The sequence below is a fragment of the Callospermophilus lateralis genome, chromosome X, assembly GCF_048772815.1.
Source record: "Callospermophilus lateralis isolate mCalLat2 chromosome X, mCalLat2.hap1, whole genome shotgun sequence".
Lineage (NCBI taxonomy): Eukaryota > Metazoa > Chordata > Mammalia > Rodentia > Sciuridae > Callospermophilus > Callospermophilus lateralis.
Genome location: NC_135325.1, coordinates 4,064,307 through 4,352,664, shown reverse-complemented (window position 1 = coordinate 4,352,664; position 288,358 = coordinate 4,064,307). Strand labels below are relative to the sequence as shown.

The window sequence follows — 288,358 nt, the reverse complement described above, 5'->3', positions numbered from 1 at the left end:
CCATGTCATGTTGAATTACAGACACTACATTTCTCCAAAATCTCTTGGCTGTCCTAATCACTGGAAATTTCTCAATGGTGGTCTTCCTTCTCAAGCCCCAATGCCTTAGCATGGAACTGGACTCTTTTATTTTCACACTTTTCTCACATGCCCACATTTTTCTTTCTCAGAGCCCTCATTCCTTCTTTATCACACTCTTTTCATCCCTTTCCTTTGAATCTCATACTTGCCCTTTTTCTATTATGTATTATAATTTGCCTGATCCAATCTTGAACTCAGTCCTGGTCCTACATTTTCATTTTATTAACTTTAGTTGAACATTCTGTCAAATACATGCCCTCTACTCTGGTTAGATACCCTTTAGAAACATAGCCTTCAGATTAGCTTTTTATTTAATATGATCACATTGTTAGACATGGGACTCCTACTCATGATTTTTTAGAACAAGTGAGAAGCAATATAAAGTATCAAAGCATTCAAGAAGGATAAGAGGAAGTAGACAATTTATAGTCAGGATAGCATCTGAGAGTGCAGGAATGTTGTTGAGTTGTAGCCAATGGGATTGGAGTGGTCAGAATGGGCCATGTTATGGAGAATCTTGGGAAGTTTTCTGAGGGCAGAAGGAAGGAAGCTATCAAAAGCTGTAAAGAAGCAGAATATCATTCTCAAAACTGCATTCTAGAAAGATCACTCTGACCACAGTAGGAGGAACAGAGTAGAGTCAGGGAGAATAGTTATAAGACTTTTAGTCCAAAAGGTAATGTGAAATGCCTGTGCTGAAGGCCAAGCAGGGATGATGAATTCAATGGGATTCATGTGGTTTGACAGGAGGATGGACAGATGAGTCACTGTGAGGATGAAGTCAGCTTAAACAGTTTAAGAGGGTGGTGTATTTTCTGAGATAAGGCAACAAGGAAGCAGAAGCAGTTTGGGGTAGTAGGGGTGAAGGAAATAGTGGAATCATTTATGCCCCTGGTTTGTTTAAGATTCCAGTGAGAGACACCCTCATAAAGATGTTCAGTAGGTAGCTATAGAGCTTAAGATCCTGGCACCTACATATTTAAAGGTATAAAATTGGTGTTTAGGAGTGAGTTATGAAGCATGTGAGTGAGAATCACACATACCTTTAGGGAGATCAAAAAAATTCAGAAACTGGGCATAGGGAAAAAAGGGAGAATTGTCAGTGGCAAGTAGGAGGAAGAGGAGGTGATGAATACAATATAAGAATATGGAGTTTGATAAGAGAGAATGATGCTCAGGAGACATATCCAAAAGCCTCTTAAAAGTCAGGATTGGAGCTTGGGTTGTATCAGAACTGTATATATAGATTAGGTAAATACAAGTCTGGTTCCATTTGCTTAGCTCTAGCCTTTGATTTCTTAGCTCTATTAATTGGTTTGGAACTGAAAAGTGAGCCCCAACATTTGGAATTTGTTCTATTTTGTACAAGACACTCCATCAAAACTGGAAGAAACAGGTGGGTCTTTTTTTAAATTTTTTTTAGTTGTAGATGGACACAATACCTTTATTTAATTTATTTATTTTATATGATGCTGAGGAACAAACTCAGTGACAGGTAGGTCTTTAACAATCTATGAGGGAATTGAAGTGAGTAATGAATTTGGAAAAGAGGAATAAGTCTAAAACACTTCAGCACAATTATATCTTTGGGATTTCTTCATGATATGGGTAGAAAATAGGCGTGGTATTTGAAGCCAGAATGCGTGCTAAATTTTACTTCTGACACTTTAATCTTCCTTATTTTAACTTTTCTAATATGTACGTCATTCTCCACCCTCCTACCAAAAAGGAAGAAAGCAAGCAAGCAAGCAAGCAAGCAAGCAACTAACTTGGCTGAGGTTTCTTCTACTCCCTGACCTTCCCTGCAAACATAAAGGCATATGTATCCAGAATTATTATTGTAATTTCTTAATTGGTGAAGAAACACATGGTGATCAGTTAAAAATTTTGAGTCACAAAAGGAATTCCTGAAGGTTTTCTTTAAAGACAATAAAGTGCCTTGTTCTGCAGTAACATTTGCTGATGCCAAGTTTATAGCTGAAACCCAAGTAGCATTTCTGCTTTGTCCCAACACTGAACATGCCTGTGGATAACTGACAGAGAGGTCTTGGAATCCATGAGTGATTTGCACATCTTGTCTCTAGGATAAAAATTGCTCCCTTCAGGAGAGCTAGCATCTGAAGTATTTATAAACAAGTCCTTTTTGTGAATATAAAATGGTTGGATTCTTAGAGTCAAAGACAAATCTATGAGATTAGGACCACAGTGTCACTTGGCTGTCTCTTCTCCATCCATGCAAACATCTTGGTTTTAAAAATCAAGCTTGGTTGTCCATATATTAGAATGATGATAATTTATTAAAGTCTCAGCAATGCCTCTAATCTGAAAATAGCAAAATCTGTACCCTAGTTTCCTGAATTTGGTGCATACTGACACTTTTCTCCTAAAATTCATTTTAAAGGAACATGGTAGAAACCATTGCCTGATAACTTTAAAAGAAATGATTGATTGACTAAAAATCTGTTCATTTCTTGGGTTGTTTGATGGCAACTTGGCTTAAAAGACAGAAGAAGGGATGCCAGATCTAATTGCTTAGTATCCTGATTCACCTTAATGTTCTATGCGCACATTAATTCAATTTTACCCAAATTATACTCTTTTGCTCTATTCTTGACTACCCAACCATATAACTACCTAATCAGGAAGCTTGGGATTTATCCAAGACTTCTGATTCTTCATCCATTTCTACACTTTATTTTTTAAAAATTTATTTCCATTTCTTCCTCTGCTGTCCTATCACTTTAAATAAGTTGCCACCATATCTGACCTCCTGCCTTCAAACCATTTATGACCCATGCTCCTACCAATTGATTTGGCTTTCCTTACAAAATGACTCTTCCATGTTGCAAATCAAATTACTTTAATACAACTTGAGTCCCCTATGGTTTCACACAACTACATGATAATGTCTGAACCTTTTATTATATCCTCTAAAGTTTTCCCTCTATGATCTGGTCTTTGCTATCCCTCCTTGCCCATGGCCCATCATTCTGCTGTGTGACCTAGTATTTCAGCTACATCATATGATGTCACGCTATCCTATAACAAAGTTTCATAGACTTTATGTTCATTTTGTATTCCCTGCTTAGTCCCTTCTCTCTGCCTAGAGTGCCTTCTCGCCCTGCCTGATTGGCAGACTCTTACTTATCTTTTAAGAACATCTTATCTTTGGTACTGTTTTCCTTAACCCCACCCTCACCTAAGCACTTACAACATTGCCTTGAATGATATTATCTTAAATGTCCTTGTTATCAGTCTGGGAGTACCTTTAGGTGTGGCCATGATCCAATAATCTTTAATCCCTAGCACCCAAATTTATAATAAAGGGAAAAAGATAAGTTATGTGGCCATGGACCTAGGTCTAAAGAAAATCACAAGTCTATTAAAGTAGTCTAAGCCATTGGAGCTCTTGTTTCATTGTCCCTTTTACCTTTTTGTGTATGTTTTCTGAGTACTAGTCTTTGGAATTCATTTGTTTCTAGTAGACACCAGGGCTGTTAGTCTGGAGACATAGTATTAATAAAAAGAAGTGTATGGACAGACTATGCAAATGACCAATGGTCATTTTTAAACTGAAGGAGTTTGGAAATCATGATCATTCCCCAGAATTATGGGAATTCAAAGAGTTTTGAATTATGGACATTCAAAATTTTTTATAACATGACCTAGTACACACAGAGACAGATGTGGGAAAAAGACCAAAAAACAAGGTTCATGAAATACTTTACTACATGGCAGCAATCATGATATTTCCTAGTTTATTTTTGGGCCAAGGACCTGAACAGACACTTCTCAGAGGAGGACATACAGTCAATCAACAAGTACATGAAAAAATGCTCACCATCTTTAGCAGTTAGGTACATTGTTGTATGTGGCTAGATATGGACCACATTTCCAGAATATGGACCACATTTGCAGAGGCCTTAACATGAGATAGCTGTTTGTGGGAGGGAATGAAGCAGGGTCAGTGGGACCAGAATCAAAGTGATGAATAAAATTCCTTGCATTTTAAATACCTGGACTCTAGCCTAAATCCTGATTCTTCCAAGAGCTGCAAAAAGTTGCTTGGTTAACAGAGTGTGAACTCAGAAGCTGGAACTGCTGATGACAGTTTGGTCCTAGCTACTTAGGTCACAGGGATTTAGAAGCCTGGGCTATACCTCCACTATCAGAGAACATTTCTAGCATCGTATCTTGGACATTCTAATCAAGGTAATGCCTCTGATTTGGCATTTTCCACCACTGTGGTCATTCCCTGTGCATATCAAAATGACTGATAATAAGTAGCTCTGCGTGTAAACAAAGCCCATGCAGAATTTAAATCCTTTACTAATGAGCAGTGATGTTTGTCAAAAGAACACTATTATTTATTCTATTGGATTTCACATGCAAGAATATATGGGATTTTTGCAGGTGTGTGAGAAGGAAATTGAGGAAATTAGAGCTCAAAGATGATGCAAATAGACAGAAGATGATAAGTATTATAGCTTTTAAATGTGTCTTAAGCCAAGTTTTTAAGGAAATTAATGAACATAGATGCAAAAATTCTCAATGAAATTCTGGCAAATTGATTACAAAAACATATCAAAAAGCTAGTGTATCATGATCAAGTGGGATTCATCCCATGGATGCAAGGTTGGTTCAATGTATGGAAATCAATACATGTAATTCATCATCAATAGACTTAAGAATCATTTGATATCTCAATAGACACAGAAAAGGCATTTGACAAAATACAGCACCTCTTTACGTTCAAAACACTAGAAAAATTAGGGATAACAGGAACATATCTCAACATCATAAAGGCTATGTATGCTAAGCCCCAGGCCAACATCATTCTAAATGGAGAAAAATTGAAGGCATTCCCTCTCAAAACTGGAACAAGACAGGAATGCCCTCTTTCACCATTTCTATTTAACATGGTTCTTCAAACTTTAGCCAGAGCAATTAGACCAATGAAAGAAATTAAAGGGATATACATATGAAAAGAAGAACTCAAATTGGCACTATTTGCTGATGATATGATTCTATACCTGGAAGACCCTAAAAGTTCCACCAGAAAACTTCTAGAATTAATAAATGAATGCATCAATGTAGCAGGATATAAAATCAATACCCATAAATCAAATGCATTTCTGTATATCAGTGACAAATCCTCAGAAAAGGAAACGAGGAAAACTACCCCATTTACAATAGCCTCAAAAAAAAAAAAATACGTGGGAATCAATGAAAGAGTGAAAGATCTATATAATGAAAACTACAGAACCCTAAAGAAAGAAATCAAGAAGACCTTAGAAGATGGAAAGATCTACCTTAATCTTGGATAGGCAGAATTAATACTATTAAAATGACCATACTACCAAAAGCACTATCCAGATTTAATGCAATTCCCATCAAAATTCCAATGACATTCCTCATAGAAATAGAAAAAGCCTGATTGTATACCTTAAAACAACTGAAAAATGCATGTAAATTACTAAAAACATTTAAAAAAAGAAAAAAATAATAAGAAAAAGCAGTCATGAAATTCATCTGGAAAAATAAGAGACCCAGAATAGCTAAAGCAATCCTTAGCAGGAAGAGTGAAGCAGGTGGCATCACTATACCAGACCTTAAACTATACTACAAAGCAATAGTAACAAAATCAGCATGGTATTGGCACCAAAGCAGATGGGTAGACCAGTGGTACAAAATAGAGGACACAGAGACTAACCCACAAAATTACAATTATCTTATATTAGACAAAGGTGCCAAAAACATATGTTGGAGAAAAGATAGCCTCTTCAACAAATGGTGTTGGAAAACTGGAAATCCATATGCAACAAAGTGAAATTAAATCCCTATCTCTCACCATGCACAAAACTCACCTCGAAATGGATCAAGGACCTAGGCATAAAACCAGAGACCCTACATCTAATAGAAGAAAATGTAGACCCTAATCTCCATTATGTGGGATTAGGCCCCAGCTTTCTTAATAAGTCTCCTATAGCACAAGAATTAAAATCAAGAATCAATAAATGGGATGGAATCAAACTAAAAAGTTTCTTCTCAGCAAAAGAAACAATGTGTTGAGGTGAATAGAGAGCCTACATCTTGGGAGCAAATCTTTACCCCTCACACATCAGATAGAGCACTAATCTCTAGGGCATATAAAGAACTCAAAAAGCTAAACACAAAAAAAAAAAAAAAAAAAACAAATAACCCAATCAATTAATGAGCCAAGAAACTGAAGATGCTTCTCAGAAGATGATATAAAATCAATCAACAAATATATAAAAAATGTTCATCATCACTAGCAATTAGAGAAATGCAAATCAAAACTACTCTAGATTTTCTCTCACTCCAGTCAGAACGGCAGCTATTATAAATACAAACAACAATAAATGTTGGCAAGAATGTGGGGAAAAAGGTACACTCATATACTGCTGGTGGGACTGCAAATTGGTGCAGCCAATATGGAAAGCAGTATGGAGATTTCTTGGAAAATTGGGAATGGAACTACCATTTGACCCAGCTATCCCTTTCCTTGATCTATAATCAAAGGACTTAAAAATAGCATCACTACAGTGACACAACCACATCAATGTTTATAGCAGCATAATTCACAATAGCTAAACTGTGGAACCAACCTAGATGCCCTTCAGTAGATAAATGGGTAAAAAAAATATGTGACATATATACACAATGGAATAATACTCAGTAATAAAAAAATAAAATCATGGCATTTGCAGGCAAATCGATGGAGTTGGAGAAGATAATGATAAGTGAAGTTAGCCAATTGCAAAAAACCCAAATGCCGAATGTTCTGATATAAAGAGGCTGATTCATAGTGGGGTAGGAAGGGGGAACAAGGGAGGAATAGATGAACTCTAGATAGGGCAGAGGGGTATGGAGGGGCAGGGAGGGTACATGGGGTTAGAAATGATGGTGGAATGAGATGGACGTCATTATCCAAAGTACATGTATGAAGACATGAATTGGTGTGAATATACTTTGTATACAACCAGAGATATGAAAAATTTGTGCTCTATATGTGTAATTTAAACTATAATATATTCCACTGTCATAAATAAATATGTCTTAAGCCACGTTTTCAAGGAAATTAATCAAACTACATAATTAATTTAATATAATGTTTATTAAATTAAAATGTTTATCTGCTCCTTCCCAAATAAATACAGAAAATATGTGTAGGTTTGAGATACAAGAGGAAATTTTAGCTATTCAATAACCTTTTAATACATCCTGTATTTGTTTCCTAGGACAGGTATAGGTAAAGTACTACGAATTGGGTGCCTTAAAACAATAAATTTATTCTCTCATGTTATTGGAAGCTAGAAGTCTGAAATTAAGATATTGTTAAGACCATACTCTGTAAGCTCTAGGTAAGAATCTTTCCTGTCTTTTCCTAACTTGTAGTTGATAGTAGTCCTTCACTTTTCTTGACTTGTAAATAAATTTGTCCAATCTCTTTTGTCTTCTTCACATGGCATTTTCTCTGTGTCTCTGTCTTACATGGTGTTCTCTCAATCCCTTTCAGTTCAGGTTGACAGTATTTCTTCTGGTATACAATTCTCAATAATTTGTCAGTCTACCATGAAATACATGGGGATTCAATCCATTAGACATAAGGGTTTTCCACAGATCTTTCCTAGGTAACCCCATGGCTATTTCTACCTGCTTCTATGATTGTTGCTTGGATTATAAACCTCATGCCTAATCTCTTTAACAAATGATTGTCCAGTCACATCCTTGCTATTCTCTTCAGAGTATAGTGTCTCATCTTTTCTCTTAACTAAGTATGTTGAGAATTTTCTAAATGATAAAGTGCTGGTATCTTTTTACATAACAATTATTTTCTCAATTTATTTCTTTCCTCTAGCATTTTTTTCTTTTTGGTATTAGAGAGTGAACCCAGGGTGCTTTTACCACTGAGCTATATCTGCATCCTTGTTTTTCCTCTAGCATCTTACTATAAGCATCAAGGAGAAAGCAAGCCATGTCTTCCTCACTTTGCTTGGAAGTCTTCTCATCTGGAGATTCAATTTAATAACTTACAAGGTTTACTTTCTACAAAACACAATCATACAATTCAGTCAAGTTCTCTGCCATTTAGTGGCCACTAACATTTTCAAATTTCTGTGTGAGGCTTCACCAGAGCACCTTTTAAGTTTCATATTTCTACTAATACTCTTCATGATATATATATATATATATATATATATATATATATATATATATATATGTATATATATATCATATATGTATGTATATATATGCATATATAATGATAGAACCTTTCTCTTTTTAAAAAATATTGTATTTTAGTTGTAGATGGACACAAGACCTTTATTTATTTTTATGTGGTGCTGAGGATCAAACCCAGTGCCTCACATGTGCAAGGTGCGTGCTCTACCACTTAGCCACAATTCCAGCCCCATAAAACCTTTCTCTACTGTGCTCCTCATTTCCATCTGAATTCTCATCAGAGTTACCTTTAACATTCATATTTCTGCCTACCGACTCTTTAAGCCATCCAAGATTTTTCTGCAAAGCTCCTCAAAGTTCTTTTCAGTCTGGAACATTTAATGGAATATAGAGTTACTATTTCAGTGTTTATCCTCAAATTTGTATTGCATTTTGTTGAAAAGAAAATTAAGATAAAAGTTAGAGACTCTTCCCCAGAAATGTAGTAGAAAAAGGAAATATGTTAGTTAAAATTGAGATGTATCTGACTGGTGATCAACTAACATTTTGATACCAAATGGCTACTCGATAGCACTTAGAGCATCATATTGAAATTGGTAAGCTAGAGGCAGAAGACACCCTTTCTTATTGCTGAACAAGTATTCTTGAATTCTGTTTACTTTGTAAAATCAGAAAGACACATTCACTCAAAGAGACTAATGAAAATTTCCCTAGGAAACCAAATAAGAGCCATGTCAGGTGGGAGAATCACTGGAACTGGGTGGCTACTGTCCCTCTCAATCACGCCCTTTATTACATTCTCCTTTTGGAATGTAAACTACAAACAAACTATCACACCCAATGTTGTACATATTCTCTCCTCACTCTACAGGCTTTTCTTGGACAAGCACAACCACTGCCATGACTATATGACTTAGAAATAGTCAGAAAGAAAGAAAGGGAAAAAGTATGGACTTGGCATTTAATGAGAGTTAGATCATAGCTCAGCTTACTCATTGTGTAGCTTTGGGGACGTACTTGACCTTCCACAGTCTTAGTGTCCTCATCAATAAAAAGTTGTTATGTACAGTGAGATAAGTTTGAAAAACAATTTTCATGATGGCAGTTGCATTGCTTTCAATATTGACAGGTGACTTCCAAATATATGTATCCAGTTTTCTACTTAGATCCAAACTCAGGATTTCAACTGTGTATGTGTAAAGCATCTAATTTTCAACACAGTGACTCTACTCATTATCTTCCCTTTCATCCATTCTCCTCTGGTGTTCTCTAGTTTAATTAACAGCAGCATCACATAGTCACACGCTCTAAAAACTTGCATCATCTTCTATCTTTCATCTTTCTTTCAGTCTTCATCCCTGGGATCTGTCAACAATCTGTTAATTCTGTCTTGAAAGTACTTTAAAAATCTAACCTCTTTTTCCATGCTGTGGCTTTCCTTGGCTCTTCAACTGGGCCATTGCTTAGCTCTCTGTAAACAGATGCATGTCACTCATTGGTTTACATACAAGACACATTTGTAATAGTGTTCTAGGGCCTAGGAGGAAAACTAAGATTTATTGGGGGCATATGAAATTCTTTGCATTCTGGCTTCAAACCAGCATTTCAACTTTATTTCCCACAACTAACTGCTCTCATCTCCTCTCCTGCCCTTTCATATTTCCCAGACCATTTCTTTCTTCAACCCAAATATCACTTCTTCCACAAATCCCTTTCTGACTCCTAACTCCCTCAAACACAAGTTACCATTTCTCCCTCTGTAATTGCAAAATACATTTTATATAGGTCTACTTAAAAAAATCACACCTCATCTTCCTCCTGTGTTTAATTCAAGGCCAGAATTTTCATTTTCACTTTTGTCCCTTCACCTCCCATGTTAACTCAGCATTCAATTTTAGCTTAGTGAATGAATTGCTTCAAATATTACAGAATTCAGGTTTAATGAAATTTCTTAGTGAAGCGGAAAATAAATTTGCAGGTCTTTTTAAAATTTCATCTTTTTTGGTAACAGCTTTATTGATATAATTCACATACCATATAGTTTACCCACTTAAAGTGTGCAATTCAGTGGGTTTTAGTATATTCACAGGATTGTACAGTCATTGCTACCACCAATTTCAGAACATTTTCCTTGACTAGAAAGAAACCCCAAACCTTTTACCATAGGGTATATATAGCCATATATTTTAAAATATATTTAGTAATGAAAGTGTATATTAGAAAGAGGTATACTTTTTTTCCAACAACATAAAACCCAGATGGCACATTTTCTTTTTAAACATATAGTATTATAAATGGAAATATTATTTGTGACAAAATGTCTGGTTTACTTTCTATGTTTCTAACTCTTGAAAGATAGACTTTTTTAAAAAGAATTTTTTCCACAATACCTTTATTCTATTTATTTTTATGTGGTGCTAAGTATCAAACTCAGGGCCTCACATGTGCTAGGCATGCACTTTACCACTGAGCTACAGCTGTAGTCCTTGAAAGTTAGACTTTTAAAGGGAGATAATATATTTACATTTTTTTGAATTGAATATTTTGAGGTTTTTAAAAGTGCATTGATTTTGAAACCCATCCCCTGCTTTCAGTCCAGCAGTAGGATTCAGTATCTATATTAATTCCAGAAATTGCCTTGCTTTGGGGAGAGGCAAGATAGCCAAGTGGGAAGGGAAGAGTCAGTTTCTAATCAAAGTAGGACATGGGAAAGGCTTCTATGAAGAGCCTTGCTCCTTCTTCATATCACACTTATTTAGTGTCTTGAAAAAAATTGTCTCACTAATTTGTGCACATATTTCTTTTGAGATTGGTGCTTTCAGAAGGAAAGTACAAAATGACAGTGTCTGAGAGCAGTGCTTTTAGCAAGATATTCCTGACCTAGTTTAAGAATCTCACATTTCAGGCCAAAAAAAAAAAAAAAAAGATCCCAATTTCCTTGATACATTTTTAGTGAATTTTTTTTACACTTTTTAAAGCATTTCCAATATAAAAGATTTTGAATATAAACATAGGATTTCTAGGTATAACACAGTTTAATGAATCTTTCTGTTTTTTTCATTTTCACCCTAGAAGGAATGAGGGAAATCAGGCTGTTAAAATGTCCCTTTTCCAAATGTGTTAACAAATGTAATGGGTTCATATAAAAGAGGACATTGACAGAATACATCAGACACTAGTATGGCAATATGTAAAACAGTGGATGTGTAACCATTGTGATTCTGCAAACTGTATACGGGGTAAAAATGGGAGTTCATAACCCACTTGAATCAAATGTATGAAATATGATATGTCAAGAGCTATGTAATGTTTTGAACAACCAATAATAAAAATTTAAAAAAATAAAACATAAAGACATGAAAAAAAATAAAAGAGGACATTGAATCTCAGTGGTGCTTTAAGTAGAAAAGGTATATTAACAATTGAGAGGAGACCAGGGGGGTTTAACTTTGCTTAAAATATAATGAATACATAGAACAAACCTTATGACAGTTTGGGTTATAGTTCTAGCCTTTGAAGATTGTAGCTTTCTTGCTTTCTTGGGGGGAAGGTGTTGCTGAGACAAAACAGACTAATCTCTCAGCTCTAGTATGTCCACCATCCATGGGCTTTGTAGCAGATGTCTTTAGTACCTGTGTCACTTCCCTTGTAAATTTAGCCAGAGCTGTGTTGTACCTTATGTGCAGCTGGGTTGCACAGTGCTCAGATTCTTAAGAGAGTATTGGTATTAGTTTGCTAGGACTGTTGTATCAATATACCACAAACTGAGTGACTCAACAAAAATTTATTGTCTCACAGTTCTAGGTTCTACAAATATTGGCACATTTCCCTTCCTCTGAAGGAGCTACGGAAGGGTCCTCTCTTGGCTTCTGCTAGACCCTTGGCTTTTGGTGGTGTTGACTCCAACCTTCAAATGACATTTTCTTCTTTTTATAAGGACATCAGTCATATTGGATTAGGTCCCATCTTAATGACTTCATTTTAACTTGATTAATTCTATAGACTGTATATTCATATAAAGTCATTTTCTGAGGTACTTGAAGTTAGGATTTCAACTTATGAAGTTTGAGAGGATTCAGTTCAACACATATCATTGTTTCATTTTAAATTCTCATCTTGTTTTTTTGTCTCGTGGCCTTCTCCAAGCTCAAGCTGTGAAGTTAGTAGGGTTTAGAAGGTGAGGTTGTTGACATCTGTGGGGCAATCTTTAGTCAATCAGCAATGTGACCCAGTGGACAGATGTACTAGCCTCCTCTCCTTTGTTTTGGCAATTTTGGGAGATGTTCTATCTTTTCCCAGAAATCCTGCTGTGACTAGGTCCTAATCACTACAATGACAACCCCACTAACCACCTTGATTTTGGTTTTCTCACCTGTCTTAATTTCCTCTTTCCTTAGAAAAATTATTGACATCCCCACTCAAAGAAGTTATCAACACTCTACTGGGGTTATCTCCTTGTCTTAGTTTTTACATTTGAGACAATCCAATCTATTTTCATTATCTTGATAGAGAAACTAAGCAATCAGCCATAAGTTTGCATGTCAATTTATTTATGATAGTAGTGATGATGGTTATAATATTAAACATGAAAAAACATTTTTTGTTCTCCATAAAAAGCCTAACTTACTAGTATGATTATAGTAGATAAATAAAAATAAAACTTTATTGCTGAAAATGCCTTTGACAGCCTATTCCCATTTGACAACTGAGAAAACTGAAGATCAGATAGTATATTCGATAATATAAGAAGTTAGAAATTAAAAACCAAAATAGAACTAGAATGTAGATTTTCCCATATCAAATTAGGATTTTTCCCACTACACATTGAATTTCTATTGTCAGGAATACTTCATTTTTTAATGTCTTTTATTCTAGTGGGTGTTTTCTAAGCTTTTAAGGTAATGGAATATACATTTCTTAAGGACAGGGATGATTCTTATTTATGTTATGATAAATGGAGTTATGTCTTTTGAAAAATGGCTGATAAATAGATGAAATATCAGGTTCATGATGGCAGGGATTTTGTCTGGTGTATTCACTGATATATCCCAAGAACCTATAAATAGTGCTTGGTGCATAGTAGGCATTCAGTAAACATTTGTTGAGTGAACAAATTAATACATATATGCTTATCAGTCAAGAAATAAATACTCTGTTTCTTATGCCTTCTAATAGAGAGTCACCTAAAATCCATGAATAATTGTGCAGTTCCACATGTCAAAGAGTGTTTTAGATTGTTTACATATACCCATGATTTCATTTAATTCTGGCAATATCCCTATGAGGTAAGAAAACTGGGGCTTAAAGGAATTTATTAACTATTATAAAGCTGATGATTGACCCAACCATGACTTCAACATGTTGCCTCTTATTAGCACAACATAGATAACTTACAGATCATTGTTATAGGAAACAAGAACACAAGGAACTCAATCATCAGTGATACAATAAGCAGTCATCTTATAAATATCGTAAACTGAAAGGTGAAAGACTCAATTCAAGCTATTTTGAAACATTGAGTGTGACAGAATAAGATAACTGATCATAAAACCTTAAAGACAATCTTTATTCCTCCATATTGAGATATTACAAGTCTGTTGGGAGTGAGTTTTATTAAACTGAAATTACTTTCATTGTCATAATACCTTATATTATTAAGTGCCATTATTAATTGTTGGCTTTCTTTGTCCAATTTATTCTTTCTGGGAAAATAATAGTCTACTGACATACTAACATTCTACTGCAAGCACATAAGATCTCCTTTTGAAAAGGTGGGCTCCCTTTGACAGCCTGAGATAGTATATTCAAGAGATTAATTCAAGGGCTCTGTAATCTACCACGTGGCTTTTAAAATTTTCTTACCCATTCTAAAATCCAGGTTCTATATCTGAGAGATGGAATAAAAAAAGTACTTAGTTTATAGTATGGTGATATTAAGGGAAATGATGGAAACAGAATACTTTGCACAATAACTTACTCTAAATTAGTTACTTAAAATATTGTAACTACCACTACCATCAGCATCATCACATTGAAGAAAAGTCATTTGTAATTATATGATACTGCTACCTCTTTGAAGAAAGATCACCCTTGCTGGGGTAGAGAGAGTTTTCTTAGGTGTTCAGATACAACATAGAAGGTGAAGCTTGCCAATATGATCCATGTTCCTTCGTAGATAACTTAGAGTCATATTGTCCCCTACATGTGTGCTTTCCTATATAGTAGCCATCAACCACTTGTGGCTCTCAAGTGCTCCAAATATGGCTAGTGCATATGAAGACTGAACATTTAATGTTATTTAATTTTCATGTGTTTAAATTGAAACTTAACTACTTATAGCTAGTGGCAACCAGAGTAGACAGCATTGTATTTTCTCATGCTGAGGCTGGGACTTTGCAAACTTTTGCCAGCTGATGGCCTGTTAGGGTCTGTCAGTAGGGGCTCCAGAGGGAAATGTAACGTTTAAAAGAGTATGGACTTGTTCCTTTCTGTTAGTCTCTGTTCTTGGCAATCATTGTCATTGCAGCAATGGTTCTTCACTCTGACAATGGCAGTTGGCTTTAATAATTTACACTTTCTCAGAACTAGCTTCATTGTACTCAGAAATACCAGGATCAACTGGGCAGTGCCCCTTCCTCAGAGGTCTGGGTCCCCTTTCCATGGGGTTTCTCCTCTAATCTTTTGGGTTCCAGTAACTATTCTCTTAGATACTGATGGGTTGCTGCTTCAGTTTCCTCTGTTTGTCTTTTCAGATTACTGACAACAAAGAGTTCAATCACTTCTAATAAATCTTTTCTGTTGAAATACCTCATATGGTGTTTGCTTTCTTGCCTGGACCCTAATCCAGTCTTCTTGGAATCTCAATGCATGTGGAGCACATTCTTGCTTCTAGCATAGATTGCAGTTTGAATCCCATACTTTACCCAGGATTTCCTTCTGACACACTCTAGCCAGATGTCACATTTTCTTTCTGCCAATTCTTAACTTCACATTTTAACAAAAACTTTTAGACTCCCAACTTCTCTTCTGTTTCTGTTACTTTTCCACTGGATCTCAGTTTTGTAATTTTATATTAATTTTCCATTTTTCTTTAAATGGGTTTTTAATAATTATTACTATAAAAATAATAAAGTTTTGTGGTTTGGTCTTATTTTATTTTTGGTTTCTTCTTTCTTCTTTAGGTGTTAGTGTTCAAACCCAAGCCCTCATGCATGCTAGACAAGTGCTCTATCACTAAGATATACCTACAGCCAGCCCCTTGGTTCCTTATTTAAATTCTCATCTGTTTCATTTATTTATACTGGGCTCATTAAATAATTTAAAAATTTAAAAATACACTTTCCTTTATTTTTAATTTGTAGACTTAGGTTCAGTTTGCTTCTTTTTTTTCCTTTATTTTAATTGACAATAATTTTATATATTTATAGGGTACAATGTAATGTTTTGATCACTGTACAAAGATTAAGTCAAGCTAATATCTAAAACCTCACCTACTTATCTTTTCTGTAGTAAGAATGTTTAAAATCCACTCTTAGCACTTTTGAAATATGCAATACATTAACTATGGTTATCATGCTATAAAATAGATCACTAAATTTTATTCCTTCTGTGTGAAACTTTGTACCCTTTGAGCAATGTATTCCCTTTTCTCATTTCCCACCCCCAATAGCCACCATTCTGTTTCTATGAGTTTGATTTATTTAGATTTCCCATATTGAATGAAATCTGATGGTATTTGTCTTTCTTTGCCTAGCTTATTCCACTTATATTTGCTGCTTCTTTTTTTCCCCTTGTTTCAATGTTTCAAAGACTTCGTGAGGATGGCAAGAACTGAATGAGTCCCAAAGAGCACTGAGGAGAAAAGATTTTATTTAAACACTGAAGAAAATGGAGGTTTTACTACCTTTCACTTCTTACATCTACTTCTCTGGCTTTTCCTACTGCATTCCCCAGCCCAAGTGAGGCTTGCTCTTCAAAAACATTCACCATGTAGTGACCAAAGCCATATGAAAATTAACTTTCATCAAAGTCAAAATCTTCATTTTTGCCTCTGACCCATTTTGTTTCCACTGGAATAGATTTGTGCAGTAACAGCTCACACCATTTGACTTGTGGTCTATGAAATACAATGTCATTGGATTCCCCAAAATCTTTCTGGTATCACATCACAGATCTGCAGAACTTGACACTAGGGAGGTGTAACCAGGACAAAGCTGACCCAATGGTATTCTCAGGTGGAATTAATTTCTCATTACTGATGGAGGCCAGTTATAGATTTTCTTGCTATCTCTTGGAGAATTTTGCCCCATTATCCTTTCTGCCTACTATCTGTGAGGCTCTGAGTCTCATGCTACTCACTTTTCTCATCAAGGACATGGGAAGCTTCCTTAAGGTGCTCTCTTCCTCAGCTTCCTTCCCTGTAACATAAGCAAAAGAGAAACTAGATAGAATAGGCATTTATACAAATAGGGGTTTAAAAATAGTTTATTTCCTTTGTGGGAGGTTCTTGGTCAGTTTCCATTCTTGGCAACAGATAATAAGGAGAAAGAACAGTATTCGTACACCTAAGAGATTTGATATCAGGAATTGTCTGAGGAAGCACACTCTAAAATGGATCACCCAGTATTTCGGTGGCAATCAGAACCTCATCGTGAGGGGGAGATGAAGGTTGTACATACTGTAGCTCTGTAATTTTTCAAACTGATGGGACACTGAAGCTTACTGGGAAATAAGTAGGATCACATCTTAACATAAGCCTGCTAAGAAGTGTTGTCCTTCCAAGGGAGAAACATCATATTTCAAATTTGTTGCCAGATCTAATCAATATATAATGTTAGGATCCTGAGGAGGACTATACCACTGGAGGGAGCTGGTTCAGTGGGGAGAGGATAAAAGATTGATTCAAAGGAAATATATTAATTTAGGGACACTACTGGTTATGCAGGATTTAATACCCTAGCAAGGATGCAAGGAGACCATTCTAACCTACAAGTAGTATGTATCTTAAAAGCTTGAAGAAAGCAATGGCCTGCACCAAGTCAAGTAAAAATGGCAGAATTCCCCTAGCAGGTGGTGTAAGGGGTTAAATGTTTCAGTGAAATGAGTAAATCTAGCTTGCACAAACTGTTCAAGACTAGAAAAATCCAACAGCTAATTATATTTCTAATCCCTAGAACCTGTGATTATGTTGCTTTATATGGCAAAAGGGACTTTGAAGATGTGATTGAATTAAGGATTTTAAGATGGAGAGATTACTCTGGATTATCTGGGTTGGCCCACTATCATCATAAGGATCTTAATGAAAATGAGGCAGAAGAGTCAGAGAAGATGTTAGGACAGAGGAAGAGATTAGAGTAATATGATTTCTGGCTTTGAAGATGGGGAAAGGGACATGAGCCAAGGAATACAGGTGGCCTCTGGAATCTGGAAAAGGGGAAAGGAATGGATTCTTAGTAAGAGCCTTCAGGAAGGACTGCAGCCCTGCCCACACCATGATTTCAGCCCAATAAGACCTGGTCTAGACTTTTGACCTCCATAAATGTAAGAGCCCACATTCACATTGTCTTAAAAAGCCACTAAAGTTTGTAGTAATTTTTTTATAGCAGCAATAAGAAACTAATACTAAGAAAAGCATATACTGTTAACACAATACTCCTGTATCCGTTGGTATTATATCTGTTGAATTCATGGTAATAGGGGAAAATATGCTGCTATTCCAGAATACCTTTATCTGTAGTCTTGCCCAAGCTTTTTTCCATTTAGAAATATCTGAGGTTTTATTATGAGTTACATTCTTTTTAATTCTTCCTTTATATAGTATTCCCCTTTGGATTCAATGTCCTCAAAATCTGTTCCCACAAATATCCTCCTGATTTTTCCTCTCATAGTTTAACAAATTCTGATATGTCTTCTGTTGTACAAATATTTTCTTCCCTGGTTTGGATCAACACTTGATCCGCATCCAGCGTATGCTAGAATCCATTTATGGTTATTGACTTAGTGACAATAACTGGTGGGGTACAAATTGCTAACTTGGTTCTGCAAGGGAGCACAATCCAGGCAGAAAGTAATAGTTTATTTAAGCAAAGATAAGAGAACTATTCTGCAGGTCTAGGGGCCTCAGTGGGAAGTACATAGAGGATTGGAGATTTAGGGGACTCTTAAGAATATTCCAGATATTTCCATTCAAATTGCTGTAATTGAACTCTTTCCAGGTCACTGCCTTTGCTTACATCAAAGACTAGGAAGGGCTATGAATTCAACTGCTACTGCGGTTAAGCAAACAAACTCAGATTTGATCAGACTCAGTCTGAGTTAGATTTTTAGATATTTCATTCTTGCTTCTATAAGAGATAAGGTATTTTTTTAAAGTATGGTTGTAGAAAGTCTTTGATTTTAATCTGTGCCTTGAGGTAAAAACTTACTCATATAAAGTTATTGTTCTCCCCACTGAAGTTTGCACTGCCATCCAGAGCCATCTATCTTAATTATCTATTTCAGTCCTACCTAATTTTAGCTGTTGTGTTTCTATTTCCAAATGTGGTCATAAGACTCAGTGTGTTTTCATTCCTTGCTACACAGATATGATCTGCAAACTAGTAGTGTGGAATCTCCTAGGAATTTGTTAGAAATACAACATCTCAGGCTTCAGTCTAGACCATCTGAATCAGAATCTGCATTTTAACAAGACCCCCAGGTGATCTGTATGCACATTTGTGTCTGAGAAACATATGCCATACTCTTTTAGCCAGGTAAACATGGCGGTATACCAAGTTAAGCTTCTCATTATCTCCCAGTTCTTCTTTCTTCCCTGTGGCTTTAAATTTGAGGTTTTAAGTGCAGGCCCTAGTCTCAATGTGCTCTATATCCTCTAAGATTTCAGCCTGGGGTGGGGCTTTCTTTGGAAGTCTTAGAAAAGGGCTACTTAGAAAAGGGCTACTTTCCCTTGGAAGTCTTAGAAAAGGGCTACTTACCTGTAGTTCTGACTAAATAACACATTATTCCTGAACCAATTGGTGACCAAAGGAATGAGAGACACTGAAGGTGGTCAAAGGCTCCAAGGTTATATAACAAGGAGTGAAGTCCAGTCAGAAACACCCACTGAACATTGTTCAAGATTAGTCCAATGAGATGTCCTAAGAGGATGTCTGAGGGCTGGTGAGTATTGTTTTACTAGAAAGTTGGGCAGACAAAACATTAGTTTGTTAAGTGTGCATTTCCCTTTGGTTTTTGTGAAAGCTCCCACTGAAAGTGAGTTCTTTTTCCTGGTGCCCCATCTTTGAATGTCTGCCTGTCCAACTTGATTTTAGATAGTTGGATCTCACTTCATACTTTTCTGAATGAAGCACTGGGGCTGTAGGATGATACTATCTTATTGCCTTTTCACATATCAAGAGTTGTTGAAACTCATCCTTTATTGCATGAAAAGTGCCCTCTATACTGTTGGGACCTCATAAAAATCCAGACTCACTTATACTTAGGAACTTCTCAGGAACATTTGATATTGGTCTACTAGATCTGTGGTTGTAAATTCTAATTTTAGGGACTTGCTTTCTAATCCATGACCAACATTCCTTTCCTAGTGATGTGATAAATTGGGTAACGCCCCCAGGATTTTAGCATTCTTCTGGGTGTTGAACTTTCCAGCCTGTGAGTTACATAGTTTTTAGAACATTAATTCCTTCATATTTATGATTTTAGACTCCCAGAGAAATAGAATGTCACAGAAATAAAGGTTATTACCATCTGTGGCCATTTTTTTGTTTTGGTTCCCTATACTGCATCTCCTCAGCTCACCTATAATGAAAGGCACTGCTCTATTGGAAAGTTCCCAGGCTGATCACAGCATCCCATCTTGAGTTCTTATATCACCTTTCACCTTTCTCAGTGCTATTTATCAAAACTGAGCAAGCTTTAATGACCTATAGGTAAGGCAACCTGAAGTGAAGGGTAACCCTAGCCTCCCATCCTTCAGAGGAGCATTTCTGAGGCATATTCTACTAGTTTCTCAGAGGGACTACAGTAGGTTAGAGCCTGGCTACTTTCAGTACCCAACTCATTAATACCTTTTATTATCTTTTCCCCTGGTCTCTTGCCCTCTTCCTTTCTACATTGCTTCTTTACTCTTGCTTTGTGGGATTACTTCTCAAATAAACTATCTGTACCCAAGCCTTTGCCTCAGCCCCATTTTGGGGTAACTCAAATTGGGACACTAGTTTTTTGGGCCAAATCTTGCCTACTACCTATTTTTATATGGCCTACTTGTAAACTAAGAATAGTTTTTACACTTGTAAACTAACAGTGGTTTTTATACTTTTAAGTGATTAAAAAGAATAAGAATATTTTATGATACACGAGAATCATACAAAAGTTTAATTTTAGTGTCCATAAAATTTTATTGACATATAGTCACCCCTATTAGTTTATGTGTTATCAATGGCTGCTTTGCATTGCAGTGCAGGGTTGAGTAATTATAACCTTATCCATCTAGCCCTCAAGGCCTAAAATAATTATTTTCTGGCTTTCTAACATAAAAGTTCACTGACAGTAAGTGTTAAAATTGAATTATAATATTATCAAATATGGACTGATTTTAGTTATTCATGTCAAAATTATTTCTTTCAGAATGCTTTAGACATGTAAAAAGTTTAACATAATTTGTACTTGACTTCCATTAGACTAAGATTTAATGTTGTAATCGACTCTCTTCTGGTCATATGTACAAAAAATAGAGTTCAACAACCCAAGAATACTAATTTTTGTTTGTGTTTTGGGGATAGGGTCTCAGTATGTTGCCTAAGCTGGTCTTGAACTCCTGGATCTCAAAGATCTCAAAGGATCCTCTTGCTTCAGACTCCCAAGTAGCTGGGACTACAGGCTTGCCTTGCTCAGAAAACTATTTTGATATTTAACTTTACTATTTACTTTTAAATAATTTATTTAGTTCTTGATACATGTAGGGAATGTTTAATAATAATAAAATGAACTTACTTTTCTCAGCTATCAAGTAGTTCTCCTATTTCATGTTAGAAAATTAGCTTGTTATGGAGAGAAGTGTTTACTTTTATAAAATAACTGGCCCCAAGACTCTGGAAAACAAGCCTTCTTTTTATGGTTGGCCATGATCACAGTTCAAAGTCATTTGATCTATTCATGCATTTCTAGAGTATGAAGCCCCTTTGTACACAAAATGTAATCAGCACCAAAGAATTTTTCATTTTCCTCTGTTGCATTTATGTTGCTGTACTTGTAAGTTCCCCATTACTTAGTAATGCTCTTGGAAAATGTTCCATAAATTATGTTTAGTATCAACTAAAGTTTATTAATGTAGCCAATTCCATTTCATGCAGAATGTTCTCCCTTACTGAAAAAGCATTAGTGGTTTTCCATTGCTCCTGGGGTACAACCAGATTTCTTAGTCAGACTCATCCTGGTTGCAGTCCATCTCTTTGACCTTATCTCCAACAGTCATTCTGTCCCTACTTTCTTATCTATTTCCTGAGTCTTATGTACCCATTGACTTAATCTGTTTTGTGCTGGTATAACAAAATACTTGAGACTGGTAATTTATAAAGAATAGTAGTTTGTTTCTTCATAGTTGGCATGGCTGGGAAGTCCAAGATGAAAGCACCAGCATTTGATGTGTGACGAGAGTCGTCTTCTGAATCCTCAAATTGTAGAAGGCAAAAGGGCAAGATAGCTAACATTTTTGAAGCTTAGTTTATAAGGGCCTTAATCCCAGCAATAAGAGAGGAGCCCTCATGGCCTGATCATCTTGTAAAGGCCTATACCTCTTAATGTGATCATATTGTCAACACATGAATTTTGGAGTGTGCATACTTAAACCATTGCACCTACCAAAGCCCAGTTAATATCTTTTTACTTAGAGAAGCACACCAATATTCCTGGCCTTCAAGTCATCTCGTCTTATGTTGGTTGTATTCTCCAGTAGACCCAGAGGCAAGAATATGTGCACAAGTGATTTCTTAAGGAAGTGTTCTTGGGTGTTATGGATGCTGCTCAGTGCCATAAGAGTTTTCTGGCATGTTTGAGGCCCTGGGTTCCATCTGCAGCTTCTCCATGAATAAAAGGAAGTACTCTCAGTAGAAAATGGTGAAGGAGTAGAGGAAGCAGCAGCAGGAAAACATGATTTCAGTTGAAGTCCTATAATGGTCCTTCAATCTGACCCTAAATGGAAGTTCTGGAATGTAAGTTATTTCTTAGACTGTGCTTTGCCTTGAAGAACAGTATATCCTTGAAATCTCGAGTTATTGGCTAAGGGATGCTCAGGTTCAAGTAGAATCCCAGGCATTATGAACTTTGACTGTATGGGGACAAGGTAACTGTAGGTGCCTTAGGGCATCTTCTGAACAAAGACATAGGATACAGGCTATTATAAGCAGAAGCATACTGAAACCAGGGAAAGGCACACAGAAGTGGTAAGAGGAATCTCAGTTTCTATCACATTATCTCCTCCACTGTGTGCTTTCCATGTGTTACCACTTCCAAATACAGGTAGAAGAAGAGAGCTCTGGAAGTAAACCTTGCCTTGCTATCACCTAAGAGACCTTGATTATATGATTAAACTTTTCATAGTCTCCTGCAGTACTCTAAATGAGCTTAGTTCTACTCTCTCAGAGGTATTTAGCAAATTAAAGAGATTGCTTGGGAAGCTAGTACACAATAGTCCTTTCACATAAGTGAAATTTGAAATTGCCCCACTTTGCCAGTCTCTGGCCATAATCTAGAATTAGTTCCTATTTTATGACATGATGGAATGAATTACAGGCTTTTCTGTTTAGTATAAACATCATTGACAAATGAGATATCATGCTCTAATTGGATTTACCTAATCCAATTTTCAATGTCAGAACTAGTGTCATTTTGGACTGAATCATTCTTTGTCATAGATGGCCATCCTGTGCACTTTCAGATGTTTAGCAGCATCCTAGCCTCTGCCCACTATATCCTAATAGCACTCTAAGTTGTAACAACCAAAAATATCACCATACATTTAAAAAAATGTCCCCTAAGAAGCAAATTAACTCCTGGTTAATTAACCACTGGAAATTTTCAGGAACCGTGCAGAGTTTCTTTCAGTCTTGGAACTCATGTAATTCAGTGAATAGCAGCACCCTGTAAATGCTGGGAATATCTTTCCCTTTCCCTCTTTAAGTAATAGAATTTTTCATGCATGGTGGGTTTTTATTTTTTTCCTTTTTGGTGGGGAGGTACTGTTATTTTGTTTTGGACATTGGGGATGGGTGGAAGGGAGGGACCTCACATATTTTAAATGCATGAATTTGAAGAAGACCATATTGCAAGCAACAAGTTCTTGGAGACCCAGAAAACTTACATGTATCTTAACCTTGTGTCTTCAAAGGAGCCAGGATTTGAATTCAGATTGCCTTGTTCAATCCAATGTTTGGAAAGCAGCCATTGAAAGATTATTATATTGGGTAATTGTTTACTGTTTCCTATATAAAATTTTGTTGGAAATGGGAAGAACAGAATGAATGTTATTGGGTAAGACAGGATGTGCTAATCTCATTTTCATAAGGAAAGTTTGACAGTGTTTTGTGACTGTGAATCTGATGAGGCACATTTAGGACTGAGTATTTCCATTCAAAATGCTGTCCAATAATTTTACCTTTATATGACCATTGGTTCTAATTTCAATTTGTTTCAGTCATCCTTGTCAAAGAAAAAGCCTGAATAATTGAAATTATCAAATTACTGTAATTGCAACTTTAAACTAATCCAGTAATTGTCTTCTGAATTCAGTTTTAATGCTGAATATTTTTATCTCTATTAGGAGCAGATGGAATTGAAAAAAAATATTGAGTAATGCAAATTGTAATCTCAGGAATTTGAACTGATAGAAAGACCTTACTTTCCCATCTTAGAAAAATAATTTGCCACTTTCAAGCTCTCCTGGAGTGATGATAGGTAACTGCCAGCTGAGAGACAGCTCTCAGCAGGAATCCTAATAGGTAGACCCCTGGGGAAAATCAGCTTATTTACACTACCAGAAGACCTTCATTTAAGAAAGGCTTTCAAATCTTCAGGGGTTGAATTTGGAAACCTTTAAGTATTTCAGCATTGTAATGATTGGTTTTATTTTTTGTAAACCTACTTTTAGACCCAGCAATGCCTGGTGAGGCTTTAGAAACAACCCATTACCTGTGGTAAAGCAAGAATTCCTGTAGAGACCTGAAGATGGAACCGATGTTACCCTACCATTCCTTTTTGGGCACCTTTCAGTTACTCTGAGTGCACATCACACAGTACCCAGTAGTTCTCCTTCTTTGGCCCCTCTTTCTTCCTTCTCTTACAGTCTTTCCCCCTAGTTTCACCCACTGATTGCCCCACAAGCCAACTCAATATAGCCTAGAAAATAAGTCTTCATTTCATATGTAAATGAGTCCCATTTTGATCAGAATCCTTACACAGTTCAGAGTGGCAAAACTACAAGATAAATACCCCTCTCTCTTAGTAACATGAATTAGCACTCACAGCTTTAATCTGATGTTCTCTTAGGAATTACTGTTTTAGTTTGTTTAAGTGGTTATCCAATTTTATTTTAGCAGTCAAGTTTTTCCTTCAAATAACAAATAAGAATCCCTAATATGTGAAACAGACATTCATGCTGTTTCTCAGGGGGAAGTGGAGCTGGGGGCTTAGGGCCATCTCAGCCTGTCTTCATAGCTCCCTTCTCAGCATAGGCACTCCACACAATGGAGTACTCCATTTATTACTACAGAAGCCCTCCCTTATTTTTGGTTTCCCTTTCCAGAGTGTCGACCACGGTCCAAAAATATTAAATGAAGAAGTCCAAAATTAGACCAATCATAAGTTTTTAAATTGCATACCATTCTGAGCAATGTGATGAAATCTAGCATTGTCCCACCAGGGATATTAATCATTCCATGTCTAATATATCCATGCTATATATATAGCTACTTGTTTGTTAGTCACTTAGTAGTTATCTTGGTTATTATATTTACCATGATGTTTCAATGATCGTGTTCAAGTAACCTGTATTTTATTTAATAATGGCCCCAAAGTCCAAGGGTACTGATGATAGTAATTTAGATATGCCAAAGAGAAATGATAAGTGCTTCCTTTAAATGAAAAGGCTAATATTCTCCACTTAATAAGGGAAGAAGAAAAATTGTGTTGAGGTTGCTAAGAGCTACAGTATAAGAAGATATTTTGAGAGAGAGACCACATTCATATAACTTTTATTATGGGGTATGGTTATTATTGTTCTATTTTGTTATCTATTATTGTTAATCTCTTATTATGTCTGATGTATGTATTAAACTTTTTCATAGGTATGTATGATAGGAAAAATAGTATATGTAGGATGGTGTACTTAAACACCGTTTCAAATATTCACTGGGAGTCTTCAAATGCATCCCCGTGGATAAGAGGGGACTTTGTATTTGCAAATTATTGATTTAGTACGATCTCCTTATTTTATAAATAAGGGGTGGAGGCTCAGGTAGATTCAGGGGCAAGTGTCAAGTCACATTGCTCATTTCTAAAAGAGCAAAGATTTAAACTGGCTTAGTGCTCTTTCTCCAACAACAATCCTGGCCAGATGACCAGTAGGTACTTTTGGTAATCTGAATCAGGTAGGCATTTTCTCTAGGATCAGTGACACAAATCAGTTTGAACTACTTGATTTATCATTACTGATGAACTGATAAGCACCCTGAAAATAGTATCACATTTAAGATGACATATAGCTTCTCAGTAGAAACCTTCTACTTCTTCATATTCACCAGTCCTTTTGTTTCAGGGCCCTCCCCATCCCTTAGCCCCCACACCAAGAGAGCTACCAAGGCATATAAAAATGTAGCTATAAACAAATCACCAGTTTTATTTCTCTTCTGATGATAATCCTCATCATGTCTGCTATCCTCAGGCTTTGATTTCTCCCAGTGAGTTTGTGGGCATTGGTGACCTGTCCACTGGGCACTGTTGTTCTTGCTTGTGGATCTGGCATGAAATGAATGGAGAACCTCTTTTTCTCAAACATCCTCTGCATAGTAGCTGCTTGTGCTCCAATGCCTTACAGGGCTTCTATGATTGTTACCAATGACCTTCCATAAGGGACAGATATTGGTCCAATAGTGGATTCCAGATAGGGAGATAACTTTAAATAACTCACTCTAGGCAGTACTCAAAATAATTCCAATTTGCTGATCTCTATAACTAGGTAACCAAATCAAGGTTGTCATGCAGGACTTTGTCTTGTCTCAGTTGGTACCTTAATTATCCAAACATACAAAAAGGGATTACTGGGTGGCCCAACCCACTGTTCCCACAAATATGCCCATACAGTCTAATTTTTCCTTGGTGACCCAGTGTAAGCTCAAACTGAGTCTATACTATGGCATAGAAAGTAATTCCCATAGCTTGGACTTATTTCTAGTCTATCTGAGCTGGTCTGGAATTGTAGTTCTTCTTTCCTTGCCACTTCCCAATAGTACCAAGAGTTCCATCTATTCTTACAAGGCTGTTTCCTAACTTAGCTAGTTCTTGTGAGTTCCCCTGCCCCATACTACCTAGTTAGCATTTCTTGAATTGAAAGACTTTGTAAGGAGGGCAGGGGATGAGTTGGCAGTAAGAAAATCTGCAAGTATAATAGCCTTCCTTTTCCGTGGGGATATGTTCCAACATTCCCGGTGGATGCCTGAAACTGGATAGTGCTGAACCCTATGCATATTGTGTTTTTTTTCTACATATACATAGTAAAGATGTAATGCCTTCTCCATCTTGATGAAGCACTTATTAAGCAAAACTATGATTGTAGATTTTGCAGTTGGAGGTGTGATAGCAAAACTAATACCAATTTCTTCATCCTTCTTTAGAATTTCATGGATGGAAGATTCATTTTTACCATAGGTCTTAGCAACCTCAGCATATACTTTTTTTCTTTCCTTATTTAGTCAAGAATTTTATTTTCCTTTTCACTTAATGGAAGCACTTTATAGGTTCTCTTTGATATATCAAAATTTCTAGCATCACTACCCTTCTGTTTATGAGCCATTATTAAGTAAAAGAAGAGTTACTTGAACACAAGTACTATGATAACTCAACAGTCAACAGTTGGTCTGATAACTGAAAAGGTAACTAGTGATCAATGGTGGGTAACATATACAGTGTGGATATGTGGGACAAAAGAATAATTCATGTCCTGGGTCAGATGGAGTGGGACACTGGTAGATCTCATAACAGTGCTCTGAGTGAATTTGTTTCTGGACTTTTACATTTAATATTTTTGAAGCTTGGTTAGCCACATGTAACTAAAACTGTGGAAAGAGAGACGGCAGATATCAAAGGAATATTATTTAGAAAAAAGAGGAGGGGAGCAGTGAAATTAAAGGTAAGGATTCTCTGTAATCATAAGAGAGATAAAAAGTCAGAATTATGGCATCAAAATAAAAACACTGAGAGAAATGGAAATAACAGAGTGGAAATAGAAGGGAGACCCAAAAGGAAATGGTCTCATTTTCAAACAATGAGGAGATATGGCCACAACTTATATAGAATCTGACCCTTAGCTACATGAGAAGATATATATATATATATATATATATAAAAACATTTGTACTTTTCTCCCATAAATTATAAGAAAGTTTTTCCTACTGTCAGGTTATAAAGACATTTAATTCCTTTTTTCTTTCTCTCCTACTTTTTTTTTTTTTTAGATGGGATCTCACTAAGTTGCCCAGGCTGGCCTCAAACTGACAATCCTCCTACCATTAGCCTCCTGAGTAGCTGGGATTACAGGCACACACTACCACACCTGGCCCTCTAGTACTTTTAAAATTTTGAAGTTTATCTTTAATTCATTGATCTGTTTGAAGTTAATTTTGGTGTACATTGGGAAGTATCAAGCCATCTTCATCTTTTTCTCTAGGGCTACCCAGTTGTCCCTGTGCCATTTATGAAAAAGCCCAGATTTACCCATTAGGTTTGAGATGCCCTTTTATCCTAAGTATCCACATGTATTTCAGTACAATATTTATGGATGATATTTGTAGTTTTAGTTGTGTACCACTTCCAAATTTCATATTGTTATACCATTTTAATAGTGTTCCAATATATAATAGAGCTTATTATTTTTCATTACTTTTATTATTTTTCAGGCTTTTGCCTGGTTATTCTTGTCTGTTTTCTAACTTAACTTTATAATTAGCTTGCCTAGATTTAGTATTAACATTTATTGGGATACCATTATATTTATAAAGCATAATTTAAATTTTTAATGGCTGCTTGATATTATTTCATTTGGATATACCTTATCTAACCACTGTTCTGATTTCAGACATTTAAATTATTGGAATCTGTTGTTTTGTCAGATCTTTATTTGCCCTTTTTCTTTTGAGTGATTATATCATTTGGGTGGGAACTGTGAAACATAGAACGTAATTACATCCTAGTAGTTAGTTCAACAGATAGATCTATGACTTAGGCCAGTGTGTTGGCATTCTTCCCTCTAGACCTCTGAACTGGGAAACTCACTGAGTGTAGTAGAGATGTAAGGTTACAAGGCTAGAGTTGTAAGTAAGGATGGTTTCACTTCACGGAGAATGTGGCAGGAACAAAGCAAGCTGACATCTACACGGTGTCCTGGTGGCATATTAGGTATCACTAAATAGAATTCTACTCTTGCTGGCTGTGAGAGCCAAGCAATCCTATTTTGCTACAATTACTTTTAATTGAAAGAGTACTGAACAATATATGAGATACATTTTCTCCCTTCCCCTTGCCTTTGTTTTGTTGTGAGAATCTCATTGAGCATTGTGATCATGGCCTTTATTTTTTATTTATTTTTTTTGTTGTTAGGGATTGAACCCAAGACCTTGCACATGTTAAGCAGGTGCTCTATACTCAGCTACACCCCTAGCTTGCAGTCATGCTTTCTAACCTTTCTTCTTCCTTCTTAGCATCCTGCATGTCAGACAGACTGCTTTGTGACTATACCTTTGCCTTGCTTGAATTTGAAACCTCTTCTAAAACTTCCACATTCCCCCCATTTTCTAATTCCTATGGAACTATCACGACACCTCACCATTCACAAGACATATTTTCAGAGCTCTTATAGTTCCTTGCCGTTGCTAACTTGAAATGTTTATTCAGGCTTTCTTCCTAGCTGCATTTTTATGTAAAGTGTGCATATATCCTAGAGCCAGATCTTCAATCATCACCAAAATTGTATCTTTCATTTGATTTCTATTTTCCACAAATACCCTTTTTTAACCTCTTTACAAATTACCATATGGCCTACTAGATAAAAGTCAAATGAATGTGAATCAATGAAAACACAGATGACCAGCACTTTCACACATTGGCCCAATGATGCATTCTTTGGCTAGCCCACAGTGTTGTGACAACTGTTCTTCAAATGATTGCCTTAAGACAATTGCCCATTATTAGGATTATACAAAGCTTTGATTGTTTGGTTAAGCTTAAGTGTTAACAGTTTTGCTTCATTTTTTTCCTGTGTGCATTTATTATCAAGTCATCATTTTAAATTTTTTGAGGGAAGAATACACATTTGATTTATTTCCCATATCACTTCCAGGTGCTTACTAATTTACTTCATAACTGAATGAATTTATGAATTTCTTATACACATTAGTTTTTCCCCAAGCATCTGGCACACTGAAGCACTTAGTAACACTCAATAAAATCTTGTTGAATGAACAAATGAATGTATGAATATATGAATGAATATAGAATAAATCAATTAAAGAGTGAAGAATAGATCAATGAACTAAATGTTTTCAAACTAGAAATTTTCTGAATACAGCAATCTCATTTGTCAGTACGACAAATAGTTCACTTTCCAGTGTCTCTCTTGAGCAAAGTTTTTCAACCTTGGTAATGATACCATTTTGGGACAGTCAATATTTGATGTGGGGGCTGACCTCTGCATTGGAGAATGTTAAGAGGATCGCTGGTATAGAATCACAAAAGGCCAATAGCACTCACCCCAAGTTGTGACAACCAAAAATGTTTCTGGATATTCTCAAATGTCTTGGTATGGGGAAGCAAAATAGCCCCCAATAAAGAACTACTGCTCTTAAGATCCTTTGAGTCCCTTTTTTTCCTCTTCTTTCCAGCTATATGCTTAATAATGTGTAACTCATTTTTAAACATCTTTCCATTATTCTAGCACCAGAGTGGATACTGCCCAATCTGTCAGGTTTGTAATGTGCATTTGCCATTTCTGTCTTTGCTTAAGGAACTGCAGGACCTTCTATTTATGATAGATATCACTTGTCTGTCATGAGCATTTTCAGGCTGAACCAAGCTGTCTGGCTTTGTTATGTTGAAGCTGCTCTTGCCAACTTTGGTAAGTAAGAGCAACAAAAAAATGCCTTCTGACTTCTATAATAAGAAGTACTGTTTGACAGATTTAATTCAATCTAATAGATAGTAAGGCATTTCATTAGTAAATGATGAGTTATCTTCTTCATCTTCAACTAGAGAAGGGGATTTGCCTCTAAAATGATGAGATCATTCTTGATGATTGCATTTCATAAAAGAAACAGGCTGACCAACCAAAATAATGGGCAGTTACCTATTATATTAGTTCTTTTTTTAAAATATGTCACTTGTACACTAAACCCTTTACTTCTATAGATTCAGTACTTTTTAAAAAAATGCATTTATATTTTATTTTAATATTCTTTTTTAAAATTTGTTTTACTTAGTTACACATTGACAGTACAGTGATCTTGACATATAATACATTTGAATCAGATGGGATATAATATCTCATTTTTCTGAGTATACAGGTTGCAGAATCACATTGGTCATGCAGTCACATATATACACACAGTAATAATAATGTCTGTTTCATTCTACTATCCTTCCTTATATTAGTTCTTTCCTATTATTCAACAAATTACTATACTCCTTAAACTTATCAGTTTTCAAAATACTTTTATTCTATTTATTTATTTATTTATTTATTTAATGTTATGTAACAAATTACTGTACTCCTTAAATTTATCAGTTTTTTTTTTTTTTGAGAGAGAGAGAGAGAGAGAGAGAGAGAGAATTATTTTTTTAGTATTTATTTTTTAGTTTTTGGTGGACACAACATCTTTATTTATTTATTTTTTTAATGTGGTGCTGAGGATCGAACCCAATGCCCCACGCATGCAAGGTGAGCATGCTACTGCTTGAGCCACATCTCCAGCCCAACTTATCAGTTTTTAAAATATTTTTATTTTATTCATTTATTTATCTAATGTGGTGCTGAGGATCAAACCCAGTGCCTCAGACGTGCTAGGCAAGGACACTACCACTGAGCTACAACCATAGCCCAAACTTAGAAGTTTTAAATAATAAAAAAAAAAATATTATCTCAGTTTTGGGGGGTGAGTAGGTATTTGGGAGCAGTTTTTTCAGAAGGTTGTGGTTTAGGGTTTCTCATTAAGTTGCAGTTAAGATGTCAGCTGCACCTGTAGTTAGATGATTTGACTGAAACAGAGCTGGAAAATTTCGGTCACTCTTGTGGCTTTTGGCAGGTAGGGTTAATGGATTTCTGAAAACCATGTAAAAACAAGACTCCAGATGCACAGTTATATTTGAATTTCAGATAATGAATAATTTTACAACATAAATATTTCCCATTCAATATTTGAGACATACTTGTTCTAAACTATCTTTCATTTTTTTTTTCCTGAAATTCAGTTCGGGCTAGAATTCTTTTAATCTGGCAACCTTATTGGCTATAGATCTTAGTGCCACATGGACCTCTCCAAAGGGTTATTTGAACATCCTCACTGACAACTAGTGATAGGTGGGTGGAAACTGTGTAGTTTCTTAGGATCTAGCATCAGAAGTAGTTTGTCACAATTGCTGCTACATTCTATTGGTGTTATAATCTGGATCTTTAATGTTCACCCAAAAGCACATGTGTTAGGCAATGCAGGCGTGTTCAGAGGTGAAATGATTAGATTATGAGAGCTGTGACCTCTTCAGTGGATTAATCTATTTGATGGATTAATAATTTGAATGTACATTTGGGTGGTGACTGTAGGCAGGTGGGGCATGGCTGGAGGAAGCAAATCACTGGGGACATGCCCTGGGCTATATCTGTCCCTGGCTCCTTGCTCTTTCATATTCTCTCCTTCTCAGCTGCCATGAGCTGAGAAGGTTTCCTTTGCCATACCCCTCTACCATGATGTTCTGCCTCCACCTCAAGCCCAGAGGAATGGAACCAGTTGATCATAGATTGAAACTGGAAACTGTGAGCTGAAAATGAACTTTTCCTCCTCTAAGTTGTTCTTGAGTATTTTGATGACAGCAATGCAAAGGTGACTAACATAATTGGTCACACAGAACAACCCTTATATTGAGAGTGAGGAGATTACACAAAGGTATAAAATCATTGTGAACCATTTTGGAGGCTGGCTCCCACACCTGTGATGTGGGACTTAAGCTTTTCTGGAAAATTTTTTCTCTGTCTCCAAATATTACCCTTTTGTGGTAGGCAGAATTCTAAGATAACTGCAGATGAGTTATACCATTATATAATACCTGTGTAGGCATAACCTGGGATTTGACTTGGCTATGTTATATAGAAAAAAAATGATAACATGTTATTTTCATAATCTTTTACATTATGTAAGAGTCTCTCTTAGCTGAATAGGGCAAGAGGTTCTTCCTTGATGGTCTTGAAAAAGCTGTCATGTCAAGAGGCCTATGCAAAGGCCTGCAATAAGGCATGTGGGTAGACCCTAAGAACACAGAATGGCCCTCAGTCGACAGCCAGCAGGAAAGCAGGTATTTCAGCCTGATGATGACAAGGAACCAACTTTGACCAATAGCCACAACTGTGCCAGCTTAAGAGAGAATTCTGAGACTCCAGAAAGAAATGTAGTCTAAGTGAGACTTTAATTCCTGCCTTGGGAGACCTTGAAACAAAGGATCCAGTTGATCTGTGCCTGCTGGGACTTGTGATGAAGAGAAGCTGAGATAATAAATGATTATTGTTTTAAGCTGCTAAATTTGTGGTAATTTGTTACACAGCAATAGATAACTAGTTCAGCCTTATATCTTTTTCACTGCAAAATATTGGGGCTGAATTCTATCCAGGGAGAGGATTATTAAGTGTTTCTCCTTTCACATTATAAAATTTATATGCTTTTATAATATGCCTGGAAAGGTACACAAAACCAGTTTATAAAACTTGATTCAACAAACAGTTGCAATTAAATACAGAGTGTTTGGAGCCACAGCCGAAGGGGCCCCAGCAAACTTCCAGCTGCCAGCAAACTTCCAGCTGCCAACTGATTGGCTCCTCTGCGGTGATGCTCATTGGGCTGTTTCCCCGCCCTTTCTCCCTATTTGTTCCTCAGATGTGAGCAGTTTTTCTTCCATCTTACACATCTCCAGGGACAGGCAACTTAAAACAAAAGTGAAGCAAAACAAAAGAAGAATCTTAAAATGGCTACCCATCCTCTCGCCCTGCCCTCAGGGGCGAGCAGTTTACCTTATCACTTACCCTCAGTCATTCCCCATACGGGCCACCAAATGCCGCAATCTGGCTGGGCACAATTCAGGAGCCACTTGTCAAAAGAAACGAACTTTATTTTTAGAACACACACACCACACCATACAGCTCCTCAGGAAATACCCTCAGAGCCCAACTGCCACCACTGGCTTCCCACAAGCCTCTCAATCTCCCCCACTCCTCCTGCTCTTGAGGCAGATTGGCTGGGTCGCGTGGGCGGAGCCAAAAAAGTCCCCCAATGAGCAGCTCCGTGGTCTGAAAGGGCGGGGAAACAGCCCAATGAGCATCACTGCAGAGGAGCCAATCAGTTGGCAGCTAGAAGTTTGCTGGAGCCGCTGTGAGCCAATCATTAGCTGGCAGCTGGAAGTTTGCTGGGACCCCTTCGGCTGTGGCTCTCAACATCTCGCCCTCTCTGTTTAAACAACAAGCATGTGGCTTAGGGACCATGCCTGTCTTAGGTTGTCCAATACTACATATGGCCCTTACTGGTCATCGGATGAGCTGACCTCAAGGCGTCAGCCTCCTGTCTTAGGTTGGTACCATTGCAATTGGATCTTACCCATCATTGACTAGCGGTCCAGCATACAGCCACACCTGTGGATAGGTCTTTGTACCAGTGGGGGGTGAGGGTCTTTGCCTCACCTCTGTTGGCCCCCAAATTTTAGCTGAAGGACCATGACATGCAGAAGGGAGGAAGATACACCAAGCCAATTGATGTCTCCTTTTGGAAAAATTGTACCACTGATGACACCATCAGCAAAAATACCCCAACACTACCACAAGTCGCTGCACCAACAGATAGTTCACAATGCATACAAGTCAGTTCACAATGCATACAAGTGTTACATAGTCCAGGCAAGTTCTGCAAGCAGTTCAGTGATGGCTATTGCAGAAGCTGTAGATTGGTTTTATCTTTGTCTTCACCGGCACTGGGATGAAGATAGGAATTCTGGCAATAATGGCTAAAGAAAAAAAATTATGTAATATTCCAGAAGGCACTAAAAGAAAATAATTTTCTGAACAATTTACATTATCTTGAACAGAATTATTAAATATAATGAAAAGGAAAGGTGAAAGTAAACAAACAGATCTGTTAACCTCCTTTTTTGTTCACATATTAAAACAATCCTCAACAGCTGTTTACCCAATTTAAATTAAACCATTTAAATCACGTGAATAAAAAAAAATTTGGATCCATTTTTTCATGAGCACTCATCATATATGATATATGGACATATGTACACACAAACATACAACATAAAACACAAGTGTGCACACATAATATAATACATACAACACATAACATAATAGTAAAGGCCTTATAACTTTTTACAGGTGAAATCACCATTGCAATGTTTAAAAACTCTATAGTCAAAAAATTGAACTGATCAGCAAAATAACCTAGGTCTGTATGAGTTCAAAAAACAAAATAGAACTTCATGATGTGGGAAAGGGTAATAATAAAATAGATATTGAAAAAAGCATCCTGGTTCTGTCGCAGATGTAAGGATAGCCAAACTGGAGTTTTGGATATCAGCTGTTATGGATTTGAGCCAAATCATCTTCTTTTTGGTCTGTAGAAATCGATTTAGTTAATCTCTCTGGAATCCAAATCAGCTGCTATTCTCCCTGTGGAAACATACAAACAGACCCCCGACTCCAGACAATTACTGGGTCAGGACCTTTCCGTTGTCCTGTTAGAATATCCTTCCAAAGTACCTTGGGCTTATGTACATTTTTTGGACATATATGCCTTTCCGCAGCATTAAGTCCCGATGAATCCAAATTTTAAAAGTTTAGAGTAAAAAGGGTTATTTTAAGTTTATCTTTGGGGAATATATACCCCTTCCCAATTCCTTATTTTTGCTTTAATAAGTACATTTTAATAGTTTGATGAGCTCTTTCAACTATGCCTTGTCCCTGTGGATTGTATGGGATTCCTGTTATATAAGTAATGCCAAATGATGAGCAAAATTGTTTAAAAGAGGTAGAAGTATAACCAGGGGCATTATCTGTTTTTAACTGTTTTGGAACACCCACAGTGGCAAAATTTTGTAAGCAATGAGCTATAATATCTTTAGTTTTTTCTCCAGCATGAAGGGAGCCAATCAAAAATCCAGAAGAAGTATCAACTGTAACATGCAAATATTTTAATTTTCCAAATTCTGGCAAGTGTGTGACATCCATCTGCCACATATGGTTAGGTATCAGTCCTCTAGGATTGACTCCAAGATTAACTTGTGGTAAAGAGTTCACACAATTTTGACATTGTTTTATTATTTGTCTAGCTTGTTCCTTAGTTATTTTAAAACACTTTTGTAAAGTATTAGCATTGACATGGAACTTTTTATGAAAATTTGTAGCTTCTTCTAGTGTAGAGAAAATATGTATGTCATGTGTAGTTTTATCTGCTAAATCATCGCCCAAACTAAGGGCTCCAGGCAGTCATGTATGTGCCTTGATATGTCCTATAAAGAATGGATCTTTTCTGTCCCAGATTAGACTTTGTATAGTGGAAAGCAAAGAGAAAACAGTAGAAGAAGGGGAAATCCTACCAGCATCTTCAAGGGATACTATAGCATTAACTATATACTGACTGTCAGAAAATAAATTAAATACAGAATCTTTAAACATCACAAAAGCTTATAATACTGCATTAAGCTCTACCTTTTGAGCTGATTGTTTGGGTACTAAAAATGTAAAAGTTTGATCAGGTGTAACTATTGCTGCTGTACCATTATTTGACCCATCAGTGAATATATTTGGAGCATTCCCGATAGGTGTTTTTCTTGTCATTTTTGGAAAAACTATAGGATACAAAGACCAAAAAGACAACAAAGGATTAGATGGTAAGTGGTTATCAAATGAAACATTAGATTTGCACATGATTATTGCCCAAGTATTTAAATCATTAACTAACTCATCAATTTAATCCATAGTATATGGAGTAATAATTTTGTTGGGAGAAATTCCAAACACTCCCTTTGCTACTTTTATTCCTTTGAATTGTCCTACAGCCTCAGGATACCTAGTAAGAATAGTGTTAGGAGAATAAGATAAATGTATCCACAATAATGGACTTTCTTACCAAAATACTCCTGTAGGAATATTTTTTGTTGGTAGTACAGTAAATAATAAAGGCAAACTTATATCAATTCTATCCAAATGCATATTTTCCATATATGTTTCAATGATTTTTAATGCCTTTCTTGCTTCAGGCATTAACATTCGGAGTGAATTTGGATCTAATGGACCTTTTAGGATATCAAATAAAGGTTTCAACTCTCCTGTTGGTATGCCTAGATAAGGTCTTATCCAATTTATGTCTCCTAATAACTTTTGAAAGTCGTTAAGTGATTTGAGTTGATCTACTCGTATTTGAATTTTTGGTAGATGGACCATGGTTGAGAATAATAGAAATCCTAAATAATTAATTGGAAAATTTAATTGTACTTTATCTAGTGCTATCTCTAGATTGTATTTTTAATAAGTTTTTAAGTGCGGCATAACATTCTAGCAATGTGTTTTTATCTTTGTGTGCTAATAATTCATCATCCATATAGTGAAATGTTTGTAGTTAAGGATTTTGATTTCTAAGTGGCTGGATTGGTTTGTTAACATAAATTTGACACATAGTTGGGCTGTTAGCCATCCCTTGAGGGAGTAGTTTCCATTTATATCTCTGATCGGGACCTTCATGATTCAACACAGGGACAGTAAATGCAAAACATGGACTATACTCAGGATGAATTGGAATTAAAAAAAAAACAATATTTAATATATATAGCTAAAACATACCAGGTTTTTGGCAAAGTAGACAATTGAAGAATTCCTGATTGAGCAGGTCCCATAATAACCATCTCATTATTAATGGCTCTTAATGGATTACTAAGTCTTTCTCCTTTCACATTATAAAATTTATATGCTTTTATAATATGCCTGGAAAGGTACACAAAACCAGTTTATAAAACTTGATTCAACAAACAGTTGCAATTAAATACAGAGAGTTGTTAAGATAGGAGAACAATAGGGGATTTTGATCACACACCATGATGTGCTAAAATGGTCTAAGAATTCAGGAAAGGCCTGTTGGAGGAAATAGTGTTGAAAATTCAAAGAACAAAAATTCACTAAGCAAAATTGTGATTATGGAGTACGAATGCAGAGAATTTTTAAAATGTGTAAACTATTGTAGTGACATAAGTGTGCAGCTTGACAAATTTTCACAAAGTGGACATCCATGCAAATATACTCAGATCAGGAAACAATATTAGCTGCCTCTCAGAAGCCCCCTTGTGTCACATTGCATAGTAACATACCTACTATCTCTGCAAGGATAAAACCTGCCTGATTTGTAGCACCATAGTTTAGTTTTAGTTGTCTTTGTTCTTCTTATTCTTGGATTCATATACTATGTGTTCTTTTGTATATGGCTTTTCCCCTCATGTCATCTTTGTGAGATTTATTCATCTTGTTGCATGTAGTTGTAGTTGCTTTTGTCTCATGACTGTATATAATATTCCATTTTAAGAAGATACCAACTTTATTCATGTTGTGGTGGATGGCTGGGTTGTTTGTCATGAACATCCTTATACAGAATTTTGTCAAATAGCAACATATGTTGAGTAGATGCTCAGAAATAAAATTAGGTTATAGGATAAAGGCGTTTGATTTCTGAAATCATGGAAGGGGTAATCTAACATAGGTTATTGAGAACTAAACAATCTAATTAATACAGGCCTACCTTTCTAAGCTTAAGTTCACTCTCTGAAGTACAAATGTTAAGAGGAGATTGTGGGCTCAACAGAAGTGTTATAGGCAGATTTTTTTTTACTGATATGACCAAAAGATTTTGGGGAAAAGTTTATTTGGGGGCTCATAGTTTCAGAGGTCTCAGTGCAAAAGATGGCTGACTCCATTACTAGGGGCCTAACATAACAGAAACATGTGGTGGAGGAAAGCAGCTGGGGTCATGGCACCAGGAAGCAGAGAAGGGAAAGGTGGGGGGAAAAGGCAGAGAGGGAGGAAGGATGGAAATAGAAAAGAGAAAAGAGAGCACTACTCAACAACACAAAATATGTACCCCAAAGGTACACCCCCATCAACCCAGCTCCTCCAGCCATACCCTATCTACTTACAATTACTACCCAGTTAATACCTATCAGGGGATTAATGCACTGATTATGTTAAGATTCTAATAACACAATCATGTCACCTTAAATTTGCATTTTTCATACATGAGCTTTTAGGGGCACCTAATATCTAAACCATCACAAAAAGTCAGAAAGTTTAGTACTATTCTGACTATTCATTTCTCTGCAAGCCATGCCAGCATTTACACTTTATCCTGAGGAACCAGTAAAGGGTTAAAGTAAGTGAAATGAAAGATGAAAACCCATTTAAAATATACCTTCCAAGTTACATTTTGGAAAATGAGTTGAAAGGAAGCAAGTCTGTCACAGGGAAACAAATTGATTACTATTAAAGGAGTTAAAGATTTGATCTTTTAAAAAATATAAAGAAGATTTTATCTTTTAAAGATTTATTGACACTGGTGTTGATGTTGTTTTCTGAAGTTAGGGATCTTGCATTCAGTTGTTGTCTCTTAGGATTACTCAGAGGACTTAGGTCTCATTTTTGCAAAAGGCTTGTGAAGGCTGAAGTATTTCTTGGTTTGTTTTTGTTATCTGTCATTTGTCCCCATAATAGTTGTTTCCTTTGCAAATACCACTGTAAAGAAAATTGGGAAAGCATGAGGGCTACTGCCTGAATGGGCGCCTTAAACGATAGTAATATGGTTAACTATGGAGAGAAACCCGATCTCGATGCTTTAGAAATGGGAATGCAGACTCATGCTTGAGCAGAGGACATCCTTGATTAGATGTGAGTTTAACACACCCTCCCCCATACACCAAGATGGTTCCATCAACAATGGCCCTCTCCCCCATGTTTTGGCTAGGCCTTTCTCCACTGACACCTGCTTCCAAGCTGTTTCATTGTGTTCTCTTTATTCATCCCAACCCAGGCTTAACTACCATGTCTACACCATGCATACCTTCATATTAGCCCCTTCCTTACTCTCTTTATAGAAATCTCTCTATATATATGGTATACTTTGTGATCCGCAGTGCAGTGGTTTTAGGACTCCCTTTGGATACCATAATCCACATATTGTCAAATCCCTTGTCTAAAATGGCTTAGTGTTTATATAGAAGTTATGCACATCCTCCCATATATTTTAAGTCATGTCTAGATTACTTATAATATAATACCTAATACCTAATACAATGTAAATGCTATGTAAATATTTGTTATGCTATATTGTTTAGGGAATAATGAAAAGAGAAAAGGCCTGTATATGCTCAGAGCAAATAGTTTTGATCTGTAGTTGGTGGAATCTGCAGATATGGAACCCATGGATATGGAAGGTCAATTGTAGATGCTTGCTCTCTCCAGCAAGGATTCAGCCTGGAACCTATTTCTTGTTTTTCTCCATGAATCCATCATACATCCTCCATTCTCTACTCATTTTTACCAGCCTGTCATAATCTTACCTATCCATATCCATCCACTTATCCCAACTATTCCATCTGAGAAACCCTCTCATGTTCAATATTTCCTTTCCACATTTAATGCTGACTTTCTAACCCCTACACCTTAGGCCTTCTGCATCTCTTGAATTTCCCTAACCAAATGATCCTGCTATAGTTTGACAGTGTCCCCCAAGGATCCCATATTTAAATACAATCACCAATGAAATATGCAGTCACCAATGGGATAGCATTAAGCAGAACCCTTTTGGATGGGATTAAGGTCTTTATAAAAGAGATTGAGGTGATTCATTCCCTTTCATCTCTTCTGCCATGTGAAAGCACAATGTTCATCCCTTTTGCCCTTACACCTTCTACCATGTGAGGATGCAGCAGTAAGGTGCTATTTTAGAAGCATGGAATAGGCCCTCATTAGACACCAAGGCTTGCCGGCACCTTGTTCAAAGTCCGGAAGTGTGAGAAAATAAATTCCTGTTTTAAAAATAAATTACCTAGCATGTGGTATTTTCTTACAGCAGCACAAATAGACCAAGACAAACCTCAATAGGCGTCCTTGTCATTCTCCCTATTGTAGTTCAATTTTTTATACATCGAAAAACTTGTCTTTTTGTCACTTTCTTTCCACTTACAGATACAATTCAGGGCTCACTCTCAGCTTCTGAAGCTATTGCTGCCCATTTTATGAAACTTATGATGATTATTCTGAAAAGTGATGAAACTCATGGGTCTCTTTCCTGGGAACCGGTGAAATAAGCTAATTGTTTCTTAGTATTTTATATGCTTGATCTTTTCCTGGATGTCAGAATTATGTTGAAAATCTATTGAGAACAATCCTCCTATGATTAGTTCAAGAGTTAGGACTCCCCTCCAGCCTGTTACTGGTATGATACTCAGTTTGGATAGAACTACCATCTATTTCTACCAGCACTAAAAATTCTCAGACCCTTGTAATTTCATATCCCTATATCCAATCCTGAACTGCTTTTTATCATGTATTCAAAAATCTATTTCATGCCAGCCTCTTCTCTCCACCTCTTCTGCCTGCCTTAATTCAAACCCCAGCTATCTCTGTAATAATTTGTAACCGAACTCCCTGTGACTATTCTCCCTTCTCCAGTTTATTTAAAAAAATGTCCAGACTCTTCATCAAATATTAAAGTGCCATGGTAATCTTAAAAACCTTTTAAGACTATTTATAAAGGATAAAATCCCATCTTTCCTTAGGGTCAGATGTACATTTTTAGTCTGTTATTTTGGTGTTAATCTGTAATTTTATTGATGTAAAATTCACATAAGAACAGCCATTTCAAGACGTAAAAATCAGTGACGTTTAGTACATTCACAGTATTGTGCAATCACCACTACCTAGTTTCAAACCATTTTCATTTTCCCAAATGTAAATCCCATACTCATTAAGCAGTCACTTTCCATTTCCCTCTCCTTAGAGAGGAAAAGAAAAAAATCTATGTACAGAAAAAAATATATTTTCTGTTTCTGTGGACTTACTTATTTTAGATATTTCATATATGTGGAATATTATTATCTGTGACCTTTAGAGTCTGGTTTCTTTCACTTACTATACTATTTTAAGGTTCATCCACTTTGTAGCAGGTATTGGTACTTCATTCCCCCTATATGACTATTTAATAATATTCCATTATGTATATATGCCAGACATTTCGTTTCTCCGTGTATGAGTAAATGAATATTTGGGTTGTTTCCACCTTTTGGTGACTGTGAATGGTACTTATTCACATGCTTATTGCCTATTTGTATAGCTCTTTTGGAGAAATGTCTATTCAAGTCTTTTGCCCATTGTTTAATTGTTTTTTTTTATAGTTGCATTGTAAAAGTTCTTTATGTATTCTGTATATGAGACCTTTATTGGATAAATGATTTCCCAATATTTTCTCCATTCTCCTTTATTATAAGTTGTCTTTTTACTTTCTTGGTAGTGTTCTTTGGCATACAAAATTTTAAAATTTCTATTAATTCCAATTTATCCATTTTTCTTTCTTTGTCTGTGATTTTTTGTGTCATACCTGAAAATACACTGCCAACTACAAGGCCAGACTTACTTTTTACTTTTCATTCTCTGCCATGAATTTTCATCTTGTGTTTTACCGAAAGTGAATATCTAATGAGTCTCTAGGTATGCAGTTTTCTTTACTTGATAAAACTTTTCCCTTCCTGATACAATTCAAATATCACCTCACTAAGTCATCTCAAAACCTACTTTTTCAGATGCCTCTTTGCCTCAGAATAGATCCTTTCTCTACTCACTTGGTATGTAAATTTATTTTATATTATTTTTTTTCCTTTTGAGATTGTGAGCACAGGGAAAGGTTTTATTTACCTCTGAAGCCTATGCCTTTAGTAAATGCCCAATGAATATCTGAAGTTGATGGGTCAATGAACAGTTATGAGAAACAATACATTCTCTTGTCAGAAAGTGTTTGAGCTATTCTTTGCATTGTATGAATACTTTTGTGGGAAGAGGAGATAAAGTTCCCAATTCAAGGGTCAAATAAATATGAGTCTGATTAAAATACAAGATATTGTCATTTGGTATTGGACACCCAGCAAACTTCTTATCTCACTACTCCCTATGAGCCTTTTTTGGAGACTTTTCAATTCTCAAGATTGCTCATGACTCTTTTTACATAAGAAGTCAGGAGAGGGGGATTTCATACACGATCTAACTTGGACTTCAGATTTCTGTTTATGTTCTATTTTATTTAAAATATTTAAAGTATTCTATTTTATTTAGGCATGTACTATTAATGGTGAAAACAGTCATAGGAGTCAGAACTCTTTCATAGAAGTATGTAAAAATGGATTTATCTTTTTAAAAGTTCTTATGTATAATAGTTTAACCTAACCCTGTTTTTTAATTCTCTTTAGATACAAATGACAGAAGAGTGTATTTTGACATACGCACATGGAGTCTAACTTATTCTAATTAAGATCTCATTTTTGTAGTTGTACATGATGTGGAATTTCACTGGTCATGTATTCATATATGAACACAGGAAAGTGATGTCTAATTCATTCTACTGTCTTTCCTATTCCCATCTCCCCTCCCTTCCCTTCATTCTCCTTTGTCTAATCCAGTGAACTCCTATTCTTCCTTCCTCCCCATCCTTATTGTGTGTTAGTATCCATATATCAGGGAGAAGATTTGCCTTTGGTTTGGGGGATTGGCTTATATCACTTAGCATGATCGTCTCTAGCTCTATCCATTTACCAGCAAATACCATAATCTCATTTTTTATGGCTGAGTAATATTCCATTGTGTGGGTGTGGGTGTATGTGAAGACATTCTTCTTTATGGCTAATACTCCATTGTGTATATACACCACATTTTCTTTATCCATTCATCTGTTGAAGGGCACTTAGGTTCATTTCATAGCTTAGCTACTGTGAATTGAGCTGCTATAAACATTGATGTGGCTGTATCAGTATAATATGCAGATTTTAAGTCCTTTGGGTATATGCCAAGGAGTGAGATAACTGGATGGTAGAATGGTAGATCCATTCTAATTTTTCTGAGGAATCCCTGTACTGCTTTCCAGAGCAGTTGCATATCAATTTGCAGTCCCACCAAAAATGTATGAGCATACCCTTTTCCCTACACCCTCACCAACATTTATTGTTACTTATATTCTTGATAATCACCATTTTTTGGTGTTAAGTTTTTTGAGTTCTTTATATATCCTAGAGACTAATGCTCTATCTGTGGTGTGGATGGCAAATGATTTTCTTCCATTCTATATGATATCTCTTCACATTCACATTTGTTTCCTTTGCTGTGAAAAAGCTTGAACACCATATCTTTCAGCCTTCACAAAACTCAACTGAAAGTAGATCAAGGACCTAGGCATTAGACCAGAGACTGACCCTACACCTACTAGAAGAAAAAAGTAGGCCCAACTATCTATCAAGTTGGCTTAGGAACTGACTTCCTCAACAAGACTTCTAAAGCACAATAAATAAAATCAAGAATCAATAAATGGGATGGTATCAAAAAATGGATTTACCTAGCTGCTTGAATTTTAATCTATTCTCTGGTTCCAAACTTAGTTGTAATAAGACATAAGACTCCTCTTACCTTGGTATCTTTTTTTTCTGCGTCTTTTGTTCTTTTTCAGTATACCTCGCCTTCTCTTATTCTCCCCTTTCATTTGGTTGTTTTGTTTCTTTAGTTGCTGGTTCTTTTTCAATATTCCTTGCCTTCCCTTGTTCTCCCCTTTCACCCTAGTACTAGGGCTACTATGCAAACTCTGGTTTTGATGACATACCATTTGGGGGACTTACATTGGTGTAATTCACAAGGGATGGAGCATTGTTTTCAGGGGGAACAAGATCCACCCGTCTACATTGACAGAGCTTTTCTTCAAGTTGAGATGAGAAGAAAACCCCTGACTTTACACTTGGACAGCCATGATGTCATAGAGGAGCCACACCCTGCCTCCAGGTATAAGTAAACTCATAGCTCATTGTGAAATAGTGACTGCCCATGTGAAGCCAGGACACTGTAACTTTTTCAGTGACTGCCATTGCTTCTACACAGTCCAGGTGATTCATATAAAGGCTCTATACTTCTAGGGAAAGACAGCCCATTCTGTAGCCATGGTAAAAGTCAGATCCCTAACCAGTATCTAAAGGTGTCCAATCCATTACTGATCCCTCCCTGAAACACAGTGAGTATTGTCACAAACTTGTCCCTAAGACAAACCCACCTCCAAATCTGCATTTTCCTTTGCTTTGATATTGCCTGTTTCTTTTGACTTTAGAAATTGTGTTATGTTGGGTTAGGGGTATAACTTGGTGGTAGAGTACATGCTTAGGTATGCAAGGCATAATGTTCTTATACTTTATTAGTTTTCCATTACTTCTTGTTTATTTATGCTTATAGTGCAAAGTTCAATCATGTATGTTATGTACAATACTAAATTTGATAGTTATTGAGCATAAATGAAGGTATATTTTATTTATTTTTTATTTTTTTAATTCTTTTTTTATTGATTTTATTTTTTAAATACATGACAGTGGAATGCATTACAATTCTTATTACACATTTAGAGCACGATTTTTCATATGTAAAGTATGTTCACGTCAATTCATATCTTCATACATATACTTTGTTTTTTTTTAATTGGTTGTTCAAAATATTACAAAGCTCTTGACATATCATATTTCATACATTAGATTCAAGTGGGTTACGAAGGTATATTTTAGATAGTCACAGGCTAGAATAAGTATGATGTCCCTAAGAGAACTGGATGAACATTTCATTTATTCAAAATTGTCAATTCTTTCTGATCTTGTGGTTTGATTTTCTTTTTAAATTTTCAAAGTCATGGCTCTTATGCCCCATTCAACTTCTGAATGTCCTCTTAAAAATACTTAAACCAACATTTAGATATCTGGAAATTTCACATTTAAGTCCAGAGTTCCATATTTTCTAGATAAAAATGGTAATTTGGATTCTGGGGTCTTCATTTCTACATAGCAGCACTCAGCAGTAAGGAAGGAGCTTTTTGCTGCTGTGTTTAAAGAGAGTATAGGCTTTCTTTCATTACCATGGTTTCAGAATTTCCTATCATTGCCCCAACAGGGAGACAGATAGTCAATTTCCCTTTATCATCACTTTTCTTGACTTTTTTTCTTATAATAGGGACCTATTACTCTGCACACAATTCTCTGTCATTCAGTTGTTTGTGTTAATTGGATTGTAGCACAGAGTGAACTTTAGAGTTTATTTATGTGCTCTTAAATTTGACCCCTTTTTACCAATAAAAAGTAGCAGGGTGACAAACCCTTTACTAATCGTTTTTGTGATAAGACTTTTTTCCCATCACTGGTGTGATATCTTGATTTCAGATTTTTTCAAGACTATAAATTTAAGTGTTCATACCTCACTTTTGGGAAAGATTTTGTCTTTTCTCCTAATTTCTTCTGCTAATAGCATATTTTTTGTCCCTTGAGAAAATATTTTTATCCCTGGCTTTTAAATACTACCATAGACTATAAAAATGGTCTCAGATTATTTTACCCCTTCTATCTATGGTTCATGGAAGTGCTCTTCTACACTGACTCTGGATTGTTGTTATGAATTCCTTTGGCTGATAGGACATTAAAAACATGATGCAAGCAAAGACTTGGAGCACTGGGGCTTACTCTCTTGTTCAGTTTGGGAACTCTTTCATTATCACTATGTGAATGAGTCTTAGTAAACCTGCTGAATGATGAGACATACATGTAAGTTATCTTTTTAGCATGTTAGTTGATATTCAACCAACTGCCAGATATGCGAGCAAGGTCATTCTAGAGTATATAGTCCTAGCCAGTCTGGCCCAAACCAACATAACTATCTAGATGACTTACTGAATAGTAAGAAATGAGAAATTTTGGATGTAATAAATTTTATTTTAAGTCACTAACTTTAGTAGTGGTTTTATTATATAGCAAAAGCTAATTGATAAAGAGCATCCTAATACAACAAGATGGCTTGTGTTTTTCAAAAATGTCATGAAAGCAAAGACTAAAGAGCTATTTCAAGTTGGAAAAGAGTAGAGAAGCATGAAAATCAAATGGAAAAACATATACTGGATCAAATCTTGGATTGGGTTAGAGAAGTTTTCCAAAGGACATTATTGGAATAGTTGACAAAATTAGAATGTGAATTATCAAACAGATAAAAATGTATTGTACAAAATATTAATTTTTTGATTTTATCACTGTATTGTGGTTGTATGAGAAAATATCCTGTCCTTAGGAAACACTTACACAACTTACTCTCAAATAGTTGATAAAAATTAATGTGTGTGTGTATGTCTGTGCGCGCGCACGCATGAGAGAGAAAATTACGGATAAAGAAAGGGTAAAATTACGGATAAAGCAACTGGTAAAATGTTAAAAATTTATCAGTCTGGGGCTGGGGCTGTAGCTCAGTGGTCGAGTGCTTGCCCAAAATATATGAGGGACTGGGTTTGATCCTCAGCAACATATAAAAATAAACAAAATAAAGGCATTCTGTCCATCTACAACAACAAAAATAATTTTTAAAAAATCATCAGTATGGGTACAACTGTATGGGAGTTATTTGTACTATTCTTGTATCTTTTAAATTTGAAGTTTTTCAAAATAAAAAGGAAATTTGTCAGTTGAGGAAATAGAAAAATTAAGTGATATAGCCTCCTACAGAAATTGCTTAACAATATTATCTCAATACATTTTCTAGGCAAAAGCCAAAATATTTATGTAGACATCAGACCTGGAGGCTTATGATTGAAACAGGAGGTGGAGAATGCTAGAATCATGTTCATATCATGCTGACTACATGTGAAGAAAAATTGAAGCCCTTTATTACAGTAGATGGGGTAGAGAGAGAAGATGGGAGGGGAGGGGAGGGGGGATAGTAGAGGATAGGAAAGGTAGCAGAATACAACAGTTACTATTATGGTATTATGTAAAAATGTGGATGTGTAACCGATGGGATTCTGCAATCTTTGTAATGTTTTGAATAACCAATAAAAAAAATGAGGGAAAAAAAGATAATGGGTAAAAACAAAAAACAAAAATTGAAGCCCTTTAAAGGTATGAGGTAGTAAAAAGGATGCTGGAGAAACAGCAAAACATCTGAATTTTTGTCTTGTTTCTATCACAACTATTTTTATATTATCTTTATTCAACTCTCTTGGCCTTATTTTTCTTCCTAGATTACATGGGAAGATCATCTCTTAAGGTTCCTATTGATGTTAACATATATAAAATCACTTATCAAATGAAACCAAATATTCTGATCAATAATTTTTGGTGTTGTATTCATGATGACCCTTTGCAATTATGTGATAACTATACCTGACATATATCTGTGGGTGCCTCCTTCAATATGTAGAACTACATTGGATATAGGGTCAAGTTACTATGCAGTTGCTTCTGTGGAAGCTGCCTATCTGGACATAATATTAGTAGAGAATGAATTTATCATGACTATAGTGTTGGGGGCCTCATTGATGATCAGGTTAAGTGATATAAATTATAAGAATTGGAGTTAATAAGACTCAACCCCTCCAACATACACTCACACCACACACACACACACACACACACACACACACCCCTTACATTCACACACCTTAGCTCCCCCAGCATGACAAAATGTCAAAAGAAAGAAAAAAAATCAAAATGACAGAAATGACAGAGTGGCATTTGGAACAGGAAGGTACATTGTAACATGGAAGACAGGTAGTAGATTGCATTTTTAGTAGCATTAAAAGTTATCCCAAATAATTCCAGGGTCACTGTGAAAAAGTGTCTTGGACCCTTTTGTAATTGTCAGAGATTTGGGGCATATAACAGAGGCACAATTTGGAAAAGTGGTAGATATCTCTGGCTTTTAGTACCCTACAGCCTTATTCTGTGTTCTTATCATCGCTTCCCTCTTTATGGCTGATTTTCAAATTTCTCCCTTTCTATTCTGTTTTCCCCTTTGAAAGGCTGGTAGCACATGTGAGCAATATTTAGGCACTTTGTCGTGGGGGGTGGGGTCTCTCAGGGAAGGACACTATTTTAAAATAACTTTTTATTAATGTACATTTGTAGCTTAAGAATTTTCACAAGCTGAATATACCATGTAATCAGTACCCCCATCCACAAAGAGAACATTTCCTGGTGCCACAAGCCATTCTCATGTCTATGCCCATTCAGTATGACTCCTTCCAAGAGTAATAATCATTCTGATTTCCAATAGCACAAATTAATTTTATCTGTTTGGAACTTTATATAGAAATGGAACCATACAGTAAGTATTCTGTTGTATCTTTTGCTCAGTATGGGCTTGTGAGATTCATCCATGTTGGTGCTTCTAGCTGTAGTGTGTGTTCCTTTTCATTGTTGTTAGTACTATGTGTAAGATATAGAGTAATCTACTTATCCATTCTATTCTTGGTGGACATGGGTGTAGATGCTGCCTTTTTGCCATTATGAACAGTGTTGCTATGAACATTCTAGTACTTTTGGCAAAATGTGTGTGTGTGTGTGTGTGTGTGTGTGTGTGTGTGTGTGTGTGTATTGGGTGTATGTATGGGGATAGAGTTGCTGAGCCATAGATGTATGTGCCCAACTTCATTAGTTGCCACGAGGATATTATTTTACAAGTACCTTTTATGAGTCAAGCACTTCCCATGTCATCACAGGGATTGTATTGTTGACCTTATGCTGCTGATGAAGGCACCAAAGTTTGAAGGATTAAATAAATGATGAAAGGTCCCTCACTGTTAGGGCTGGAGAAGTGATTAGATCCTAATTTGGCTTAATGTCTTCCCACTAACTTCTAAGCTCTGATTTTTAGAAGCATGCTGGACTATTTCACATGATTTAAAGACAAATGTCAGTGGTTTTCCAAACAATGTTGTCTGTTTTATTGGTAAGGTTTCTAGTTATTGAGTACCTTTGTGTGTATTGGCTAGAAATGCTAGCATAGGGAAAGGATGCTAAAAGGTAGAGATCTATGTTCTTTCTGTTGCTAGGTAAGGCAGAATTGGATCTCTGTCCTCTAAAGACTTTGGCTCCCTTTCATAGTGTTGATTTGTTTCTGGAAAACCAGGAACTACATTTTATCTTTCCCTTGTAGCTAGACGGATATAATAAGTTCTTACCATAAGAATGTGAGTGGAAGTGATGTGGATCATCTCCAAGCAGGTGTTCCTTCTTTTCCTTGTTTCCTGTGCACCTGTCAGAATCAGAGGATTCAATAGTACCCACCATGCCCATGGTGATGATGGGACCATTGAGAGAGCCTGGGTCTCAAATTGCTGCTTGGAAGTGAGGAGAGCTACCTGCCAATCTGGTATTTTGAAGGAACAACAAACTTCTATTATGTTAAGCCTCTGAATTGTGGGGGTGGTTATTTGTTTCAGTAGATAGTATCACCTTAACTTACATACCATACTCCATACTCATACCATCATTTTGCTCTGCCTTCATCATTGGGATTATAGTACTTTCACCGTAGTAGAAACCTTGAAAGACTTACTTCCTTGTCTGTCTTTACTAGCCAGGATTATAAGAATTAAATGCTTTGCTTTGCAGGGCCTTGATCTGATCATCTTTATGAATCATCTTCAGCTCCATTATTTATCACATGTGCTGTGACAATGTGATGCAATTTTATGTAATTTAGCCTTTGAACCAAAATCTTTGTTCTTTGTGAAGGAAGCCATTACAGAATAAAAGAGGGCCTTTTCATAGCTATAATAGAATACTTGGTGGAACCTTTTTTTATGTGTAACCACATATTTTTATACCCCTTTTATACTATTTGAACTTCATCCCTCATAGAAGCTTCATGACATAGGGCCAGCAGCTACTATTATCTACATTGGTCAGTTGAAGCAAGTAAAGTACGCAGAGGTTAAGTCATGCTAAACTAGAATCCAGACTTGTGGCTCCAGTCCATCGTTTATTTTTTTTGTTTGTTTGCTTCTCTTTAAGATACCAGTGTCTGTATCAGGGGTCAGGAAATTATCACTGACTCCACCAAACTAGTTACTATAGACTATTACATTGGAAATTCCTTTTTGAGGTCTGATAAATCTGTAATTTAAAGAAATAAGTAATTTCTCCATGATTTTCTTAAAGTTGGCTTTTTGTCGGCTAATTTTACATGTCAGTTCCCAAATCCCTATCATAGAACTGTAATGTACAGATGTGTGGAATGAACCTACATAAATCTGGAAGCCCATATGATCATATTAATGAACGTTCTAAATGCACTAAAACCAGGTAAGGGTTTCGGTACATTCTAATCACAGGTCTAAGCCCTACATCTATAGGTATAAGGCTTTCCTTTTTTCTTCTATTTTAAGACTGTTGTGTTTGTCAGATTTCCATTACTATAACAGTTACTAGAGATTTCCTAACTTAAGCAGAGGAAAGATTAGGTTTAGCTTACAGTTTTGGAGGTTTCAGTCTATGACTGATTGCTTTGGGTCAGGGGCAGCACAGTACATTGTGATGGGAGTGTGCAGCAAAAGAGGCCTGTGTACTTCATGAATGCGTGTGAAATACAGAGAGACAGGAAGGGACAGGGGTCCCATAATCACCTTTAAGGGCACAGTCCCAATGACAGAAAAACCTCCCACCAGGAGCACATTTAACAAATTCCACCACCTCCCAATAGCATCAAGCTGGGGACCAGGCCTTTAACACTTGAGTCTTTGGGAACACACTTCAGATCTAAACTATAGCAACTGTGAAAGTAGCAAGTTTCCCAGATTCAATGCCTGTCATCTCTTCCTGCAAACCCATTTATCCTATTTCCAGATTCATTCTGAAGGCCTGCCATAAAATCTCATGTAAATGTTTTTTCTTTGGTTTGTCTATCTGCCAAAATCTGTCCTCTTTCCTCTGCTGATCTCTTCTTCTTGTAAATACCATTTATTTCCAAGTCTTCCCCCCTATGAACTTTTATATGAACTTCAAGATTACCAAATCATGGAGATTTTGATACTTGGTACCTGTCACACAAGGTACATTACCATCACTCTTCTTTCTGTTATTTTGACGTTCATAGGGAATGCTATCTTCTGTCCTACCACAAATCCTGGAGCGTATTCAGAAAGAAAGTCTTGGTTTATTTCCTGGGATTAGGTACCTAAGGATCCAAATCATGTGAGATTTGGGGGAAATAATTTAGTTTTGAATTTAATTTTTTCATCAGCCTGTATTTACTGAATATGCTATCTGTTGCTGCAAAACAATTTGCCTCAGAACTGAACAGCTTAATACAACAAACATTTATTATTGTATATAATGTCTGTGGATTAGGAATGTGTGCATGGCTTAGCTGAGTTCCCTAGCTAAGAGTCTTTCACAAGGCTGAAATTAAAGTGTTGGTCAGTTCTACAGTCAACTCAAGGTTTGGATGGTGGATTATATGGTTGTTGGCAGGATTCAGTTTCTCACAGGCTATTGAACTTAGGGCCTCAGTTCCTTGCAGCATGTTGGCTGGAAGCCTCCTTCAGTTCTTTGCCACATAGGCCTCTCCATAGGGCAATTAATTACCATGGCAGCTTGCTTCTTCTAAGTGAACCAAAAAGGCTAGAAAGAGGAAGACAGAGTCAATCTTTTGTAACCTGATCTTGGAAGTGACATTCTGTTACTTTTGCCAAATTCATTTTACTGGGGAAGGAGGGCAACAAATAGCCATCCAATTTTTCCATTGAACTGTGAACCAATTGAAAACTAGGTAAGGCAGATAAATAGGTAACAGATGAATACATAAGGCAGATAGATGAGAAGTTCAAAATGCAGGCATCTCTTGCTTAACATTGGTTTTCTGTTAATCAAATCAGTTGTACTGCATGAAAATGCTAAAGGAGACTTTTGTCAATGATTTTAAATGGGAAAACTTACTATGCATTACAAATCAATCCCAAACTGCCAACTAATTCATTAAAATGTTGACACCTAAAGTACAAACTGTCCTAACTCTGGGTAAATTCTTAAAACATTGCTTCCTTGACAGTAAACAATATAGTTGTTAGCAAGAAGTGATATATTTCTTAGCCCCAGCAACATAGTAGCCATGAATGCCCTCTGTTGATACTTATGTGTACCTCTGATCTATCCAAACCCGATTCATTCTGAATACCTGTTGTATTTGGAATGAAGCTTGAGATGTTTCCCATACACTTTTATTTAAAAAAGTTGAATGGATTTTTTAAGGAAAAAATGTAATTTTTTAGTACAACCCTCATTCCACTAAAAAGTATTTAGGTGAAGTTTAGATATTAAAAACCAAGAGGCATTCTCCTGAGAAAGCATTAACCAAGGAAACATTTGTGTGGTGTACCTTTGTCACTTTAATTATAAATAACAGTGCTTTTGGAAAGTGCAGTTTACATCTCTGGAAAAGCAGCCTTTAAAATTCCTTATGCTAGAATTACTCAGACTTATCTGTTGAATCATAGATCATGCTGGACTTAGATCTTTGCTCCATAGAAAACATTGCTGTTATATTGAAAATATATCAAGACCAGAGCACAACATACTGTTTTGGAGGGCAGGAATTTCCCAAGAAGGCGGCAGGAAAACAACTTCTAATTCCCTAATCAGATTTAGTCTTTCTTTATTTCCAGGGAGAAACTGTGAGAGACCAGGAGAAATACCCTAGTGAGCCCCTTCCACATATTAAGAAATCACTAAATTGGGGAGGCATGACTCCCACCATCAACCATACATTATAGTTTCCAACACTTTACATCCATGAATCTCACAGTGGCCTTGCAATTGGGTGTTGCTATCTTGTTGTCATTACAGATAGGGAAATGGTGAATTTGAGAAATTAAGCAAACTATAGGAAGAGGAATAGGAATAGAAAGGAAGAAAAGTGGCACATTTGATACTTGAACCTAGGTATGTTTTTGCCAAAGTCTGTCTTTTTAACTATAGAGTGATACTGCCTTACTGTTTTGCATACTGTGCTTAACTTTCAACTGAAACTGAATGTGCAATGTTGTGGAATTTCTAGCTCTTTTGTGGTGAATTTTGACAGATTTTAGCTGGTAAAATTTTAACCTAGTTTTAAGGGTCCATTTTGTTTTTGTCTTTGTCCAGGCTGGAAATTCTTCTTTGCTAAAATGATTGATGTTCAGTAGTAAATGAATCAATCTTGTCAGGTTTCAACAGGAATATATAATTTCAAAACTTTAGAGATCACCCCCTTTTCATCCCTCTCTGATTTCTATGCTCTATAGCCAGAATTATGTGCTGAAGTGTGAAATCAATCTTGTCCACCCTCCTGCTTAAAATCTTGTAATGGAATACCATTATTTATAAGATAATCCCAAGATCCTTAAGCAGACATGCAGCTTCATATTTTCATCCCTGCCTTATTTTCCTCATTTCTCATTGCCATTCCAGAATGACAGTGTTCCCAAAAGCTCTGTCCTTGTCCCCAATGCCAATCTAATAATGAGGACATGGTTTTGAGGAAAAGGAAAAAGAAGGTTTTTGGGCTTGGTAGCAAGGGAGAAACACAGGGGACTTCTGTCACAGAGGCTATGATTCTGCCCCCATAAGCAGGAATGGGGGCTTTTATACAGGTGATTCAGTGGCTATGTTTCACAAGTTCTGTGTTGGAGTTGTAATTCACTTGTTGATTTGGAAGATAGTAATTTTTTAGATCTTCTGTTGCCAAGTCTGAATTACTTCCTGCTTGTGGTGAGTAAGTGCTCAAGGACAGATAACTCTGCCTAGGATGGGGAAGAAAGGTAATCTGGTTTCCCTGAGATTAGGGATGGGGAGAGGAGAGAGTAAGAGAAAGAAACATGTCTGATTTAAAAATAAGTCTCGGATAAGGATGGGAGGGAAAGGGAGGGAGAAGGGGAGTAGCATGGATGGTGGAAGGATACCCTCATCATTATACAAAAATACACATAGGAAGATGTGAATTTGGTGTCAACTTACCTTATATACAATCAGAGATATGATAAATTGTGGTGTAAAGGTATATTAAGAATTGTAAAGCAAGTAATAATAAAAACAATAATAATAATAATAATAATAAAGCTCATGTATAATGGCATAATTTGGAGTGAACATACTTTATATACAGAGTTATGAAAAATGGTGTTGTGAATGGATGATTATGATTGTAATGCATTCCACTATTGTCATGTATGTAAGAACTAAAAAAAAAAAGTTAAAAAAATAAGTCGCAGTGGCAGGACAGTAAGGACTTTATTCCTAGCATAAAGTAGACCACTATTAAAATGATATTAGAAATTACCCATAGTTGACATAATTTTTCTGAAGGAGGCCATGAAATACTAAGAGTTTTGACTGAATGATTTAGTAAAAATCTAACCGTAGACTCAGATGTTTCCCAAAGGCCTCAAACACATCTCCAGTTTGTCTTCCACCAACTCTCCCAGAAGGCCCCTAATATATTCATAATGAAGTTGTTAAGGCTATTTACTAAAAATCTAGAATCCCATCATTCGTCTCAAGGTTTTCATTGGATTTGAAGGCAGCCAGAGGCTCCTGGTAAAACATTTGGTTGTGCATTTGCCTAACCAAGTAGGAAAGATGGTGGGCACACGATTTTTACCTGATTTGGAAGGGAAAGAAACAGAAGAGTGTTAGGATAATTAATTGAGACACCATTAGATTGAGGTGTCTTCAGCACCCTAGATTTCTACATAAATAAACTAAAACCATACTCAGAGTAAATGGTCACATCCGGGTAATGAAACTTTGTGTAAACAATCAGAAACTACCAACTGACCTCTAACTAGATACTCCACTTTAACCACTCAAGTATTTTTCTTTTCCTTGGCTTCCATGAATACCTTATACAATTTTTTACTTTTTCACATGCTCTGTGGAACCCAAACCACTTGGGTTTGATGTGGCCTGATTCATGAACCATTGTCTCTTCAAATTCTTTAGAACTTTAATGTGCCCAAGTTTATCCTTTAACAGGAAGTATAGATGGAATTAAAAAAAAAAGCAAGGTCATGCCCTCAGTGGGGCTAGAAAGATGTAAAATCATCTTTAATTCATTTTCATTCCTGAAGTTTGAGGGCCTCCTGCCCCTGCAGTCACTCCAAAGGATAGATGGAGCTAGGAAACAGTACCTTTTCATTGGTTTGCAATCTAGCTTTGCCTTGCCATTTCATTAATGGCTTGTTCAATCACTTTCTAAAGTCATTAGGAAAATTGCATGATAAGAGGGAATCCTGTGGACATACTCTGAATGTTACCTTGAAAGATACCTTTTAGAACCCATTAAGGACCTTTTTGCCTGTCTTGATGTGGACTGTTCAGATACTTTGAAATCTTCAGACTCTGACTTGTGAGTTCATTTTAATGATACCAGAGGGCCAACAAACAACACACAAAACAAAAACTGTGTCCATTCCAGACTTTCCTGAGTTCCATACCATAATTAGGTTTTAGACCCTCTAGGTCTTAATTTTCTACTTTCAGAGAAGTAATTCCATTTTCCTGGGACAGTCTCTTAGAAATAATGCTGCCTCTCCATGGCTCTTATTTTTATTATTTTTTTGCTTCAAGGGAGAAGGGAAGACAAGCTTTTCCCCTTTTTCCTCCTTTGCTTGCTTCTATAGTCCTTCTGCCTCATAAACTGGATGCTCATTGATCCTCTAAAAAGATTATGCACAGAGAAAGGACTAATGTGAAAATACCTTAGAATATTAACAGCATGAATATAGACTGCTTTAAATGCTTTATGGCACTCCTTGCTTTCATTAGTTTATTTAACAAATACTGTTGTTGTTATCTAAAAGTAATGTTAATGATCTTTGTTGAGCATTTTTATGAGCTACTTATTGTTCTAAACATTTGACCTGAATTAACTAATTTAAATTTCACTAGAACATTGTAAAATAAGTACTATTTTATACTTTAGGATTCTGAGACGGAGAGTTTTGAGAACCCTTGCCCAAGACTCACAGCTGAAAGCAGAAGAAAGATTTGATCTTAAAATCTTAAATCAGGGGACTGGGGCTGTGGCTCAGTGGTACAGCCCTTGGCTGGCATGTGTAAGGCACTGGGTTCGATTCTCAGAACCACATATAAATAAATACATAGATAGATAAATAAAATAAAGATCTATCAACAATTGAATATATTTAATTTTTTAAAAAGAATCTCAATTCAGTGCCTGCATGCTCAACCACTAAGCTATATATAGCTGAATCTGTATGTATCTTATACTGGGATAGGTGCTAGGGACACTGTAAAAAATTAGACACAGTTGATGCCTATATTGGGTTGAATATCATCCCCATTCCCAGTGTCCACTCAGAACCTCAGAATGTGACCTTATTTGGAAATAGGATCTTTATAGATATTGATTAAGCTGAGGTCATACTAGATTAAGGTGGGCTCTCTAAGGTGTCCTTATATGGAGAGAAACATTTTAAGAGAGACACATAGAGGGAACATGGCCATGTGAAGAAAGAGGTGGAAATTAGAGTGGTGCAACTACAAGCCCAGGACCACCAGCATGCGACTCTGAAGCTAGGAAGAGGCAAATGAGGAGTCTTCCATAGAGCCTATGGAGGGAGCATGACTCTGACACCTTGATTTCTAACTTCTAGGCTCCAGAACTATGAGAAAATAAATTTCTGTTGTTTTAAACAATTCAGTTTGTGATAATTTGTTGAATATCCCTAGGAAACTAGTTTAGTGCCTGTGAAATATCAAAGGATGGTAGGGGAAATAGATAAGGAAATGAATCATTAAAAATGATATGATTGGGGCTAGGGATGTGGCTCAAGCGGTAGCGTGCTCACCTGGCATGCGTGCAGCCCGGGTTCGATCCTCAGCACCACATACAAACAAAGATGTTGTGTCCGCCGAGAACTAAAAAATAAATATTAAAAAAATTCTCTCTCTCTCTCTCTCTCTCTCTCTCTCTCTCTCTCTCTCTCTTTTAAAACAATGATATGATAGGGCTGGGATTGTGATTCAGTGGTAGACCACTTGCCTCGCATGTGTGAGGCACTGGGTTTGATTCTCAGCACCACATATAAATAAATAAATAAATAAATAAATAAATAAAGTAAAGGTATTGTGTCCATCTACAACTAAAAAATATAAAAAAGATATGATATTCTGATGTCTTCTGATTCATTCATCTTGCTAAGGATTGCTTTGGCTATTCTGGGTTTTTTATTTTTCCAAATGAATTTTGTGATTGCTTTTTCTATTTTTATGAAGAATGATATTTGGATTTTAAAAGGAATCACATTAAATCTGTATAACATTTTTGGTAGTATGAGACTATTTTGACAATGTTAATTCTGCCTATCCAAGAATATAGGTGATCTTTCCATCTTTTAAGGTCTTCTTCAATTTCTTCCTTTAGTGTTCTGTAGTTTTCATTGTAGAGATCTTTTAACTCTTTTATTTGATTGATTTCCAAATATTTTATAGAATCATGTCATTGGCAAATAATGATAGTTTGAGTTCTTCTTTTCCTATTTGTATCTCTTTAATTTCTTTCATCTGTCTAATTGTTCTGGCTAGAGTTTCCAGAACTACATTTAATAGAAGTGGTGAAAGAGGGCATCCCAACAAAAACAGCATGGTATTGGCACCAAAATAGACCTGTAGACCAAAGGTATAGAATAGAGGATACAGAGACAAACCCATATAAATACAGTTACCTCATACTAGACAAAGTTGCCAAAAACATACATTGGAGAAAAGATAGTCTCTTCAACAAATGGTGCTGGGAAAACTGGAAATCCATATGTAGCCAAATGAAATTAAACCTCTATCTGTCAGTCTGCACAAAATTCAACTCAAAGTGGATCAAGGAATTAGACCCTGCACCTAATAGAAGAAAAAGTGGGCCCAAATCTTCATCATATCAGCCTAGGCCCCTACTTCCTTACCGAGACTCCTAAAGTGCAAGAAATAAAATCAAGAATCAATAAATGGGATGGATTCAAACTAAAAAGCTTATTCTCAGCAAACAAAACAATCAAGAATGAAAAGAGAGCCTACAAAATGGAAGAAAAACTTTAACACACACATCAGATAGAGCACTAATCTCTAGGATATATAAAGAACTCAAAAAACTTAACATCATAAAACAAAAAACGTAATCAATAATAAGGAACTGAACAGACACTTCACAGAAGAAGATATACAATTGATCAACAAATATATGGAAAAAAAAAACGTTCAACATCTCTAGCTATTAGAGAAATAAATGCAAATCAAAACTACTTTAAGATTTCATCTCACTCTAGTCAGAATGACAATTATCAAGAATACAAGCAACAATAAATGTTGGCAATGATATATGGGAAAATGCACACTTATACATTGCTGGTGGGATTGCAAATTGCTGCAGCCAATCTGGAAAGCAGTATAGAGATTCCTTAGAAAACTTGGAATGGAACCACCATTTGACCCAGCTATCCCACTCCTTGGTTTATACCCAAAGGACTTAAAATCAGCATACTACAGTGATGCAGCCACACAATGTTTATATCAGCTCAATTCATAATAGCTAAACTATGGAACTAACCTAGGTGTCCTTCTAGGAATGAATGGATAAAGAAACTGTGGTATATATACACAATGAAATACTACTCAGTGTATGGAATATACTGAGTATATTATGGATATACTGAGTATATATATGAATGGATAAAGAAACAGTGGTGTATATACACAATGGAATATTACTTAAAGAAGAATGAAATTATTACATATGAAGGTAAATGGATGGTGTTGGAGAATATCATGCTAAGCAAAATAAGCCAGTCTCCCAAAACCATAAGCTACATTTTTTTTTTCTGATTTGCAGATGCTGATTCATAGTGGTGGGGTCTAGTGAAGAATGGAAGAACTTTGGATTGGGCAGAGGGGAATGAGAGTAGGGGAAGGGGTGTGATGCTGGGAAGGATGGTGGAATGAAGCAGACATCATTACTGTATGTACATGTATGATTGCATGAATGGTATGACTCTGCATCATGTACATACAGAGAAATGAGAAGTTGTGCTCCATTTGTGTTCATTCTGCTGTCATGTATAACTAATTAGAACAAATTTTAAAAATTTTTCCTTTTAAAAAATTTTTTTGAGGTTGTAGATGAACAGAATGTCTTTATTTTACTTGTTTATTTTTATGTGGTGCTTAGGATTGAACCCAGTGCCTCACATGTGCTAGGCAAGCACTCTGCCACTGAGCTAAAGCCCCAAATTAAAAAAAAAAAATTAAAACATGTATGGTAAGATCTACAAAAGAAACTACATAGAAGTCTTAGAGTATACAACTGCTGGAGAGGAGAAGGTAATAACATCTATTTTGTCAGGATAGTTTCTTTTATTGAAGAAGTAATATAGCGTGGTTATTAAAAGTATGGATTCTGCAGAAATCCTGGGTGTGAATTTTGACTGTGATATTTATGAACTCTGTGTTTGGCAAGTTACTAAACCTTCCTGTGTTCCAGTTTACTTAACCATGGAATAATCTTCAGATGCTTTTGACATTTGTGGTTTTATTAATTTTCACAGCAACTTTGAAATGTGGGAAGAGGGGGAAAAAATCATCATCTCCCTGTTATAGACATTGTCTTTAGTCATGCACCTAGTACCTAATGACAGGACCTAACTCTGTAACAGTGGGTCAGCTCCCTGTATTATGTTTCAGTTTCCTTATCCACAAAATAATGGAAATAGTGAGAATTATGATGATGATGATGGTGATGATTATCATGTACTGAAGACCTAATCTTACTAAGGTCTGTCATGGGAAACCATTATTCTTCTGCATTTTATAAAGTAATTAGTTGAGGCTTTAAGAGAAACTGGTCCAAGGGTGTTACCCCTGTGTTTACCAGATGATTTGGCAGAATTTATGTGAAAGCAATTTGTAAACCATGTTTATGATACAGCAATATTATCTATATCTACCAAAAGTCCTCCTGGTAACTTCCCTTGCTGGCCCTGTTTATGCCAACTTAAGCCTTTTAACATTTAAACCAGGAAAATGTTTTCCTGTCTGTATTAGAGCAAAGTGATACAATAAAAACCCTGAAACAAGGGAGGAAGGGGGAAGAGCTGGTGAGTGATATTGGTCAAATTATGTTGCTATATTATGTGCACGTGTGAATATGTAACAACAAATCCCACCACTATATACAACTATAATGCACCAATAAAAAATGTGGAAAAAAAAACACAATAAGGGGGGAGTTAGGGAAGACTAGAGGTACTTTGGATTAGACAGGAGGAATGAAGGGAGGGGAGGGAGTATGAGAGTAGGAAGGATAGTAGAATGAATCAGACATTATTACCCTATGTGTGTATATGATTACATGATCTGTGTAACTCTACATCATGTACAGCCAGAAAAATGAGAAGTTATACTCCATTTATGTATGATGTGTCAAAACGCATTCTACTGTCATGTATAAATATTAGAAAAAATAAAAAATAATTTGGAAAAAAATACCTTAACACAGTAAGGGCTCAATAAATGTTATAACTTATCGAAAAAGTGGAAAAAAGAGAAAATGGCACAAAAGATGCTTTAAAGCCTTAAGTGAAAAAAAGTGTTCTGCTTGAATGCAGAGATTCTCATCATTAAAGAGATAGTCATTAGAACACTGTTGGCTGGTGCCTATTCTGTTTTCTAAATTCATAACTTTTCAACATTAGAAGCTAAGAACCAGGAAGATAGGATCGCTCTTCTTTAATAAGGAGTTACTGGGTTTGGGAAAAACAAAACAGAAAAATTTGCTACCATAGAAGTTTGTTTGGATTGTCTTTAGACATGGTGTTTTCACTTTCATCCACCCTTTTTGATACTTAGATGATGATTTGAAATTAGTGTAGTCACAGTAAACCACACAGATATAGAGTGCATTTAAAGGCAATTGGCACTAAATGATATCATTAGTGAAGTAAAGCATTGTTAATTAAACGTGAGTGGTGGACTGGGGTTGTAGCTTTGTGGTAGAGCATTTGCCTAGCAAGTGTGAGGCACTGGGTTCAATTCTCAGCACCACATATAAAAAAAATAAATAAAATAAAGGTCTATCAACAACTAAAATTAAAAAAAGGAAAAGCAAGGTGAGTGGTGAAGGGAAATAAGAACTGATATTTATTCAGTACCCATTAAGTGGGAGGTACTAATCAGTTTAATCTTCACCTACAATTACATCAGGTAGATATTGTGCTCTATTCTGTCTTCGGTCCTGAGGCTTTGCCCAAGGACACTTTACAAATATGAGAAGGAGAATTGGAACTCAGATATGACTCTACAAACTATGTCTTTGTGACCATGCCAGGAGAATGGGTAAATAGTCTATGCAATTGGAATAAATTAAGGGAGATAAAATCCCTATATACTTTTCTCTATCTATGTATATGGGGAAAATAGCTCATAGGAGTAGTTAGGAATCAGAATAGAATTCAGGGGAATTTGATACAAATTTTGTCCAAAGGTACATTAACATGCTATGTGATAGAGGGACTGTGGCTTTAACTTTCTGGGTCCTGGTCACCTTAAACTGTATACTAGCCGGCACAGTGATGCATACCTGTAATCCCAGTGACTCAGGAGACTGAGGCAGGTGGATTGAAAATTCAAGGCCAGCCCTTAGCAGCTTGGTGAGACCATCTCAAAATAATAGATAAAAAGAACTAGAGGTGTAGCTCAATGATAGAGTGCCCTGGGTTCAATCCCCAGTACCCAAACTGTACATAAATAGATAATACTTAAATACTACATTTGAATTGCATTTGTCTATTAGAAAAATTATTGAAGTCTCAGAATTAGGCAAAATAAGATTACAGGTGCTCTTTAAGTATAGTGCTAGGCTTCACATTCATCATCTCAGCTATTTTACTGCTCTGCAGAGGCAGAAGTGAACTTGAAGAATTTTGTCCAGTAGAAATGCAAATATTTTCTGCCCCAAAAAGATACTGTTCATGGCCCTATGGGATATCAGTCAGTTTTGAATTTAATCTGGGAAACTTACCCAAACTTTGCTTATACATACCCCTTCCCTGCTGCAGTCTGGCTGGGCACAATTCAGGAGCCACTTGTCAAAAGAAACTAACTTTATTTTTAGAACCACTCATGCCAAACAAAACAGCTCCTCAGGAAAACCCCTCAGAGCCCAACTGCCACCACCGGCTTCCCACCAGCCACTCCCTCAACCCAGCCTCTTCCTCCCACAATCCTCCTGCTCTTGAGGCCGATTGGCTGGGTTGCGTGGGCGGAGCCAAAAAAGTCCCCCAATGAGCAGTTTCGTGGCCTGAAAGGGCAGGGAAACAGCCCAATGAGCATCACTGCAGAGGAGCCAATCAGCTAGGTGTTGCTGGGGCCGCTGTGAGCCAATCATCAGCTGGTAGTCTGAAAGGGCAGGGAAACAGCTCAATGAGCATCTCCAATGAGCATCACCGCAGAGGAGCCAATCAGCTAGATGTTGCTGGGGCCGCTGTGAGCCAATTATCAGCCGGCAGTCTGGAAGTTTGCTGGCAGTCTGAAAGTTTGCTGGGGCCCCTTCGGCTGTGGCTTTCAACATCTCCCCCTCTCTGTTTAAACAACAAGCATGTGGCTTAGGGACCGTGCCTGCCTTAGGTTGTCCAATAGTACATATGGTCCTTACCCGTTATCGGATGAGCTGACCTCAAGGCGTCAGCCTCCTGTCTTAGGTTGGTACCATTGTAATTGGATCTTACCCATCACTGACTACTGGTCCAGTATACAGCCACACCTGTGTAGAGGTCTTTGTACCAGCGGGGGGGGGGGGTGAGGTTCTTTGCCTCACCTCTGTGGTCCCCAAATTTTAGCTGAACGATCATGACAAGCAGAAGGGAGGAAGATACACCAAGCCAATTGACGGCTCCTTTTGGAAAAAATTGTACCACCGATGACACCATCAGCATAAATACCCCAACACTACCACAAGTTGCTGCACCAACAGATAGTTCACAATGCATACAAGTGACACATAGTCCAGGCAAGTTCTGCAAGCAGTTCAGTGATGGCTATTGCAGAAGCTGTAGATTGGTTTTATCTTTTTCTTCACCGGCACTGGGATGAAGATAGGAATTCTGGCAATAATGGCTAAAGAAAAAGTATGTAACATTCCAGAAGGCACTAAAAGAAAACAATTTTCTTAACAATTTACATTATCTTGAAGAGAATTATTAAATATAATGAAAAGGAAAGGTGAAAGTAAACAAACAGATCTGTTAACCTCCTTTTTTGTTCACATATTAAAACAATCCTCAACAGTTGTTTACCCAACTTAAATTAAACCATTTAAATCATGTGAAATAAAAAAAATTTGGATCCATTTTTTCATGAGTGCTCATCATATATGATATATGGACATACGTACATTCAAACATATAACACAAAACACAAGTGTGCACACATAATATAATACATACAACACATAACATAATAGTAAAGGCCTTATAACTTTTTACAGGTGAAATCTCCATTGCAATGTTTAAAAACTCTATAGTCAAAAAAATAGAACTGATCAGCAAAACATTAACCTAGGTCTGTATGAGCTCAAAAAACAAAATAGAACTTCATGATGTGGGAAAGGGCAATAATAAAATAGATATTGAAAAAAGCATTCTGGTTCTGTCGCAGATGTAAGAATAACTAAACTGGAGTTCTGGATATCAGCTGTTATGGATTTGAGCCAAATCATCTTCTTTTTGGCCTGTAGAAATCGCTTTAGTTAATCTCTCTGGAATTCAGATCAGCTGCTGTTCTCCCTGTGGAAATACATAAACAGACCCCCGACTCCAGGCAATCACTGGGTCAGGACCTTAGTTAATCTCTCTGGAATCCAAATCGGCTGCTGTTCTCCCTGTGGAAACACACAAACAGACCCCCGACTCCAGACAATTACTGGGTCAGGACCTTTCCATTGTCCTGTTAGAATATCCTTCCAAAGTACCTTGGGCTTATGTACATTTTTTGGACACATATGCCTTTCTGCAGCACTAAGCCCTGATGAATCCAAATTTTAAAAGTTTAGAGTAAAAAGGGTTATTTTTAGTTTAACTTTGGGGAATATATACCCCTTCCCAATTCCCTCTTTTTGCTTTAATAAGTACATTTTAATAGTTTGATGAGCTCTTTCAACTATCCCTTGTCCCTGTGGATTGTATGGGATTCCTGTTATATGAGTAATGCCAAATGATGAGCAAAATTGTTTAAAAGAGGTAGAAGTATAATCAGGGGCATTATCTGTTTTTAACTGTTTTGGAACACCCACAGTGGCAAAATTTTGTAAGCAATGAGCTATAACATCTTTAGTTTTTTCTCCGGCATGAAGGGAGCCCATCAAAAATCCAGAAGAAGTATCAACTGTAACATGCAAATATTTTAATTTTCCAAATTCTGGCAAGTGTGTGACGTCCATCTGCCAAATATGGTTAGGTATCAATCCTCTAGGATTGATTCCAAGATTAACTTATGGTAAAAAGGTCACACAATTTGACATTGTTTTATTATTCGTCTAGCTTGTTCCTTAGTTATTTTAAAACGCTTTTGTAAAGTACAGCATTAACATGGAACTTTTTATGAAAATTTATAGAGATCCAACATGGCGGCAGGCAGAGAGGCTGCGCTTTCAATAAACCCCGAGTGATGGGGTCATAAAGTCGCAAGGATAACGCTTGGATTCTACCAACGGAGAACCTCCTAGCAAAATTCCACTGAAGAGAGACTGGCCGGGAGTTACTAGGATTTTTTTGAAGCGTCTGTGTGACCCTGACGAGCAAAACTCTGCCACGAGACGCGGAGTTCCAGATCCACCAGCCACAGTCCGCGTGCCGCGGGCGCAGCTGCAGATCCGTCCGCCCGCCCGCAGCCAAAGTGACTGGGTCCTGCTAGACTCCAAGACGCAGCTTGGCAGGAAGAAGTCTTTAGCCAAGCCTTCACGAGCCAGGAGCGGAGGCCAACCGGGCCGGACCAGTCCCACCCCTCCCTTCGGACACTCTGGCAAGGAGCCTGGGGCCCGCCATAGCAGAGAGGTGACGTCATCGGAGTTCGGCCGGCGGAATTCCTTCCCAGCAGAATCCACTTTAGCAGGTGCGTGACTCCCCATTCTGATATAAGCAGCCAGGAAACTTCATTGACTTCTCAGGGGTCGTGTCAATGAAGCAGAGGGGATCCCCGACCCCCAGCCCCCCATATCACCAGCGGTGACTCCCAAGGTCTTAGCTGCCAGTTTACCACAGCACTGGGGCTTAAAAGGGACACGCGGTGGGGCTGCAAGTGTAACTAGATCTCTGGGGAATCACTTCTGGGGAACAGGACCTGGCTGGCTGGCTGACTGGAGGAAGGGGGTTAAGGGCTGGAGAAGTGAAATGGCTCTGGACTGACAAGTCTGAGAGACTCCCAGGAGACGCCTTACAGGGATTGCTATCAGCAGGTAGAGAGCAGAAGCTCCGCTCGGAGGGCACAGCTCCGCCTACTGGAAGAGAAGAAGGTGGATCTCTAAGACTTTAATTTTTTTTTTTGATGCTGTTGTTGATAATTTTTTTCTCTCCTTCTTCTCTCTCTGTTCCTTTCTCCTCTTTTCCTTCTCTCTTTCTATCCCATTTCAAGTTTTATTGTTCTTTTCATTCCCCTCTAATCTATCTCTCTCTCTATCCTTTTTTCTTTTTAACAGCACCTTCATTCCCCTACCCCCCAACTCTCATCCCAAGCATTACATCTTCCATTTCGTGTAATTGTCTAAATGCAAATAGGTGAATGTCTCGAGGCTGTCTATAAGACTCCTAAATACCTAGCTACTACCAACACCCTGATCCAATTGCCTGGTAGTATCCACCTTCAGTGGAGCAATCTTCTAAAGTAGCCAAGACATACTAACCATCGTACCACCATAGCACCTAACCTAAACATATAGTCCTAAGAACAAACAACAAATCACTATATGCATACAGAACCTAGAAGCCTTATATGAATTGAATGAATCAGCTTTAAAGTACAACAAAGCCCAACATTTCTAGGCATAATCTCCCACCACAAAAGAGAGACAACAGAGATATACAAAGCCAAAACAAATGTATAGGAGAAAGCAGTTACAAAGCAGTCAAACAGAGCTGGAAAGCAACGTGAACAACATGAAAAAACAAGGGAAAAAAGGGTTACAAACAATGCAGGACAACCTAAATATACAGGAGGACCTAGAAGAATCAGAAACATGGACAGGGAAAGAAATCAAGGCATACCTAACTCAGATGGAACGGAATATTAGAGAAGACATGAGACAGCAAATCCAAGCATTGAAAGTATATTTTGAAAAGGAACTAACCACACAAATTCAATCCGCAAAGAATGAACTTTACCAGGAGATAGAGGTGTTAAAAAAAATCAAGCTGTAATCCTAGAAATGCAAGAAACCATAAATCAGATTAAAAGCGCTAATGAGAATATTACAGACTAGATCAAGTAGAAGTCAGAACATCAGATAATGAAGACAAAGTTTATCAACTTGAAAATAATATAGTCAACACAGAAAAGATGCTTAAATCTCACGAGCAATCTATCCAAGAGATATGGGATCTCATCAAAAGACCAAATTTGAGAGTCATTGGGATAGAAGAAGGCACAGAGGTTCAGTCCATTGGAATGGATAGCTTATTAAATGAAATAATACAAGAAAACTTCCCAGAGATGAAAGATGGAATGGATTGCCAAATCCTGGAAGCCTACAGGACCCCAAACATCCAAAACCATAATAGACCAACTCCAAGACACATAATTATGAAGATAGCTAACATACAGGACAAGGAGAGAATGCTAAACGCTACGAGAGAAAGGAGGCAGATTACCTTTTGGGGTAAACCAATTAGGTTAACGACTGATTTTTCATCACAGACTTTGAAAATGAGAAGATCCTGGAACAACATATTTCAAACATTGAAAAATAATGGATTCCAACCAAGAATACTGTATCCAGCAAAACTAAGCTTCAGATTTGACAATGAAATTAAAATATTTCACGATAAACAAAAGCTAAAAGAATTCGCAGCCAGAAAACCAGCACTGCAAAGCATTTTGAGCAAAATACTACAAGAAGAGAAATTGAAAAATAGCGCCCAAAACTAACAGTGGGAGGTATCTCAGTAAAGGGGGAGAAAAATAACCAAAGAGGGAAAACTAGCCAATTTAAAATAAATAAATAAATAAACATGACTGGAAGTACAAACCATATTTCAATTGTAACCTTAAATGTTAGTGGCTTAAATTCACCAATCAAGAGACATAGGCTAGTAACCTGGATTAAAAAAACAAATCCAACAATATGCTGCCTTCAGGAGACTCATATGATAGGAAAAGACATACACAGACTGAAGGTGAAAGGTTGGGAAAAATCATACCTCTCACATGGCCCTCGGAAGCAAGCAGGAGTGGCCATACTCATATCGAATAAAGTCAACTTCAAACCTAAGGTAATCAAAATGGATAAATAAGGACACTATATACTGTTAAAAGGAACCATCCACCATCAAGACATAACAATTATCAATTTGTATGCACCAAACAATGGTGCTGCAACGTTCATAAAACAAACTCTCCTCAAGTTCAAGAGTCCAATAGACCAAAACACAATAATTATGGGGGACTTCAACACACCCCTCTCGCCATTGGACAGATCCTCTAGACAAAAGCTGAAAAAAGAAACTATAAAACTCAATAAAGCAATCAATAACCTAGACTTAACCGACATATATAGAATATATCAACCATCATCAAGTGAATACACATTCTTCTCAGCAGCACATGGATCCTACTCAAAGATAGACCATATATTATGCCATAGGGCGACTCTCAGTAAATATAAAGGTGTGGAGATAATATCATGCACCATATCTGACCATAATGGAGTAAAACTTGAAATCAATGATAAAAGAAGGAAGGAAAAATCCTGCATCACCTGGAAAATGAACAATATGTTACTGAATGATCAATGGGTTACAGAAGATATAAAGGAGGAAATCAAAAAATTCCTAGAGATAAACGACAATACAGACACAACATACCGGAATCTATGGGACACAATGAAAGCAGTTTTAAGAGGGAAATTCATTTCCTGGAGTTCATTCCTCAAAAAAAGAAAAAACCAACAAATAAATGAACTCACACTACATCTTAAAACCTTAGAAAAGGAAGAGCAAAACAACAGCAAATGTAGCAGAAGACAAGAAATAATTAAAATCTGAGTGGAAATCAACGAAATTGAAACAAAAAAAATCATTGAAAAAATTGATAAAACTAAAAGTTGGTTCTTTGAAAAAATAAATAAGATCGACAGACCCTTAGTCATGCTAACGAAGAGAAGAAGAGAGAGAACTCAAATTACTAACATACGGGATGAAAAAGGCAATTTCACAACAGACACTACAGAAATACAGAAGATAATTAAAAAGTATTTTGAAACCCTATATTCCAATAAAATAGAAGATAGTGAAGATATCGATAAATTTCTTAAGTCATATGATCTTCCCAGATTGAGTCAGGAAGACACACACAATTTAAACAGACCAATAACAAAAGAAGAAACTGAAGAGGCCATCAAAAGACTACCAACTAAGAAAAGCCCTGGACCGGATGGGTATACAGCAGAGTTTTACAAAACCTTCAAAGAGGAATTAATACCAATACTTTTCAAGCTATTTCAAGAAATAGAAAAAGAAGGAGCTCTTCCAAATTCATTCTATGAGGCCAACATAACCCTGATCCCAAAACCAGACAAAGACACTTCAAAGAAAGAAAACTACAGACCAATATCTCTAATGAACTTAGATGCAAAAATTCTCAATAAAATCCTGGTGAATCGAATACAAAAGCATATCAAAAAAATTGTGCACCATGATCAAGTAGGATTCATCCCTGGGATGCAAGGCTGGTTCAATATATGGAAATCAATAAATGTTATTCACCACATCAATAGACTTAAAGATAAGAACCATATGATCATCTCGATAGATGCAGAAAAAGCACTCGACAAAGTACAGCATCCCTTTATGTTCAAAACACTAGAAAAACTAGGGATAACAGGAACTTACCTCAACATTGTAAAAGCTATATATGCTAAGCCTCAGGCTAGCATCATTCTAAATGGAGAAAAACTGAAGGCATTCCCTCTAAAATCTGGAACTAGACAGGGATGCCCTCTCTCACCACTTCTATTCAATTTAGTTGTTGAAATACTAGCCAGAGCAATTAGACAGACAAAAGAAATTAAAGGCATAAAAATAGAAAAAGAAGAACTTAAATTATCGCTACTTGCGGATGACATGATAATATACTTAACAGACCCAAAAGGGTCTACAAAGAAACTGCTAGAGTTAATAAATGAATTCAGCAAAGTGGCAGGATATAAAATCAACACGCAAAAATCAAAGGCATTCCTGTATATCAGCAACAAAACTTCTGAAATGGAAATGAGGAAAACCACCCCATTCACAATATCCTCAAAAAAAATAAAATACCTGGGAATCAACCTAACAAAAGATGTGAAAGATTTATACAATGAAAACTACAGAACCCTAAAGAGAGAGATAGAAGAAGATCTTAGAAGATGGAAAAATGTACCCTGTTCATGGATAGGCAGAACTAACATCATCAAAATGGCGATATTACCCAAAGTTCTCTACAGGTTTAATGCGATGCCAATCAAAATCCCAACAGCATTTCTTGTAGAAATAGATAAAGCAATCATGAAATCCATATGGAATAACAAAAGACCCAGAATAGCAAAAGCAATTTTAAGCAGGAAGTGTGAATCAGGCGGTATAGTGATACCAGAGTTCAAACTGTACTGCAGAGCAATAGTAACAAAAACAGCGTGGTACTGGTACCAAAACAGGCAGGTGGATCAATGGTACAGAATAGAGGACACAGAAACCAATCCACAAAATTACAACTTTCTTATATTTGATAAAGGGGCTAAAAACATGCAATGGAGGAAGGATAGCATCTTCAACAAATGGTGCTGGGAAAATTGGAAATCCATATGCAACAAAATGAAACTGAATCCCTTCCTCTCGCCATGCACAAAAGTTAACTCAAAATGGATCAAGGAGCTTGATATCAAATCAGAGACCCTGCACCTGATAGAAGAAAAAGTTGGCTCTGATCTACATATTGTGGGGTCAGGCTCCAAATTCCTTAATAGGACGCCCATAGCCCAAGAGTTAATAACAAGAATAAACAAATGGGACTTACTTAAACTAAAAAGTTTTTTCTCAGCAAGAGAAACAATAAGATAAGTAAATAGGGAGCCTATATCCTGGGAACAAATCTTTACTCCTCACACTTCAGATAGAGCCCTAATTTCCAGAATATACAAAGAACTCAAAAAATTAAACAATAAGATAACAAATAACCCAATCAACAAATGGACCAAGGAGCTGAACAGACACTTCTCAGAAGAGGACATACAGTCAATCAATAAGTACATGAAAAAATGCTCACCATCTCTAGCAGTCAGAGAAATGCAAATCAAAACCACCCTAAGATACCATCTCACTCCAGTAAGATTGGCAGCCATTAGGAAGTCAAACAACAACAAGTGCTGGCGAGGATGTGGGGAAAAGGGTACACTTGTACATTGCTGGTGGGACTGCAAATTGGTGTGGCCAATATGGAAAGCAGTATGGAGATTCCTGGGAAAGCTGGGAATGGAACCACCATTTGACCCAGCTATCGCCCTCCTCGGACTATTCCCTGAGGCCCTTAAAAGAGCATACTATAGGGATACTGCCACATCAATGATCATAGCAGCACAATTCACAGTAGCTAGACTGTGGAACCTACCTAGATTTCTTTCAATAGATGAATGGTTAAAAAAAATGTGGCATCTATACACAATGGAGTATTATGCAGCACTAAAAAATGACAAAATCATGGAATTTGCAGGGAAATGCAAATTTGCATTAGAACAGATTATGCTAAGTGAAGCTAGCCAATCCTTAAAAAACAAATGCCAAATGTCTTCTTTGATTTAAGGAGAGCAACTAAGAACTGAGCAGGGGGAAAGAGCATGAGGAAAAGATTAATATTAAACTGAGATGAGTGATGGGAGGGAAAGGGAGAGAGAAGGGAAATTGCATGGAAACGGAAGGAAACCCTCATAGTTATACGAAATCATATATATGAGGTTGTGAGGGGAAAGGGGGGGAAGGGAGAGAACTGAACAACAACAGATGAGGTAGAGAGGGAAGATGGGAGGGGAGGGGAGAGGGGATAGTAGGGGATAGGAAAGGCAGCAGAATACAACAGTCACTAATATGGCATTATGTAAACATTGTGAATGTGTAACTGATGTGATTCTGCAATTTGTATTTGGGGTAAAAATGGAAGTGCATAACTCACTTGAATCAAATGTATGAAAGATGAAAAAAATAAAATAAAAGGAAAAAAAAGAAAATTTATAGCGTCTTCAAGTGTAGAGAAAATATGTATGTCATGTGTAGTTTTATCTGCTAAGTCATTGCCCAAACTAAGGGCTCCAGGCAATCCTGTATGTGCCCTGATATATCCTATAAAGAATGGATCTTTTATGTCCCAGATTAGACTTTGTATAGTGTAAAGCAAAGAGAAAACAGTAGAGGAAGGGGAAATCCTACCAGCATCTTCAAGGGATACTATAGCATTAACTATATACTGACTATCGGAAAATAAATTAAATACAGAATCTTTAAACATCACAAAAGCCTGTAATACTGTCTTAAGCTCTACCTTTTGAGCTGATTGTTTGGGTACTAAAAATGTAAAAGTTTGATCAGGTGTAACTATTGCTGCTGTACCATTATTTGATCCATCAGTGAATATATTTGGAGCATTCCTGATAGGTGTTTTTCTTGTCATTTTTGGAAAAATTACAGGATGCGATGACCAAAAAGACAATAAAGGATTAGATGGTAAGTGGTTATCAAATGAAACATTAGATTTGCACATGATTATTGCCCAAGTATTTAACTCATTAGCTAAGTCATCAATTTGATTCATAGTATATGGAGTAATAATTTTATTGGGAGAAATTCCAAACACTCCCTTTGCTGCTTTTATTTTTTTGAGTATTAATTGTCCTACAGCCTCAGGATACCTAGTAAGAATAGTGTTAGGAGAATAAGATAAATGTATCCATAATAATGGACTTTCTTGCCAAAATACTCCTGTAGGAATATTTTTTGTTGGTAGTACAATAAATAATAAAGGCAAATTTATGTCAATTCTATCCAAATGCATATTTTCCATATATGTTTCAATGATTTTTAATGCCTTTCTTGCTTCAGGCGTTAACATTCGGGGTGAATTTGGATCTGATGGACCTTTTAGGATATCAAATAAAGGTCCCAACTCTCCTGTTGGTATGCCTAGATAAGGCCTTATCCAATTTATGTTTCCTAATAACTTTTGAAAGTCATTAGGTGATTTGAGTTGATCTACTCGTATTTGAATTTTTGGTGGATGGACCATGGTTGAGGATAATAGAACTCCTAAATAATTAATTGGAAAATTTAATTGTACTTTATTGCTGTCTCTAGATTATACTTTTTTAATAAGTTTGTAAGTGTGGCATAATATTCTAGCAATGTGTTTTTAGCTTTGTGTGCTAATAATACATCATCCATATAGTGAAATATTTGTAGTTCAGGATTTTGATTTCTCAGTGGCTGGATTACATTGTTGACATAAATTTGACACATAGTTGGGCTGTTAGCCATCCCTTGAGGGAGTACTTTCCATTCATATCTCTGATCAGGACCTTCATGATTCAGTGCAGGGATAGTAAATGCAAAACGTGGACTATCCTCAGGATAAATTGGAGTTGAAAAAAAACAATCTTTAATATCTGTAACTAAAACATACCAAGTTTTTGGCAAAGGAGACAATTGAGGAATCCCCGATTGAGCAGGTCCCATAATAACCATCTCATTATTAATGGCTCTTAAATCTTGCAATAATCTCCATTTACCAGATTCCTTTTTGATGACAAAAATGGGAGTATTATGGGGAGATACAGAAGGTTGTATATGTCCTTCCGCTAATTGTTGTTTGACCAGATCATGGGCTGCTTGTATCTTTTCTTTAGTCAGGGGCCACTGAGGAACCCATACTGATCTTTCTGATTTCCAGGTAATTTTTATTGTCTCAGTGGCCTTTTCTGAAAATCCAACCCATGTCTGTCTGTTCCTTGATCTATTTGTATTGGTGCTGCTATACCTTGTTCTTGTTTTTCTAATCTTTTTCCTTTCCTAAAACCTTGTCTAGTCATAATAGTGGGTGCATTTTGGTTGATGTTATTTGTTAATGTCAAACCTAATTGATCTAGGACATCTCGTCCCCATAAATTTATAGGAAGATGATCCAATACATATGGCTGTATAGTTCCTTCACATCCTTCAGGATCCTTCCAATCTAATACCATTGCACTTCTATGGGGATTAGTTGCCACTCCTAGGCCTCGAAGCGTTTGAGTGGCTTGTTATAATGGCCAATGTTTTGGCCATTCATGACGAGAGATGATGCTAAGGTCTGCACCTGTGTCCAGTAGCCCATTAAATTCATGTCCTTGAATATTTAGTTTTAGCATGGGGCGAGAATCTAAATTTAAAGACAGCATAGCCCAATCTACACCTGTGGAGCCTAATCCCTTGGAACCTCTTTCTACAGCACGACTGGAAAATTTATCATGTAGGCTGGGTATTATTAGTAACTGTGCTATTCTATCTCCTGGTGAAATTACTGATATACCCTTTGGAGAACTGGCTATAATTTTTATTTCACCTTCATAATCTGGATCAATTACCCCAGGACTTATCATAAGTCCTTTTAGAGTAGAAGAGCTGCGTCCCAATAATAAGCCTACTGTTCCTTTGGGAAGAGGTCCTTTTACCCCTGTGGGAATGATTTGAACTCCCATCTCTGGAGTTAGTACTGATCTGGTGGAGGCGCAGATGACCAATCCTGCACTTTCTCTGGTTTGTCTAGTGAGGGATTTAATGGACAATGTGTCCTGGGCACTACCCTGATGGGGCTGCTGGGTTCCTCCAGTGCTCCGTATATTTGTGGACTTGGGCCCCGGAGCATTGGGCCCCCCAGTCCATTTTTTGGCAATGGAGCCCGATGCCTTTCTCCATGATATCGTGGATAAACACTTGGTCCTTGTTCGTTTTTTGACAATGGAGTACCCTCTATGGTGGTTTGAGAACGGCATTCATTAGCCCAATGTCTCCCTCTACGGCATTGTGGGCAAATACCCGGTATTCTACTCCTTTGATACCTATTTTTGTTAAACCCTCCTCCTATGGGGCAATTCCTTTTAAAATGTCCTGTTTGTTCACAATTGTAGCATGTTCTTGGCTTGGCATCTAAAGCCTGTTTTACTGCAGCTGCCACAATTTGCCCTTGTTCATTAATGTCTCTGACATCTAAAGCCTGTTTTACTGCAGCTGCCACAATTTGCCCTTGTTCATTAATGTCTCTGGCATCTAAAGCCTGTTTTACTGCAGCTGCCACAACTTGCTCTTGTTCATTAATGTCTCTACATAATTTAATATATGTGTTTAAACCTTCATGTTTCCATGGTCTAATGATATCTCTGCACCAACGATTCACTTGGTCATAAGCCAGTTGTTTTATTAATGGCATTGCTTGTTCTGTATTCCCAAAAACTCTGGTAGCTGTTTGAATAAGCCTATCTACAAATTCAGCGTAAGATTCATTAGCTCCTTGTATTATCTTAGATAATTGACCTTGTAAACCTCCATGTCCTTGTAAAGTCTTCCATGCCTTAACTGCATCTACAGCAATTTGTAAATATACACCAGGATCATATGCAATTTGTTGCTGCTGATCCTCATAAGGTCCCTTTCCTAACAACATATCTATATTTCTCTGAGGATAACCAGCTGCTGCATTTTGCCTAGCCATCTCCCTGCAAAATTCCTCATTAGCAACCTTTCATAACAGGTATTGTCCTCCATTTAGCACAGCTTTACACATATTAGCCCAATCTGCTGGCGTCACATTTACTATTTTTTGTCAATTAATAGCCTACGTGCAATTTTTGACATGTACTAATTTTCAGTGTGTCTAGAGTCATGATTTTATCCTTTTTAAAAACTATCCTTAATAGCCGGATAGAACATTCCAAGTGTATACTTTTTTCTGGAATTCCTTACTCTGCTTCCTCTGAATGACACAATGGTGATTTCATTAAAGTTGAGACACTGCTACCTGTTATTTTGGGTTCCTGGTGCCAGGGTGTCAGTAGGTAAAGAAGGGGCGAATTACTTTTCTAACCTGTAGAAATGCAAATACTTGTTAGGGTGAATGAGCCTGATTATTAAGGGGAAATTGAGTTATTATTAGATAGAGGGGTTAAGGAGGAATGTCTAGAATGCAGGAGGTCCCCTGGGATACCTCTAGATTTTAGGACCTCCCACATCTTAGAATGCCCATGCCTTCTGATAAAAGTCCATGGGAAACTACAGCAACTCAATCCAGGCACAACTGCTAATGTCCCAGACCCTTGAAAACCTGTAAAATTAGGGTTTCTCAGAATACACTTTAGAAAACGTTAACCTAGTACAATTTCTTCATTGTTATAGACTTAAAACATACATAAGTTTTGACAGCAATTTTTATCTAATCAGGTAATGTTAGGTTCCTTAGTTCTATCTCTAAGCCTACCATGGGAACGCTGAATTAACTTCCTAATAAATGTTAACTATTTAACTGTTAATTGAATAAATACTGTGTTGATTAATCACCTACTAAGTGCCAGGCACAGATCTAGACCTTGAGAATACAATAAACCAATTTCCATTTTCTCACCTGGAGCTATCTTTGAAGTTTTATTGGAACACAGCCCCACCCATTTGTTTATATATTTTCTTTCTTTTTTTTTTTTTTGAGAGAGAGAGAGAGAGAGAGAGAGAGAGAGAGAATTTTTAAAATATTTATTTAGTTTTTTGGTGGACACAACATCTTTATTTGTATGTGGTGCTGAGGATCGAACCCAGTGCGCGCATGCCAGGCAAGCGCACTACCGCTTGAGCCACATCTCCATCCCTGTTTATATATTTTCTAAGCCTGCTTTTGTGCTTAATAGAATAGTTAAATGGTTGTAGCAGATGCTGTATGGCCTGCAAAACTTAAACCATTTATTATCTAATCCTTTGTAGAAAAAGGTTGCCAACCTCTTGTCCAGGGAAAGAGGGTACCACACCAAGTGAAAAGGCACTGTGGTAGAAGTGTGCTTGGCATATTTAAGCATTGGTAAGGTGGCAACTATACCTAAGGGAGATGGACAGGAGGGCTTGTTAGGAGGGTAGGTCAGATCATGTGGCCAGTGAGGACTCTGGCTTGTTCTCTAAGTAAGATGGAGAGCTAGTGGAGGTTAAAGCAGAGTGACATGATCTGATTTTTGTCTTAAAAGGAAATTCTTGTCTGTTGTCACCGAATTATTTCTTCTCTCTTTCTCATTATCCTGTCTCTAAATCTTTCTCACCTCCAAGAAGCATGGGTAGCTGGCTGCCTTGGCACATACCTATAATCCAGTAGCTTGGGAGGCTTAGACAGGAGAATTGTAAGTTCAAAGCCAGCCTCAGCAAGGCTCAGGTTGTAGCGCAATGGTAGAGCACTTGCCTAGCATGTGTAAGGCACTGGGTTTGCTCCTCAGCACACATAAAAATAAATAAATGAAATAAAGATATTTTTAAAAAGCCAGCCTCAGTAACTTAGCAAGGCCCTAAGCAACTCGGCAAGATCCTGTCTCTAAATAAAATATAAAAAAGAGCTGGAGGTGTAATTCAGTGGTTAAGTGCCCTGGGATTCAATCTCTGGTTTAAAAAAAAAAGCAGGAGTAGCTTAAGAAATGATTATCCATTGAATTGAATATGATAAACCTCTGGTTATTCCTGATCCTCACTGATGAAGGGTCTTCTTGCTCTTGTTTCCATCATTTTGGGGGACCTGAAACCTCTAATGAGATTTCAGTCTGCATGAAGACTAACCAAGTTGCCCATTCTATAAGCAGCCCTGGGCCCTAACATAAGAAAGCCAGTGCAGTGCACATTTCACAAAAAATACCCCAGAGCTTTGCTTTCCTCTTTGAAGTTACATTCACTTATTTATGAATCATTTGTGCCAAAGTGATAATGTACTTTCTAAATTCTGGCTCATAGTTTAAAAACATCAAATACACACTGCCCTCAGCTCGGGGGAAATGTATTACTTGTTATTTATAAAATGCATTTGTACCAGAGTAGGAAGAATGCATCTTTTCTCATGTGGGATCATGTGTGACAAAGTGAAGGTAATTTTCCCTCTTTCAAAATGGAAATAAACACCTTTTAAATTGAATTATGTTGGACTATTTTTCAACCCAAGTATCTTTGGGGTTATTCAATCACATGACATGTTGAGTTTCTTTGAAGATGTTTTTAATGCTATATGCACAAATATGGGCCATTTCTCTTAGAAACTTTCAATGTAAATAATCCTCCTTTCCAATATATATTATTATGAGAAGGCAAGTAGTGGTACCATTACTTTTTACTTTCCAGGCTTTTCTTTTCTTAGATATTGATAGTTCATAGTCTGAGGAGTTAAGAAACAAACTATATTGGGGGCTTAACCTTTAATCTAATAGGATTTTGTTCATGGCATTTAATTCATACTGCTTTGGTTTATCTATTGGTCAAAGGGTGGATATTGACTCTGATCTGGCCACGTTGCATGACTGTTAGAATCAAATGCTATTGTAGATATTAAAATATATTGATATTTTCAAAGCACTATATGGGCATGAGGTTTTGGTATTCTCTTTAGTTCTTCTTTTTATGACTTATGAAAAATATGTATTGCTCAAACCATTCAAATTATATTTTAAAAAACATCCAAGTTGGCAAAAGTAAGAAAAAGTTTAAAGTAGAAGTCGAAAGATTTTGAAAGAATATCTGGCAGACATATGATTCAGACTCATCCCACAAATTGGCTTCAGGCTTAAACTAGAAATGTATAATACCTAAAAAAAATTCTGAATAGATTTTCCCCCAAAGCTGTGATTCATATAGTATGGAATTTTGTACTGTGTTTTGGTTAGAACCTTCTTATTTGATATTAATGGAGTAAGTGAAATGTAAAATGATATTCATTTAATCTTTATTGGAAATTTTGCTTTCAGAATTTGGCAGTTCTGTTTAGTAGCATAGATGAGGAGCTTAATGCTAACACTGTTTGGATGGATTTTAAAACATTTACAGCTAGTCTAGTTTGTAGCATCTATTTAGGAACAAGTTATTTGAGAATGCCATAAAGAGATTCAATCCTAAGTCATTCTGATTTATTCTTTCTTCTGTGTGTGTGTGGTACTGGGGATGGAACCCAGGGATGCTCTACCACTGAGCAACATCCCCAGCCCTTTTATGTTTTATTTTGAGATAGGATTTTGCCCACACTGAAATCGAACATGGAATTCTCTTGTTTCAGCCTCCTGAGTCACTGGGATTACATGTGTGAATCACCATGTAGGACCATTCTGATGTTTTTGTTTTTGTTTTGTTTTGTTTTTTCAATACCAAAAATTGAATTCAGGGGTGCTCAACCACTGAGCCACATCCCCAACCCTTTTTATATTTTATTTAAAGATAGGGTATTGTTAAGTTACTTAGGGCCTCACTAAGTTGCTGAGGCTGGCTTTGAACTTGTGATCCCCCTGTCTCAGCCTCCTGAGCTGCTCCTGTCACTACACCTGGTTCATTCTGATGTATTCTGAAAACCACATGGTAGGAACTGAAAAAAAAGGTTTAAAATACTAATCCTCCAGTAATCCTGATGTAAAAAATGGTGGCAATGGAGAGTTACCTCATATGATTTCTGCATTGGGGAAAATTTACGTAACTTTGTCAATAGGCACAGCATAGCCTCTTTCATTAATGTTTTCCTAGTAACACTACTAATATTCATTGGGCATTTAATTTTTGTCAGGCCTTGAGGAGAGCCTATGAAAATATAACCACTTTCTTTCAGAAACTTCCAGTCTAATGAAAATAGGTAGTAAGATCTCTTCCCCAAGCCATGATTTCACTCTTGAACTATTTTCCTCCAATTACTATTATGAAAAAAGTCCTAAATAAAATCTTCTGTAACATTATGGGACATTAACTCTTTCACAAGAGTATTCAGTATTCAAAGTATCCTCCCTGTGATTTTATCTTATTTATATAATCCAAATTGGTGTATTTACAAGTTCTTTTCACTGAATGTGGATTAAAACCATACAAAAACCAAGAAATCCTCTTGCTATCCAGGATGCCTTCATCTACTTGAGTGGCTGGCAGTTATACCTTTTGACTTTCTAATGGAGGGAGCTGCATTGACTCTCCACAAATTATATGGTGCACACATTGGTTAGCTTAAGATTTTCTCTGCCAAATGCCTCTTTACTCTTCTCATGTAGTATCAGGGTTCTCCCTAGGATTCTTCTGGAGTCAGGCCCATTTGGGGTGGCATTTTAGCCTCAATTTTACTGTTTTGCAGCGGGAAGAAAAGAATTGAGAACAAAGACTTTACCTTTTTTGCTTGTTGAGGAGTATGAAAGAAATTAGTGTTTTAGGAGTGATGCAAAAAGCATGGTATAAAACTTGCCAAGACACTACATTCTGAAGCTTCCATTCAGAGGATAGTCAATATTATTCGTAATAATAATTTTATTATTAAGGTGTTAGTCATTGAGAATTTATTATGTTTCTTAGGCATGGTGCAGATTTTACCTGCATTTTCCCCATTAAGTCTGCTTAAAGCTCTATGAAACAAATACTATTTAGAGAAGGCAGGTGCCATATGTAAGATCACGTGGTTGATAGGTGGTTGAGCTCGTCTTTGAACCTAAAATTCATATTTCTAGCTACTCTGAAATATTCTCATCCATGGAAGTTTTTTTATTATTTGAAATAGATTTAGAAGGTCATAAACATTGACTTATGAATCTTCCTGAGAATGTTATGTTGGATACCTTTGGTTAAGGAAACTCTCTAAGGGATTAGAAGAGTTATCTGTTCTTTACTTAGGTTCTCAGAATTTTGCTTTCATTTTGGAACTTGATTCTGTACAAAATCAGGATGGGTAACTACACCAGTTGATCTCAAGTTTCTTCTCACCTTCAAATTCTATTATTTCTCAGTGCTCTTGGAACATTACCTTTTCTCATATAAAATATCCAGTTTTAGATTCTGCTCACAATGCACTTCCATTTCCCTATTTCTACAATGAAAATAACATTTTTTTTCTCTTTTCACGGGAATATTATAAGTATCAATAATATAATAGCTGTGTAAGTGCTTCAAGTTTATGAGAAGACCAGATACAAAAATCCAAGTTATTATTGTCATCTAAATGATTTATAATTTAGAACAAAAATGGAAACACTCTAGAGAAGTTTGTGGCACACTTAGCTTTATTGAAATTGAACAAATGCATTTTTAAATAACCCCTTTTACAGCACATGTAAAATTTAATTATTTCCTTATGTTTTTACAGGTTATCTTTTATCTGAGTAAGCAAAAATACGTCTTTATTTCTTACTTAAAACATGTAGCCAGGATTCAAACCACGTAGCTCTGGTACCAAAAAGGCAACGGGTTATGAAAATCACAGTACAATTTTAAAATTCTTTAAGTTTAATCAAGGATATTTAAAACGATATTCACTTGGATAGACAGTAGAAATCATGGATCAGTCAACATTAGGACTAATAGTTTTATCTACAATGAAAGCAGAAATGGGAAGTTCAAGCTAATCTGAGCTACACCATTCAGGACATACCATCTCCATAAATACTGTGACCGAGTGGCTGCAATGGCTAAGTCACACTTGGGCACTTAAAGTTGCACACAAATATAGCAAAAGCAAAATATACATATGTATATATATTTATATAGTACTAACTTGGATCTAAAATAAAATGGGCATTTATTTTTGAAAGGGTACACTATCAAATCAATGACACGATACACAATTTAAACTCCAAAATTACATCTAGGAGAGAAAAATAATATTAAAGTGCACACCTACACAGACAGTAAAGTAGAAATCAGTTTGTTTGTTTGTTTGTTTGTTTGTTTTGTCATTGGTGTTTGTTTAGTTGTTGTTGTTTGGATAAGTAGAAATGACTTATAACCCACAAAAGGATTCTTGGGTGGAACACTAATTACAGACATTGTAAAGAACATAGCTCAGGAAGCTTGTTTTAAAAACGAGGCAGCATTTTCCTGAAAAAGTTTGGTCCTCAATTCACTATAGACTAGTCTCTATGGTCAGATAGTAAGCATTTTCAGTGTGTGTGTTTGTATGTGTTTTAAGCAAACTTTTCAGTACCAGAATTAGTCAAAACTAAACCAAACAAAACCAAAAAGTAATCAGCCCTTGAGAACTTGACCCTGCATATCATGTCTGATTGATGCATCATCTGAAAGAACAACGCTTAAGACTATGGATAGGAATTATGCTTACGTGATTCTGCAACACCTTAGTTTTGTGCAAACAGCTTTCTTCATTGCCCACGTAACTTATCTTTTTTTCCATGTAGGTGCCAGGAAACCCACCCCCATGATCTTCCCTCCCCCCCTCCCTTAATATTCTCCTCTGTCAAAGTGATATAAAGACAATTTCACTGTGTATTTACAAGCACAATACTTAGGCAAGAAGGTCCCAGGGTCTGTAGGGCACATCTATTTCTTGTGGACATCTTCATGCCGAATGATCTTGTACGTGATCCAGTAAAAGATATTGAAAATTAGGAAGGCCAGTGGGAAGGCAGCTCGAGATATTGTGTCAATCCTTTTTGCCCGGTCCACGAACTTCTTCTTGATGGCATCTGCATCTTTGGGGGGTTGTGGAAGCGGGTTGGCAGGTGTGGCCTTGACAGCTGTTCCATCTTTCACTTGGAGGCAATGACCCATCCCGTAACCACTGAAATTAAAACGACTTTCACGAGTAACATCTTCTTCCTGGTAGAATAAAGACAAAGGAAGCACAGATTGGCTATCAATCAAATTTCTTTGAAGAGGCTTAAAATCCTTTAGAAGTAAAAGGATAAATCACAGTTAACTGCTGGTGTAGGAGGCTTTTGGAATGGGGAATTCCCTTTCAAGTTTGACTCCATTATTCATGGAACAAATGCAGTTCATTAACTTTCCAGGCTAAGAAATTAAGGGTAAGAATAATGACTTTCTGGTCATTTTAATTAACAAACAGAAACACCTACACTATATTCAGTACTGACTTTCCCAAAATCTAGTTTGTGAATACATAGATTTAAATAGACTGTTTTAAAGCTAGTTCTCCAAATTCTAATATTACAATGTAAATCTATGAAGAGGACCATTCATCCATTCATTCATTAAAAAAGAAAAACACAACATTTCCTCAGTGCTTGGTAAGTGCCTGATCCCTAGTTAGGAAATTTTAGCATCATCACCCATCCACAAACCACTTCTCCAGTAACATTAGCTTTATATTGTTAAATCTGAGATGAACCCCTTAAAATGTACACTGGTTTCCTCTCTGGCTCTCTAGATTAAATATTCATTATTTGGTGTGAATATTTCTACCATGGCTAATTTTTTCCAGTGTTGACTTTTTTTAAAAATTTTTGTACTAAGGATTGAACTCAGGGGCACTAAACCACTGAGCCACATCCCCAGCCCTTTGTATTTTATTTAGAGACAGGGTCTCACTGAGTTGCTTAGCATCTTGCTTTTGCTGATGCTGCCTTTGAACTCTCGATCCTCCTGCCTCAGGCTCCTGTGCTGCTGGGATTACAGGTGTGTGCCACTGCACCCAGCTCCAGTGTTGACTTTTTTAAAATTTATATATGGAAGTGGAATGCATTACAATTCTAATTACACATATAGAACACATTTTTCATATCTCTGGTTGTATATGAAAGTATATTCACATCCAGTGTTGACTTTTAACATTGGCCAGTGAATCATCTCTACCATATTTAAAAGTGTCATTGGGATGTTGGGGATGTGCCTTGGCATGCCTGAGGCCCTGAATTCAATCCCTAGTGTCACAATAAATAAATGAATGTGCCATTTTAGCTGATATCAGTGATATTTTGTGTTATTTCTACATGAATAAGATAAAAGACTAAAAATTGTTTTTATTCTTAGGTGTAACGGGCAAATAGCCTTAGAGACATGTATATGGGATCTGCAAATGTAGTTGGGTCAAAGGGGAAGTTGAATGGTGGGTTGAAAAGGTGGGATTGAAATGATCTGCTTAGTACAAACTTACCTTTTAATAGCCATTGATTGAATCTTCTTTTGTAACTAGATCACTGCCTTTCACAATATTATGCAACCCCTTGCTGAATGCTTTACCTTGGCAGATAATAATCATTGTCATGTTTTGCATAATGCAAGAAACCTACTATTTACTTCATTTCATCAATGTTAACTGCATGTCAGTAATGCCTTCAGGCATAAAAGGTATCCTAAATGCAGAACTTTTAACATAATATTAATGAAATTCAACTGTAACCCAAATGGGGTGGAAGGACAAACTGTATCATATATATTGAAATGAATTTTATAAGGTCAACAGAAGATCCTAGTAGAGGTAAGGAAGGTGAGAAGAAGTATTTCAGTTTATTCTGTGAAGAATGAGGAGTGAGAGAACACATGGTTTAAAGAGAAATGCAAGAATTTTATGATGATTTGATTAGATTACAGTATATGTACTCAGATTGATGACTGCAAAGTCCAGAAAGGAGGACAGATTGGCTTCCATGTGGATCACTTAACTAGATTAGTAGTCAGGTGCTGCTTCTCTCTCCATGTGAGTTACATGCAGCCTGAAAATGAAGAAGAGAGTTCAGAAGAGTTCTTGAGGCCCTTAGTTTATTGACATTAACTGCTGTGATCCAGTACTTCTGGTGAGGCCAGCTGTAAACATAGCTGAATATTGCATTGCCACCTGACAATGATTTAGAATTCGAGTTGCTAGATACTCCATGTCACCCTTTGCCATGTAGATCTGGTCTCTATACAAATTTGGGTAGAAAACACAAGGCTTATTTACTTGATAGGTTAGAAGTTCTTATTAATGAATGAATCTAGTGCTACCAATAAAAGACATTAATTATAACATTTAATCAGCCCGTTTCTAATTAAAAAAAAACTCAGGCCATAGCTCTTGTAAAAATTAACTGTGAAATAAAGCCATTTTTGGCAATAATTTTATTTGTTTTATACAAGGTACTCTCTGTTCAAGGTATTCTCTCTCATTTCTAAATAAAATATAATAAAGATGTGTCATTCAGCAATTTATTATTGAGTGTTGACTCTATGGCAAGCATTGTGCTTAGTTCTGGGATGAAGTTGATGAAGTTGTACAAAGGCTCTACCTGCATGAGCTTTCAGAATCCAGTGGAAGAGGCTAACCTAAATGCGTTATCATATAAGGAAGCTGGCAAAGAACACTCAGCCTGACATCTGAGTATTTCCCTGTGCACAGCCATATAAACTCAACAATGAAGACTCAAATAGGACTCAGATTCAAATATTAAATCTATTTTCTTTTCTTTTAAAATGTGAATGATACATTTTATGGAAGCAAAAGTTTCAAATAAGTGAAGTTTTATAAAATGTGGAATAAATAGATATGTTAATCATTATAATGTCATCATGACCATCCAAAAATTTATTCAGTGCTTAAAAAGAAAGGAAGCAAACAGGTCATTAGGAGGAGGGGCATTGCTTGTGATATGGGTTATACACAGTCTTGAACATTTTAACAACTAATTAGATCTTAACCAGTGTGTGAGTGAAGTAGAAATGGTGTCAGTTTGTTTAGCAGAGAGAAATCTACACTGGGAATTTGAATATTTGGGTAGTAGGCCTGAATCTAAGGTCAATAAACTATGTTGACTTTATGCAAATTACTTATTTTTTTTCAAGACCTTCAGGGACCTCATGCCAAGAAAGTCCAGCATGCCCTAGAGCAGTGGGTATTGGTTCTGGTTGCTGGAGAACTTTAAAACAATAATACACACACACACACACACACACACACACACACACACACATACTTCTCCAATCCTCTTTCAAATCAAAGGAATCAGAATCCATGAGGATTACAATTTAGGATCTAAATTTTTAAAAAGCTAGTGATCCTAGTGTAAAAGGTTGGAGGCCAGTGGCCTCGAGGAGTTCTAATGCCCATCTCTAAAATGCATAACCCATTCTATATTATTAAATCTAAACTTACTTTTCAAATGGAAACAACTCCTCAACAAACATTTCCCCTTATTTGCCTAGTTTATGGTGCTTTTTTCTCTTTCCATATTAGTAGAATCTTGCAAATTACTCTTCTCATATCTAAAAACATTTCAGAAACTCATTATTAAACATATAGTTCACTGTTTGAATGAGATAAGATTCTTTTAGATTCTTGAGCCCCTAAAGAAATATAAAGGGTGGTACCTTATTATCAGCACATGAAACAAAAGGAAACCTAAATATATACATCAAATGTTTATTTTCAGACTGACTCATTAATTTAATTTCTATAGCCTTTCCCCCACATACTGTGAATGCACAGCTGAAGAGATTAACTCATTCAATTAACTACTAGAGCTAGAATAGAAGGATGCTAGGTTAGAATATCATTATTTTGTACAATAAACTGTAGGTGCTTAATAAATGTTTGCTGAAGAGTGAGCAAAATGGAATTTTAAGGTATTCCCTATGCTTTAAAATGCTCTCTTCATTCATCCAACAGTATTTCAAATTATGTTTCTGAGCATAGTTACAGTTAATTAAATCAATTCTTTAAAATTCTCCACCACAAAAATAAATCTGTTGCAGGTACAAATTATCCATTTAATTTCTAATATGTAGGAGATTTGAATGCTAGTTAAGAGTCTTCTTATTTACCATTATGAATCATTCAATGCCTATTAAATATATAAGCTTAAATTATCTACATAAAAGGGTATGGTTTTGATTCAGAAAACATATCTGCAACCAATTTTAATATTGTGTATTACATTGAGTGACTAAATGCCTTTCTAGAAGGTTTAGAGTAAAATGCTATGATAGTATGGTAAGATTCCTATATGAGGACAAAATGAAGATGGGCTTTGGGTCATGGATAATGGAAGCTAAAATAAAGAGCAATCTATAGGCACAGCTTAGTTGAGCATATTCACAGGGAGAGTCTCATCTTCCCAGTAAGGAAAGAATTTTAGGTGTATGTGTTCAGTTTTTCTAATGAGCTAGGAACCCAATTAGTTAATTATTTCTGCTTATCCACCATCTCCATTTACTAATCAATAAACACTTCTAGATGACCCTGTTTTGTTATTCACTGATTTGTTAAATTCCTACAGAAAATGAATCTTCTGGTCAAAGTTTTATTGTATGTAATTTCTGTACCCTACTTTGATAAGATCTGAAATCCTGTGTTCTGTAGGAAACACTGCTATGGCGCTATGTAATTCATTTGAGATTATCTACTTTAATTCATTTTGTGCATCAGTTTTACTTATTTTAAAATGTACTCATTTTTGTGTTTGGAATAACTCCTATCTAAATGTGAAATTAGACCTAAAGCTCACAAGAATTTCATTATAGTGAATTGTTTGCTAAAAGAAATGATTTCAATATAATTAAGGACATGGTACTTATGAAATAAAAGATTTTAGTTGAACCAATATCTTGGGTTTTTCTTTTATGCCCTAGCAAGAAGAAAATAAATGATTCCTTAAATCAAGTCAGGAGCAAGTTCTTTCTATTGCATCTCTCATCCATATTCTTTGATTGGATTGAGTCTCTTTTCTGTTAGGAACAGGAAATCACTCAGTTGGAATTGGAGATTGTAGTGATCCTCAGTCAATGCAAGGTCATAATGGAATCTCTAGTTATCCTTTGGAAACAGCACAAGTCCAAACAGTCCAAACTTTTCAATGAAAAGTTCCCTCTAGCAAATTATGGCTGGGTGATGTTTATCAATAAACTTGACCATTTTTAAAAATTAAATTATTTATTTATTCTAATTTATTATACATGATGGCAGAATGTGATTCATTTCATATTACACATATAGAGCACAATTTTTCAAGTCCTGATTGTACCCAAACTATTTTCACACCATTTGTGTCTTCATACATTACACAGATTAATGATGTCTAACTTATTCCACCATCATTCCTACCCCTTTTCCCCCTCCTTTCTCCTCCTTCCCTTTTATGAGTCAGTATCCTCATAGGCTGGGGCTGTAGCTCAGTGGCAGAGTGCTTGCCTTGCTTGTGTAAGGCATTGGGCGAACCCAGCACCACATAAAAGCAAACAAATAAAATAAAGGCATGCTGTCCATCTACAAGTACAAAAGAAATCTCAAAAAGGAGGGGGGGGAGCTGGGGATATAGCTCAGTGGGTAGAATGCTTGCTTCATATGCACAAGGCCCTAGGTTCAAACCCAAGTACCACCAAAAATAAACAAACAAACAAACAAATAAATAAATAAATAAATAAAACCTAAAAACTTGACCAATTCTATTACCTAGATGTGAGTAAGAGGAATGACCTTGGCAAATTTTTCTCAATTCTTGGCACCTCAATTTCTTTCTCCATAATATAGGGCCTTGTGAATATATGTAAGTAATAAATAGATATCATTTATTGATTATGACTATGTACCGTGCACTTAAATCCAGTCATTTCCTTTTACTAAACCAATGGTGCAGCTCACATTTCCTAGGAAAATTGAGGCCAAAAGAAGTCATGTTCAAAGTTATGTAGCTAATAAATGGTGAAGCTGAGATTCAAATTCATGTCAGTCTGATTCTAAAACTGTTTGATTCCAAAGACCCTACAAATCTTTGATTTGTATGAATTGTTGCCCCTATCAAGCCCCTAATGGCTTCTATTCAAGATTATGGATGAAGATTCTCGGTGAGCTTTGCAGACTGAAGTTGAAATAAAGAAAAGCAAATATAGTCTCTTGTTGCTTAATGACGTGGTAAAATGAACTAAAACTATCAAAGTGTCATTTGGGCATATTATGAAAGGCAGTGTTTCCACAATAAAATCATATCAACAGATCATCTATTTTTCAATGGAGGATGTTTGAATCATTGATTTTTGAAAAAAGCAGTTCCTGGGATTCATTTCTTAAGCACATGCCATTTATTTATTCATATTTTTAGCAAATACTTATCAGGCACCTATTATGTATTTCTGATATGTGGTAGCAATACAGCAGTGAACAAGAAAAGTCTCTGGTGTTTTGATGTTTAAATTCTAGTGGAAAAAAAAACAGTATCTCTCTCTCTCTCTCTCTCTCTCTCTCTCTCTCTCTCTCACACACACACACACACACACACACACACACACACACACACAGGCACATACACATTTGTTAAATGTTGTCCAGGTAAACTTCCAGCTTCAACCTCTAGATGAATGATAATGCCATTCAATGAGGAGAAAACACTAAAAGAGGATCATATTATGTGGGGTAAGATAATGCTGTGATGGGGGTACCCTTGATACATTCAGATGGAGATGTGAAGTAGGTGACTGGAAGGACATCCTGGGTTTTGAGCTACATTTTATTTCAAACCCTGTGATCAGTTTCACCTATGGAAATCTTTTGTAAATTATTATTTATTTCTCCTTATCCAGAAAGTAAGATAACAATACCAAAAATATCTTTCCATTTTACTATTCTTGTAAGTGTGCATTTAATATTGCAGGTCTTGGTAGTGGAGGTAAATATGTTTTGCACATGGAAGAGAAATGAATTTTTGTGGCAAGTGGTTGGGATATGGCAGAATATATTTGTAAAAAAATGGCCTCTACCATATCTCCCATCCATATTTTTTTCTTCATTGTGACTTTGAAGCTCCTCCTACTGAAAGTTAGGAGTCTGTATCTCTTCACCTTGAACATGGGCAGGTTTGTGACTTGTTTGTAACTAAAATATGCAGTGGAGTAACATTGTATGACTTCGAATGCTAGTTCATAAAAGATGACATAGCTTCTGCCTTGTTCATTGGCCACTATGCTGGAAGAAAGTCAAGCCACATGGAAAGGCCATGTGTAGGTATTCTTATACCTTATAGTCTTATAATTTTTCCAATCTAGTTACCAGACATGTAAGTGAACATGACTAACATCAGCTTCTTAATCTTCCCAGCTGAGACCTCATACAAATACCAGAGACAAGTCATCCCCACTCTGCCCTTTCCAAATTCCTAAGCATAAGAAGGTGTTGATTGTTTTGTGCCATTAAATGTGAAGTGATTTATTATGCACAGTAACTGGAAGAGGGTTTTTGAGTCATCATTGTACCAAAGTTTACACTTCCAACAGCTAGGTATCCAAACCTAGAATCCTTGGAATAAATTAAGAAATATTATAAATGTATAGGATTGAATGTGTTCCTGATTGAATCCTGGCTTTTCCAATTTAAAAGTAGAAGTAAAAATGTATCCAAGTACATGTTGGTGAAAAACACTCTGTAAACTATGGGTAATATGGCCAATGGTCCTTTCTGAAATGAGCTGCCTATATCTTCTCTTAGCTGTCTGAGATGCAGTTTCACTACCTAAAGCTTCAATATCCACCCTGCTATGGGAATTATATCATTGAACAACTAGCAGCACTGTAATATAATGTGTTGTTAATAGGGGTTTAACAACACATTATATTATTATTATTATATTGTATATTATTATATTTTATATTTATTATATTATATTATATTATTGTTCCCATTTGAACAATTAACATCTGGACTTCCTAATAAAGAATATGTGATCAAACACTCTGGACTTTGTAACTAAAATATGCAGTGGAGTAACATTGCATGACTTCGAATGCTAGTTCATAAAAGATGACATAGCTTCTGCCTTGTTCATTGGCCACTATGCTGGAAGAAAGCCAAGCCACATGGAAAGGTCATGTGTGGGTATTTCCACTATTGTCTTCAAACAATGAGGATGAGTTCCTGGGAGTGTATAAAAGTCTGTAGTCCTATTCCCTAGGACATTGCCTGGTTCCTAATAGTTATTCAGTAATCATGTTGGAATATTTCTCTTGATTCTGGGTAAGGGCTCGGAAAAGTAGTGCTTCCTGGGGAAGGGGAGGGGATAACCATCATCTCTTAGCTGCTATCTTTCTCTTTACCAATCTCAGACCTTTCTGCATCCTCTAGATCAATCTTCCTCCCAAGGAACTTCCATCTCATCCCTCTCACTCCAGATTTAGTCTCCTTGATATCTCCTAGGAGTAGAGGAAAATACTGGGCTTAAATCCAAAGGCTTGAGTTAAATTCACATATTTGTGAGTTTGGGACTATGTCTCAAATGTTTTGCTCTTCTGTTTCCTCCTCTTTAAATTGAAGAGCTTGCACATTTAGTATTTTTTATAAGTTTGTGAGTACAGGAGTATAACACTAGTTAATATGTTGCCTTGAGACTAATCTCTAGCTAGTTGATATGTTTAAGACTTTCTGACCTACTAGGGAATAGACTGCATGAAAATAAGTCTTTCCTACCCCTACCCTGATACCTTCTTCCAGAGTCAACCTCATAGGCATGCACACTATGCAGTTACACAGGAACCAATGCTTGTAAGTGTCCTGTCGTTGGTATAATGCTCTGCTATAGCCATCTTGAAATAATGTGTTTTGAACAAAGACTCCACCCCACATTTTCATTTTGCACTGGGTCACACAAATTATGAAGCCATCCCTGCCTTATGCTGCAGCAGAATTGGTGGTATTGGTTCACTGCTTCCATTTCAAGGCTTAATAATTTTCTAGTTTCTCATCTCCAACTCTCCTTTGTGTGACATTCAAGAACTCCCATGTCCTGCCTCATACCTCCTTCTTCCATTGGGTTTCATGAACTTTGACTTTATTCAATTGCTTCCCTTTGCATTGATTTGCACCTCTTTTCAACTAGTGTGCTCCTTCATGTCCTTTCTGACTTCACTCTGCATCTTCCTAGTCAGGATGTCTTTCTTGACCTCTGAACCTGGGCCATTTTTTCCTAAGCTGCTGTAGCAAATGGCACATGCCTCCCTAACAAAACTTACTGCTTCTTTTTAAAATCAGATATTTAAGAACTGAAATTGAATTCCACACATGTATGAGTTTGCCAGAATGAACCCAATGACTATATATAACTATAAAGTTCTAATTTTGAAAAAAAAATCATCTATTTACATGCCAGCCTCTTTCATGTAACTTTCATATAACCAAGACGGGGTCCTTGATTATTTTGATATTCCTAGTACCTAGAACAACACTTGACTGAAACTTCTTACACTGAATGTTCTTAAATGAATGGTAGAACAAAATCTTTTGTTACATGAAAATCCATCTTATTCATAGATTGCTTATTTATGCCTATTTTTGCATATTGGGTTGATATAAAATTAGGGAAAAACCTAAATTCAACAATGTCACTTAAGAATAAAAATATTTATGATTTATATTTGAAACATTGTCCATTTGTTTGGCACACTGATAAGCTAGTGAGCAGCCAGGTAGTATGAAAATTAGATCTACTTTATTAACAATCTTGGAAGAAAATGTATACTCCTCTGCAAAATAATATGGAATAGACAGATCCTCCAGAATATAAAGAAATACTTTTTTAAAAATATTTTTAGTTGTACTTAGACACAATACCTTTATTTTATTTATTTATTTTTTGATGTGGCGCTGAGGATAGAACCCAGTACCTTGTATGTGCTAGGTGAGTGCTCTACAGCTGAGCCACAAACCAGCCTCTAAAGAAATACTTTTGTGCATCTATTTTCAAATAAAAAAATAAAGGTAAGTAAATGAAAGCATGTACTGGATATATAAAAGTATTTCACCAAATAGATTAGGCTTCATAACTTATCACCCATAGCAAAAACTAAGATGTATTTGTTTAATATTAGGGAACTTGAACTCATATGCCATCCATTTAAATTTGGCAAAGATAGAGAAATTCCTATAAATCTATGGTTATTACCAAATATCAGTTTTAAGTCTTGAAGTTCTAATCAGTGGAACATTATCTTTACAAATCTCTTTTAAAATTAATGTCTATACTGTGGTACTGTGTACCATGTAGCTTTCATTACATAAAATCTTCTTTGCTTCAATCACACATTATATTATTTTTTATTAAAAATTACCATCAGGGCTTTTAATTCATGTCAAGCCTTTAACAGGTGCAAATTTGTGCACAAGGGTGGACAAACAGAACAGTTACGTTATGAACAGGAATTTTGGAATCAATATTGCTGCAGTCTACAGATGGAAGGAACACAGGCATAGGAGGTTGAGTTGTGCTAAAGCTACCTAGTTACCCACCAACACCCATTCATTTTCTATTTCAATGGTGGATTGTCCTTTAGTTTAGTGTTGCTTAATTGCAGTATTATTGGCATTTGGGGCCAGATGTTATTTGTTATCAGGAATGAGCTTTGCACTCAGGATATTTAGCTGTATCCCTTGTTTCTACTCAATAGATACCAGTAGCATGTCTCTTCCTCTAGTTGTGAAAACCAAAAATGTCTACATTTGTCCAGTATCTCCTAGAGGAGCAAAATCATTCCTACTTGATAACCCCTGTTTAGTTGGTCACATGTATGCACACGGACAGACTGCATTTTCTAGCCTCCTATGCATCTATGTGAGACTATGCAACATATCAAGTTTCAGGATTTAAATCAGCTCAAGATTCAAGGCAGTCTAGTCACTTTTTGCCACCTCTAACATTATATACTGGTCTGAGCCACCCCATAGTGGCTTTTAGATAACCAGCTTCTACATTCTTTCTCCCAACAATAATGTCTACTTTGAACATAGCAACTAGAGGGATCTTGGTGTAATGTGAATTAAGTCTGGTCTTATTCAGCTCAAAACTCTCCAGTGCCTCTCATTCAAAGGTTCTTTTAATGTCCCTTTCACATTTCAGACTTCAAATCTTGCTGTTCCCCTTCTCCCCAGAGATCAGCAAACATTTTCTATAAAGGACTAGATAGTGAATTGTTTAGATTTCATGGACCATGCAATATCTGAAGCTCATATGTTTTAAATATATTTTTGAATCTAATTTTCTATATAAAATTTATACTTCATTGTACTTTGGACCATGTCTTACCTATAACACCATAATTTTAATAGATTAGAAGTAATTGTTTAATTGTTTTTCTTTCTGCTTGTGATCTATAAAGCAGAAATATTTTCACTTGATATCAGATGCAGTCTGAGAGAGTAGCTTAAAATTGATAACAAAGTTGCTATGTTTTGATTTCTCAAGAGAGTATCTATGCCTTGCATATGGAAATTCCTTCCTAATAGTTTCTGTCAATTCTGCTCTAGGTAGAGTGCTCAGAAGACACATTAAATTTGAAGAAGCATGAATGTGAACATTTTCCATCTGGAATATGAGTTGTTAGATTATTAACATCATTTGCCATCTGTTCTGGGTTCAAATTGAACATTGAGAGTGGAGAGAGAGGTGATCAGGGAATGAACCCATTACTAAACACAAAACAGTAATAGCAATAGCATCAATGATAAATCACACCAAGAATTTGCTTGTTTTCTAATTTGGATAATCCTGACTGCCAAATTCTCCAAGCCATCATCATGCCTCAATCTCTCTGTGTATACTGTATTTACACACTTGGTGTCAAAGTGAGCATCGTGCAGCGTTATCTGTTCATTTCCCAGAATTCTCTTCTTGATTGGTATTGGGTTAATGTTTGGCAGTGAGATAATTTGGGAGATTTAGAAGGTGGAAAGTACCAGAGCCCATTATTATTGGGAATCACTTGTTGTCAGATGAGGCTGCTTTGTTAGATACAGTGGTATTCCTGAACTTTCTAAGGGCTCCTGACTTATGGTCCCAATTTGGTGGCTACACATTGTGGTGTCTCAAGATTTTCCTGTGAGCATCTGCTTTCCAACCCAGAATTTTAGGTGCAAGTCTCATCTTTTAATAATTGTCTTTTAGATCTTCATTCTCCTGGTTATTCCCACATTCATATAAATCCTGATTATTATATTAAACCCCTATTTTGGCACAAGTTTAGTGTCTCTCCTTTCCTGACAAAACCCATATGGATGCACATATTCTGGTACTCCATACTTTTAACTACAAAACATTGAATTACTTCAAGTTACTATAGTTTTCTTCAATTAAGATGTATTGAATATCATAATGTGGCACGAATTTGGAAAGAAACAAGATAACAGCATCTTTTCCTTAAAGTCAAAATGAATTTGGAGGAGCCTGTCTAGAACATATAGCCAGTAATTTGCAACTGGGATATATTTGGTTCTGTAGGGGACATTTGGCAATGTCTGAAGACATTTTTCATGGTCACAATGAGAGGCAAGTATTCTATTGGCATTTAGTAGGTAGATCCCAGGGTATTATTAAACATTATGTAATACATAGGCAACCCCCATTGGAACACATGAATTATCTAGCCTTGAATATCAATATTCTGAGGCTGGGAAATCCTGCTATAGACAGATGATTGTAACATAATGTGATATCTGCTATGGTAAAGGAATGCACAGGCCACCAGATACTATGGAAGAAGAAATGCTATGCTAGAGTAATTAAAGGAAAGCTAGTTGTCACTCTTTCCATAATAAATGTACTGCCTCCAAAGAATATACATGAATATCATGGATATGTTATAGACTAACCATCCTTGTAAAGGGAGCCTCATTTTAACTGATCCTGTTTTCCAGTGCCATTACAGTGTAGCTCACATGTACTATCTCTACCTCTGGCTAGGAGTTAGTGTCTCTTAATTATCTTGCATCTTAGGGATTCATTCAGTATCAAAGAGAGAATCTCATTGATACTCCAGTTTATAGACTGTTCTCCATAAGTCATTGGATAAAATAAGGGCTGGGTCATAAGGTTCAAACAGGACAGATTAAGGGCAGGGTAAATGGTAAGGGAGTGCTTCCAGAGTAGTGAATGTTTCTGAAAGCATACCACACAAAGAATTGTTAAAGGAACAAGAAAGTAAAGTCTGGAAAAGAGATGAGCCTGGCTTATATGACAGGTATATTCAAAAGAGTGAAGGGATTTTATGAATTCAGATTCACATTTATACTAATGGCTCCAAGGGACCTAATCAGAAATAATTGGCTGACATTACAAGGAGACAGAATACAACTCAATGTGGTGATGAACCTTTAACAACTGTATTACTAAATCTGGTACATACCTTTGGAAGGTCATCGATTCCTTGTTGCTAGAGACAGTCAAAATTTTAACCATTTGTTGGAGATGTTGGATGGTTTAGGTAACTATGTGACCATTTAGATATCTTCTGTTTGTGGGAGTCTGCGACTTGGTGTGAAAATTACTGATGTAAAAAGTCTAAGAGGGCAAACCACATTGAAGGCAGTGCCTCAAGTACAGGAAAGATGTAATCAGTATGCCATGTACAGCTGCAACCTTTTTTGACCTCCCCAAAGGTTCTAGATGTTTGATCCAGTTTTGAGACACCCTGCTCTAATTTCTCTGTCAAGTATCTTTCACTTGTTTAATATTATATTTAATCATTTCCTAGGGTTTCAGTTAAGCAGCAAGTCCTTTGCTGCTGCTATAATTTTGAAGAAGATTCTAATATAAAATATTTAAAATATAGAGTATAGGATAAGAAAAGCCCCCCAAATAGTAACATGTAACCTCACATTATGTAAAGGATTAGACATTAAATTGGGAGTATTTTTAGAGTCCAACAACCATATTCATGGAGTTATCTTTATTATATCCAAGTTTTTTTTTTCAGTACTGGGGATTGAACCTAGAGCCTCACCCATGGTAGACAAACATCCTGTCATTCAGCTACAGCCCCAGCACTCCTCCTTTTGAGAGGAGATCTTGCTAAGTTGCCCAGGCTGACATCAAACTTGCAATCCTCCTGCTTCAGCCTTATGCTATATTACATAGGTTGTATTGTTATATGTTTATAATAATACATAATAACCTATAATAGCCAATAATATCAGCCTTCCAAATACCACTTCTTTTTTTCCCCTCTTCCCTCCCACTGCTCAATTTCTGCTGGAAGGAGCACAGAGAAAAAGGAGTCAAGGCTGTTGGCAGTCAAAGTTTAGAGAGTTGTTTGTTTCTGCAGGGAGCTCAATAAACTCAAGAACTGAGAACTCAATAAGATCACCTCTATGTTTGTCTTGCCCTTGATGTCTTCCTACAAAATGGAAGAACCAGGTTAAATTCATGCTGCAATCACCCAGGCTTGGCAAAAGTGTTAGGAGTTTTTGAACAGAGGGGCAATGAGGCATGTCCTAAGGGGTGAGATGTCTGTGGGCCATCACTTTATTGCTTTACACAGCTGTAGAACAAACATGGTTCTCCAGGTGAAAAAAAAAAAAAAACAAACATAATCCTGCTCTCTCTAGCCAATCTTACTTCCTTCTGAATTTGCATGATCCTCTTAAGCTAGCTTTTCTCTAATGAATAAGGACTATAGGCTCTGTTTTAAAATTAGCAGTTACTGAGGCAGGTGAACACTGTAAACAATCAGGAGGCACTTTCCTATTGCTTCTCCCAAGGACATTTAAACCAGTGGAGTGAACCAGAAACACAATCTATGCTCCTTTTTTTCTGGCTTATTATTTAGTTTTGCAGATCATTTGTGCCCTAGCTCTCCTCCACATTCTCTGCAGCAATTTGTTTGTTCATTAGCACTTCAGCTATGCCTCTTACAAATACCTCTTGCAAATAAAATGGAAAATAATTGATAAAATGAAGGTTCTTTCTTTTTGATAGAGCATCTGTAGTACATTTCCTAAATCTCCCCATGTCTCTGCTTCATTACTATGGTTACCAGATTTAAGACTTCAGACAGAAAACCTGTCTGTGGGTTCAGAGGGAAGATTGATTGTTGTAAACACAGAAGGCAGAGATTGATCACAGTGCGAGAATAACACCAGTTATCTGTTGATCTAATTGTTGACCAACTGAGTTTCTAGTTAAGAAAGTGTGTGTGAAGGTATGTAAGATAGTATTTGAGAGTCTGACTTCCTTTTCTTTTCAAAGATGCCAATGGAATAATCAAAGAAAAGAGAAAACATTATGTGTTTCTAAGAAGATATATTTTCAAAGAAAATGGACTTAACTTCTAGGTTAGTCTTGCTTTTTTCTCTCTGTGTGTCTTAATAAGGCACACATTATGCCCAGCTGAGGATGACACAGCTTTGACATTGAAGGCATAAGGCACTGAGTGATGACCCCACTGGGTCATGAGCATCACATTCCTCCAGTGGGGTGTGAGAGTGGGCTGGTAAGACAAGGGTAAGTGTCTTAGTTTTAGGGAGGTGCCAGCAGTTTGTACAAGGTACATACACCTCCTATCCCTGTCATTGTAACAACCAAATAAGCTATTATTTGTGTGCCTCTTGAGGGTATATGAGAAGGATTAAGCCAAAGAAGCACAGTGAGCCTGACCTGATCCACCCTGAAAGGACTGGTTTTCAAAATATTTTTGCTATGAAATACCATAATATTTCACTTATATGTGAAATCTAAAATAATCAAACTCATAGATGTAGAGATAGAATGGTAGTTTCCAGGAGATGGTAGGAGGGAGAAATGGAAAAATGTTGGTCAAGGGTTACAGCATTTCAATTATGCCAAGTAAATAAATCCTTGGGATTTAAAGTACAGTGATGTGACTATAGTTAATAATACTGTATTGTATACTTCAAATTTGCTAGGAGTATAGATCTTAAGTATTGTCTCCACAAAGAAAGAATGAAGAAAGAAATTGGCAACCATGTGAGGTGATGGATGTTTTAATTACTTTGATTATGATGTTTTATTATATAATGTGTGCATATATTAAATCAAGTTGTACTCCTTAAATATATGCAATTTTGTTGATTATATCTCAGTAAAGTTAGAAAAAAACAAAGACAGTAGTCTAATAATGCATACAACTCACTCTCTCTCTCTCTCTCTCTCTCTCTCTCTCTCTCTCTCTCTCTTTGCTACGACCTAAAATAGGAAACATATTTTCCATTACCAAACATACACATATACACGTACTCCCACACACCTTAATATATCCAAAGGAAAAAAATCAGAAAGTAGTAATTTTCCAAATTAAGATGCACTCTGATATTTTAATCCTTTCTCCCAGCTTTTATTCTTTCAAAAATGCTGCTGATGAGCACTGCACTGACTTCATGACCCCTCAATTTGAAAAGTACTGTACTAAATGTCACAATTGGTTTCTTTGCTGCTAGAATTCATTCCTTAAATATATCCTGAACATCTACCATATGATAGGAATGTACTAGCCATGGGGAAATCTAAAAGAGGGGCTTCTTGATGAAGAGCAGAGTCACACATTCTGTTTAAATTTAATGCAATGGTCACTCGTCATGCTTGAGAAAGCACAGGGATTTCACAAGAGTCTGTGAGTCCACCTCCTATGTGCCAGGCATTATGCTAGGCCCTGAACTCTTTCTACTGAGTCCTAGATTCTGTGTGTACAGCTTTTGATTGATTTTAGCAGTGAGACAGCTGTAAATACTCCTATGTTTTCAAGAGCTTCTCAGGAGTAGAAACCATCTTATAAGAAATAAGAACTAGTGTTCAGAGTTTCTGAATTCATTTTTCTGCCTATCTATTATCTGATTGCTTGGCTCCTGTATAAAAATGCAGACCCTACTGGCACAAATGACAAGGGCTTTTATAATCAGACTCTAATGGATTATTCTAGTTTTATTTTTCGTCATGTCTCATTACAGATACTATGTTTTAGCTGTTCTCTGTTCACTCAGTGGTTCAAACTTTTCCATTTTTCTAGGCCTTTCCATGTGTTATTCCTTCTGTCTAGTGATTCTCTTTGACTTTTGTCTCCTTGGTAAATTATAATTCAATCTTCTATCCTCAGCAAAAATAACAACACCTTCCAGGAGGTTCTCTTCCCTCCTGATTTCTGCCACCTTGGTTAAGGAGTAGCCACTACTCTTTTTCTGTTTTCTCCTAAGTGCTTGCATTTATTGTGTTGGTTTTAACATATAATTTTTAGTCTCTTTTACACTGAATATCAATTAAGGTAATAAAAAATCTAGTTTTAATTAAAGAACCAGAGGACATTTTACATGAACATGAGAAGACAAGTTTACATAAAGAGCTCCACTATACTATTCTATGTAACTGTCTATTGCTTTTCTCACAGATTTGTACTTTGGAGTAGAAGTCAGATTATCAGTGGGATGGAATCTGAAACACACATAGCTATACACATTTAAAGTGTCCTTTTTTAAAAAATGGCATTCTTATGATAGTTTAGGGATGGTTAGCTCACTTTTAGATCCCCAAGCTATGAATCCTGAGTAGAAACCAAAAATTCATTCAACAAACGTTTTTCAAGCACTTGTTATGTACCAGAAACCATGACAGGTTTTTCAGATTGAAAGACTAATGGGCTCTGCTGTTTAGAAAATTTCTGATGACATTTTCCTGAGGGTTTCAGAAATATAAGTGAAGGCAGGAGAAAGGAAATATTTGATGAGCATCGGATGTGTACAAAGCATCATTCTTTACATGTGTAATCTTGCTTATTCCTAACATAAAGCACATGAGAAAGTTTTATTAGACTCCTTTTACAGGTAAAGAAACTAAGGCTCAGAGTGTAATTAAATGGAAGAATTATTCTAGGAAAAAAGTGCTATAATGAAGCAAGTTAACAGGATACTTGGCTGGACTGAGGAAGGCTAACTTAATGATGTATTTTTGTAAGCTTTTAAAATCTGTCATAAAGGACATAAGTGTGAAAGAACATTTGGTGATTGTAAAATGAATTAAGGCATCTGAATTCTGGTTACCTGGAGCTGACTAGCTGACTGTACGACATTCAGCAATCCTTATAAACTACCAAACTATCCAATTGAAAGCATATTTATGCTCCAGAATAAGTTCATATGACTATTTAGAACTGTTGTTTTACTAAGATACCTAGGGGCAAAGTTCCATCATGTTAATAAAGGTGAAGTTCCTCACTCTATCATGGATTCTATTGAATGACATTTCAGATTGTCTCTTATGTATGTGAATACAGAGCTGAGAGGGCACCTTCTCAGAGTTACAGGAAAGGGTGTTGCATGAAGTTCATGCTTGGTTCCCAACATCAGAATGAGAAATCTATGCTACCTAAGAGGTAGTGCTTACTCTTCTTCAGAAAAACAAGGGCTAGAAGTGCATCTCAGTGGTAGAACTCTTGCCTAGCATGCAGAAGGCTTTGAGTTCATTCTCAGCTGTGTAAAACAAAGATCAAGTTACTGTTTGTGTTTGAAATTTTTCACAATTAAAAATAAAATTCAGTAAATAATTCAAGTAACTATTGTAATGAACTTAATATTTTATATAAAATGAAAAAATGATTTATTTAGAGCTTTGGATCATTTCCCATGTCTTAATAGTGTACCTTGTTTTAGATTGTGCGTATTGCAATGTGTATACATTTTCTAAGTGGACTTTTTGCAATATGTTCTACAGCATCACTTCTTAAGCTTTCATGCTTGCAGGTCCCCTGGCGATCCTTTCATAATGCACTTCCTCATTCTGTGGACCTGGGGTGGGCCTGAGAGGCTGAATTTCTGACAAGCTCCAGGTGATGCTGCTTCTTCTGGTTAACAGATGACATTTTAATAAGTGAGGCTTTAGAGCAGTCATTCTCAAACTGGACTGCATGTTGGAATCACCTGCAAAGCCTTAAAAAGCCAAGATGCAGCTGGTGCCCACCTATAATCCCAGTGGCTGGGGAGGCTGAGGCAGGAGGATCCAGAATTCAAAGCCAGCCTCAGCAATTCAGTGGTGCCCTAAACAACTCAGTGAGATTCTGTTTCTAAATAAAATAGAAAATAGGGCTGGGAATGTGACTCAGTGGTTTAGTGCTCCTGGTTTCACTTCCCAGTACCCCAAAACTCAAAGATTAATGGGTTCTCCCCAAAGGATTGAGATTTAATGGTATGGGCTTTGGTATTTTAAAAAGCTCCCCACTGTCTAATGTGTAGCCAGGATTGAGAACCCTGTTCTAGTGGGTTATTTCTTTCTAGAAAATACTGGAGCTAGTATCTAGTGTAACTTCTGTTGCTATAGGATAAATTCAGAAGTGACAAGAGTAAATGAAGTGGAAACATTCAATAACTTAACCTCATAATGTTTACACCCATGTCACCTTTGTGGAAAGCAATTAAATCAGGAATCCAACAAAATTCATGCCTCCATTATCAGTGCAAAGAATAATATTTTAGACCTCTTATTTGCTATCTGGTGTAAATTAAAAGAACTTTATGCAGAGTAAAAAAGAGCTTTCTTATAAAGGGGAAATTCCTAATTAAAGAGAATTTCTGACTAGATCATCTTTTGAGTCATACTCTAATTACTCCTGGCACAAATGACTTATTTGTTCAGAAGCTGGTTGCAGTCATGAAGCTAAGCCTCCCCCCACCCAAGAAAAACCTCAGTTCTCTGTATGTGTAGCATATCTCTGCTCCTTACATTAGGGTTTTCTAAATCTTAGCATTTTTTTACATTTGAGTCAGATGATTCTTTGCTGTAGGTGCCATACTGTGTATTGCAAGATATTTAGCAGCATTCTTGGGCTACCCACTAGATTCCAAAAGCATATGTAATCCCCATCCCCCAAGTCATGAAAACTAAAAATGCCTCCAGACATTACTGAATATCCCCTGAGCAGGAAAAAGTAGCTGTAAGTTGAGAACCACTACCTTAGATCAAAGGAGGCTACCTTGTCACTGACTCTCACTTTTATTTGGAAGTGAAGGTGTGGAAAGCTCTGATGTAAATAAGAGGTAGATCAGCAAAGTATGATAAGGCCATTTTCTGGTGAGCACTGAAAGAGTATAATTTTCATTACCTATTTTATCTGTATTTTATGTATTCCCAAGATGAGTTGAGAATAATTTACAGTAAATATTTCAACACCACATGAATTTTACAAATGTTGCTTCCTCCTTGAGAAAGAGACCTCCTCAAGAACTGGAAGTATACTCCCTTTCTAGGAATTGCCCCATGTTCTTCCTTTTTTCTTATTGACTTCTACAGCTTCATGAAGTTTCAAGCAGTTTTCATATTCTTAATTTCCCTTTTCTAATACAGAACTCTGTGCAAAATAAACATTAAAAATACTTGTTGAATAAATGAATTGTAGGATTGTTCAGCAGCTTAAAATGAAAAGTTAAGAAGACAGTTGCCATTTCCTTATACTCACTCTTGCATGGAGTCAGAATCATTTATTTTTCTAAATGGTTACCTTTGCCTCTGATGCTGCTTCATCAATCAGGTGGGAAATAACTCCAGATTTACTTAGTGTTTTGCCCAAACAAGAATCACAAGAACGAAACAAGAATAACATTGATAGAAGATAAATTAGTACTGTGATTAGGCAAACCCACATCACCAATGAAATGTTTGGGAAGCACCAGACTTCTCTCTCATTCAGTTTAATCTTTTTATCAGTTCATTTATGTTTAAATAACTACAACTTGAATTACCATGAAGCATCTTACAGCATTTAAGAGCAAGACAATAAAAAACGTTCAACATATCTACTATAATAGCTTTTATAAGACAATAATATAGCTGAAGTCACAGGCTTGATTTCAGGAACAAAATTACATTATGAAATAAATCAAGTTGTTTGATATATGTCAAATTGTTTGGGAAACACAGTAGCACAGAAATACTTTAGCAATGCCAACTGTAAAGTGCAATAGATAGAAATATAGTTGTTGAGCTGTAATGTGGAGAAACCCCTGCTGTGCCCTCAGAGATGCCACTCACTCTTCCTACATTCTTAGCTAAAGTGTGGGTGCAAGAGGATCTGTTTAGTATGAGGGGATGGGGTTTAACTAACTGTGATGTTTATCAAGTCCCTGGCCCAGGAGGCATTACACCTTATTTGCTTTTGTTCTCTCAAAGCAACTCTGAGACAAAGAATTGCATACAAGTGGTTTGTTTAGGAGACAATATTGGAAGTCTGGTGTAACTCCACATCATGTTCAACCACAAGAATGGGATTAAATTTGTAATGGGTTGCACCACATATATGTATAATATGTCAAAACATACCCCACTGCCATGTATATCTAAAAAAAACACAAATAAAATACCTATAAATTTTATAGGCTATGCATGATATAAACTGAAAATTTTTTATGGCATGAATTGAACTGCCAGGCCATCTAGAAGAGTTCATGTGTTATAGGATGTGCTTAATAATGTTTTTGCTGAATTAATATTAAATTATAAAGGGATGTTGGGCAACAGAGAAAATACTATGGTATTTGAGATTCCTCTGATCCTGTTGAACCAGTTAGACTCAAAGTCTACTGTTCAACTCTACTAGTTATTTTGCAAATACACTTGTTTGGTCTTTAAAAAATATTGGAAGTGTGGTAAGGGAGTGGGGAAATGGAACCGGGAAAGGAGGAAAGTCAATAAAGGGTGTGTGAATTATCAGTAGGTTAATGAGATTGTTAAATGGGGCTCAAACCCCTGAGAAACTCAGACTTGACCTACCAAGTGGTGACAAAGCCAGATATTTAGCTACCAGCCTCCAGCTGGTTATTGGTTGAGGGCCATCCCTAGAACATTCACCACCTGGCTCTTCTAGCCTGCCTTGTGCACATTGAGCATACTTACAGTGGCCACCGGGCACTCTTTGAGTCACAGGAAAACACTGCTGTTCACAGAAGGCAGGATAATGACTACCAAAGATGCCTGTGTCTTAATCCCTGGAACCTGTGAATATGTTACCTTACAAAGCAAAAGGGGATTGCAGGTGTGATTAAGGTAAAGTACTTGAGAAGAGGGCCTTGGATTGTACAGCTGATCCCAATTTAGTCACTTGTATTTTAAAAATGGAGAAAATTTCTCAGCTATGGTCAGAATTAGATGAGACTATGGAAGAAAGGTCAGAGAGATGCAATGCTGTGGCTTTGAAGATGGAGGAAGGGAATCAAGAGCCAAGAACTGTGAGTGGCCTGTAGAGTTGGAAAAGGGAAGAATCAAATTCTCCTCTAGAGCATTGTTATATAAATAAGCCAAAGATGACCTCTATGTATTAGCCTCTTGGTTGTTTTTTTTTTTTTTTCTTTACTGTAGGTTAAATCCTTTTAGCTCAAGAGCCTTCCCACATGAAACTCAAATTTTACACTCACAGTTATCTTAAAATTAGTCCACACATGCAGACTTTTAGCCATCTAGAGCTTGACTACTTTGCATATCTCATGAAACTATGCCTAATGTGCTGAGATTGATGAGAGCCTTGTGATTTTAAGGCCCAAGCTGCTGCTGCCTTTTGAAGTTCTGTGACCCAGAGAGCCCTCACTGTGCTGCTGAACAACATCATCAAGACATGTAAGCCCCACCCCATCTCTCTCTCTCTGCCCTGGAAGTCCCCTTGTCCTCACCCACCTTGTCCCCCTCCCTAAGGCTCTGGATTATCTCATGCTATGAGGGGTCTCCCCATCATGCAATCCTGTCTGAGCACTGCCAATTTAAGTTTGTTGTGTGTTGCTGCCTCCATGGTCATATCTTTTCCTCTGATGAGCCACCAAACCCCTTGATTCCCCTAACAAGCTTCCAAAGCAACACAGCCATGCCAACACCTTGATTTTAGCCTAGTGTGATCTGTATTGGACTTCTGACCTCCAGAACTATAGATAAGTTTGTCTTGTTTTAAGCCCACTAAGTTTGTGGTGATTTATCATGGCAACAATGTGAAATGTTTGTTACTGTAAATAATTCAAACCACAAAGCCATTTTCATATTTTCATTTGTTCAGGGAAAGCTTTGCTAAGGTCATAGTATATATCCCAGGTTTTGAAAGCTAGTTACAGAAAAATCACAAAAAGGCAAACTTATTCATAATCCTATGCTTCTAGGGGAGGGACTACCAGGTAAATGTAAACTAATTATACAATTAAGAGTGTGTTTAAATAGAAATGCTGTAGCAGCATTTAGGAAAATACTTGTGCCTCTTTCCAATCTGACCCTTTCTATAAAGAAAAAAAAAATATTTCTATAGTTTCCATCAGTCACTATTATTCCATAAACTTTAAAACATTTTAGTCCCTCCCACTTCCTGAGCAACTAAATTCTTCCTTCCCTTCAGGTCCTATGTTCCCAGCTTTGCTGGACCAAACTCTTTGTGGTGTGGGTAGAAAGCATCATATTGTTTCTGTCTCCCTTATGGGCTCCTTTTCCTCTGCCTGTTTCTGACATGGTGGTGCTCAAGGACATTGTCCTCACTGTTCTGTCCTTTCTTTTCTGTCTTGCTACTTTCTGTTCCTTTTTTGTACCTTCCCTTGCCTGTCCTTTTTCTTATTCACCCCTTCCTACTCTTTCCCACCCCCTTATCTCTTCTATTCTCACTCTGTTCATTCTTCCTGAGTAATCATCCACATCTATAGTTTTAACCTCCATCTATAACCTGATAACTCCTCAAAATTTCCATCCAACCCAGTCCTCTCTCCTGATCACTGGGATTGCGTCAGGGACATCTCTATCTCCGTGTCTCAAGTTTCAGTTCATCTTATACAAACTTAACATCTGCCTCCTCTAACATAGTCTTCATCCAGTAACACCACAGTTCCCCTCTTCAGAAATCCATAATCCTGGCAGTCATTTTAGACTTCTTCCTTTTTGCATTCTATATGTTGAAGTAGTACATGTTCTAATCAGTTTTCTTATTTTTATAAAAATCATTTAAATTTTTGTCACCTTTCACGTCCTCATCCATGATTTTTATTATAAGAATCTTCTGTTGATCTCTTGCCCCCAGTTCTGCTCTTTTTGAAGCATTCTCCAGAGTGCCCAACTGAATTAATTTTTTCATAATATAAATTTAACCATGCCATCTCCCTATTTAAAAACCTTTAATGTCTCCCAATTGCCTTCAGGAGGAAGTCCAACCTTCTTAGCATGGAGCAGAGCCTTTCCTGGCACCTGCTCAGCTCTCTAGCCTCCTATTTTGATAATTATATCTGAGGGAACCCAGCTATTGGCTTGGTGCTTATCTTAGCTAGTTTTGTCCAGAAGACCCTGAAACAGGGATATGAGTTCAAGTGGATTATTTGGAAAGTGATCTCAGGAAGCACCAGTACAGGAGTAGGGAAGTGAAGCAGGGAAAAGAAAGACACCAATTTAGATTGCATAAGTAAGCAGTTTTCACTCCAACTGGGAATCACTAATAGCCAGTATAGAATATGGCTCAGAGGGACAAGGAAACTAGAATATTTATCCCTGGCTCCCAACTATGATTGGAGGAGGACTGGTCTTATGATTGGTGGAGGATTGGTTTTTCAGTGTTAAGTCCTCAGCATTTCCAGCCTGCTTTGCAGAACTTGAGTAAGATACCTTCCCTCCATCCACAGCAAACAGGGTGGAGCTTATAGTAGGAAGCCAGCAGAATACATGAGACCAATGACTACCATAAGAATATGGGCATTGACAATGTCTACTACAGGGCACCTCCAGCATGTTTCCATAGCACTCTTTTTTTTAAAAAAAAAATTAGTTGTCTATGTACACAATACCTTTATTTTATTTATTTTTATGTGGTGCTGAGGATCAAACCCACAGCCTCACATGTGCCAGGCAAGTTCTCCACCCCTGTTCTACAACTGCAGCCCCTGCATAGCACTATTTTGATCACTATCATAATATGTAATATGTATGTACAAAACATGAGTGCATATTAATTTATCTTTTCTTGTAAGCATCCCAAGGGAAGAGTCTATTGGACTTTGGTGGTTCATAGTAGGTGTGCAATACATTTACACTGATTAAAGGGATGAATGAATAAATAAAATTAGATAGACTGAAGAGATAAGATTGAGGATAAGAGACAGAGAAACTTATGAAGAGTAAAAAAAAACCAGAGAGACAGAAAAATAGGATTAAGTTGGAAGGAAAGTAGTAAAGAAAACAGTAGTAGAAAATAGCCTGAGATGAAAGAAAGAATAGGAGGGAGACACTAAAAAGACAGTGATTTCATTTGCAATATTGCTTCTGCAAATCATTTTACATCTTGCAAAAGAGCACTCCATATTAGAAGTCCTAAAATAATAGTCTGTCGTAGTACCTAACAAAAGGGAACATGCTTGGAAGAAAACACCTTGCAAACACTTCAGGCCTCTATGTCCTTGACAAGCACCAACTCTATACCCTGCTGACAAGCACCAGCTCTATACCCTGGTAAAATGGAGAATTAGAAAATATCATGAAACTTATTTATTTTGGATGGCTTTTACAATTAAGTCTAAATTCCTAATCCATGCAAGTCTGTCAAAGCCTTATCCAAACTCCTCAACCTTTAAGATAAAAAATAAACAGGCTTTCTGCCTCCCTGGGGAAGCAGTTTACAAGCTCTTCAACATCATGCCTGCTAAGGAAGCAGTTGTTACCTTAATTAATGATCTATGAAATCATATTTAAACACCTTGTGCAAACATGGGGTGGAATAAGGAAAATGGTAAATTATAAAAGATAACACACACCATTTCACTATATTCTTCTTGAAAGGCAGAAGAGATACAATTGTGTGATGTGTTTTCTAAGGACAAGGAGAAAGGAGACCTATAGGGATTCAGATTTCAAATCTAAGCATGGCTTTTATAAGGTACTTATTTTCTATTTGTTAATCTTTCAATAATGTATTTTCCAACATTGTATCCATCCCTAAGGTTTATGTCTTTGACATGACTGTGGCCACCATTAGTAACAAAGACATGAAGTAATATGTCATGTTGAGGCTTCTCTGGATTGTTACCAGTCACCTGGTGCTTGTTAGAAAAGTACAGTCTTTGGTCCTGTCCTGATCTATATCAGAATCTCTCAGCTGCAGTCTGTTTATCAGTGCCAGTCTGTGAACTCCTTATTGTGCTCTGCATCTAGACATCTGTGCTTATTACAAGTTATTCTCAATGCCTATATTTTTTTGCTATTCCAAGGAGTAAGGCTTCCCATATGCATTTACCCCGTTTTTGTAAAAAAACAAAAGTTCCCACTGGATTCCTTCTAGATGAAACCACCATGGGTCAACACTTCTTTCCCTATCTCTTTTATACTTAACATTATTGTGTGTATCTGTTGAACCACACATGTTCAGGCATTCATTCTAAAAATAAGCTTTCATTATGAGTCTTCACATCACTGAGAAGGTGACATAAAGAACTTCATTTTTTTCTTAGGCACACAGAAGCATCTCCATCTCACAAAATATGGATACTCATAATTAAAACCAATATTTTCCAGATGTGGACCCTGCCTTTGTGCATGAAGCTGTGTACAATATCATAGATCTTAAGGCATGTGATATGTGGATCCATATAATTTGTGTCTTTACTAAAAAAAGTGACACCAATCAGATGGAACTTTCCTTCCTACCCAGTTGATTGTACATTTGGATACATAAATCAAATTTCAAAGAGACTGATAGATAGAATGTATTTTTTCCCTAATATAAGGGAAGGAAAATTGGCCATTACCCCGTAAGCCCAACCCTATGTATGAATCTTGAAGGAATTCACTTTGAGTTTACTAGAACTGAAAGAGCTCTTTAGATTGAATACACAGACAATATTTGCAAGGGAGATAATGTTTTGAATATAAGACAGAGAAAATATGTAAGACAATTACATACAGATAAGTTTATCTTGACAATGCTTTAACCCAGGGTATCTCTACTTTAGTACTGTTGATATTTAGGACTTAGAAATAATTTTTCCCCTGCAGTATTGGGAATTGAAACCAGGGGCTGACATATGTTAGGCAAGTTCTCTATTGCTGAACTAAATCCCTTAACTCTTTTTATTCATTTTACTTTATTTTGAGAATAGATCTCACTAAGTTGCCCAGGCTGGCCTCCAACTTGTGATTTTCTGCCTCAGCCTCCCAAATAGCTGGTATAATACCACCACCTTGCCTGGTGGGGCTGAGACTGTCCTGCATATTAAAGGAGAGTTAGCAGCATACTGATCTCTACTAAATGCCAGGAAAATCCCCTCCTAGGTACAACAACTAAGTACATCTCCAGATATTGCCATATATCTCCTAAAGGGCAAAATCATTACAGACTGAGAACCACTGCTCTAAGTCTTTGGAGAGGAAGCAGGGAGGTCTTCAGAAGGATTATGGAAGGTTGATGCTACTATAATTGTAGTTTAATAGGTACTTCATTTGTTTAGGTCTGTTGGTAGATTAGACTTGGTGGCAGTGAATCTGTATTCCAGTAGCCTTTGTTCAAAGTCAGTTTATATTGTAATTGGGTTTGAAGGGTCTTAATGGGGTTTTCTGCATTTGGGGAAAATTCCCATGTACTTAAGACCTAGTTTATCCTCAGCCAATATCAATGCAAGGTAAAACTTAAGACTTTGCCTTCTTAATCCTTTTCATTTTCTCTTGTTTAAACATGACAGAGTGAAAGCACAGAATCATTATCTCATTCCTTGATAATAAAGATAGCTGTATACAGTCCACATCTTGCTGTGCACTCCAATTTCCCTTTGTTGAAGAAAGATAAGAGGAGTAAAAATGGAGGAGAACCACCATTTGACCAAGCTATCCCACTCCTCAGTCTATACCCAAAGGACTTAAAAACAGCATACTACAGGGACACAGCCACATCAATGTTTATAGAAGCACAATTCACAATAACTAAATTGTGGAATCAACCTAGATGCCCTTCAGTAGATGAATGGATAAAGAAAATGTGGTATATATAAACAATGGAATATTACTCAGCATTAAAATAAAATCAAATCATGACATTTGCAGGTAAGTGGATGGAGTTGGAGAATATCATGCTAGGTAAAGTTGCCAATCCCCCCCAAAACAAAGGCTGAATGTTTTATCTGATATAAGGGTGCTGATTCATAGTGGGGTTGGGAGGAGGAGCATGGGAGGATTAGATGAACTCTAGATAGGATAAAAGGGTGGGAGGGAAAAGGAGGGGACATGGGGGTAGGAAAGATGGTGGAATGAGATGGACGTTGTTACTCTAAGTACATGTATGAAGACATGAATGTGTGAATATACTTTGTACAACCAGAGATATAAAAAATTGTACTTTATATGTGTAATATGAATTTTAATGCATTCTGCTGTCATATATATGACAAATTAGAATAAAAAATAAATTTTAAAAATGTTATATTCTTCTGTAAATCATACATGGCAAATGGGTTGAAAATGACACGTTATGAAAAGGTTAAAAAAAAAAGTAAAAATTATTCTTGAAAGAGTGAGATTATTTCAGTCCTGTAGGATCAGAAAGTGTTCTTTTGAGGAGTTAGCAGTTTACTTAAGCCTTAAAACATGGGTAAAGGAAGTCAAGAAGAGAGAATCACAGACAACTGAGTACTGAATTCTCACTTTTCCAAATTGCTATTATTTGAGACATTTTCATCAGGGCCTGATATTCTTACCTTATTTTCTGATCAGTTTAAGAAGCCCCAGATTTTCTTGGGGTGGGGGAGGGTGTTAAACAGTCTAAACAGTGTTAACATTGTTACCATCATTCCTTTTCAAATGCAGCTTTTCTTTTGGTGATCTTAAAGCCATAATCATGTTCTCAAGCAGCCACTATTTATTTCTGTTTAGTCACTGAGTGATGAAGTCAGGGCTATTTGGGTAAACTAGACATCTAAATACAGGCACAAAACCAGAAGTAAGGGAAATGCAGGTGAGGCTTTAAAGTTCATATAGTAAAATTGTTATAACCCTCACACTGTGTGAATACTTCCTTTTGGAGCCAACAAGTAACATAAAAATAGGGTTTTACTACATGGACCTAGGGTATCAGCTTCAAATACTGTAGGTTTTTCCAGTTCTGTAAGTGAAGATTTGGGTGTAATTGGTTTTTAGAAACTCTAGTGTGATAAAATTGACAGCAGCTACTTTGCGAAATGTAGAAAGGATAATCAAAGCAAATACACCCAGTTGAAAATTACCAGGCCCCTCCTTGAAAGTGACCCCATTTCATAACTTGATTGTTCAGTAAACACCAGGTATACTTCCCATGCATGGAAATGTAATCTCAGATGTTCTCCTATCAGATCTTCCTTGAATAAATCTGAAAGCCATTGTCTGTTTGGGAAATGATTGACTTTTTTTTTTTCCTTAGACTTTCAAAGGAATCAACCCATATCACATTTGAGAAGTCAGTTTCCCAGTAACAAATTAAAGAGATGACTTTTTGAATTAGGAATATTGGGCATTTTAAAATGATGATTTTTTTTAAACTCGGGCCACAACCAATTAGGGTCTGTGAAAATTAATTTAGTAATTCACGCCCAACTGAATTAGGGGAAAAGAAGTTGAGACCTCAGTTGCAAAATTGAAGGGATACTAAAAACTCCAGTACTCAAGATCAATGATATTTTAATAAAACATTTTTAAAAATCACTATTAATACAAAAAATCATGGTGAACAAAATACTAAAATTTTAAATAAAAACAGGATCTAACCATGCATGTGTGTGACTCGCTTCATTTGTCTTATTCTGGTCCTATCCCTGTCCCTATCCACCAGAAAGTAGAGTCCACTAGAAATATTTTCAGTAAAAAAAAAAAGAAATATTTTCAGTACACATGTGTTATACTAGATAAACTAAAATGTAAACTCTGAGACACAGGTTGCACAGTCTTTAAGTTCAGTGACTCTGGGAACTGCCTGCATGTATGACTTTGGATATTTTAATTAACCTCTCTTTGTTTTAATTTCCTTCTTGTAAAATTGGATAAAACACTACCTTTATTTTTGGTAGGATAAACAATTTATTCAAACAAGGACAATCTTAATAGTGGAAAGAGGTACTAATAGTCATGATAACTCTATGAAGTTGATTATTGTAAAATAAAAAGTACTATCAAATAAAGCAGATTTATATCATGCAAAAAAATGATAAAACAACTCAAATATAAGCTCAGTAGCAGGAGTGCTCAGCTCCCCCTTTTTTTATTTGTTTCACGTTCTTAGGAACATGGTGGCTTCATGGATTTTGTGTGCCATGCCATTGACCAAAGCTGATACCCTATGTGGCCAGTAGGGGCAGCAGTATCCCATAACTGCCAGAGCCCAAAAGAAAATCATTTTTCCCCAACTTCTTGTGTCTGAGCGCACTTCATTTTATGAGCAAGCTCCCTGCAAACTAACCTGAGGAAGGAGTGTTCGTTAGGGCATTGCATCTAGAAAACATCAAGAAAAGAGGCCTGGGATAATTATGCTTATTGTTTTTAAACTTTCACCATGTTTTAAAGTAAAAACTTTATGCTTTACCCCCGTACCAGGAGATCATGCCATGATGGAAGCCAGATGTACAAATTGGAGGTCAACAAACCCATTTCTGTTTATTTTAATGCAACTATTAATAAAATATTTTGTTTAAAATGAAGAATCTGCTGGGCTTGGTGGCATATGCCAGCAACTTGGGAAGTAGAGGCAAGAAAATCACAAGGTCAAGGTCAGTCTGGGCAATGTAGTGAGATCCTGTCTCAAAAAATAAAAAGGGCTGGGATGTGGCTTGCTGAATGAGTGCCTCTGAGTTCAATCTCCAGTATAATAATAATAATAGGAGGAGGAATAAGAATAATACTCTGGGACAAATGTCAAATCACACAGGATATTGGGAAAATAGGCATAAACCAGAGCTTTCTCAGGTAAGCTGAGCTGTATGATTCCATTACTCTTAGAGTGGTAGTAGGGATTTAATGAAATATGCATAGTATCTATGATATTACCTGCCATGTAATAAGCCCTCAGTGAATATTGGCTCTTGCTACATTTGGTTTACTTAACTATAGTTCAGACTCAAATGATTTGAAAAGCTCTCTCTTTCCTAAGGGTCAAATAATTGGACAATGTCTCTTGCTTACCTTTTCAAAATTAAGTCATCAGTGATAATTAGAAGCATTAACTGCAAGATCATGCATGATTTGGTTAGCTCTTTACCCTGATCCCCAGCCATAAATTTGGGCATTAAACTTTGTATTTTAAATACCTATTATGAGATGCATAAACTAAAAAAAACTCCATATAAACTTGCAAACTTGATTTCTCAATGGTTTTTAAAAAGCAGCAATTATAACTGTCAGCTGGCATCTTTAAGAAGTCTTCCTTTAATCTGAAGTGTCCTTCTTGCTTCCCACTGCAATACCTGAACCATTTCTTTGTCCTATTTCCTCAAACCTAGCCCCTTTGGTACCTCTGAAGTTCTGCTCATTAACTTTATACCACTGATTTCCCTTATCACTGCTATTATCTATCAGCACCCAGATTCAATCTTTTAGTTGGTGACTGTAGCTCCTATTTCCCTGTCTCTCAAAAATATCACTTTTACTGGGGGAACTTCCATATCCTTATAGATAATCAGCTCATCCAAGACCTCCCAGTTTCTGGACTGCCTAGCTGTCAATTTCCCTCCATCCAAACTTAGTCATAAATTCACAGGGTCATAACCTTATTTTTGTCTTTATTTTCCATGAATATCTAGAGTGTCCTTCTTCTATCCACCTTCTCTATCCACCTTAGGGTTTTTTGTTCATCCCTTTCACTACTCCATGCAACCACTCCCTCAACTCCAGGTTTCTCTCTTCCTCTCTTTCTTCCTTTCCTTCCTTTTCCTCTTCCTTCATCTCTGCTATTATACTCTCCATATCTTCCATTCACTTTCTCACTTACCTGGCAAAACTAAATTTGTAATTAAACTCAAGCATCTGACTTCTTAGTATCTGAGCCTAGAAGGTTGCTAGGGGAAAACATATCTGCTTGCTGACTGTTCACACTTCAAATTCGTAACCATAGATCTCATATGGGCACACAATTGTCTGCCTCAGCATACTGTCCCCATTTTTATCCTTGGACTACTGTTTTTTCTACTATGTAAAACTGCTATTTAATATTTGGACCTTCTTCCTCAAACTTTCTACACTCCTTCTTTCTATCACACTCTCAATTGACAACCAACCTCAGTATTCATGGAAATGATAGGGGATATTAGTGAGAATCTTACCATCATTGAATTTACAAATCAGCTAGCTACTAGAGTTGTTCTCCCATTTTGTTTGTATAATGGCAAAGCACAGACATTGGAGATACTGTATTTTACGTAAGATCTTGCTGTGCTACTTCCTGGCTCATGAACATGGACAAATTATTTAACTCCTCTGTGCTTTAGTTATTTCATCAATGAATTGATAATAATTTAAGTCATTATTAAAATGGATGAAATGTTTGTCCCCATGTAAGGCTAACACCTTTGTGCTGGATTTTATCCTTTCTCACCTTCTCAAGACATTTTGTTCTTTTTATGGTATTGGTGATTGAATCCAGGGGTGCTTAACCACTGAGACACATCCCCACCCTTTTTTATTTTGAGAAAGTGTCTCACAAAGTTGCTGAGGCTGACTTTGAACTTGAGATCTTCTTGCCTCAGCTTCCCCAGCCACTGGGATTATGGGTGTGTGTCATTGCACCTAGCTGACCTTTTGTTCTTGAAATCATGCTCTCCTTCCACTGCATCCTAATATTTTTGTTTTCACTTTATCAAACATTCTTTGATCTTCTTTTCTGGGAAAAGGCCTCCCATGAACACACATTTTATTTCATACCATCTTCTATGCTCCTCTGTGCAGCAAAGGCAATTGCAAGTAATATCTAAAGTCACATCATTTCCTTTATTCCTTTTTTTCTACTCAGCCTAATTTAGGTATGCTTTCTAAGTGATGGAGTACTCCATTCTCATAAGATTTTTTTAAGAATTTAACTCTTATTTAATTAATTTATTTATTTTAATGTGATGCTGAGGATCGAACCCAGTGCCTCACACGAGTTTGGTGAGTACTCTACCACTGAGCCACACCCCCCAGCCTCTCAAGAGATTTTTAATTTCCATTTTCTCAGTGGACAGTCTCAGCCAGTTTTGTGAATTTAAGATATTATCTGTCGGTCAATCCCAAATATATTTCCAAATTTTATCTCTCTTGAGCACATTATCTCTAATTATTTGCCAACTATACTGAGATGTCTCATAGTCATCTAAACAGCATCAAAATGTGACTCTGGAATCTACCCTAAATCTGCTTCTGTCACAACAACCCCTTGTGACAGATTACAATTATAATGCTAACTGCCCAGCTGCTTAAACAAAAAATTTGTGTGTCATTCAATTCCTCTCTTATGTTTAACCTCCTCATGTCAAATGCATCAGCATGACCTATTGATTATTTTTGCCTCTAAAGCATAACCACTAGAATGTAAGTTTCATCAATGAATTGCATTTGTTTATTCTGGTCAACAATAGTCTAAGGATCTAGATAGTGCTTGGCACATAGTAAGAAGCAATTAAATATCTGTGAATTAAATGAATGATCTTGAATCTATTTTCTTCCATTCTCATGACCAATACATTATCACTACCGTCTCTTACCTATATTTCTAGGATAACCTCCTAACTGATCTGTTGCTGCTACTCTTGATTCCATGACTATCCATTCAGCCTCTTTGCAAAGTTGAATCTAACCAGAGATCCTATTCAGTTAGAATAAAACAATCCTTTATGCTCTAACAGTATAATACAAGTATGAATTGTCTGACATACAATCAGTGAGCCAGTGTAGTGTTTCTTAAACTTATCATGTGAATCATGTGATATAATTATTAAGCATATAGTTTCTTGTGTAACTCCCCAAACTTTATCAATCAAATGTCTTCAGGGGAGTTCACTAAGAATTTGATTTTTCCATAAGAGTCTGAGATGAGTCCTATTATCATAGGGGTAAGATTGGCAAAACCTGGGTAGTATTAGAGCATAAAAGGGATTTCTGAATGACATAACCCACTGGTAGTTACTGTGTGAGTTGTTTAAACTCTGTATTGTTTGTGTGCTGAAATACTATCACAATCTAATATTTTTATGTGGCAAAGTGACTCTGACCTTGTGCCACTATTTACAGGACTTTTGTGGATGGGTTGAAGGAATGGTTAGCACCAACAGGGAGGCAGAGAGGGAAAACTTGATAAAGGTCCAATATTAAGAAGTAATGTACACAAAAAAGTACATTTATGCTATGTTTGTTTTCAAACAAAAATGTTTGAAAACATAACAAAGAGTATTAGATGGCAGCCAGTAGGATATATTTATCTTTTTTAGAGTATATGCAGAAAACCTTTTGGGAGATGCAGTTAGGACTTCAGCTCACACATATATAAACTCCATGTAGGCAATATATAACAACAAACATTCAACTTTACATCTAGAATTTTGGAAGCAATGATTGACAGTGAAACATTTTGGTTTTGCTTTAACGACATAGCATGTAAGTACAAATTCATCAGCAGGTTCAATTTATCAAATTTTAGGGGGAAAAGATTTTTAAAAATCTATTATACTTAAAATTTATTTATTTTTATTTGTTCTTTTTAGTTATACTATACTTAAAATTTTAACTTGGTTGTCTAGCAATATTATTACAAGAGGTAATATTCTCTTATATCCAAGGGCATGTTTCCCTCTCAGAGTCTGAAACAGAAAACAGGTGTAAGCCTTCTAGTATCTTATATGAGATTTGGTCATAAACCAAAACAGTGCTTTCCAAACATGTCCACACAGTAGAATTGCCTGGGGGAGCTGCAGAAATACTGTTGCCTATATCCTATCCTGAAATGGGGATTTAATTGGTGTGGGATGTGGTCAGGAAATTAAAACCCAACTGATTGGGCAGGGGTTGTGGTTCAGTGGTAGAGTGCTTGCCTCACATATGTGGGGCACTGGGTTCAATCCTCAGCAATATATAAAAATAAATAAATAAATATGAAAAAATTCTCAAAAAATACATAAAACCCAGTTGATTCTAATATGCAGATAAGTTTTAGAGCTGCTGAACTGTATTTCTATTTTTCCATTTTCTATTGGTTTATGTCAGTTATACATACCATTAGGATTCATTTTGGCACAATTATAAATGTATGGAATATAATTTGCCCTAATTTGGTTACCAGTACTTCCTCTTACCCTAGTCCTTTCCTTCTCCTGTTCCCTTTCCTCTACTCTACTGATATTTCTGCTATTTGCTTGTTTTTTTTAAAATTAGTGTCTTGTACATATATATGATGGTTAGAGTCTCTATAGTATATTCATATATTACATAGGAAACTTAGGTCCACTTCATTCCACTGTTCTTTCCTTATTCTGTCCTTTCTTCCTACCCCTCAATCCCCTTCTTCTACTCCAATGATCTTTCTTCTATTTTGATGGAATCCACCCCTCCATTTCATTCCCCCCTTTATTTTGTACTAGCTTCTGCATATCAGGGAAAACATTTCACCTTTGACTTTCTGGGTCTTGCTTATTTCACTTAGCATGATAGTCTTGAACTGGAGATCTTGAGGTATGTATTTCAAACCTCAAACCTCTGGATAGTGTAAGGCTTAGGTTTCTACACTGAAGTTGAGGCAATAAGATCAGTTTAATTGGATATGTCAAGTTGCAGTCTACATGATGGACATGCTATTACCATGAGGGCATTATTTACATAAAACCAGAACAGTTGATGAAAAAAGTCAATCAGATCAGTTATGTGCACACATGGTCACATACACACAAATTATCAACATTCAAAATAGCAAGAATTTTAAAGTAACATTTTCAAATTGGGTATACATACCTAATTGGAGTTGCCAGATAAAATATAGAGAGCTCAGTAAAATTTGATTTTCAAATATACTAAGAAAATTATTTTTAAGTATACTATGCAATATTTGGGGCATATTCATAATAAAAATTGTTTATTTGAAATTCAAGTTTAACTGCATTTCCTTTATTTTTATTTGCCAAATCTGATAATTCCATCCTAAAATTTAAAAGACTGATTTGAATAACAATAAACACACTAAGACAAATTAGAACACAAGTTAACTTCAGCTTCTTGGTCATTCTGTGTTCTGTTTTTTGAATTATATTGCCTGATTAATCACCCCAGGTTGTACATAACTTTGTTCTGAGGGCCCACTGTACCTTATTCTGTCTCTTCTGTCTTCTTCGGAGGCGTAGGAACTCCTTGTGTTGCCTGGAGACAAAGTTCACCGCTGCATATTCCAGTAAGGCAGCAAACACAAACAGAAGGCACACTGCCATCCAAATGTCAATAGCTTTTACATAGGAGACCTGAGAGAGAGAACGGGAGAGAGATTTGGGGAGAGAGAGAGAAGCAATGAAAACTTTCAGGAAAATCAGATTCCTAATGGTGTGAGCAGCAGAATAACCTCATTTCCTGAGTTAAAGATTTTCTATCCTTTCCCTAAGAAAGTCGGTAAGCTATTGTGAATAATTCTGCAATAAATGGCCTAAATGTTCATCAACAGAGAAATGGGTAAAGATTATGTGGGGCTGGGGATATATCTCATTTGGTAGAGTGCTTGCCTTGCATGTACAAGGCCCTGGGTTCAATCCCCAGCACCACAAAAAAGATAATGTGGTATATATACACCATGGAGTCCTATTCTGCCATAAAAGAGGTAGAATTGTATTCATTTGCATCAACATGGATGGAACTAGAAGATATTATGTTAAGTGAAATAAGTTAGGCACAGAAAGGCAAACCCTTCATGATCTTACTCATGTGATATCTCAAAAAAATTGGTCTCAGAGAAGTTGAGATTAGGATAGTGGTTACCAGAGACTGTGAGAGTAGGGGGTTGGTGATGTTGCAGAGGGATGGATAATCAGGTGCATTGTGACAGGAGGAATAAATTCTGATGTTCTGTGTTATGTACAGGTGGATATGAATAACAATGATATATAGCTCAAAGTAGTCAGAAGAGAGAATGTTTAGTTTACTTATCAGAGAGAGATGATAAAAGGTTATGGACATGCTAACTACCTTGAGTTGATTATTACTCAATATATACATGAATCTGAACATCACATTGTGGGGTGGCATGTAGCTCTGTGATAAAGCATACACGTAGCATGTATGAGGCCCTGGGTTAAATTCCCAGTACCAAGGAAAATAATACCTCAAAACATCACATTGTACCTCATTAGTATGTAAAAATACTGTGTGTCAATCAAAAAGTTAAAAAAGATTATGACATCTAAAATGTAAGTGTATAAGTAATGCATTGCTTCTACTTAGAAGATCCTGGGCAGAGCAGTGAAAGTCACATGGCCCCCTGCCCTGTTTGCTTTGTTCCATCTTTCTCAGTATAGCCTGACTGCTCAAGTAGCTTCATCCCTGCTCAGTATAGCCTGACTGCTCAAGTAGCTCCAAATAGATTTTAACTGTTCTCACTACAAAATCTGTTTAAGTAAATGCATATGTTAAATAGCTTGATTTAGCCATTCCATGATGTACAGGTATTTCAAAACATTGTGTTGTATATTATAAGTATACAAAATTTTTACTTATCAATTAAAAACATAAGATCTCTTTAATAAAAAAGAGAAAAATAAAACTTTCAGGTAAAATGAAGAGGACCCTATTTTTAAAACTGCTCACTTCCTTTTAGTCTTTCTGACACCTAAAAATAAGTATAATTAAGATAATTTCAAACTTGAATGAGAAATAAACTCTGCATAGCCTTAGGCTTTTTAAAAACCAATTTGTAATTTCCATCTATTTATTGATCGTGACATGACAACAGTTCTAAGTAGTATTAAATTCACACAGTTCAAGAGTATTCAACCAAAAGTCAGGGCTCTAACCTTGAGAAGGTATCTGGTAAAAAAAAAAAAAAAAAGGAAACTATATTTTTAGCCCTTTGATGTTTGGTTAAGTGTTTAGTAAGTCTTATAATTTAACAATGCAGATTCTGAAAGCAAATACTTTTTATTTGCAAAGGAGAATATCCCCTTTGTCACTCAATTTACAATTATTTTTTAAAGTATAGGGAAGAAAAGAAATGAATAATATTGTAGCATTGGATCCCATATTACAAAAGACACTTTAAAAACTGCCAGATGAGTATACTATTCAGTTCTAATTTTTATATAGGCTTTTCTAAATTTTTATATTGTCATTAAGTGATTGCTAGCCAGCATTGTAAGTATTGAATATGTATTAATTTTGACCCTCAAAACAATTTATTGCCTCATTTGCTAATGAAGAAACTGGAGTACAAAAGGGCTGAATTATTACCCAAGGTCACAATGCTAACAAGTAACAGAGCCACGATTAGAATTGAAACTTTATCTTACTAATGTATTTCTTTTCTGAATATAAACATACTGTTAGTTTGTATCTTGCATTTCCCTTTGGCCTGTATAGTATTTCCAATGTCATTTAACTTTTTTCTAAATCATAATTCTCAAGGCTTGTGTAATGGTGCATGCTATGATTAATCATTTTACATTATAGGATATTTAGTTTATTTTCTATTTCATTTTTGCGGATATTAATTTTGTTGCTATGAACATTTTCCACCCAAATATTTGACTGTCTCAGCTTATTTGTTAGATAAGTTTTTAGATGAATTATAGGAGTAAATGATAGAAAAATAGACTCTTAGAAAGTTAGCAGTGGCACAGAGGACTTAAAAGCAGAACTCTGGAGAGAAATATCCCAAGTAAGAATCACAACTTTGCTGCTGACTATATCTCTAACTTCTGCAAGTTGTATAACCTGTAAAATATGAACAATCATAGTATTTACCTCATGGAGTTGTTATGTAGATAAAACCACTTAATATAAGTAAAGAGCTAAAACTAGTGTCAAGCACAGAATAAGTGCTATATAGATTGTTTGCAACTGTTTGTCTGTATTAGGGTGATTTTGTTAGCGGAAGAGATTTGAAAAAGATAAGTATTAACAAGGAAAATAAAAATCACAATCCTATTGTATTCCAATTATTTAAGATCACCGCCTGCCTTGCTTACATTATTTGTTTCAGACAGTTTAAACTACTTGTCAGTCCCACATATGCTGTGACACAGTGGTCTAGCACTTTGTCATCTCTAGCCCTTTAAATATATCATTCTTCCTACTTAGGATGCTTATTCCCATTTTTTGTGTGTGTGATTAATGGACTCCTCAGAATCCCTCAGCATCTGGCACAAATATCCACTCCCTCAGGAAGCCTCCTTAACCTTCTTTCTTCCTCCCTTCTGAGTTAGGGGCCATTTTTTGTTTATTATTTTATCTCTATCTATTGAATTTGTCTGTTCCTTCTTAGTTCACCTGCTTCCCTGACCCTATCCATGGACTGTAAAAGTATTTTTTATTTGTTTGTTTGTTTTAGAGGACTGGCTCTGTGCAATATTACTATTTGTATCACCATCACAGGTCCTGACATTAGCTATTTAGGATGAATGGATCATTGAATGAGTAAATAAATGGAAGAAAAAAGGGAAAGAAATATCAAGTTTTCTGCATATTTGTGCTTGAATTTCAGTATTCTCAACTATATCCTATTATCTATAATTGCATATATTTGAAACCTCTCTAAGAGAGGAATATTAGCAATTTTGAATTCTCTCAACACACTTCGCATTCCCAGAAAATTTTAATAAGCAATAATTTTATCTTATGCTGCTCTTCTGGGGCAATCCCGCTCTCCTGTAATAATAGAACATTACCAATCACAGTATTCCCAGTTATTTATTATTCAGATGGCCTGTAAATGTTTTAAGACCCAATAAAGAGAACAATTTGTCAGTGCCTAAGATATATCCATACCAAGAACTATATCCAATAGAGTTGACCATCATTCCTCCCTTTCCTGATGGGTACAATATTCAGTAATTTGTAGACCTTTTCCACATCTTCTTCTGACCATCAGCAGGCCACATATGTATTTGACCTCATTTTAGCTGCTCATAAATGAATTCTTTTAGTCTCTTAATCATTTTGGTTGGTCTCTGAGTTTCCTCCAAATCACGAACATCTTTCCAGCATTGAAGTGCTGGCATTAAATGCATTATTCACACAGTTTTAGAGGGTGTTGTGAGACGTCTGTTACATACGATGTGATGCCCTTGGTGTTGGTCCCTCAGGATTGAAATTCCTTTTTGTAGCTTTTATCTAGCTCTAATGTTAGATTCTCTCTCTTTGGGGCCTAATCCTTACATGTTTTTTTTTGCTCACATTTTTCCCTGTCTCATTCTTTTTATGATTTTTGGGCTTACATGATCCCTTCCTGAACTACTTTACTACAAATTTGCAAGACAGTTTTCAAAGGTAATTAAACTCTCAAAATGCTATTATAATACCACTATTATGGTATCTTTTCAGGCAAATTTAATTCCAAAATATTTTTAAAACAAAATGATTAGAGTCTACTATGTGGAAGATACTTTACTTCCTGTGGGAGATGGGGCAGAAGATACAAAGATGATAGATATGCATATTGATTCTTCCTAGAACTTCCTAGATTATACTTTAGAGGACTTTCATCACACTATATACCAGAAAGTAGCTTTCACTGGGATTAGAGAACAGCAAATTATGACCCAAGGATCAAATTTGGCCTACTACATGTCCTGTAAATAATGTTTTATTGAAACACAGTAATTTTTATTTATATATTATCTATGGCTACTTTTTTATTAAAATGGCACAGTAGTGACAAAAACCTAATGGCCCCCAGATCCTAAAATACTAAATGGTCTCACAAGAAAACATTTGCCACCCTGTGACCTAGACTGTAGTCTTGTTTGTACTGGTGTTGTACTTCCCTGTGGCACTGTTTCAGGGCTTAAGAAACCCATGGTCTGTTGAGCGAGACAGTCACATGAATGCATAACTGATGCAATATAGATGTTTCTACATGCCAGAATAGAGGAAGGATCAAAAACTGGTGGAATATGGGGAGGTTGATGTTGATAGGGGAAAAGCCTTCAATTTTGAAAGGGGCAGCATTTAATTTAGGGCTTGAGGAAAGCCAGTACTTTCTTGGGTAGAAAAAGCTGTAAAGGCAAAACCCTAAGAATGGGAAAGAATACAGTGGAATTGGGAGATGGTGAGAAACCCAGTGACATGGACATGTTGGGTACTCAGGGATTGTATGGTGAGGGGTAAACAGATGGATGGGCCAGCAAAATGTCATTGAAAGCCAGACAGATAGGTTTGGTGTTAAACTGCTCATGATGATAAGCTAATGATGGTTTTGAAGTAGGGTACAGAGTATAAGGCTTCTTGTAATTATCATGGTGATCCAAAAGCCAAAGTCTTTAACAAAAGCAAACTTTTTCCCTTCTTATGGGAATTTGCCTCTACTTTTTTTTTTGACACTTTCCACTTCTACACAGGGCTGGTACTCTTTCAGGTTCTCTGACAGTATCTCTGAATCCTTTGTGGAACATCTTCTTCCATTTACTGTGTTCTGTGAATTCTATCCTATTCAATATCTATTCCATCTTCAAATCCTCAATGAATTCATCCAGACCTATAGCTTTATTTTTATTCATATGTACATGGAGTGATAGGAGTGGTGTGTGTGTGTGTGTGTGTGTGTGTGTCTATCTGTCCTATACCAGAGATTGTCCAAGTTCCCATGCATCCTATTTCCTCTACCAGCAAAACTAGATATGCCAGTGCAGTTGTATCCCCAAAGGCATGTGGCAGAAGTTGTACGTGCTACTTCAGAGCCTCTAAAATCTTCCATGAGATCTTTGGATTTTAACCCTTCTATAGCCACCTTGAGTGTCATTTGTTCAAGATGTAAATGCCATAAGATGGAAGAAGCCTGGGTTCCTAAAAGATCTAGCGCCACCCGCTTCAGAGTAGAGTGTGATGTGAATGAGAAAGCAACCTCAATTAATCCTTAGACATTTCAGGGCATTGTGTTTTCAAAGCTCCCAAATCCATCCTGCATTCCTGACTTCTCAAGCACACCTGTGTTGATTCTAAGTTGTCTACAGTTAGTATTTTTAAAATCAAACTCATTAACATCCCCTCCTTTTCTAATCATCTCATTATAATATTTCTTCTCACAAGCAACCCTAGTTTTAACACTGGTTTCCTCCTTGCCTTTATCTCTAATACTCACTCTACTGAACAGACTCAACATTTCTTTCTGCAAAGTACCCTTGGGTTTACTCTTTTTCTCTTTTTTCACTACAATCCCAGCATTGACGCTTAGACCTGGTTATTATTATAACATCTTCATAACTGGTCCTTCTGCATTCAGTTCCTCCCTGTGGCACTTAGTCCTTTTGCTTCTCTATGATTAAATTTAAAGCACCAATTTCATTTTGAAACATATGTGGTTAGGAGCTACTGGTGGCAGCCTATTATAAGCTCTGGTGTTTGAGATCCTGCACAGCATGTGTCTGCTCTAGTTACTCAATCTTATTCCATTCTTTCCTAACACAGACTTTGGGTTTTGATTAAGCAATTTTATTTACTCCTGAGGAAGTCAAATCCATTCTCACTGATGACTCATTGTCTGTATCAGTGGTTCCCAAATGAAGGAGGTGATTTTGCACCCCAGGAGACATTTAGCAATGTCTGGAGATAGTTTTGGTTATCACAACCAGAGGGAGGTGCTACTGGTATCTAGTAGATTGAGATCAAGGATGTTGCCAAACATAATACCCAGGAGTGGCCCCATCAAAAACTTATCTAGCCCAAATGCCAATAATTTTGAAGTTGATCCCCAAGAGAGAGAAAAAAGCTCAAAACCCAGAGATCTATGTCTAGTTCAGTGGTCCTCAACCAGAGATGATATTGTTCTCTAGGACATTCAGCGGTATCTATCATTTTTTGTGTGTGTGTGATTCTGGGGATTGAACCCAGGGCCTTATGCATGCGAGGCAAGCACTACCAATTGAGGTATATCCCCAGCCTGTTCAGCAGTATATAAAGATGGTTTTGATCATATCAACTGAGAAGTGCAGAGTTGCTATTGATTTTAGAGGTAGAGGAATACAGAGATGCTGCTAAGTACCCAACAAAGCATAGGATGCCCACCCATGACAAAGAATTACCTAGTCCCCAAAATTAATAATGTTATAGGATTGAGGAATACTGATCTACATTCTTCCTGCATTTTCTTTACCTATTTGTTTCCAGACAATTCCTCAAGGAGTAGCTCAAATTCCATTTCCAAAGTGACACTTTCTTTGCCTATCCTAGCCCACAGTGTACCGAGTCATCTTTAGAATTTGTAATGCTCTTACAGTTAGAATTGTTTAGTTTAATATTTACCTAATGAATATTTGATGAATCCACCCAACATATAGAATATTCAAAGTATAAGATTCAATAATGTTTTTTTCTATCTGTGACTCTGAGGACAAGTCTTTGGCCATTTAGTAAGTGCCCATAAATTTTTATTGATTGTCAAATTTTCTAAGCAATATATAAATTCAAATTCCTTTCATAATCAGTGCTTTATATTAAGGGTCAGGTACAAAAGGATAATTATAAGGAAGAAAATTTTAGCTCACATATTTTTGAACTGATAGCTCATTATGTCGGATTACTCTTGATTTGCATTTACTATGGGAAAGAACACTTATTATATCTATAACTTTGCAACTCACAGAGTTTATAAATCTCTGGTAGAAAAGTAGAGCCAATCAAGTAGTTTAGGTTTTCATGACACTATATAAACATTTATCTGTTTTTTGAACATATCAGATAGATGGTAGAATTCAGTTAATTGCTTGGTTGTTTTGGCATCATGTCAATATTCTCTAGAGATATTTTCCTTTAATATTCTTTCCAATACTGTCTTGGCAGTTTTTAAAAACTTGAGCAAATTTTCTTGAGTTAGTTTTTCCATGAACTACATTCTCAGTTTAGTTTCAAAGTTGAAAATCAAGTCATGAATTTATTTTAACCCTACAATTTATTTTTTTCTGTTTTCAGACACTGTAGTGTTTCCTGTGTCAGAAAGCCAGTTTTTCCTGTGTTGAGCCATTTTTCTACTCCCTATTTCCCCAGGACAAAAGACTGGATCATCATTGTATGAGGATGACCTGAATGTCCTTATAGCTTGGACACCCTCTTCATTCCTTAGGCAAAGACTTCCCTGTGACAATGTGTCAACTAAAGTATAATCACATTTCCAGCCACCAGGCTGACCCCAGAGAGTTGTGACATACTTCTAGCAGCCAATCAAAGAGGACTGCTTATGACATGTACAGAGAAGGGAAGTTCTCTATAATGGAGAGAATTCACAATGGCTATGACCAACCAAATATTGTTTTTAATAGAAAAGTGACAAAATGGAATTCATAGAGCAATCTTACTTTTCTCAGATATTTTTCTTTAAGTGCAGTGATTTCTCACACTCTCCTGCTTGAGTCAATGTTTAATTATTCTCAAACTATGCCTGCAAACCATTGCTAAAGCAGAATAGAAGCTTTTCTGCTCTGTACAGTATAATTTCATTTTATCTAATTTAGAACTGGAAAATTTTTAATTAATTTTGATTAACACACTTGTTGAAATGAAGAATACCTGTTAGCCACAGTAGCCTGAGATGTGCTTCCATTATATGGAATAGAAGCCTTTGGTATCTTTAATCAACTTGCCTTTTATTGAGTGCAATGAATTATACCACCACTTTCTCCATCCCCATTATATAAAGGAAAAAATTAGCTTATTAAATATATGTCTAGAACTTACACAGCTAGTAATCAACAAAGATAGAAATGAGAATTCTGGCTTTCCTTTTCTGTTTTTTTCTTTTATCTATACTCAGTCACTGCATCATCAGAAAAAAATAAAAGCAGTCAAATTAATTTTGGTGCCAAATATTCATGGTGTTACACAATTTTATCTTTATAGTTTCACTGCCAAGTTGCCATTTTTATTGCCTAATTAAAGATCTCACACCTGCTGTTTAATGCTGGGAAAATCAGATTTCTTTGGCAAAGAGGGATGATGACAGTACTGACTACCTAGCCTATCATAGTATCACCACACCCTCCCCATTTTTTTCTTTATGTCTAATAGTCTTGTTGGATTCTAGGCAAAGTATAGTTAAATAAACACAACTCATGAAGATGTTGTTTGCAGAAATATCCATTGGGTGGAAGTGCCTTCCAGCCTAGTTTCTGCAGGAACCAACCAGCTACAGATGGTCCTGAACAACCTTTGGGGACCAGTGAATTTGTTTGGCATCCAGGCAGTACACAGGCTTAGTTAATTGATATTATTACTAGAGATGAATAAACTTCTGTCATTATGGCATTCTGTAAACTCTTCAAAGTAGCTTGACAAAACTCAATATCCAAGTGAGGAGAGGTAAGAAGAGTAGAACTGCCAGTCCAAGCATACACAAGGAATACCAGGTGATATCCATTGTTAGTAGTATCATAGGAACACTTCAGAAATGCTCTCCTTGAGTATCAGCCCTTTGCAAATATAGGCAGCTGGGGGAGCCAAGGTGAGGAGAAGGTTGCATTCGGAGGGAGTAGGACTAGGTGCTACCTTCTTCCATGTGCTTGTGTCTGCCATATTTCATTACATTTTCAGCTGATAGGTTTATTGATTTTTGCCATGAACTACTTCCTGTGGCTTCACCTTCAGGGACAAAACAAATGATATACGTTTCTTCTCTAACGAGCAGGAAAGAGAAGGGAGTGGGAGGTCAGTAGCAAATGGTCTACTATTGGAAAAACAACCCCATTTAAGAAGAGAGCCAGTTGGGTTATCTCAGTATTAGAAAGACAACCATAAGCTTTTGGGGGATGATGAGATGATGCTTCACTTAATAGATGTTTGTGAAGTCAGTGTATGTGTGCAAGACGGGTGGGAGAGGAGAGAGATTGATTGATTGACAGATTAAGAAAGAATAGAAACATCTTTGGAGCCAAGCCAACTTGTAATTGAATCCTAGCTGAATGACCAATGAACCTGGGAAAATTACTTAACCTTTCAGAATCTCAGTTTCTTCATATTTCATATTGAGGTAGGGGCTCAAGGATTCTAGTCCCATGGGGTCATTGAAGGATTGAGTAAGACATTTTATGTAAATCTTAATGCTCATTTGGCAGATTGTAGATGCTCAGTCACATTGGTTTGCAAGGGATAAGCTCCTGAAGACATTGCATAATTCAAAACTTGCATAATTCAAGGCAGTTTTCCCCAGAGGAATAAATGTAAAGTACAATCTGTTGTATTTCATGTTCTCTGCATGCATTAAGACTTTATTAATATTTTTATATTGCCCTATTTTAAATGCACATATTCTAAGTTCACATAAAATGGAACATCACTGTAGTGAGTACTCTTGTATGTCATGAGGGCTGAGATATTCTATTGCAAAAACCAAACAAAACCAAACCACCAATATCACCATCATCAAAAAAAAGCTTGAAATACACAATATTATGAGTTATCTCCATTATAAGGATAACAAAACTAAGTTTACTCATTAACTTTACCAAAATTATACAGCTAAGGGATGGTTGAGCTGAAAATCACAATTGATTTGGCTTGACTCCAAACTCTGGTTGTTGGTTTGTTGTTGTTATTGTTGTTTGTTTTGTTTTCATTGACCCCTAGAGAACCTCCCTCTCCAGAGGTGAGTCAGAGGAATTATAGACTGTAATTTCACCAGATGACAATATCTTATGTGGAAGAGGTGAGAAAGTACATGCAGATGGATGGACAAGTGAGAAACAGAAGCGCTTTCACACCTACTGCCATGGAGGAACTGTGGTAAAAATGTTCAAAGATGACAGATAACCACAATCTCCTTAATTTGCTTTCTCAGTCAGCAATTGGTGCTTCACTTTCTTGTGTGTGGTCCATTTCTTTATTTACTTCCCAACTCCACCCTGCCCCAAGTTCAAATTTCATAATTGTGAGCAAGAAAATAGAAAAGGTGAATTTAATAAAAACAATCCATTCCTGTCCTTTAGACTGCTTTAAGTGAAAGGCTTTGGACTGGTTGGTAGTGTATATGGTGGTAACAAAGATTTTCTCCTGGTCTGCATCTTGTGGCCCCCAGAGAGGGGACTTAATGAGAGGAAGAGTATAGAAGAGCTGAAGAATGTCATTCCCCTGAGCTGAGCTTATTGGCATATGATTTTTACATTGGCTATGCCCCTTAGAAAGAGATGAAGAGACCAGATTAAGAAGGTGTCACTGACTAAATGTCTTACTCTTGACAATTTCTGAAATTTGGAACCCTATCAAAGTGGATGGACCTGTATTGGGTAAATATGTGCAAGTTCTTTGTCATCCCATGAAAGTCATGAATAGTGTATTCCTAATGAAAGCTGACCTCTGAGATGACTGGTGGTAAGGTATTTAGGAAATGGGTGATTGGGGCTACAAAATAGGGGCAATGTTAGAAGCCCAGTTCAACTTTCACTGATAAAGGAGCTATTTCCCTATGAACAAGGACTGTACTCCTGGTGTGGAGGTTCCTTACAATGCAGCTGAGTGTTACAGCAGGATGGATGGGAATTGCTTTGGGAGGGGTCAGAGTATTTCACTGATGAGAGTATGGCATGAAATATTAATTTCAGTTGAATGATAGTCAATTGTAGCTGAAAAGCTTTCCTGCCCAGCCTCTGACCTGTGGCCTGGTTTAACATCAGCTCTGTACTTTAATGTGAGCTCACAGTGGAAGCTGCAGGTCAGCAAGTATGTCTCCATGGGAGCCAACTTGACAGAAACCTCCTTTTCTTGGCATGGGATTCTGGGCACTTAAGCCTAGTGTGTTCTAACCTAAAGCTCTTGAAGCTAATCAGCGACCTACTGTTTCATACGATGCAAAGTAAAACTGAAATGGAAAAATTCTAGGGCCCTACCATGCTTCAGGTTCCATGTAGGGAAATAAAAAAGAAAAGAAGCTACAAGTCAATCAGTGGTTGGGAATTAATGTCATAAAAAAGCCTCTGATGAGGCTGGTGATCTCCCTTTTTGTTAGTGTAAATTACCAAAGATCATATCTCCACTGTGCCCATTTTCTTTAGCTGAGTAGCATTTTGACTGCAAGTCGGCTCCATGCCTCTCTTTTTACCACAAAAATCCGAAGCACAAATCATCCACTAATAATTAGATACTTATTTGCAATAGATACTAGCCTGCAGGAGTCTGTTAGTAATTAAAAAGAAATCCTACAGCTTCTTGGAATAAAATGACATAAATAAATGTGTTGAGGAACTGAAAAAAGCCACACCATCAGGAGGCATTATTATTTTTCATTGTGAAAGTGTACAGAATACTTAAAAGATAAATTGTAAGTGTGAAAACAGTTTAGTTAGGCTCATTGAGCCTATCAGTGTCTAATATCTGCCTCAGAGAGTTTAGATCAATTTCAGTCTCTTGGTAGAAATCAATCCTGTAGGATTTACATAAACTAAGAGGAGGCAGAAGGGCTATGATGGAGAGAGCACTGAGAATATGCTAGGGATGTTGGTCTTGGCTTTGCCACTGGTGGACTTTGCAGACTCCTTCACATCATTTTACCTTTATGGCCCTCAAATTCCTCCTTTGAGATTGAAAAAAAAACATCTAAAAAGTTTGAACTGATCATTTCTAAAGATTCTATTATTTTAAGATCCTGTGACTCAAAGAAAAAGTGATGAGAAAGAGGAAGCCAAGTCAATAGCAGTATGGGGTCCAAATTTTAAGGTTATTAAAACTGTGAGCCCCAGTAGCAACCTTTGTGCCCTCTATTCAGCCTTACTACTTTTGGTATTATCTAACAATGTATATTCATTGGCCATCTTTATGTGCCAGGTATAACTTGGCAAAAATGATGACTTCCTTGCTCAGAAACAAATGGTGCTGATGAAAAAATAATCACATGTGTGTAGTAAGTACCCTGAGTTTACCTGCAGAGTGCATGGTCAATTATATTAACCATCAGCAACTCATCTTAAGGTATTGTTTTTCTGCTTGAGAGATTTCTGTGGCACGTTAGTAATTTTCTCAGCATGTATGCAAAGAAACCTAGAATACTCCCAGGGGAAGCCCTCAACCAAAGGGGGATAGAGGTATTAGACAAAGATCCCAGATTTCCTGTTACTTGGTGGGGCAAGTCTTAAGAGAGTTTCACAGTTTTTTAGTGAATCCTCAGCATGATTGAAACCTAGTTGCCTTCCATGGTAACCAACTCAATAATATACTGTTATGTTCTTTTCTCCCTTCCCTATTTATATTTCATATTCTCTCATTTTTTCTGTGACCACCTCCCAACCAGTTTACATCCATAATACTTGTTATTGAATCTGCATTTTACTGAAACAACCCAAACCTCAAGTTAGATCATGGAAGCCTGATACAAAAACAATGACTGCCATATTAGTCTCCATGTAGAACCAGGATGGCAGAGATACCACACATTATCCTTGTTATGGTTTAGATGTGAGATATCTCCTTTAAACTCCCATGAGTCAATGCAAAAGGTTCAGTGGTGAAATGATTAGGTTATGAGAGCCTTAACCTGATCAGTGTGTTAATTCTCTGATAGAGATTAACTGAGTGGTAACTGCAGGCACATGGGGAGTTGCTGGAGGAGGTGGGTCCATGAGGGTGTGCCTTTGGGATTTATATTTTGTCCCTGGTGAGCTCTCTCTCCCACTCCCTCTCTTTCTCCCTCCTGCTCTCCCTCCCTTGCTCCCTTCCTGAGCTGATTTTCTCTACTACATTCTTCCTCAATGATGTTCTGCTTCACTTTGAGCCCTAAGGAATGGAGCCAGCTGTCTGTGCAATGAGACCTCTGAAACTGTGATCCCCCAAATTAACTTTTCCTCCTTAAAATTGTTCTTGTTGGGTCTTTTGGTCACAGTGGCAAAAAAGCAGACTTAACACTCCTAAAACTACCCTGATTATTAAAAAACACCCTATGTCTGTCTGGTTTACACATTACCAATAAGAGCAGAGCATTGACATAGTTCAAAAAGTAGCCTGAAGAAGTAAGTATCAAATCAATTTGGAATCTCTATGACCCATATAATTTAACTCTCATCACTTTCCTTGTTGCTCTGCACAGCCAGTTTCAAATTTATGAAATTAGAATTGTATAACTGTAACAGAAACTAGTATTTCCTAATACTTTGCAAGAATTATTTAGCATATACCAACCCTCCTGGGGTCAGGGAAATAAGAGGAACACTTTATTTGTGGAAATATCATATAAATAATATGTGCTCTGCTAAGCATGAAGCTCCTTAAGAAGATGGAATCATGGTTATATTTTAAGCCTATAAATATGTAGATGTTACCAAAATAGAATTTACTCCTTTCAACAGGACTTCAATTAAAAATATTAGTAGCATTTCACTAAAAGATACTTAATGACATGATGCTGTGCCTTGAATTTCTCAGCTGAGAAATGGGAGATAATAATGGAACCTGCTTCATAGTTTTGCTGTAAGTATTGAGATATACATGAAATAAGTAAGTAGTGCTTAGAACTGGGTCTGGTACCTTATAAGTCCTCAAGCATGTTAACACTCATCATCATGGTGGAATTGACTTCTTATACTTCCATAATGTCATTAGAGTCAATGCCTTGAGTATTGCAAATTAGTTAGATTAATTAATAGTTTCATCTAATTTAAGATCTTCATTAAAGTTAAATGTGAGAGTCAGTCTCCTGTGACATCTTCCTGGATAGAAGCACTTTAAAGATTTAGGGTAATGTCTGTATCTTGAAAGTAATGCTGTAAGTGGGAGCTGTTTTCTCCAAAGATTCTTGTTTTAAAATCACCCTCTGGCTTGAAACAGCTGAATTTTACCTTTGAATCTCAAACTATTAATTTTTAGAAAACTAGGCAAAATTATTCTTCAGGAATTTTAGATAAACAATGTAAATTCCAGTTTATATTCTCCCAAATGCTATTAGAGATACACTTATGCTTTACAATTCAATGTTATGATTCATGGTGGTAATATTAAAGGCATATCATTAATGAGTAACATAATGAAAATTCTAAGTTTGTATAATTTTGGCCTATTTTTCTCCTAACATTATGAAGCACATTGTTACCATGGACAACTAACATATGTTGTGTAAGGTACATTGATCTTCCAAAAGTTGAATAATAACCTATTCTATCTCTATATATCATAGTTATAGAGATTCTGAGGCCAGAGTCCTTGAGAGATTTTCCCAATGTCAAAGGACCAGTTGAGAGCAAATCTATGCCTGGTACTAGGTTAAGCCTTATTTCTTTCACTGTGACTTCATATATTCAATCTAGTTTTACTACTTGGAATGCTTTTTATTCTTTCCACTCATGTCCATTTGAGCACTTATTGTGAATTAAATATTTGCTTTGCATGTCCTCACTAATTCTCCAATGGTGATTTGGGTTATTTAGAATAATTTGCAAAAGCCAGATGATAGGATAGCAGTCTTAGAACTCCAGAGCTGAGGCAACTTTCTAGATCAGTTAATGGAATTCTCTCAATTTCCAGATGAGGGAAAGAAAAGCAAAGGGCAAGATTGAATATGGATTCCTGCTCTAAAGGCATTCCATGCATTCCCAAAGCATAATTAGACATAGAGATGGAGGAACTATTCAGAAGATTTATTTAGATTAGTAGATTCCCATTTGGGGGATGTACATATGTCCTGAAAAATTAAGTTGATAAAGTCAGTCACAATTCATTACAAATCACTTTAATAAAACCAACTCGCAACTGAGATTGGCCTAATTGACTGGAATTTTCATTGCACAAGTGAAAAAAGGACTGAGAAAGTTCCCAAACATTGAAACTAGATTAGTAATATGAAATTAGTGGTATATTCATAAGAAGGGTACAGAATTAGGGAAGTAGAAAATGACAGTGGTGATGAATACTGGCAACTGCCATTTTTCCTGTTGCATTTAGGCTGATGGTGTGCTACTGACCCACATCTGTGTACCCTTGTGGTAGGCTGCCAGTGTCTAGCTTGTTATTATATAACTTGTTTGGAAGACTCCCTACTTGCCAGATAACTCTGATCTATCCTTAATATTTTCTACCTAGTGTCTCCCTCCTTTACTTCAGCTTTCTTATATAAGAGGAATTCTAAATTCTTTCTTCTAAAAGAAAGTTACAATACCATTTATCTATTTTTTTTCCAATAAGTGACTCTGAGGTCCTTCTATGTGATTAAAACTGTCAGATCCTTAGGATATAGCAGTATATAAGGCATAGACCCTGTTCTCAAGCATCTTGAATGTTTGGACAAGTAAATAAACAAATATAATACAATGCAACAATTGGTAAGATAAAGGGAAGTACAAGTGCTAGAGAAGCAGAGAGGAAAGGAATACATCTGGTCTTGGAGTGTGCAAAGTTTGAGAAGATGTTTCAGAAGAAATATCCAGTAAGCTGAGTCTTGAAATGAGAGAAAATGATAGACCTAAATAACATGATTAATGAGGAAGATCTCATATTTTTCTCAATTCTATAGATTAAAGAATATACTTTCTTTACAACTGCCTATAAAATATTAACAAAACAACCATGTACTAGACTGAAAAGATAATTTCAATAAATTTAGAGAACTTGAAATACTATAGCAAATATTTTCTTTTGATAATATGATAAAACTGGAAATAAATAACAATAACAACAAAATTTAAGAAATAAATTCATTCTTTCCCAGAAAGAACTTATTATCTTAATACTTGAATCAAAGAGGAAATGTAAACTGAAATTACATAATATCTAAAAATAATGCGTGTATCAGAATTTATAAGACCTATCTAAAGCGGCACTCAGAATGAGATTTATATTTAATATTTTATCAGTAAAAATAAAATTCACTATAGGAAAGTAGAGTGAAGGAATTACTAAAAATAAAGGAAAGAATTAATGAGTTAGAAAAAAAGGAACATAGTTAAAAATAAATACACTGGAAAACTAACATTTTATATAAAATAAGCAGCTAGCTAATCAAGAAACAAAATAAAGATATAACTATATAAAATAGGAAATGTTAATGGAAAAGAAAACAGAAAAAGAAAAATAAAGACTCATAAATACTACTTTAAGTGATTGAAAACTTAATAAAGCAGTTATAAAAAATAATTCTCTGAAACTGACCCCATAAGTGATTTTTAAAAATGTTTATATTAGTGCTTTATAGTTATATACAATAATGGAGTTCATTTTGACATTCATAAATGAAGATAACATAATTTGCTCCATTTTCATTCCTAGTACTTCTTTTTTTCTCATTCTTCCTCCCTCCCACTGATTGCCTTTCTCTAATCTATTGACCTTCTTTACATTTATTTATTTTTTCAATTGTTGTATTATAGGTATACGTAAAAGTGGAATCCACTTTTAATTTGGTCAATTTCGTTTTGCAGTGTCTGCCTTTTCCATCACTCCTTCCTCCCCCTTGACACCCTTCCTCTACTGCATTGTTCTTCCTCCCAGAAGAGATTTTTAAAAAATCTAAGTAGACTTATTTCCCTAGAAAAAACATATTTCTTCAAGGGTTACCTTTTCAGCATATCATCATCATATTTTTCTCCTTAGACAAATTAATATGAATTACTTTAATAATAGATTTTTAGTGAGTTATAGCATTCTTGAAGAAGTGCTTGGTCATAACTTATTACTTTTAATGCCTTGATGAATTGTTTGCTGTATAGAATTTTTGCATCCATTTTCCTAAGTGAGGCTTGTGTGCAGTTAATATTTTGTATGCATATGTAATATATAATCTTTTGTGAGTTTTGATATCATCGTTATGTTTTATGATATAGAAGTATTTTATACAGTAGGTTCTGAAACAGGCGAAATAGCTTAGAATTATCTCTTCTCTCAGGGTACACTAGAAGTCCTCTATGAACCCTTCTGGACCTGAATCTCATGCAAAAAGTTATAAGATCATCTGGTGATATACTAACATATTTATAAAATTCGAACAAGATCTTTGTAAAATAATTGATAATATTACACTGTGTACCAAAGTATAATGGTGTATACTTATAAAATTGCAACTGGTATCAGAAACAAGACAGGAATGTTCACATTAGCATTATCATACAATATTGGACTTGAGGTAGATATCAAAGTAATTAGACAAATAAATTCATTAGAAGTATAAAATTTATGGTCTGGGGTTGTGGCTCAGTGGCAGAGCACTTGCTTGCATGCGTGAGACACTAGGTTTGATCCTCAGCACCACATAAAAATAAATAAATAAAGATACTATGTCCATCTACAACTAAAAAATATTTTTAAAAGGAAGTATAAAACTTAGAAAAGAAATGATAATATTATAGCCATTTTGACACACTATCTAGAAAACGGAACCACCTGGAAAATCTACTATAAGGATTAAGAAAATTCAGTGAACAAGTAAACTAAAAATTAACATTAAAATTAACATTTAGAAATCAGTAATTTTTATTCATCCAAAGTACAGTAAACAGAAAATATATGAGAACTCAAAAGTTGATTTTACCTAATGTCCATGTTTTGGCATCTGAAAGTTCAACATCAGATAACTTTTAATCCTTTTATGGGTTAACTCTATAACTATAATATGTTTCTGATATATATACAAAATATTTACTTGTTGAGAGAGATACAGACTTAGGAACTGGGCCTATAGAAGACAGGGTTAGGGAAGACTTTAAATACTTTTTGTGGGCATTCATGTAAATGTATTGCCTATTCAGAAAATTAAATATTTAGTTATACAAAGTACTTGCACCTAAACTTCTAAAGCCTGAATATTAATACACATTTTTCAGGGACCTAAAATCCTTACTAGGATAATTCCTCTTTTTTTCTATCATCATTCACATCTGATACACATTTAAAATTAATTAGCTTAAATGAATTGTTACTCATCTTTTTGTGTAGTTATATATAACCTGAAGCTAATGTAAAAATATATAGGCCAAGCTTTCTGGAATCTTGAAGTCAGATTATATCTGTTCTTTTAAATTATCTTGTTAATGATGAATTTTCATTAATAGGTGTTTTGTGTGTGTGCATGTGTGTGTGTGTATGTTCTGCTTCATGAATTCCAAAGAGACACAGATCTTAGAATGTATAATTCATCCTCATTTAACATAAGTCAGTAGAACAAATTATAGTGACAGACTGGGGAATTTTCAGGAAAGTAAAAAATTTCAGGTGTCCTTTCACTTCAATTTTATTCAGTTAGTTATTGCACTCTCTTTGTTAAATATCATGTAGAAACTAAAAGTTATGAAATATTTACATTAGTATTACATTTATTTGAATAGGGTTACTGGTTTTAATAAATCATAGACTTGGGATATAAAATTATTAGTAAGCTGTGAAAGTATACTTAATTCTTAGATTGTGGATGATATTGACTTTTTTTAACTTTTCAATTAAGTTTTAATAAAGTTATCTACTTGCTAGAATTCATTATTTTTCTGTTGGCCCATGTTTTCAACTATAGAATTTTTCTTAAATCAATGAATATGCTTGCTAATTTTCTTTGGAATTCAGTTTATCTGATAATCTAGCTTGTCCAGAAATTGGCAACTCTGCTCTTATCAACACATTATGCGTTATTCTCTTAAAGCAAGAATAAAAATAACTAAAACTGCCAATGTATTCATTATGTCTTCATACAACTAAAATCATGGAAAAGGCAATACAGTGCCAAGTTCAAAGATCTTACTTAATCCTTTACTATGATACTTGCTTGAACATGCAAGCCTTTTAAGGTAAATAAAACAATTTGAGGTCTTTTCCCTTTCTCAAGAGAAAAATGTTCTTTTCTCAAAGCGTATAAATTGGCTTCATGAAATTATATATATATATTTTTTTATTTTATTTTATTTTTTCATCTTTCATACATTTGATTCAAGTGAGTTATGAAAATGGAAGTTCATGAAATTATATACCCATTTATTCATTCATGCAGCCTCTCTGAAGATCAGTAAAATACAGTGTTATTCATTGTACTCCTGAAACCATGTTAAGGGCTAGAGATAAAAAAGATGAATGAGACATGGTCCTTCCATAAAAGAATTTACAGTCTAGCAAATGAAACAAATATATGCCAGGATCTATATTTCAGTCCGTGAAATTAGTAAATCTAGCCAAAATCTGTTAATCCCTCTCTCATCTATCCAATGCCTATTTAATAATTCTACTTTGATATCTCATGGACATTTATACCAAACTATTCTACTTGTAATATTTCCCATGGAAGTGTTGGCTGGTAACTGCATCAATGCAGTGTCCACATACACACAAATAAAAATTTAATTTTTTAAAAAATTTCATATCCAGTCTCAGGAAAACTTATTAACTGGACTTCAATATACATGCAGCAGAATATGGTCCTTTATCACCTCTCCTACACTGGCCACTGGTCCCTATCTCTCTCCCTTCTTCCCTCTTCCCTCTTTCCTCACTCACTTGAATACCTTCAATACTCTCCTAAATGGTATCTCTACAAACTCCCTTTCTCCGTGGGTCTATCATCAACAAAAAAGCAGCATTAAGAGTTTTAAAATATAAATCATATCATGTGACTTCTGTGTTCAAAATCTTCCATGGCTCACATTTCACTTAGTGTATAAACTGAAATTCTTTCAGTAGTCAACAAAAATCTACATTATCCATCCACCATAATTATTTGACCTTTTCTAATGTCCTCTTTACTCTCTACACCAGACACACCATCTTGTTGCTTTCACCTTAGAGTTTTTGCACTATCTGTTCCCTCTGCTTGGAATATTCTTTACCAGATATATATGTGCCTTTCTCCTGTCTATATAAAGTCATTATTTTAATAGAATCTTTTATAATGAGGACTACTGTAATCACATTGTTTAAAATTGTATCATTCCTCCATTTATATTTTCATGCTCCCTGACATTGTCAGCTCTTTTCCCCCTATTGCATCTTCTAAGGTGTTGTATAATTTGATTATTTATTTGTTTATTTTTACATTTTAAATTATCGTTTGTGTCCCTTTATTAGTATGTTGTAGTTATTCATAATATTGGGGTTCATTTTGACACAATCATACATGCATGGAGTATAATTTGCTCCATTTAAGTCCCATGGACTTCTTTCTCTCCCCTTTTCCTTCCCACTGCACCCTTCCTCTAGTCTACTGGTCTTCCTTCTATTTATTTATTTAAATTGGTGCTTCACAGATATACATAAAGGTGAAATTCATTGTGCTATATTCATATATGTAGAGATTCCAGTTAGGAGACTATTGAAGATATTCCAGTGAGAGAGGGGAGAGAAGGGAGAGAGACTGGGACCAGTTGCTGTTATAGGAGAGGTGATATAATTTGGTCAATTTCATTACATAGTTCTCCCTTTTCCAGACTCTTCTCCTTCCCCCTCTTTTACCTCTATTCCACTGATCCTTCTATTTTCATGGGATCATCCCTATTTTTCCCTAGCTTCTACACATGAGAGAAAACATTTGAACCTTGACTTTTTGAGACTGGCTTATTTCATTTAACATGATGTTCTGCAGTTTCATAATTTGCCAGCAAATGCCATGATTTCATTCTTCTTTATGGCTGAGGAAAACTTTAGTGTGTATATGTACCACATTTTCTTTTCCATTCATCTGTTGATAGGTACCTGGGCTGGTTCTATAACCTGGCTATAGTGAATTGCACTGCTATCACATTGCTTTGCCTATATCACTGTAGTATGCTGCCTTTAGTTCTTTAGGATAATATCAAGGAGTGTTATAGCTGGTTCATATGGCGGTTTCATTCCTATTATTTTGAGAAATCTCCATATTGCTTTTCACAGTGGCTGTATTAATTTGTAGTATAAGTGTACTTTCCCCCCACATCCTTGCCACCATTTTTTATTATTATTATTATTATTATTATTATTATTATTATTATTATTATTATTTGTATTCTCTCTCTTTCTGTTTGTGTGTGAGTGTGTGTGTATGTGTGTGTGTGTGTGTGTGTGTGTGTGTGTGTGTGTGTGTTTTCTTAGTACTGGGGGTAAACTCAGGGGCACTTAACTACTAAGGCACATCCCTAGCCCCTTTTTATATTCTTGCTGAGTTGCTTAGGGCCTTTAAGTTGCTGAGGCTGGTTTTGAACTCATAAGCTCCCTGCCTCAACCTCCTGAGCTGCTAGGATTACAGGCATATGCCACTCTGCCCAATTATTATTTGTATTCTTGATGATTGCTATTCTTACTAGAGTGAAATGAAATCTCAATGTGATTTTGATTTACATTTCCCTGATTGCTGGGGATATTTAACTTTTTTTCATATATTTGCTGGGCATTTTTATTTTGAGAAATGTCTGGTATAGTTCTTTTGCCTATTTGCTGATTGTGTTAGGTGTGTGTGTGTGTGTGTGTGTGTGTGTGTGTGTGTGTGTGTGTGTGTTAAGTTTTTTGAACTCTTTGTATATTCTGGATATTAATCCCCCATTGGAGAAGTAGCTGCAAAGATTTTTAGCCATTTTATATACATTCTCTTCATCCTCTTTATTGTTTAATTTTCTGTGGAGAAACTTATTTTTTTTCAGAAGATTTTTTTATTTGAAGCTTTCCTACTTGTTGACTCTTCGTTTTATTTCTTGAGCTTTAGGAGTCTTATTAAGGAAATCAGAACCTGCACCAATACATTGGAGTTTGAGCCTGTGCTTTTTTCTGGTTATTGCAAAATTTCTGTCCTAATTTCTTATGTCTTTTTTAAGAATATTTCTGGGGGCTGGGGTTGTGGCTCAGTGGTAGAGCATTTGCCTAGCAGGAGTGAGGCATTGCGTTCAAACCTTAGCACCATATAAATAAATAAAATGAAAGTATTGTGTACATCTACAAGTAAAAAATAATGCATTTTAAAAGAATATTTTTAGTTGTAGAAGGACACAATATCTTTGTTTTTTTATTTATTTTTATGTGGTGTTGAAGATTGAACCCAATGCTTCTCGCATGCTAGGCAACCACTCTACCACTGAGCTACAACCCCAGCCCTCTTTTGTCTTTTATCCACTTTGGTTTGACTTTTGCATAAAGTGAGAGGTAGGGATCTAGTTTTATACTTCTACATATGGATAATCAACTTTCTAAGTAACATTTACTAAAAAATGGCATTTTCCCAGTATATGATTTTTGGAAAATTTCAGATGAATGTATCTATGTAGGTTTGTCTCTGTGTTTTCTACTCTATTCCATTGGTCTTAATTTCTGTTTTGATGCCAGTACCATGCTGTTTTTGCTACTATAGCTCTGTAGTATAATTTGAGATCAGGTATTGTGATACCTCTTGCATTGCTTTTCTTGTTCAGTATTGCTTTGGCTATTTTGGGTCTATTATTTCATATTTATCCAAATGAGTTTTAGGACTTTTTTCTAGTTTTGTGAAGAATATCATTGACATTTTGATGTGGATTTCTTTGAATTTCTATAGTGCTTTTGGTAGTGTGACCATTTTGACAATATTAATTCTGCCTCTCTGTGAACATGGCAGATCTCTCCATCTTTTTTATACCTTTATTTTATTTATTTTTATGTGGTGCTGAGGATTGAACCCATTATCTTGCACTTGCTAGGCGAGTGTATACCACTGAGCCACAACTCCAGTCACAGATCTTTCCATCTTTGAGATCTTTTTCAGTTTCTTTCTTCAGTGTTCTATATTTTTCGTTGTAGAGACCTTTCACCTGCTTGGATTGATTTATTCCCAAGTGTTTTATTTTGTTTTATTTTTTTTAGTTGTTGACAGACCTTTATTTTATTCATTTATTTGTATGTGGTGCTCAGAATTGAACACAGTGCCTCACACATGCAAGGCAACCTTTCTACCACTGAGCCACAACCCTAGCCCCAAGGGTTTTATTTTTTAAAGGATATTGTGAATGGATAGTTTTCCTGATTTCTTTTATAGCAGATTCATTATTGAAGTGTAGGAAAGCTATTGATATGTGAATGTTGATCTTGTGCCCTGCTACTTTGTTGAGTTTGTTCATCAGCTCTAGAAGTCTTCTGGTAAAGTTTTTTTTTATTATTATTATTTTCTAGATATAGGATTATGCCATCAGCAAACAGATTATTTGATTTCTTTATTATCTATTTGTATCCTTTGAATTTCCTTTTGTTGCCCTATTGCTTTGGCTACAGTTTCAAGAATTATATTGAATAAGAGTGGTGAGAGTGGACATTCTTATTTCGTTCCTTATTTTAGAGGAAATGCTTTCAGTTTTTCCCTATTCAGAATGATTCTCGATTTGACTTTCTCATATACATCCTTTATGATGTTGAGGTAAGTTCCTCTATCACTACTTTCTCCAGTGTTTTAAACATGAACCAGTGCTGGATTTTGTGAATTTTTTTTTCTGCATCTATGGAGGTGATAATGTGATTCTTGTCCTTAATTCTATTTATATGGTGAACTACATTTATTGATTTTGCATATGTTGAACCCACCTTGCATCCCTAGGATGAAACACACTTCATAATTATATACTATTTATTTAATGTGCTTTTTCATGTAGGCTGCTGATATTTTATTAAGGATTTTTGTATCTATGTATATTGATCTGTAGTTTTTTTTCCTTGATGTGTCTTTGTCTAGTTTTGGTATTAGAGTGATGATGGTTTCACAGAATGAATTTGGGAGTGTTCCCTCCCTTTCTGTTTCATGCAATAGTTTGGGGAGCATTGGCATTAGTTCTTCTTTAAAGGTCTGGTAGAACTCAGCTGAGATTTCATCTGCTACTGAGCTTTCTTGTTGAAAGGTTTTTAATTTCTGCTTCAGTCTTATTGCCTGATATTGGTCTGTTGAGGTTTTCTCTATCCTCATAGGTAAATTTGAGTGGGTCATATGGGTCCAGAAATTTGTCAATATCTTCTAGATTTTCGAATTTATTGGAGCATAAATTTTCAGAATAGTTTCTAATGATACTCTAGATTTCAGAGGTTTCTGTGGTGATATGTCCTTTTTCACCTCTAATATCTCTCTTTCCCTCTTTCTCTTTCTCCCTCCCTCCCTCCCTCTCTTTCTCCCTCCCTCCCTCCCTCTCTTTCTCCCTCCCTCCCTCCATATCTCTCTCTCTCTCTCTCTCTCTCTCTCTCTCTCTCTCTCTCTCTTCCTCTCTCTCTCTCTCTCTCTCTCTCTCTCTCTCTCTGTCTGTCTCGTTAGTTTGGCTAAGGGTTTATTAATGTCAGTTATCTTTTCAAAAATAACCAACTCTTTGTTGCATTAATCATTTGTATTTTTTATTCTCAATTTCATTAATTTCAGCTCTCACAAATAGATAGGTCATCCATATATACATAAACTAATAATTTTCAGAACTAAAGAGATTCTTTGTTTATATCTGGATGACCTATTTGTGAGAGAGGTGTGTTGAAATCACCTAGTATTATTGATTGGGGTCTATTTGAGTATGTCTATTGATTAGGGTTTATTTTATATACATTGTTGCACTTACATTTGTGGCATAAATATTTATAATCATCATGTCTTATTGGATGAGTCCCTAAACCAGTATGAAGTGACTTTCTTTGTCTCTTCCGACTACTTTTGGCTTGAAGCTTACCTTGTCATATATGAAAGTAGCTTTCTTTTTTTCTGTTTATATATTTTTTCCATCCTTTTACCTTCAGCCTATGGATGTCTTTACCTCTCGGATGAGTTGCTTGTAAATAACATATGATTGGGTCTTGTTTTTAATTCTTTCTTAAAATCTATGTCTCTTGAATGGAAAATTTAGACAATTTACATTGAATGATATTTTAGAGGATTTTTATTTACAGCCATTTTGATTTATTTTTAATGATAATTTGGACTTGATTGTCCTTTAATTTACTACTTTCCTAGTGACATTCATCCATACACCAATATTTCTTTTTCATTTCTTCCGAGTGAAATATTTCATTGAGTATGTTTAATAGTGCTGGCTTAGTGCTTCTGAATTCTTTTAAAGTTTCTGCTCATCATCGAAGGTTTTTATTTCATCTACAATTCTGAAGGATAGTTTTGATGGATACAGTTGTCTTTGTTGGCACCATTATCTTTCAGAGCTTGGTATATATTATTCCAAACCTTCCGGGTTTTTACAGTCTGGGCTGAGAAATCATTAAAAATTCAAATTGACTTACCTCTAAAGGTGACCTGCCATTTTTCTATTGTGGCAATAAATAATTTATCCTCATAGTTATATATCAGGAATTTAATTATAATATATCTTTGAGATGATCTCTTTTGATTTTGTCTGTTTGGGTTCTAAATGCATCTTGTATTTGGATTTCCATTTCATTCTTAAGGTTTAGAAATTTTTCTGATATTATTTCATTGAAAATATTGTACATTACTTCAGTTTGTCTTTCAGTGCCTTATTCTATACCAATGATTTTTAGATTTGAACTATTAATAATATGCCATATTTCTGGAATATACTGGTCATGGTCTCTTACCACCTTTTCTTTAATGTTGACTTTATTCTCAAGATTATGTCTTTTGTCTTCAAAGCATGATAATCTGTTTTCAAAGTAATCTATTATTGATACTTTCAACTTTTTTTTTAATTACAGCTTTATCATTTATTGAAAGATATAGAGAAGTTCTCAAGTCATTTTAGTTTATTGGAAGTTCAGTACCTTTTTCATTTAATTTTTTATTTGTTCTTTGTATATATAATATATATGACAGTAGATTATATTTTGACATATGCTTACATGGAGTATAACTTAGGTCTGGTAGAACTCAGCTGAGTTCTAATTAGTTCTAATTAATTCTAATTAGTTCTAATTAATCCTAGTTAGTTCTAATTAGGATTTCATTCTTCTGGTTGTACATGATGTGTAGTTTCACTGGTAGGGTATTCATATATGAACATAAGAAAGTTATGTCTGATTCATTCCACTGTCTTTCCTATTCCCTACCCCCATTCCTTCCCTTCATTCCCTTTTGTCTAATTCACTGAAATTCTGTTCTTTCCCTTCCCACTTGTTGTGTGTTAGTATCTGCATATCAAAGAGAACATTCAACCTTTGTTTTTGGAGAGATTGTCTTATTTCAACTGAGTTTTTAATTTGATTTATTGAGTCTTTCATTTTCAGAATTTCAGTTTGGCTCTTTTTCAGAATATCTCTACTGAAATGATCTTTCACTTCCTGTATTTTCTCTTAGTTCATTCCTCACACCTTCGTTTAGTTTATTGGAAATTTTAACTATGAACTTTCTAAATTCTTTCTCTAGCATTTCCTTCCCGGTTGTGTCAATTTCAACAGTTGTCAAAGTGTTGTGAGCTGCTTGGGGGGCTTGTTCCCTTGCTTTTTCATATTATTTTTATATCTACCCATCCATTGGGATACTGTTACTTCTTTTATGCAAGGGACTACTTAGTGAGCTTCTTTCTCTTAAGAGCCCCAGGGTGGACAAATATCCAAGTATTGATACTCCCACTCAATGTGTATTCTGTGCTATGCCCAGTATCAGCACCACTTTAAGAGAAGATACTAAAACCCTATTAACTGCAATCACTTCAAAGCAAAGCCATTTACTAATAAACCTTAGGAAAAAAAATGTGGAAAATTTTTCTCCAAAGTTCCTCTAATCCAGGTGTAAAATTATACTAATGTTCTACAATAGAAATTAGTTATTAGAGATAGTAAAATTACTATTATACTATGGGGGTTGAAAACAAGATAAGAGAAAATGGGCAAAGGGAAAAGGGAAGAGAGAAGATAGAAAAAAATCATAAAATTAAGATGAGAAGAAGAAAACATGGGGGTGGGATTTGAGGCAGAAGCAGTTAATGCAAGATGGAAAAGAGATACTAAGAGGAGCAAGTATAACCCTAAGTAGGAAATAAAGATAGAATAATTCCATTTACTGGTTTAAAACATTAGAAGAAATAAAATCAATTGGGTTGAGGGCTGTAATATCAAATAATAATGGGACATATATTGATTCAATATGAAAATATTTGTAAGATCAAAATTGACATTAGAGCAGTTTTGGATAATCCATGCCAAAGTGAGTGAGGAAATTTCTTGAGTCTTCCTGATTTGAGTTTTATCAGGATTTGGGACGTTTCAAAGATCTCTACCACTCCTTGGCTTTACTCTGAGTTTCCCTGGGTATTGGTAGTGATCAAACCAGGTCACCTCTGATACATCTGTGAGGTGTTATTTGATCTTTCCTGTGTCTAGGTACCTATTGGATTTCTGTTGGGTCAGAGGACATGGTTCCTAATTGTCTGTGACTTAGCAGCCAGGTTATTTCCCGGTTAGAGGGTGCAGTCTTGTGTGACATTCTGAAGAAAAGCTCCATGTATTCAGTGTGGTCAAGTCCAGTGTGGGCTCCCTATCTATATTTTGGAGTATACAGGATGTGGTAGTGTTATGTAGACGTACTGTAGTCTGTTTGATATGGCACTGGATGGCCTGTGGGGGCTGGGTTGCTGCCTCTCTGGAGAGCACAGGTTGCAGGTCACTGGACTTATATCTGGGCATACTGGGTGGTGGCTGGTATCTGTGGGATTCTCATAAGTCCCTTTGTGGGGTGTACTGCTGTTGTGCATACACAGCATTCTCTGCTGGTTGCTTTGGGTATATGCTCAGTAATTGCCGCCTTTGGATCTAGGTGTCTGAATGAGAACTGAGTTGACTGACAACTCTGGGACTTGTAGCTGGGACTCTCCTAGAGGTGCTCGGGCACAGGAGCTACCTTCCTAGTTACTATGGTTTTCTTGCCACCTGGTGCTTGTTAGTCAGCCCAGAGGCCCAAGTCTGCATGCTGGCTGTTGCTGTCTGGTGCAGGGGCACAGGGTGTAGGGATGAGGGCTGTTACTGCTTCCAGATGCTGAGCACTCACTCTCCTCTGCAGGGGCTTCTTTATAGCAGTATAGAGCTTGGTGCTTGTCTGCAACTATGAGTCCTGTGAATGGAGGCTCTCTTGGCGTGGTCTGTGGCACAAAAGCCTCCACCTTTGCTGATATAGATCACCAAGGCACTGGGGTATTTTCTGAGCTCTTAGAGCTGAAAGCTGTGAATTTCTGAGAACCAACTCCCCTTTGGTAGGCTAGGCCTTTTATGTAGTGACACTATCAAAGTGCTTGGAAGCTGTCTAAAACTGTGGGAGCTGTGGGTATAGGCTTTCTATGGGCAGTCTGGGGCACAGTAGTTTCTACCCTAGCTGCTGCAGATCATTGAGGTTTTACCTGTCACTTTGATGGGGTAGGATATCAATTAAATTTGCTTATTTATTTGTATTATTTATGTCTCCTCCTGCTGGAATATAACTTAGAAGAATACAGGGATTTTTACTTTTTCCACTAATAAATCCCAATGGTACCTGGCATACAGTAGATAATCTATAAAGATTTCTTGGTAAGTTTGCTCACCAAAATGATTTTGCAGAATCCAATTTAAAAACTAAATTCATTGAATGATCAATTTACTATATGTAAAAAATTTACTAAATTGTTTTTAAAATATTTGTAGGTTAACAACAATTAGTATTGGTTGGATTGTAGGGCTCATGAAGACTATGAGAAGCTACCAATCTAGAGATCTGAGAGCAGTATTAAAGAAATCAAAAGCTGTTAAATGAACTTATCCAACATAATTTACCTTACATCAGTATTAAATAGCTAAACAAATACATTTTCATGTGGTGGTAAATATGCAATGGTAAATAATCTGAAAGTTGATTTTTGCTGAATTTTTCTAATTCTATTTAACTGTTACAGGTTCTATGAGGGTTTCTAGGGCAAGAGTCAGTAAGCTTTTCTGTAAAGGACCATATACTAAAGATTTTAGGTTTTGTGGGCCATATGGTCTCATTCATAATTACTGAACCCCTGCTTTTATAGTGAAAAAAACAGCCATAGATGTATGTAAGTGAGTAAATGAATATGACTGTGTTCCAATAAAACTTTATTTACAAAATCATATAGTGGACTGATTTGGCCTTGGAGCCATACCTTGCTGACCCTGCAGTAGAGGACACTGGAGCTCTTAAGGTAGGTTGAAGGGATTAGGCAATACATTCAATGACTGGTATGGCTAAACTCAAGGACTTCTATTTATTCAGACTAGATTCAAATTCTGAATTTGTATTAATTTGCTCTGTCCTATTAAATAAAAGAGTTAATCCTTTGTGATTCTTGATTTTTTTCATCTTAAAATGGCAAAAATTTAAACCCATCTGAGAATGGTGATGATAAATTGAGAAAATGTGTACAACAAGGGCAAAATATAAACATATTGAAGGTCATTGTCTTCTTTTAAGAGAAAGGTTCCTTTGAGCTGCTGCCTCTGTGATGAGATCAGTTCACTGACTTTTTTTTTTCCCATTGGCTATGTAGAACTGCCAAGGTGAAAGAAGCTTAAAACATATGGACTAATTTACTCTGGAAAGGATGCAAAGCTATTCTAGAGAGATAAAAAAGAAGGATTTGGAAAGGAGGGCAGAGGGAAACAGAAAGAGGAAAGAAAATCAAGTCTGGACTTGTATTCCAGGGAGAGATTATTAGAAATTTGGAAGAAGTCAGATTGGATTCATCTCTTAGGCACTGCTTTGTAGCCTTTAGGAGTGCGAGTAGGTGCATGAAGACATGGGAAAGGAGGAAGATAAAGATTCTAAGGAGTGTTGCTCTGTGTTAGGAATATGATTCTCCTTCTGGAGCTTTTAAGAGAGGATGTAATAAAGATTAAAGCTACAATTTAATTTTGTAGTACAGGACTTTGAATAAAACCATTTCATTGCCTGACCAGAAGGCAGCCTAATTTTTATAAGGATTTCATAAGGGCACTAAGCTACAGAGCTTGATGCAGCATAAGAACTTTTAAAATGGTAATTAAATAGTCTTTATTGTAGTATTTATGCCTGATGAAGGGGAGATAAAGGAGAACTTCATGAAGAGTACACTGTTGAGATGAATTTTGTAAGATAAATAGGTGTTTTTTAGGCATGTAAGCAATGTGACTATGATCTCAGACTTTGGAATCAGAAGAGCTGGAGTTTGAGGCCTACTGTAGTTGTTTCTTGAATGACTTTGGATAAATTCATAATTTTTAATATCTATGTGACTCAGTTTCCTATTAATGAGGATGACAATATCTAATGCATAAGGGGATTAACTTTGATAACACATATAAGGCACCAGGATGAGAAGTAAAATGAAATTAAGTTTATTTTGTGATAGTGTTGTTATAATATGAATATTCAATTTGCACTTCTCAAATCTAATGACATGTGAAAAAGAGGAGACCCAGTCTGGATACATTAATCATTATTGATATCATCATACTAGTCATCATCTTCAAGCATCATTTCTTTGGGGACTGATATTCCAACCTGGCAAGATTTGGCAATTAAGGTTTGGCAATTAAGACTTCTATGACTGGTACAAAAATCTATGAACCCTAGGTAGACTTTGGCAGTTGAACTGTAGTAATAAAACCATGATAAAATTATTAAAAGGTGGCTTAAAAAGCAAACAGCAGCAAAATTAATGTCATTTAGCTTCTCAGCTAGAACCAAAGACTCAAACAATTTAGAATCAGAACACCCAGGATGAAAGAAAGGCCCAGAGGATTATATTTTTCCCATGATCCTGGTTTATTGAAAAATTTACGCAGCTTTCATAAGAAACAGATAAATCAAAAGGGAAGAAGTAGAAGCAGGAAAAAGCCTAAACAGACCTTGTCTTCACACCAAAGTAAAGGAATAAATCTGCTGACCTCAAGGCACCACTTAGAGCAGTACATATTATCTCCATATGCATTTCAGAGCACAGTTCTGCAGATCCCAAAGTAAAATATTACTATATTGAGAGTAGAGAAGTTGAACCAATGATGATGACTCTTTGGGTTTCTGTTACTTTTCTTTTGTCCTGCATATTTGATATTTTGTCTAAAGGTAATTTATGTTTCTCATAAATGCTCTAAAACTTTGATGGTGTTAAAGTTTTCAAAATATTCTCCTATTCTTCTCTATACTTTTATTGACTTGCTTATTATTCATATCTCTCATTACAAGTTCTATGAGGACAAGGGCCTTTTCTGTCTTATTTACAACTATATCTTCAGTGTCTGAAACAGTACTTGGCATAGAACAGATGTTCATACATACGTGTTGAATGAATAAGTGTCTAAATTAACCACTAGAATAGGAATTCATTCATATATGACTGATATAAAAATGTTTTCACAAGGGGTTCAGTGATCTGTCCAAGGTCAGAGGTTATGAATTACAGAGCTAATATATGAACACCAGTCACCTCTCCTGCCTTGGTGTACCTCATGTTGAATTAACATGTCATTGAACAACCACTGTACATTAAACATTGTACCAAGGGTAATTTGGAGGATACATAAAAACAGTAAGGGTATGAACTAGTCCTCAAATGTCTTTCAGAATACACAACATGTATAGCTGAAAGGATAAAAATTTCACCAAATATTGCTTACTCTAGAGAAGTATGTCTCAACTGTGGAATTAAAGAGATGTGGAACTTAACAAATGTGGAACTTAAAAATAATACCCATATCAGGGCCCTGCCTCAAACCAATTAAATCAGAATATCTATGAATGGGATCCAACTTTAATATTTTTAAGTTCTTCACATGACTAATATACAATCAGCTTTAAAAACAGTGCTTTATAAAAACCATATGTTCTCACTCATATTTGGAAGCTAAAAGCATTGATTTTTATGAAAATAGAGAATAATGGTCAATAGAGGCTAGGAAGAAAGTTAGATAGTAGTTCCACAATACAGTTAGGAGAAATACATTCCTCTGTTCTACAGCACAGTAGTGTGACTATAGTTTACCATTCATTATATATTTTATAAAGAACTAGAGGATTTAATCATTATATATTAAATATATATTATATATTTAATCATTATATATACAAGTATGTATAATTATTTTGTCAATTTTTTAAAAAATATATCTTTTCTATCACAGTATGTCTCCAATTGTAACATGCATATGAATCACCTGGGAATCTTGTTAAATTACGGATTATGATGCAGTAGGTCTGGGGAAGGGCCTGAGATCCTGCCGTTCTGACAGGCTCCCAGATGATATCTGTATTGCTTGTCCATGGATCACACTTTGAATAGGAGGTCCCAGAGTATAAGTGATCTGGGTCAGAGGGCAACATCTTTTATAGTTAGGCAATAACTATGCAGAAAACACATTATAACACAGATGGATCCATGGCACAGACTTCATAATTAGTAGTGAGGTTCCATTATATTTGTGAAAAATTGAAACTCAATGCAAGCAATTGAGCCTAGGGTAAACATAACTCAGAAGTACTGGGAGGATATGGAAGGAGAAACAAGACAATATTCTAAGAACAGAGAATGAATACCGAACTATAGAAATCTCCTACTGGACCAATTCTAAGAACGGAACAAATCCAAAAGAGCAGCTACAAAATCTGACTTCAAATTTCTCCAGGGAACAGTGGCCATCAAAGAGTCATATGGAGATTTTGTGCAGGTACTCTCAGGTTGGATTATTTTCGTCAAGAATAACAGACTTCACATGGGAATCTGATCTGGCCATCACCTCTCCCAATCTACAGCAGGAAGGAAATCGGGAATGGCCAAATGAAAATGAATTGAAGTCTGTTTCAGTTGTACAGAAGGGAGAAAAGGAACCCACTACCATGAGGATAGTAGAGAACCTTGGCAGGCACCCAGCTTCTTATTCTGGGCGATCTGGGTCAGAGGGCAACATTTTTTATAGTTAGAGAATAAGTATGCAGAAAACACATTATAATGCTCCTTCTGTGCATGGACCTTGGCTTTAACCTCACCTAATTTGTTTTTATCCAGCTTCTCTTTATTTACAGAATGGGACTTCAAGATTCTAGGATTTTTTTTATTATTTATTTTTTAGTTGTAGTTGGACACAATACCTTTATTTTATTTATTTATTTTATGTGGTGTTGAGGATTGAACCAGGGCATTGCATGTGCTAGGCAAGCGCTTTACTGCTGAGCCACAACCCCAGCCTCAAGATTCTGGGATTTTTACTCAAGAAAGCCATTACTTTCACCTTTGGAAAAACTCCCAAGTGTGGGTAATCCCTGTTCAGTGTAGATATCATGCCAGGTTTGTTCTGTCCAAACCATTCTCATTCTCTCCTCCATTTTGAATAGTTGGAAAATCCAAGGTACCTTGTCCTTCAGCCCCAAATACTGCAATAACCATCCCGCTTAAAGCAGAGTTTAAATGTAAATTTGCCAGGGTGGGCACTTAATTTGTAGAGTAAAAATTCATTAGTGATATGAAAACATGTCCACATCTGTATGGAAGCACACAGGGAGAATACCTACCTCAAGAATATCCAGATAACTCTGTGCCCTTATGTCTAACAATTCCGTTTCTGCTTAGGCAATCAAAACACTGGCTAGATAACAGCCCTAAGAAAGTATGCTAAGCAAAGTTAGTTGAATCTGTTCTAAATTAGTATATTAGTCAGTTGGACTGCAATAACAAAATTCCATAGATTAGGTGGCTTAAAAACAAAATGATTTTTCAGAGTTCTGGAAACTGAAGCCTGAGATCAGGGTGCCAGCAGGATCAGGTTCTTGTGAGGGCTCACTTCCTGGTTTGTAAATGGCTGTGTTCTCACCATGTGCTCACAGGCAGAGAGAAAGAGAGCAATCAAGCTCTCTGATTGCTTTTCTTATAAGGGTACTAATCCCATCATAAGGGCTCCACCTTCTTGACATCATCTAAACCTAACTAGATTTCAAAGGCCCAATCTCCAAATACCATCCCACTTGGAGAAGTGGTTAGGGCTTCAATGTAGGATTTTTTTGAAATGCTTTTATTATTGCCTTAGAGTTATACATAATAGTGGGATTTGTTTTGCAATAGTCATACATGCATGGAATTTAATTTGCTCCATTTTAGTCCCCATTGTCGCCTCCTTTTCCTCCCCTTCTGCCTCCTGCTGCTTCCCCTTCTTCTATTGGTCTTCCTTCTGTTTGTTTAGAATTTTTAATTGGTTCATTACAGATATACATAAAGGTTGAATTCACCATGGTATATTTATACATGTACATAGCATAATTTTTCAAATTCATTGTTTCTTTCCTTTCCCTTCTTTTCCCCCTGCTCCATTGTCATCATCTTCTCTTGTATCCTTGTGAGTTCTGATTCCCCCAACTTTTTTAACCCTAATTTGCTCTAGCTTCCACATATAAAAGGAAACATTTAACTTTTGATTTTTTGAGTCTGCCTTATTTCACTTAGCATGGTATTCTCCTGTCTCATCCATTTACTGTCAAATGCCATGACTTCATTCTTTTTTTAAGTTTCATATATATATAAATAAATAAAATTTAGTTGTAGATGGGCACAATACCTTTATGTTATTTGGTTTTTATTTTTATGTGGTGCCAGGGATTGAACCTAGTGCCTCACGCATGCTAGGCAAGCACTCTACCACTGAGCCACAACCCCAGCCCATAATTTCATTTTAATGGCTAAGTAAAACTCCACTGTATATGTGTGTATGAGTGTACATTTTCCCCTGAATCTTCACCGGCATTTTTTATTATTTTTATTCTTGATGATTACCATTCTAATTGGAGTGTATCTCAATGTAATTTTGATATGCACTTGTCTGATTGCCAGGATGTTGAAGATTTTTTGTACATTTTCAGCATAAGAGTTTTGAGGGTATGTTAACCTTTAGTCCACAGCAGTTAGTTTCTTTTTTTGGAGTTTTATGATTGAACTGACTTGGTTTTACTGTGGGATATATGAATACAATAACATAGTCTATGGTTAGGCTATGTGTATTACCATATAAAATTACCTAATAATATAATATCTGGCACAGTTTTTTTTCTTTAAAATCTCTCACAACTCAGATCCTTACATTGAAAAAAAAAGAGTAATTGCTCCTTATCCACAAGTTTGGAATTACAAATTGTGGTTAAAAAAATGGTTTTCTGGAGTTATTTAAAAGCTTCTTCCTGAACTTTATTTATTAGCAAATTCTTCCCTCCTGAAATTGTACTACTGCTTTCATAAATGATAAAGGTCTTGATTTTATTCAAATTTAATCAGAACAGTAGTAAAGAATGTATTCATATTAGTACAAAACTATCTCACAGTGATATTATGTTTTACAGTGATATTATGATACTCTGATACTAAGATAGTTGAACTGTTAACACATACCTTCTGGAATATAGAGCTTTTTAATGTCATGTAGATAACAGGAAAGCAGCATATGAAAAATGCTTTTCCATCTTCCATGCAAGAACATACTTTTTAGCTACAAAAATCACAAAAGGATATGCTTTTGAGTTTTAGTTAAGAATCATAAAAAGGATTCCTCTGTTCACTTATTCCACTTTGTAAGTAGATATTGATGAAATTCTTAAAACAATTAAAACCAACATCAAAGTAGTCTTGCAAATACAGGCAAATGTGGGTCCCTCTGATTTCTCTTTTGGAATGCAAATGAAAATGAGACTCTAGTGTAGTTGTGGGCAGTGGGGTATAGATGGAGAGATTGTAATAAAATGGAAGAAAAAACAACAGGTTGTATTTATAATAAAAATAACAAAGGAATGCACACTCTACATTTCTGGTTTTGGTCTATTTTAAATAAATTGCTACTAGAATTCCTTAAGTGGATAGAAAGTACCTAGGATCTACCCATTAGGCCTCAATCCCCAGGCTTCCTTAGGGAGGAGGCTGGAAGAAGTGGTTGAAGACTCTAATAAGATAGAAGACTTTCCATAGGTGAAATGTACAAAGAACATTCTGATGCATTTTCCTTTCCTGCCATATTTACTTGAGTAACATGTCACTAAAGAACAAAAGAACATAAGGGAACAAAGATTTTGCTAATTAATTTCTGAACGGAACTTAATTTTCACACCATGAAAAAAAATTGATCCTTTTCTTATGTCGGCAACTTTATTGAAGGTGTCCTATGTAGAAAATCAATTTTCTTGTCTCAAGTTGGTTTGCCTATTTAATTAACTTAGCAGCTTAATGGAGACAAACATGATTAAAACACAGTTTGAGGAAGCTTTCAAAATTATCATTTATTATATATAATAATAGTTCATCAATGGTTTCCCTGTAGTAATTATGGTGTGTTTCAATTTTGTTTTCCTTGCTCCAATGTATTATTAGTTCTTGAAGGTGATTAGTACAGTAGTAGTGTGATAATCAGAAACTAAAATATTCCTATTTTGCTTTAATATATGCAACATAATATTAGCTTGAATATTATGTTTCATATGACTCTGTAATTTGATTTTATTTAGCTTATCTAGAATTCTTCCATTAAACAATAATTCTGTAATTGTTAGTTGACTAATTAAAAATGATAAAGAGTTTTAAAGACTGACTTTTAGGAAATCACTTTTTGTATCTGCTTAACATTTTGTAGCTCAACCTATCATAGAACAAGCAATCAAAATTCCTGATGAGAGATAGGGAAGAAGAGTTATACAAGTATGTTCACTACCGTATTAGGCAGATCAGAGAAAATTTAAATAATAACATATTAAGTCTTGAACTTTATTTACTTTAAAAGTTATTTTAATCTCAGTGTTGTGAATAAATTTTATTTAAAGTTGCTTAAATATTTTAAAATTATTCATCAGTGAGCTTACTCTTGTTCTCCTGTAAGTTATGTATTGCCAGAGTGTAAAGCTATTACATACTGTTTTTACTTTTATAACCATAATTTAATTTTAGTTATACAGGTAAATACATGTTTAAAGATCACCACCAGTTTTAATGCTCTTAGAGTTCATAGATACACTGTAATGTACCTATTTATTCAACAGTCAGTGCACATTTGGATTGTGTTTAATTTTTAGATATTGTGAATAATACAGTTCTGAACATTCATATATCCTGGGGACATATGTTTTAATTTCTCCAAAGTAAATATCAAGGAATGGGACCGTTGTGTTATATGTTAAGTATATTTTTAACTTTATAATACATGGTTATATTATTTCAAATGGGCTTTAACATTTTGCATTCCAATCAGAAATACATAAGAACTCTGGTTGTTCCACATTTCATCAACATTAGATATAAAGTCTTTATAATTTTAATCATTCTACTATGTGTATATAGGTATCTCATTGTGATTTTATCTGTAATGATTAATGATGTTAAATATCTTGTGCTTATTAGCTATGTTTTCTTTCTAGTGTCTGTTGGAATTTTTGGCCAGTTATTTTACTGAGTTTTTGTTGTTGTTGTTATAGAATTGTAAGAGCTGTTTTTATATTTTGGGTATGAACTTTCTGTTCAGATCTATGTCTTGCAAATATTTTCTCCACCCCTTTTCTTTCATGTCAATTTAGGTTTAATAATCATTTTTTTTCATTTTTCTTCTATCATTTATGTTTTTGGTGATCAATCTGAGAAAACTTTGACTCAGCATCTCAATGATTTCCTCCAATATTTTCTTTCGTAATTTGTGTGTTTGTGTTTGTGTTTGTGTGTGTGTGTGTGTGTGTGTGTGTGTGTTGCTGGGGATTGAACATATACTTGCATGCTAAGTACGCACTCTAACAATGAGCTATATTTCCAACCCTGTAGCTATTGAGAAATTAGTTCAATATCATTTACCCTGCAATTCTTTCAGGAAACACTTATCAAACTTTGTAATGTCGTAGAAACACATGAACATTTACCTCAGAATACTTAATTAAAATTATTTATTTAAATGTTCATTTTATGCACTAGATAGTGAACTTCAACACATAGTGATAAATCTTATTCATTTATGAATGTTAAATGTCTGGACCATGCCTAATATATTATAGGCCTTTATTAAATATTTTCTAAATTATTAAATAAATAAATGAATGCAAGTATACTATGAATTTATTAAATTGTTTCTATGAAGTGCTTTGGTATCAACATTTAATTAAAATATCACAAGATATCTATGGGGAAAACATTGTTACTTCAATATTTATAAATTATTTCTTCTCTATAGTCTAATGAATTAAGATCAAACTATTTAGCTTGTCATTCAGAGGTATCTATGATGTTTATTTTCTGCTATTCCTTTTCACATATCTAATTCAACAAATTAAATGGGACAATTCATTTGGTATTCATCTGTTTCCTTAATTTTTGCTTTTTCATGATCATTCAAGTTGTCTCTTCTACCTTGAAATTCCCTCCACCTCATTTCTGCCTAAGAATATCCTACCATCTCAAAAGCTACTGCTTTTATGTATCTTCCCATGATCTTACCAGATGACTATGAATTCTCCTTCATTTACATAACCTCAAAACTCTATTCATCTTTATCTTAAACAAAATAATGTTTTTCCTTAGCTTCTCATCATTTTCCTTTAATATGCATCTCCTGACTTACAGCATATTATTCTCTATTAGCAGATTCTCATTGTTCTCCTGTTGTCCCTCCCTCCAAATTGTCCAGTTTGACCTTATGTGTTCTCAGACTGAGAATTATAAAGACTGACTTGCAAAGGTGCCTCTGTTATGCACTGGAAATGGGGCTTGGCCCCTTATTGCTTCCTTTGCAAAGCAGATAAGGTCTTGTTTGTATGTTATTTAATTTCCAGAGTCTTCAATCAATGCAAGTTATTTTCAAAGTTAAGATGACATAAACATAGGAACTATTATAATCATTATTGAAATCAACCTTTAGCTGAAATCCATGTATCTCTCAGTCCAACCAACGAAGACAAATATATTTATTTGGGAGGCATATTTTGGAGCAGGTGTGCTTTTGGCATTCTTTCAAAGTGACCCCTGACTCCTGAGTCTTCCTGTGACCAAGGCAATCTTTTAACTTGTTCATTTCTTGTTCCTTCTGCATTTTGCCTTGTGTTTCATTAGACATTTTTTTTTTTTGGATCCTTCTGTGCACTATCCAACATCTGCTCATTCTTCCCCATGTCAGGCTCTGTATAACTAATGTGAAAGGGAATGTTGACCTATTTTGCTTTATTTCTCTTGTTTTTGGAGTTGTGAAAACCTGGCCCGAAGGTGGCTGTCACTGTCTTTTATGAGGTCCTGGAACACAGATGGCAGGAAGAGAAAGTAGAAGCCCAGAGTAAAAGTTACTTCACATTTTCAATACCATTAAGGGATCATACCTCCTGGGCAAAGCTGTGAGGTTATTGCAACTGGGATGCCAAGTCTCCTCTGCTAATGGACTCTCTCCAACTTTGTTAAACCCTCTCCTCAGGATTATATTACCCTCAGTCTTCTGTGTCATATATCCTCCTGCCCATCTCATTTATTTGCTCTTGAGCCTTCTGGACTGGTCTGAGGCGTGGTCTGGCTCCCTGAATTAAGTTTACTTTCCTAACTTCCTTTCATAGCAAGTTCAAGTGAGCCATTTAGTGATGCAAAAAGAAACTGCAGTTAAAAGAACAGCCTTTGGAGAAAGACTTTCTGAATTAAAATTTTAGCTCTGCCATACTCCCTTTCATTATTGCTAAAATTATTGAACTTCCCTTGCCTCGGTTTCTAAAACTATAAAATAGGCTACTGAGAGACACTGCCCATTCATTGTTTGATAAAACAAGTTAAAGGATTAAATTAATCACATAAGGAATTCAGAAATAGTGCCTAGTACTAAAGAAGCAGTCAATACAAGTAGAGTATTTCATACCAATAAAGGAATCTAGAACAGAGCCATAAATCACATGGTTTTGGACTTTGAAATGTGAGGGTTCTCATTTTGTCTCTGCTACTTACTGGCCATCCATGCAATCTAAGTCTAGATAATTAATCTCTATATTTATTCATCTATGATAATAGTACTTTTACCGTATAGGATCATGTTAAACATTAAGTAACATAATACATACAAATCACTTTTAACACAGGGCTTAGTACATAATAAGCATATACTTAAACTGGCTACTTCTATTTCTCAGACTATTGCAATTCCTTTCCCTCACTATTTAGTCATGGTTTTCTAGAGCAGAATCCAATTTTCTTCACTTATTTCAGAGGAATGGCTTTCATGATGCATTTTTAAAGTCAGGTTAGAAGGCAGAAGAGCTATTTTTTGCATAGACTAGATTTGTGGTATTTCTTAACTCACAGAGGATCAATGAAAGTATTGTGCAAAGAAGACAGTAAAGCTTGGGAACAGACAAACAGGCAGTTTTAATTAACCCAACAAATGAAAGCCCTTTAATTATTTCCAAAGCATATCTAGCTCACTCTGTGGGAAAACTAGCCATCTAATAATGCACCAAGTCCAGCAAGCCCCAAGTGGACTGTTTCAAAAGCTGTGCTATCTTCTTGTTCTATTTTTTTCTTTAAATTATAAAGAGACAAGATAGTAAATTGAGAGCTGTGTTTTGTTTGTATCTATAGTCAAAGTATTTTGCTTTGAAAAATAGCTCTGCTATTCACACACATATTTGTGCACATTGTCTAATTATGAGCACAAAGAAGTTCTCATCTTTCTATTGATAAATAACTCACACCCCAGAGGAAAATAATAGAAAATATAAGCCAATAAGAATATGAAGAATGTACAGCCATCAGGAATGAACGGTGAAACATGAAGACATCAACTAAATACTCACCTTTACTAGGGCTAGACAAGGAAAAATATTTATTATTATGGCTCAAATCAAGGCAGTATAGACCCTCCACTCTGCAGTTGTCTCTTTTTCTACCCAAGTTAATTAATTAAATCATAAGCACAGCAAGCAAGGAGTTTACTATTTACCTTTACCTGCCTATACCATTTATATAGATCATAGAAATACCATCAGTTGTATAAAATCAATATTTCTCATTAATATTCATATAATACAGTTGTGCAAGCCACAACTTTTTTCATGCCACCATCAAAATTCTTCTTTATGTGAAACTTAAGATTTAAGTATTAGGTTTTCAGAAATTGAACAATGAACACTATTTACAACACCCATTTAAGAACTTTGTGATTGGTATTGGAGTTTAGCACTAGATAGGTAGAAGATAAGCAAGTAAGAAATAAATTGCTTTTTTTCAAGCCACAGAGCCAAAAGCCGATACTAAACTGAGTTATCTTTGCCTGTTCATTTTTTTCCTTCAAATCGGCATTTAAATTAACTATCAAGAATGTTTTTTAAGGTTAGAGTAATACTTGTGATTATTTAGAACCACTCTCTTAGGTGGGAAATACAGTTTATCACTGGTTAGGACAAGAACTTTCTAGATTTTTTTAAGCATATTAATTAAAAAGATAATTTCATCCTCTATAATTTTATATCAGCAAAAGAAACAGTATAAGTTAGGATAATAATATAAATGACCCTGGTTTGAGGTCCTGGACTTTTGAGATTTCGACTGGAAAAAATGCTATATTTCTTTACCTTGCTTAAACTAGCAAGTATAAAAAGTATACTTTTTCCCCTTAACAATTTTCTTTTTTTAGTTTAATACTTTTAATTTCATATTTAACTTCCAAAAGTCTATAAGGAGAGTTTACAGAGGTTTGTATATAAAAACATTTCCTGAATTTTTTGTTGTTTTTGTTATTGTTACAGATCTTTACATGCAAAAATATAACCATAGTCTTTGACCAATATCCCTCCTAGCACTTCTGTGCACTCTCCCCACCTCCCACCTCTTAGTCCCTTGCCTCTACTGGTCTACCTTTTGATTTTCCTGAGATCTGCCCCAAACTTTCCCTTTAAAAATATCTATTACTTAGAATATTTAGAATAGTCTTTGAAAGAGGAATGTATTAGGCTGGGGATATAAGAGATTTCCTAGCATGTGTTGAGACCCTAGATTCAATTTAAAAAAAGGGGGGGGGCTAGGGTTGTGGCTCAGTGGCAGAGCACTCGTCTAGCACATGTGAGGCCCTGGGTTCAATCCTCAGCACCACGTTAAAATAATAAAATAAAAGTATTGTGTACAAGTACACCTAAAAAATAAATATTTTTTTTAAATAAGAATGACTATATTGTCCCATTAGTTTATGAAAATCCATGACCCTCAATTTCCTTTTTCACAAAATGAAATCAACTTAATGTCTCTGACTATATCACTAATCTATCTAAACTCCAGTTTTTCATCAAAGCAAAGACGTGAGCTCTGGTTAGGAGATGGCTCTGGAAAACAAAGTAGAGTGGCAATTTGTACACTGTCATGGAGAAATCCCACTAAAAGAATCTTGTCCTAAGAGCAGGAAGGCCTCTGCTGTTGTCCACAGAAGAGTGAAGGAGATTAGGAGTATAGATAAAATCTAGAAAGATTAGTGGCACCTCTTGGGCAGCAGAGTTCAATGTGAGTAATCCCCACCTGAATAGAGTACTTGTAGATTTATTCCCAGCAGCTACAGGGGGTGGAGAAATATGTTCTTCCTCGACATTTTTTATTAATTTATTTATTGAAAAATATTTATGGGGTACAAATGATTTTTTTAAAATGTGGAATGGCCAAATCAAACCAATCTAACCATGTTTATTTTACTGCTGTTGTATTAGTTAGCTTTCCATTGTTCTAAGAAATACCTAAGAAAAATCAATTTAAAGAAAAGAAAGCTTTATTTTTGGCTCAAAACTTCAGTGGTTTTCATTCTTGGTAACTTGACCCTGTTGCTTTGGGCTTGTGGCAGCACAGTATATCATAGTGGGATCATCACATCATGATGGCTGGGAAGGAAAGAGAAAGGAAAGTGCCAGGGTCCCAATGTCCCTTTCAAGGGAACAAACAACCTCAGTGACCTATCTTCCTCCAACTAGGACCTACTTCCTAAAGGTCTCACTGCCTTCCAATAATGACATGGTATAGGGACCAAACCCTTAACACATGGGCCTTTGGGGGACATTTCATATCCAAACTATTACACCTATGTTCAATACTTCCAGAACCAATTGTCTTTCTCTTTAGAGATTTCTGGATCCATATGTTCTATTTTCCTCTAATTCTAGAAATTATTTAATATTTTATCACTACTTCCTACCTTGCATTTTTCTTACATCTTCCTATCCTGTATATGGTTTAATAATGGATTTTGTGGCAAAAATGTATGATCTTAGAATGTTCCCATTTCATTGTTAGAGCTGTTTTGGCACTCCTGGACCATGGCGATATTATTAATGGAATGGGGAAATGCTCCCTAAGCCAAGGAGGAAAGGGAAGCACAAAAAAGCAAAATAACATTTACACTATAATTCAAATTTGAAGGAAAATTATTGTCAAAGCCAGCACCCAGTGAACTCTTACGTTTTTACTAGAAGATACAATATTCTTTTTTCCTTGGTCCAATTATGTTACAATAATTACTGGCAAAATGATGTTAATTGGAACCTCTCTGGTGAGATGATCTCATGGTCTCTAATAGCATAAACTAATCTCTGAGAGCTTCTTAGCCCACTTAATCCTGTCTACCTAGTTATTGTCCATTGCTGAGCCATTTTAAAATGTAATGGGAACAAGTATTTTCCAGAAATTTAGTTGCTTAAAACAACCCATATGTATCAGTACATTTCTACTGGTTGGAATTCTGGCCCAGCATGTCTGAGTGCTCTGTTTAGAGTTACAATGCTGAAGTCAACTTCTCAGTGAACTGTATTCTCATCTAGAGTTTAAAATCCTCTTTCAAACTTATTTCTATCATTGGTAGAATTCAGTTCCTTACAGTTATAGGACTGATGTACCTGTTCCTTTAATTACTATCAGCCAGGAGTTTCTCTCAGTTCCTTAAGGCTTCCCACACTCCTCCTATGGCCCCCTCCAACTTTAAGCAAAAGTTGAAGTTCCTTATGCTTCATATCTTTCTGACTCCCTTTTCTACCATCAGCCAGAGAAATCCGTTTTTAGGAGCCCATGTGATTAGATCTGGCCCACCTGAATAAACAATTTTAGGGTCAACTATACCATACAACAATCATGAACATTATATCTTATCAGATCATAGATCCTAGGGGGAAAGCTCTTAGAATCTTGGCAGGAAAGGGCAGGTGGGAATTCTGCCTACCATTGCCAGAATAAGAATATGAAAAAGGACACCAGGTCAGTATTTCTTTGGAGCCAAATAATTTTCAAGGGTCACTTTCTTAATATCCATGTAATAGAAAGTTTAAATGAGGGAGGAACAATGGAATAAAATTAATCAAATTATTCTATGTACATTATGAAGATACCACAGTGAATATTTTCCTTTATGTATATGTATAAAGCACTAATTTAAAAAGCTATAAATAAATAGAAGGAAGATCAATAGAGCATAAGAAGGAGACTAGCAGTAGGGAGGAGTGGTGGGAAGAGAAAGCCCTGGGGACTGAAGTAGAGCAAGTTACATTCCATGCATGTATGATTATGTCAAAATAAATCCCAAAACTATGTATAGGTATAATGTGCTACTATAAAACATAAAAAAGAAACCTAAGCAAAACTAAAATGATTATTTGCTCTGTGGACATATAGTAGCAAGAAATTCACATGGCCATCACTGGATGAATTGTGAAAAAAAAAATAATCGTGACCAAATGCATATCATTGCACATTCTTACATGAACATTTATGGGAAGCTAATATCTTAATGACATCAAGTGATAAAGGGTGTGATTCCTTTATAAATCTCATGAGTCAGCAGAGAAAGGACAGGCAGTCAGCACTTTCTCTGCCCTCATTGCATCCAATGGCTAAGGAGCTGGATGATTGAATGATCATACCTGGTTGTACCTTAACATGCCTCTTTTCTGAAAAATTGTTTTAGACATGTCACTGGCACATGCAAAGGGGATAGAGATGAAGACTTATTTCTTTCAGTATTAGGAAGAGCAGATTCTCATTAGTAGAAGAACTGCCAGGCACTCAGCCCAGGCAAATGGGTTTAATGAGAGAAAAAGCCCATGGTCCCCTGTAAGTTACTGGCAAAGAAGAGGTTCTCTTACTCAGGTAATTTCCTCCCCTGCCACATTTTTCTTGCATTCTCTGGCCATTAGTATGCCCTTGAATATAGAACTTTTATAGGAATGTACTGTACAGAACATAAAATGATTCTTGTGGAACACAAGTTCCTATTCTATTTAAAGTGTTCCTGTGTCTTGAGCTACCTGGAGGGGAACTACTCTTTTTCTCCTAAATCTTTTAATTCCTATTCAGAGTCAGAATGAACAATTTACTAGTCATGAATATGTATAATTTGGCTTGAGCTCTCCTAACTCATACAATAATGGAGCCATTAGGCATATGCTGTATTCCCAAAGCCAAATGGACCAGAAAAAAACATTTACAACAGACTTCAGTAATCATTTCAGTGGTCATTTTACACAGGCAGTCCTGGCGATTTAGACCCTATCTCCCAGTTCTTGTCTGAATGGTCCAGATCAATGTGAACACTTTCCCAATTTGTTGGGTAATATCATAATATTCTCTTAATTGAACTGACATAAAAAGATCTAATCTCACATTTCAAGACTATTATCAATAGCCAATATGTATTGACGCCTTGCTATATATCAGGTATTACTCTAGGAGCTTTATAAAGCTCCAGTGAATTCTACAATACTAAGAGGCAAGTCCTGTTATGATCCTGATTTTACAGATGAGGCATCAGAGACATGTAAATAAAACTAACATCATATGGTTTGAACCCAGTTATCTTGTCTGAACCACTAGGGGTTTATCTCACTTCTGATAATACATGCAGGAAAGAAATCCTACCATATAGAAGTCCGCTCTTGAAAAAGAAGTCCTTTTTAAATCATTGCTTTTGAAAACACCACAGAGAAATGAAAAAATTGTTACAACTGACCTTCAATACACTGGTTTAGTAAAATCATGTAGTACTTGGAAATTAGAGTTCAAATCAAAAATTGTGCTTGTGTAATAAAATAATCAGCAGAAACTTGGAGTAAGTGCTTCACAAATGAAGATTGCACAATGGCTACTGAGCATAAGAAAAGGTGCATGCTTGTCATTATTAGTCATCAGGTGTATGTAAGTTAAAATCACAGTGAGCTTCAACTAAACATCATCTGAATGGCTAAAATGAAATTTTTTTTAAATGACAATGAGTATTGGCCTTTATTTTGAGCAATTTTAGCATTGTTGGGAGAATATAAATTGTTTCAAACATTTGAGAGAACTGTTAATATATACTGGAGCAAGCATACTATTACTCTATGGCCTAGTAATTCCACTTATAGATATACTCTCCAGATGAATAAGTGCATGTACCAGTTTTTCATAGCAGATTTAAGACATAATGGCCAAAACCTAAAAGTAATGCCCACCAATAGGAAAATGAACAATAAAAGGGAAAAATTAGTGCTATACACCTAACATGGTAACACAACAGGCATTAGATTTTGTAAAAGAAGCCAGTCATGAAAGAATATATACTGTAAAGTTCCATTTTTTGTGAAATTCATGAGGAGGCAAAGCTAATAGAAAGTTAAATGTCAGACTGGTGGTTACCTCTGAAGGGAAGTGTTAATTGTTAAGTGGAAATAGGAAAACCTTTTGGGGGACTGAAAATATTCTATGTCTTGATCTGCAGTGTATACATAAGTAAAAAATTGTGGACTACATAAAAAATCTAGGGAATTATAAATATAAAATCATTATACACACACACACACACACACACACACACACACACCCCTGACAAAAAGTAAAAGACTTATATTGGGAAATGTTTTTTGGGGATAGGACAGGACATCTTAGCTCTTATTAATTTTCTTTTCATTCTCTTGATATTCCTTCCTCATGGTGCAAGCAATATATTTGTTGAATGATTACTTTTCTTATGCATTTACCACATAATGTTAGACATCTTCCAAACAAACATGGTAAAACTTTGCACATTTTCTTCCTTGAGAATGCCTCATATATATTGTGTATACCTGGTAAAGCAGTGGGGGTTCAAGGCTTGCTTTATCTTTTTTTAACCACCAAGTGCAAATCTTTATGACAAGCAAATATTAAACTATTTAAAATGTTTATCCACACCCTGTGGTTTGGGGTGGGTGTTACTCTGTGATTATGATGTAAAGAGAGAGAAACATGTCATGGTGCAGAAACAAAGTTACAAAATATTCTTCCCATTAGGGATACTGATTGTATCACTAAATATGTGGAACTCACATATGAAATACACTTGTTATATACATCATTTAAAAATTATTTTACTCTGAATGTTTTGACATCTGTTATGGCAATTTGTTATCATTATAAATATTATGTCAAGTAATGCAAGTTTTTAAAAAGTACATGAAGATATTAAATATAAAAAGCAAATAACACAAGCAAAAAATGGGAATTTATTGAAATAGGATTAAACTTTCCTCTGGCTAGACAAATTTGAGTCCTTTTGGTAGGGTCTTTAGGTATTGAGAATTTAGGATCTTGCAAAAGCAATGCAAGACTCAGAATTGTTAATGCTGGACAGCATTTAAGGAGTAGAAATCATAGAGACAGACAGAGGGGCCCAGAACAGAGGAGCTGGCTTTGACAGTTGTCCTTGGAGCTCCCACACTGACTTTGAAATAGCGAAGAAGTGTTCCCGGATAGAGAATAAGATAAATAATTGCAGGTCAGGAGGGATTTTTTTCTAAGACTGTTAAGTTGCTTATTTTAATTAATTAGATGTTGGAGATTTACTTGCCTCTGATGTGGGACCTCCTTCAACACAAAATTCACAATCTTGCTCTAGTTACTCATTTGACAAATACATATTGAGAACCTGCTTTATACCAAGCTCTATGCTGCAGTGGCAACACAGTGGGTCTTTGCCCTCCTAGCATATGTGATCTACAGTGCCCTATTTCTCAGAATCAGGGATATGGTTTCCATTAAGAATCTCCTGGAAAAGTTAGTTTTGGGTGACTCCTGAAGAAGATTGGCAGGAATTTGAAGTAGGAGAGAGAAGGGAATTACCTCTTACAAAAGACATCATGCAAGACTTTACTTATAAAACATATCATTCAAGACTCCACAGCAGCTTTAAGAGGTAGTTATTACAACTGGCTTGAACAAGGGTACTTGTAGCTAGTAAGTTATGGTTTAGATTCTAGGTGTCCCCCAAAAGCTTATGTATGAAGAAATGCAAGAGAGTTTAGAGGTGAAATGATTGGATAATAAGAGTCGTAACCTCATTAGTGGATTAATTCCCTGGTAGGGATTAACTAGGTAGTAACTGTAGGCAGGTAGGGTGTGGCTAAAGGAGGTAGGTCATTGGGGGCATTCCTTTGGGGTATATGTTTTGTCCCTGAAGACTGTAGAATATTCTTGTGTCCTCTTTCTCATTCTTTCTCCCTCCCCCAACCCCCCCCCATTCCTGATCATCATGTTCTAAGTCACTTTCCTCTACCATCCACACTTCTGCCATGATATTTAGCTTCATCTAAGGCCCCAAGGAATGTAGTTGGCCATCTATGAACTGAGACCTCTGAAACTGTGAGCCCTCAGATGAACTTTTCCTCCTCTAATTGTTCTTGTCAGGTCTTCTGTTCACAGTGACTAAAACAGGAACTCAGATCCAAGGATGTCTGAACCCTGGATAGAAAACTGTATTTGCATCTACTTATTCATTCTATATATGTTTATTGAGTGCCTACTTACTAAGTGCCTACTTATTCTAAGCCTAATATGGTCTTCTAATTATTATGGAATATTTCTTTCAAATTCCATTATTCTGTCATACATTTGTTAACATTTGTAGATTTTATTGTTAGTCACAACAAAAATGGAATGCAACACAGAGGGACTTAGAACATTTCTGGGAATCCATATTTCCATCAAACATTGTATGTAAAATTAATAAATATTATACCTCCCACTTTTATGCTACTAATTATAAAATGCAGATAAGTGTGAATGTACCAAAATTTATAGTAACTTTTTGTATTTGAAATTATATTTTGAATAAGTTGCTACTAAACAAAATTACTTTCATCTGGGAGACATGGTATGTTTTGAAATTAAAACGAAAGAATTAAAACTCAAAAGGAATATCGCTGGTTGATGGTATGATAAAAATAATATTTCATTATTACCATTTGATGTAAAAAAACAAAATAAAATTCTGTATCAGTTAATGACCACATTTATTTTTTGAGTGAAAAAAACTTGAAATTTGGCTTTCATATAAATTATATAAATTATAAGGGAAGATCATAATCTGTTTAATGAAAAATGTTAGTTGTATAGTCAAATAAAAATATTGTAAAAATATCTGGTTTCTTTGAAGATAGGCTGAAGTTAGAACTTCACGTTTTGGAGCTGTGTTGTGCTGTTTCATCTATATCTAGCTCAATATCTAGTCTGTCCTCTCACTATCATCTTCCCATGGATCTGTGGCAAGCCTTCCTTTTTATATTTCTCCAAACAACAAAGAAATTACATATTGAATAGCTTCCTTATGCTTTTACCTAAATTCTGAAAATTTCAATTCAGTAACTTGCTTCCATTTGAGATGCAGATGGAAGAGTTCAAGGGGGCAGTGTTCAACAGTATTGGACTGATACTGAGATCCTATTCTTTATTTGGTAAAACTTTCTCTAGGCACTCCTCTCTTATCCACAAAAAGTGATAATAGTATTTGCTCTGCTTATGTCCAAGTCTTGTTTTGATGGTTATAATATAAAGAACATATAAGATACTTGAAGACTGGAGACATTATTTTAAAATAAAGTATTATTAATAGAGTTAGTGTATCATCCCCAAGGGAGCATAGAAATTATGTATTTTTCCCAATGTTTTAAAGATTTTTTTTTCCTTTTTTGTGTATAGTTCTAATTTTTTAGTTCTTATTTTCAGAGCTACATAGAAATTGACATTCATGTACTTGAATATGTGCACTATTATAAATGTATTCCTTATATGAAACCCATGGGAGTAATTGTGCACTATAATTCAGAGTTTTTCAGATTTTATTAAGGTAATATTATAAGATATACAATTTATTATATATTGCTTACTCCTAGTGGGGCTTAGGGAAGACCCTGTAATCAAACACATTAATATTTCTTTGGAAAACAGCTTGAATATTCACACTAAATGGGATATGTGGAGCCTATAATTAGCCTCTCATTAGTTCAAAACAGGTTTTGTTGCCAAATGAGCTATGGAAAACCTTTCGGTTTCCAGATATTTAGGGATTTAGAAGTGTGGATAAGGGATTTTGGACTTGTACATTTTCAGAAGTGCTAAATGTTTGTTTCCTAATAATCTCCACCACCCATCTTAGATACTTTTTGGTCATCCCTGTACTTGTGTTGGATAGGAGCTGCCCTTCTGTTTCTCATTCTACCTCTCCCATAGTTCCTCACTATCCACATGATGGTAAACTGAGTAGCCAGGTATATATGTGTAATTCTCCCCACTTGATAGTAATTGACTTGTCCAGAGTGAACAGGGGACATAATCTGGGCTTATTGTTCTGTTGTTCAAGGATCCCATCCAGGTTACCACATTACCATCAGTCATTATCTCTTCATAGGCTTCTTTTGGGTTGTGACAGTTTCTTTGACTCTATTTTTGATATGCTTGACAATTCTGAGGAGTACTTCTCAACTGTCAACTGCATTTCTCATGACAAAACTGAGATTTTGGTTTGGGGGAGGAAGACCACAGAGGTAAAATGCCATTCTCATCACGTTGTATCAAGGGTCATATTATCAACATGATATCACTGTTGATGTTGACCTTGATCCCCTGGGTGAGGTAGTGTTTGTCAGGTTCCTCCACTGTAGAGTAACATTTTCTTCCCCTTTCCGTACTTTACTCTTTGGAAGGAAGTCATTATGGGAAGCCCTCACTTAAGTAGTGGGAAGTTGTGCTCTACCTTCTTAGGGGAAGAATATCTACCTAAACTATCTGGAATTCTTCTGCTTGGGATGTGTTATTCTCCCCAATTATTTTAAGAAATCATTTATTTGTATCAGCATGGGCTCAAATATGGGTTATAATCCCAAACTACTTTTAGTACCAGTTTCAGTCACTAGTCACTGTGTTCCTTTGACATATATACCACTATCATCTTTTTGTTTTTGTTTGATTCAATCCCCATTAAACCAAGAAAAACAGGAGCAGTGATTCCATTTGAGCATGAGAGGGGAAATCTTGCTTTGAATTCAAACTTAGATATTTGTTTTCCATAATATGGAGATGGGAGATTCAAAACTTTTCTCTAGTAGTTATTTACAATAGAAATAACAGAAGATGCCCAGCTCACATAACCTAATTAGTTCAAATAGAGAACAAATGAACACTTCTCTGGAGACCCTTGAAACACATGAGAAAAATTGCCTTGCTTTCTCATATTTTTAAGTCTATCTTATATCATTATTATATAACCAATTTATTCTAAACAGTGACACAGTCTTCAGCCCTCATATTTCCCTTATTTGCTTATTTGGTGACATTTACTAACAAAATAACATTCCTACTCATAAGCTACCACCTACGTAGTCTCACACACAGGTGTTATATAAACAGATCTTGCTGATGGATGGTGTCATTATTTGCCCCTTTAAAACTCTTCACTAAATGATCTTCCTCCTCTTTTGTCTGCCACACTTGTGTAGTCAAATTCCATTTGTGCTGTCTATCTTCATTTTCTCAATGAACATGACAGAGCTGATTTATAATGCTGCAGTTATTTACTCTCATTGTAATTCAAGAGATTCATTTAAATGCTAACCATTTGATGTTTTTCTTTAATGAACTGCTTAGAAACTATGTCTTTGTGAAACACTATACATTTTATAAAAATATGTGTATGGAGGTACTAGTGATTCCAGGAGGATTTGAGAATCTTTATCCACTTCCCTGTCTTCTCAGGTTAAACTTGCCATGGGCAGTTTTGTCTTCTGCTACATAATTAATAGAACACATAATCTTTTAACTCATTTCCTAAGCTTTCCTATTCATTTTAATATCACACTGATTTGATTTAACCCATTTAAATTATTTATTCCAAATTCCATGCAAAAATGCATTCAAACATAAAGATTAATTCACTTAATTAACCTTTTGATTAAAAAATAAGACCCCAGTACTTATCTGTATGGATTTTCTCTTTGAAATAGACTGTGGAGAATTTCAACTTAAAAGCTTTATTTCAAGTGGCTACTAATTATGGTCAAATCTAAATGGTGGGAGAATTAAAGGAATTAACCTATGTACAATTGTGAGATCTCTTACCAAAAGCTTTGTTGAAAAATAAGGTTGCTAATTTTGTAAGGAGAGAACATTTCCACTCCTATCAGTGGGCTAGTCTTTAAATCATTTCTGCAGGGCCTCAATGTTTATTTAGTAAGTCCAAATGATTTGAGCTGAAGTAGATAGTTTCATTTATTAACCCTATAAATATTTTTTTTTCTGTGCTGCTGGGTTTCATCTCTGCTAGAAACAGTGGGGATTCAGAGATTAATTCTATAAAATCACTGCCCTAAAGGTGAGCATTATCCAGTAGAGGAACAAGGAGAAGTAAAAAATAAGAATAATATAAGGCAGAATGGGATAAGGGACCAAAAAAGAAGAACTTAATAAGTCTACAGGAGGAAGACATTATTTCTGTCTAGGTTGAAAAAAAATCTTTACATTTCCTTATTTTTCTACTTCATTCCTGAGTATAATCGGCATTACAGCATAACAGACCTACTCTTTTTCCTTTGCCCAAATAGTCAGTGCTTACTCATCTCTTTTATTTATTTCAGGCTTTCTCCTATCATTCCTGCTTAGTGTAAATCTATCTACTCTTAATACATCAACTCTAATATTGCTGCCTCAATTAAATCGTTCATTATATTTATAAATCAAGTATTAACATATTAATCCTCCTTCTTTGATCTTCTGTAACATTTGATTCTGATCATCTTCGATAAACATATTATTCTGTGTTTGTACTTCTCTGTTCCTGTTAGGTCAGGGTTTTATTGGAACACTCCATGCTCATTTATTTACATATTGTCTGTAGCTGCCTTTGTGCAACACTGCAGAGTTGAGTAGTTATGACAAAGACTTTATGACTTGCAAGCCTAAAATATTTAATATCTGTCCCTTTGCAGATTATGTTTGCTGACTCTTATACTAGGTCTTAAATTCCTCATGGTAAAAGAACTGTTTCTATCCTTTTGACCTACTTGTATAACATATGAGGCACATCTTGAATACTTACTGAATTAAAGTAAATAACTATGTGATTTAACAACAATGACAGCATCCATGTGGGCAAACATGAACCATTAAGAAAAATTGACAAGTGAAGAGGAGTTGTTGAATGGAAGATCAGGTCACCTTCCCCCAAGAAGTCCATAGTGTATAATAAAAAAAGAAGAATCAGCAATTGTAAGCCTAAATAAGTTGGGAAATACCATGTCAAAGGAAATCTTTTCCTGAAACAATTTTAGAGCAAAACTGATTTTCCTATTAGGATATTAATATTCATGTCTATGTATACCAATTATTAATTCATTTATGAAACATTTCTTGGTCTCAAAGTTCACAGATTATATATTTAATAAATGCGTTCTTCCTTGATTAGAGCAACTGTACTCTTGGCATTTACAAGCTAATGTCAGTCCTGATAATCATTTCAATTATCTAAATGGTCACATTCAATTTACTTACATTCTATGTCAAATTTAAAAATAAATCAAATATTCAAACCATGGTAGTGACTTCTACTTTGGGTCAAGATGAAGTAACAAGGATAAGGTTTATCCTTCATCATGAATCAACAACAACAAACAAACAACAACCAAAAACCTCTCAATGAAATATATGGGGAAGAATGGTTTTCAAGGTACTAGACATTAGACAAAAAAGAGTGATCCCTGAAAAATGGGAAACAAATGGCAATAGTCCTGCTGTTGTCCTGGCTTACTGTCATAAGTGAGAACTTCAGAGGTCTGCAGAGAGTTCCTTTGGAGTAGTCAGCAAAGTACTAAGAACATGCATTTAAAGGTTGGAGAAAATCACCAAAATGTAAAACAATGTACTTGGAATTCTCACAGTGCTGAAATAGTGCTTATTTCCATAAGCCACACTGGAAAACCTGATCATTTGTAGGACATTATTTAAATAGTTTTCACAAGGGTCTTGCCCAGGTAACAAATCTCAATGACAATACAAAAAGGATCAAACTACTTCCAAGTAACTTAGTTGGGTCTCAGGACATTTCAGTAATTTTTAGTCAAATAAAAACCAATACCTAATAAGGTAAAAATCATAGTACCTGGAATGTAATAAAAAAAATTTACCAGGCACACAAAAAACAATAAAATAATACATGAAATTAAGATTAAAATGAAAATAATTGAAGCTAACCCAGGACTGACACATATATTACAATAAGCAGATAAGGACATTACAGCTCCTCACGATATTATTTATGTATAGAAAACTAGGGGAAAAACTGAATAGGTTAAAAGGAGATATGGAAGACAGAAAGTCCCAACTCAGACTTCTAGAGATAAAATCTATAATGTCTGCAATGAATAACACATTGGATTGGAATTAATCACAGATTAGACATTGCAGAAGAAAATATTTGAAAATCAGACAATAGAAACTAAAATGAAATATACAGAATGCTTTGGTTTGAATGTTTTTGTCTCCTTCAAAATTCATGTTGAAATTTAATCCCCAATGCAATGATATTGGGAAGATTGTCCTCTGGGAGTGATTGAATGAGATGAGGTGCCTTTACAAAAGAACTTGATGAGGGTTTTCCCCCCTCACACCTTCTGTCTGCTTTGTAGGGTTCTTACACTGTACGAGAAGGAATATGATATTAGTTGAAGGTAGATTATCATACATTAAAAATATGTACTATAAACCCTGAATTTAGCAATCACAAAATAGTTAGGTACAATAAGTCAACAAAAAATATATGCAATAATAAAAAGCATGTTATCCAAAAGAAGGTCCAAAAGAGAGAAAAAGTTACGAACAACAGATGGGCAAAATAAGACAAATGGCAGATTTAAATGTAATGAAATCAATAATCATTAAATGTAAATGGTCTGAATATACCAATTGAAAAACCCTTGGTAGGTTTTCTGCTAAGGTAAGATGGTTAGGTTGGTAGTGTCAAAAAAGGTGAGGTAACAGTTACTGTTTTCTGTTCATGCAAACCAAAGGCAATATACTTTACGTTTGTGGTTCAGATGGGTATCACTCAATCTTTGTGCTCCAATAATATCCTTGAATGGGGAAGCATGCTTCAGTGCCATGCTTCACCGCCCTTTGATATATAAATTACAAATCAGTGTCTTTTTCTGCTCCCAGTGCTTGGCAAGAAGGATTTCCATTGTTCCTCACAGCTTTCCATCCCTAGTATTTATTTCTTCCAACCCTGAGGTGGTGTCTGTGGATCGAGTCTATGGGCCCTCATCTTTTCTTCCCTTAGAGTGATATTTCCTCCAGTAGTTGACTTTGGCTAAATTTCTACCTACACAAAACTTTACAAATAACCAATTGCTATATTCTGTTATGTCTACCTCCAATATCAGTCTCAAATTTATCCATTATTCTCCATTCCCATGGCCAATACCTTATTCAAGCTATCACTCCTTTTGTTTTGCTTTATCTTCCCAATTAGTCTCCCTGCATCCCCCAGCCCCTCTTCAATCTTATTTCACAAAGCAGTTAGTGTGACTCTTTTGAAAAGATAAATTGGATTATGTTACATTCCCATAATGAGAAAACACAAACTTCCTACTAGGGCCTACAAGGCCCTCTGTGACCTGGTTGCCTTCGTTTTGGCCACTCACTTCATTTGTCCTCTACATTTCAGCCACATGTCTGAGTATCCAATTTCCTAAGTTTACTGGCTCATTCTAACCTCGATTTTATAAACCAGCTGTTTCCCCCTCTGGGATCATCTTCTGCTACATTACTAGATGCTGCTTACTCAACCCATGGGAATAGTCTTTTCTGACTCCTGCATAGGTACCAATTTTGTCGTTGCTTTTGCCCATGGCAACCAAAACTTTTAAGATTTGCACTTATTATACATGACAGTAGAATATGTATAATTTGACATATTATGCATATATGGAGTATTACTTCCCATTTTTCTGGTTGTACATGATATGGAATTACACTGGTCGTGTATTCACATATGCACTTGGAAAGTAACGTCTGGTTCATTCTACTGTCTTTCCTATTCCCATTCCCCCTTCCTTCCCTTCATTCCCCTTTGTCCAATACAAAGTACTTCTATTTTTCCCTATTACCCCCCTTATTGTGTATTATCATCTGCATATCAGAGAGAACATTTGGCCTTTGAGTTTTGGGGATTGGCTTATTTCATTTAGCATGATAGTCTCCAGCTCTATCCATTTACTGGCAAATGCCATAATTTCATTTCTCTTTATGGCTGAGTAATATCCCACTGTGTGTATATATACCACATTTTCCTTATTCATTCATCTGTATAAGGGCACCTAGGCTGCTTCCATAGTTTAGCTATTTTAAATTGCTATAAACATTTATGTGGCTATGTCACTGTAGTATGCCAATTTTAAGTTCTTTGGGTATAAGCCAAGGAGTGGGGCAAATAGTGGTTCCATTCCAAGTTTTCTGAGAAATCTCCATACTGCTTTCCAGAGGGGTTGCACCAATTTTCAGTCCCACCAACAGTGTGTAAGTGTACCTTTTAAATAATTGCTATTTGATGCTCAATATTTGCCTCTCCTATGAGATGTGAGTTCTCTTATGGCTGGGAACATGTCTATTTTACCTACTTCTGTCCTATATAAAGCACTATGGATTGCTCTAGAAGTTTGGTTAAAAAAGTTCATTAAACCTAAGATGCCAGTGATTGTAAGATGCACCACTATTTTATATACAATTAAGAAAAACATTTCTAATTAAACTCTAACTTACCTTCAAGTTTAAGATACAACCCAAACTCAGATATGGAAAATATGAAAAGAAGTATGTCCTAGATATACTATAAATATTAGACTAAATAAATAAGTAAAGGAATCATCTTTGCCTTCAGATGGCCTGGATTGTCAAACCAGCCCCATTCTCCATGCTACACTTGAATGTTTAGAGTGTTTCATGTATGATCACTTCATAATTCTAGACTGTGAAAATTATTTTAAATTAATCCTATCACCTCTATTATTTCCATATTTACAGAGAATCCTCTCTATGGAGTTCTAAAAAAAGAAATGCACACATATGGTTTGGATCCAACAAAATTCATGGGTAAATGGGAATGGTCTTTTATGAACCAATTACAAATTTAATTCCTTTACTAGGGCTCTTTTAGTTAAGATTACATAGGGCAAGAAACTTTATTAGGTAACAGTTCTATTTAATATCTTCTACCTATTTTCAGATTCTCTCCAATGTTAGAAAGTTGTTAATTACCCTTTCTATAAGAAAGAGTTGTTTAGGAAGTAAGCAAAAAATAGCAGTGGGAAGCTAAAGATAATGGGTGGGGTTGTTCCAGGGAGAATTCAGAACTGGATGGATGATTCTCTGTGATCATTCAAAATTATGAAATCTAATTTAAGAGTATGGAAGGAATCTATAGGTTACCAAATCCCTCCAGTCCCATCAGTAAACCCATAAGTGTATAAACTGCAGCCAGTATGAAGGAAGTCCATTTTAAAGGCTGAAGGGACAATAGTAACTATAAAATGAGTAGAGCAGTATAGCAAGAAAAAATTAGGATTTAAGATCCATTTAAGTTTGAATTCTGACTTTTGTACTTATTATTTACCTAGAGACTCAATTTACTTGTCTAGAAAATTGGGCCAATAATATCTATTTCATAGTGTCAAGATGATTAATAATATGAATGAAAAAATACTTGGAAGCATGATTGGCATCTATCACCAATAAGCATCTACTTGTTTTTATTGTAAAAGAATGCCTAAAGTATTTGTGTGTTCTCTGTTTTTAAACACTATTGGTGTAATGTTTTGTAGCTCTTCTATTGAAATACTGAAATGTAACTAGTTTATAACTGTACAGTTTGGTGAATTATCACAAAATGAACACATCCACATAGCCACCACTCAGGTCAAGAATATTACATGACCCCTAAAGCCCATCTCCCCATTCTGTGCCTATTATTACCTTCCCTATTTCCAAAATCCATCCATAATTTTGGTTCGAGCACAATAGATTAATTTTGCTTGCTTTTTCAAAACTTCAAAAGCATAAAATCATAGAGTATATTCTTTTCTGCTTGGTAATTTTTTCTCAGCATTAGATTGAGAGATTCATTTCTGTTGTTATGTGTGACCATAATTCTTCCATTTTTATTTCTATCTTGCATTTTATTATATGAATAGGCTACAATCTATTTAAGTATTTTATTGTTGATCATTCAATCTGCTTTCCTTCAACCTTTCAGTTGCCATCCATGGTTGGACTCTACATATGTGCTGTGAATTAATGAAAATGATGAATAAAAGGGTTATGACTGAGGAAATAAACTTCAACAGGGTTAAGTTAGAAAATCTGCTGAAGAAGAATGTGTTTGACAACAAATTGAGAATATGTAGTGAAAGCCTCAGGAGCCATTACAAGGTATTGTTAATATGAAAGAGAAAGGGCAATCAGGCACGCATTGTCTCTTCATCAAAATGATGAATGAAGATGTCAACTGCATATAATATACAGTGAATGCAATATACACAGCCAAAATATTTAGGAATTTCAGAGCCTAGAAAATAATATTTCAGAGTCAAGAGCTTCCACCTCTAAGTAACATGACAGGGACAATGTGATGGAACTTAAAATTCTTATTTATTCCTTTGAGAGTATTTAAATGGACTAGTGGATTGAGTTTTGGTTCTTCCCTTGTAAAAAACATAACTCTAGGCAAATCACTTAATTACTTTATGCTTGATTTTCTCTGCTGATGAACTGGTATTACAAAATAGTATTTCCCTTGTGTTTGCTATGAGGTAATCATATGAAGGGTTTTGCACAGTGAAAAGCATGAAGACGGAGTTCAATAATCTTAACTATGAAAGGTGATGTGGCACAATGATTAATCATAACAACTTGATGCAAGACTGCTTGGGTTCAAGGTTTAGTTATTTATATCCCTCATCAAGTTATTTAATCCATCTGTACTTAATATGCTCATCTATAAGGCACAGATAATAATAGTACACCCTTCATACTGTTGATATATAGTTCAAATAAATGTTTAACCTGGTGCATAATAAACACAGTGAAAACACTTTCTTGGACAACAAAATATAGAGCTACAGTTCTCAACCATAGTCCCACAGTAGAATCACCAGGAGAGTTTTAAAAAAAATGATGATGCCTTAACACTCCTCCTAGATATTTGATTTAATTTTCCTGTGGTGGGGTTTGGAAAAGCTTTACGATCTCTGCTGATAACAATGTGCAGCAAAGGTTGAGACCCCTGCATTAGAGACCCTTCCTTAGCAAGCCAGTTAAACCCCAGCACTAATTCTCACTCTGAGGATAAGGAACCACTGACCACTCTCCTCTGACAGTACTTCAACAGTAACTACCAAGGGTCTCATCTGTGTAAGTCACTTGGGTCATGTAGATTTGAATGAAACATGACTTTATCTGCAAGTAATTTATATTATACTTGAAGTACATATGGACTCTGATTATTATGCTACAAGTCAAAATGCAGTGGTTAAGACAAGACACAAAGTACCTAGGAAGCAAGGAAGAGGACATTTCCATTTAATGGCAATCCAGTAGGGCCTCACGTAAGAAGTGGCATCTACTTCAAGTGGATATTGAAAAATGGAAAATGAATTCATTTTTATTGTTGTTACCTTGTCCATCTCTAACAGGATTACTGAGGTCTCTTCTGCTAACAACACAAAAATCTAAGATTTTATGAGACCATTTCATTTGGAATGTGGAAAATATTTTGGTGTACCAGTTTCTTTAAGGTCTATTCATATTTTAAATGCAAACTGGAGTCTCCCTACCCTCAGCTTCGTTTTTGTTGTAGGGTGAGACTTGGAATATTATTTGCTTTAGGCATATCATAACAGGTTGGAGTTCATGATCTCTTAAATCCAAGATGAAGTTTAAAGCAATTCTTGGGTTCAAATGTGCAGGTAATCCTTAATGATACCTCAAAATCATAGAAAAAACCCACACTCAGTTTCTTCTAGATAATGAAAGGGGTGCTAATTTTCTGGCATTTGGGCTCCTGTGAAAGAGTACAGGGCTATATACTTTTGGGCTCAGAGCTGCTGGAGATAGCTCAGATAAGAAGGCCTCTGGACACCTTCATCAGAATTCAAAGGATAAACTGTATCCAAACAAACTGGAAAAGCAAGAAAGGATAATGGGTGCTTGCATCAGCATACTGAGAAACCTCCAAATCAGTTGTGAGGGTGCTGAGGAAGCACAGCTGAGATAAAAATAGCCTATCTGGATGTCCTCTTATCTAAACCATTATTTTATTATACTTATTTATTAAAATACTCTATAAAACATCTATCAAAGAAAATAGAATATAACAGCACTATCAGAGAAGTGAAATTTTATAAAATTATTACTATATTAAAATAACATACTATACAAAGCTAGGATTCTCTAAGAAAAAGAGTAGCTAGTTAAAGAAAGATAGGCCCCTGGTTATGTGGGTTCTCTTATCTGTTGCATTTCCTAGAGAAGATTATATGGATAATGATCAATGATTAGACTATAGAGATGTATATGTTCATTCACTCATTTAATCAACAAATACTTATTGAACATGTACTATGGGCTAGGTACTGTTATAGCAAGCAAGCCAGATTAAATTCTTGCCTTCATGGAGCTTATAGTCATGCTAAGGGAAACAGACAATGTTCAATGAACATAATATATAATAGGGTTTTATATAAATCATGGTGTTATTATAAGGTGATAGGTGATATAGGGAAACAAACAAAAAATGAAAGTTGAGTTATATCAGGGTGTTGATGAGTTTCTGGGTGGGAATGATAATGGAAAAAAAAACAGCCTTAATTGAGATGCTGAGATTAAATAAATATTTGGAGAAGGCAAAGAAGTTAGTGATGTAAATACGTGGGAGCATATCACTGCAGGCATAAACAACCATTGCAATATCCCAGAGATAGCAGCATGTGCCTGGCATAGTCAGTAAATAACAAGGAGGTCAGTGTGACTGGAGCAGTGAGAAAGGGCGTGGGTAAGTGGGAGTTAAGTTCAATAGAAAATAGGGGGCAGATTATGGATAGCGTTGCTCACCAAGACAAACACTATTTTTTTCCCTGAGAGATGGGAATCTATCAGAGGACATTCAACAAGGATGTTAAATGGGTTTTCATGTACTGTTGTTTTGAAAATACAATATAAATGGCAAAATTGAATCAGGGGACCATCTAAAGAGTGCATAGTTATTACATGTGGTAGGATAGAATTTTTATATCTTCCACACCCCGTTGATATTACCAGTCTCTGGTATACACACTCCAGCTAGTTATTTAAACAAACACCAATCTAGTGACTGCTATGAAGAGGTTTTGCAGATATAATTAAGATCCAAATTCAGTTAACTTTAAAATATGGAAATTGTTAGGGAGCCCTGGCCAAATTAATGAGCCCTTTAAATCTGGATATAGAGGAAGTCAAAGATTCTGAATAGAAGAATTCAATGCACTATTGCAGACTTGAAGATTTGGGGACCACATATAAAAGATCTTGTTGCCTCTAGGAACTAAAGGCAGTCCCTGGCTAAGAGCTGAAATAAAATGGGGGCCTCATCTCTACAGCTGAAAAACCTGCATTTGTCCAACAAGAATGATTTGGGAAGCATATTTTTGTCCTAAAAACTCCAGGAGAGAACTCAACCAAGATGACACTGTAGTTTCAACTTTATAGGACTCTGAGCAGAGAGCCCAATCATGCAATGCCAGACTTCTCACCTACAGAACTGTGAACTAATAAATGAGTGTTGTTTTAAGATGCAAAGCTTGTTATACAGTCATAGAAAATTAACACATCAACCGAGAGCTTACTAATATTTCATACTGTGTTATATTTTCTTTAATCCATAATCATAATGCCCTTTAGATAAATAAATGTATTACAATGCATATATACAAGCACATCATTCTCTCTAAAGAAAGATACATATTCAGTGTAAGGACATGTACAAAAAGGGAAAGACTACCCAATTGTTAGGGAGTGCTCAGACTCATGTTCTTATCAACAGCATTCTGCTGCTTCCTAGGCTTTGACAGATGTTTCATAAAGAGAGGTAGACACTCAATAATTGCCTGTGGCGGCTTCTTGAGGGAAAACTATGAAGAACCTTTTCCAAAGTATTTGAGAAAGCCAAGTGGAAGAGGTGAAATTTTAAGAGAGGTTTGAGAATTAGGGAGAAAGAATATCATCACAATAAATGTGTAGATTATTTCAGACTTGTTCCATAAAAACTGAAGTTTAATATTGGCCATTTCCTTGGAAACACAATGGTTTTGGGGAATTTTTTTCTAAAGGGAAAAAATCTATTTTCAAGAAAATTTAACTCAAATATTGCTTTCTCATGTCCCCCCTTCCAGGAAGTTCTACCACCAGATCAAGAATCCATCTTTAAGAAGCCATAACCCTTTGTATCCAGCTCTATCACTTCTTGTATCAATTAACTTTTGCTTTGTAACAAAATAGCCAAAGATTTAGTGGCTTAAAATAATAGCCATTTATTTGTTCACAATTCTGTGGATCAATAATTTGGGCTGGGCTAGGTACGGTAGCACATGCCTGTAATCCCAGTGACTTGGGAGGCTCAAGCGGGAGGATCCTGAGTTCAAAGCCAGCCTCTGCAAAAGCAAGTCCCTGTCTTTAAATAAAATACAAAATAGGGCTTGGGGACATGGCTCGGTGGTTCAGTGTCCCTCAATTCAATCCCCAGTATGGAAAATAATAATAATAATTATTATTATTTGGGCTGGGTTCCAATGGGATGGATTGTCTGTGTTCCACAGCATCATGGCAGGGCTCACTTATGTGTTGTGGTCTATTGGTGAATGATGGTCTCACCTGTTTGATTGTTAGCTGGCTGTCACCTTGTTGACTTAAATAACTGGGCCATGAGTCTGTCATTCAATTTGGCTAATCTGGCCTTATTTGCTGAGTGGTGGTCCTAGGATCTCAGGAGCAGCAGGAAAGAGCTAGCTCCAATATGCAAGTGTTTTCAAGTTTCTGTTTATGGCACACTTGCCATTGTCCTGTTGTCTAAAGAAAGTCACATGGCCAAGATTACAATCAACAGTGGAGGCTCATATTGCCCAAGGGTGTGAATAGAGGGAGAGAAATTACTATAGCCACTTTTGTGAAAAATCTACCCTATTGCCCTTGCTGCACTGAGTTATAATTTCCTGTTTCATGTATATGTCAATCTTATTAAAGAAGGAAGTTCTACTTCTTATCAACACCCTGAGCATGTAACACAGTACCTCACACTGGGTTTCATGCTCCAAAGTAGTTCACTTTGTCCTAACTTTGTGCTGTTTACCCAAAAGAGCCATTTAAGCTGTATGAGCCAGAATTATGCATTTTAGTGAACTGGGAAGAGGAAGATTTCAAAATAATCCTGAGTCTCAAAATGATATTCCCCAAAGACTTATGAACGTTACTGATATTGAAGAAACAGCACAGCCTGGGTAACTTATCTCACTGTCAGCTTCCCTGCAAAGGCTGCCAACAACATTCTTAAACTGAAGTGCCAATGGTGCGCTAGCTCTGTCCCAAGAGAATTAAACACACGTCATCTCTTTGCATATTTTTATCCCATACTCACAATATCAATGATTCTTCAATTTGCTGTGGCTTGGGAAATGTCAGAAGGGAAAGTTTATGAAGTCTCCCACATATGCAGACATCTGGCTAAAGTAAGCAACCCACAGATCAGTTTGTCAAAGCTCAGCTTTCTTCCTTTTCAATCTTTTATCCAAGAACCTCATAAAATCCCAATTATGTACAAAACAAAATTGTTTTCAACCTCTTTTAGAAATACCAGTCTGACCCACCTAGGAAAGTCATTTAAATTAGCTGGGAGTGTACCTGATAGAAGGAGCAATCAGCCTTACGTTTCAGAGCTAAAAGAGATATCCAGGTATCAGTTCCTACTGCTTTCATAGTTTCTCTTGCTGCATTCTCTACTGGAAGCATTCTGATGGGGAGTAAAGCAAGGCCAAATGTGGCAGCACTATGGGCTGTCTTGTTTTAAATTCCAAGCTTGTCTTGGGTTTGGCAGCTGCTTTAAATGGTCCAGCTGGTCTCAGTTGACCAGATGGCTAAAAAGTAAGGTGATATTTCCTTATGTAGAAAATAGGGCATCCCAGTTAATAACAGATAAGACAATGCTTCTGTATCCTTGGTCCAAGGAGATAGTTATGGATCTTTCGGAATCACCTGCACACCTGGGTCATCCCAGCTGTCTCCTACCAATGCTTTCTATCACCTCTACAGTTTCCAGACTGTAGTCACAAATGAGAGCTCAAGACACACTTAGGAGGAACTGCAAATAATTCAGTTGTAACAAACATGAAGTAAAGGAAAATAATTGTTCAGCCTTGTTTGAATATTAAGCCTGCCTAATATCTCACAGCCTTCTAGTCAAGTTTTAGTCTGCCACTAAGGGTTTCATGCTCTGCACAGTTAGAATATTGCCAGCAGACCTGCTTCTTGGAGGTTGGAAGAGGTGTGTGTTTAGAAACCAGTTTTATAGCTTCAAACAGGAAAGTACTTATGGAACAACAGATATTGTGTTGGTATTTGATTTTTCTGTATTTAGGAAAGGGATTGAACTTCTAAAAAACAAAAAACACACAAGGCATTGGTTGGCAGGAAGGCAGGAAATTAACTTGGAATCAGTAAATACAAGTTTCTTACTTGATATGTGTTAAAAACAAATGTGAGTCATGCTGGAAACCTGCCCAGATTGTCTTCTGAAGAATATAATAAGTATAGCCCAAATATTAAGAGTAGAAGGTCCTCATTGCCTGGAATGACCTTTGCCTCCTCCAACTTCACCTAGTTAATATGATGCATAGATTTAGCTCAGGCTCTCTCCTTTAGGCCATTTTCTTAACACTTTTCTGTCTCCCTCCTTCCCTTGCTTCATCTCTTCCTCCCTCCTTCAGTTCTCCCTCTATTGCACCCTCCTCCACTTAATATGTTAGGCATCCTCCTTGGTATGTCCTTATATTCCCCATTGTTTATAAATAATCAGCATTGCAAATAACTTTCTCTGGCCTAACAGATTACAAATTCTGAGGGTAGGGACTATGTTTTGTTTCTTTGATCCCTAGCTCAATGGATAAACAGAGAAAGCATTCAATCAGTATTAAATGGGATAAACACATGGGAGAATGAATCACCAATTAAATAACGCTGATAATAGCACCTGACTATAAGTATTTTCAATACTGTTCATTAATTCAGTAACTAACATTTTAGTGAATGCCTACTATGACCTAGGTTTTGTGCTAATAAGTAGGTATGTACATATGAACAAAATCAATGAAGTCATTGCCGTCATAGAGATAAAAGTCTAAAATTAAGAATGCTTATGTTTAAGTGTAACAGTATGGAAATAGGAAATTTTTGTTGCCTCAGAATTTCTACTAAAGCCTTACACCAAAGGGAGATCTTCCACATATGCATATAGGATGCTGGACTTCCTAGAAGGGAGCACATACTATCTAGAGACCATTATACCTATACCTGTGTTACTACAGAAAACTAAACATTTGAAAATAATTAACTGAAGTAATGGAATTTATGGTTGTTGAGAGTACTATTGCATTCTTCCTAGAAAGAATGTAGTTCACCCATACTCTTATGAGAGAAGACACTGACTGGCTTATCCCCCCACATGCCATATATTTGCTGAACTTCTGAAATTCCAATAAGCTGCCCCTGGATCATAGAGTGAAAGAGTTCTTAGGAGATTCTCTCGTGTGTCCTCAGCAGTTTGGGGTTTGTATAAAAATATGAACACCAATACTTGTTTCTTACCTGGATAAATTCTGAAGAAAGTGGGTTACCTGGAATACCCAGGACAGTGGGGTAAAAGCAGAAGAGATAGTAATTGTTTAAGTTGTATGTGCACAGTTTAACAAGGCAAGAATGCGCGAGTTCTTAGTGGACCAATAGATGGTATAGAAGATAGCCAAATATGAGACATCTTGGAAGCATATCAACTGAGAGGGCTGCCTGCCTGAGTAGGATCCTAGGAGTGAGAAATTATATAGGATTAACTGCTAGTTACATGAAACTTTCTTCTATCCTTCTTTTTACCCTCAGCCCTCATCAATGATCAAATCGGCAATAGGAGCGGAGAAAAGAATTGGAAATGCAAGGGAAAGAACTGAAGGAACAGGTAATGTGCTCCACATTGCTGCACATCTTCAAGACAAAGGTCAGGCCTGAGCTGGGGGCAAGGGAGGGAAAAGGCATTGAAGTGACTTGTGACTGAAGTTTTGTTTCAGACTAATGATTTCTTAAAGATCTGATAATGGATTTTCCTAAAGTATTTATCACCAATGCTTTAGCTGTCTATGGTAAAATACATGTTTATACATTTTGGGTCTAATGACATGGAATATAGTGACTGAAAATCTATGGATTCATCAAACGTTCCCCAAGAGAAGACAAGTCAATTGAAGATGTTTAATGGCAGTGACTGGAGAAAAACATGGCCATCGCTTATTCAGACCCTCTAGAGCTTAACCCATTCAATAGACTGAGTACCTGTGAGAAACACATGCATATAAGTATACATACATAAATATATAGAATGTAGAAATATTTAGTATACATAAGTCCATATAATAAACTTTGGTACATCTTATTGGCAGCATGACTATATCCAAATAATGGACAATCTCAAAACATAAGGTGCTTCTTGAAAATTCTAATGTAACCTCCTATCTCACAGAGCAGTCTTTTCTACTACATTATGGATAGGGATCTGTAACAACAAAAATAACCAGAAAAAGTTCAATGCCTATCATGTACAAAAACATGGCTAAATAGTTTATAAAGGTAGTTCTTATTTCATGTAATTTTTGAAAGGGGTAGATAATCATGTTCTTATTTTAAAAATGAAGAAACAGGCTAAGGGAAGTTGAGTGGAGTGAAAGGATCCAAGATTTATATCCAGGTCTACCTATATTTAAAAATTTATCTTTTTGCATATATTCCAAACTTCCCAATGTCAGCTTAAGAATTTCAGGAAAGGAGAATCTACTCCATCAGCTAAATTCCATTTTTTATAGTATATGTCATATTTTTATGAGATGCTTCCATATATCAAAACTATGTTTTCCTGTAACATCTTACTTGTGGGTTCTGCTTTAGGTCTCCTTTATCATGTACATGGTCTCACATGAGGAAACATGGCTATTAATGAACTTATTTATTCATCTGATGGATGCAGATTTATTGATCATCTAGTCCAAGCCACATATTGTCCTAGGTATTGAACTTAACTCACTGTGTTCCGGCCTACATGGAACATGCATCCGATTGATCAACTTCCCATAGATATTCACTCTAATCATCATTGGTTCCCCTTTTCTTCTCATTGAAGTTAAAAATTTAAACTCTACATATGTCTTTTGGTGCACAATAAGACACATTCAAATACAAATGTATTTAAAATGATCTTATTTAGAAAAGCAAAAACCCCTCGAAATATCTAAGATAGTAAATAATAATTAATATATCAGGTAGACAATTATTCTATTATCTTTATAACTTTAGAAAAAATAAAAAATAAAAGCTTGAAGCAAAAAACAAAAATTATGCTCATGGGCTGAGCATATAGCCCAGTGGTAAAGTGCTTGCCTAGCATGTGTGAGGCCCTGGGTTCAATCCCAATCACCATAAAAAGGAAAAAAAAATGTTCAAGAGAGATTTTGTTAATGCCATGGGAAATAGCACATAATATGGAAACTATATAAAAGTTTGATCTCATTTTTCTTTGTGTACATGTAAGCAGGTTTGCCCTCAATTGCAAATAGAAAAAAATGGCTGGAATTAAACACACCAAAGTATTTAACAACAGTTATTTACTGATTGGTAACATTAATGATGTTGTCTATTTTTTTTTCTATAATAAGAATTCCTTAATTTTTAAGTGCAGCATGCATACATACTTTGTACAGGGTTTTATAGTAGGCCCTGGAGCAATTGTACAATTAGCATAGTAAAGCATCTGGTCAGAGATTGCAGTGTTCATAAATTAAAATCAGTATTTATATGTATATGTATATGTTTGTATAAGTAAGCATATGGTCAATTCTTTGTTTCCCATGACTCACTTTTTATCCCATTTTGGTTTCTCATCGTCATTCATATGAGTCACATCTCCTCATGGTCAGTTGAGAGCCAACCTTGTTTAATAATAACATAAGAAAAGTACACGTAGGAAGATAAACTTGTTGGTGGCAAAAGGATAACCACTACAAGTTCAGAGCCAAGCATAAAATGATTTTTATTGTACCCTTTTTGAGTTTATCTGAGTTTCTGATTGCTTCCACATAAAAAGATCACTGATCAGAAACCATTTATTTAGCAATACTTTTGACTGTTGATGCAGAATCATAATAGCTTCATAGACTGAACAACAAATTTGTAAAAACTTAAGCTTTCATTTTGAAAATAAGTGAGTCTCTTTTCATAACAATGGATAGTTGGAGGCTAAATGTCTTATGTTTTGACATTATCTGCTCACAATTTGTCACTAATACTTTGGCTGTCTATTAAATTGTAAAATATATGTTTGTGCATTCTGAAGTTTAATGGCATGGAATGCAGTGATGACAGTAACTAACAGCTAGAGAGAAATAAGCAAATGAAACTCTTTGGGAGGGAGAACAGAGTAGATTAGAATTTCTATTTGATAAAATTGATCTGTGATTATGTAGCTGAATAAAGGTTTTAGTATTTCTGACATCTGTACCCCAGTAGACATATGACATAAGTACATTATACTATTTGTTGTAGAAGATAAAGTATCCGAGACAGCTCTATTTGTTTTTCTATGTGTATACAAAATCTAATATTTATATTTAAAGGTATGAGACTTAATAAGTTGTGTAACTATTTCCCCAGTATTTAGTACAACTCTGTTATATTCATGGACCTCTATATTGTCATCTTATGTTCCAAACATGGGAAATAATATGGAACATGATTTAGCATTTATCATCATGTCAATTGTAGCACAGCTGAACATAAGCTTAAACCAGCAAAGATATGGAATTACATCTCAATTACTTTATGGAACTGGATTTTGGAAAGACCACCAACCAGTATGAAACAATGTACACTGAATGCTAAATCAAACTTACACTCCCAGAAAATTCAAGCTAGTGGCTCAATGTACCCTATAAAAGGGGGAAGCATGCATAGGCATACTTCAGGGGTCCTGGGGCATTCCACAAGTAGTACATTTATCATACTTATTTAAGCAACATTTACAAATGCAGAAGGCCTACCTTACATAAAAATGGATCGCATACCACTTAGGTATCATTGTTTGAGATGCTAAAAAATGTCTATTTGTTTTACATACATACACACAACATTGATATGATTTTCTGATATAAATTTCTAGGAACTTAATTCAAGCTTTTTTTTACTGTAACTGATTTCACTGAGCATATGAATCACAATACCCTCACAATAGTTGACAATATAATATAAGTTACACCAATCCTACTCCAGTTCTTGGCTCATAAACATCCAATGTCGAAAGTACTCCAGGACTTCTTAGAATTTCCAAGCCATGTTTGTACCTCCCCGCTCCATTCCTCTTCTCTGTCAACCCTAATTCTTAACTAATTTGATTTTGAGGGTTACCCATATCCTCAGAGACCTGATACTCTCTCAGTTCCTCATTGTCTTATTACACTTGCATTTTCAACTGAGCTATAGGATTGCAAAATTTTTGTCCTTGAAGAATTCTCCAGCCCATAAAAACTTTGGTGAAACTCTCAGGTTATTAGTTAAGTGAAATTTCTTACCTTTGGCAAAGAAGCCCTGGAACCTGAACTCTGGGTTGTCATCGTTAAGACTGTGGTGATGCCCAGTGCAACCCTGGCAGGGGCTGCGTCCATGTTTATCCAAAAGGAGACCCAGGACAAAATGACTATCAACAGGCTGGGGATATACATCTGGATCAAATAATATCCCATCTGGCGTTCTAGGTGAAACTTGACCTCGATGCAGGTAAACTTTCCTGAAAACATGAAGTGATCATTTAAAATATAATTTGAATTTATCTGTCCCATTCCAGTATCCTACTTTATTTTAAAAATGATATTGCAGACAGATTTGGAATACTTCACAAAATATTCACCCTATGTAACCAAGTCAACTTCTCTCCAATTCAACTAGTAATTGAAATAATAGTGAGAAGGAGTGATCTAATCAGTCACTAGACTAAAAACACATGACACATTTAATTTTCAAATCCGTTCTTGCAGCTTGATTATTTTAGACAGAGCTTCAGAGTTTGCAAGACTGACATAAACTGGCCAGGGGAAATAAAATATTCAAAATATGTGGGGTTATGATATATAGCACATAATATAGAACCTATAGCATAATAGAACCCATAGGATATATGTAATATATACATATGCTATATAATATGTAATGGTTGAAACCAAAACTCCTAAGCAGTAAAATGATACCCAACAGTATTTGAATAACTGTGTGTCGATTCTTATGTTATTAATGGCAAGAGAAAATATACATTTTTATAAACCACTTATAGTCTAGTCATTGTAAAAATTTCCTAGACTTTTGGGTAATTGTTTGAGGACCTTTTGACTATTCCTAGGAGCTATTTGTTGGTGTTACTTTCCTTATGAAAAAGAGTACATGTAGGTATATTAAAACTTCAACATACTATTAAAAGGTAGATATTTCTGCCTCTTCCTACTTTTTCCCTTCTTTGATTGACTTGGAATTAGAATTCCAGAAGTTAGTTGTGCTTATTCCATACAAATTATAAGAGATAGGGTTGAATTCTTCTTGGTCAGGAAGAATACTGTGGAATCAGGTTTTTAGTTACTTCATAGAGAGTCACTGTTGACTTCTGGAACAGGAGTTCATGGACAATTCTCCTGAGCAAAGGATCTAGACCAGTCACTGAATAAACCATCATGCCTTGATTGCCTTTTTTTTTTTTTTTTTTTTGGTACTGGGAATTGAACCCAGGGGCCTTAACCACTGAGCTACATGCATAGCCCTTTTATATAGTTTATTTAGAGACAGGATCTCACTGAGTTTCTTAGGGCCTCACTAAGTTGTTGAGGCTGGCTTTGAACTCAGAATCCTCCTGTATCAGCCTCCTGAGCCACTGGGATCACAGATGTATGCCACCACACCTGGCCCTCTTGATTGCCTCTTTATAATCAGCCTCTTTTCCCAGGATGTTCATAGGAAAAACCATCAACTGGGCAGGTATAATCTTCTAGGCAATAGCAAATTCCTATTTGTTGCTACCACCTCAAATTCTCACAGTCTCCCTACCCCCATATGTGCCTATCAGCATTACTGATAACATATGACTTTAGCTCTGGCAGAATTCCCTCTGATTTTCATCCAAACTCCTATTACTGTTCAGGACTAAACAGCACAACAGCTCTATTTCTGGGTTTACAAAAACCTATGTTATTATTCTTCTCTTCCACTAAGGCAGGAAATGCAAATTGATCTGTGAATCCAATGTCAAGAGTGGATGCCAGGAAGGGGCAAGAATTCATGTTTCCTGTACCACCAATTAGGTCTCGACCTACACTTTTCTTCAGACTCATCTAATAGATGTTCTGCAAAAGTATAGCAAAAGATTACGAATTATCTCTCTTTCTCTAGATGATTTAGAAAAATTATCTATTATGTTCAGTAATCTATTCCAGAGGGTACCAGAATCTTATCTATTGAGGAGTTTTTGAACTCTATTTTCTTGGTAAAAATGTAGTGATTAAGGTGAAATGATATATTCTCCAAGAAGCAAAAGGAGCCCACTTGGGCTTAGCAGCTGGGAGAAAACTTACCAGTGTTGTAGTGCTTTGTGCAGTAGCCAAGTTCTTTCTCTTCTTTCAAAATAAACTGGGGCAGGGTCAATCCTTCAGCAACTTGAACTGGACCATCACTTAACCACTCAAATATCAGGTCATTCATTGTGTACCCAACTGGAGTAAAGAAATCACAGTGAAAACCTGAATTTATCTATTCATAGCAAGATTAAAAGTCTAGCCATGTAAAGAAACAAACAAGGAAGTCATCTAAAGCAGACACATGCTCAATCATTTTAAGAGCATTCTTAATAAGAGGGCTGTAATCATCACAACTACATGTCATTAGAACCAAAGAAATTGAAGACAGCAAGCTATTTCTGGATGATATTTTTTCTGTGTAATGAGAGAATGGAATCTATAAAGTATTTTCTTTGCCTCTTTATTCACTAACACTTTCTGAAGAACAAATAAACAAACATAAAAATCATTTGAAGATTTACTTGAAAGAGATGTGTCTGGGACAATCCAATAAAACAATTCAATTCATGGCTCTAGTCTTAGTATTTCAATTGAAACCACTCTGATTTTTTTTAAAAAATAAGAATAAATTAATAATGTGTCTGCCTAAAGCATTCTCATTGCATACTTGGCCCCTGTTCCGAGGTCTGTTAGCTTTTCTTTCAGAAAACTTATGTTAAATATTTATGGTCAAATCTCAGCTACCTCAGCAAGTAGGCAAGGCTATAGGCAGGTAAGGAAAGAGGAAGTTGTAGGATATACAATTTAAGAATATTCATTTGTGCCAATGTCTTGATAAATAGGCCTACTCATCTCAGTTAATATAAAGCAAAACAGACTCTCTATTGTGTAAGGTCATATTGTTATATTACTTGAACCATTCAAAGTAACATAGTTAACAGTTCAGCAAACCAATGTTAGCTGTTATTCTCCATGTTCCTGTTAACCAGTCCTTTATTTGTCAAGTGCCTCTGTACCTTTCTCCATTCCAGAATTGACAGCTATTCTTTCATACATTAGTTCTCTACCTTTGGTTAGTGATATTTGAACTCTTAAAAATGAGGGTGATGGGAACAAAGGATATTATGTGAAGTTTTGACTAGCCAATAACTTCAGCATGCTTATTAAGTTTATAGATTCTCATTGTTGTTTACTGAAAGATAGTGACTCACCAGAGCTACCCAAAAATCAATGGCAAATTTAATTGGAATCTACTTTCCTCTTTCTTTTGATTACCTTTTAAATTTAAAACCAAAATATAAAAACAGAAAGCAAGGAACTGCAAAGAGGGTCATGTGCAAGCACTGATAGTCTACAAAGAGAACGGCTAACCATCTCTTCCACTGCAGTTTTGGGGGAATACAACCCAAGTGCCTCCAACAAATACTTGGAGCTTACCAAATACCCCATGTCCCTATCATGTGAGCTTTTTGATGCCTACCATAATAATTGTCCTTGTCAGCCCCCTGAAATCTCAGCAAAGGGCAGACAGAAGAGGTAAAGAGATGGGGAAAGAGGAGGTAATATTGGGGTAGCAAAATAAAGAGTAATTCCCACCCTTTGCTTCCAAAGTTAGTAGTATGAACCTTGCTGTTTCTTTGATTTGATTATATCTGAGTCTGCAAAGATGAAGCATATTTACTCTTTGAAGCATTTTAAGCCTTGGATGAGCCTGAGTTAGTAGCTGTGTCTGCTGTTTTACAGAGAAAAGTATCATTTTGAGGCAGAGGAGAATATGAAGTATTAGAAAAGAGACAAAGAAGGAATCATTATGTTAAAAAAGTATTTTTCTTAACCTTTTTTTTCAAGATAAGGGGCAATAGGGAAAAAATGAATGCATACAGTCTATTATAATTCATAAATTCTCATTTTATCTCTGACAACTTCTTAAAACAAAGATATTTCATTATTTTGTTTATTTCTGTAGGAAGTTTCAAGGGAAATCTACAGTGATTTTAAATGATCAGAAAGAAACCCTGTCATCATTTTTTTTAATAATAGTTGATGTGTCTTTTTACACTTATTATTTTTCAAAACCAAGAAGTTAAAAGTATTTTCTTGCCCGTGCCTCATTAAATCTTCTAACATTCCTGTAGGTCAATAGCACTTATTATTCTTTGCGTTCTACAAACAAACAAACTGACAGAGCCAGTCAGAAAAATTCTATGTCTCTTAACTGAAAAGCCCATTACCTTGGAGACATCAGCAACTTATGGCTCATGTCAAAGATTTCATTGGCATTAGAGCTAGGGCATAAAGGGAACAACGTTGATGTCACTTTCCTACTTCCTTCACCATGCCTTTTTGTATCCATTGCTTATCTAAGAAGATACTTTTTTCTGTCTTTACCATCTCATCTCATACCCCTTGTTTTTGCATCCTCTTCTGACTAAGGCCCCTGTGTCCTATTCTGAAAGCAAACATCCTTTCCTGCCAGAATTCCCTTGGGATTTATGGTCTATATGGGCATAAGTTGGAAAGAAATATGATTTTCTGATTAGAGAGTGAATCATTATAAAAGTTGAATGAATAATAATCTTGATTTTCCCAGGAGACATTATTATTTCAAGGAAAAACTTACTAAGTCAGATTTTTTTTTTTTGAGGAAGGGCAAGTTACTTGGCATTTTAGATTGGGAGGTTATCTGTGCTATATTGATAATGAGCTTCTCCTATGAGACATGTACACAAATTTGCTTGTCCTTTCTTTAGGACTAGGAGTGTTGGTAAGTAGGTAGAGAATAAGTCTTATCGGTCTTTTTCCCTTAATGACACTAAAAGCACCAGGTTTTTTGTTAAAACAAGCAGGCAGTCATTTCAATAATTGTGACTTACAACTCTCCAGCTGCATTGTACAGGTCTGGACATCCATTGGGAAGTTCTTCAAGTCCATGGGACATGATAAGGTCAACGTGAGTCTTAGCAAAGAAAAAATATGAAAACCAGTGTTAAATTCATGAGGTCTAATTCTTCAGAAACAGAAATCTATTTGACATTTATCAAAATGTATTGATTCAAATACTGAAATTTAAGTTCCCACTCATGGTAGTACTTTCTGTTTTTCAAATGAAGAGTAGTCATTGGTAATATTTTTAGATATTATAGTATTTAATCAGAACTCTTTGCTTTCTATTTCCCCTCTTCCAGCCTTTGACTCTTTCTACTTTTCCTTGTCCTCACTAATGATGCCAGTCTCAAGTTTACTCTAGAATAAGCAAGACCACTGAAAAATGATGTGACACAGATAATGTGCTCTTACCCATACTGATATACAAAAGACATAAGGTTTATACTATTTTAGAATTATATTCTGGATACCTGATGTGTGGACTTTGCCTTAAGAACAATAAATGATGTAATAAGCATTAATTCACCTTCTAGCAAATAATTAATTTCACAGGCGTTTCATTTACTAATCCACATAGATGGGTAAACAATATAGCATAACAATATAGCATACAATAAATGTAGCATTCATTGTAAAGCTTTGACAGTTCTGGAGCTAGTAGTCCTTAAGCTAGAAAAATCCATTTAAGGATGGTGGTTTGCATATTCTTTGCTTCTCTGTACTTAGTAGGGGCTACACTATTCCCTTTCCCCTTTTCTCAATTTTTCAGTGTTCCAGCCAACTCAGGCTGAGCCTTATATCAGAATGTTGGCTTCCATCTCTTTTCCACCATTTCCCTGTATTCTTTAAGCAGATGGTGCACACGTTTTGCTTTGCTTTTCTCTCAAACAAGGAAATTAAGATTGAGGATTATTAGATCTATTTTCTCTTCCCAATATTGCCTCAAACTATCTCAACATCTTCAGGAAGATATTAAACTTGCTAAACATTTGTTTCCTCATCAATCAAATGATGAGGTAGGATGATGTTTATTCCCATTTTACTCTAATATTAGAATTCTGTTATTCTCAGGTTCACTGCCCCAAATTATGTTCACTGTGTCTCAAATATTTTTAAATCCAAAAACCTCACTGACTGTCACACTTTGACCCAAACTCTCTCTTGCAGTTATGCTTATTCTCACCCTCCTGGTTCCTCTCTATTTTTCTCCTTCACTTTACATTCTATTTGAGCAAAATAAAACAAAACAAAACAAAATGTGGCACACTTTTTAAAGCAAGAAAGGTTTTGGAATTTGAAGCAAGATTAGACAAAGAATCCATGCTGATGATCTTCAAAGTCATTAAAATACAACAATGACTACGAAAAGCAACACACAACATAGTGCAGTTGATCACAATTATGTAAAAATCTGTTTTCACAGATATAAACACATCACTACATTAAGAGTAGATATTTCTGGTTGGTGGAATGATTCACAATTTGTTTTTATTCTTCATTCCATACTGTCTCCAATGACAAGTATAGGTTATTTGAAACTATCCATAAAATCTATTTATTAACTTTCTTTTTAAAAAATATTTTAGTTATACATGAACACAATATCTTTGTTTATTTATTTTTATGTGGTGCTGAGGAGCAAACCCAGTACCTCACATGTGCAAGGCAAGTGCTCTGCCACTGACCCACAACCCCAGCCTATTTATTAGCTTTCTTGTCTTCATGTAAATAAATATGGCTTTTTTCACTAGCTGAAAGATAAAATCATACAATTCTCTTCTATTCAGTGTTTTTGCTATTAATCTCATTATTATTAAATACATAATATTTCACCTTCATTGCTAAATAAATAAGCTATCTTCTATGAGCTCTTCAGAAGAGGGCCCAAACACCATGATTCTAAAGGAAAAAAATGGTTTTGTGTTCTAAACAAGTGACCTAAAACAACATTTTAGACAGGAAAAAAGAATCTTTATCATTTGTGGAGTTCATTTGTAGATATACCTATATAGATTATTAATTACTTTTCCCTGGCATGAACACTTTAATTTTTTTTAAAGAGAGAGAGAGAGAGAGAGAGAGAGAATTTTATTATTTTATTTTTTAGTTTTCGGCGGACACAACATCTTTGTTTGTATGTGGTGCTGAGGATCCAACCCGGGTCGCACGCATGCCAGGCGAGCGTGCTACCGCTTGAGCCACATCCCCAGCCCCCAACACTTTAATTTTTTAAAACACTATTTTATTAAGATTGGCAGATAAACTCTTTAAAATAAAAGCAGAGTGAAAGAAGCAAAATGAAAATCTCTAACAAAAAAGTTGACTTTATTAAGGGGCAGAAAAAACTCAAAAAGGGTCCATGGACTTAAAATTATTATTAACATAATGAGAATCTATTTTTTCTTTACATATTTCAAATTTCTTTTTTTAATATTTTTTTAGTTGTAGTTGGACACAACACCTTTATTTTATTTATTTATTTTTATGTGGTGCTGAAGATCGAACCCAGGGCCTCGCACATATGAAGTGAGTGCTCTATTGCTGAGCTACAACCCCAGCCCCTTTTTTTCTATTTTTTAAAGAGGAAATATTTTCATCATACAAAAATACTCTGTTCCATTAGTTGATTATTGTAAATAGTACTTCAAAAGGGTTTACATCCTTCATTAGAAAGATAGATTTTTCTTTTGAGTTATACTGCACAATGTTGTGAATATAACAAATAATGGTGTACATTTCAAAATTACTAAGAGTAATTTTGTCTTCAAATGTTGTATTCAAAGAAAATAAATATTTGAGGTTACAAATAAGTTGATTAACTTGATTTAATTATTCCACATTGTATTCATAAATCATAACATCACTATGTACCTTGTTTAAAAAAATTATAACTTGTCAATTTACAAAGGAACAAACTTAAAAAACTAAAATATGTATATCATATGAAAATAATCAGATAGTGTATGGACAATTTAAGTAAATCAAAAAGAGAAAATGTGGAAATTTTATTATAATTTTTTAAAACTTATCTTTGAGAAATTAGAAAGTAATATTGGTGGAAATTAATACAGCTTAAAAGAACATGCAGCATGGAATTCAAATGTTTATTATTTGCTATTGGAAACAACTCAACCTAAATATTACTAATCTTAGGCTTGCTGTTTCTGATTCTTTTGAAAGGTGAACTTTTCACATTTATTCAGGGAGCAAAGGTCTCATACACAATTATTCCTACCTTTATAGCAGATATAACAATCCTACAGGGACCCATTCTTTTAGGATTCAAAATTATTAACCCCACTGAGAGAAATTCCCAACAGGCATAAAACTCTTCCTAAATATTTCATCTGAGAACACAGTGGATATCTTTTTCTTCCTTATTTTTCTAATTTTTCCTTTCTAAATAGGTTTTTTTTATTGGAATCCAATGGGTGCCAATAATAAGAATTAACAACTCCAGTTTGTTAAATGATGTCATCAGCTGAGTGAATCAGAAGAGTCTGTAAGGATCTAATCAGTCCTGCATGAGCTTCAGAGCCCATGATATATGACATATATTTGACCACACATCCGAAGGTCTAAAAATCTAGGTTTTCCCTTTACTTGTTTTTCCTTTGAAGTATATATTAAATATAGTAAAACTATACAAATCTTACAGTGTGATGACTTTTTTACATCTATACCCGCCCAGGTAATAAGCAGTGATCCAGATTTACAACATTCCCATCACCCCAGAACATTCCATTTTACTCTTCCTAGTCCAGAACCCCCAAACTACCACCTCATTTGGTTTTTTTAAAAGCCATTTCAGGATTTTTTTTTAAATGAGAGCTTGGGGGAAAAAAGAAATGATACTATTTTGTACAGATATGCAGAAATTGCACCAAATAAGATGGGTATGTACAGCAGTATACTAAAATGTGAACAATTTTTATCTCCTTTTATCTTGCTCTTCACTCATTTTTTATGGATATCACAGAATTAAGTATTTTAATTGAAAAGCCAATATTCTCCTTAATTTGCCTGGAAACTCAGACTTCTCACTGGCAGACACTGCCTAAAGCATGTCAAATTTCTTCCCTTCTTCCCCACGATCTGAAATATTAAGGCCATAGCACCTGAAGGCAGTGAGCTGAGGCCACCCTCTTCCTTTTGATTTTGTTAAAGAACTCATTTCCTGAAGCATTATTGCTCATTCTCCTACTGTCAACGCAGCTGACATACGTGCATTTGGGGCACTCTGTTCCTTTTTGCACAGGGAAGGAATAAAGTTCTCTTAAGGAGGCTCTGCTTTTTTACTGAGAGTAAGAAGGCCAAGCCAGCATTTATATTTTAAAGGTAAAGAACATATCTAAAATTCAGAAATTCAGTTTTCCTAAATCTTACATTTCCCACTTTTTCTTTATCTTACTTCTCTCCTCTTCAGTTCACCTTTCTCATAAAACCAGTTCTTAGGTTTATACCCCACTTAAAGTTTAAATTACTGATAAATGCTGACATTACAAATGGTTTCAACTATCTTTACACTGTTTTAAATCAAATATTATAATTTTCATATTTTTATTTGCTTATTATCTTTTCCCCCTACTACAATACAAGATCCATGAAGGCTGAGACGCTCTCTTTTTCTTACCATCTAAATCTGTGCCTGGAACAGAGTATGTATTCAATAAATATTTGTTGAACAAATTAGTGAATCAGGGGCTGGGGTTGTGGCTCAGCATTAGAGCACTCACATAGCATGGGCAAGACCCTGGGTTCAATCCTCAGCACTACATAAAAAATAAATTAATTAATTAAAGATATTGTATCCAACTACAGCTAAAAACTAATTTTTTAAAAAAATAGTGAATCGGCAAATTGAAACCCTGTGGGAACATTCCAAGCTTTTAGTCTATAAGAATGGGGAAGAATAAAGGATTTAGAAGGGAAGAGACTGTTCATTGGAGCCAACAGGGTGTAAGGCAGATCAACCTGAAGAAAAACCAGGAAGCACAGTCCACCTGTCTTTGAGCCTTAGACAGACATCTGAGTCCATGACCAGTGCTATTCTTACATTGCTAGAAGAATTAAATTAAACATTTAACTTTACAATGTTTGGGCAGACAGAAGGCTCCTTAACTCACAAAGATACTGCTGGTTCCTAAGATGCTCAGTATTAGAATTGGGAGTCTGATCCCAGGGAGATTCTTGAAGGAAAAATACTGTTTGAAGAGAAAATGTATTTTCAGGTAGACATACAAATTTTAATGAGTGATCTGCTTGCCTAAAGCAAAGATTGCTAATGTGCTATTTTGGGAGTGTTCATTCTAATCGTTATAATAGACTGTCTTGTTTGGAGAGGAAGGACAAAAGGATGTTTCTGTGTTTTTCAGGAGCAAGGGATATTGCTGTTGTTTCTGTGTTGGGGACCACATTTTACACATTATGCAGGACACTGCAAATAATGTTACACAGATACATAAGAATGCATGGAACTTATGGTATTCCTTTAGCATTAAAACACTTAGGAAAAATAAAAAGTAAAGTGATAATGTATTAATAATCATAACTCTCTGAACACCTGCTATGATTTAAGCACTCATTATTTTATAATCATGAAGTACCATCACACAAGGCAGACAGTATTATCTCCATTTTTTAGATAAGCTAATTGAAGCTCACAGAAGTTAAGCCATTTTCCACAAATCACAAAATCAGTAAGTTACCAAAGATAGACTTGAATTCAGCTTTAATTGATACCAAATTCCATTTATCTCTCATTCTACCATAGTTCTTCCTTAAGAAAAGTGCTTGTTATCAATTTATCATCCTTTGTGACTCCAGCAGAGTTAGTCATAGACACCTTAGTCATTTTGTACCTGCTGAGGGATACCCCTTTCATTTTTTTCAGGAATCCATAATTCTCATGACTTATCATTTTAACAATTTCCTCAGCCTACTTTGGTCATCTGAGGTCCTGGGTGGTACACTCAGCTTACCAAAAAGAATTATTTGATCTTGACTAAATCACTGGCCTCAATCCATACCCATACCTTCATTCTGCTCAAAGTTTCTATGATTCTAAACTGTAAGTGAAGGTGACCAGCTTGAAGGATTTCATCTAATAGATGAATGTATCCTCTTGAATATAATGAAAGCTTTAAGTGCAAGTAATAACACTTCTTAAAATAGGAAGTTCCTGGCAATCTGGGCAGGTAGGTGAGTTAGTTATTGCCCCCACAGGGCTTTGTCATCCAACATCCTAGATCATAACCTTTTTCTCTTTTCTTGAGAACATAAAGCCTTACTCTACAATGTAGATCTATTGAATCTTTTCTCCTAATTGTACCTTGAAATTTCTGAACCCTATGACATTCTAACATCAGGGAGGTTTGACAGGATACATCAAGAGTGAACAAGAGTGTCATCTTAACCCACCTAGGCCTTAAGTGAAATTAGCCTGGGGGCAAGTTAGAAGTCACGTTAAAAATGCGTCATTAATTACGACCCACACATGAAGAGAGGGAGGAAAGAAAGACTCAGGGAATCAGTGGAAAAAATACATTGCTAGACTAGTTGTCTGATCAAAACACCCTTTAGCATAGTAGGTTTCACTATTTGATTGGCATACACATCACCTGAGGGGACTTTTTTTGAAATGCACATTCTCAGGCAGTATTGATAAGGTGCGTAGGTGACACTGAAGCTGCTGTTCTGGAGCACACTTTAAGAAGCACTACTTAACAAGAAATATAGAAAAAGAATCACTACTTCAGGATGTCCTAAGGGATGATTTTACTGTGATGTGATAGACTAAAAAGGAGAAGGTTCAAAAAAGTAAATAGGAAAAAAAAACAACATTGAGAAAGGGGCCTACAATTTTTCAGTAGCATTAGCAATCTCTTTGGGAAATGGTACTTCAATTAGACATCAAGACAGGGCAATTAGCCTGAAGTAGGCTGCTAAGTGATTGGACTAGGGGTTATAAAATAAGGGGACTGGTTCAGGGTCCCAGTCACAATGGAGAGGCATGGTGATAAAATCAGGGCAGTGATGCCAAAGTCACAGTGGCAACCAATAATATGGTAGATGCTGCTAGAAGACTGGGAGAGCTGCTAAGAAGGATGGGGGGGGCGTGCTGGGTGAAGTAGAGAAAAAGCCAAGAACAGTTTCCACATAACACATTAATGTGCAAAGGCCAAAAGTGGCAGAGGAGCTCTACTTAGGGTAGTGGAAGTATATCAAGTCACTTTCTCTGGTCCCTGGAAAATCAGCCACTGATATATTTCCAGAAAGGTTAGGCAAGTGCTCTACATGCACTGGATAAACAGCAACAAAAATTTTTATAAAAGTTCATAGAACTACTAATAAAGGAGGATTGATCATGTAGGAGGAGAGAATGTAGAAAGACTAACACTAGGTCCTCAGGAGGGATTGGTGTTAAGTGTGACTCCTCCTGAGTTGTAACTCAGTAGTTCCATTCAGCAATATTTTGGCAAATATTTATTAAGCACTGTGTACCATTAGACACTTGAAATCAGACAGTGTTTTTTTTTTCTTGAAGTAAATCACACTTTAATGTCAGATAGATAGATAAAAATATCCCAGTAGTTGATAATTTATTCTTAAACTTTTCAAAGTTTTTCCCCATTTAAAGAATTCCCTTTGATAATGTAAATCAGACATATCTAAACTGAATCAAGTGAAGGGCCTGTAATTATTCCTTTGAGGTCTTAAATAAGTGGTCACACTGATTGAGTAGAGCAGGTAACCTATTCTTACAGACCTAAATCCTGAGAGGGTCCTTTGGGTCTGTCAGAGAACCATACCTTGAAATAATCATTCAATGCTTCTGAATCAAAACCAAGGTATGTACACAAGGTACTTAATCCACAGAGAAAAAAAATACTTGGTACAAGTTTGGCCAGGCAGGAAAGAAATTAAATTTTAAAACTCATTCTGAAAGCTCTGTAATGAGATGACTGCTTTGAACACACTCATCATGTAAAGCATAGAGATTGTTCTGTCCACTCCATCCCTGAGCTTGTCTCTTGGTTCATGGACAGGCACACATATGGCTGTACCTGATAAGGCTTTCCACATAAGCAAAGTTTGAAAAATTCATGGTGTATAAATTGATAAGAGTGCCAAAAAGATGTCAGTATGTCCTTGTTTAAACCCTCTGAACTCCCTTGCTGTTACAGATAGGCAACCAGTTGACATTTGGCTAAAGGTTCCACATGACTATTAACATGCAAATCTAGGAAAAGAATAATGTTTTAAATACAGTTAGTCATTTCCTTTTTTGTGTAACTCAGTTGATAGACTCCCTGATTCCCTACGCATATCTTCAAGAACAGACTTTGATTCTGAAAAGTATCAAAAGGAAGGATAAAACTAGATAGAAAACAGAGCTCAGAATATGTGGCTGGACACCAGAGATACACTATTTTTTAATATTGTCTAAGGCTGGATCTAAGCCCCAAGTTGATCCTAAGCTGTATGTTTAGATTCTTTCCTCTCTGTTAATTCCAAATAAGCACTTGTGCTGTTTTTCCCCTGTTGACCTTGGATATGAGGAGATGAATGGCAACACTGCCTGGCTCATCAGCTGTTCTACTCTCCCCCACTAAAATCCCAGTGGCTGACTAGGAAGGTCCATGTTTATCAAACATTATAAAGGCATCATAGAAAATACCCATATGCATTGAGCAATACTAGCTGGGAAAGACAAAAATATAATATCTGCTCCCATCTGTGTGTGGTCCCTTCAGAAAATGTGCACACATATGGTTGGCCCATGTTAATTAAGTCCAAATATGGATTGGATTCAACTTGGAGAGTAACTGATAAATCTGCAGCTAAAACTTTTCCAAATGCTTTGATATTTCCTGAATAAAAATATTTCAAAGGTGTTGAATAGGAGAGGGCGAAATTGAACACCACTAGAAAAAACTTAAATTATCACAGTTAAATAATCAATACTGCTCACATTTTAAGTTTCAAAGTCATTTCACATCTAGTATTTATTTATAGACCCAAACATTTGTCAACATAACATTTTATTAACCTGCATATTAAAATAATGAGAACTGACTTGACTTTTGTCACTACATGTCAATAGCTATTTAACAATGCCACTGAGGTGAAAAAAGAGAAAAGTGTGGTATAGCAGTTTTCTTAACATTTTATTTAGGATTGTCTTACTTTTAGAAAGAGGGAAAAGAGAAGAGGTGCCAGCATTCTTGGGAACTGAATATGGATTTGAGAAGACCGAAGTAACTTAGTACCTGTTGACAGCTGAGAACAAAATACTTGGATAGTATTTTGCTGCATTGTGACTTCTACTGTAGTAACTGGAGGAGTGTTGCTGACATTTATGGTGGCAAAGGTTATATAGAGAATAGAGTTCTGATCAGATGGTAGGATGGTTCATTCTCAATTAGGTAACATTTTAAAAGCAAATATAATTCCTCAGTTTACTCTTAACAACCAACTAAAATGGGAGATACATTTTATACATACATATCTGAAAAGAGATGCAACTATATCTTCTTTTATGAGTTATTTGCTTCCCAAAAGGAGGAAAACCAGGGCAAGGAGAATATCCATATGCTTTGTATTAAGTGAAAGATGAGTGGAGCCTGGATGGTACAGGTGCTGTTTAAAGGAATGTAGGTATATATAAGTTAGGGAAGATGGGAAAAACTGTCTCCCCACTTTCTCTCCCTTTTCCTATAGCCAACTCAAAAGTGACTAAGACATTTATTTAACATTTTATATGAATATAGAACTGGAAAAACAAATTTAGCTCAAATAAAGGTTAAATGACTTCTTTTCATTGCTTAGTAATATTGGATTAAAAATCCTCCTGAGCCTTAGAACTGACATGTGCCTCACTTCAGTAGCATCTTTATTTTTTAAAATATTTTTTAGTTATAGTTGGACACAATACCTTTATTTTATTCATTTATTTATCGTTATGTGGTGTTGAGGATCAAACCCAGTGCCTCACACATGCTAGGTGAGCACTCTACCGTTGAGCCACAATCCCAGCCCAGTAACATTCTGTCTTTAATCCCCTGTTCCATCTTTTGCTTTTTATCTTTTATCTGATCACTCAAATTTTGAAATATATTCCTACTGACATAACACATCAAATAAAATTTTTATTTCATTGTCCTTTGAAATGACTGATTGATCAGCTATGGAATGACTTTGTTCTGAAAGTGTCACATGTGGAACTTCACATAATTATATATGCACATAATTATCTGCATTTCAATAACTGTCCAATAATCAATGTTGTGCCCTCTACAATACAGATGTTGGTTTGTAATTTTAAATGCCCCAAGCAAAGAGAAAGTTGTTGGTGAGACTGCTGAGCTTTGCAGATGGACAAATTTTTCCCATTTTAAAATGAATTACCTTTCCTTCAGAGTATGTGCTATGAGAAGGCAGTAAAGGAATCCATGGGTCTCATAAGAGCTACAGTGATATTATGCATGTTTATTTTGGGATTAATGCCATCCAGTGAGTCTTTCAAAATCAGGAAAAAAGCCCATATGGACCAGGAAGAAGCCCATGTCAACATAAGTTAAGCAAACTTACCAGGATCTCTGATTTTTCCCTTGCTTTTTTTGTCACAAGAAAATTTAGGTTATAAGTAATAGCAAACTAGCCTTTCACCTCTGCTGGCTCAAATAGGCCACATGCTTCCCTTAGCCTACGTATCCACTTAATTATTGAACCAGTCAACCATCTCTGTATAATTGTCTAAAAGTATATGAACCTATAATTCATTAACATGTTTAAAATAATATCTCATGAATACTCCTGATTGAACCAGATGGTACAAATGGATCTAGTTTGTGGTTTTGAAATTTCTCATTAAGGAGCTCAGAACTGTTGGTCATTGTGTAACCTATACATTGAATGTTTTAAAGCTACCTTTTTATTCAGGTAGTCAATGCCTCCCTTTTCCACTCCCATATCCAGTTACTATGTTCATGAGTTGGATAATGAGTTTGGAAAAGAAGGGTTCTAAGATCCAAAAGTATTTGAGAACACACCACAATGCCTTTTTTATTTTTTATGTGGTGCTGAGAATCGAACCCGGGTCCCGCCCGTGCTAGGGGAGCGCTCTACCGCTGAGCCACAATCCCAGCCTAGAACCATTCTTATTTAATCATCAGGAAGGAGTTTTGTGGTTTGGGAGGGGGAGGTCATGTTAGGTTGCAGACTTATGATAGAGCTAGAAGGAACTCTAGACTGTCTGTTCTCCTGATTCAACCAGGTTTTATAGAGAAAGCAGACAAAATGATGACCAATGGGGCTGGAGAGGCTGTTCTGTGATCCTGAAGGATACAGTAAATGGTGGAAAGAAGTATAGAGCTCACATTGCCCTGAGCTACCATCTTGCTATTCAGTCTCTGCGCAATCATCTGAAGAGCAAACTCTGATGCATGCTAATGAAATGGAAAGTTACTTCCAAAATGAGGGGAATGTTCCTATTGCTAGTCCAGTCAGGGAAATAGTGGAAGACTACTAGTTGTCCCAGCTTCCATGTATTTCATTGACTGATTTCCCTCTTTTCCTTCAAAGTAGGATTAGATCTTTACTGTTAGGTTTAAAACAATATTATACCCCATAGTGCATTTGTATTTATGAATCCAATAAAGAACTCAACTGAGCTTTATGGCCCATTATGAGAATCTGTCAGGTACACAACACACTTTCTAGACTTTAATACTTTTACCCTCAGCTGCACTGTTTTTGAGGGCCCCCCTCTAATATTACCCACTCTGCATCACATAGCTCAGCTCCTACTGAATCCACCAGCATATGTGCATGCCAACTCCTCCCACCATTCCAACCTTACTCCCCCCTAAGAAGAATGGAATCATTGTGGTTTCCATGGCATTTCCCAGCACTTCCCTGAAGACTTGCTGCTTAATTCTGATGTGGGCGCTTATGTTACAGTCATTAATTACTGCATTAAGTCAAGTCACAAAACTAATGAGAATTTGGACACAGAGTTAGAAAATGATAATGTGTTTTTTTCCTGGATTATAAGATATAAAGATAAACATGGTCAAAATATTCAGAGATATGAAATCACAGCTTTTCATAGCTAACTTACAGCAGAAAATACAGGCTTCTGTGTCTCATCAAAATTGGGAGTAAGATAATCAAAACATCACCATTGGTAACATTTAGGCAGGCCTCACTTCACTGTGCATTTTATTTTCAGCTCTGACATCTAAATAAAGAATGTTCTTTTTTTTCCTTATGGCATAAAAATCATTCTATAACTAAAACTAGAACCTTTTGAAGTTCTTGCATCAGACAGTAGGATGAGTCAAGAATGCGAGGCCACATGGGAAAAGTTGGCCTTTATGTGTGTGGATAGAGTTAGTTTTAGGATTATTTGGAGAGCACGGTTGGGTGTCTGTCTATACTCCACTTACTCTCAGTGGTACCTGTAAATCTTTCATCAGATGGAGAAGGTATGTCAGTCCCCATGGGTTTTGTATTACAACTAAGGGACTCCTGGGAGGGTATAAGACTGAATCATCAACACTTGGAATCATGAGCTGAATCAAAAGGATTAACAAGAAAATTACCTCCAATGCTATAAGCAATAGTTTCAGGTCCAATAAAGGTTGATAAGGAGGTAAGCAAATAACTTGTTGATATGGGGTGCTTTTTTGGAGGATCAATTCCATTATTTATAGGTTGGGGAACTCCCTAAAATTGCAAGTTAGCATGTGGCTTCTGGGCACCTAGTCAAGTCAAATAAGACACTGAAAACAAATAATATTTCCTCAACAACTTCACCTTAGGCATAACCATTCTGGAGGCATACAACAAATCTAGAAGCAAAGCTATTAACAGCTGGAAGGCATAGCCACTTTAGTAATGATAGAGGACTTTTCCCCTTAAACAACAAACAAAAGAGCTTAAATGCCCCAATGCACAAAATATGCGTACAGTTTTAGGGAATTTCAAGGATCTATGGAGTTTTCCCCTTGCATCAGTTTAAGAACTCCTCCTAATTTGTAGGTTTATACTCAAAGTGTGTGTCCTTCCCATTCTTTAAGTTTTGAAATTCTGAGGAAATATCTTGTTCAGTATACTGTTTGTCTTAGAGTCTGAAACAGAAAACGCAATCATTAAATTTGAAGAAGATACCAAGAGCCCTAGTGTGTATGACAGTACAACTTTTGAGTGTGCATATATCATGTATTATACTCTACTAATGCTCATAACTTAATTCTCTCTTTTTCTAAGCTGAGGATTCAGAGAGATGTCCTATTTCTCTAAATCATAGCTAGTGTTGAAGCCAGATTCTCAAGCTTGAGAGTGTTTGACTTTAAAGCCCATGTCTATGATAATATTGGAAATAATCAGGATAGCATTCAGCTTTCAAAGGTTTAAACTCAAGTTTAAGGCCAAATGAGCTGTGTATAGTTGATATCTTAAAGGTGCTAAAATAACTTTGCTGAAGTTCCATTAGGAAGGAATTCCCCTGCACACTCAGGTTCAGAGTAGGCATCTCAAATGGTGTAACAAAGTGAATATTACCAGATGAATATCTATCAAGGTAGAACATACCATAAGATTAAGTCAGCAACATAGTTTTGGTGACTAAATATGTCTACTAATGCTGATGGGTCAAAAATTTTTGAAAGCAAAAATGTTTAGGTAATTCATTAATCCTTCTGAAAATGGTGGCCATTGGTTTGCCATGATAACAGATGGAAGAAAAAGTGACAGATTTAAGATTCCACACATGGGATTTGTGTTATATAAAGAAGATTTTCTTCACAATATGACGTCCTCACTATTCTTTACAGACATCAAACTTACTATTGGAAATAAGTCTCATCTCAGCTCTTTACAGCTTAGTATGAATTTAGGCCAAAGTATTCCCTCTCTCGGGGTATTTGCATTGTTAACCTGAGTGTGCAGGGAAATTCCTTCCTAATGGAACTTCAGCAAGATCTTTTTAGCACCTTTAAGATATCAAATATACACAGCCCATTTTGCCTTAAACTTGAGTTTAATCCTTTGAAAGTTCAGCTGGGCATATATTAATACTAATTACTCCTTGGTCTCTAGGTAAATTGAATTCAGTGATTCAAATACAAATGTTAGTTCTGACCCCAAAATTTTAGCAATATTTGGATCACACAACTTATTTATGAAGTTAGAACAGCTTTTCTTTTCCTGGTTCCCTATTCATTCCTATTACTTAATTTATCATGTGCCTTGTTAAATTGGAGTACTTCCTGGGCAAGGACTCTATCTTACTTAGCTCTGGATTTCTAAACCTAGCATAGTGTCTGGCTCATTGAAAACCTTTCTGGGAAAATAATTAGATTCCTACAGTTCAAATTTGCCAAGAGTTTGTATTTCTTTAAAGTGACATCTCCGGTTCTCCTTCAACAAGGATTTTTCCTCAGGTCAGTGTATACCCACAATGAAGGAAAAGTCTAAGCCAGCCTGCCATAGGACAAACCACACCCAATCCAAGCAATTTTTAGGACATTTTAGAGCCTGTAATTTACTACACTTAGGAATCAGAGATAACAAGAATTGCCTATGGATCTAAGTCTGGGGAACATTTTATCTTTTACTGTTCTAGAATGACATACCTTCAAAGTAAAGAAGGAAAACAAAAACAGTTGTTTTATTTCAACAGTGCACAACACCAGATATTTACTAAAGAAAACACCACCCAAGGCCCAGAGGATTAGCTGAAGCAGCTGATACCCTGTGCTGCTTTTTATAACTCTCCTTTCCAGCACCATGTTCTACATATGTCCTGTTTCATCAGGTCACATCAACTTAGGTCATGCCCACTATTGCATCTTACACCAAACAAATGCATCACCATGCAGAATATTCTTTCCTTGAAAATTAAGTGGACATTGGGGAAGTTTCCTGGTTCTTGTACAAGCACTTGGCTTTGCTACATTTTGTAAGCAAGCAGCCCCTTTCATTCCACAAGACACTGGGGCTATTGGCTACTAGCAAGCTGTGAAAATATTTGGTATAAGAATAGGATATGAAATAGAGAACCAAATTACATATATAGTTGTTGAGTGAGATTCTGATGATGTTAAGTCTGTAAACTTATTGAAATTATTTGCAAGAATCCTACTTGTCCACTTTTTTGGGGGGGAGTGGGCAATGAAATTGGAGAGAAGAGGGTATTCTATACAACACCTTTAGATGCCAATAGTTGTTCATTGTACCAAAATATCTCTCTCTTATATAGTGCATTGTCTTGGCCCTTTGGAAGATGTTTTTTAAAAGGCAAAATCCAAGTATCTCAAAAATCGTACTGTTTAAAAAGAATGTTGATTTTAAATACAGATAGCCATAAGTTATTTATGGAACATGTAATCTATGTCAGATATTATAACAAGTACATTTTAAATTTAGGAGTTGGTAAACTATAGCCAAATAACCAAATCCAGTCCACCACCTGTTTTTGTAAATAAAAGTTTACTGAAACAAATTGTTTGTATATTGTCTACAGCTGCTTTTGAGCAAAATGCCAGAGGTGAGTAGTTGTGACAGAAGTAATTGAGACTGTAAAATTTCAAATACTTATAATCTGTCACTTTAAAGAAAATATTTGTTGTCTACAGTGTCTTTTATTCTCACACATATACTCAGAGATAAATATGGTGTTTCCCATTTTATGATTAACATAACTAAGCATTATAGGTCATGTAGCTAGTAAGTGCCAAAGCTTGGGTTTGAGTGTAGATTTATCTGATTTCAAAATTTCATGTTCTTATGCTATACTTATTGAATGTGCAGCAATAACCAAAATATAAAGTAGGAAGAAATAAAAGCCTTACAGAGCCACAGAGAAATTGCTATTAGAATTCAGAAAAGGAAGATATTATTTTGAGCCTGGGGTGAAAAAGATTCTGGAGAAGATCATATTTGAATATAAAATTTAAAAATGAATCTCAAGAATCTTCTGTCCCAAGTCTAAGCCCAAGAAAAGTTAAGAGATCAAGATCATATGTTTAAGTAGAAGCAGAGATTGGAATAAAGTCTCCACTTACCAGACCAAAGTATGCTGTTAAACATGCTGAGCCATTGAGGTTTTTTGTGTGTGGTTAAATGACCGGATTATTGAAATGAATATTCATACATTATGCTCAATGGCAATTATACTGAAGAAGTATTTATTTATTTATTTATTTATTTATTGGTACTGGGTATTGAATGCAGGGGCACTTTACTGAGTCCTCTTTTTAGTTATTTTTAAATTTTGAGACAGAGTCTCAATAATTTGCTGAGGGTCTTACTTTGTTGCAAAACTTTGCCACAGCCTCCTGAGTCACTGGGATTACAAGCATGTGTCACCTTGCCTGAATGTGATTCCTTTATCAAGGTCTTCAAAAGTACATTTGTTCAGGTATTTACACAATACCATCACCTACCCACAAAACTATGAAATACATTTGTGTTATGGAGAATCACACTTGTAAGATTATAGGAATGTCTTATACTCTCCACCAACTTTAAGATTCAAATGATAAACAAAAGAACACAACTTTGAAGCCATATACATCCTACCCTGAAGAATCAGGCACCTCTAAGCCAGAGGAGAAATAGAGAAATGAATATATGTAACCAGTGGAGGCTTACCTGATACTGTAGAGTACTTTGCCATTTTTTGAAATCCGCAGCAATTTGTTGTCAGTGGTGACATCATGGAAGTTGGCACCCTTCTCATTGGCAAAGAACAAATCTGGTTTCCAAATGGAGTCCAGCATGGATGGGTCCAAGTCCAGGGAATCATCCGGGTACTCACTGTATGCCAGTCGTGAATCATTCCACTGTTGTCTCAGAAAAATATTGACTCGGTAGTCCTACAGAAATGTCATGCACAAGAGCTCCTTATTGTCTGTCCTGGCATAAGAAGTGTATTTAAATTTCCCTCTCATTCATCTCTCTGATTTGATAGAGTGTTTGTTGCTGAATAAAGCAGGCTGAGTATATCTTGGTCAAAATAAACCATTCAGTTCTATTAGGATTGGAGCCAGAGGGGAGGAAGAAGGAAGAGGCAGTCAAACCATAACACAAATGGAGCAGGTTGGCTTGGCTGAATTTTTATGCTTAAACTATTATTTCTGGTGTGAAATAATACTAACTCAAGTTGATTTTGCTGTAGAAGAGGGTAACAAGTTCAAAAGTCTGAGATGGCATATTGTTAAATAAAACTGATTCGTTTTTGCAAATCAGAAATGAGACCATATCTAGTCTCTTTATGCTTGATGTTCTGGGCAGAAGAAAAGCCATTGTGTAATTTTGGAGGGAAAATCTTGAAAAACTGTGAGATGATGGCCTAATATTTTAAAAGATCATCAACATACACATTAAGTTGCTTCATGATGACAAAATAATTCTCTCTCAGCTACTTTCAAAATTCTTAATTATTTTATCATTTTCTCTGAATGTATACATGTAGCCAGCTTAATGCTTCATCCAGAGATCTTTTTTATTTTTTCCCAATTTGAACACCTTCTTGACGAAGGTGTTCTGCCTTGTGGGAACCTCAGGTATACCCCTGACATTCTCACTTGATCTGGAAACTTCCTTCTATACCAATGAATTAGCTTGGGGTAGTGACTGCTTTCCTGAGAAACTCTACTAAAAGTTCTTTAGGTTCATGGAAAACTGCTTCATTTGATAATCCCGATTGGGGTTTCATCAGTATTTGCTAGTCAAGCAGGACTATAATTTCAGAGCTAATAGTTTTCCATTCTTACCATTTGTGGTTATTTAAGGTGATTTATTACCACTAGCTACATTTCCACATATTTGGCATGTGGATTTTTAGTCATTGTTTATCTTACTTTAATGATGAATAACTTGTCCTGGTTTGCCTGAGAACTTTCCAGTTTGGGCCCCGAAAATCTCTTGCCCAGAGCACGCCCTCAATCCCAAACCATTTCCAAGGGGTGTTGGTCACTATACCAAGTATCATGGAGACTACCTGGGGTAGCCAGTTTTGATTAATTCCCTCAGGTCCAAAAGAAAAATAAGTTTTAAAGATCAGTATATGGAAAAAAGCTTCAATTCAGTTATTTCTACCTATTCACTAAACTACCCAAATTCCAGTGAGTTTTTTTTTTTTCTTTTTTTTTTTCCCGAATGTAATCTCCTGTTGACAGGCTCACAAAGCACTTTAGAAGTGGCAGTTCTTGGGAAAGGTGCACAATGTGGGCATAAAAAGGCAAATAATCAAATAGTTAATAACCACTGAATATCAGTGATGAAAAATATGTCTCATTTTGAAAGGCTGTGTTATTAAAAGAAAAAAACCTTGAGGTCCTCCATTGTATAAAACGAGGACATTCAGACTTGGAAAGTGTTAGTAGGTGCCCTTTATTGGGGATTTTGCCAGCCTGAACAGTAAATTCTGAAACCCAAGCAGGTGCTGTTGTGGGCCTCACTAGTTTCGCATCCCAATCTGATTGCTTAGTAGCTCCCCCACTGAGCAGACCATGAGAATGACAGAATTTCTAGAATTGTCCCAAGACACCAGGAAGTTGTGACTGAAAAGAGATTAATATCAGGACAGTGTCTCCTTGGGAATGGAGTGACTGGAAACTTTGTAGTTTTGTGTGAGTAGTGAGTAAAAACATGTGATTCGTGAAAATAAAAGAAGTGGCTATTAAAAATGTAAACTAATTTATATGTAAGTATACACTAGATACATCAGCTGTGAGATTTTCTTAAGTTTTCCTGAGGAGGAAAATGCAGTTTCCCTAGTATTTAACACCCATTCCCTTTTATTTTTCTAATGTAAAAACAAGCAAAATTGTGTAGGAGGAGTATGTATGCTTGTTTCAACAGAAAATAGAGAAAAAAGTATCCCCTTCCTTAGACAATTCATAAGGTACTGTAAATATGGGAAGTAATGGTAACTGAACATAACAGAGGTGAGAGTATATTAAATATCTTAAACTATTGGCAGGCAAGAAAACCCCACCTCCCATCCAGGAAGTAGTCCAAGGATAGAAGATGCTATGAGAAGCTAGACAGAGAGCAGAGCACTGGGCAATAAAATCATCAAGAGAACCTCCTTGTAATTCTCCTAAGTCTAGGAGAGTCTAGAAATTATATTAGTGACATGCATCCGGAAAACAGTGACCTTCAAGAAAATATCTCAATAAAGATTTCCACAGCTAATATACATCTTTTTAGAAAGTCTTCTCCATGAATGTTCTCCAGTGTTTCCTGATTTTGTTTTGAATTTTATATATAGAAAATGATGAAACAGTTCCTCCCAATATGAGAACTTTAAAAAGAGCAGTGAGTCTATTACATCACAGTAAAATCATTAAATGTCTAAAGGTTGATTTAAAATAAATTATTCCATTATTTGTAAGCAAGGAGAAGTATAAAACAAAGAAGAGAAAATATATTCTATGCCACACTTACAGTGATTATATGAAATAAGACATTTGCCAAACTGTTTGAACGTAAGTATTCATTCCTTTCAGTGTAGGTAATTAAAATTTGTCCATAATTATGTTTATGATATACATTATTCTAAAATAAATAGCAATGCTTAAATATCTTTAAAAATATAAAAAGACACCCAAAGATATACAGAAGTAGATAACCAAAGAAAAGATTTTCTGGAGCTATGCCTATGTAATTCTTCCAATTCACTGTCATTTTCAATATAGGTAAAAATTTGACATCTGATATTTATCTATGCATCACTTCTGTTTATTTATGGATAGGTTTATTCCCTTGTGATATTCCAAACCACAAGAGAATACTTATATTGTTCTGTAGTCTTTCTTTGTCTTTATTTTTTGCTTTAAGGTTTTAACAAAATATTAAAGTAGAAGTAAATATTGAGAAGCATGTTTAAATGCTGACAGAACTTCTTTTTGCACTGCCTTCTCTCTCCAGGGACAGATTCTACTTCAAATAAATGACATGTTTTCTTGTACTAAAATTTGTTTCCCTATGATTGACTATCTGGGTACCAGATTAGGTAATGGAAACATTCAAATAATATTCTTTTTTATTTATTCAAAAGCTTTGTGTAAGCCACATCATCTTTATTCTTAACATAGGTAATGTAAGTACCTACATTCTATATTATTATTTAGTGTCAAATTTAAAATTTCTCAAGTTTTTCTCTTTCAGTTGCCTTCTAATGCTATGTCTACTCTGTAACGATTATTTCTTTAAATTGAATTATTTTGACACAATTTAATTTAGTATTTTCATTTATACATTGAGATTACAACACTCTCTCATATATACTCTTATTAAACCCTACCTCTCTAATTATATTATAAAGGTATCAAATATGAGGATTTGGTGGGGTGTGCTGGGGATTGAACCTATGAGTGCTTAACCACTGAGCCACATCCCCAGTTTTTTTATTTTTTATTTTGAGACAGGGTCTTGCTAAGTTGCTGAGGCTGGCTCTGAACTTGCAATCTTCTTGCCTCAGACGCCCCAGCTGCTGGTATTGTAGGCATGCACCACATGCCCAGCAAGGATATTCTTTTTTGACTTGCCACTGTGCTTTTGTGGCACTTCAGTTTTATCTCTGCCTACACTGCAGTAAAATTTTCATAATCTTAAGACACTGTTAGCTTTAATATGAGAAGTTAAGTTTAAAATTATGGGGAGATGTTTCTTTATGATGAATTTGGGATCAAGGCCATCTCATATATCAAATTAATAAAATGCCATGTTTGTGGTAGTTTTTTGATTCTTCCTTAAGACATCAGAAAAAAAAATATACCCATCTGTTTTTTCCTTATCAGTTAGTATCTTCTTATGGTTTGCTTATGCAGCTGTAGAATGAAAGGAAACAGTGTTGTTTCAGTGGCTATAATAGAACACATATTGTAAGAGGAGGCTGTCTACTTTCTTATCTGAGTTCCTCAGGAATGTGATTTCAGATCAGAGGTAAAGTAACTCTTCACCCTGCAGCAGTAACCAGCAGAGAATGGGAATTTACCCTTAGGGCCAGAGTTCAGGGGAGCCAGAATTATATTCTAGAGATGTTCTCTTAGGAGACACATTTGTATACTTTTGTCTCTCTCTAGAAATGTTCTCTGAGAGGACATATTTATACACTTTCAGCTTTCTCTTCTATCTGGTAAATAAGTAGAGAGGATCTGCTGCTGTGTCCTGGGTAGTGTTCCCACATCCAAAATCACTCACTGCCTACTCATTTCCCTCCAAGAAGTCATTTGGAAGCTGAGAAGAGAGCATTTCATCTCTATTTTCTGATGACCTAGCCTTGGGAAGAGCTGCATATAGATCGTAGTAAACACCCTTGACCTTTACTGACATAACTGATACTCTCAAACTATGTTCTCACATCAGGAAATAGGGGATTGTGAATCTATTCCCTGTTCTGTAAATTCAGTTGTTATCAGACAGAAAGCAAAGAAAATGGTAAACTGACACTCTAAAAAGAATATCACTTGTCTCATTATATATCCCTTAATAGTCTTCTAAGTTTTGGGGACCATACATAATTTGTTCCACTGAATAATCTAAGCATAGGGTAGGGTCAGTTAACAATGACTACCAACAGATTTCTGTGTCTCTTAACAAATATGTGTATTTTTAAATATTGTATATCATTTTGGTGATCCATAAAATATTCCTTAGAGTAATACAAATGTGTTGTGTTGTAATTACACATCTCCAACACTCTTGCAGCAAAGAAATGAGAATTTTTACTGGCTGTGTTAGTAAGCCAATACTTTTTGGGCAGGCAGTATCAATAAATCAGTGGTATTTCATTAACCATAAGAGGGACAGATTATATAGCCCAAAAAGAAAAAAAAACTACAATGAGTTCTTGAAACAGATAATTACTGGCTGTCCTTTAGAAACCAACATCCCAAACTAAATCCTTCAGTAATACTCTCTGGGGTGAAAGTGAGGTGTGGGGGAAGAGGAAATTCAACATGTTTAGAAACTTGAAATTCTGAAGCATTCTTGAAAAAAAAATCATTACAGAAGATGTAGAGAAAGCAAAACTATTATACCCCCAAAATAGCACCAATCAATGACTTTATCACTGCATAAAAGCTAAAGTTTCTGACTCCACCTAGAAGTTGTTCAGGAAAGAATCTGATTCTGCTTAATTTTTTGACCATATTTTCCAAGTAAAATTCTGTTTAATATCAGTAAATTTATGGATGGTAGAATTTTAGTGTGTTTATAAAGGAAGCTCGGGCTGTGGTAACACTCTGTGAGGGTGCAATGGACTATGTATGTCCTCTCAAAATTCATTGTTGAAATCCTAACCTCCAATGTTATGGTATTAGGAGGTAGAAACCTTGGGAAGTAATTTTGTCATGATGGTAGACCCTCGTGATTGGAATTAATGTCCCCTTAGGAGGGACCCCAGAAAATTTTCTTTCCACTATAAAAGGATACAAGGAGAAATCAGCTGTCTTTAACCCTGAGTGATCCCTCCCCAGAACCTAACTATAGTGGCACCCTGATCTCAGACTTCCAACTTCCAAAACTGAGAAACTAATTTGTGTTGTTTGAAAACAACCCAATCTATAATACTTTGTTACAGCAGCCAGACCTGATTCAGATAGGGTGCATCAGGTGGCTTCCCAGGGAGGGCTTTACCTATCTTGGAAAACAAGACCCTTCGCTAGTAGATCAATTATCACATTCTTGTGTGCATCTGAATAATGACTATTTAAATATTGATGCCTTAAATTTGGGGTTGGAATTTGGCCCCAGACTATTTTTATAAATAAAGTTTGATGGAGCACAGCCATATGCATTTGCTTAGTATTGTTTTTTTCTTTCGGACCTTTTACACAAAAAGTTTGCCAATCTCTACTGTAGGTGGTATGAGAATTTCTTCTTTGCCATAAGCATGATAGAGTTTCAAAAAAAAAACACATTTTTTGTAGTTTAACACCAAAGCCATAATTGAAGAAAATAAAATATATTTTCAAAGCCAAATGAAGCTTGTCATTACATCAAAAGCTAAGAAGTAAAATAAAAGAAGCACAATACACATTACTTTTCTAAACATGCAATTCAATCTGTCTTATACAGCAGAATAAATAGACTGTTGATGTTATCCGTGAGCAACAGTTTCCAAGGGTTTTGGTATGAAATATGACAAAGGACACCTATTGAATGTCCAGGAAGCACCTAAGCAGCCCATTTATGAACACCTTCACTACCTCTTAAAGACACAGGAAAATAGGGTATCAATGACTTCCATTTTCATCTCTTTAAATGTTTAGCTTATTTTTGCATTAATGAACATCAAAAAGGTGCACAATTACATTTTTGATTGAGAGTAGGATGCAATGAAGAGATTTAATCAAAGCAACTTAGGAGTCTTAATTAATGCAATCAGCATTAGGCCGTGCAAATATCGTCATTGAATGCCATCGTGTAAAGTTGGTGACAGTGATTTGGGCTACTAGAAACTTTGCCCCTCTCTTATAAGAATGAAAACAAGAAGGGAGAGACAGAAACTGAATGCCAAGACCAGAGTTGGATTATTGTTTCTATGTTTAGCATTTCTTGTGAGTCATTTAATAACCCTATCAAAACTGTCTTGTTTAGGTAAAATTCTTAATGTACTACATAGCCTGTCAAGGTCCCAGAAATATTGTTTCTAGATAATATTGTTTTGGGGTATTAAAATAGGTAGTGGAGATGCATTATGTTTAATTTTGCCAGTGAAAGGGAGAAGTAAAAAGTCAATTAATTCTTTCTGGCATCAAGGATATCACAAGTACAGTAATTTATTTAACATGATCTTAGTAACCTAAAAGAGAAAATTCTTTAAAAAACAGAAGAACCATACTTTTCACTTCTCAATGTCATTATTTCATTATTTATTTCTTGAGTATTTCTAAAACATCAGCCACCACAATTTTTGGTCAAATTCAACTATATTTTATTTGGGTTTCATCTAATGATATGAGTACATAATTTATAAAACATGAAAATTAGAACCAACTGATTACGGATTTAAAACAAATTGTCTGGATACCAAGAAAATATTTCAGTCAAAATGTAATCTCCATACTACAGTCTAGTACTGAGTAGGTGGGGGTAAAGCTGAAGATCTAATAGGCAATATGACCATAACATTTATTTATAAGACATATTGGTGGATTTTATGGTATTTGAAGTCTTTTTCAAATATATGAAAGATATATGCACATGCCCTATGATGAGCTTTTCATTAGTTTTATGTTTAGATTTTATTTGAAAATCCATACATATGATGCAATTGCTATGAACTTGGTACTACTTTACATCACCAACAAAATTGTATGGGCATGGGTGTGTGAGTGTTTGTAAATTCAGCCTCATGGCTTATATCTTAAATGTAGACCATAGGTAGGCTTGGCTATTATTAAACCTTCTATTAGATTTAAAAGAGTGGTAATACCAAACAGCTCTCAAACTTTTAAATTTATACTTATGAAACATTGGAGATGCACATATTTAAATACTCAACTATACACCATACTTATATTGCTAACAATTCTACCAAAAAACTAACCAGGCATCAAATGTTTCCAAATTTTCTCCTGTTTGATAAATATAATATCACTGAATTTTAAATAATGACCACTTGATGTATGACTTTCCAAAATGAAGGAGCATAAAGTATTGTTTTTTTGAGCTAAGCAAATTGGAAATTGGCACTCAGTAAATGTCGCACAAATATGCAACAGAGCCCTTTGATCTCGTATCCCATTCCTTTGCACGATGGCTTCAATGCTCAGTCCCACTCACCATTGTAGTTTCTGCTATTGACCCAAAGCTGTTGATAAATATGTTGCAGGTAACATTTACAGGAGGCCCTGCAAGTTGAACAATAGAAAATTTGACAGGTTTTGTTCATGGTATAATTGAGTCACGTTTTTCTCTTGCCAGTGGCATTATAGCACTTACCATGGTAGTTTCTGTGACTGATCCAAAACTGTTGATAAAAATATTGCAAGTAACGTTTACTGGAGGACCTGTGGAATGCAATAAGAATATTGCAAGAGACATTGAAGCAAAAATACAGCTCCATCAACATCTGTGCAAATGGCTAGAAATGTAAATAAAACTAAAATGATGATGAGATTGAAAAAAAGAGTTACCTAGAAACACATGATGATAACATTCTTACTAGTATTTTGGCTAATGATGGTTAAGCAATGGTAACGTACCCTGAAGAGTTTTGAATTTGGAAAATATAAGCCAAGACTATTTAACTGAATTCATTGGTACAATTTGATATTGCAGTAGTCCTTTGGTTTGGTAAGTGGTTTACTTTGACCTTAGGATCATCAACACCATGGGCATCAAGAGTGGGTGCCCCATGAGGATGAAATAGCCTGGGTCATGAGGTCAAAATGGAGCTGCATTTTGGATTATGGATGAGTCAGGATCATCCACTTCATTTTGCATGATACCCTTTAAATCAATGTGTTGAGTCTTTTGACACCTCTGAATTTGCCCTTTTCCTTCTTTATATATTTTCACTCTGATGAAAAAATGATGTACAGAAATACAAAAGCCAAAGAATTTAACTTATTTTAGGAAAATTCAAATAGCAATATAATTTAGTGTCCATTCTGTTGTCTGAGTAAATGTGGTGTAAAGCAAGGATTATCACATCTTATATAAGCTTTGAACAAAATAAGTCCACTTATATCTTCAGAGACCCTGGGACTAGGCTGACCCCAGCTTTCTTTTCCCCTAGCCTTTCATCAACAGGCAAATCACTGATGATTCCCTACTTCATACTTCGCTGGGGAATTGTTCATTTCCTTCATGGAATTTCCTCTTAATGCTTTCTGAGATAAGAAAATATTGCCATGAACATCTATTCACTCATTGCTTTCCCCTGTGGAAATTTGTCTCTTCACGCAGTGAAATCTCAGCAGCCCAGTGCAAGCAACACCCTAGTTGGTTCTGACTCAATCAAGTGGTAGGATCTGAATGAAGAGGAGTTTGGCTTCAGGCCTTCCTCAAAGACTGGTGGTAAAAACACAAGTTGTGGCTGCATTTTAAAACTCTACAAGTCCAATTTGGGTTGTTGAAATGAGGAGAAAAAACTGGGGTAAAAGAGTCTTCAGGCAAGATCTTTTAGTTAAAAAACAATAGAAGCAAGGAGTATTTGTAAAAGAGATATAAGTTGTTTTTCCTTTTAACACCTAATTTGTCTCTTTTTAATAAAAATGTGTATTTTTAAAAAAGTGTTTGCAGGCATACAACCACAGGCATCACATTATCAAAGTAATTTTTAGTTGACAGTTTTGAAATACTCCAAGTCTTTTAGTTTAGCATCTGCCAAGATGAATTCTCCATGGTCACTTCCTACTCTGCTTGATTTTATTTTTGTCTTTTGATTACTCAAAACAAAACAAAAATGAGTCTTTCTCTTTCTTGGTCATATATTCTATTCTATAACAAATTTATTTTTCTGCCAGTAAGAAATAAATTAGGCAAGGTAGGGGCAAGTCATGAGAAATTGTGTATTCACTTTTCTCTCTCCCTCCACAAAGAGATCTTTCGTTTTAGATCATCTAATTCAGGCTGGAAAATTTTTACAAATTTATATGTGCAAGATAGAATATGAATGATGGGGAAGAATCAGGAAAGAAAAGAATTGTCATTCTAGAATCCTTTTGCAATTCACTTTGGAATATCATGTTTTTATTGGTGCATATCAATTATACAGAATAGTGGGTTTCATTGTGGCATATTGGTACATGCATATAACATAATTTGATCAATTTTACCCCCAGTACCTCCCCTTAATCTCCTCTCCTCCCTTTCTGTTCCCCTTCTGCTTTATTGGTCTGCCTTTCTACTTTCATGGCATCCCTCCTCCCCCTCTCTTCCCCACTAGCTTCCATATATGAGAAAAAAAACATTCTACTTATCTTTTAGAATCTGGCTCTCTTTGCTTAACTTGACATCACATTTTAACAGGAGGAACTTGATAATTTAAACCTTGGTTGTCTTGTTTTGTACATTATCTGTTTGTCTGGTCTACTGAAATATTAGAAGAATTTACAAGACTGAGTCATGCTATCATTTACTTGTTATTATCCTTGCTGGTAAATGGCAGTGTAAGTATATTGCTGGAACTCGAAATATTTTAAGCTATCATATATTGGCACACTGTACTAAGTAGATTAAAAATTATCTACGTTAATTATCACAAAGGAGGAATTTTTACTGCTCTAGTAAATGTTTACAGATGATGAAACTCTTCAGAGAGGTTAAGTTACTTGATTAAAGTTACACTGCAGTAATTAGGAAAGCTGAGACTCAACATCTTGTCATTTTGGTTTCAAAAACCTAAACTTTTGCTCACTTTGCTACATTGCCTTCATGATGCAATGTCCTTCCTGAGTATTTACTATTCCTCCTGTTATTTTATATATTTCTTGATTCTTTACATCTGTCTTCTTCAACCTTGAGCATTTTATTTTTAAGGTTCATTTGCACTTATGTATAAATCCTTGGAAAGAAAAAGAATAAGCTCTTTTTTTTCAGCAAGCTATTTTTAAATTAAGGGATAAGCACATACATTTATTAAGAACTGACACACATTAAAACCTCGTGTATGCCAGTGAGTACTATACTTCATTCCTCAATAATTAGTTGGTACCATGCCTTGCATTTTAGAAAAAAAAAATACTAAGTCATAAAGTTGATTAGCTAATTTTCCCTAGATCACAGAGTTTGTAAAATTTCTGAGGACAATAAAATTATCCTAATGATAGAATCTGCCCAAATATGGTATTTGTTCTGCAAGTTCTTTGAGTTGAATGATAGGATTACATGTTTTCTTTCTCTTTCAAGAGTTACATTGCTATGTGACAATATAACATCTGTATTTTAGCCTAATAATCTGCTCAAGTATTCTGATTGACAAGATGTTCTCAGATGTGATCACCAATGAATGAATGTGTTCTGTAAATATATGAAAAAGCAGTTTATACTAGTTAACCTCATTTAATTGATCTATTAGCAAAATGATATTTCAAAATAAGTAGAATGATAAACTGGGGAAAAGAATGATGTAGACATCTAATCTCTCATATCACCATCTTCCCCTTCCTTCTTTATTAAGTCCTTGTCTCCTCTCTCCCTTCTCCCCTTCCTCCTTCCCTTTTTTTCTTGCTCTTGTTCCTTTTTGCTTTTGTGAAATAGAGCAATCTGGCCATAACTTACTTGAAAGGTCCTATGTTGAATCTATTTATCACTTTGGCTAGTACTGACACCTTAACAATATTGTCTTCCTACCCATGAACATATTTATATTTCTTTAGGTCTTCATTAAATTTTCAGCAATGTTTTGTAGTCAGTGTAAAGATATTTTGCCTCCTTGATCCAGTTTATTCCTAGGTATTGTATTATTTCAGATACTCTTGTAAATGGAATTTTTAATATTCCCTTTTCAGATTGTTGGTTGCAATTTACAGAAAAACAACTTATTTTTGTGTGGCAACCTTATATGCTGTAACTTTGATGAATTTATTTATCAGTTCTAGTAGCTTTGTATTCTTTGGGTTTCTTTTTTCTTTTATGTTCTTTTTCTTTTTTCTTTTTATTACTGGGGACTGAACCCAGAGACACTATACCACTGAGCTCCATCCTAAGCTTGTTTTTATTTTTATTATTTTCATTTTGAGGCAGGGTCTGGCTAAGTTGGTAAGGCAGGCCTTGAAGTTGCAATCCTCCTGCCTCTCCTCTGTTTCCCAAGTAATTCTCTAGGGCTTTCTATATACCTGACCATGTCACATAGGAATAGAGATATTTTTACTTCCTCATGAATTTGGATGCCTTATATTACTTTTTATTAATTAGTTATTCTGGATAAAACTTCCAATACAACATTGAACAGCAGTAGTGAAAGGAGGCATCATTGTCTTATTCCTGTTCTTAGAGGGGAAAGCTTTGATTCTTTCTCATTGAGTATGCCTCTTAGTAGATGGCTTATGGTTGAGTCATGTTGTTAACTTTGTGTTTTCATAAATGGACTCTGTCATATTGAAGTTCCTTTCTGTTCCTGTTTTTCTGAGTGTTTTTAGGATTTTGTCATGAAAGGATGTTGGATTTTGCAAATTCTTATTCTGAATCAACTGAGATGATCATGTGGGGTTTTTTTCTCCTTCATTCTATTAAGATGATGTATTACTGTGTTTTGATTAATTTTCCTTTTTTGAATCACCTTGGCATTCTTGAGATTTCTCAATTGATCATGGTGTACTATCAGATATGACTTGCTAATATTTTATGAGGATTTTTGTATCTGTCTTCATAAGGTATATTATTTAGTGATTTTTCTTTTGGGGGTCTTTATCTGGCTTTGGTATATGGCCTTATAAAATGATTTAGGAAGTCTTCCTTCATTTGTTTACTTAGTGGAATAATTTGAGAAGTGTTTGGTAGAACTCACCAGATAAGCCACCTGGTCCTGAACTGTTTTTTTTGTTAGAAGATTTTTAATTACTGCTTTAATCTCTTAGTTATTATATTTTTGTTGAGATTTTCCATTATTTCTTTAATCAGAGTTAGTGTGTTCCTAGGTATTTTCTGTTCCACTCAGATTATCTAATTTTTACATAATCTTACAATTCATTTTCTTTCTGTAATATCAGTTACAATTCCATTTTTATTTTTATTTTAATGATCTTTTATCATTTAGATAAATATGTCAGTTTTATTATCTTTGAAAAAAAAATTTGGTTTTGTTATTCTCCAATTCCTCTTCTAGTCTATTCTTCTCCACTCTAATCTTAATTATTTACTTCTGCTGCAAGCTTTGGGTTTACTTTGCTATTCTTTTTCTAGTTCCTTGGGGTCTAAAAGTAGATTATTAATGTGAGACTTTTTTTCTTTTTTAATATAAGCATTTACATCATAAACTTCCCACTGAACACTACCTTCACTGCATCCTATTGGTTTTGTTATATTGTATTGTTTTTATTTATCTCTAATTTCCCTTGTGTTTTCTTTTTGGATTCATAGTTTTTTTAAGAGGGTGTTTATTTCCTGTTATTTGTGAATTTTGGAGTTTTCCTTTCTTACTCATTTATAGCTTTTTCCAGTATGGTTGGAAAAGATACTATTTATGATATAAATCTTTTAAAATTTATTGAGATTGTTTTGTGGTCACATGTATGCTGTATTCTGGAAAATGTTCCACATGTACTTGAGAAGAATGTATAATCTGCTGGTGGTGGTGGACTGCTCTATATATGTTTTTTAGGTGTAATTGGTTTATATTGTTCATGTCCTCTCTTTCATTACTGATCTTTATGTTCTATTCACTATTGAAAATGGTGTATTGAAGTACCCAACTATTATTATAGAAGTGTTTATTTTTCCCATTAAATTTGTCAATGTCTGTTTCATATATTTTGGAGTTCTGTTGTAGGTAATTAAAATATCTAATGAGCCTGTGGAGTATGGTACATACATTAATGCTAACATTAGACGTAATGAGCCAATCAGTATATAGATTAGGAAGTAAAGTCCTACATTTGATCATTCTGTTAGGTTTCCTCATCAGGTAATAATTAGAAATTGGATTGGTGTTGCTTCAAAGAGAATGTTAAATAGTATTAGTTCTGTGGTGGCCAATGTCACGATTAAGAATATTATTATAAAGATTAATATTGAAATACACAGTTGCTTATGTTTAGAAGTATATCTTGTGCTATGTGTGGTGGCACATGCCTGTAATCCCAGGGACTCTTAAAGCTGAGACATCAGGATCACAAATTCAAAGCCAGCCTCAGCAACTTAGCAAGGCCCTAAGCAAATTATCGAGATCCTGTCTCTAAATAAAAAATAAAAGGGGTTTAAATGGGACTGGGGATGTGGCTGAGTAGTTAAGCATTTCTAGGTTCAACCCCCAGTACAAAAAAAAAAAAAAAGACTTATCTTTTTGATGAGTTGGCCCTTTTATCAATATATATTATTGTCTTTAAAAATATTGCACTTATCTGTTATTCATAGTGACTATATAATCTTGGCAATGTATATATGCATATATTCATATGGAATATATGTCTGTGTGTCTGTGTGTGTGTGAACCAAATCTTCCTAACAATAAGTCATTAATGGTTAGATCTGTTCCAGGTATTTTCCAATATAATTTTTAGGTGAAAGTCTACTTGAGTGAAAAGAACAATTCTTGAGTTCCAAGATGAAAGTGTTATATTTTCTCTCTTGTCACAAATAGAGAAGAATGGCATTTTCATTTTGCATTTTATTTCTTGTAAATAATTTAACAGGTCTTCAAGTATCACTATTGCTTTAGTGTGGGTCCCTTGGATGGAAAAGGAATATTAAATATACATGTTTCATTGATGCAAAATTAAATTTCCTTTGGAATAAAATTTTTGTATAGTAGAAAGATCCTTGCCATTAATTCAAGAGATAAAGGGAAAATTAAAGCACACAGATGAAGCAAGTAGATTTAGAATTAAGGGTTAGAGCTTTGATATCTGAACATGAGTAAGCACTTTTTCTTATAATGGTTTTCTGTGTTGAATAACGTGTTTGTACTCATGAAATAAGAGAGCCTTATTAGATGGAAGTATTCCAAGTAGAGGGAATGGCTTTTGATGATAGCAGTCACTTGGCGGGGGGGGTGGGGGGTGGCTTCTAATCTGCAAGAATGACAAACTTTAAAATTTTAATGTCATGATCATAATTAAAAATGGGCACATTTGATCTTGAAAATTCACCACAAACAAATATATACCATTGATTCCTCTGCCCAATGCATGGTTAAAGTGGATTTGCTAATCCTACTGCATTAAATTTGCTGATACCCAGGTGTGCACAAAGTGCAAATCATTCAGAGGGAAACAAACTAGACATTTACTGACTCCCACAGCCTGGTTATATAGTCCAGAAATCCATTTTCTTTGGATCAGCCATATTGATATCTATAAGGAAATTGCCAGATAACATGATTAAGTAACATCTAAGGTAGCTTAAATATCAAGAACCAAATCACAACTTCTATGAGTTCTTCCAACTCATGGCTACCAGTTGGCATCTGATTCCTACAAGGTTATACTGTGTGGACAGAAAGGAACATGACTTAGATTCGTATCAGGAGACCTTGAAAATGCTAGCAAGTGTATATCTTTGCATGCTGTAGATTTCTCCATGATTTAAAGAGAAGGGCTAGGACAGGATACAAAAATCTCATATTGGGTGATCACTTTTAAGAGAGTTAGTGCTATTAATTAAACAGGAACACCAAGCATAAACCAAGAAGACTGTCCTGAGAGAACCTGTCTTATCTATAATGCTAGCTCTGATTATCACCACTTGGGGGCTTTAAACAGATTGTAGAAAATCTGAATCTGTTAATTCTTCTTTAGAATAGGATTAATGATGGTTACCTTGATAGTAATTGTGAAAACTAATGGTAATGTATGGAAATGATATAAATTTGTTTAAAAATTGTAGTTGCTATTATTTATAGTAATGGTAGTCATTGATATTCAATACTATTATTATTACAAGTTTCTTGGGTAGTCAAAATATGCTTATGTGGAAGGCTCATACCAAACTCATTTTAATATAGAATAAACAGAAATCTTTAGACTTAAATTTAAATCTTCTAACATCCTCTTAGAGTAATCTTTATTGAAATAATGTCCATGTGTAAACTCTAGGTGTTTTCCAATTTTATGGAATTTCTTGGCAGGACTCAATCACTTTTTATCACTTTCTTGCCTCTAGGAATTGTATATAAACATTTTTGATGTTTGGAGAATGCATGTAGCCACCAAGAGTTTCAGATGATCGCTTCTACTTTCTTTGTTTAGAATAGGGTTTCTCAGTCTTGGGACAATCATGGAGCATGATCGTTACTTGTTGTGGGGAGTTGTCCTGTGCATTGTAGAATGTTTTGCGGCATCCCTAGTCTCTCTATACACTAAGTACCAATAGCACCTCACTTCCCACATTCCCTGATGTGACAAAAATGTGTTTAGTTATTGTCCAATGTCTCATGGGGGATAAAATCTTCCTCAATTGAGAACTAATAAATTACAAAAAGAAGATAAAATATAGGATGAATAAAATATTACTGATCAAAATCACATTTTATGTAATAGCTAAATGAGCTAGATTATTCTGTTTCCCCAAACCAATACTAGTATCATATTAAAATATTTCTCATATTTCAGATGAGAAATTCTCATATTTCAACAGTGTGGATTTTAAGAAATATTTAAACATACTTTGGAGGAAAATGGCAGTGTTTTGGAACTTACACTTCTTTGTTGGGTTTATTCATCAAGGAATTAAATGAGCAAGCATTTGTTGAATTATGTATATTTATGAGTTACAAATCTTCAGACATTCATTACATCAAAAATATTTATTGAGCATCCATTATTTGCCATTATACTAGGTCTTCTACTAATCATTATTTATAATTAAATGGTGAATTGTGGGTCTAAATATAAGAAAATCAGGTATTAAGGAAAAGTCAAACAATTTGCTGAAAAGCTCTTAAGTCGTTCTACAAGAAATGTCAGAGAAAACAAAAAGTGTGTGCCCAACCAAGCATCACAGGACTTTTTTTTGTTCATTGCAAAATTGTAGTGACCTTAAAGTGTATGTTTATCTTTTGGGAGGTTCAGGGCACTTTGTTGTAAAAAGGTTCATTTTGTATTTTAAAGATCTCAGAGACTAAATGGAATCCTCAAATCGAGAATAATTTGTGAATTTAATCTATGTATATTTCTATTTGTGCTATAATAAAATGTCATCAGATGGAGAACTGCTGAAAAACATGGGATTCTTTCTATCTTGGGATTTCTGCAGATAATAAATAACGATCCATTTACCCTTAGAAGAGAAAATTCTAAATGCCATTTAAAATGAGTTTTGAAATAAAGAGACCTAAGAATTTCTCATGAACCCAAATGACATTTCCTTTTATTTTACGAAGTAACAAAAAATAGAATTAAAGATGACTTTCTCTTGTTAATTGAATCCTCTACTACTTTGCAAAATGAATAGCAAGTTCATCACCTTGTTAGGTCCTGACAAATTGAAAATAGATGTTTTTTTGCATTACTGATTTTTAAAAGAAGAAACTGCTATGCTTGGGATTATAATTATGAAATTGGTGGATGGATCCACATATACATATTTGTTTCCATGTCTGATTCATCTTATATGTCGATGTTAAATGATATTCAGTGAATTTCTTCATAAGTCTCCCCATCTGAATATCAAAATTTTTGGCATTTCCATAGCCTCAGAACCCTTACCATGTTGTTTTGAAGTCAATTTTTGTATGTTTGTCTAATCTTTTTAGTATTTTCTAGACAGTTTATGGTTTGTATCTGATATACTGTTATGTTCTCCTGGGCACTCATTATAGTATTGAGCACATATTAAGTGTTCAATAAATGTGTAGTGAATATTATTGATGGAAAGATAATCCATTTGTATATGGAAATGTCAGTGGCATCTCAAGAAATCTGATTCAGAACAGTTTTCAATATAAGGCTTTTTAACCTGATCAGTTGTATTCTTACATCCATTTTGCTCCAAAGAGTAGTTCACACAAAAGATAATTAATAGCTAAGTTATGGAGTGATTGCTTAGCATACATGCAAAGCCCTGGGTTCAATCCCCAGCACCAAAAAAAAAAAAAAAAGGAAAGGAAAAAGTTCATTTAAATTTAAATCAAATATCTTATTTAAGACTTTGAGATCAGAAATGAATTATGTTTGTTATCTCTTCAGAGCACTCAACAGAATGAGGAAATTATGACAGAATTTTGACAGTCACCAATGAGCAGCAGTATGGCATTGTGTTACTTTGAAACCACTGCTGAGCTGCTGTGTTTCAGGTAGGAATCGGGAAACTTCTTGATTGTTGCCCTCCCTTCTGATGTAATCCCTCCCCAGTGTAGCATGGGATAATGGAAAAAGTCATACATTTGGGGGCCAAAAGAACTGGGTTTAAATCTTGGCTCTGTTATATACTATATGTGATCCTATGTAGGCTATTTAATTCCTATGGACTCAATTTTCTTGTTTATGGAAGATGAAATATTTTCATCTAATCTCAGGTTCAATGGGAGAAATAAACAAGATAGACTATATGAAATTCCACCTATTTATTTTTTTCTTTTTTTGTGGTGTTGGGGATTGAACCCAGGGCCTTAAGCATGTGAGGCAAGCACTCTACCAACTGAGCTATCTCCCCAGCCCTTAGCTACTTTTTTTTTCTCTTGCCATTTCCTTCTATCAAGGAAAGGTATTCTTCCCAAACCTCAAGATTTCCCTTTTGTTGTGTAACCTGTTGCACTTTCTCAAGCACCATATTTCTGCCCTCCATTTTATTACTGTCATCCCTATTCACAGTGTTAAAGAAAATACCTGTATTTTAAAAGTATAAATAAACTCCAGGAAAAAAATATGTTCTCTCTTTATTAGAGAAGAATTGTATTATTAAATCTAACAATCATAAGTGTAGGGGAAAATATGCTTCAATGGAAAACCATGCATGTCTATATAGCACACTCTTTTATGTTACCTGACCCTGATTCTATGGGAGCTATTTTACAACTGTGTAAATTATATAACTGATAATAATTCAAAATACATTTTTCTTATAGACCTGAAAATTCTGTCCTATACATGTTCAAGAGATTTCCTTCTTCCACTGTGGAAGAGGCTAGTTTTGTCTACATTTCCACATTCAGTTTGATATTCTTAATCTATAATTATGTCTTTCTTGGAGTTTCTCTTGAACTGGTTATTACTTCTTCTTAGTTCCCATATTGCATAATGAGTTAAATAAAATCCTTCACATGTATTAATTTTATATCTGTATGAGAGTGATGATTTTACCTTTTTTGGAAAATTTATCTTTAAGGTAAAGTTTTTTAAAGAGATTTTTTCTTTACCCTTTAGAAGTCTTAGGCTCTGAGCCAGGGTTTAGAAGCTTGGAGACCTAAATTCTGTTAAAGACCATTGCATTGTCGTGCAACCCAGCACTTTCTATTTAGCTGTCAAAAGAGATCTTAAAGCACCATGTCTGCCAATGAACAGTACCTAAGCTCTCATTTCCCTCCTCTGTTCCTCTGTGGCTTCCACAAATGGGGACTTGTTTTCTCCTTAGGCATTCTGCACCATTTCTCTAAGGGTGAGAAGGTCACCACTGTACTGTTAGGAAACAGGTTTTCTGTGTCAGCAATATATCTAAAAATAAAACCCAGAGTTCCTGATATGTACTCTTCTCTACTAACAACTAGGACAGCTGTTCCTCTCTTGCAAAGGGAAACCCTGGACTCCTGGTGCTTGTTGTATTTACAAGCGCTCACATTTGACTGATAGGCACCCTACAATTAAGCAGCATGTTACACTATGCATCTTTGTAATTCAGTATAATTAAAAGGGCATTATAGTGCTCCTTTTGTATGTGGGATGCTCACTTAGTTTGAGTTCTCCCTAAGTCAAGGATTCAGGTAAAATTAATTTATTAGGGATGTGAATAATACACTGGATGGGAAGTAGGGAAGTGTAACAGAGTAGAGAAAGGCAGACAAGAAAAGGTGAGTCAATAAATTCATTATTCTCTGATGGCAAATGAAACTTTATCTCATGAGAACCTCTGGAAGCCGGTATAGGAACACTCCTGAATGATTTTTCCCAGGGGGAGAAGAAGCTTGGGCATTTTACATCAATTCTCATTAGTCATTGAATGAAAGTACTTTCAGGAGACATTCATTCTTCTTCACTTCTGGTCTGCCACAAGGGTGGGAAAAATGGCTTGGGTCAGAGAAAGCCCTCAAGCAAAGAAATTCAGCTTCTGCCGTTTGGAAATCACATTGTGCATTAATGTGGTAAGGAATTGAGAATATGGGTGAAACGCTGACACTGGTGCCTTATAAACTTCAGGGAATACAAAAATATACTCAATCCCTGTATTCAATAAACTCATAATCTCTCATGGCAGAAAGACATTGGTTAGACTAATTACAGTATAATTAGATAATAAGGATAATGTTTTAAGGGGATGAAATATAGGAAGCAACGAATTGTGCAGGTGAAAGGGAAAAGGGAGGGAGATTTCTTGCAGGGAATTAATGTATCTTTTTATATGTAGAAAAGGAGGAAGATATGGTTACCAAAATGTAACCAGAAATTGAAGGGTGAACATGCATTATTATTTTGACAGTTCTTTATTTTATATCTTCCATCGAATTCTAAAGTCCCCCAGTTTTGCACTGTTAAATATTCACTGTTAAATATAGTGATGAAGAAACTGACCTAAATCTGGATCTTTATATCATGTATTTCTACCTCCATCTCATTGTGACAGGTCTCTGAACTAAATAGAGCCATCCCTCCAAGAGTAAAGAAGTCGTGTGACCTTCTCTCATTCATTATAGTTATATACACACTTGAAGTGGAGGAGGTCATTCTCCTACTAGATACCATCACTTATTGTGGACTAATGATAATGAGCAGTGATGTCACCTGTGACCTCAAAGGGCTATAATTTGAAAACATAGGAGTTATGTTTTGCCAAAGAAACAGAATGGAGTCTTTATCCATGATTCTTTCATACTAAGTACCAGATTTCTTGAGGCTTTAAGAAGGCTATCTAATTTCTTATGTTGTACCAGATGCAATAGAGCAGAATGGTAGGAAAGAAAGACCTTTGATGAGGTCTTTATGAGCCTCATAATTCCAAAAACCTCAGTTAACAAAGATAGGAAGTCTACCAAGCCAAAAATCAAGAATCATCCTAAGAGAATCTTCTCTTTAGAGATTAACCTGGGCTGATATACACCTCTCCAAACATTCACACCTAGTTGTGTGTCATGAATTTGCAAAAATAGACACAGGTAGTTGCCTAGGCCACCATAAAGAATAGTATAGTTGTTGAGTATATCACCAGACTACGTGGATTTGACCAGCTGCTCTGCCTCTCACAGTTGTGCAAGATATAAAGATTCTAAATAATTGGTTTCTGGATCTTTAACATTGGGACTATGAACAGTAAGTAATACTTATTAGTTTTATGAGGAACAAATGAAAGCATTCATGTAACATGTTTAACATGTTGCCTGGTACATTGCGAGGCACACATTGTCTTTGTGAACCCCACCCATATTCCAAATCCTCACTCATTTTCCACCTCTTCTTATACATCAACCATTATCAACTTCCCTTACTCATAACATCTAGTCTCCATGACAGTTGCATACATAGCTATAGTGATTATATACACAAAAGTTGGCGTGTGTTGTTCAGACTTGTTTTCTGTCTTTTATTTCATTTGCTCAGGAAGATGATGCATTGCTGGAGGATAGGAATTATCTGTCACTGCTTCTAGAAGTTCCCAAAGTATCTGTAAGTTAGGAATATTGTAAGTGCCTCTTCCAAATATTTTGTGATCAATTTGCACCTTACTACAAGGTTCATTTGACTTTGTACACAAGATGCCTCTGCTTAGTGAAAGTCCAAGTAAATTCAGAGAGCAATCTTGTTGTGAAAGAAAGCTACACCAGCAAACAGCCCTCAGAACCTTCCTTCCCTGTCACTGAGCAAGGTTGACTCCTTTATGTTGGAAAGTAATAAAAAATAATAAAATTATAGACTTCAGATCTCAGAGTTAGAGTTTTCTCTCATTATGTCCAAATGAGTGAGATTATTAAATGAAAACATTCCCATAGCCCAGGCAATAAATTCTACTGGAAAGTATACTAAAGGACCGATCAAATGCCACATGGAGGGGCATGCTTTTAACTTTCCATCATAGTCAGTATTTTCCTGGGATATGTTTAAATATATCATATATTTGGACTGAAAGAAGATGTAAAAATGATTACAAAATGCCATTAGTTCGAGACAAAAATCACAGAATGCATAACCCATGAAAGCAGCAGTCTCTATTCCTTCTTTCCTCAACTACTAGCTATCTTTCTCTACTCCCATCCTCACCTTCTGATCTACAGACTAGTTCTAATATATCCCAAGCAGAAAACTGTTGGGTGATTGGAGGGAAATCAGCTTTGCTTGTTCGTTTAATTATTCATCAAATATTTATGGAGGATTAATAATGTGCTCAAATCTGAGAATGTAAAGTTGAATAATAAACAGATCCTGAGGCAAAATACTCCAAAGGCCCTTAAAGGCCTCCATATTCACAAGCCCTTAGCATGGCTGTGTAATTAATAAATGAATATAAATCTAACTCATGATCCCAGTATACAAAAACAAATCTTTAAGGCCTTTACTATACCACTAATGGTAATAAGGGAGACTGCATGGAAACAAAAGCCAGTTGTATATGCTTACTAGCTGTATGACCATGAGTAAAAACTCTCACTCTCCATTTACTTATCTGTAAAATAAGAATAACTGTAGCATGCATGTACTTTTTAAGGTTATTAGAAGGATTAAATTAGTTAATATACAAAGTTCTTAACACATAGTAAGAGCTCAATTAATATAAACTAGCAATGTTAATATTAACTATTTCTGGGACCCTACAATGAAAATTGTGTGGAATTCATGCATAAGTACAGTGAGGAATAAAGGGCTGATTAAGAAGGCAACTAATGGATAACTTGGACACCAACTCCCTTTACCTCCCTTCATCTTTTGTGAGATAATTGTGCACAATACCTTCTGGATTGGTCTTCAGGATCTTACACACTAAAATCTTCCTATTTAATAAGCCAACTGAGAAGTATTTTCTTTTTTTTTAAAGAGAGAGAGAGAATTTTTAATATTTATTTTTTAGTTTTCAATGGACACAACATCTTTTATTTTTTATTTTTATGTGGTGCTGAGGATTGAATCCAGCACCCCGTGCATGCCAGGCAAGCACGCTACCACTTGAGCCACATCCCTAGCCCCTGAGAAGTATTTTCAATAGGAAAAAACACTCAGTTTTTTTTTTTTTTGGTATATTTAAAATTTTAAGTTTTTTCTGAAAGACAGAAGAGAAAGGTAACTAAACATTAGAAACCTGGTGATCTTTGTTAGATTCATGGTGACTGCACCAAGAACTAGCCTATAGTGGAGAAGGGCCTCTCTATGGCAGATGACAGAGTACTACTTCAGCAAGTAAAGAGAGGCCATTAGATGTGAAATAAAACTGACTACCTTGAAAACTTATTATTAGAGTGAAAAAACGGTATTTCTCCTTCACTGCAATGTCCATATAAATTATTCATGATCCTTTCAGTATCTTCGAGAATGTTACTTCATCAATTGTCCTCTCTCTTCTACAGTATGTTCAATCTCTTTTTCCTACATTCCACAAACAAACTCTTGTCTTAATTGAAAAAATAATGAAGCCCTCAGTTTCCTGAAACTCTGTAATCTAATATCCAATCTTCCTCTTTCCCTTTGGTTCTAATCAAATGAGAATTTACACATTAATTTTCCTCCTTTTTCTCAAATTTCATTCATTCTACAACCAACTCAACCTTGGCTTTTGCCTGTCTATACTAGAGAAGTTGTTCTTGCAGAAGTAAAAATTGTCCCACTGGCTAAGTCCAACAACCTACTTCTTTGATCCATTCTACTCAACATTCCTGCTACATTTGACATGGTTGGTTTCCCAATCCTCAAAACTCTTCCATTAATAGTAATGACTGTCTTTTTCTGGTTTTCCTCTGATTATCCAAACTGTCCTCTATAATCCTTGTTGAGTCTTTCTCTCACTCCTACTTCTTCAATGTTTATGTGCCTGGAAATCCTATATGTATCCCTCTTCTCTATTCATTATACACTTTCTTACTGGGTTATCTTAGTTAAAATATTGTCATTATCAGATGACACTCTTTCTTATTCTTTCTAGCCTCAGCATCTCTTCTTGGCTCAAGATCAACATTTTCAGCTACAGATTATACGTCCTTATCTGGATTGTGGTAGTCACCTCAAATACAAAATGTACAAAACTGAACTCATTATCTTCCTCACCCAGCATCATCTTCCTAGTATGTCTGAGTGAATAAAAATCACAGTCTGTTCAACTGCTCAAACTAGAAACTTAAATCAAATATTGCTCTTTCTCATATACCCCCCATACTTTTATGATGTAATTTGACCTTAAACTTATCTTATGAATCTAGCTCCTTTCTAATGCTATTACCACTACCTAAGACTTGAACTTCATCATCTCTCTCTTGTGAGTAATTACCATGGCATTCTGGTCACTTACCTTTCTATTATATCCTTTGAAAGGCATTCTGAATTATTTCTTAGAAATCATACCTAATCATACTTCTTTTCTGCTTAAACACCTCGTTTGCTTCCACATTTTCTATGGTTATATCTATGTTTTAATACTCTTCTTCACAGTCTATTTTTAACTAAATTTACCCCCTGGCCTCATCTTCTGACTTCTCCCTTATTTCCTGTAAGTATAATCATCTTTTCTTATCCCCCAAAATAGTCATGTTTTTTTTTTCATACATGAAAGTTCCCTACCTGAAGTTTCTTTGCCCGTTCATAAACTACCTTCATATCTCTCAAGATCCAATTCAAGCATCACCTCCTTTATAGAGCCTGGAGCTACTTCTTTTTCTCCTCGTGGACTGAGCTCTCACAAATCAAGGACTCCCCAGAGAAAGATAATCACTATTAGTGGATGCCTTAATTGGACTTTTGGGGCCTTTGTAAAGACTTCTGGTTCATTGACTCATCATCTGGGAAAATCCTCCATCTTGAGGACCCTCTTTTATTTTTTATAAAGTTGGTGGATAAGATTCAAAAGGAGAATTTTAGAGGAAGTTCAACCACAGGCTTACTGGTTGGAAGTAAGGACTATAACCATGAAGTGCAACTGAAATTGCTTCAATAGTTAGAAATTACTGACAATTCAGGTATATTCAATATTAACAATGAGTATTATTGGATACCTTTAATTTTATTTACAAAGCACTACAGACACTGAGTAGAAGAGTTTTCTTAGACCAGTGAATTGTATTTGGATATGTTAGAAGCCACCATCCATCCCTGTTCACTATTAGGCATGGAAAATGAAGCTTTTATAAATGAGCCATTAATCCTGAAATAGTTTTAAAGTACAAGGAAACAGGACACTAAGGTTTCATGTTAGAAGGCTGGAAAGTTAATCATCCTTTATTTGGTGACCAGCACAGTGTCATATGCCTAATAAATGCTTTGTATATATTGATGTGTGGATGAACCCACTCACTCAACACATTTATTAGGTTTCTAGGTAAACAGGAAGTACACAAAAATATGGGTCTTTGAAGATAAATAGATTCAACCTATAATATAAAGGTGAATTACTATGTTAAAATACAGTCAATAAAGTATTGCAGAATGAGAATAAGTGTCCCTATTATCATTCTTTAATGACTTACATTCCTTTCCATCCTAGGCTTTAGGTATCTGAAAAGATTGTGTTTTTTAAAGTTCTGTTTGGCAGCAAAACAACTTTTCCTTTCCCCAAAATGACAGAAATGGTAAAGAAAATTCCAGCTTTTTTCTTTTTAGGGAACTGTGGTAAGGAGCCAAATGAGATAACTTATAGAAAGCACTTCATACATTTTAAATGAATCAGAAATACTGGCAGAAAATAATTTAGTCTTATAGTTCAATTACTAATATCTCACTTTTTATTAGTACAGATTCTGGGATTAAAGATTGGTATTATCAACTTTTTAGGTAACCAATGAACATTTATTAAATATCTACTATAAGGTGTGGGAGGTATGAGGAGAATGAGGTAAGCCCAATCCTGGCCTGCTAATGTGGAACTGAATGAGACAGTGAAGCAGGCAACCACAGGATAGGCTCTAAACTGAGCATGTAGGAAAGGATGAATTTTTTGGAAGTTTAAGAGAAGCTTTCTAGAGAGAATTATATCGAAGCTGAGGTATGAAGGATGATCCAAAAAGACTCCTTCAACCAAACTACAGTACTTTTAACTATACATTAGTCCCTCTTAGATTAGCTCAATGGGGTAGATTTTGTGCTCTTTATTCCTTGGGTGAGACTTCTGCTTGATTTTTTATGCATTTAGATAAAGATATAGCCAATCAGGCATTCAACCAGTAGACTGGTAGAAAGGCAGGCCTGAAGAAGGTAAATACAAATTCAAAAAACGAGAAGCAAAGGGTTAGAGAAGAAAGGTTTGAGGCTAGAAAGTAGAGTCGGAGGGCATGGCTAGAGATATGGAATGAAAATGTTGAAATGGACAACACTGATGTTCTATTCAGGTTTATTTGATCCCATTTATTAGTTTTGCCTCTCACTTCAGTGTTCATTTGTTTCCAGAAGCCAGCACCTGTTGTCTTTCACAAATGACTGTCCTAGGGCTACTGGAGCTAACTTGGCCAACATGGGAAGATACAGAAGTATATGAGATATTCTCCATCTACCCACATATACTCTAAAGGCAGTTCTTCACCAAGAAGTGACACAGAAGAAAATATGAAAATCCTGATTTGTTTTTAGTTAGGAATACTCTCATGTGTAGCTTATACTCTAGAGTTCCCCCTGAGAGACCCAGGGAGCCCACCCTCTATTGGACCTTTTCTGAGATTACACCATTACTTTGCTTTTCCCTCTTTCTTATCTGATTTTTTTACTCACTTATATGTCTCTCTTGCTTATCCTTAGCATAGCAGTTGCACACAGGTCTGCTTCTTGGAAATCGAACCTCAGACAGACATAGCAAAAAACACAACCATGAAGACCATTATAAGCCATGCCCAGGTACATAGAATTTATCCAAAAGTGAAGAGAAGACTAGGAAGATATTTAAGAGCATTGAGAGGCCTAGAACACCAAGAATACTAGGATTTTGAGCTCTTTATCCATTAGTGACAACTCTGCTTGCCTTTTTGTGTATTCAGATAAAGATATAGCCAACAGGTATCCCAGAGCTACTGCACTACATATTTTTTTTTAAGTATGGGATTTTCTTCCTGATTTTAGGTTTGCTTTACAATGTATTTATTATACACTCTATTTCTTTGTCGTCATTGCCCCTGTCACATCATCCCTCATAAGTCAATAGCTTTTTTCAAAGATGTCATTATGCAATTTATATGGCCTGTTGAATGATGTGACTGATGGATACTTTTAGTTAATAACCTTGAACTGCTATGCTTTATTGTTGAAGCATATAACTTATTCTGGCATTTATATGAAAAGTTGGGTACTGAAGTACTACCTGCTCACTTGACAATTTATGCACTGTTTATAATGGTATAGTTTTAGTACATGATCCAAATTCTCATATAATTATTATGTTCTTTGAATCCATGGTGTAATGAGAGAGGCAAATACTTCTATCATGTAAGCATCAACATGCCAATCCATTTCCACTAAGCTCCACAAATATTTCTTCACCCAAATTACAGTGCTTTAAACAATATATTAGCACTGTTTAAATGAGCCCAGTATGGTGGAGGTTATGCTATGGAAGACTCTTCACTTAGAAGAAGCTCTTTGCAAACTCATTTTCACAAGTAGGCAGGATATAAAATGAGTGTGTAATTATCCTATTTGCTGAACCTAGTTGACAAGTAGAAATATGGAATTTTCTGTTTAACATAAATATATTCTCTTACTGAGGAAATTTTTATTTAATGGGCTTCAGTATATTTGCCCCAAGTGTGAAATTCATACATTTTGATAAAAGTGCTGCATGTTATAAACTTGGTTGGCATTTGGTGAAACTATGGAACAGGAAACCACTGCCTGGGTTTCAAGTGGGGATATTTGCTCAGAATATTTGTCTAAAGGATGTGAATAAAAGAGTCATGTGTGCATGATAAACAAATATGAATCTTAGAAATATAGATGCTTCAGGGAAATAAAAGGAACATATATCCCAGACTGTGGGTAATTCCTCCTATTTTGGGAGAGCTAGAGAAAATATGTCTGATAACATAGGTTAGTTTGATATGGGTTGAGTTAAATATCCCCCTGGTCACAGAGTGGTTACGAATTCCAAGAAATGGAATGGGGATACTCCAGAGAAAATAAATGCCATGTAGTATGGCAATCTTGTTGCTAACAACTGACCTGAACTTTTAGAGATAATAATTAGCATTTATCTATAAAAGAAATCCTCTGAACAAAAGGTGAAAACTTTGGTGCCAGGGCTTCCTATTAACAAGGAATTGCACTGGACATGTGTAATATTTTCTTTCAAACAGGGATGCTCTCCTAAATTTTTATATTTCAGGAAGACATTGTATATTTTATGTTAAAATAAAATCTCAGAGGGCTGTAGCTGTAGTTCAGTGGTAAAGTGATTGCCCCACATGTGTGAGGCACTGGGTTCAATCCTCAGCACCACATAAAAATAAATAGAGATACTGTGTGTTCATCTGCAACTTAAAAAAATAATATATCAGAATTCTGGGGGAAATTCTATTTTCTTGTTCATAGACCATAACATCTATAAGTAAAGATTCAGCAATATCAACCCAATATCAATGCCATCATTTGTCCAGTGTAAATGAAGAAGCAGCCATTATATCAGAAGCAAATAATAACTAGGACTCTGAGTTCAGAACTCAGGCTATACAAATCAAAAGTTGAAGACAGAGTAAGCAAATGGTGTGCATGCCAAATAACTTCTTCATAGTTGATTTTTTAAAAAAATTGTAGTTATGTTTTTTTTGTTTTTTATTGGTTGTTCAAAACATTACAAAGCTCTTGACATATCATATTTCATACATTAGATTCAAGTGGGTTATGAACTCCCATTTTTACCCCAAATACAGATTGCAGAATCACATCAGTTACACATCTACATTTTTACATGTATGGACAGAATACCTTTATTTTGTTATTTTTATGCAGTACTAAGGATCAAACCCAGTGGCTCACACATGGTAGGCAAGCACTCTGCCACTGAGCTACAGTACCAGCCAATAGTTGATTTTTATTCAGTACCTTTTCTGGGTCTGGTTTATCTAAGACTATAATCCTCAATTACCAGAAAAATTTAATTAATGTTCCACTCTCTGGATTGCACAGTGTAATACAAGCAATGCTAATGTCATCACTGTGGACACATTGAATCTGTGTTTTAAATAAAGGATTAAAAGAATAGAACAGTGTGTTGAGCTAAAAGCTAAAGGCATAGAAAACCTATTCAGTGAAATAATGGAATATTTTCCAAACTTTGGCAAAGAAATGGACATGCAGATATAGGAGCCATTTAGAACCCCAAATAGACATACCCAGAAAAGAAACTCTCCACAACATATTATAGTTAAACTGCCAAAAGTACATAATAGAGAAAGAATATTTGAAGCTTCAACAGAAAAGTGCCAAGTTACTTAAAAGGCAAATCCTCATCAGAATAATAGCAGATTTTGGGGCTGGGGCTGTAGCTCAGTGGCAGAGAATTTGCCTTGCACAGGTGAGGCACTGTGTTTGATCCTCAGCAACACATAAAAACAAATAAACAAAATAAAGATTTTGTTCATGTATAACTAAAAAAAAATTTTTAAAAAGAATAACAGCAGATTTCTCAGCAAATATTTAAAGGCCAGGAGGACATGGAATGATGTACATCAAGTCCTATAATCAGCAAAATTATTCTTCATAATTGAAGAAGAAATAAAAACTTTCCAATATTAGTGTAATCTAAAGGAATTTTCATTATCCCCTAAACCAGCACTACAGAAGCTACTTAGAGGAAGCAAGATAAACACAATATTGAGAGCACAAGAAAAAATAAATCTCACTAAGAGAGTAAGAACATAAGCAAATGAGAATTAGGAAAGAATCAAATATTATTAATTCAGGAAACCATCAAACACTTAAGATAAATAAGGGAGAAAGGAGCAAACCGATGATTCAAAACATCAAGAAAAAAACAACAAAATGAAAAAAACTAGTATATATCTTTCAGTAATAACCCTGAGCGTAAATGGTCTTAATTATCTCATTAAAATATACATATTAGCTGCTTGGGTTAAAAAACAAGACTTGAAAGCAGTATGGAGATTGCTCAGAAAACTTGGAATGGAACTACCATTTGACCCAGCTATCCCACTCCTTGGTCTATACTCAGAGGACTTAAAAACAGCATACTACAGAGACACAGCCACATCAATGTTTATAGCAGCACAATTCACAATAGCTAAACTGTGGAACCAACCTAGATGCCCTTCAATAGATGAATGGATAAAAAAATGTGGCACATATACACAATGGAATATTACTCAGCATTAAAAGACAATAAAATTATGGCATTTGCGGGTAAATGGATGGAGTTGGAGAACATCATGCTAAGCAAAATAAGCCAATCCCAAAAAAAAACAGGGGCCGAATGTTTTCTCTGATAAGTGGATGCTAATCCATAATGATGGGGGGAAAGCATGGGATAGTTGGAGGAACTTTGGATGGGGAAAAGGGGAGGGGGAAAGGATAAGGGAATAGGAAAAATGGTGGAATGAGACAGACGTTATTACCAATGAAGATAAACTACATGTATGATTGCACAAATGGTGTGACTCTACTTCATATATAACTAGAGAAGCAAAAAATTCTCCATTCATGTACAATGAATGAAAGAGCTTTCTACTGTCATGTGTAACTGATTGAAACTAATAAAAAAAAACAAAATTTAAAAAAAAGACCTAAAAAATTGTTGTCTACAAAATACTCTTACCCAGCAAAGACATACAAAGAAAGTGAAAGCATGGAAAATAATATTCCAAGCAAATGGAATCCAAAAGCAAGCAGAAATGACTATTCTCACATCTAACAAAATAGACTTCAAGCCAAAATAAGTCAGAAATGACAAAGAAGTGTTATTACATATTGATAAAGGGAGAAATACATCAAGAAGGTATTACAATAATAAATATATGAAGCACCCAACTTTATAAAACTAGCACCACAGGACATAAAGGAAGAGATAGGCCCTGATCCAGCAATAGTGGGTATCTTCAAGACCCCACTCTTCTCAGACAAAAAAATCAACAAAGAAGCATCAGTGTTAAATTATACTATATTTCAAGTGGACTTAACAGACATCTACAGATTATTCCAACCAACAGCAGAATACATATTTCTTTCATGGGCTCATGGAATATTCTCCAAAATAAATAATATTTTAGCCCATAAATTAAGCCTTAGAAAATACAAAAATTGAAATAACTTTTTACATCTTATAAGACCTTAATGGAATGACACTAGAAATCAACAATGAAGATAAACTACAGAAATTATCTAAAAATATGGAGATTGAACAATACACTTTTGAATGAATAGTGGGTCACTGAATAAATTGAAGGAAAATTGGAAATTACAATTAAATGAAAATAAACACACCATCAGAACTTATGGGATATAAAAAAAAGTAATACCAAGAAGAGAGTTTTTAGCTGAGTGCCTACATTAAAAAATATCTTTAATAAATAACCTAATGATACTCCTCAAGGCCTTATAAAAACCAGAACAAACAAATCCAAAAGTGGTAGACAGAACAAACAATAAAGAACAAAGCAGAAATAAATGAAATAGAAACTAAATGAACAACACAAAGATCTATGAAACTAAGAGTAAATTGTTTAAAAAGATAAGCAAAATTGATCTTTAGTCAAACTAGCCTCCCCAAAGAGAGAGAAGATCAAATTGAATAAAATGACAGATAAAAAAGGGGGTATTGCAAGAGATACCACTGAAATCCACAAGATCATTTGGGAATACTTTCAAAAAAGTATGTGACAATAAATTATATGACAATAAATGATTAAAAATAGAAGAAATAGATCTTATACCAACCAAAATTAAACCAAGAGATTATAAAAAACGTAAATATATTAATAATAAACAATGAGATTGAAGCAGTAATTAAAAAAAAGTATCTCAACAAAAAAGAGTCTATGACTGGATAGATTCAGCAGTGGCTGAATTTTACCAGACTTTTAAATAAAAACTAACCCCAATACTCTTGAAACTATCCCATAAAATAGAAAAGGAAAGAATACTTTCAAACTCACTCTGCGAAGCCAGTATGACCCTGCTACCAAAACCTGATAATTATACAACAAAAAAGAAAACTGTAGACTAATATCTGTGATTAAAATATATGCAAAAATCCTCAATAAAGTATAAACAAATCAAATTCAACAGCATATTAAAAGAGCATATACCATGATCAAGTAGGCTTATTTCAGGGATGCAAGAATGTTTCATCATATACTAATCAATAAATATAATAGAGACAAGAATAAAAATCACATGATCATCTCATTGATCTTAGACGCAGAAAAAGCCTTTGATAAAATTCAACATTATTTCATGATAAAAACCCTGAATAAACTAGATATACAAAGGATCTTACCTCAACACAATAAAAATTATATTTGACAAATCCATAGCCAACATCATTCTGAGTGGGGAAAAACTGAAGTCATATCCTCTAAAAATCAGAAACAAGGCAAGAATGTCTACTCTCACCTCTCTTATTCAATACAGTACTTCAAATTTTAGGCAGAACAAATTAGTCAAGAAAAATAAATAAAAGAATACAAATAGGAAGAGAGGAAGAAAAATTATTCCTGTTTGCAGCTGATATGATTCTATACTTAGAAAACCTTCAAAATTCAACCCAGAGACTCTTAAAACTGATAAACAGATTCAGCAAAGTAGCAGGATACAAAATCAACGTACAAAAATCAGTAGCTTTTCTATACACCAATAATGAACTTTATTCATAATAGACTTAAAAATAATTCAGAACAAGCCTAACTAAGAAGGTGAAGGTATTCATAATAGACTTAAAAATAATTCAGAACAAGCCTAACCAAGAAGGTGAAAGACATCTACAATGAAAATTACACTAAATGGATGGAGTTAGAGAATACAATGCTAAGTGAAGTTAGCCAATCCCAAAATACCAAATGATGAATGTTTTTTCTGATAAAAGATGCTGATTCATAATGGGGTTGATGGGGGAGCATGGGAGGATTAGATGGACTCTAGATAGGGCAAAGAGGTAGAAATGGAATGGAGGGACAAGGGGGTAGAAAAGACAATGGAATGAGATAGATATCGTTACCCTAAGTACATGTATGAACACATGAATGATTTGATGCTACTTTGTGTACAACCAGAGATATGAAAAATAGTGCTCTTTATATGTAATATGAATTGTAATGCATTCTGCTGTCATATATAACAAATTAGAATAAAAAAATAAATTAAAAATTAAACTGAAGAAAGAAATTGAACAAGACACTAGAAGATGGAATGATCTCCCATGTTCATGGATTGAGAAAAGTGATATTGTTAAAATGGCCATACTGTTGAAAGTGACCTACAGATTCAAAGTAGTTTTTATCAAAATACCAATGACATTCTTCACAGTACTAAATATAATTTTTAAAGAATTCTAAAGTTCATATGGAATACAATTTATGTGGAATAGCCAAAGAAATCTGAGCAAAAGGGGTAATGCCAGAGGTATCACAATACCTAATTTCAAAATATACTACAGAGACATGTAAAAAACAAGCAAACAAAAAGCATGGTATTGACATAAAGCCAGCCTTGTAGCCTAATGTAATAGAACAGAGGATCCAGAAATAGCCCCACACAGTGAAAGGAACTGATGGTTGACAAAGGATTCAAAAGCATTTGTTGTATAAAAACAATTTCTTCAACAAACAGTGCTAGGAAAACTGAATATTCACATTAAAAGATTGAAACTAGATTCCTAGCTATCACCCTGTACAAAAATGACTTAAATTGGATCAAAGACCTTAATGTAAGACCTAAAACATTGGAATTACTAGAGGAAAATACTTCAAGATATAGGCACAGTCAATGTTTCCTTGATTTGAACCCTAATAGGTCAGAAAATAAGAGAATTGACATGTGGAATTTCATTAATCAAAAAGCATCTGCACAGCAAAGGAAACTTTCAACATAACAAAGTGACAACCAACAGAGTGGAAGAAAACCTTTGCCAGCTATTCATCTGACAAAGTATTAAATCCAGAATATATAATGAGATCAAAAAACAATCAATACATGTGCAAATGACATGAATAAACACTTCTTGAAATAAATTTAATACAATGGCCAATAAATATATGAGAAAATTCTCAACATTTTTAGTCATCAGGGAAAAGTAAATAAAAACCATGAAATTTTACCTCTCCCCATTCTGAATGACTATTATCAACAAAATACAAATTAAAAATGGCCAGTGATGATGTGGAGAAAAAGAGCCCTTATGCACTATTGGTAGGATTGTAAATTAGTATAACCACTATGGAAAAAGTATGGAGATTTCTCTAACATCTGTCCGTTGCATGAAAATAGATGGGACTGGAGGTTATCATGTTAAGTGGAATAAGCCAGACACAAAAAGATAAGTGTCACATATTTTATATGTGGAAACTAAAACCAAAACAAAAAGATGACCTGAACATAGAAGAAGGAATGTTATGGAATGGGAAGGGGACAGTAGGAAGAGGGGAGAGAGGAAAAGGCAAAAGAGGTTAGTAGGAAGAGTGGATATGATCAAAGTACAATATATACTTGCATGAAAATGTCCCAGTCAAATCCATTACTGTATATAATTAATAGTTGTAAATAATAAAAATAAAGAATTAATTTGATACAAAATTAGGTGCTTCATCATTGATGTATGTTCATCCATTAAGTCTAAGGTACCTTCGCTATTACCTCACCCACTACTTCATTATCTATATAGTCATAAGAGTCTGGAGAGACAAATAAGAAGAAAAAAAAAATACTTGCTTTTTTGACACTTTCAGAGAAAGCATAAAAGAGGGACTAGTAAGAAATAACTAATACATATGTTATATTTAAATTCAAAGATATTTCTCCTTTTTCATTCATCTCCACTGAAAACAATTCAGTAGTTTTTTGGAATTTTTATAGCTAAGTATATGAAACATTATCATTTTTAAGCAGACCAACAGAATATATTTTAATACTAGTAAGTGAGGAGGCTAGTCTTCAAAATACAAAAGTTAAGATAAATATTGCATTGTGCAATTTTAAATGACAATTTTAGCATAGATTCAAATTTTTAAAATTTCATTTCAAGGAAGTTATGGGGGAAATTCTCAGCAAATAGTTGTGGAAATTGCATAAGCACAAAATTTACCCATTTTTGAAAACTTCCTGAAAAAGAAGCTAGCAATAAAAATATTCTTCCTACAAGTATGAAACTTTGTCATAGCTTCCTGAAGAAATAATGTTTCATGTTCAAAAGGCCACTTTTATGTTAAAGGCCACTTATTTAAATATGTATTTATCGCTCATTTCATGAATCAAAAGACTAAAACAGAAGATTTACATTAGATCAATGTATTTTGTTGTATCAAGTATGTCTTTTTGATTTTTTTCAAAATGTCCCCATTTGTTTACTTATTCATATAAATTAAACAGTAGATACGTGGCTCACAACAATATTCTAACTCATTGAGTAATTTTTTGTAGGCATCAGAATGCTAATGTTGACCATGTATTAAAATAAAAGCCTCATCTACTGACTGAAGGAAGCTTCTTACTCTAATGAATATTATCTTTCTAGCAGATAATAATATTTTATGTATATTTACGGTTTCCATCAGTTTTCATGGCAATATTTTTTTAGATTTCTAGATTTTTATCAAGACTTCAATTTCCAAATTATCCCATAAAGCACTAGTACAACCAGATGTTATTAATTATAAAGAATCTCAGATCAAATGAGTATGGGAAAAACCCCTGTTTAAAAAGTTTTAAAAATACTTATTTGTGTATTTATTTTTACTGTGAGCTTTCTCAAGCTTCTTAATATGGTCATAAATATTGAGTCTCTCTCAGAAGGTATTTTACAGAATTTCGTATACTTATTTTACATTTAAAAGTTTATGTCAGGAATATTTCTTAGGACTAATGTTTTGAGGAATATCTTTGGCCAAACACTGATCTAAAAAGCATGGTAGCTACTTTTCTAGAAGCAGCCCTTTTACTCATGAATTTGCTACCTCCAAACCAAAAACAAGCCAGAAATTATAAATGGCTGATTTCTTCAGTAACTCTCTTGTAAGTTTCCAGGATCTTCCTAGAGAAGAATGACTATCTTGACAGTATTGGATGTTGAAATAAGATATGGTTAACTGTAAAAACTTCTGGAGAGAATTAATAATTTCCCAGAGGGACCAATTCTCTAGGAAGACTGAGTCCAACACAATAAGGGCAGGAGGAAAAGGGAAGAATAGAAGTTCATTGGAGGAGTTCATTCAAAGAGGAAAGAAGGGACCAGAGTGGGGATAGGAATAGGAAAGCATAGAGTGAATCAGACATAACTTTCCTATGTTCGTATATGAATACACAAAAAATAAAACTATATCATGTACAACTACAAGAATGGAATCCTAATTAGAATAAATTATACTCCATGTATGTAGAATATGTCAGAATACACTCTTCTATCATGTATAGCTAAAAAGAACAACAAAAAATGATTGAGTTCATCTAAGCTATTTTGTGTGAAAATCAATAATTTTCAAAATAACATAAGTTATCAATTTAGACTATCAGGACCAGGACCAGGGACTATAAAAGTTGGAAGTCAACCTCTTAGACCAATTCGTTTATTTTAAGTATGACAAGAGTGAATCTCAGAAAGTTTAAGTGGCATGTTCCAGGCCACAGCTGTCAAAACAGACATTAGAAGAAATTCTGGGGATTGAATTGGAGCAAATTATATTTCATGCAAGTATGATCATGCCAAAATGAACCCCACTATTATGTGTAATACAACAATCATTATATAATAATTATAATAGTGAACTAATAAAAATATTTTTTAAAACTAAAGTTAAAACCAGGCCTCATGAGTCTCAGTTTAGACTTCTTTGTCTTGTGGAATTTCCCCTCTTTATTTGGTAAGACAATGTGGGCACGTAGTATCTTGGGAAAAGATACTATAAAGATCATATCAACCTTCAGGGGCAAAATATTCTCATTCTAGCCCTAGAGTTCTTAAATCAGGAAATAATGAATTTTTCAAAACACATATTTCAATCTCCACCCAGAGATTCTGCAGAGGCAGACCTGGAGAGATGTGGGGGCCCAGGATGTACCTTTTAAAAAATGTCTTTTATTTTTTTAAGTGACATATAAATTTTCAAATATTTATGGGATACCACCTGATGTTTCAATAGATGGATACATTGGATAATGTTGAAATCAGGGTAATCATATCTGTCTCCTCTTTTTATTTCTTTGTGGTGAAAACAAGACACTTACGTGGCTCTGAAGCAGTTCTGAAAAACATGCTTTGAGAAATACATATGATTGGTCACTAATTTATTTTCATATTAAATTCTCAAATCTTTGATTTGACATACTTCATACAAAGCCCATCTAGGAAAATCAGAGTTAATTCAAAGTAACAAATAGAACACAAGGAATTCATTGTGAGAATTGTAAAGTATGATTATTAATTATACTGAATCACATTTTTAAATTTTTTATTGGTTCTTTTGTTATACATGGCAATAGAATCCATTTTGATATGATTATACAGGCATGGTATATATCTTATTCTAATTAGGACCGTAGTTTTATGGATATACACAATGGTGAGATTCATTGTGGTATATTCATATATGTACATAGGAAAGTTAGGTCAGATACTTTCCACTGTATTTCCTTTTCCTATCTCCCTTCCTTCCCTTCGTTCCCCTTTGTCTAACCCACTGAATTTATATTCCTCCTCTACCCCTCTACTAATTATTGTGAGTCAGCATTCACATATCAGAACGTTCAACCTTTGGTTTTTGGGGATTGGCTTATTTCACTTAGCATAACAGTCTCCAGATCCATCTATTTACTGATAAATGTCATTAAATCGTTCTTAATGGCTGAGTAATACTCTATTGTGTATATATACCAATTTAACTTGAGTTTGTTACAGTGTGATCTGCCAAATATATACAACATTCAGTGTTTAGAGACTCTGGGGTTCAAAGATAAATTAACATATCTCTTCTGAATACATTCAGAAAAGGGGAGGCACAGGGTTTTTTAAACTTCAGGAAATAAACTTCAGGGAGGTTTTTTGCCTCCCCTTTCCTAAAATCTCTTCTTGCCCCCTCTTTCCTAATTTTTCTAACAGAATGCCTGAGAAAAGAAGTTTGGACTGCCTTATCAGACATGAAGTAGTTCTTAGGAATCAAGATCTTAAAGAATGTAAGTGTAAAAGAGCCATAACATATCCCATCATGGGGGAGTATGCAGGGAATAACTGTAAGGACAATCATACCAATGTTAGCAAACATAGTAAATCAGAAAGGAAAGTGAAGATAGATCTCCCTCACATTTTCATTCTCCCTCACCTTTCCCCCATTCCCCTCTCTACCTTCTTCTTTCTCTCTCCCTCATTTTTCTCCCTCCCCACCTCTGTATCCGCCCCCCCACACTCACACACCTCAATTTGTTGATTACACCTCTTCCAGTTTTCTGTTTCAGAGTCAGATCTATCACATTACATTATAGTCTCTCTTCTCTGTTTTTGGAGGTAGCATTTATCTCTTGGAGTAATTACTCTTTCTTACTTCCCTTTTTTCTCAGACTAATAAAGGAAGGCTCACTAAATGTCTCACTGATTTTAGAAATGCCTCCTTAACCACCCAAAGATTGAGAGGCGAATTTGTTGATAAGTTGATATTTTTGCTGGTTATCTTGCATTCCCCACCCAAGAGACACTCTTGTGTTTTCATCAGGATTTGTATCAATGGCCTTTCTTACTCCATGATCCCTAGGTGAATTTATTCAATAAAAGGTTCCCACAAGAGAATGCAAAGCAGGAGGAAAGCAAGGTGACAATATTTATTCCCTGGCTTTCTCCCTGCTAGGACAACACAGATTGACCACACTGCTTCCCAGTTCCCATTGAGTGGCTTCTCTATTGAGCTGCATTCGGTAGGTTCTGGTAACTATTCCCTTCCTTGCTTCTTCAGATCTATTGATAGTCACAGAATACTCTACCTTTGGGAGTTGGTTTTCCTAAAACCTCTCACACCCAGTTGGAGTGTGCCATCTCATTCCTGCAAAGACACTGGATGATTCAGCAAATTATATTCTAGTATTTATTGAAGTGAGATAGTAGTAGTGAAAACTGACATATAAAAACTTCAATTTCTGTTTAGCACTGTATACATAGCACCTAATATGTTCCTTGGCACATAATAACTACACCCTATTTATTGAAGGAATGAAAAATGAACTGTGTGTAGTCTCAAATATAATGATATAAAACCTTTCCATGAAACTTTTTATACACACATGTATGCTCACTTGACAGATTTAATCTATTGCTTTCACAGTGCATAGTCAAAAGTGACTTTTTCCCCCTCAAGAAAATATGTCATTCCCATCAGAATAAAAAGAATTAGAAAATAAGAGTTGTCCAGTCCCATACAAGATAATTACTTATGTAATTTCCACATTTTTATTTAAAGATGTGTTTTGTTCTTTTGAATGAATGTGTTTATAAAACAGAGCCACCATTTGGTATACTTATGTTCATAATTGATTGGTGGGTACATTAGCCAGGGTATGAGTAGGATCCAGCTGCTTTCTTGTATTTACTTTATGACTATCTCTTGAATAGACAGACTAGACTCCAAGAAGGTAATCTAGTAACTTTGTTCTTAAATGTCCTTCATACTTTAGTATATCACTTAGAGAACTATTGCTTTTTGTTTTTATTCTTCCTTTAGAGGCTTTCACATGACGGAAGCTGACTTAATTGGTCACTAGTGTTCAAAGTAGCCATCTCAGGGAGGAAGGCAATGACCAAATGCAGCATGCCCTGGTTAGGACAGCCTCTTGGGTATTAACTCCAAGAGGATCTCACAATGCTTCCAAAGATATTTTTGAGGCTTGATCAGATATGTTCTCATAAGTATTATTTTTGTACTGGGGATTGAACTCAGGGGCACTCAACCACTGAGGCACATCCCCAGGCCTTTTTGTATTTTATTTAGATACAGATCTCACTGATTGCTGAGTTGCTGAAACTGACTTTGAACTTGAGATCCTCCTGCTTCAGCCTCCCAAGCTGCTAAGATTTCAGGCATGTGCCAACACCCCCAGATCCATAAGTATTTTTAAGATCCTATTCCAAATATTGCCTGATTCAACACACCAAGAAAAAAATATTCATTACCATTGAGAACAAACCAATGACTATCTTTTCTCATTCTAAACGTAATTGCTCCAACTGAACACATTATATTGTCCAATGACTAAGTTCAAGGATACCCTGATATTGATGCTATTATCTTTTTTTAAAATGATGTCTCAGATTATCAGCAAAATGAACTGGATTTTTCTTCAGGATAAGAAGGAACAACAGGCTCTATTTAACTCAGGATAAAATGTTTAGTCTCTTTCAATAATGAAAATTAAAGCTTATAGGTTTACCCAGAAACAACCAATGAATGATGTAATACTTTCTCAAAGATTATAGTCTTCCATTTTGGATGCTGCTAACCTGCCACATCATAAAGATCAAATATTCTCTTTAAAATACTTATTCTAAAATAGGAAGCTAATTCATTAATTTTGTTTAATAAACCTTGTAACTATGGTAACTGGACAAAAAGATTCATAAAAATGAAAATCATATTATCTTCAGTTAAATTTAGGGTTTCCCTTTCTACGGACAAGTGAAATTTATTCTGTGCCTTTTACATGGCTTAATTTTTAAATTAATCCAAGCAATTAATCCAGGATGGAATTTGAACAGAGAAATATAATTTCTTCCCACAATGAATCATTATTTTTTCATATTTTGGAATATGAATTACCTTGTTGAGTTGAAAAATTACCCATTGAACTAATAAAAAGAAAACCAACATAGGGAATCTACATTATGGCTACTCTGTTAGGAATAGAAGATGTGAGAATTTTCTAATTCATTTCTTTCCATTTAAAAAAAATCAAACAAATATAAGGACCAAATCACTATGAATGATAAGCTTAAGCAATACATCATGTTATTTATAAAAGAAAAATGGTAGAGTGGTAATAATAATTCACACTATTTATAATAATCATAAAAGAAGCATTCATATGCATGATCTCATTTGGTCCTCAAAACAACCCATATGAGGCAGGAAAAAGCAGAAGAAAATTTGAGGCATAGATAGATTGTGAAGACACCTTCTCTCAAAAGTGACTAAATGAGGACATGAATATGAGTCTTTTGGATCTAAGTCTAGGGTTATTTTTACTGTAGCACCCTGTCACCATGAAATGGAAGATAATGACAAAACTATTGGAATATGCTTTGCCAGAGTTCAATAGAATTTTTTGGATACTTTCTTCTTGATGCTACCTCCAATCCCTAACAAATATCTTGTGGACCTGTGGTTGGAGCCTCGTATCTTCAAATATATTGATTGGTATTTATGTGGCACATTAAAAGCTAAAATATTTTGTAACAGCCAGAGGATTTGGGATGTTCAAAAATCTTCATCATAACATTCTTGGACAAAATTGTCATATATAAATTTTCCTTTGTTTCCTCTCAGTGTTTCCTTTTAGTAACATTTTCCACCATTTTTATCTCCTATCATCTTGTTCTAGAATGCCTAGAGTCCACGTATTCTTCCTTAATTTCAGACTAGAAATAATGGGAACTGTTTTACATCAGAAAATCAAGCTCCCTGGAATGAAGAGAACTTTGGGAGATGTTAGGTAATAGATGTGTTATAAATGGGCTATGCAAAAAAAGTTATGGAGACAGTGACTGATTAGGCTTATTGCCATTTTGTCATATGGTTTTACTATGAGATAAAACTTCAATGCGAGGACAGAAACAACAGCATTGTTATTATAGCCATGATATGGTAGCAAGCTAGTTTGGGAAGTATATTGGGTAGAAAATTTCAAACAAATTTCAAATTTGGGGTATTTGGGGAGCCATATGCATGTTATTGTGCTTTAAGTGACACATTAATCTGCAATGGTGTGTCCTGCTACCCAAGAGAGGATTCCTTGACCCTGCCTCTCTGTTAAGTACTTTGCAGCTAATTCTTTTTTTTTAATTGAAAATATATATGATAATCCAAGTTCAAGGAACATGCAGAGAGAAGTACATTTTCTTCCTATCCTTATCCCCCTGCATCCATTTCGGTTTCTCAGAGGTCACTAATGTGTATCTTTCACAGTTACTCTAATGCATGTATAAACATATTATATGTATATATATATAGACATACTATGCATGCATATTTCTCCATATTATATGTACTTTGGAAAGCAGATATATAAGCATTCTATATATACTTTGCAAGGTAATTTATAATAATGTTTCCTAAAACAAATTCATTCTTCTTTCAGTCATGAAATTTTATTTCCTCCTTTCTTTTCTCTCTTCTAGTTTCTTCAAAAAACAACCCCACTGATAGCTATCACCTTGTATTCAGTGAAGAACAATTTTTCCCTGACGTAAATGTTGACTCTTGCAATTAGGCTTAGTTCTAGGCCTGTTGAAATGGATGTTATTATCATAATAAAAAGATAAAACTCATATGCTATATTTATAACCTTTAAAATTTTCACAATAGACAAATCTCTCAGGCTTGACGTTTATAAACATCTGAAAACTCCTTTTGCTTTATACTTCCTAACAGTGACTCTGTTTCAACATTGGTTTTGTTTCATTGCTTTTTTCCCATCTCAGTAGTTAAGGGGCAATTTATCTCAAACCTGTTGGTTAATTAAGGGAGATACAGAATAGGAATTCCCCTATGAAGAAGGCAAAATGTTGATCAAGGTGATTTATAATTGAGCCAATTGTTTTCTTCAGGTTCTAATAAAATGACAAATCTCAACATGACCATTGCTTCACCCTTTCAGGTGCCTGAGGACTTTCTACTATATTCTGCCCTCAAGTCTAATGCTTCAGATACTCATTCTATTCCTCTTTCTTTTTTAAAAGTATATTTTTCCTTATTTTGTTAATGCATTGTAGTTGTACATAATCATGGCATTTTTTGTTACATATTCATACCTACATACAATATAACAATAAAATTTGGCCAATATCATTCTCCAGTATTTCCCCTTTCCCTCTACTTTTCTGTTCCCTTGGTTCCTTTCATCTACTCTATTCTGCTGATCTCCCTTTGATTTTCATGAGATCTCCCCACATGTTTAGTTTTTTCATTTTCCTCTTAGCTTCCACTAGTCCATTTCTCTTTCATAGGATCTTTGGTAATGTCTTACACCCATGTCCCCCCAGAATGATTAAATAAATGGTCACTCTGGGACTGCATTATTATATGAAAAGCCTCCTTCCCAAGTGTCCCTGCTAGATATGTGCTCAAGCACCCGCTACAGGGGTTGATATTCACATTTGAACTTAAGCACCACTTAGCTACAGAAAAAAAGAATTGCCAATGGGCAAAACCTGAAAACCTCTGGTTTCATGGAAGAGAAACTGGTTCTACTTATGCCTGAAAAACTTCTTGAGATACTAACTCATTGAAAATTGCATATATATAAGCATTCTGTATGTACTTTGCAAGGTAATTTATAATAATGTATCCTAATATGCTGTAAACCATTTTACATGCAAATGTAGATTTTAATGCCATACATCATACTTTCAGACTTAGGTCTCTAGATGTGGAAAAATTAGTTTGCATGGCATGCTCAAAGAAGTGGAGTGAATAATTATCTCCTAGTATTATCTATTCTAGGTCCTAAGCCAAAAACAATACCATAGTGAAACATATTTATTCACATTGGGATGAAATGCAGAATATAAATCTAAGTTAATTTTATTTTCAAGGAAAATTTCATTAAAATAGTTAAAGCTTTGTTTCAAAAAGAAAGAGACAGAGCTAATGAAATTTTCCAGCTTTGAGCATTTCAATTAAAAACTTAATGTTTAAAGTGACATTTTCTAGATACAATAATACTGACAAAGGAATATCTGATAGGATGGTGGAATAACACCATGATAAATCAACTAAAACCAGACAAATCACCAAAGAGGGGAAAGGGGCTTCTCTGTTGATGTAGAATCGACATTTACTATGTGTTTTGACTGGGTAATTGTGAGCAGGCATTGCTGCATTTTTATCTGAACTGGGAATTGTGAAAATTTATATTTTGATAAGATTCGATCCATGTCTCTATGGCCCTTATAGATGGAATTCAGTCGACAACTCTGACTCATGACTTTGTTTATACACTTGTGTTTCAGCTCATCAAAAAAAAGCTATTTTTTTCCTATAGTTTCTAAGAATGTCTCTCAATTACAGAGCCTAAGTCTGAATCATTTCTGGTTTCTTTTTCTAGCTTACATCCATCTTCTTTCATGTATATATGCCCATTATGACATCTTTCAGAGCCCATCAAGGATATAGAGTAGACACACAATATTTTACTGACTTGAAAGTATGCAGAAAAATTCTTTTCAATAAAAATTTATGCATATACATTTATTTCTGTCTTGCCAAGGCCTGGCAACAAGGAAAACAAACATGCTAATATTTAATAAGACTTCTAGAATATTCATTCTCTTTACCTCAACAGTCAATATTTGGCTCTTGCTTTTATTCTTATGGTCAAATTTTGCCCTTATGTCTACTTATTAATCACTGTTGTTGTAAACATTGTCATTATCATGTTTATTATTATCATATCCAATTTGCTTTGGGACACTTATAGGGAGACTACCACTATTCTAGATGTAATTACATATACTAATCATTCTTCTTTTCTGCCTACTATACAAAATTTGTCATTTACACATTGCTAAATAATTATGATAAGTATGATAGAGATTTTCCAAGCCTGTGCTTCAAGTTCCCTATTAACTCTGACTTTTATTTCTTTCTCTTCAGTTTAGCTAAGATCATTTTTGTTCACCTGTAAGACTACTGCCAAATTTCTCACCCTCAACTTCTACTACAAGTAATTGGAAGCATTAATCTTCATAACTGATCTGCATTTCACTCTCTTTTTTGGTCCTTATTTCCTCATTCTGGAGAAAAAGATGACTTCTTTTCCTTACACCACAATATCCCATATGCATGCATATATAAATAAGGAGCCTCTCTGTCCTCTCAAATATAGTGTAGAGTGAATCTATCAAACTTAAATATGTAAAATGACCTTATTAGATATATAAAGTTCTATGGGAACACCAAGCAAAGAAATTCATTTTACTCTAAAATAATGAGGAATCTTTTACATTGGAAAATCAAACTCCCCAGAATTAAGGCTATATAAATAAAGTTTATGAAGGAATAGCAGTGTTCATTGAAGTGGAAAGTTAAAGGGACAGGGAGATAAAAATCAGTGAAGTTCATTAATTTTAGAATCTTAAGTGATATCCATCTCATTTTTTTTTATCATCATTAAAATATCCTATACTTAGGCCTTCATGTAGTAGATAGATTGCAAAAATGTGGTCATGCTTTGCTAAACTTGACCTTCTTCTTGTTCATGTATCCTTTAGAACCATGATAAATGTCATTTCCAAATGGTGACATCCCCAGAATAGTCAGGAAAAAAAAAACTAGGAATAATGGCTCATTCTGTGGCCATGTAAAGTAGCAATGGCAACATAGGTATTTGTTTTTATTACCCTTTGCACTTTTGAAAAATTATTTCTTGAGAGCAATGAGTAATAACTGCTATCAACAAAAATGCTCATAAACTTGAACAGTTTGCTGTCTCTAGACCTTATCTGTGATGTTTTACATGAATAGCTTAATAAGAAATTATCTCTCCATTTCTCCATAGTATTTTATGTATACTTCCAGAGAGTACTTAACTATTTCTATGTAATACTGTAGTATTCATGTAACATCTTCTCTTGCCACACCCTGAAATTTTTTGAGCACACGAACCTGTTTCATATTTCAGTTTTCCAAAGTACCCAGCCATTAGTTCAGACTCAAAAGATATTGAATAAATGTGTGAATAAGCAATCCCATTGAAAGCTGATTCTTGGCTTGTTACTCATATGATTTTATTCCAAATACTGACTTCTAAAACAGTGACCACAAAGTTATAGGAAATGGGATGAACTAGAAGATTTTTTTTTCAGGAAAATTGATCTCTAAACTTAGTTCAGCTTTGTTTCTTGGAAATCTCTAAAATCAAAAGTGCTTGTTTTGCCAAAATTCTGGCTTATCTTTATGAAATATGCCCAAAACTGGATATATTCAGAGGTGTAGCACTTAAAAAAGAAAGGAATTTATAATTTAGTTTTCATGCTTATATTTTCCAATAACAAAAAGTAATCAAAACTCAAGGAAAGCAATGAAATTAAGTTGTTAATATGCAAAATCAAAGTGATGCATGAATTACTGCACAACATTTAAAATATTATAGGTTTATACTTTTATAAAATATTATAAATGCTTCATAACACATTATGTTAAATTCAACTAAATGACAACTGCCATTTAAAATATGTATTTAAAAACAAAGCATCACAATAATTTTTATTAATAATTTGTTCTTAGTACATTTTTTATTGAGAGTAAAAATAAACCAAATAGATAAAACAGTATCTACAGACTATTAAGTACATTTTTGTAATGTAGAACAAAAACAGAAAACTTCCATTTGCTTCTAATTGAACAAAGAAATTATCTACCATCTTTTACATATGCATTTACAATTCTATAACGTTTGTTATTTCTGAATAAATAATTTCAAATAAGCAATTAAAATGTTTAAACAAGTGGGAATCAAAAATTTCTGATGTATTAGAGCCTCTTCTAACAAAGCCTAAAACTTTAAAAAGGCTTGAAAGTGTATAAAATGGCATATTTTATCTGATATTCAAACTTCACTTTGATTTGATATTTAAAACCAAAACAATATATTTTGGTGTAACCATTGAATTTGTCATGCATCCTGGTAGATGTTTATACAAGTCAAGTCAATCATTTCTTCTTGTATTCACTTCCAGCCACATTCCCACTTAAGACAAAATAGAGACTGTGGCAATAATCTCTGCCATTAGTGTTATTTTTGGAATGAAGCACAAACAAGGAAAGTTTATAAGCATGGCAAGTGACAAATAAAATTTAAGATATTTAAATCACTGAGTGATTTTTTAAATGCTAAAATAAAATGAATACCATACTTGCTGCTTCTCTTTGCAATAAAAACGCCTAAATTTTTTTTTCCTGAGTAAACTATTTAAATACCTAGGGTTTCTCAAAGCCTTAACATGAGTTTAAGTGGAACATACCTTTAAAATTTGGCCTGATTCTTGCATCATATCCCGATGTCCTGCCCATTAATTTGTCCAAGAAATCTGAAGGAGATAGGGTCTGCGAAGGTTGTTTTCCAGACCTGGAGTCATGGTCTTTGCAGAAAGCCGCCCTAAACACATCATTAACTCTTTTAGAAACAATTTCATTCTCAGCTGCTGAGAACTAATGTAGAATGTTTGTATCACATTTTGGTAAAGATATTTCATATATTAGTAAGAACAAAATAGAAAAATATAAACTCTTTGATTGACTTCTGAGCTTGTATATGGTCTAAAGTTAACTTTACATGATGAGAAGCATAAATCCATACCACCCAAGTTTTCAAACTTTAATCATAATATGCTTCAGATGACAATGTACATAGATTCAGGTTGTAGATTCTATGGACATTTAGGCAAAACTATTTATTTGTAGAATTACCACAGAATTGAAAATGATAATTTTTGAAATTCATGTGATTACTTGAATCATTTTCCCATGCTTTTATAAATTTGTTCCATCATTGCAGCCCTAAATATAAATCCTCTACCTTTCATAAGAAATGTAAGATAGGATGAACACACTAAACACTGCAATTAATTATCATATTGCTTATTTTCTCACATGCTAGATTCTATTTCAGTTAGTAGTTATTAGTATTTTCCAATGTGATATCTAAAAGAGAAACTTCATTTGGAATTTTAACTTCATTTAAAAATAGGTCAACAATGATTATGTTTGTTACTTCCATTAATTTATCAGTTGTTATTTATATATGAACACTTAAATTTTCAAGTCTCTAATAAAGCATTAATGAAAAAATACTTCTAAGTGATTTTGTCTTTTTCAGTATCAAAAGCACTAAAAGTTGAATGGAAAATCTCTCAGATTTTCATGTCCATGTCAAAAGTAATAAAGAGCTTATAAGAAGAGCATATTTGATTTGTAATAAATTCTTTCAGAATACATAGTGGTTGACTGAATATGTTTATTTCTTCACTAAAGTATGTATTGTAAAAGCTTTGTTTTCAATAGTTGAACAATCTTGTTAATTCTAACACTAAGAAAATACCACATTCTTGCCAGTTTTTCAAAGAAGAGGCATTGAATTTAAGTGCAAAGATGATATAAGCATTTGGTAGGAGTTGAAATTGATATAATCATCCAGAAATACTCACATTCCCATATGTAGATTCATCTGATTTATCAAGTATTATTTGATTATGATGGTGGTGGTAGTGATGAAAATGATGATGATGATGATGGTGATGATTCTAATAAAACCCAGCCTACAATCTTTCTTAATCATAGTAGAAGGTGTGAACCTGAAAGGAACATAGTGGGTTTTCCCAGTATTCATAGCATTATTTCTATGTGTTCAATTTCTCTTGGTTCTGTGAAAAAATACCATAAAATTTGGTGAAAATTAAAGGTAGAGTTCTACACTTTATTATAAGAGTATCTCCTATCTCTTATCTTAGACTCTGCCACTAAATGGCTATTTCATTTACTGGCAATAAAATTAATATTTTGAGATAGCAATTGATTTGACAACTAGTAAATTAGGTAGAAAATGAAAGCATGCAAATAATAATTTCTCACTTATTTTAACTATGCACACTCCACTCGTCATGCAGACATAAGTACAAAGATGTCATATTAATTAAATTTTGGTAGGCAATCAATTTTCAAGTAGAACAAATGGTAGAATTGTGGTAAAAAGAGATATTTGTTGTTTCAAGAAAATTCCTGAATTGCAGTTCTCAGAGTATGCTTCAAGTTGATGAAATATAATAGAAGTCCCAAGTTGGCTGAGAATTAGGGTTCTCATATATTTTTATATAAAATGAGCATGTTTCTGACAAATTAATTCAATCACTCCACCATATGAAAAACACTGCACCCAGTAATCCCTTTAAATGACTTCCAAAAGAATTTGAAAGCAAAAATATCAATCTTATATAGAAATGTAAAGGACATGCAACTCATCAGACTATCTTAATATCACATTGGCTGTGGAAATGTGTGTTGAAATGTAGAGTGCAGCTATGTAACATAAAACTTGCTTTTGTGAAAATTTACCACCTTCCCACCATAATTAAGCTTTTTAAATGAACAAAAGAAATCTAACTCTCCTCTATAAAATTAAAATAATATGATCCAGTGAACAGGAAAAAATAGATAATTGCATGACACTTTCTCTTTCAAACAGTTTCATGTGGAAAATATCAGCATGCAAAGTCGTTTCACCTACCTGAAGTGGTTTGTCTCTAAGAAAAATGCAAACAAGGCTGTCAAAATGTTCACTAGCTGCCGGTTCATTCCTGTTTCTGTGATGCTTGTGGAAAATATCCCGAAATGATTCCAGAAAGAAGCTAGGACAAAGTATCTATTTATTGTCCAGATTCAAAATCTAGCAGGAATCTAGTTTCTTTGAAAATCAAAAAGAAATTTGGGTTTGTACAGTTTTCTGAGAAAAAACAAAAAGTGCCAGTCCTGGGCATCATGGTCAGGTCAAACCGAGGCTCAGGACCATCAGTTAGCCCAGGAAAGACAAAGCCTCAGAACTGATGAATCCCCCAGCTGCTTTTCCTGAATAATAAAAATGCTGCTACCTTAATCGCATCACCATGCAAAGGGGGCTGGTGACAATGCCATGCTGGAAGTCGGGTTGCTGTGGCTTTTGTTTTATATCCTTTCTGTTTAGCAAAGCCCTTTCCTCTAGAAAATGTTCTCTTTTAAAAAGAAGTTGTAAATGAGGAAGAAGAAAGGACTCTGCGCGCTGGAGTGTTTGGGGGGAAGAGGGAGAAATTGCTGAGATCCTGTGCTGGAATGAGGGCTACAGAAAAAGACGGAGACGTGATCTTACCCAGCCTATAAATTTCAGCACTCGGACAGCTCCTAGCTCTGAAGTGCGCATGTTTCCTTTTTCAGTAGCTTGGGGCGGGGGTCGGGGAGAGGCATTCACGTGGGGACGTGCCTGCTGTTCAAAGGCAAAGAGTGACTGGCCATTCAGTAAGGGGGTGCTGAAGTGAGCGAGATTATGATAAAGAGAGAGCAGAGGTCAGGGGAGACGGAGGGGGTGAGAAAGGCTGGGGTCTGAGCTTCCTGAAAATGCTAGTCTGCCTGTGGGTGGGCGGGACGGGAGTTTGAAGCAGAAAAGAGAAGGAAATAAGGTTTAGACATGGGGAAGAAAATTAGGGAAACAGAACAGGATTTGGAGTACTGAAATTATAATAAGGGTGTGGGTAGTTCACTTATTATCAGTGGGAACCAGAGGCAAAAGTGAAGCTCTGTGCTGAAGAGGAGGGGATATTACCTTGGTGTAGAGAAGCCCGTGTAAAGAAAAAGGTTCATAACAATCAGTAATTTAATTTAGAAGTCCTTTATGCTTTCCTCGCCTCTTGAATGTTTTCATTTCATTTTAGCCGCCTGTTCTCAAAGGATCTATCTTTGTACTAGGGAAAGCCCCTTCCACTGGGCTTTCTTCAGTGGCTCAAAATCTTTGGACATCCTCTTAAGTCAGATTTGTAGAGAAAGGAAAAAAAAAAAAAGACAATGGGCCAGCAGGGGGCAGTAGCAATCTTTTCCTGCCCTGGTTAAAGGTTAGAACAGTGCTCCAAGTCAGAAACCGAGGAGAGAGAGAGAGAGAGAGAGAGAGAGAGAGAGAGAGAGAGAGAGAGAGAGAGAGAGAGAGAGAGACACTGACTGGGGGGCTTTAGTTTCATCTGTCCATTCCAGATGTTAATCACGAGGAAGGAGGTCATGTAATGAAGTGTAGGTTTTCTCCTATGCTAGAGACTGAAAATAACAAAAGTTTGTAAATCCTGTAGGAAAGCATAAGAGTTAACCTTGCTACTACAAATTAAATTTACAAATTTTATAATTAAGAACAAGAGGAAGGATAGATAATTCAACTGAGCTTTTGGAAAGGGGGAAAGAAAAAATGAATGTCCTACCATGAGTTGGGTGAGGAACTTACTTTTTGTCACCTTAGTCACTCTGGCCTTCCACCAGAAGACTTAATTTTAAAACAAAATAATATAATTAATTTTATGTTAATTAATTATATGTTAATTCATTCCATAAATGACTAACTTGTCCTTGGATCAATTTATAACATCCTAGCAGAGTAACAAAGAATTCTATGTTTCTAAAACGTAAATTCTGAGGGAAAATGCAAGTTATTTTCACCTTTTAATGTTAATATAAATCACCTGAAGATCCTATTGAAATGTGAATTCTGATACAATAGATCTGCCTTGGGACCTGAGTTCTGTATTTCTTACAAGTTTTTAGCTAAAGTTGATGCTGCAGTTCACAGGTCATACTTTGAATAACAAAGGTGTATATGCCCTTTCACCAGATTTCTATGTCACCAAGACAGAATATTGGAACCTCTTTTTAGATGAAATGCAGCAGCCCAAGCATTCTGCTTACATACAAAATCAGTTCTTTGGATGTGTTTCTTAACTCTCACTGTCTAGAAAAAGCGATTCAATTTAAAAGAAAAACAGTATAGTCTACTATGAGACATCCCTGAACTACAGCTTCAAATCTGTTCGCTTCCAAATTCATTCACATGGAAACTTTAAACCTGGTTTTATCCCTGCAGTCCTGACCCAAAAAGTTAAATCAATTCCTGGAAATATATTTCTTCAATTAGTATGCTATATGGAAAAATCACACAAGACTTTTTGTGCTCAAGATTCTTTCCAAAAGAAAATATAGATGTAAATGAAGAAAAAAATGATTCATCCCAAATTTAAGATTTTAAAGATGCTTAAAGTAATACATTCTTTTTGAATCAATCTCTTTCAACAACAGAGCCATGTTATTAAGCAGGAACTGGGAAACTTGTGACAAAGGAAGACTCTGGCTAGCAGCATGAAATCACAGCATTATATTATTTTAGAGTTGGAAGGGACTTTAGAGAGGATCTAGTCTGGCCTCCTCCTTTTCTCATCTCTCCTCAATTTGGATTCCAGCCCTTTCAAGACACAGAAACAGCTCTCATTAAGTCTGCCAATGAATTCCTTGTAACTGAGGCCAAAGGATATTCTTCTGTTCTCATCTTATTTGACATTTCCATGGTACCTAATGTCATTGGTCTCTTCCTCCTTCTTGAAGTACATCCCATTGTGACACAGTAAACTCCTAGTTTGCCTCCTATTCTATCTCCTTGGCAGGCATATCCTTTCTATCTAGCCTATAAAAGTTGGGTTTCCTGAAGGATATGTTCTAGACCTTCTCTTCTTCTCACTCTACTCTCTCTTAGATAATAATATAATTTCTATTGTCTTTTATGAAGATGAACCACAGATATATATTTCTATCCAGACCTATTTATCCAACTGCTTCCTAAACAATTCTTGTTGGGTATCTCAAAATCTCCTTAAACTCTTCATATCAAAACCAGACTCATGATAATTCCTCCAAATCCTAATCCTATTCTACTGTACCTGTTTCACTGGCAGCAACCAATAGCCAAGGTAGCAACTCTGAGTCTCCCTATGTGTCACACCCCATATCCAGTTCTTCAGCAAGTCCTATTGATTTTATCTCCCCAATATATGTCATGTATGTCCACTTTTCTGCATCTAATCCCCCATAACCCCAGTTGGGATATCTTATCTGTTTATTACCTATACTGCTGTAATAGTCACCTTACTAGTTGGCATGGACCAACAGCTGACCATCTTCCACCCATTCTATTTACTGCAATCAGAATGATTATTCAAAATCAGAATCTGATTATGTCACAGTCCCTGGTTAATACTATGGATCTCCATTTATCTTTGAATAGAACAAGGAAACTACTTAATATGACCTAAAAGTCTTATGTGGCCAGGTCCATGTTTACGTTCTCCCTTGTCTTACCCCTATTCATCTATTTCCTTCCCCTCTGACTATATTGGTCTTTTTTTTAGTCTCTTATGCTTTCTATGTTGCATAATCCCATGAAGTGTTAAGGCTTGCCATCTTTTTCTGATCAACACCAGCTTATTTTTTAAATCTCTGCTCAAGTATTATTTCCTCAATAAGGCTTTTCCTGATATATTATTCTATCAACTCTATTATAGACTCTCTTCATATTCTGCAACTCTGATTCATGGAGTACATCACCATTGCATGTATACATGCCCATGATTCTTTGCTTAGATAATGAGCTTTGCAGTGAACAGGGATAGCAAATCATTTGGTCTACCATTGTATCCCCATATACTCAGTGATAATAACAAAAATCACAATGGTATGATGGTCACTAAGAGAGAATTTTAAATATATACCCCCAAGTGATGCTTAAACAAATTAAAATAAGTAAATATGTATAGTTCATAAATAGTTCTGTCAGAAATTGCTTATTATGGAATAATATTAAGAATACAATTAGGAAACTAAGTTCTACGGCTCAGCAGTCTACAGTGTGAAATGAAATTCAGAGTCGGAACTATGAATCTGATGTACTTCATTCTAGTTTTACCTTTAACACTCATTGGTTATATGACCTTGGATAAGTCATTTAATCTCTCTGAGCCTCATTCTTGTAATGTGTAAAATGCAGATAATATTGTTACATCAAATATTTCTACGTAGAATACTTTTACAAGTCATATGAAAGCATAGCTAAACAAGTGCTCTTAATCTCAACTCCTGCATAAACTAGCTGTTAAAATTTATGTTTTGACTTTGTTCCTTGGACAATTCCACTTTCAAGGACAGTAATTCTCAGGAGCTTTGAAAAGGTCTTATTTGCAATGCAATGAAATCCTGAAGTCTAATCCCTCTATGCTTCTAACTCACCAAATTACAACTGGTTGAAGCATGTGGTACCCTCATTTTGTATTCTTATAATTAGAAAAATGAGATTTTTGATTCATCCTATGATGTTATAAGAATCAGCACACAATATTTTTCTAAATGCTACATATTAAACATTTTTAAATAGACATGAACATATAGAAACATTTCTTATGAACATCAGTATCATCAACTGATAAGTTTTTGGAGTCTCTAATAATTACATAATACTTCACAGTTTTCAAAATACCCACACTATGTGGCAGAACATAATTGATATCCATATATTTTTCCAATGAGGAATATAAAGTTCAAATAAGATTATTAATTTTCCCTAGTCTACATGATTAAGTGACAAAGTCATACTTTCTATATTTACTACCAAAGGGAACAGAATTATTTCTCATCATGTGTGATTGATGTTATTTTTCAAGTCACTGGAAGCCTACTATATGCTCACAACTAGTTTTAATAACCATTTTCTGATTCCATTGCAATAAATGCCCTTTTTCAATGGCATTTTGGTCACCATTATACTAAGATACACACACACACACACACACACACACACACAAACAGGCAAATATGATGAATAGAAACCCCATATTAAAATCTCAAAGTCAGTTTCCTAAAGGAAATAATAGAAAGATATGTAATATATCAATATCCTGCATCAGGACTCCCAGTTGAACTCTTGTGAATCTCAGTACAAAGAGGTGGTCCTCCTCAAATATGGCCATTGTTCCCTCTACTTGAAAAAATGAAATAGAGGTTAAGAATGGACTATTTATTTGCTATTGACACCAACTGAGTGTTAGAGGCAAATTACAGAGAGCAAGAAGTTGTTTTACCAAAACCTTTATTGTTAGGGAATGCTTCCTCACCAAAAACAATAAAGACAATTTCAACTTGATAAAATGCACCTCTTGAATTATAAGATTTACCTTCCTCAAACAGACCCCCCTTTTCACTATTAGGCCACAGATTAGAACAGATTTTTAGATGAGAAAACCCTAAGGCATGAGGATATGTGGTCATTGTATCTATTAACCCACGGAACTTCTTAAATCAATATTTGTGATTGCCATTTCTTAACTAAATGTAATATTGTGTATTTATAGAAAATATTATATATTCGAGGAATTGGTTTACATATCAACAAAGACTGGGAAATCCCACAACTGGCAACAGGCCCTCTGAAAGCTGGAGACCCTGGGATGACAGTAGCCTGACTCAGTCCAAGTCTGATAGGTTCAGAAGAAGGGAAGCCAATGATTTAACTCTCAGTTCCATACCAAAGGCCTGAGAACCCACCAGAACACTGATGTAATTTCTTTTTTTTTTTTTTAAAGAGAGAGTGAGAGAGAGAGAGGGAGAGAGAGAATTTTAATATTTATTTATTTTTTTAGTTCTCGGCGGACACAACATCTTTGTTTGTATATGGTGCTGAGGATCGAACCCAGGCCGCACGCATGCCAGGCGAGCGCGCTACCACTTGAGCCACATCCCCAGCCCTGATGTAATTTCTTTAGTTCAAAGACAGAAGAGCATCCCAGCTCCAGAGGGGAGAGAGGGGGAATTAATTAATCTTTCTCTTCCTTTTGGTCCTATCTGGGTCCCCAGCTGATTGTATGGTACCTTCCCACTTTGAGGGCAGATTTTTCCCACTTGGTCCACTGACTGACACATGAGTCTCCTACCAAAATATCTTTCCAGACATATCCAGAAATGATGCTTTATCTGTTCTCTAGATTTTCCATACCAGTCGACACCTAAAATTAATTATCACTAATACCTTAGGGATCAGGTATAGAGTCTCTCTCTTCAAACTGAGAATGCTGAGCTACCACTGTGGAGCCCATACTGACTTTTGATTTTCATGGCCACTCTCTGGCCTATATGTTCTTTATTTCCTTATAATCACTTGTATTGGAGATGAAAGACACACAATAGAGCCCCCTTTCTGTTGATTAGATAAATTGCTAGGGGGACAGGAATGAAAAAAAAAAAAAAGGAAAGTGAAAAACAAAGCATAGTTCCTGCATGTTGATTTGTTCAGTATGCCACAAGCATTAGTAGTAATTAATTAAAGGCTGCTTTAACAGCCAGCACCCACAGAGCAAGAATGCCTAAAGAGCTAATGTCACTCTGCATTCCTTCTCCCTGGTTTTCAGAAATACAGTTTGCTTCTCTCTCTCTCTCTCTCTCTCTCTCTCTCTCTCTCTCTCTCTCTCTCTTTGGTGGAATGCATAGAGACACCCTACTTGCAGAAAGGCAAGCTTCAAGGCTATGAAGCCTAAATGTGAAATAACTGCTCTTCCAGGCTCCATACAGACAACTGGATGTCCGTCCAGAGCATTTCTGGATTAAATTACTCGGAAGTCATTTTAGGATTAGAACTCTTCTGGTTATTAGCGTTCAGTGTTCACAGACCACAAATGTGTCTAATGTTTGAAATAATTTCTATTTCTAGCACTGATTCATGGCAAGTGATTGCTTCTCTTTTGGCTAGTATGAGAAATGCAGTATTTCTTTTCATAAACAAAAGAGAGCAAACAATAATTCAGAGGATAAATTAAGTATATCACCATTTGAATATGTTAGAAAAATTTTACCATTGCTACAATTCTAAAGATGAAATAATGAACACAATAAGATTGATTATTATACTATCACTTGTCTTAGAATCTTCTAGGTTTGATTCTGCCACTGACATGAAAATTGCCTTAACTTTACCTTCATTATGTAATGCTGAAAAATTCTTTTGGGAAGTTCTCAGATTTTAAACTTTTGTTACTGACTTCATTAATGTTCACTCCACATTCACACACACACACACACACACCATAAAATGCCTCATCTGGATTGTCTTGCTTGAATTCATAGAATGCTGAGAAGAAGCTGATTTGAGAAAGAGTGATTTGAACTTGAACAATGGCAATAGTTTTATATTAGCCAATAAGCTAGCACTTGATAGTTGAAATGGAGTTATGTTCATTATAGTCAGTAATGACACTTAATATTATTGTGAATCATGATATAGATGCTAACTGGCTAATATGTCTTTAACCAACAGTCCTGTCAATCACTCAGTTAAAAAATATTGATTAATCATTTACTATATGCAAAGTACTATATATATTTCTCTGAAGATGAGACAAAGTAATATATTAATTTTTGTCTGCTAAAGACTTATAATCTACATGCAAAGATAAGAAAAATAAATATTATAGAAATGAGGCTCTCGGTCAAGATCTCATCTGGGGAGATTGGCTTACTAATACCCAAGAAGTTTCAAAATGGAACATTCACCTATGTACTCTTTGTAGTCTAAATTTAGGTTCTTAGCTTGGCAGGTTCACAAAATTAATTTTGTTAGTCCCCCAAATATATTATTAATCAGAAATGTGACATACTAACTTTATAATGCCCAAGAACCTGACATATAAGCCAGAATTAAATAGTTATTGGGCTGCCAAGTAACCCATGTAAGCCTAGGCAGTGTGTTAGCTTCCTGGGGGTACACTGGGGAGGCAGCAAGACAAATTGATTTTAGAATATGACCTTATGGTTGAAATGTGGAAAAGTTGAGTGGAACCTATATCAAACTGATAGAGTCATCTCCAGCCTCATAATACCTGTTCCAGAAACTGAATACTTATATCATGTGTTCCCATTACTCATTGCTTAGACTAGGATTTGATTTATTTCTCAAACTTCTCTTTTCTATTCTCTATTTCTGGTCAACCCCACTGCTAATTAACATTAATTGTGTTTCAAACATGGTACATTATAAAGTATTACACACTTACAAAATTATATAAGAGAAATATGTCAATTATGTTAGAATAAAACAAATTTTATGTAACTACAAATAGCATAAGACAGAAAATTTTCAACACCTCTGAAGTCCCCTGAATTCTAATCCATTATTACATCTTGTTTGTTAACTTTTCTCCTAAATATTTTCTTATCATTGTCTTTTTTTGTTTGTTTTTTTTTTTGCTTTAATAAGCACACACAAATATTGGAAAATAAAATGCCCTAATATCAACATAGCATATCACAACATATATTTGAATGAAAAGTCACTACAAAGAGATACAACATTTGCTAATCAAAAAAATATACTTGACTGTTCTTCTGGTAATGAATGGCTATGTAATAAATGATCTAAAATTTTGCTAGTTTTAAACAATAATATATTAATTTGTCTAAGTCTGGTAGGTTGCGTGGGTTCATCCAGACACTTATGTTTAGGCCCTGTCAACCTGTTATGTGGAAACTAAGACTTCAATTATCTTAAGGTTTAACTGGGCCAGACTTCCATGATGACTTGCTTACATGACTAGTATTGAATACTGGATGGAAGCTCAGCTGGGACAGTTAACCAGAAGACCTATACATGGTTTTGCATGAAATCTGGGCTTCTTAAACCATGGTGCTTTGGCACTGAAAAGGTGCATCCCAACAGTAAATACTCCAAAAGAATGAGAACAATGTTGTCACAAGGCTTATTATAACATTATCTTCGGTGTGATACTGTTCATTTTACTGCATTTTACTAGGTACATATGACCAGCTCATCTTTAATAGAGGAGGGGACTTTTCTAGAGTATGAATAGAAAGTATATTCAATTGGGCAGTTGTCATACATGCATGGAATACACTGGAATATGTGGACTCTAATTTGCTCCCCCTTCCCACCTGTCCTCCCTTCTCCTCTTCCCCTTCTTCGACAGTATTGATCTTCTTTCAATTTATTTGCAGTTTTTAAATTAATGCTTTATAGGAATACATATGGTAAAATTTACTCTGGCATATTCCACTGTTGCCCCATCTCCAAATGTGGCCGCCTCCATCTTGGGACACCAGCTAGGGCCTGGAAGCCTAATATCAAAGTGCCTGCAGGTATGCCACCACTGCCACTGTTATCCTCTCAGGACAAGGCCAACTACATACAGGGACACTGGCCAGGGCCTGGAAGTCCATTATCAAGGTGCCTGCAGATTTGGTGACACCTGAGATCTTCCTGCTAGGTGTGCTAATAGCCACCATCTTGTTTCAGAGGCAGAAAGAACCAGGCTCTCCCCAGCTCCATGGGTCCTGAAGTGCATGGAAACAGACAGGGCTGGCTAAGTGAGTCAGAGATTTGAAAAGGGTATGAGGATATCTTGTTCTCTGTTTGTCCAGCCAGCCAGTCCAACACCCACTGGGTTCCTGGGGCCCACTCGGGCCAGCACTCACTGGGCCCCAGCACCAGCTGGGTCCTTAACTCCCTCCCTAGTCTGACATGCAATAATATCCTGGTCCAACCAGCTCCAGCATCAGTCTGGCACCCAACAGGGCCCTCATGTTTCCCAACCCCCAGGCTCCCAACCCCTCCCTAGCCACCTGGCACAGCACTCACATCTACATAGTCAGCCTACTGCTCTTAGCACATGGTCCTGATCCACCTGATACAAAGCAGCTCTCTCTGAAAGGCACACAAGTCCTGGCACTCAGCCCTGAGTATCACCTGGGACAGAAGTGTCTGACATCTTAATAGGATCTATTTGTTTTAAGGCTGTATATTGTTTGCACTAGATTCTGTTAATATTGATCTCCCCCTTAAAAGCAAGGGACTAGAAACCTTCAGGGACACTATAAGTCTACAGGGTAGAAGCTGTAATACCTCAGATCCATACTGCTAGATGGGAAAACAAATGGACAACATGAAAAAACAAGGGTACAAAACACCCCAAACAAACCAAAATGCTCCAATAATAGAATCCATGGACAACACAATAGAAGAAATGTGAGAGAAAGAGTTCAGAATATACTTGGTTAAACTGATTTGTTACAAAAAGGATTATATAAGGAGTGAAATCAATGATAAATTTCAGGAGGTAAAAGATCATTTCAATACAGAGATACAGATTATGAAAAGAAAATCAACCAAAATCCTCAAAATGAAGGAATCAATAAACCAAATTAAAAATTTACTGGAAAGTATCACAAGCATACTAGACAACTTAGAAGACAGAGCCTCAGGCAACAAAGACAGAATATATAATCTTGAAAATAAAGTCAACCACACAGAGAAGATGGTAAGAAACCATGAACAGAACTTCCAAGAATTATGGGATAACATGAAATGGCCAGATTTAAGATTTATCAGGATAGAGGAAGGAGTGAAGATATAAACCAAAGGAGTACACAATATTTTCAATGAAATAATATCAGAAAATTTTCCAAACCTGAAAAATGAAATGTAAAGTCAAATAAAAGAGGCTTACAAGACACCAAATGTACAAAATTACAACAGACCCACACCAAGTCACATTATAATGAAAATGCCTAGCATACAGAATAAGGATAGAATTTTAAAGGCTCCAAGAGAAATGTATAAAATTACATATAGAGGGAAATCGATTTGGATCTCAGTTGATTTCTCAACCCAGACCCTCAAAGCTCAGAGGTTCTGGAACAACATAATTCCAGCCCTGAAAAAATGGATGCCAACCAAGAATTTTATATCCAGTAAAATTAAGCTTCAGGTTTGAACATTTTTTCATCTATTTATTGATTATATTTCTTCTGTGAAGTGACTGTTAAGTTTCTTAGCCATTTATTCATTGGGTTATTTGTTTTTGTTTTTGTTTTTTTGGTATTGAGTTTTTTGAGTTCTTTATATATCCTGGAGATTAATGCTCAATCTGGGGTGCATATGGTAAAGATTTTCTGCAATTCTATAGGCTCTCTCTTCGTGTTATTGATTGTTTCCTTTGCTGAGAAGAAGATTTTTAGTTTGAATCCATCCCATTTATTGATTCTTGATTTTATTTCTTGCACTTTAGGAGTCTTGTTAAGGAAGAAATTTCCTAAGCTGACATGGTGAAGATTTGGGCCTACTTTTTCTTCTATTAGGTGCAGGGTCTCTGTTCTAGTGCCCAAGTCTTTTGATCCACTTTGAGTTGAGTTGTTTGTGATGAGATAGGGCTTAATTTTATTTTGTTACATATGGATTTCCAGTTTTCTTAGTGCCATTTCTTGAAGAGGCCATCTTTTCTCCAATGAATGTTTTTGGTACCTTTTTCTAGTATGAGTTAATTATTTATATGGGTTTGTCTCTGTGTCTTCTCTTCTATACCATTGGTCTTTATATCTGTTTTGTTGCCAGTACCAAGCAGTTTTTGTTACCATAGCTCTGTGGTATAGTTTGAGGTCTGGTATTATGATGCTTCCTGTTTCACTCTTCTTGCTAAGGATTGCTTTGGTTATTCTGGTCCTCTTATTTTTCCAGATGAATTTCATGATTGCAGTTTCTATTTCTATGAAGAATGTATTTTAATAGGAATTGCATTAAATCTGTATAATGCTTTTGGTAGTATGGCAGTTTTCACATTATTAATTGTGCCTATCCAATAGCATAGGAGATATTTTCATATTCTAAGGTCTCCTTCAATTTCTTTCTTTAGTTTTCATTGTAGAAGCCTTTCACCTCTTTTGTTATATTGATTACCAAGTATTTTATTTTTTTGAGCTATTGTGAATGAGACAGTTTTCCTAATTTCTCTTTCAGTGGATTCCTCACTGATATATAGGAACATGTTTGACTTATGGGTATTGATTTTATATCTTGCTGCTTTGCTGAATTTATTTATGAGTTGTAGAAGTTTTCTATGTTGAATAGAAGTGGTGATAGAGGGCATCCTTGTCTTGTTCCAGTTTTTATAGGGAATGCTCTCACTTTTTCTCCATTTTGAATTTTTGGCCTTGGGCTTAGGTAGCTTTTACATAGGTAGTTTTTTTACAATGTTTAGGTATGTTCCTACTATCCCTAGTCTTTCTAGTTTTGAAAATGAAGACATGCTGTATTTTGTCAAATGCCTTTTCTGCATCTATTGAGATGATCTTATAATTCTTGTCTTTATGTCTATTGATGTGATGAATTACATTTATTGATTTCTATATGTTGAACCAACCTTGCATCACTGGGATGAACCCCACCTGATCATGGTGCATTATCTTTTAAATGTATTTTTGTATGCTATTTGTCAGAATTTTATTGAGAATTTTTGCATGTGTGTTCATCAGGGATACTGGTCTGAAGTTTTCTTTCCTTGATGTGTCTTTGTCTGTTTTTGTTATCAGGGTGATACTAGCTTCATAAATGAGTTTGGAAGGGTTTCTTCCACTTCTATTTCATGGAGTAATTTGAGGAGTATTGGTATTAATTTTTCTTTGAAGGTCTTATAGAATTCAGCTGAGAATCCATATGGTCCTGGGCTTTTCTTGTTAGGTAGGCTTTTGATGGCATCTTCTATTTCATTGCTTGAAATTGATGTGTTTAAATTGTGTATGTCCTCCTGATTCAGTTTGGGTGGTTTGTATGTCTGTAGAAATTTGTTGATGTCTTTGAGATTTTCTATTTTGTTGGAGTATCAATTTTCAAAATGATTTCCAATTATCTTCTGTGTTTTAGTGGTGTCCATTATGATATTTCCTTTTTCATCATGAATTTTAGAAATTTGATTTTTCTTTCTTTTCTTTAGTGTGGCTAAGGGTTTATCCATCATGTTTTTCTCTATATAATATGAATTCAGTAGTTTTGGTTATAATCACCCTAGTCCCAACCTCATATGCTTACTGGTTGCTGACACCCAAAAGCTTATTATTACAATGCCACCATTTGACCCAGTTACTCCACTCCTCAGTGTATACCCAAAGGACTTAAAAGCATCATACTACAGTGATGCAGCCACATCAACATTTATAGCAGCTCAATTCATAATAGCTAAACTATGGAACCAACCTAAGTGCCCTTCAACAGATGAATGGATAAAGAAAATACGATACACACAGACACACACACACACACACACACACACACACACACAATGGAATCTTACTCAGCCTTAAAGATAAATGAAATTGTGGTGTTTGTGGGTAAATGAATGGAGCTGGAGAATATCATGCTAAGAAAAAAAAGCCAATCCCAGAAAACCAAAGACCAAATGTTTTCTCTATTTGCAGATGCTAATTCACAATATGGGGGGCCTAGGGAAAAATAAAGGTACTTTGGCCAGAGGGGAGTGAAGGGAATGGAAGAGGTATGGGAGCAGGAAGGATAGTAGAATGAATTGGACATTATTACCTTATGTGTATGTGTGTGTGTGTGTATATGTGTGTGTGTGTGTGTGTGTGTGTGTGTGTGTGTATATATATATACATATATATATATATATATATATATATACATTCTACATTATGTACAACCAGAAGAATGAGAAGTCATATTCCATTTATGTATGATGTATCAAAATGCATTCTACTGTCATGTATAACTAGTTAAAACAAATAAAAAATGGTAAAAAAGAAGTCAACTGATGAGAACATTTAGCAAAGTAGCAGGATACAAGATCAACATAAATATATCAATCACTTTCTTATACTCTAATAATGAATCTGTTGAGAAAGGAATCAGGAAGGGCTGGGGATGTGGATCAAGCGGTAGCATGCTTGCCTGGCATGTGTGGGGCGCTGGGTTTAATACTCAGCACCACATAAAAATAAAATAAAGATGTTGTGTCCACCGAAAACTAAAAAATAAATATTAAAAAATTCTCTTTCTCTCTCTCTTTAAAAAAAAGGAATCAGGAAAACTATCCTATTCACAATAGTATCTAAAATAAAACACTTTGTAATTAATATAACTAAGCATGTGAAAGACCTCTACAAGTTAAATTATTGAACACTGAAGAAAGAAATTGACAAAAACCTTAGAAGATGGAAAGACTGCCCATGTTCTTGTATAGGTAGAATTAATCTTGTAAATAGCCATGATAGAAAAAACAATATGCATACAAAATACACTGGTATTTTCATGTAATCCCCATCAAAGCACCCATGACGTTCTTCACTGAACTAGAAAAAAAAAAAGATCCTAAAATTCATAGCCAAAGAAATATTGAGCAAGAAGAGTGACACTGGCAGCATCACAATACATGATCTCAAATTATACTACAGAGCTATTGTAACATGGTACTGGCACCAAAACAGACATGATGATCAATGAAACAGAATAGAAGACACAGAGACAAACCTATGTAAATATAGTCATCTGATACTTGACAAAGGTGCCAAAAATATATTTTGGAGAAAAGACAACCTTTTTAACAAATGGTGCTAGGAAAGCTGTATATCAATATTTAGAAGAATGAATCTTGATCCCTGTATTTTGCTGTGCACAAAAGTCAACTCAGAGTGGATCAAAGACCTAAGAATTACACAAGAAACTCTCCAATTGCTAAAAGAAAACATAAGCTCAACACTCCAACATACGTTTGCAGGCACCAACTTCCTTAACTTACTTAACAATATCCCTAAAGCTCAAGTATAAAGGTATGTTTAAAAAAAAAGTAAAATGACTATGACCTAAGGGATATTCTCAGATACCTAAAACAAGAAAGCATAAATTCAAAGTAGAATTCAGATGCTAAAGGCAAATTGCCATAGAGTATGTTTTTATTCCAGAGACTTATGACTCCAGTTTTAATAGCATCTTGAGACACTGGGAGAGTTACAGAAAGATCCTAAAGTCCAGGTAAAGAAGATAGGAGATGAGCTATGCAGTGTGCTACAAAATGAGAAATAGCAAGGGAACATGCTTATCTAAAATTTGATTATAAATGGAATTTTAAAGTATTGGAGAATTTGTAAGCACAGGAAAACATCATAGAGATTTATGATCCTAATTAATACTAACTCTATGATCCAACCAAGAATTTATTTAAAGTTCTTCTAAGTTGGTGATTACGAATGTCTGTTGTGGAAGAATGATAATCCATTTGGGGAAACAAATTTCAACACACACCTAAAGGTTTTCCTTCAGCAAAAGCTATAATGGATTTGGTTTGCAAATGTAAATCACAAGACACACCACATGACAAAGACCCTATGAGTTAGAGCCAGAAGAAGAAATCAGTAAGAGAATAAAATAGTCATATACTTCAGATATTAGGCTTATTAGATTTGAAATAAGTGTATTAAACATGTTTAATAATTACAAAAGCAAATAATGGGAAAGAAATAAGTTACTCAAAAATAACCAAGTTGAAATTTCAAATAGGGCAAAGGGAAGGGAGGGGAAGTGTGGGTACAGGGGTAGGAAAGCTGGGTATGAAAACACAAATGGTGTGACTCTACTTTGTGTTCAACCAGAGACATGAAAAATTGTGCTCTATAAGTGTACTATGAATTGAATTGCATTCTGCTGTCATATATAACTAAATAGAATTTAAAAAAATAAAAAATAACCAATAGAATATTTGCAAATAAAAATGTAACAGTTAACATTTAGAAGCTAATGATCTATTTAAATGGCTATTTAAATAGATCTATTTAAACCTATTTAAATATAAAATAGCAAACAGAAACAAAGCATTTGAAAACATGAAAGAGATGTTAAAAAACATAAGAGGAATGTTTAACAAATGTCCAGTAGGAATTTCAAATAAATAATAAATTACAGGAGAAATTATTTTTGAAGAGGCTAAAATTTTCTGAAATGATGAAAAACTTGAATCATCAGAATTAAAAATGTCAATAAAATTCAGGCAGGTAAAATATTGCCACTTCTAAATACATTGTACTGAAAGTGAATCTAAAAACAACAACAGTAACAACAACAAGAACAACAACAACAACAAACCTAAAGACCAAGAAAAGATCTTGAGGTCAGTTAGGAATAGGTTTACAAAGACAATACTATGAGACAACAATCGAACAGCTGAATTGCCAGCAATAAGAAAAGGGCCAAAAGGTAGTGAAATGACTTCAATATACTAAGGGACTCCAGCTACCAACCTAGGAATATGTATCCGTGAAGTTCTTTTAAAAAACAGAAATGAGTGAAATAAACATACTTCAAGATAAATAAAACTGAAAATGTTTACTAAAAACAGAACTTCAAAAAAATGAATAAAATTCTGTAGCTCAGTGGTAGAGCACTTGCCTCATAAGTATGAGGCCCTGGGTTCAATCCTCAGTACCACATAAAAATAAATACTTAAAGCCAATCCCAAAAAACTAAATGCCAAATATTTTCTATGATATGAGGATGCTAACTCATAATGGGGATAGCAGGAAGCATGGGAGGAATGGAGGAACTTTAGATAGGGCAAAGGGGAGGGAGGGGAAGGAGTGGGGCAAGATGTAGGACAGACAGTGGAATGAGATGGACGTCATTACCCTAAGTACATGCATGAAGACACGAATGATGTGACTCTACTTTCTGTACAACCAAAGACATGAAAAATTGTGCACTATATGTGTAATATGAATTGAAATGCATTCTGCTATCATATATAACAAATTAGAATAAATAAATAAATTTAAAATAAATACTTAAAAAGACATTGTGCCCATTTATAACTAAGAAAATTTTTAAAATAAAAATAAAATGAATAAAAGAAAAAATAAAACAAAGTAAAATACTATTTTAGGAAAAAGGAAACTGCCCCCCGAAGAAAAGTATAAGATGAAAATAAAAAAGTGGTGAACATTGAAACTGCTATACAAATGTACAAATATAAATATAAATAAGCATGAATGGTATATATGAATTTCAAACCAAAATAGTTTTTAAGGTTAAATAAATCTTAGTATGAAAATCCATAAATTATACCCATATCAATATGATTAAAGTTATACTATGACACTACATTGTAAGAGAGCAGAAAGAAAAACCAAGAAGAGGAAGATGAGCAGAGAGGAAAAAAATGGAGTAAAAGGATAGGAAGATATTCTGAGTTTTTAGAAAAATTGTTAGAAAAATTGTTAAACAGAATTTACATTTTAAACTAGAGAATCAAAGAGTCTATCTCTCTCCCTAACTCCCTAACTCCAGGCCTGCCTGGTATTGATCCAACTTCAATCCTATCATTTTAAAAAGATGTCTCCCAATAGAGAGAGAAACAGGTTCTCAGAGACAAGATGCAAGAGAATTATTTCATATTTTATATAAGAATGTTAAAGGACAATGTAATTATCATCTTCAGGAGTATAAATTTTATTTTCTAAAATACGCCAAATAGTATAACATCATCTACTTTCAGGACAGCCATGTAGGGGCTGTGGGTCTAAGTTACATAAATGGTAGGAATTCTTGCCAAATGGTTGATTGTTGGACCAGACAGAGAAGAAATTGGGGGAATCTCCATCAGTAGAACTTTTTTAAAAACATGCATGCCTTTCATAAACACATTCATCCACCTCCAGGCCTATGCTGCTATGGCACATGGCATTAACTAAAAATTTAGAAGGTGTATATTCAAGTTCTACCTCCCCCATTTTCTATATTACAAATTACTCTAACTCTGTGAGCTCAAATCTCCTCTTCAATAGAATGGGAGATAATACCTTATTTGTTTACCATGCCAGGTTGTAGCAAGAAGCATCCAATAACATGGGTTAAAGGGTTATATAAACTTCAAGGACTCTAATAAATGTAAGCTGTTATTCTTAAATAAATGTATTATCATGATCACAGGAGGTTATTTATATAATAGCTTACTTATTTCCTTAATTCTAAGTATATGATTATAAATTTTATTCAAAATTTCACATCAATTTAGGAACATTGAAAAAAGATGTATTTTTATAATGATAAATAGTATATATAAAATACATGTGGATGAAGAAAACAAAGACATCTTATTTTTCAAATGGGCCTCTGAAAAGAAACCTAATTCAACTTTTAAGATACTAATTTAATAATTTGAAGTATTTTAAATAGCCACACCAAAAGACTTCAGTAAATTGCTAAATATGAGTACAGCAGAGAGTTCCATTGATACAAAGAAAAGGTCTCCTTGTCAGAAAACCAATTTTAAAAGAAGTTGGGGGTGGTTTATCATAATAATATGACTAAGTCTGTGAAAATATTGAGTTGGTTTTGTTTCTCCACCACCCCCAAAACATAATCAACTAAGAGGCCAAAACAATTGAATAACCATTTATCATTTTCCCTTTAAGGAAAGTTATTTTTGTTAGTTTGCAATGCCTTGAAGATGAGGCCAAATAATATTGCAAAACTAAATCAGTTTTTAACTAAACACTACATAAATTTAGTTGTACAAACTTCCATTATTTAGTTAGCAAATAAATATTTCTACTTATTTATTGGGTGTCATAAAGAAAAGATGAATGTGATTCTCAGTGTCATGTCTACAAAATTGCAATGACATCTATAAAAATGAAAATTGACATATGAATACTTGATGACAAATCATTTTCTTGGATCTCCAGAAACTACTTAAATATTAAAATAAAAGGATGCCATGTTTTGTTATCTGTAATCCAACCTCCTTCTTTCCCTCCTTCTACCCTTCCCAGCCTCTAATAATCACTATTATATATTAGAATCAAAACAGATAGAATAAGTAAAAATAGTGTTCAACACAATAGTGGGGAAACTATAGTTCATGATATTCTATTACATATTTTATGAATAACAAGAATAGAGGAACTTAAAGTCTCCAAACCCAAAGTAATGATAAGGAGATGGAAATGTTAATTACTTTTTGATTAGTACATATAGTATGCATATGTTAAAATATTATCACAATGTATCCCATAAATTTGCCTAATTAAAATTATAATTAAGAAAAGAATGCCATTTTTATCTTTTGAATATTGAAAACAATCGTACTGTGAACTTCAGACTTCTTGATTTTGTGATGTTGCATCCACCCATTATGCCTAGGGTTATATCTTTTCACCATGGAGTCCCAACTCCTTATACCACAATGACATATCCCTTCTACTATTCAGATCAGACATCCCATTCTCTTCCCAATATCTTCTTATTACCCAAGGCCCATACATCTTAGGTACACTACTTATTGTTGTTTGTCCTGCTAGATTCTCTCCATATCCTTCATAGTTCTCTATACCTCTGAAACCTGATGTTAATGTACTAAAATTAGGCTTCCCTGACATATGGCTTCCACTTGAGGTTGACTAATAATCAGAAGTACCAGCAAAAGAGTTGGAAAGTAGAAAAGTTGAGGTGTTTTTTGTTTGTTTGTTTGTTTCCCCCACTTGAGCAGAATTGTGGTGGTAGCTTTGTTCTTCCATTGAAGGCCACAGTTCCTGGAGAGTAACTTTCTCCTATGGCTGCAGCTCTTTCTAGTTTCCAGTTTTTGTACTTTCAGGCATAGGATGGTAATGGCTATTTGCTGTTTTGGGGATTTGGTGTTTCACCATACCTAGTGGCTTTCACTTTAATTCAGATCACAAGTCTTTGTAAATAGTCCCTTTGGTAAGTTGCCTACAATTACTCCATTTCAGCGGGGCTCTGTTTCCAGCCAGAAAACTCTTTTCCATATATACCTGCTATTTCCTGTGGTATCATGTTCAAACTCCTCTTCCTGATCTTTAACTCCTTTTACTATTCTTTTTCACTTCCTCTTTTGCAAGCTGTAAACCAACAATATTTTATGACTTTGCACTGTATTTTAAACCCACATGCAGTTATTTACTTAAGCATAAGGCGTATTTCACCTAAAGATGACACACAAATCCATTCTTCACAGTTCTCATAGTTTCCAAGTCAGGAAGAGGCAATAGTTAGGAGTTGCATTTGGAATCTTAATTCATCATTTATTGATTTTCTTCCTTTTTTCCCCAACCTTTCTTAATTTTTTTCAATTTTAATTCAGACCTTCATCACTATTTTTCTCCTGCTCCATTCTTACAAACCTTTAAGTCCCAAGCTCCCTTTATAAAACTACTAAATTAGATCATTGATGACAAATCAAAGGATTTTTGAGTTTGTAAGTCTGAAAATCCTTTGCTTCCTCAATATAGCAAAGTTTGAATCTTCTACCCTCCAGGGCACAATACAGAGCTCATTTAATTTTATTTCTTTGGCTGATTTTTTAAAAAGGAGGTCAATTTTCTTATAAAGTGCTATTGTGTTTACTTAAATTAAACATTGTTGTTTGTTCTACTACTGTATTAAAAATATTCAAGTGAAGGATGCTTAAGGGTGATACAGTACATAAGGCTTTTGAAACAGAAGAAAAAGATAAGATTAGAATGGATTTTTAGAACCAGCTTCTACCTTAGGATTTATTCTGAAGTAATGTCTCCTTGTAAACCCCTAAGGGCCACCTTGGGTTCTTCAAGATAAGGACAGAACACATTAAATACATAACAAAAGAGAAAGGGAGGACTTTGCTTGCAACAAAAAAGCAATTTTGTTTTACTAGTAATAAGTTTAAGAGGCACCACCATACATCCTCTTTAGAGATTTGTAAGGGAAGTGATGGGTAACAGCCCCAGTGAGATCTGGTAAATGGGTGGTCCATATTAGACATTCTGAGAACTCTCCAATTGTGAAGGTCATGGTGTTTGTTTCTAGTACTATCTGTGCAACAGCCTGTAGTAGAGTCATCATGAACTCTGCAGTTGGAAATCTTTAGGTTGAAATCCTGGTTCTGCCATTTATCACTGGTTCAGTCCAGGTATTCAGATGATAAGATCAGGTTTAAAGGTATTCTAGATTTTTGTGGCCTTGCAATCTATTTATTCATTCAAAAAATATCTTACTGAGCACCTACTCTGTTCCGGGCACCATTCTAGGCATGGGGGGTATTAAAATGGAAATAATAGGAACTCATTAACACCATAGGATTTACTATAACTTTGCAGACTGGCCTTCTCTCCAGCCATCAACTGACCCTAAAAGGGCTAGATGGCATATTGCCCCTCCTGTGTCCATAGGCAATCAAGCAAAATGCACTAATTAAATGTCTCCATAATGACTCTCTGCTTCAGGAATGGCCTGATGCCAATGCCTTGAAAAGTCTGTTCCAAATGCCACTCTTATCCTGAAGCTAATGGATAAAGTGACCATAGCATATGCTTAGAATTGATTGTTTTCTTTAGATTTAATCAAGCCCTCCTCTTCTCCTTCTCTGAAAATGTTAATGCTTTCTTTCTACTCCAGCCACTATACCTTAACAAAAAAGAATTAAATTTTACCCTTTGACTTTTAATTATCCCCTGACAGCTTTGAGAAATGGCATGAGTAACACAAATCAGAAATGCCAGTTGGCTTTGGAATGCATCCCATGTGCTTTTGAAACAGATTTTCTGAGTTATGTTTTGAACAAATGTTAACGTTAATTTGTGTTTCCTTAACAGACACCAACAGATGAGCAGAAAACGAAAGAGGTCCTTCACAAATGTAATGGTGTGACAGGAGAATTTTCCAGGATTGACAATACCATGAAGATAATTGGCAAGTAAAAAAAGGGAATAAGATGTTTAATACTTCTTAAAAATGTCTTTCCAGGTAATATATGCTAAGATATATCAAATATTTCCTCAACTGAGGTCCCATCTATATCAGTATTTCTCAAAGTATCTGTAGGGGAAAGATAAAGGTTATTTTTAAATAAAATTTCTAATCTACAAGTTTCTGCACTTTTTTTTCATAACAGACCAGTAACAAACAACCAGCACTGGTCTGTGAACCACATTTTGAGTAGCAGTAACCACTGCTCTACATAAATAATGATCACCTTTTAAGTGTCAGAGAGCATGATAGACATTTTATAAATACCATAATTTAATCTTCAGAACAATCCTATAAGGAAATTCTTTTCTGTTTTACAGATGAAAAGGTGAGACTTAGAGAGTTTAGATAATTTGCTGAGTCACAAAATTAGTTAGTGGTAGTGCATTTTATCCTGACTCAAATCATCCTCCATCATATTTTAAGGATCATCAAGTAGCAAGATTGAATAGTTTAAAATGTGCATAATTATTAACGAAAGAATGAATGACATTGGGCAGAATCAAATCTGATAGTCCAAGTTCACAAATTAATGCTAGAAGCAAAAGGCCAGAAGAACCTGGTCAGGCATGGGTCAGGAACTAGGTAACCAAAGATAAGAAACTGAGTTGAGTGATGGACCATAGAGTATGCCTCATGAGCAACTACCCCAATAAAGGATTTTGCTTTTGCTAAGTATCATTTTCATCTAAAGCTATATTAATAACTGTTACCTCATTCTTCCACCACCTCCCAATCTGTTCTCTGGGGATCACATACCCCAGTGATACTGATCTGCTTAAGGTAATAGGGTAATTGACATCTAACCATAAAACTTTATTATCCTTGGCAATGGAGGGATATATTCTTCAGAAAGATTTGAAGTTCACTTGAAGATTCTTTACCCTCATGGAGACCAAATAGTGTATTGTCCAGAGTCCCTAAATTCAGACTTGGCTTCTCTTTATCAGAACCTCCTCTTCACAGGGAAACATTCTGTGAAGCCAATGGACCTGAGAGGGGGTCATAAAATGATTAATGAGCTATTTTAAGGGAGAAAAGAGGACTTCTACAAGGAATTAGCTCTTAAGGATACCCACTGGAAACATGTGTCATCTTAGGGATAAATCAGTCCCCAAGGGGCAGGGGCAATGAATGCTAATAATAGAAATTCACATTGTAAGTCAAAGTAGGGGGGAAATACAGAGTAGAAAATTATACAGGAGAAGCTAAAAATGTGCACTATGAAAGCAGGGATGCTAGACAAATAGAATAACCCAAGGAAAAGGTGTCTCTGAGCAGGGAGAGGTTGGCAAATGTAGTGGACAAGGCCAAAACATGTCCAAACATGAGGTGTGGCACAAGATCAAATAACATATTCAAATTGCATAAATTTGAATATATATACCTGAATAGACCAAAAGAAATTGGTCACCCATATTCATACCACCCAAAGATGATCATTTGAATATGTTTTCTATGCATTATTTGACTTTCTTTGAGAGAGGAAAAAAAGTCCAACCAATCTGGTTCCCTGAGTGTATTCTGAGTAGTACATGTGTTGGAGGGCAGGGGGATCTTGAGGCAGAGACTCTGAAAATAAGGACAGTTAATTCAGTTATGGAAAATAGGGGTAATGTTGCAGATAGCCAAGTCATCAAGGGATTTCTGACCCAGAGATAACTTGGAGATCATCCAGTTGGTGGGATCAGAACTGTTTTGGTCCAGCACAGATGCCTCAAGGGTTGTCTGGGGGAATAATTGAGTGTACAGTCAAGTGGTCAGGGTTATAAGTCCTCTAAACTGACTTCAACCCAGCAGCTCTGCTTTAGTTTATATATTTATTTCTGGGTAAGATCTCATTTGAAGAATGGGATCTGTTTCTTTTAAAAGAGAACAATACAAAATATTAAAGGTTATTGCTCTAACCCCAAGGAGTCAATTCACCAATATGGAAACTGAGGTTCTAAGAGATGAAAGAACATTTAGAAAATTCTATGGCCAGTTATGTAAGCTATATGGTACATTTTAAAAAATGTAGTTGTAGATGAACAGCATGCCTTTATTTTATTTATTTTATGTGGTGCTAACAATCAAACCCAGTGCCTCACACATGCTAGGCAAATGCTCTACCACTGAGCTATAGCCTCAGCCCCTAAATAGTACATTCTTAATTCCCTATCCTAACTCTAACTTTTCCCTTCAATAACTTGTATCCTTTTATATTCTTCTTTAGAATAGTCCTCTTATTCAGAAAATGTCTGGTGTTGTCTCAAGATTATATAGCAGTTGGATAATCAACCATTTCTGGTTTTCCAAGGCTGAGACATTGTCTTTGGATACAGGACTTTGAGTGCTAAAATTAAGAAAGTCCCAGACAAACCAGGCTGTTGGTTACTCTTATTAGGAAGACTCAATTCCCAGAACTTTCCTTAATAACAACTCTATTTTTGTTGATGAAATGCTGGATAAGTTTCTGCCTCATTCAGATCTCTGACTCACAGAGTCTTTTCAACTTTAGAGCCTAATATTTGAGACTGACTTTCTAATTTCTGTTTTCTAGCTCCACAGTTTCTGATTCATACATTTATAGACATATTATATCTGCTTATTTCTGTGTTATGAACAACACCCTCTACCCAGCCTTGATTTCTTTCATTCTGGGATCTAATCATGTGGAGTCTTTGAAGGTATCACTGTCACTACCCATCTATGTGAATTACAGTTACTGCTAATTTCCTTATAAATCAGTCCTTCACAACTTCTAGAACATTCTGGAAGTTCCTAGACCTTAATTCAGACTTTACAGGGATCATTTTTATCATCTTTATGCTTCACTGTCAAAAGTTTTGGAAAACATCATATCTTCGCTGCTGGAAGTTAACTATATATTATATGATCTATGCAGTCTGTGAACTGAGTATCCCAACCTAATAGATTAGCAGGGGATACTTTTAATATTCTCTTATCAAAGACTTAAAATCCCTTTAGACTGCTGCTGATCAGTGTATCTAAATTATTCTCACAGTTTCATTTTATCTTAAGACTTGATGCATCTCATTCAAATAGAGGTTTGTTAGGTAACCTAAGCATGGGACTTAAGTATCTCATTGGACAAAACCTCCGCCAAAGTGCTCCTGTAACTTCACTTAGCATTTGGCCTATGGGGAGAGCCTGGTGGCCTTTGTTCTGCTCATCTGCCCACTCAAAGCTATCCTAGGATTACTTCATAGATTCTGATCTTAACAATTTTTCAGAGTTCCAGACATATTCTCTTTTAAAAACAAAAACAAAACTGCTACTTGGCTCAACTCTATGTCTCTCCTGCTCTCTCCAGCCACAGACCTAAGTGCTCAAGGGATGTGATTAGAGACACAAAATGGCATTGAAATTCCTGCAACAAAGTATTCAAGTTCAGCTATCATGTAAAATATCATAGTGCTTTTGTTCTCTTTCAGAAAACAGTTTTATTTTGGGGACTGCTTTTGTTTTTGTTTCTTTGGAGGGAAAAACATTACTTCTTTCCAAACTTATAAATAGGGAGCTGCTAGACATCAACAATATTGTAAACATACTGTGGGGAAGAAAAATATGTTAATTAGTATAATTCCTATAGTAACTACATTAGTGGAAGAAAGACTAAAGGGAAAGGTCCTGATAGTTTTGAAACTGAATTTAGGACTGTAGCTTATAATCTATTCTCTTGGGACTCCTCAGATACCAACATCTTTTAGTATGGATGAGGAAATTGAAAGGCAGTTAAATCTAAGTAGTGGTTTACCACTCTGGATGCATATTAAATCCATCTGGAAACTTTAAAATAAAGAGGTGTCTGTGACCCACCCTCAAAGCCTATCTTATTGGTCTGGATAGAGTATAACATTGATGGTTTTCAAAAGCCTCTCACATGGGTTTTAGGCATAGTTGAAATTCAGAGTCCGTGTTTTAAATTTCAGTGGCAGAGTGGGGAAAAGATCAAGGTCATGTGAATCTGGAACAGAGTATATGCTTTCACCTTGCAGAATGCTGGCTGCCAGCATCTATGAGTGCTGAAGTTGAGCCAAATCCACATTGAAGAAGGCAAGTGTCACAGCCAGTGATCAGTGGAGTAAAAGGGAGAATGCTAGTCTCTTCTCAATCAAGTGCAAGCATTTCCCAGGAAACAGAGGCCACACAAGGACATGCTGACCTACTACATATTTCAACTTGGACTTCACTAGGATCTTCCCTGATTGTGGTACCCTCTGGAAAGAAAAACAAAATCATTCAGCAAGTGGAGTGGCAGCAGAGCTCCTTCAGGAGATAGATACTTGGAATCCTCTTCTTCCCCAGAGGTCTGAAGGAATGAGAACATTCTTGCCAGTTCTTTAAGTCAGTAGGTCACTCATTAACTTTCTGTTTTGCCACCCTACCGTTCTTTTCCTTTGTAGACAGTAAGTACACAGTAAGAAATAACTGCCTTGTTCTGCAGTGTGCCTTATAACCCAATAGAGTGCTGTACATACAGGCAATCCTCATTATTCAAAGACTCCATGTTTCCAAATTCACCTACTCCCTGAAATTTTCTTGTAACTTCAAAATCGATACTCAGCATTGTGGTCCTTATTATGGACTTGTACAGAACAACAAAAAGTTTTAGTATCTTGACATGCATGCACACTCCCAGCTGAGGTTTAACGAAGTTACACTACCATCTTGTTTCAGTTCCTTATTTGTATAAATATATCAAAATTGTTATTTTTGCAGTCTCCTTGATGACATTTTCTTCTTCATTTTTTGTGCTCTTCATTGGTAAATTCACTGTTTATAATGGCTCCCAGGTATAGTGATAAAGTAATGTCTAGTGTTCCTCAGAACAAGAATGCTATGATGTTCCTTATGGAGAAGATACATGTGTTAGATAAAGTATGAGTGTTGCTGGCCATGATTTCAATGCAAATAAATCAAATATATATATATATATATATATATATATATATATATATATATAAATAAAATATTATATATATATGTATATATATTTAAAATATTGTTAAAATAAAATGTTTTTAAATAGAAATGTACATAAAACAAGGTTCTGTGTATTTATCAGTTGATGCAAATTGTTCCTGTGACTAACCTTGAATTTTCCCTAGGAGCCAT

At 35.4% G+C, this 288,358-nt stretch overlaps 1 protein-coding gene across 4 annotated transcripts; it reads right to left on the bottom strand.

Moving 5' to 3' along the window:
* Positions 1-82,688: 82,688 nt before the first annotated feature.
* Glra2 (glycine receptor alpha 2) lies at positions 82,689-261,408 on the bottom strand. 4 transcript variants are annotated; one of them, XM_077106900.1, is made up of 10 exons: positions 259,083-259,155; positions 219,570-219,637; positions 211,422-211,645; positions 194,747-194,829; positions 191,931-192,068; positions 189,891-190,105; positions 119,084-119,238; positions 114,766-114,797; positions 102,216-102,224; positions 82,689-82,963 (listed from the first exon to the last, which is right to left on the bottom strand). In XM_077106900.1, exons 1-10 carry the CDS (start codon positions 259,129-259,131, stop codon positions 82,689-82,691), a joined length of 1,248 nt encoding a protein of 415 aa, XP_076963015.1. In that variant the 5' UTR covers positions 259,132-259,155. The 4 variants fall into 4 exon arrangements, with proteins under 4 accessions (XP_076963015.1, XP_076963014.1, XP_076963013.1 ...); XM_077106899.1 differs by lacking the exons at positions 102,216-102,224; positions 114,766-114,797; positions 219,570-219,637 and adding exons at positions 219,729-219,796; positions 261,341-261,408 and having other exon boundaries at positions 82,689-82,967; positions 119,089-119,238; positions 259,083-259,216; XM_077106898.1 differs by lacking the exons at positions 102,216-102,224; positions 114,766-114,797 and adding an exon at positions 261,341-261,408 and having other exon boundaries at positions 82,689-82,967; positions 119,089-119,238; positions 259,083-259,216.
* Positions 261,409-288,358: the final 26,950 nt, after the last annotated feature.

What these genes read in the sequence shown, in the direction of transcription:
- Glra2 (XM_077106899.1), bottom strand. Translation starts at nt 261,408, where the DNA reads ATGAACCGGCAGCTAGTGAACATTTTGACAGCCTTGTTTGCATTTTTC. An exon ending in TTAGAGACAAACCACTTCAG is followed by an intron (nt 259,217 to 261,340) that starts GTAGGTGAAACG and finishes TGATGTGTTTAG; the next exon opens with GGCGGCTTTCTGCAAAGACC. An exon ending in AATCAGGCCAAATTTTAAAG is followed by an intron (nt 219,797 to 259,082) that starts GTATGTTCCACT and finishes TGCATTCCACAG; the next exon opens with GTCCTCCAGTAAACGTTACT.